Below are 260,183 nucleotides of genomic sequence, written 5' to 3'. Positions count from 1 at the left end.
TGATCTGAAAGATCATTGCGTTGTAGACAACCGAACCGGTTGAGAATTTGGTCGTACAAAGCTGGTTGTGTATGATCTTTGCCAGGTTTCAGCATCATTATGATAACGGATTTTTCCACTTTTTGGGAAGTAGACAAGTCCTATTTACCCGTTGGACAATTTACAGAAGGCTTCTGCTGCATAGTTTGGGAGTTCAAATAGCATTTTTGGAGTAATCAATTCAACGCTTTGAGACCATTTAGGTTTAAAATACTGAAAATAACGACAACAATTTAAGACGTCTTCATTTGCTGAGTTATAATTCCAAACCTATTTTATTTCATCAAGTCTTTAGCAAGTATCATTGGTGAGAGTTGTAATCTAGTCTTATCTATGGCCTACGCAGAGACCGCATCTGTTTGATCTATGCACAAGTTCTTTGTGCAGTGTGGGAAACAATTTAAGTGATAAAATTAAAAATTAAAGCCTCAAGTGTCATGCACTTATAGATTACAAGTGCTTTGAGGGCCAGATCGTAAATTTTGGCTCTAGATCGATTCAATGTTATAATTGGGATTATTATCTTATTTCTAATAACCCACCAAGGTGCTTGTTTATCCCTAACTTGGGAAAAAATTCTTAATTGCAACTTACCTGAAAACACTTATCCTCAAAATCATTCTGTGACAGCTCGCAAGAGATCATTTTGTATATGTTATGTTCATATGAATAATGTTATTTGACTCAAGTGGCTGTTATGCTTAGCTCATATACTTATAATTATACACGTATATAATTATACACGTACCACGCTTGAAGATTCTGCCAAGAGCCAGCAAGATAAGTGGTGTAGTTTTTAAAATTGACATACAAAATATAAAAGTTAATAATACACAAACATTTCGTTATTAAACAATTAAAATTTAATTACTTAAGCATTTTGTAAACGGTCTCGAAAAGTTTTGTCTTGCATTTGCCTGTTTATTGCCCTCATTTCACACAGTCCATCCGTTGGAAATGGTTGGAATTTTCAACAAATGTGAAACTCCGGTTTCCACAGAGCACATTCACCTTTAGCCACCTTCCGATTTCGTCAAAACGTAAACAAAGTCAACAGGTCAGCCATCTTTGTTTATGTTTTGATGAGCTGCAGCTGTTAAGATCAGCTGAAATCGGAAGCTGGAAGGTGTTAAGATGTGCTCTGTGGAAACCGGAGTATCACTTTTTTTAAAAATCCCAACGGTTTTTCCGGGATGGACTCCCTGGAAATAGGGCTGCACCGCAGAAACATCGGCTAAATATCGCATAAATTAGTCTGTCAAAGTCCGTCAAATTTTAACGGCGGACTAACTGGGAAGCTTTTAGAACGGCAAAACCTTATGGACCATCCCTTCAATGGATGGTGTGAGGTGGATGGATCTCTGTGGAAATACCCTATATGGTGCATATTTAATTAAAATTACAGCGATTAACATACAGACATGTATGCTTATTTGATCCGTTTGATTCGAAATGCGTTTCTTTTAAATGTGCTAATTCCTTTAAAGTCTATCAATTTCTGCACTATGGTTTATTGAGATGCTTTTAAATGGGCTCCAAATAATTTTTAACAAGAATGGAAGCAAACTTCGGCTAGCCGAAGTTCATATACCCTTGCAGTTATTGCAAAAATTAAATATTCTTGAAAACATTAAAATTATCATTTACGTGCTATAATGAAGCTATGATGATTTACAGTTCAATTATTCGATAGTTCCTATAGCAGCTTATCATATATTTTATTTATTTATCATTATATTTTCCGAAATGAATAAAATTAAAAGCGTAATTCTGTACTCTTAAATTATTAATAGGTTAAAAACAATTTAATTTAAAAAAAATTAAAAATTAAAAAAAAAATTTTTTTTAATATTTTTGTTGTTCTTATGGGAGTTGTATGTTATAGTCGTCCGATTTTATTACTTTATGTCGAAGAACTAAACAAAAAAAATATAATTTATAATTTTTTTTTATTTATTTTTCCGATTGTTCCTATGGGAGCTATACGGTATAGTCGGTCGATACGGATCGTTCCGACTTATATACTACTTGCAATAGAATGACCACTTTTGGGAAAGTTTTATGCAGATAGCTTTAAAACTGAGAGACTAGTTTGCGTAGAAACGGACGGACAGGCGGACGGACAGACGGACATACAGACGGACAGACAGACAGACAGGCAGACTGACAGACTGACAGACGGACAGGGCTAGATCAACTCTCCTATTTATGCTGATCAAGAATATATATACTTCACTGCGTTGCAAACTTCTGACTGAAATTATAATACAAATTTTGGTTTCCGATTGTTCCTATGGGAGCTATATGCTATAGTCGTCCAATCCGGCTCAATCCGACTTATATACTACCTGCAATAGAAAGACAACTTTTGGGAAAGTTTCACGCAGATAGCTTTAAAACTGAGAGATTTACGATTTAAATTTCATCAAAATCGGACGACTATAGCATATAGCTCCCATAGGAACAATCGGAAAAATAAATGAAAAAAAATTATAACTTTGCTGTTTTTTAATTTTTTGTTTAGTTCTTCGACATATAGCAATGTTTAATTTTTTCAGAAAAATGCTTTAAATTTTATCAAAATCGGACGACTATATCATATAGCTCCCATAGAAATAATAAAAATATATAAAATAACTATCAAATAATTGAGCTGCAAATCATCATAGCTTCAATGTTTTTAAACATATACGCAAGTAAATCATAATTTTAATGTTTTCAAAAACATTTAATTCTTGCAATAGCTGCAAGGGTATATAACCTTCGGCTTGCCGAAGTTTGCTTTCTTTCTTGTTTAACATGGGTTTTGTACAGGCAGATAGAGATGGAGACAAATTGCGTCAAAGTGCATCGGTCTACAAAATTTGGATTTTTACCGAAGTTAACTGGATTTTTAATAGACATTTACTCGATATTTGGCATATCGGTATACTAATGTGAGGAACCATCGACCGAAAAAAACACCAGCAACAGCTGTTAATCAAAGGCGGGATGATTTTCCCTGACAAATCAAAACAAAGAACAGGCGTTCAGATCAATGAAGCACGTCTGTCAAGTGTAACAGACTATACCGATAGCAGACGTGCGTGCGTGTAACTAGGCAATAAGTCTTCGCACATGATTGCCCTTGAGGCCTTTGAGGTCCTATCAGTGCACCTATTAGGATGGAAATATTCTACCTACTGCACTGTACGAGTGCCCTTTTTATTTATATATTTATTTATTTATAATCTGTTACAATATTATTATTATTACTAATTAAGAATTCATGTGGTAAAGTTTAGGTCTAGATGGTTATTGGTCAAGTGCGAAACTTGGTCAAGTCAGGTTATACACATATTTGACAATAGAATTTGGCGCTACCAAATCTCACAGGGACCAAAGAATGATTAGCATCCTAACATCTTTTGATGCAGAGAGCTGACGCAGCAAGCCATATGTACGTCCAGATGCTTTGGAAAAGTATTTACTCCAGTTCAAGGTATTGCTAAAAGTGATACCTAGATTTATTGAATCCTCCTCATATTTCATAGGAATGATATTAATTACCAGACTCTCTAAGCATCTAGTATCCAATGATTTCTTACCAATTACTAAGCCTTTGGTTTGGATGGATTTATTTTTAAGCCATATGAGGTTGATTCTGAAAATATTGGTTTTGTTAAGATTGTTGCGGTGGTTTTTGAGAAAGTTTTGAAGGAAGGCTTCTAAAAATATGAAACTTGAAGCAACTAAAAGGTGTGAATCTATTTTGATAATATTGAAACCGGAAATCTAAAATAATTAAATATTACTAAACTTCGAAGTACATTTAAATAAAATTATGTTGTAATTAACACTGTTAGATTAGTTTTTAGTTATTATTTCATAAGCTTTTACCGACATACGTAACACGCACGCAAAAGGAAAGAGAAAGATAGATCAACATGTGACCAGATTCTAGGTAAAAGCAAATACTTTATTCAGCGTTATGTTATGTTATTTTTGATAACAGAACAGGAATGTTCAATACGCCTCTCAAAAATAACATTTCATATCGGTTAATAAAATTTAAAGATCAATAGTTACTTAATTTCTTTTTATACACTCTGGGATGTACATTATGATCCAGCATTTGCTGCAGGGATCTGGGGAAAAGCCGGACTGACTTATGTTTAATTTTTTTCACAAATTTATTTTCTTATTCCAACAACGTATTTCGTTTAGATGTGTCACTCTAAACTTGTCCATTAAATACTTTTTAAAACTAATCATTCTCTACATTTCTCCTGTTGCTATTACCACGTCACCAACATATAACAAAACATATATGTTTTTCTTAATAACACCTTTGGTAAGGATATATACCATGGCTGTGAACTTACTTCAATTTGGCTTAGGCTCGGTTCGGGGTTCGAATCTAATCGATTGATAAAATTGTGGCACACGAACCTGTTTTTTGATCTGCTATAATCAGGTTCAGGTCCAAACCGGGGTTTAACAAAAAACATTTTTTTTAATTAAATAATAATGCTCATTTTATTTGAATTGTTTTTTGTAAATTTGTGTACCTTGGCATTAAGTCTATTAAGATAAGTTGATTCGTAAACTTTTTTTTACGTTACGTTCACATGAAAAATTAAACATTTAAAGAACATTACTGAAAATACCACAGTATAAGTATACTGAACACTCATAGAAATTTCTCCCAAAAATCCCTAAAAATCGACAAAGGCGAGTAATTCTGAGCTGTCAAACTTTTAAAAGTCAAAAAGAATTTTTAACAAAACTACAAAATATAAAAGTTACACCTAAAAAAAAAATTGATTATAAGTTAAGAGATAAGAGATATATTCTAAAGTCGTCTATCCGGCTCGTTCCGTCTTATGTACTACCTGAAATAGAAAGCCAACTTTTGGGAAAGTTTCATGCAGATAGCTTTAAAACTGAGAGACTAGTTTGCGTAGAAACGGACGGATAGACGGATGGACAGACGGTCATAGCTAGATCGACTCTCCTAGTGATGCTGATCAAGAACATATATACCTTATAGGGTCGTCTCCTTCACTGCGTTTCAACCTTCTGACTGAAATTATAATACCCTCTGCAACAGTATAATAATAAAGTCTTGGTACGGAATCCATATTCTTTTAGGGAAAGCTTTTGATTGCTTTTTTAATTGTTACGATCGGACCATCACAGCAGATTTTCATTTCTTAGGCTATATACAGAAGTCTCCTATGCACACGCTCTTAGTGCGTATCGTCACTACATATACTGCCGTCCAGAAAAAGTGTATTTACTTAGTCGCGTACTTATTCATTTATAGTCACAAAATTTAATATCAGATATTTTGTATGTTAAAGGTGCGATCGTCTCGACTTTTTTACCGCGTTGAGAGGAGTACTTCCAATCGAAAGACAACTCGTGCAGCTTGCTTTAAAATTGAGAGAATAGTTTCCGTAAAAACCAGGGTTCGTAAAGTAACACACAAAATGCAAAACATTAGTTTTATACTCAAAATTTTCGATTCACACAGAATAGTATTCAACTTGTGCTAATAAAACACACGTTAAGAACTTCGTGTTTTACACATTCAAAGTATAAAACAACGTGTACTTTATACGTTTGAAAAAAATGTGTACAAACACACAAACGCTCAAGTACTTTATTATATTCTATTTCGTGAACATTTTACAAAATTTCAGTAGAAACGGACGGACGGACAGACGGACATGGCTAGATCGACTCTCCTCCATTGCGTTGCAAGCTTCTGACTGAAATTATAATACCCTCTGCAAGAGTATAATAACTATGCGACATATTTATTATTACTATTTGCATGTGTGGTTCTGAAAAAAATAATTGATTCAAACATGAATAGTGACATTTACTATGATTTTTGTTTTCGAGAGTACCGGTAAACAGCGTATTCATGGTAAAGGCAGCTTTTTAAATTTTTTCAGTGTTATTTTTTTTTTTGATCTGAATGGTGATTTCGCCTTTATAAACTAATAAATGTTGTTTCTGCAAACGCCCGAATATACAATAGAAGTTAATAGAAGTCGAATCAAAGTCGAAATTTCTAAAATTTGTTTCATTTTTATGAATGAGGGTTCTTTTATTCCGGTGTCTTGGCATTCGAGTCATCGGAATCGTGCATAAGTGTTTTCATTTCGGCATTTTTTTATTTTGATTTCAGCTAGGTGTCTTCATATTTATTGCTTATTGTCCTACTGGCTGAGTTCGACATTTATAATAACCCAGAAAGGCTTTAGCGCCTTACCTCGCTTAAGCCCGCTCTTGTAGCACTATCCCGCGAAACATTTTTATATTTATCGATGTTTTTTAAGATACATATGCCGACGTCTAGTACCAATTTATTTTTTCAATTTAGTTGCGCTGCCATACTTTGACTCTTATTTATGTCAATAATAACACTATTTCTCCGATAAATAAAACAAAAGATAGGAAATAAAATACAATTTTCAAAATAATTAATATTTCTACCTAGCTTATAAAAATGTAAAGATAAATTTTATCAAAATAAATTTAAGTTTAAGAACACAGTCTAGCTTAATATCAATATAATAAATAAATAAACAATATTAACATTCTGCAAAGCGCCATCTCGTGGCGCTACTGTGTTGCTAACTCGTGGCCTATCGATGTTTTTAAGGTTACAGGCGATTCCGCCTGAGGTCTTCTCCTACCGCCATCTATTGCCAATTTATTTTTTAATTTATTTGCGCTGCCATTATTTGAATTTTAATACGAATCGAAATTTATTCATTGATAACAGTTGTTCCCCGAGAAATAAAACAAAAGACAAGAAATAAAATACAAGACTCAAAATAATCGATATATAAAAAAGTCAACGTTGTGCAAATCGCCATCTATTGCAAAATATATTGTCTGGCTAACTCGTCGCCAATCGATGTTTTTTAAGTTAAATGCGGTTCCGCTTGAGATCTTGACTCAAACTGTGGCGGCATCTAGAACCAATTAATTTTGTTGTAATCTTATGACTTTTGCCACAAACTGCGTCGATTTAGCTTAAAATCTTAATACTAAATAAAAGACTAAAGCACCAAATTGATTATTTTAGGTTCTTCTTCTTAATTTAAAATTTTAGTCGGGCTTGTTTTTAAGTAAAAAAGGAACCATGTGCCACTAACATAACATAACAATTATTTTAGGTAATAAGCGCCGTAGCCGTTAAAGCCCTTTATGTTTTTATCGCCGATAATTATATTTGACGGCTTAAAAGTAAAAAAGGAATGGAAGCAGAAGGTTGCAACGCAGTCAAGGAGACATTTCCGACCCTATAAGGTATATATATTCTTGATCATCATCATTAAGTGAGTTGATGAAGCCATGTCCGTCTATCCGTCCGATTCTACGCAAACTAGACTCTCAGTTTTAAAGCCATCTGCATAAAACTTTCCCAAAAGCTTTCTTTCTGTTAGAGGTAGTTCATAGCATATAGCAACCATAGAAACACGCGGAAGAATAAATGAAAAAAAATTATAACTTTGCTGTTTTCATACCCTTGCAGAGGGTATTATAATTTCAGTCAGAAGTTTGCAACGCAGTGAAGGAGACGTTTCCGACCCTATAAAGTATATATATTCTTGATCAGCATCACTAGTAGAGTCGATCTAGCCATGTCCGTCTGTCCGTCTGTCCGTCCGTCTGTCCGTCCGTTTATATGCAAACTAGTCTCTCAGTTTTAAAGCTATCTGCATGAAATTTTCCCAAAAGTCTTTCTATTGCAGGTAGTATATAAGTCGGAACGAGCCGGATCGGACGACTATAGCATATAGCTCCCATAGGAACAATCGGAAAAATAAATGAAAAAAATATTATAACTTTCCTGTTTTTTCATTTTTTGTTTAGTTCTTCGACATTTAGTAATGGTTAAATATTTCAGAATTATGGCTTAAATTTCATCAAAATCGGACGACTATAGCATATAGCTCCCATAGGAACAATCGGAAAAATATATGAAAAAAATTATAACTTTGCTGTTTTCTAATTTTTTGTTTAGTTCTTCGACATTTAGTAATGGTTAAATATTTCCGATTTACGGTTTAAATTTCATCAAAATCGGACGACTATAGCATATAGCTCCCATAGGAACAATCGGAAAAATAAATGAAAAACAAGAAAGAAAGCAAACTTCGGCAAGCCGAAGTTCATATACCCTTGCCGCTATCGCAAGAATTAAATATTTTTGAAAACATTAAAATTATGATTTACTTGCGTATATGTTTAAAAACATTGAAGCTATGACGATTTGCAGCTTAATTATTTGATTGTTCTTTTATATATTTTTATTATTTGTATGGGAGCTATATGATATAGTCGTCCGATTTTGATGAAATTTAAACTATAATTCTGAAATATTTAACCATTGCTATATGTCGAAGAACTAAAAAAAAAAATTAAAAAACAGCAAAGTTATAATTTTTTTTCAGTTATTTTTCCGATTGTTCCTATGGGAGCTATATGCTATAGTCGTCCGATTTTGATGAAATTTTAACCATAATTCTGAAATATTTAACCATTGCTATATGTCGAAGAACTAAACAAAAAATTAAAAAACAGCAAAGTTATAATTTTTTTTCAATTATTTTTCCGATTGTTCCTATGGGAGCTATATGCTATAGTCGTCCGATTTTGATGAAATTTTAAACCTAATTCTGAAATATTTAACCATTGCCTTATGTCGAAGAACAAAACAAAAAATTAAAAAACAGCAAAGTTATAATTTTTTTTCAATTATTTTTCCGATTGTTCCTATGGGAGCTATATGCTATAGTCGTCCGATTTTGATGAAATTTAAACCATAATTCTGAAATATTTAACCATTGCTACATGTCGAAGAACTAAACAAAAAATTAAAAAACAGCAAAGTTATAATTTTTTTTAATTATTTTTCTGATTGTTCCTATGGGAGCTATATGCTATAGTCGTCCGATCCGGCTCGTTCCGACTTATATACTACCTGCAATAGAAAGACAACTTTTGGGAAAGTTTCATGCAGATAGCTTTAAAACTGAGAGACTAGTTTGCATATAAACGGACGGACAGACGGACGGACAGACGGACGGACAGACGGACATGGCTAGATCGACTCTACTAGTGATGCTGATCAAGAATATATATACTTTATAGGGTCGGAAACGTCTCCTTCACTGCGTTGCAAACTTCTGACTGAAATTATAATACCCTCTGCAAGGGTACAAAAATTATATATATATTTTTTTAGTTTTCGACATATAGTAATGGTTAAATATTTCAAAATTACGGTTTAAATTTCATCAAAATCGGACGACTATAACATAAAGCTCCTATAGAAATAATAAAAATATTAAAAAAATTTTTAATTTGATTAAAATCGGAAAACGTTATTATATAGCTGCCTAGAAACTATTGAATAATTGAACTGCAAATCATCATGGCTTCATTGTTTTTAAACATACACGCAAGCTAATCATAACTTTAATGTTTTCAAGAATATTTAATTTATGCAATAGTTGCAAGGGTATATGCACTTCGGCTTGCCGATTTTAATAAACTTAAACGCGTAATTCTGAACTTTTAAATTATTAATTAGTCAAAAAAAATTCTAAAACAAATTACAAAATAAATAAGTTAAATTTTTTTAAGTTAAGTTAAATATTTTTATTGTACCCTTGGGAGCTTTATGATGTAGTCGTTCGATTTTGATGAAATTTCTACCATAATTCTGAAATATTTAACCATTACTATATGCCGAGTACCGGTAAACAGAGTATCCACGGTAAAGGCAGCTTTTAAATTTTTCGGTGTTATTTCTTTTTTTAGTCTGAATGGTGATTTCGCCTTTATAAACTAAAAAATGTTGTTTCTGCAAACGCCCGAAAGTACAATAGAAGTTAATAGAAGTCGAATCAAAGTCGAAATTTCTAAAATTTGTTTCATTTGTATGAATGAGGGTTCTTTTATACCGGTGTCTTGGCTTTCGAGTCATCGGAATCGTGCATAAGTGTTTTCATTTCGGCATTTTTATACCCTTGCAGAGGGTATTATAATTTCAGTCAGAAGTTTGCAACGCAGTGAAGGAGACATCTCCGACCCTATAAAGTATATATATTCTTGATCAGCATCACTAGGCGAGTCGATCTAGCCATGTCCGTCTGTCAGTCTGTCCGTCTGTCCGTCCGTCTGTCCGTCCGTTTCTACGCAAACTAGTCTCTCAGTTTCAAAGCTATCTGCATGAAACTTTCCCAAAAGTTGTCTTTCTATTGCAGGTAGTATATAAGTCGGAACGAGCCGGATCGGACGACTATGGCATATAGCTCCTGTAGGAACAATCGAAAAAATAAATTAAAAAAAATTATAACTTCGCTGTTTTTTAATTTTTCTTTTAGTTCTTCGACATATAGTAATGGTGAAATATTTCAGAATTACGGTTTAAATTTCATCAAAATCGGACGAGTATATCATATAGCTCCCATAGAAATAATAAAAATTAATAAAATAACCATATAATAGTTGAGCTGCAAATCATCATAGCTTCAATGTTTTTAGACATATACGCAAGTAAATCATAATTTTAATGTTTTAAAAAATATTTAATTTTTGCAATAGCTGCAAGGGTATATGAACTTCGGCTTGCCAAAGTTTGCTTCCTTTCTTGTTTTATTTTGATTTCAGCTAGGTGTCTTCATATTTATTGCTTATTGTCCTACTGGCTGAGTTCGACATTTATAATAACCCAGAAAGGCTTTAGCGCCTTACCTCGCTTAAGCCCACTCTTGTAGCACTATCCCGCGAAACATTTTTATATTTATCGATGTTTTTTTGGTCTAGTACCAATTTATTTTTTCAATTTAGTTGCGCTGCCATATTTTGACTCTTATTTATATCAATAACAACACTATTTCTCCGAAATATAAAACAAAAGATAGGAAATAAAATACAAGTTTCAAAATAATTGATATTTCTACCTAGCTTATAAAAATGTAAAGATAAATTTTATCAAAATAAATTTAAGTTTAAGAACACAGTCTAGCTTAATATCAATATAATAAATAAACAACATTAATATTCTGCAAAGCGCCATCTCGTGGCGCTACTGTGTTGCTAACTCGTGGCCTATCGATGTTTTTAAGGTTACAGGCGATTCCGCCTGAGGTCTTTTCCTACCGCCATCTATTGCCAATTTATTTTTTAATTTATTTGCGCTGTTATTATTTGAATTTTAATACGAATCGAAATTTATTCATTGATAACAGTTGTTCCCCGAGAAATAAAACAAAAGACAAGAAATAAAATACAAGACTCAAAATAATCGATATATAAAAAAGTCAACGTTGTGCAAATCGCCATCTATTGCAAAATATATTGTCTGGCTAACTCGTGCCAATCGATGTTTTTTAAGTTAAATGCGGTTCCGCTTGAGATCTTGACTCAAACTGTGGCGGCATCTAGAACCATTTAATTTTGTTGTAATCTTATGACTTTTGCCACAAACTGCTTAAAATTGTAATACTAAATAAAAGACTAAAGCACCAAATTGATTGTTTTAGGTTCTTCTTCTTAATTTGAAATTTTAGTCGGGCTTGTTTTTATGTAAAAAAGGAACCATGTGCCACTTACATAACATTACAATTATTTTAGGTAATAAGCGCCCTAGCCGTTAATTATATTTGACGGCTTAAAAGTAAAACAGGAATGGAAGCAGAAGGTTCCAACGCAGTCAAGGAGACATTTTCGACCCTATAAGGTATATATTCTTGATCAGCATCACTAAGTGAGTTGATGAAGCCATGTCCGTCTATCCGTCCGATTCTACGCAAACTAGACTCTCAGTTTTAAAGCCATCATAGCATTCAGCAACCATAGAAACACGCTGAAGAATAAATGAAAAAAAATTATAACTTTGCTGTTTTTATACCCTTGCAGAGGGTATTATAATTTCAGTCAGAAGTTTGCAACGCAGTCAAGGAGACATCTCCGACCCTATAAAGTATATATATTCTTGATCAGCATCAGTAGGCGAGTCGATCTAGCCATGTCCGTCTGTCCGTCCGTCTGTCCGTCCGTTTCTACGCAAACTAGTCTCTCAGTTTTAAAGCTATCTGCATGAAACTTTCCCAAAAGTTGTCTTTCTATTGCAGGTAGTATATAAGTCGGAACAAGCCTGATCGGACGACTATAGCATATAGCTCCCATAGGAACAATCGAAAAAATAAATAAAAAAAAATTATAACTTTGCTGTTTTTTAATTTTTTTTTTTGTTCTTCGACATATAGTAATGGTTGAATATTTCAGAATTTCGATTTAAATTTCATTGAAATCAAACGACTATATCATATAGCTCCCATAGGAACAATCGCAAAACAAATACAAAAAAAATTATAACTTTGCTGTTTTTAAATTATTCTCTTAGTTCTTCGACATATAGTAATGGTTAACTATTTCAGAATTACGGTTTAAATTTCATCAAAATCGGACAACTATATCATATAGCTCCCATAGGAACAATAAAAATATATAAAATAACTATCTAATAATTGAGCTGCAAATCATCATAGCTTCAAGTTTTTAAGCACATACGCAAGTAAATCATAATTTTAATGTTTTTAAAAATATTTAATTCTTGCAAAGCTGCAAGGGTATATGAACTTCGTTTTGCCGAAGTTTGGTTTCTTTCTTGTTTTTTTTTTTAATTTTCGACATATAGTAATGGTTAAATATTTCAAAATTACGGTTTAATTTTCATCAAAATCGGACGACTATAACATAAAGCTCCTATAGAAATAATAAAAATTTAAAAAATTTTTTTTTTTTTTTTAACTTTTTTATTTTGTAATTTTTGTTTTGTAATTAAAAAAAAATATTTTTTTTTACTGAATAATAAGTTTACAGTTTAGAATTACGGTTTTAATTTTATTAAAATCGGAAAACAATATCATATAGCTGCCTAGAAACTATCGAATAATTGAGCTGCAAATCATCATGGCTTCATTGTTTTTAAACATACACGCAAGTTAATCATAACTTTAATGTTTTCAAGAATATTTAATTTATGCAATAGTTGCAAGGGTATATGAACTTCGGCTTGCCGATTTTAATAAACTTAAACGCGTAATTCTGAACTTTTAAATTATTAATTAGTCAAAAAAAAAATTCTAAAACAAATTACAAAATAAATAAGTTAAATTTTTTTAAGTTAAGTTAAATATTTTTATTGTTCCCTTGGGAGCTTTATGATGTAGTCGTTCGATTTTGATGAAATTTCAACCATAATTCTGAAATATTTAACCATTACTATATGCCGAGTACCGGTAAACAGAGTATCCACGGTAAAGGCAGCTTTTAAATTTTTCAGTGTTATTTCTTTTTTTGATCTGAATGGTGATTTCGCCTTTATAAACTAATAAGTGTTGTTTCTGCAAACGCCCGAAAATACAATAGAAGTTAATAGAAGTCGAATCAAAGTCGAAATTTCTAAAATTTGTTTCATTTTTATGAATGAGGGTTCTTTTATACCGGTGTCTTGGCTTTCGAGTCATCGGAATCGTGCATAAGTGTTTTCATTTCGGCATTTTTTTATTTTGATTTCAGCTAGGTGTCTTCATATTTATTGCTTATTGTCCTACTGGCTTTGTTCGACATTTATAATAACCCAGAAAGGCTTTAGCGCCTTACCTCGCTTAAGCCCGCTCTTGTAGCACTATCCCGCGAAACATTTTTTTATTTATCGATGTTTTTTTGGTCTAGTACCAATTTATTTTTTCAATTTAGTTGCGCTGCCATATTTTGACTCTTATTTATGTCAATAATAACACTATATCTCCGAAAAATAAAACAAAAGATAGGAAATAAAATAGAAGTTTCAAAATAATTGATATTTCTACCTAGCTTATAAAAATGTAAAGATAATTTTTATCAAAATAAATTTGTCAGTAGTTTAAGAACACAGTCTAGCTTAATATCAATATAACAAATAAAAAACATTAACTATGGTAACACGGATTGGTGTTACTATTATTTTATTGATGTATGTTTGGGTTTACAATGAGGAGTTACAAAGCGTGCGTGCAGCTTAGCCGAGAGCCGGAAGGAGAGAGAGACAGAGATGTGTTTCTTAGAACATATCGATCAAAAAGATAACAATAAATATCGTAGCTATGTTCTTAGTTAACAGTTTTTCCGCTAGATGGTATTTTAACTTGGGCCGCCACAGTACTCCCTCTCCAGTGACGACGTCACGATACGTTAAATTGTACTCGCTTGTTCTGATAGGTTCGTGGCTGTACAGCGATCTCAGGTTGAGCATCCTGCTGTGTGTCGGTCTTAGCTATAAAGGCCGGTTTTATTCGATCCACGGAGACAGCTACTTCCTTGCCGTTGACATTTAATGTGAAAACTCGGTCGCTGTTGCGATAAACGACTTCAAAAGGTCCTGAATAAGGCGGTTCCAATGGTAGTTTGACGGCATCGGTCCGAATAAATACATGAGAGCATTTGTCTATTTATTTTAGGCGGAACATTTTTTGCTTGCTGTGGTGCGCAGAAGGAGTCGGACGAATCTTTCGCATCAGGTCACGAAAATCGCCAATGAAGGTTGCAGGATCCACGTTTACATCGAGATCTTCAAAAAATTCATTCGGTATGCGGATTGTTGTTCCATATAGCATCTCCGCAGCCGATGATTTAAGGTCCTCTTTTAAACAGGTACGAAGTCCTAACAGAACGATGGGTAGCAGTTCCGGCCAAGGGGTACTTGAATGGCACATCATCGCAGCCTTAAATGATCTGTGCCATCTTTCGACCATTCCGTTGGACTGGGGGTGATAAGCAGTCGTGTGGATGTGTTCGCTGCCCATGAGGTGGGCCAGCTCCTTGAACAGCGCTGATTCGAATTGAGTGCCTTGGTCAGTTGTTATTGTTTTAGGTGTTCCAAAACGAGCAACCCATTGTGCCCAAAAAGCTTTAGCCACCGTATCAGCCGATATGTTTGTAAGAGGGACAGCCTCCGGCCAGCGAGTAAATCTGTCTATCATGGTAAGGCAGTACCGAAAGTTTTGATGGAACGGCATGATGACGATGTCCAGATGAACATGGTTGAATCTGTCGCTGGGAACTGTGATCTTTTCTGGAGTCAGATGATTATGCCTGCTTATCTTGGCACGTTGACAAGAAAGACAAGTCCTGCACCACTCAATGACGTTTTTCCTCATTTCCGGCCATACAAATTTTTGCTTAATTTGTTGCAGAGTGGATCTGCCGCTCGGATGTGAGAGGCTGTGAAAGAAAGAGAATATTTTATTGCGAAGAGCAGTGGGTACATAAGGACGAACGTAATTTGTTGATATGTTGCAGTAAAGTGCGACATTGTCATCGTAGCGTATTTTTTGCAGCTGAAGCGAACTAGTTCCTTGCAGTATGTTTGGGAGCTCAGTATCGGTTGCCTGCGCTTCCTCGATTTGCTTTAGGCTGACAGAGACTGGCATGGTAATAGCACATAGTCTGGAAAATGCATCCGAAACTACGTTTTCAGATCCCTTGACATGTATGATCTCGGTCGTGAACTGCGAAATGTAGCCAAGATGACGAAGTTGCCTGGGTGACGCTTTTTCAGGCCGTTGCCTAAATGCATACACGAGAGGCTTGTGGTCTGTCTTAATGCAAAATATTCGACCTTCAAGGCAGTGCTTGAAATACTTGATGGCTTCATAAATGGAGAGCAACTCTCTATCGTATGTGCTGTAATTTTTCTCAGTGTCGGTTAATTTTTTTGAGAAAAAACCAAGAGGCTGCCAATGACCATTGACCAGCTGTTCTAGTGCAGCTCCGATTGCGACATCAGAAGCATCACATACGAGAGCCAGTTGTGCTTTTGGAAAGGGATGAGCCAGTAGTACCGCATCCATGACGCTTTGTTTACAAGAATCGTAAGCGGCAACTCGTTCTGGTGTCCATTCGATCGGGCGTTGGTCGTTTTTCTTGACGTTCCTAAGAAGTTCTGAAAGAGGAGCCTGGATGTGTGACGAACGAGGCAGGCATCTCCGATAATAATTTATTATGCCGAGGAATCTTCCTAGTTCGTTGATTGTAGAAGGCCTCGTATAGTTTTTTATTGCCTCTACCCGATTACTAGGAGGTTTGATTCCGTGCTCGTTAATGGTATAGCCTAGAAAATTCACCTCTATCTGGGCCAATTGACACTTGCTTATGTTTATGCGAAGTCCGTGGTTACGAAGGATCTCCATAACGGTACGCAGATGTTTTTCGTGTTCCTCAAGGGAACTGGACATTATCAGAATATCGTCAATGTAACAATAAACGAAATCGATGCCACGGAAAATGTTATCTATAAACCTTTGGAAAGTCTGTGTAGCGTTTTTAAGGCCGAACGGCATATAGAGGAATTCAATAAGGCCAAAAGGTGTACAAACAGCGGTTTTAGGGATGTCACACTCAGCCATTGGAATCTGATAATACGCTTTTACTAGGTCGAGAGTAGAAAAGATCTTTTTCCCGTGCAGTTGCTCCGAGAAATCGTGGATATGAGCAATTGGATAACGGTCAGGTACCGTTATCGCGTTGAGTTTGCGATAGTCCCCACAAGATCTTTTTTGCTCACCATATGCAGCGGGCTTGACCACTGGCTTTTAGAAGGACGACAAATGCCCTCTTTAAGCAAGAAGTTGATTTCTGACTTTGCGGTTAAAAGTTTCTCACCAGATAGACGGCGCGGACGATCGGAGACTGGGCTTCCTGTAGTCTCAATGTAGTGTTGTATATCCTGATGATTGCTTCCCTTCGGTGCTGTTACAGTAACGTCCACAAATTCCTGCAACATAGTTTGGAATCTGTGTGCACCTTGAATGGTAGACACAGAGTGATGTACAGCGTTGGAAAGACAAGCTGGTGTCGATAGATTGGTGTTCGCATCGATGAGTTTTTGGCCCTTTACGTCGACGAGGAGATGAAAGTGGGACAGAAAGTCTGCACCAATTATAGCTACTTCGGTGTCAGCAACGATAAAAGGCCAGATAAGGTTACGCCGTAGCCCAATGTTCAGGTCAACTGGCATGCTTCCGTAGGTGTGGATGACTGTTCCGTTTGCTGCATATAAGACAAGGTCGGTTTGTTTTGTGTGATGCCTTGCCCGTGGGCGGGGAACAACAGAAACCACGGAGCCCGAGTCGATAAGGAATCTTTGGTGGGAGTTGCGGTCGGTAATGTAAAGACGGACTTCAGATAAGATTGCTGACTGGACGAGCTTTTCGCTGGCGTTGGTTGTACTGCCACCCTCCAGCGATGAAGGTGACAGCGGCATTAGTTTAAAAGGTGCGCAAGAGAGCAAGGAGATTTGCACTTGCGAGCATCATTTCCAAAACGACGATGATAATAGCAAGGTTCAGCTTGTGGATCGCCAGGTTGTTGTAATGGACCATCAGAAACTGTTGCCGATTGAGAGCGTTGTTGTGAAGCGGATCGGTGAAATGATCCACGAGTTTGACTGGTGGAACGATTACTCGATTGAATTCGCTTAAGGTCAGCTTGCATCGTATCAACCTTTTTTGTCAGCGCACGCAGAGAGTCTGCGATGTCCTTGATAGATTCCGGACGAGCAACTGCATTCACCGAAGCGGTTCCGGCTACGTCATCTGCAGAGATGGCGAACGTGTTGGAAGATCCGATGCTTTCAAGCATTTTGTCTGCCACTTTGGCCAGTTTCTCAAGGTCGGTCTCTTCCCAGACGGTTAAAATCGGACGAATATTCTGAGGCATTTCAGAAAGAACCAATGTACGGATTATTGGTTCGCTGCTGGATTCCGGTGCCAGCCGACGCATGTGAGCTAGAATCTGGGAGGGCTTCAGGCCAGAAGTTCCTCCACCTTGCAGTAAACGCCGTAGATTTGATTCTGCTGACTCTGCAAATTTGTCGAGCAAGCGAGCTTTCAGCGTGTCAAACTTGTTTGCGACTGGAGGATGCGTGACTAAATCCTCGACGGCTAAAACGACGGTGATGTGATCAAATTTGTCGTCGTCATTGTTAACGCCGAGCAAACGAAATGAACGTTCCACCTGGGCGAACCATAGTTGAGGATTGCTGCTTGTAAACTTTGGCAAGTGGACTGTTGCCCGTGCCATTGGTCCAGTGTTCGCCGCTTGTCCTGCAGTAGAATTCATTTGTAAAGCCTCCACCTGAGCTTGAAGCTCTCGAATCCTGGTTTGCAGTTGTTGTTGCTCGTCGGGCATGTTCTCGTCGCTCTCGAAGATTAGCTTTCTGGGTACTAAGGATCGCAAGTTATATCGAGGTTCGCCGGGCATAAACTTTCGTTGTGTTGGTAGCGTCACTCTTTGTGACTATATGTATGTGTCTCCGTTGCAAAATGTTTGCATGTGTAAGTGCATAAAACTCAGTGTGCGCAAATTTTTAATTTTGCGACAGTTTGGCTCAATTAAAAAGATTTTTGCCATATACTTAGCTGAAATCTACTATCGGGGTCACCACTATGGTAACACGGATTGGTGTTACTATTATTTTATTGATGTATGTTTGGGTTTACAATGAGGAGTTACAAAGCGTGCGTGCAGCTTAGCCGAGAGCCGGAAGAAGAGAGAGACAGAGATGTGTTTCTTAGAACATATCGATCAAAAAGATAACAATAAATATCGTAGCTATGTTCTTAGTTAACAGTTTTTCCGCTAGATGGTATTTTAACTTGGGCCGCCACATAACATTCTGCAAAGCGCCATCTCGTGGCGCTACTGTGTTGCTAACTCGTGGCCTATCGATGTTTTTAAGGTTACATGCGATTCCTCCTGAGGTCTTCTCCTACCGCCATCTATTGCCAATTTATTTTGTAATTTAGTTGCGCTGCCATCATTTGAATTTTAATACGAATCGAAATTTATTAATTGATAACAGCTGTTCCCCGAGAAATAAAACAAAAGACAAGAAATAAAATACAAGACTCAAAATATTCGATATATTATATATAAAGAAGTCAACATTGTACAAATCGCCATCTATTGCAAAATATATTGTCTGGCTAACTCGTCGCCAATCGATGTTTTTTAAGTTAAATGCGGTTCCGCTTGATGTCTTGACTCAAACTGTGGCGGCATCTAGAACCAATTAATTTTGTTGTAATCTTATGACTTTTGTCACAAACTGCGTCGATTTAGCTTAAAATCTTAATACTAAATAAAAGACTAAAACACCAAATTGATTATTTTAGGTTCTTCTTCTTAATTTAAAATTTTAGTCGGGCTTGTTTTTAAGTAAAAAAGGAACCATGTGCCACTAACATAACATAATAATTATTTTAGGTAATAAGCGCCGTAGCCGTTAAAGCCCTTTATGTTTTTATCGCCGATAATTATATTTGACGGCTTAAAAGTAAAAAAGGAATGGAAGCAGAAGGTTGCAACGCAGTCAAGGAGACATTTTCGACCCTATAAGGTATATATATTCTTGATCAGCATCACTAAGTGAGTTGATGAAGCCATGTCCGTCTATCCGTCCGATTCTACGCAAACTAGTCTCTCAGTTTTAAAGTTATCTGCATGAAGCTTTCCCAAAAGCTGCCTTTCTGTTAGAGGTAGTTCATAGCATATAGCAACCATAGAAACAAACGGAAAAATAAATGAAAAAAATTATAACTTTGCTGTTTTTTTTTGTTTTAATTTTCGACATATAGTAATGGTTAAATATTTAGAATTTATTTCATCAAAATCGGATGACTACATAAAGCTCCTATGGAAATAATAAAAATATTAAAAAAAAATTTTTTTTAAATTAACTTTTTTATTTTGTAAATTTTGTTCTAAATAAAAACATTTTTTTTTTTTACTGATTAATAAGTTTACAGTTTAGAATTACGGTTTTAATTTTATTAAAATCGGAAAACGATATTATATAGCGGCCTAGAAACTATCGAATAATTGAGCTGCAAATCATCATGGCTTCATTGTTCTCAGAAATATACGCAAGTTCATCATAACTTTAATGTTTTCAAGAATATTTAATTTATGCAATAGTTGCAAGGGTATATGAACTTCGGCTTGCCGATTTTAATAAACTTAAAAGTGAAATTCTGAACTTTTAAAGTATTAATTAGTCAAAAAAATTCTAAAAACAAAATAAAAAAGTTAAATTTTAAAAATATTCTTGTTGTTCCCTTGGGAGCTTTATGATGTAGTCGTCCGATTTTGATGAAATTTTTACCATAATTCTGAAATTTTTAACCATTACTATACGTCGAAAGTTAAGAAAAAAATAAAAACGGAATGAAAGTACGGAGTTTTAAAATATTAAGCATCCTAGTGAATCTGACAATAATCCAGTTAAAACACTAGTTTACAGCCGAAATACCCCCTTATTCCTTTGAGCGCTAAGCCTACTAAGATTTTGTTAAAATTTTGTGGTTAAAGGCCGAAAAAACTTAGACGTCTAATATTAAAAATCCATAAGAAATCGAATTTCCAATGAATTTCTGGCATGATTAGATTGTCCGATTAAGTCGGATACCAACAATAAGTTAGAATTTATATGGTATTTTCAATGGATTTTTATCGAATTTTTAAGGCATCCGTTTTTCAGCTGTTTAACAGTACAAAATTTTCAAAAAGTTTTTGTCTTGCAGACAAATGACTTATCTAATCCAATTACTCAGTATGACAATGATCTATTGATTGATCTATTGGTAGTAAATATTGTAAAATGCACCAAGATCGGTTGGCCACTACTCGAGATATAAAATAAAACTTAATAAGACAGCTGACAAAAACTTTAATAAACCTTCAAAAAAAAACTGTCTTAAAGAAAAAAATTTTAGTGGCATAGACATATTCCAGAAATTTGTATTTTTGGCTTGGGGGTATTGTTTTTTCATTTTGTAAATTAGTGTAATTGGTGATATTGACAACATCAACAAGGATATCGAAGATATAAATAGAAGAAGTGAGAGATTAAAGAGCAAGCCAAAAGATAATCTACAGGAAAGATTATATAAATTTAAATACATCTATGCTGAATGCTCAAATGATGTCGCATGAAATACATTTTAGAAATGATAAATCGTTTTGGGAGGATGCTGTTAAAGCAGAGTTGGAGTCTCATAACACAATAAACACTTGGTCAATTGTTAAAAGTCATCAAAACAAGAATATTTTTGATAGTAAATTTCTCTAAAATTTAATGAAATAGGAATTGCAATAACATATAAATCAAGACCTGTTGCGCGAGGGTTTACCCAAAAGTTCTAAGTCGATTATGATGAAACATTTGCTTCAGTTGCAAGGATTCCAAGTTTTCGACTCATATTGTCATTATAAGTTCCATATAATTTAAAAATATATCAAATGGATGTATAACTGCATTTTTGAATGCCGCATTGAATGAGGAAAAATACATGCAACTTCATCAAGGCGTATCGAGCAGTAATACAAAAGTATGTTCATTAAATAAAGCCATGTATGTATTGCTATATGTTGATGACGTGGTAATAGCAACAGGAGAAATGGAAAGAATTTTTTTATACCCTTGCAGAGGGTATTATAATTTCAGTCAGAAGTTTGCAACGCAGTGAAGGAGACATCTCCGACCCTATAAAGTATATATATTCTTGATCAGCATCACTAGGAGAGTCGATCTAGCCATGTCCTTCTGTCCGTCCGTCTGTTCGTCTGTCCGTCCGTTTCTACGCAAACTAGTCTCTCAGTTTTAAAGCTATCTGCATGAAACTTTCCCAAAAGTTGTCTTTCCGAAAATTTGATCTCAAACGGAGATCAGTGGAGTGTCTTCCCCAGGAAATTGCATATCAAGGCACTAGGTAATGCTTTCAATAAAAAGTAAAAATTACCAGAAAGATTTAAAAATGGAAGCATTAGTACTTCCAAAGTTAATGGGGAACCTCCCAGTCAACACAGTTAATGTCGACAAATCAAAGTGGAAGAATTATAATTTAGCTGACCCCGACTTTAATAGACCGGGGAGTGGATATCTGATTATTACGACAGATTTATATGCTCACGTTCTGCAGATTGGAGTGGTTAAAATAGATGACCTCCTCGGTCAAAAAACCGATTTCGGAAAGATTATTTCGGGAGGTAAAAAATCGTAGCAATCAGTAGCAATTAGGAGCTAGAGGATTATTTCATTTAATTTTATTAAATATTTTAGCCCAGCGCTACAGGAATATGCTTAATGTTAAGGTGCTGATTATTATACTATTAAAAATCTTAAATATAAACATTATTAACTTAAGAGTAACACCTATAAACTATCGTATTTTAAAGAATTTTATAATATTTTAATGTATATGTTTATTTTCCTAATAATATTTATTATTTGTAAATTTGTTTTATTTTTTTCTAGAGTTGCGCTCCTAATTGTTTTAAGTTCGTGTGGTAGACTGTTCTATAATCGAATAGCATTGCCGTAGAACTGTCCCTCCGAGCAGATAGATCGACTGCGACGGCATATATATTTTTTTTAGTTCGTTGAGATATTGCAGTAATGAGCTTGCTGCTTAGATGCATTGGTTCGTGGCTGGCTTTTAATAAACTTAAAAGTGAAATTCTGAACTTTTAAAGTATTAATTAGTCAAAAAAAATTCTAAAAACAAAATAAAAAAGTTAAATTTTAAAAATATTCTTGTTGTTCCCTTGGGAGCTTTATGATGTAGTCGTCCGATTTTGATGAAATTTTTACCATAATTCTGAAATTTTTAACCATTACTATACGTCGAAAGTTAAGAAAAAAATAAAAACGGAATGAAAGTACGGAGTTTTAAAATATTAAGCATCCTAGTGAATCTGACAATAATCCAGTTAAAACACTAGTTTACAGCCGAAATACCCCCTTATTCCTTTGAGCGCTAAGCCTACTAAGATTTTGTTAAAATTTTGTGGTTAAAGGCCGAAAAAACTTAGACGTCTAATATTAAAAATCCATAAGAAATCGAATTTCCAATGAATTTCTGGCATGATTAGATTGTCCGATTAAGTCGGATACCAACAATAAGTTAGAATTTATATGGTATTTTCAATGGATTTTTATCGAATTTTTAAGGCATCCGTTTTTCAGCTGTTTAACAGTACAAAATTTTCAAAAAGTTTTTGTCTTGCAGACAAATGACTTATCTAATCCAATTACTCAGTATGACAATGATCTATTGATTGATCTATTGGTAGTAAATATTGTAAAATGCACCAAGATCGGTTGGCCACTACTCGAGATATAAAATAAAACTTAATAAGACAGCTGACAAAAACTTTAATAAACCTTCAAAAAAAAACTGTCTTAAAGAAAAAAATTTTAGTGGCATAGACATATTCCAGAAATTTGTATTTTTGGCTTGGGGGTATTGTTTTTTCATTTTGTAAATTAGTGTAATTGGTGATATTGACAACATCAACAAGGATATCGAAGATATAAATAGAAGAAGTGAGAGATTAAAGAGCAAGCCAAAAGATAATCTACAGGAAAGATTATATAAATTTAAATACATCTATGCTGAATGCTCAAATGATGTCGCATGAAATACATTTTAGAAATGATAAATCGTTTTGGGAGGATGCTGTTAAAGCAGAGTTGGAGTCTCATAACACAATAAACACTTGGTCAATTGTTAAAAGTCATCAAAACAAGAATATTTTTGATAGTAAATTTCTCTAAAATTTAATGAAATAGGAATTGCAATAACATATAAATCAAGACCTGTTGCGCGAGGGTTTACCCAAAAGTTCTAAGTCGATTATGATGAAACATTTGCTTCAGTTGCAAGGATTCCAAGTTTTCGACTCATATTGTCATTATAAGTTCCATATAATTTAAAAATATATCAAATGGATGTATAACTGCATTTTTGAATGCCGCATTGAATGAGGAAAAATACATGCAACTTCATCAAGGCGTATCGAGCAGTAATACAAAAGTATGTTCATTAAATAAAGCCATGTATGTATTGCTATATGTTGATGACGTGGTAATAGCAACAGGAGAAATGGAAAGAATTTTTTTATACCCTTGCAGAGGGTATTATAATTTCAGTCAGAAGTTTGCAACGCAGTGAAGGAGACATCTCCGACCCTATAAAGTATATATATTCTTGATCAGCATCACTAGGAGAGTCGATCTAGCCATGTCCTTCTGTCCGTCCGTCTGTTCGTCTGTCCGTCCGTTTCTACGCAAACTAGTCTCTCAGTTTTAAAGCTATCTGCATGAAACTTTCCCAAAAGTTGTCTTTCCGAAAATTTGATCTCAAACGGAGATCAGTGGAGTGTCTTCCCCAGGAAATTGCATATCAAGGCACTAGGTAATGCTTTCAATAAAAAGTAAAAATTACCAGAAAGATTTAAAAATGGAAGCATTAGTACTTCCAAAGTTAATGGGGAACCTCCCAGTCAACACAGTTAATGTCGACAAATCAAAGTGGAAGAATTATAATTTAGCTGACCCCGACTTTAATAGACCGGGGAGTGGATATCTGATTATTACGACAGATTTATATGCTCACGTTCTGCAGATTGGAGTGGTTAAAATAGATGACCTCCTCGGTCAAAAAACCGATTTCGGAAAGATTATTTCGGGAGGTAAAAAATCGTAGCAATCAGTAGCAATTAGGAGCTAGAGGATTATTTCATTTAATTTTATTAAATATTTTAGCCCAGCGCTACAGGAATATGCTTAATGTTAAGGTGCTGATTATTATACTATTAAAAATCTTAAATATAAACATTATTAACTTAAGAGTAACACCTATAAACTATCGTATTTTAAAGAATTTTATAATATTTTAATGTATATGTTTATTTTCCTAATAATATTTATTATTTGTAAATTTGTTTTATTTTTTTCTAGAGTTGCGCTCCTAATTGTTTTAAGTTCGTGTGGTAGACTGTTCTATAATCGAATAGCATTGCCGTAGAACTGTCCCTCCGAGCAGATAGATCGACTGCGACGGCATATATATTTTTTTTAGTTCGTTGAGATATTGCAGTAATGAGCTTGCTGCTTAGATGCATTGGTTCGTGGCTGGTCACAATTTTATAGAAGTAATTTATTGTTTTATATTTAATCCATGAGTTTAAATTAAGGTCAGGAATTTTTTTGTCAAGTGTGATATTTAAATTAATAGAATAAAATAGTGTAGAAAAGAGATGACTCTTTTGCCCATTTCTCTATCAAACAACGTATTTTATTTTTGTTTATTCCCCGGCAGGTCCTACATTCGTAGGTGTTTAAAGTAACATATAAAAATATGACTTTACACTTCAAGAATCGTATTTTGAAAACAAAAAATCCATTCAAATCTTTTAAGCAAACGATTGAATATTTCTAGATGGATGCAAAAACTTTCATTCCGGAGTTATAAGCTATAGGTTTTAATAGACATTAATCATGGTCAATTTAATACTAACATATTAAAAACTAGTCAGTTAAAAAGTAAAATTTTTAAATTAAAGACAGATTGTCTGAGAATTTAGTTCTGCCAGAAAAAAGAACAGGTACAGAATTTAAAAGATTTATACGTTACTAAAGGCTTTTTTGTAATAATAAATGCAAAAATACTTTTATAGAATTATCATAGTACCAGTTAAACTGAATGAAAGCATGATTAGCATTTAGTCTAAAAATTTGAAATAGATGCTTATTATCTAGTGGCGCAATCGACTCTTAATAAGTGTCAAAGGTGGCAATCAAACATAAGATGAGATGAAGGAAGTTGACCTTGGACGAGTGCCATCGATAACAGTTGTGAGCTTACACCTCTTACACCAAGTGGAACTTCAAACTATTGTTGAGAATTTGTCGTATTGGATTGAGTTAGGTAGAAAAAGTATCATAGTTGGCTGTTTAAGGTTCGGAAAAACACTAAGGCTCGAGTTCAATGCGGCGACTCCAATTCAAAACAATAGATTTGCCAGAACGGGGAATTTCGACCATTAGATCCGATTTCGTTGCTCGAACAGATAATGACATATTGGTTGGTCATCACAGTATTCAGAAAGAAGATCAGGGAGACTATCATTGTCATAAGGAGTGATAAAAGAAACACCTAAAGTGGTTTAAAACCCGTTAGGTACACCAATAATTAATCGTACAACCTATTAAACGAAATAAATGATTTAAAAACACATAAGTTAAAATTACAATAGTTGGATTTTCATCATCTCACTGGTCATACATCCTTAATGTTGGCAATTGTAATTATAATAATTTTAATTGTATATCTTATAAGAAAAATAAATGCACAAAGGAAATTACAAGCCATAGCCTTACCGAGTGGTACAATTTTAATAGAAGTAAGGTCATAGAACTTCGTCCGTTGCAAAGGTGTTAATTCAACAAGTTAACTGCAAAATAAAATATATAGAAAAATAAAGATACAGGCAACTATTTGACTTTGCAATTCTAAAAAAATAAATAGGTATTTCATTTGTGTATCTAATATTCCATACACCTTATCTTGTCGGCCCGTGCCAGACTGTTCAGAAGAACACAAATTAAAATAAAGTAAACGATTTTATGAGCTCTGGGCATGTCATGCTAATCGATCGATCTAGATCTGTTATGATCTGTTACTCAAACCAGACAAGGGTGCGGTTTTTATTCTGAGAAAACTTTTTCTTGATTTCGGTAATTTTTTTTGTCTGAGCGTTTTTGTATTGTAACTTTTATCAATAGACTGCCATCCAAAATTCCAGGTTTCGACAGCTCAATATCGACATGGATCGATAATTAAATCCTTGTTTGTTGCGTTTCCTTTTTAGGGTTTATTATTATAAATATTTTTAACATTTTATGTCCATATCTAGAAACTAATGTCTCGAAAATAATGAATCGCACCACCACTCAAACTTGTACGGCGCGTCGATCCATCAGGTGTTAAGAATATTGTCTATATGCTCGCTGCAATTGGCCAGGCACACCTGTTTGAAGCACTCGAACTGCTACATCGAGCAGCTCCGGAAGCCCGATGTTATCTATAGCGCTGAAGATGGAGTGCAGCCAATGAACAGCGGCCCATATTGGGTCCTCCGAGGTGTCCGTCAAGATTGAGAGCCTTGCGTAGCTGCGAATGCGCTGCTCCACACTGCGAAACTTGCTTTGCTGCTGCTTTAGGGCCTGCATCATTAGCGGCATAGAAATGACAGCTTCAATGGGAGCCGCCTTAGCGAAGTGGTCGTCTAGGGGAGCCGTCTCGTAATCCAAGGTAAAAATGACGGGCGAAAACGACAGCCTTCCGCTTCCGACTGATTCAAGTCGCTCTATTTGATGGCCTGGTTGACTTTGTTGATATTGTTGGGCCAAGAGAACTTGTTGCGCCCCTACAGCCCATTGCTAGCGCCAGTCTGAAGACCGACAATCATGCTGTAGCAGCTCTCGAGCGAATATTTCTGGATAGTGGGCCAGAACTCAGGCACGCTGCTAAATTTTAAGCGGCACTGCGAAGTTTCTTCGTTGAGGAATGTGAATACTCCTCTGATCAACTAGTAGTGGAAACAGCCCTACCATGCGACCACGCATAGAATGGTAGGCGCGGAGCCCTCTTCCCCTCGGGGCGTAAAAACGAGATCGCGAGAGGTGAAAGAAAAGATCAATTCAAAATATATACCAAACCGATCGAAACGACGGCGTACAGAGAGACAGACAAACAGACAGACCAACAGACAGACAAACAGATAGACAGACAAACAGACAGACGGGCAGACGGACATTGCTAGATCGACTGACCTAGTGATGCTGATCATTAAGATATATACGTTTTAGGGTCGGTAATGTCTCCTTCACTGCGTTGCAAACTTCTGACTGAAGCTAAATACCCTCTGCAAGAGGGCAAAATCTTGATACACGAGTTTAGTTATTTACCGGAAAGTATCTTTAAAAATTTTTTAGGGAAATCAAAAATGTGAACATTTTAAGACCGTTACTCGTAGAGTAGAAGGGTATATTGTAATCGTTGAACAGGTATCCCCAACTATTATATAACCGTCGTTAACTAACTAGCTAACAAATTTCAAACAAAATATTCCCCCACAAACCAGTCAAAGATTAGGTGGCGGCATCTGTGCAACTGCATAGCCAACACTAGAAGCTAAGAGCGTGCAGCACCTCCACCCTCCCGCTAACAGTTCTTACGTTCTGACACTCTACATCTGCAATCACAGGCGGAGGGTCGGCAGAGGTCTTAACAACTTATATCTGCTACATACTTTTCAACGATTACAAAATATTCTATGAGTAACACGGCTTTAAGAAAACTGTTTATTAAAAAAAATATATATTATTATATTTACATTTTTTATACCCTTGCAGAGGGTTTTATAATTTCAGTCAGAAGTTTGCAACGCAGTGAAGGAGACATCTCCGACCCTATAAAGTATGTATATTCTTGATCAGCATCAATAGGCGAGTCGATCTAAACATGTCCGTCTGTCCGTCCGTTTCTACGCAAACTAGTCTCTCAGTTTTAAAGCTATCTGCATGAAACTTTCCCAAAAGTTGTCTTTCTATTGCAGGTAGTATATAAGTCGGAACGAGCCGGATCGGACGACAATAGCATATAGCTCCCATAGGAACAATCGAAAAAATAAATAAAAAAAAATAATAACTTTGCTGTTTTTTAATTTTTTTTGTAGTTCTTCGACATATAATAATGGTTAAATATTTTTGAATTACGGTTTAAATTTCCTCAAAATCGGACGACTATATCACATAGCTCCCATAGGAAGAATCCCAAAAAAAATACAAACAAATTATAACTTTGCTGTTTTTAACTTTTTCTTTTAGTTCTTCGACATATAGTAATGGTTAAATATTTCAGAATTATGGTTTAAATTTCATAAAAATCGGATGACTATATCATATAGCTCCCATAGGAACAATCGGAAAAAAATACAAAAAAATTATAACTTTGATGTTTTTAAATTGTTCTATTAGTTCTTCGACATATAGTAATGGTTAAATATTTCAGAATTACGTTTTATCGGACGACTATATCATATAGCTCCCATTGAAATAATAAAAATATATAAAATAACTATATAATAATTGAACTGCAAATCATCATAGCTTCAATGTTTTTAGACATATACGCAAGTAAATCATAATTTTAATGTTTTAGAAAATATTTAATTTTTTGCAATAGCTGCAAGGGTATATGAACTTCGGCTTGCCGAAGTTTGCTTCCTTTCTTGTTTTAATTTGTTTTTCCGATTGGTCCAATGGTGGCTATATGATTGTTTTGACTTATATACTACCTTTAATATAAACAAGTCTTGTGGGAAAATGTCCTTAAGATAGCTTTACAACTATGAGACTAGCTACCGCAAAAGCGGATGGACGGACGGACACGCTGACGAGATCGACTGACCTTGTGATGCTGGTCAAAACTATATATATATATAAAAATAGACGATCGGCAATGTTCGGCTTCGGTTTTTTGCTTACATTGCCAGAACAATTATTATTATTAATATCGGGGTGTTCAGTGTACCGCGACCTGTAAGATCTATTGTACCCCCATTCAGAGCCTACAGTTCAGATATCAACCCACTTCCTCGAATAAAGTCGAGGAGTTTTAATGGGTTGATTCTTCCTAGGAGCTCAGGTGTAAGAGTTCTGGTTCCTAAGATTTTACATCTTATACTTGCTAACGCCGGACAGTCTGCAATGATGTGTCTAGAGGTTTCGTCCTCTATGTCGCAGAATCTGCAAGTTCTACTGCTGGTTATTCCCATCTTACCTAGGTGACTTTTCAGTCTACAGTGCCCGGTTAGTAATCCGGTAACGATCCTAAGTGAATTTTTCCCTAGTTGAATAAGTTCCTTGAACCTCTTCTTGTTATAATTATTTATTTGAGTTTTGGCTTGCCTTAGGCCTGGGGTGTTTCTCCAGTGTTCTTGTCTCATGGCGCCTTCCACTTTCCTAAGGTATTCTTTTATAGTGTGCCTCCCTATGCCACAGTAGGGGTCTGGTCCTATCAGGGCTGTTCGGCTCCTAGTTTTGCCATTTTATCGGCAAGTTCATTTCCGGATATATCCTTATGTCCCGGAATCCATCTGAGGGCCAGCCTGTTTCGGCTGCCTAGTATATTTAGCTTACTCTTCACCTCTAGGACTAGCTTCGAGGTGATTTTGTTACTATGTAAAGCAGTAATTGCTGCTCGGCTGTCCGAAAGGATCGATATGTCATTTTCCTTGTATCCACGCTGTATGTTGAGCTCTGCACAACGTCCAATGGCACATACCTCAGCCTGGAATATGCTGGTGTATTGGCCAAGGGATTCGTGGTATTTTATGCGAGGCCCTACCACTCCAAGGCCCGTGCCTTGTTGTGTCACGGATCCATCTGTGTACCATGCAATGGTGTGTTTAGCCATGGGGTGCACTTCAGACAATGTGGTCCAATCTTTCTTATTGCCTAGGTGTGCTGTGAAGTTCTGCTCGAAGATTAGTTCGGCTGTCATTTCGGCCCCACATTCAGTGGTTCTTTCTTGGTCTTTTTCAGACCGCTCACGGTGACGTGGCCAAACCGGAAGTTGAGCTTGTGGTCACGCTCCACTATCTCGTCCCTTCCGGTCTGGTCCATCCCTACGACCAGGAGTGCACCAGCTCCGTCGTTCTTCGTGGAGATGACCTTCCAGGCGTCCGTCTCGACCCGGTTTTGGAAACTAATGAAGGCCAATATCTCCTCATTGGTTCGGTCGGAGCTCCTCGGGCAGAACAACGTGGCGTTGTAAGCTGCCGGGATGTCTGCTCCCTTCCACGTCCGCAGCAGAGGTACTGCAATCTTGAGCCAATCAGCTGAGCTTTCATCTAGGCAGTCGATAATCAGGTAACCCACCCTGAAGTGGATTCCCCTGAACACGACGGGACCGCTCCACGCTGACGTGAGCATCTCGTCCATGACCGACTCCTGGAGCCCGGATAGTTCCTCTGAGGTCAGGCTGTCCGCCGGGAAACCCTCCGGGAGTATGGCCACCCTGATGAGCGTGGCTTTCTTGGCAGCCTCCGCGTAAGTCGGACGGGGTCCGATGACCGGTGGTACCGAGCTAGAGGGTCGTCCTCCAGCGGTTGTCGGCTTCTGGTTTCGGTGGGGCTGGGAAGGTATCTTCCTGGCCTGCACCTTTGCCTTTTCTGCCGCTGCTGCTGATGTGCTAGGCCCCTTTTGCTCAGGGACCCGTGAGGACGTCTCACTAGCCCCTGGACCGTGCCTAGACCTCTTGGGGGTGTCCGTTGGTGGTGTTTGGCTGGTGTTCAGCCGTTTGCCAGCCGGTGCTGTCCCCAATGTCGGCTGCTCCCTCGGCTCCTTTGCCTTCTTCAAGGCCTCCTCCGGTGTCATGCCCTGCATGAGATACCTCAGGTACCACTTTACCTTTGACCCCGGCAGGCCACGCCTGTTGGGGTCGTCCAGTCCTCCGGGCTGTCCCAGGGCTGGAAGAGCGTCCTGCTTCTTCAGCTGTCTGATAGAGGTTGGCCTATCAGACGCGAAAGGTGGGCGTGCTGGCAGGGTAGCTCCTGCTGGCACACCACGCTCCCTGGCTGGGAATGTCTGGGCTGCTGGTGTAGTCCTAGGCGGGAGCGCTGCCGCCTGGGGTCTGTCGCCTTCGAGAGATCTTTCCTCGAAGTGTCTTGCGACACCGGTTGCAGGGATATCCTGCGGGATTTTTATTGTCTTATTTGTCTTCATGGGGTCCCACGAGTTGCGGAGAAGTATATGGTCCGCCCGGGCAGAGATCCGCCGTACCCGGGTAAGGCGTAGTTAGGACAGACGGTCGCCACTTGCCTGAACCCTCCGTTTGCGACTGGGCTATTTGTTAACTCGGGCCCCCAGCCAGGCTGACTATCGGCACGGGTCGAATGACACCTTAGTTCGGCACCGAGGTGAGATGTGGGGGATAGGATGGAGGTAGGTAGTTGTGAGGGCGGGGATGTGTAATGCTACGGTGTTAAGACGGCCAAACAAGCGTCTTGTCGGTATACCTCCATCGGTATACCCGCTGTTTGTCCAGGGTTGCTTATTTGCTTGCGCTTATTCGCAACTAACCTTCCCAGAAGGTCGTTCGCTATCCGCAACCTGCGACCCGCCTGGTGGCCTCAGCTAAGCCTCCCTTCGAACCATCCCACTAGTTCTTGAGGACCAAGTTGCCAGAACAATACTTATACTTCTTTTGAATACAAAAACCAAATCTTCTTTATAGCTTTTTATATTTTTTTACTTGCAAAATAGGCTTAATGCTCTACGAGTTTTTTTTTGCTTGCAAAATAAGCATAATGTTTTTTTTTCAAGAAAAATAAAGTAAAAGTAAAAGGTATATTGTACTCGTTGAAAAGTTTGTAACAGGTAGAAGAAAGCGTATATATATCTGTCTGTCTATGAATATTATCAGGCTAATATTTATTATATTAATAAATATTATTATATATTACTATTATTATTATTCAAGTGTAAAAAAATTATTTTGTTTACATTTTCTGTACTATTGGCTATTTTATATCGTTTTTCTGTTTTTAAATTTCGGTCGTCAAAAATGACCGAATAGACAATGTATGTCAAAAACCAGTCGGATCATTTGGCTATTTTCGGCAATGCAAAACCTTACAATTTGTGCAAGGCGCTCTAATTAACCCAACTTGACATAACAGAATGACAATCACCTTATACCATTTCACTCGCACGAACTCAACCCGTTGTGTCCTTTCTACTTACTAAATTCTCTTTTATTCTATTCGCAATATGAATGGAGCCAAACAGACCTCTAGTATGTAATCACGCTTAGCATTAAAGAATGGTTGAGATGGAAATCCATTTTTTTAACATTAACAGCTTCGTACAAATGCCATATTAATGCCATTATTAATTCAGAGCATTAAGCTTTTAAAGAAGTTAAAATCTGAAAGGAAAATTGTTTATTGGAAATACTTCAAATTTGTTTATGGCGCGGTGAGGTGAAGTGAGGTAGTGAACTGTGTATGTCAAAGAGAAACTCAAGCGCAAATTATTTATATTAAAAATTTCACTTTTTCCGCACATAACTCATTATACACCAACCTTTAAGGGCGAGAAAGAGAGCGTCCAAACTGTCAAAATATATAATGCGAAATATGCAATTAAATTGATTATTTATTAACAAGCGTGATAAAACGAAAATTAATATCCCTATTCCATGCCACCCTGTTGCCAGGCCGAAGAGACTCGAAAAGAATGCCAGTCGTCAACCGTTCAATGTTACACCAAACATGCCCACAAGCCATTCCCCTTTTAAAGCTATATTGCATTGCAGCAAAAGATGAAGAAGTGGAGTCAACTTGGTGAAAACCATTTTTTATTGGGAATATCTATAATCTACCAAGAATGATTGGACACCAGAGCCAGGTACTCTCTATTCAAAGCAAAAAGCTTCCTCACTGAAACCATTATATGTGCATCACATATTTGCTAAACAAAAAAATTTAGATTTATCAAAATATTTCTTGGCATGCAGGTTTGTTATATTAGTAATGTAAGATATAAAAAACTAAAATTAATAAAATTCCATTTGTTTAAAGCTAAATAACAAAATTACAAATTATATGTGCATTTTTCAGTCTTCCCCTTTTAAATCAGATCTGTATTTACTTAACTTAATGGGTAAGCTAAATTCAATATTTATGTAGGGTATTACAAATTAGTTATTATATATTTATTCCGGGTAAAGTTTACAAGAGTTTATTTAATTAAAACTGAACAAATTAAGTTTCACGACTTTCGCACTCCATGGAGACCATGACCTTCCTTCGACAAATTTTCGCAACCGACTAACTTATTGCGGAATTTCTTGGTATGGGCCTTTAGGGAAGAAAGTGATGGCGATAGATCAACCTGATAAAAAGGGATGGAATGCGGCTTGCGAATCTGGCTGATGACATCAATTGCATTTATTGTGAAATTCAAAACAGTGTCCCCATACCAACTACGAATAGAGGGCAACTAAATCTACTTAATATCCCTATCCCACACTTATTAGTTTTTCCTTTATTATACCCTTGCAGAGGGTATTATAATTTCAGTCAGAAGTTTGCATCGCAGTGAAGGAGCCGTTTCCGACCCTATAAAGTATATATATTCTTGATCAGCATCACTAGGAGAGTCGATCTAGCCATGTCCATCTGACCGTCCGTTTAACGCAAACTAGTCTCTCAGTTTTAAAGCTATCTGCATGAAACTTTTCCAAAAGTTGTCTTTCTATTGCAGGTAGTATATAAGTCGGAACGAGACGGATCTGACGACTATAGCATATAGCTACCATAGGAACAATCGGAAAAATAAATAAAAAAATTATAACTTTGTTGTTTTTATACCCTTGCAGAGGGTATTATAATTTCAGTCAGAAGTTTGCAACGCAGTGAAGGAGACATCTCCGACCCTATAAAGTATATATATTCTTGATCAGCATCACTAGGGGAGTCGATCTAGCCATGTCCGTCTCTCCTTCTGTCCGTCCGTCTGTCCGTCCGTTTCTACGCAAACTAGTCTCTCAGTTTTAAAGCTATCTGCATGAAACTTTCCCAAAAGTTGTCTTTCTATTGCAGGTAGTATATAAGTCGGAACGAGCCGGATCGGACGACTATAGCATATAGCTCCCATAGGAACAATCGGAAAAATAAATTTAAAAAAATTATAACTTTGGTGTTTTTAATTTTTTTGTTAGTTCTTCGAGATATAGTAATGTTTAGATATTTCAGAATTACGGTTTAAATTTCATCAAAATCGGACGACTATAGCATATAGCTCCAATAGGAACAATCGTATAGCCGCCATAGGAACTATCGAATAATTAAGCTGCAAATCATTATAGCTTCAATGTTTTTAAACATACACGCAAGTAAATCATAATTTTAACGTTTTCAAGAGTATTTAGTTTTTGAAATAGCTGCAAGGGTATATGAACTTCGGCTTGCCGAAGTTTGCTTGCTTTCTTGTTTATTTTTTTTTTAGTTCTGTGATATATAGTAATGGTTAAATATTTCAGAATTACGGTTTAAATATCATCAAAATCGAACGACTATAACATAAAGCTCCCATGGGAACAATACAAATATTAAACAAAAAAATTGTTTAAATTTAACTTTGTTAATTTGTAATTTTTTCCAGAAATTCTTTTTGATTATTTAATTATTTGACAGTTCAGAATTATGCTTTTAATTTCATTAAAATAGGAAAACGATTCATATAGCTGCCATAGGAACTCAAATAATTGAGCTGCAAGTCATCATAGCTTTTAAACATACATGCAAGTAAATCATTAATAATATACAGTGTAGTTTTATTGGTAAAGTCTTTATAGTTAGATTCCCAATTTTGAACTGATTTTACAATTGCATTATTCTTATAACTATGGCTTTTATCGGTGAAATTTATTTGACGCTAGCAGCGAAAGTGGACTTCGATCAGAAGATTTCGGTTGGCTGAAATGGTGGCCTGATGAATGGGTTTTTAGGCTGCATCTTTTGTTTATTAAATTTGGATTGGTCAAAACTTTGATGCTGATGAATGGGTTCTCATGCTGGACCCTTTTTTTATGTCTGCTGTCGTCGGTAAAGGCGTGTGAAATGTTAATGTCTAATGGGAAATGTTTATGTCTGATTAAGTTAAGTAACTCCAGTAGGCTCTGAAATGTTATGCTTGACAAATAAAGTAATGGGTATCTCGGGATATACAGGCTGAGTGTTAGGCTTGAGTATTGAGTATCTAGAGTATTTGGTAGTATTTGGTAATAAAGGCTTGACGTAGCCTATGGCACTGGGATAAAACGAAAATAAATTAAATTAACTTCGAGCCTCGGGCAGAGGTGCGGGAAAACGAGATGCAAATTATTAATTTTATTGGCGGGGAAATTTAACTTCGCGTTCTCTTCCTCCTTTTTCATTTTTTTTTTTTTTCGCTTTTTGTGGGAACTGGCCTGTGCGAAAAAATGATAAAATCGTCATAGCTTTGTTGTTTTTAGAAATTTATGAATTTTATTTTAAATGACTTTTATATTTTTTAAGCTAAATGCTTAAAAATAACAAAAATTGTAGGGTATTTTAAATTAATATAAGTTTCAAACGCAGTGAACGAGACCATTCCGGAGAGTCTATCTAGCACCTTGCCCTTTCTACCCAAACTAGTATCTCAGTTTGAACTCTATCTGCAGAAAATGTTCACAAAAGTACACTTTCTATTGCAGGTAAAATATAAGTCGGAACTATGCTGTTTTGACGACTATATCATATAGCTCCCATTGGAACAGTCTTAAAAAAAGGAATGAAAATAATAGCTTTGCTGTATTTTAATTTTTTTGTCAGTTCTTTTTAAATTGGATGAAAATCGGACTAATATATACGTCCCACGGAAAAAATCGGGGTTATAAAAAAAAATTATCAAAAATTAATCTGAAAATCATTATTGCTTCAATGTTTTTAGACATATACGAATAAATATCGATTTGTTTTGGCAAAAGGTGCAAGGGTAGATAAAACTTGTAGAAGTTTGCTTCCTTTCTTATTTTTTAATTTGTACAGAACTAGAACCCATTTTTTATTTAAGTACGTCAGCACCATGACCAGGTGGTGTTCCCAAATGACTTGCATATTATAAAACCGGAGAACACACTTCTGTCCTCTGATCACAAAATAATTATGTCTATAATAACCTTGCTTATATTAATGATATTATGACATCTCTAATAATTCCAATAGGAATTTTTCATAGCCGAATTAACATTGCATAGATTTCTGCTCATTCAAATAAGCATAAACTGCTAATTAAAAAAATCTTAAATGGGTTGCATTTTAGAGAAAAATGTGTTATATATCAAAAGTTGCATAATCTGAAAAGCTATAAAGATTCGAAAATAAAAAGAAATAGTAGCCCCTAAAACTAAAATTTTAACGATTTATATCAAGTAACCGTAGCTTTAGTCGTTTGGAAGTTTTCCCGGTAAACTAACGGGTTTTTCAAAAAGTGGAAAAGTTTTTCAGCTCGAGCTGCTTATGGGGTAATGACACTACATTGTTGGCCTCATTCATTGCTCATTCTTTGTTTTAACTATAAGATTTTACGTAAGTGCGAGCAAGACAACCTATGACGATTACAATAAGCAATGAATGAACAAAATTGTCAGAACCGATACCCGATAGTAAAAAATATGTACCGGATTTTGGTATAAAATACGATTCGATGAAATACCACCGGGACGACAAAACGGAATGAAAAAGCGAGGCTTAAATGTATACGATATAATTTTAACCATTTAAAGGTAACAATTGAAACCCTTTAAACGTTAAAATTAGCGGGATAAACATTTCTTAATTTTTTGTTTAGTTCTTCGACATATAGTAATGGTTAAATATTTCCGATTTACGGTTTAAATTTCATCAAAATCGGACGACTATAGCATATAGCTCCCATAGGAACAATCGGAAAAATAAATGAAAAAAAATTATAACTTTGCTGTTTTTTAATTTTTTGTTTAGTTCTTCGAGATATAGTAATGGTTAAATATTTCAGAATTATGTTTTAAATTTCATCAAAATCGGACGACTATAGCATATAGCTCCCATACGAACAACCGGAAAAATAAATGAAAAAATATTATAACTTTTCTGTTTTTTAATTTTTTGTTTAGTTCTTCGACATATAGCAATGTTTAATTATTTCAGAATTATGGTTTAAATTTTATCAAAATCGGACGTCTATATCATATAGCTCCCATAGAAATAATAAAAATATGTAAAATAACTATCTAATAATTGAGCTGCAAATCATCATAGTTTCAATGTTTTTCAGCATATACTCAAGTAATCATAATTTAAATGTTTTCAAAAGTATTTAATTCATGCAATAGCTGCAAGGATATATGAACTTCGACTTGCCGAAGTTTGCTTTCTTTCTTGTTTTTTTATTTTTTCGATTGTTCCTATAGGAGCTATATGCTATATTCGTCCGATCCGGTTCGTTCCGACTTATATACTACCTGCAATAGAAAAACGACTTTTGGGAAAGTTTCAAGCAGATAGCTTTAAAACTGAGAGACTAGTTTGCATATAAACGGACGGACAGACGGACGGACAGACGGACGGACAGACGGACATGGCTAGATCGACTGACCTAGTGATGCTGATCAAGAATATATATACTTTATAGGGTCGGAGATGTCTCCTTCACTGCGTTGCAAACTTCTGACTGAAATTATAATACCCTCTGCAAGGGTATAAAAATATACAGACAGAATGCGAACAATAAACAATGTGTTAAAACTTGTGTAAATTTAATTTATTTTATAAAATGATATAGAATTTCTTCTGAAATGGTATACAAAATTAGAAAATGACACTTACAATTTTTATACGCAAACTGGTCTCTCAGTTTTAAACTGCATGAAACTTTCCCAAAAGTTGTATTTCTATTGCAGGTAGTACAAAAGTCGGAACGAGAAGGATCAGACGAACATGGCATATAGCTTCCATAGGAACAATCGGAAAAATAAATGAAACAAATTTGCTGTGTTTTAATTTTGTACTAGTTTTTCGGCATATAGTAACTGTTAAGTATTTTAGAATAACGGTTTAAATTCCCATGAAAACAACAAAAATATTAAAAAAAAATGTAACCTTTCTATTTAGTTATTTTTTTTTATTCCTTTTGACTTATTAATAATTTGACAGTTAAGAATTACCCTTTTCATTTTATTAAAATCGGAAAACGATGTCATATAGCTGCCATAGGAACTATCGAATAATTAAGCTGAAAATCTCATCATAGCTTTAATGTTTTTAAACATATATGCATCTATGACCTTTGGCTTGCCGAAGTTTGCTTCCTTTCTTGTTTATCTTCGACTTTCTTATACATGTTATATGGATGGGTTTTCTAATATACATATGTGGTTTCTAGAGCTTGACGAAATTAAAAAATATTCCAGTTTCGCCACCCAAAATTGCACTTTTGAAAAAATTCACGCTTAAAATCTGAAAATAATATTATAGCTTTATCTTGAAAATTGAACATTATTAAACTTAAAAATCCGCAGGTAAACCGATTTCTGCGGATCTATCTGTCTGGAAAACAGGGTGTTTTTGACTATTTGACTATTTGACGCCTGTAGTCTTTGTTAACATCTGCAAATGGCACTTAACATATGCCTTGCTGACGGAAACATCTTGAGATAAACACAAGAAAGAACGCTTTGGTCGAGCTCCCCGACTATTAAAAACTCGTTACTCAGCCAACCAACTTTAGCCTAAGTGTTTCCCCTACAACACAATCGGAGTTTATGTGACGCCATCTGTCGAACTGCATAGCCATCACTAAAAGTTAAGAGCGTGCAGCAAACGTTCACAGAACAACCTCAACCTTCAAACATGTCCCAGAGTCAGAGTGCAGGAACTACTAAAATCTGCATGCCAAGACCCAAATCTCTAGCTTTTATAGTTTCCGAAATCTCGACGTACATACTGACGGACAGACGGACGGACAGACAGATCGACTCGGCTTTTGATCCTGATCAAGAATATATATACTTTAAATGGTCGGAAACGCTTCCTTTTAGCTGTTACATACTTTTCAACGAATACAGGATACCTTTTTACTCTACGAGTAGCTGGTATAATAAAATAGTTTATTTTGGCAATCAAAATCCTTAACCAAGTGTAACTTATAAATTAATATTTCGATATGAAATATTTAATGAGCCGATAAGTATTGACCAAATAAAAAAACAACGCCCAATAAGTGGCATCTACCATGTCTTAGTGTACCATGACAGAATTTTGTAAGCGATTTGTAAGCGTTATATTGGCGTGGTCCCAATTTATCATCACTAGTACCGACATGTCCAATCTCAATTCTCTAAATCATATAGTTTGCGAGATATAAACGTTCATACGGACGGATAGAGGCACTAAATCGACTTGGTTAATGATAATGACTCGGTCAATTTTTTTTTTTTTTAATTTAATTTTTATTTACAATCTGTCTGATGACAATAAGTAAATTGTATGACTAATATTTACATAACAGGAATAGCAATTCCAGTGAAACCTGCTATTCATTTAATTTCTCGTTGACTTAAATTTACCTATCAGGGAGATTAAGAATGTGGAATCTTTTGAGTCTTCTGAATGTTAAGCTATTGTCTACTAGACCTAGGGCTAAATTATTTACATGATTGTGAAGTCTGTCTGTATATTTCTTACTATATTTGTTTATCTCTTTTACAGTTAGAATATTTAGATGTTTATGATTATCTGCATAATCATAATACATAATATGGAGCGTTAACAATTTGTCGCAAGATTTTTGATTGGTAGCGCTGAAGTATTTCAATATTTGAAACTCGGTCAATAAAACCCTTTCTTATACCTGTAAAATACTTTCAACTAATAAAATAAATCCTAACGGGTATAAAAATGATAGAATTAAGTTTTGAAAATCTATGCGGGATGTGTTCGACCCTTTAGTTTTGGTTAATAAAAACGTACTCGCATTAAGATGTGAGACAGAGCAAATCGTAAAAAAAACTCATACCTGGTCGGGGGCGAGATAAGAATTAAGGTTTTTCAATCTTAACAGAAATTTGTAAGCTTATGAAGTAAATGTAATAAATAGTGAAATGAAGATTTAATGATTTCAAAAAGCCTTACACGGTTATACATGACGCATCAAAGCTTTATCATTTCATCAGACCTCTGCCTGTCTTTCGATTTCCCACATTCGTCTAGTAATCAATCGATTACCTGCGAGCAGTCGTCAAACTCGTACTACCAAGAGCACGTGACCTGGACACCAAATCCCTTCCAGCCGGTGTAGTCCAAGATAGGGACCTCAGCCGGTTAAGTATTGCGGTGCTGATCAAAACTAACGAGCTTGTCGTTGGCTTACGACTCACACCATCCGCAATTTGATGCTTCGATTTCGTCACTCGGCTTCGCGCGTTTCGACAAGCACAAGCGATTAGACTTACATGAATGAATGAAAAACTGAGCTGATAAAACCATAGATGAGCGCAAAGGTGACAGTGGGAGGAATACGTTCAGACATGCATCTCGTTTACTCTTAGCATGTACGTAATCTAAGTCGGTTGAGCTCATTAAAAGTACCAGACAAGCTCACTACTGCAGTCTTCTGATAATATCTTTAGCTTCTCAGCGACTGTACAAAAAGTATGGACAAAAAAAGTTCCATTTTAAAAGTATTTTTTTTTCGATAAGCCGAAGCTTGCAATAATACTAAATGGTCAAACAAAAAAAAATTATTAAGAACGATCAATTTATATCTTTTTACAACCTTGACATACATTTGTTAGCTTATGAAATAATTTTAATAAAATAGTGAAATGAAGATTTGTTAATTTCAAAATGTCTAGCATGACGCATCGAAGCTTTATGATTTCATTAGACCGCTGCCTGTCTTCTAATTTTTCACATTCGTCTAGTAATCAATCGATTACCTGCGAGCAGTCGTCATACTCGTTCTACCAAGAGCGCGTGACAAGAGACACCAAATCCCTACTAAGCTGGTGTAGTCCAGGGGTTAAGAAACTGACCGCAGCCGGTTAAGTATTACGTTGCGAATCAAACTGGCGAGCTTGTCGTTGGCTTACGACTCATACCATGCGCAATTTGATGCTTCGATTTCGTCACTCGGCCTCGCGCGTTTCGCTGCCAAAGCTATTTATTTGAAAAAAAAAAAAAAAAAAAAAAAAACAAATTATAACGCACAAGCGATTAGACTTACATGAATGAATAAAAACCTGAGCTGATAAGCCCATAGATGAGCGCAAAGAAGACAGTGGGAGGAATACGTTCAGACACGCATCTAGTTTACTCTTATCATGTACATATGTATTCTAACTCGGCTGAACTCATTTAAAGTACCAGTACAAGCTCAGTACTGCAGTTTTCAGATAATCTTTTCAGCTTTTTGGCGACTGTAGAAACATTATGGACAGAAAATGTACAATTCGAAAGGTAATTTTTTTGGCAAGCCAAAGTTCATATACCTTGAAGCTATTGCAAAAAATAAAACGTTTAAAAGATCTTAATTTTGAATTATATAAGAATATGTTAGAAAACATTTTAGCTATTGTGATTTCCATTTCAACTATTCGATCTTTTCTATGCAGGCTATGTAATGTCGAATTCCGATTTTGATGAAATGAAAAGCATAATTCTGAATTATTAAATCCAAATTATTAAGTCCAAAAGAATAATGGAGAAGTGAAAATTTTGTTCATCTATTTTTTGTAATATTCCGCATCGCATGAAACCTTTATGATAAGTCGTCCGATTTCGATCAAATTTAAATCGTAAGTTTTTATTCCCGCGCAGCTATTGCCAAAATTAAATAATCCTTAAAGCATTTAATTTTCGAATTATATGACTGTTAGTTAAAAAATTAAAAGCGATATTCTTAAAACTATTAACTATTAAACGTTAAAGTATTTTTACTTTGTATACAAGAAATCCAAAAAAGAAAAGAAGCAAAATTCGGCAAGCCGAAGCTTATATATCCTTGCAACTATTGCAAAAACGAAATATTTGTTAAAACATCTAAATTTCGATGTATATGCGTAGATATTTTACAACATTGAAGCTATGATGATTTTCAGCTAAATTATTAGATCGTTCCTATGTCACCTATATGATATAGTTTTCCGATTTGAATCAAATTAAAAGCGTAATTCTGAACACTCAATTTATTAATAAGTCAAAAATAATTTTAAAAAAAACTACAAAATAGAAAAGTTACATATAAAAAAAATTTTTTTTTATATTTTTATTGCTCTCTTGTCGTCCGATTTTGATGAAATTTAAACCGAATTCTGAAATATTACCGATTACTATATGTCTAAGATTAAAAAAAACAAGAAAGGAAGCAAACTTCGGCAAGCCGAAGTTCATATACCCTTGCAGCTATTGCATGAATTAAATACTTTTGAAAACATTTAAATTATGATTTACTTGCGTATATGTCTAAAAACATTGAAGCTATGATGATTTGCAGCTCAACTATTATATAGCTATTTTATATATTTTTATTATTTCTATGGGAGCTATATGATATACTCGTCCGATTTTGATGAAATTTAAACCGTAATTCTGAAATATTTATCCATTACTATATGTCGAAGAACTAAAAGAAAAATTTAAAAACAGCAAAGTTATAATTTTTTATGTATTTGTTTTTCGATTGTTCCTATGGGAGCTATATGCCATAGTCGTCCGATCCGGCTCGTTCCGACTTATATACTACCTGCAATAGAAAGACAACTTTTGAAAACTGAGAGACTAGTTTGCGTAGAAACGGACGGACAGACGGACGGACAGACGGACGGACAGACGGACGGACAGACGGACAGACGGACAGACTGACAGACGGACAGACTTACATGGCTAGATCGACTCTGCTAGTGATGCTGTTCAAGAATATATATACTCTTATAGGGTCGGAGATGTCTCCTTCACTGCGTTGCAAACTTCTGACTGAAATTATAATACCCTCTGCAAGGGTATAATAAATATTTAAGAATTACGGTTTAAATTTCATCAAAATCGGACGACTTTAACATAAAGCTCCCATGGAAACAATAAAAACATTTAAAAACAATTTTTTTTTATAGGTAACTTTTCTAATTTTTAATTTTTTTTTTAAATTCTCTTTGACTTATCAATCATTTGACAGTTCAGAATTACGCTTTTAATTTTATTCAAATCGGAAAACGATATCTTATAGGTGCCATATGAACTATCGAATAATTGAGCTGCAAATCATAGCTTAATGATAAGTGATAATTTTAATGTTTTCAAGAATATTTAATTTTTGCAATATCTGCAAGGGTATTTGAACCTCGGCTTGCCGAAGTTTGCTTCCTTACTTGTTTTATTAATATAATCATTTTCAATACATCTGTTAGAGCAGTCAAAATCTATTTCTTGCTCCTCAGCCTTAAGAATATTTTTTTTACAAATCCAAAGCCAATTAATCACCTATGTCCAAAAGAATTTTTGGAAATATTCGACTCTCATAGTGATCAAGAATGTACATATATACTTTTTAAGGGCGGTACAAGGTACAACTTTGGAAACAATTAAAAAATTAAAAAAAAAATTATATATATTAAATTATTTTAGTTATGTTTCTAAATATTCTGGATATTAAAATTGTAATACCTTTTGAAAGACTAAAAAAAAAAAAAATAAAGAACTGCAAAGACAAAATGTTTTTCACTTATTTTTTTGGTTGTTCCTATGGGAGATAGATAATATAGTCGTCCGATCTGGCTCGTTTCGATTTATATACTACCTGCAACAGGAAGACGGACGGACATGGCTAGAGCTACTATCCTAGTAATGCTGATCAAGAATGTATATACCTTATAGGGTCGGAAATGTCTCCTTCACTGCGTTGCAAACTTCTCACTGAAATTATAATACCCTCTGCAAGGGTATAAAAACACAAACAAATTAATATTTTCTTTAATTGCTCAAAATTGAGTTAGAAAGGTGAACTTTAAAAGCAAGATGATAATCATCGTAAATCATTTTTATTTTGAATATCTTAAAAAAATATAATTTTTTCGCGACTTTTAATCTAGAGGCATGCGGCGTATGTGTAGTTTTCGCAATAACCTTTAACATTTAGGCTTGCAGTCTAAATAGGAATTAAAATCGAATTTTGTATTCGGTGCCGTCTTCTCTTTCTGGATGTGCGTCTGCTGCTGAGATTCTGAGAGGAAGGCAGAGTGTTAATTAGCAAATAGTTGAAAAGATGCTGGAAATACGTACCAAATGCAAGCAAAATGCACACACTTTTAAGCGAACGGTTGAATGACCTTTTGTTCTTTGCGTTTGCATCGAGGTTGTTTTCTTCAGAGCTCACGCATTTTAGTTTCAGTGTAGGACGGGAAAAAAGATTTAATGACGTCTGCAGATTTTCACATTTCCATACCATGCACGCTCCCTACCGATGTCGATTACGTTGTGCACGTAAACAAAAACTAAATCAGTTCACAAAATGCGCCAGGCAAATGCGAGCCGGATATGCAATCAGGAGAGCGGAGCTGCGGTAGGTTTTGCTAAACATAAAAATTTATTCACAATACTTGGGGTCAGTTTTAAAAGCTATACACCAACTTAGTCTAGGAATCTTTGGGATCCGCTACCAGAAGGGGCACTGGTCCGTAGACCTCATGCCGGTCCCATTTCGGCACTCAAAAATCTCAGCGAATTGTGGCACCTGGCTGAGGGAGTAGTTGAGACGCTGACTGCCTGAGTCGTGGTACTGGTCGCCCTTGTCGCCGCAGAAGAAATGTGCGAACTGCAGGAAGTAGAGCCGACCGTTGTCCAGGCGGGACAGCCATTCGCCTCCATACGTCTGCAAGGCCAGCCGGGAACCGCTGACGTCAGACGTGCGCTCGTTTAGCATCACGGCGCTGGTGTTCAGGCAGCCGACTGCACTGTTGTACAGCTCAACCTGGCCGAGCTGGTCGCTAAAATTTCTCAAGTTGCCCTGTGCATCGTAGTCCACCAGGTCCGTGTCGAAGGCGTGCATCATCTCGTGGCCCAGGGTATTGGCCAGATCGCCATAGAGCAGGGCCGGCCAGAAGCCGGCGTAGAAGAAGGGTCGCTTTACGTAGGAGTACGGCACAAAAATGATGTTGCCAAGGCAATAAAAGTACGGCGTAGCGTCGATGTTGTCGGGGAACTCGGGCGTATGCATGTTAAAGCTGTACCAGATTTTCCGCTCTTTTTGATTGGTGCTGCCCTCAAGATCCGAAACGAGGGTGTAGTAGTACAAAAGGCTATTCAGGTGGTTTTCGTAAAAGTCGCGGCCCACGTTCCACCGCTGGTCGCTGGCCCAATAGAACTGCTCAGAAACGTTGGGCGGCAGGTTGCCCACGTTTATGCGCATGTGGTGCACCTTTGCCTTCAGATTGTTTACCAACTCCTGGCTCAAGTTCAAGGCGTTACCTTGCACCCTTAGCTCAAGCTGCTCCTGCAACTGCTTAAACACACTGTGTATGACTAATTCGTCGGCGCTTCGACGGCGGGCATAAAAGCTCCTTTCGTAAACGTAGTTCATCGGAAGGTAGAGAGACCGACGCATATGCCGGATGCAGTCCATACCCCTTGACCTCCTACCGTTTACCCAGTTGGCCACTGGGTTGTGCGGCAGTTCCAGCAAATGGCTGAGAAACCTCGCCACGCTGTACCGGTTGAGCAACAGGGTATCCGTTTTGTTTAGGTAATCCACGAGCCCTTTAATGGCAGGCAAGTCGTCCACTTGGAATACGTGATCCGCTCCCATCGATCTGCCCAGCTGCTTTCTGAACACCTCGTCCCACTCCAGTTCAGTCACTTCATTCCGAATCTGGTCAAGGCTGTATTTACGGAAGGTATCGTCAGCTGAATGTGACTTTGCCAATCTGATCAAATTTTGCTCAAGATTTTCAAACTGATCTTTCAGCTGATCGAGAGGGGGCCAGGAAGGGCCAACCTGACTTATGGCATTGTAGATCTCCGAAGTTAGGCTTAGATTCACGTCACGATTGTGCGGCAACAGGAAGATCATGTGGTGACTTGCGTTGTGCCACCGCACTTCCATCTGCACATAGTGCCCGTGGTAGCCGTACCGCCCCAAAACAGCCAACACGTTCATCCAGTGCGTGGAGCCCAGGGAGGACAGCAGATCCTGGCCCAAAAGATCTATGTACCGCCTCAGATTGGGCCCTTCAAGGGCAGTGCAGTTCTGAAAGTGGGTCAGTACCTTGCTGTAAAAGGGATAACCATGCTCTGGGGCACTTAGATTCCCTAACAGGTAGCTAAAGAGGTCCTCATACTGGCGATTTATCTCTGTTTCGCTTAATGTCGTGGCCGTTGTGTGGGCCTCATGTTTTTCCCGCCATTTACCGCAGGCATAAGCATAGAAGTCATCGCATGGATTCTTTTCGCTGTCCACGTATTCCATTAGCGTGTCAATATGAAGCTCATTGATCGTAGAATTGCAACTGCCAAGGTACGGACAACTTTTGTCAAGAATATTTTTTTTTACCGGAAAATTCCAGCCAAAGGTGGCACTACTTAACAGCAAAATGGCAGTCCACAGACCTTGAACCATTTCAAACACTATTTAGTTAATTTTGTTGTGCCTTATTCCAGTTTTATTTGCGGCACTCTACAGGCGTTTTAAAGATTTGTTTTTTCTGTTGCTTAGATAAGAACATTTCAAAACTAAATTAGTTTGCTTTAATACGTTTGTAGCTCGTTTGTCGCTTGCTAAAATTCAACTAAATTCTCATTTCCCGCAGTTTCGATTTTATTTATATTTCGTGTGCACATGTTCACTCTCCCATCGTCGGAACAGGAAATATTACCCACACATATTTGTATTGAAGTGTTCTTTTGGCGACTCTCTTTGTACTTGTAATGTTCTTGGAGCTCGCCTTTTTTGCTTGGTAAGCTTATCAGCGTTTTAAATACGTCTTTCTTTTTGGTGTTTCTATGGACGGCTTATCAATAACAAACACGGCATTAAACATTACAAACCGAACTGAGGGAAGCAAAAAAACTTGTCCAAACTCAAAAAATTTAAAATTTTTGTTGTATTTAAACAAATTTTAAAACCTTCTCTCGGAAATTTAAGGAAGGAAACTTCGGCAAGCCGAAGTTTAAATACCCTTGCAGCAATTGCAAAAAAGAAATATTTTTTAAAACATCTTAATTTCGATTTATATGTGTATATGTTTAAAATAGCTTCAATGATTATTTTGACCTAAATTATTTGATCGTTTCTATGGCAGTCATATGATATAGTTTTCCGATTTCCATAAAATTAAAAGCGTAATTCTGTACTATTTAACCATTGCTATATCCAAAAGAAATTAAAAAGGCTAAATAGATTAGTCAAAACTTGTTTTAAATTTATTTTGTGTAGTATTCCGATTGGGAGCTATGTGATTTAGTCGTCCGACCCGGCTCGTTCCGACTAATGTTCGTACATTCAATATAGAAAGTCTCTAGTTTAAAATTTTGTGACGAAAAATGATTTGTCATTACTGAATTATTACAATTTTTGAAGTTATACATTTATTAATAAACTCATTTGTCTAATAGAAAAAAAATGTATTTTTGAAATGCCTGTCCTAAAGAAGTTATAAGTTCAAGCGCATGCTTCAAGGGAAAGAAAATTGAGTTGTCAAAATCTATAATCCTTTAACCAAAGTTGTGAGTTGATTCACAGCTTTTTAGCTTATAGTTTTTTTTGAACGAACCGGCAATTATTGCTTTCGGAAGGGACCAGCAGCAGAGGCGCGAAGGAAAATTATATTATTATATTATATTGTAATCGTTGAAAAGTATGAAACAGGTAGTAGGAAGTGTTTCCAGCCAAGTATTCTTGATCAGGATCAATAGCCGAGTCGATCTAGCCATATCCGCCTGATCGTCTGAAAGTCGTGATCTTAGAAACTTTAAGGGCTAAAGATTTGGGATTTTAAATGCAGATTCTCTTAATTCTAACGCATATCAAGATTATTTCAGAAATGGCTCTGCCCATTCTAACGATCGCATATTATGAGATTTTTGTTCTATAATTCAATATTTATGTCAACTCTCCTAATTTTTTAGTATTCTTATTTTTATTTTTAATTCTGCAGCTTCTTCAGACCCCATTCCTATCGAATCCAGAATATAACTTATAACACTGGCCTACAAATTTAAATCGTTAAAACCCCCCAGAGATAAAACCTTGATTTTCCGACTCTCCCTGATTCGGAAAATTATACTTAAAATTTATTGTATGGCACTATCTTTTTTTAAAGTGTAAATAACGCTTTTCACCTGTTTTCATGCCGATTTTACATTTATATCTCTAGTTTTGCCCAACCAATTTGGTCATCGATACCTTATTTTACAACAAATAGAAAAAACAAAAAAAATAAAATAGGGCAAGTTGATTATTACAAAAACAGTCTTTTGGCTATACCAAAAAAAAAAAAAAAAAATAACTGCACAAGAAAAATTAATTTTATATATTTCTTAAGGGGGCAGGATGGTTTCCGAGGCTGAAAAAAACTGATTTTTGCGATTCATTTCTCATTTCTGAGGGAATATAAATATTCCAGTTTTTAACACGGTAAACGTAGGCATTTAATATTTATTTGTACTCCGTGGCGGCGGTCGGACGGTGTCTCTTAAAAAAGTGGCGTCTTGCGGTGCGTAAAGCCTGGACTCACAGTGATATAAAAAAAAATAATTAAATTGATTTATTTAATATATTAACTTATTGTGCTGATGAGCGAAATTAAATTTTAAAATATGCGATATTTAATTTTTGCCTCGGCTTTAAAGTCGGAGGTACCATTTTTACATAAGAAATCGGCATATTATTGCCTGTTAAAATATTAAAAAAATATTTTTAAATAAAACTTTTATCCGCCAGTATATACCGTATAAAGGACGTGTTCAAAATTTAATTTAGATCAAAGTTTTTGGAAAACTTTTTTATATACCCTTTTAGTCAGAAGTTTGCAACGCAGTGAAGTAGACATCTTTGAATCTCTAAGTATATATGTATATTCTGGATCAGCTTCACTAGGAGAGTCGATCTAGTCCTGTCCGTGTGTCCGTCCGTTTCTACGCTCAGTTTTCAAGCTATTTTCGAAAACCTTCCAAAAAGTTTTCTTTCTATTGCTGGAAGTTCATAAGTCGGAACGAGCCGGATCGGACGACTATAGCATATAGCTGCCATAGGAACAATCGGAAAAAAATTATGACTTAGCTGTTTTAAAGAACTACGGTTTAAATTTGATTCAAGTCGGAAGACTATGTCATATAGCTCCTATGAAAAAAAAACTGGAATTTTAAATATATTAATTTTAACTCAACAAAAATCTGACATCTAGTTACCGTAGAAAGTTTGAAAGGTTGGAAAGCTTATTCGGTATCGACAGATGTTGAACGAATAAGCCAAGTTTAAAAACCGTATTATTTTTATTGTGAGTGAAAGCAAAATATCGTCATAAAAGATGGGAAGTGATTAAGTGATATATTCTACAATTGATTTGGTAAGTCTGTACCTCTGTTGACATAAAAAACACATTAAATAATTGTTATATCTGCAGGGGTATACAATTTTTACAATATACAAGTTTGATTTTTTCCTTGTTTGTTTTGTTTTGTTTACATCCTGATTTTTCTGTTTATAAAGGGTGGCGTACTATTTTTACGCTCCTTTTTTGCTGATCATGATGGAATTTTGGCAACATGATCAGTGATCTTTTGCGTTCAACAGAACTATCGTAAGAAATCCATCATTGATAAGTGATCATGTTGTTCTGCTGAATACGACCAAAGACATTATTTTATAAAACCATTTAAAAACATTTAAAAACTACTTCCAGTTATGTGTTTTAAAAATTTACGTTTACTTACCATTTATATTTATTAGCTTTCGGTCCAGTTTTTGACTTCGATTACAAGATATCGATAGGTCGAAACTTGTAAAATAAATGGCCTTTAAATACAACTTAATTAATAATACAATAAATATAGAGTAGTACGGCACTATAAATTATACTACTTTGAAATATTAAAACTTTATTAAACCTTTGTAATTAATTTTGTTTGTGTCCCGTGCAAGCAGCAAACCGATCATACGAAAAATAACACACACACAACCAAACAAATATTCCGTGAAGGAAAAAAAAGTTGCCTGAATCTTATTCCAGACCAGATTTGGGGATGCATCCCCGAATCTGATTGATTCCAGATAGATTTCTATATAGAGTGGCTCCCCACATGAAATCACGTTCGGCTGGGAAGCTGTTTAATTAGAGTTTTGATCTTTGAAGCAGTTTAATAATTTAGCAGTTCACATTTGACAATAGTTAGATATTTCTCATTTCTGAGATCGCAGCAATGCTTAAAAAGTCCTATTAACTCAACATAAATGTGATAGACTAATACAAATTGTATGATAAAGAAACAATATGTTTTTAAGACATACTTTTTTTTTAATTTTAGCTATAGGTATTAAATTTTAAAAATATTTTTCAAATTATTTTTTATATTTTGAATGTGATTATACTACTTTCAAAAATGTTCCTAAGTAAATTAACTTTATTTTTTAATTAATATATAGCTGTTGGTACGTTTCAAGGGTTTTTGTTTGTTCTTAGAATTTTAAAAAAACAATTTACCGTTTTTTATTGTTAAAAACTTTTTTAATTTTCTGCGATCGCAAAAATGCTTAAAAAGTCCTATTAACTCAAAATGAATATGATAGACTTATACAAATTGTATGGTAAGGAAACAATATCTTTTTAAGACATTAATTTGTTTTTAATTTTAGCTATAAGTATTAAATTTTAAAAATACTTTACATATAATTTTTTTTATTTTGAATGTGATTATACTCCTTTCAAAAATGTTCCTAAGTAAATGAACTTTTTCTTAAAATTAATATATAGCTTTCGGTACGTTGCAAGGGTTGTTGTTTATTCTTACCATTTAAAAAAAGCAGTTTACCGTTTTTTATTGTTAACAACTTTATTAATTTTATAAAAATATACAATTTATTTTTAAGACTTCCTCATATACTTCGACATAAAACGTTTTGATACCAATAAGCCGAGACTCAAACAAGAGAGAACGGTAGAGTCGAGTTTCCCGACTGTTAGCCACCTGTTAGCCAATAAACTTCAAACTAAGTGTTTCCCATACAAAACGAAGTTTAGGTGGCACCATCTGTCGCACTGCATAGCCAACACTAGAAGTTAAGTGCGTGCTTCTTTTTTCTGGTTCTCTACTGCAGCGACAGAGCGACGGCTCTGCGTAGAATTTGCATCCCAAATCTCTAGCTTTTATAGTCTCCGAGATCTACAGACGAACATACAGACGGACATGGCCAAATCGACTACGGGTAAAATTTAATTTTTAAATAAACCAAAAAAAGTATTTTGGAATGACTTTTGAACGGAGTATTGGATCCAGTTAAGCTTAGTGTCTTTCGATGCATTTGCAACAAAAAACGTACAAAAATATTAAAGCATTAATATTTGTCGAAGAATTAAAAAAAAACAAGAAAGAAAGCAAACTTCGGCAAACTTCGGCAAACTTCGAAGTCCATATACCCTTGCAGCTATTGCAAGAATGAAAACATTAAAATTAAGATATGTTTAAAAACATTGAAGCTATGATGATTTGCAACTCAATTATTAAATAGATATTTTATATATTTATATTATTTCTATGGGAGCTATATAATATAGTCGTCCGATTTTGATGAAATTTATAACGTAATTCTGAAATATTTAACCATTACTATATATCGAAGAACTAAAAAAAATTAAAAAACAGCAAAGTTCCGATTTCGATTGTTCCTATGGAAGCTATATGATTAATTAATAATTTGACCGTTTAGAATTACGCTTTTAATTTTATTAAAATCGGAAAACGATATCATATAGCTTCCATAGGAACTATCGAATAATTGAGCTGCAAGTCATCATAGCTTCAATGCTATTAAACATATACGCAAGTAAATCAAGATTTATATTTATACCCTTGCAGAGGGTATTATAATTTCAGTCAGAAGTTTGCAACGCAGTGAAGGAGACGTTTCCGACCCTATAAATTCTTGATCAGCATCACTAGTAGAGTCGATCTAGCCATGTCCGTCTGTCCGTCCGTCTGTCCGTCTGTCCGTCTGTCCGTCCGTCTGTCCGTCTGTCCGTCCGTTTATATGCAAACTAGTCTCTCAGTTTTAAAGCTATCTGCATGAAACTTTCCCTAAAGTTGTCTTTCTATTGCAGGTAGTATATAAGTCGGAACGAGCCGGATCGGACGACTATAGCATATAGCTCCCATAGGAACAATCGGAAAAATAAATGAAAAAAATTATAACTTTGCTGTTTTTTGTTTAGTTCTTCGACATATAGTAATGGTTAAATATTTCCGATTTACGGTTTAAATTTCATCAAAATCGGTCGACTATAGCTGTTTTTTAATTTTTTGTTTCGTTCTTCGAGATATAGTAATGGTTAAATATTTCAGAATTATGTTTTAAATTTCATCAAAATCGGACGACTATAGCATATAGCTCCCATAGGAAAAATCGGAAAAATAAATGAAAAAAAATTATAACTTTTTTGTTTTTTAATTTTTTGTTTACTTCTTCGACATATAGCAATGTTTAATTATTTCAGAATTATGTTTTAAATTTTATCAAAATCGGACGTCTATAGCATATAGCTCCCATAGAAATAATAAAAATATATAAAATAACTATCTAATAATTGAGCTGCAAATCATCATAGTTTCAATGTTTTTCAGCATATACTCAAGTAAATCATAATTTAAATGTTTTCAAAAGTATTTAATTCATGCAATAGCTGCAAGGGTATATGAACTTCGGCTTGCCGAAGTTTGCTTTCTTTCTTGTTTTTTTATTATTTTACTTGGAAAATAACATAAATCATAAATTCACAACATTAATTGCCTTAAAATACCTTTTTAGCACACACATCCGTGGCTTTAGTCTTTTAAAAGATGTGCGCGCGGGAAATCTAGCTTCTTTAGCTGTTTTCCCGCTAAGCTAGCGGGTTTTCCACAAAGTGGTAGTTAAAAAAACGATGCTTTGGCCATACCAACAAAAATTTCAAAGAATTATCTTATTAAGGGCAATCACAACAACAAGGAAGAACGCTATAGTCGATTTTCCCGCCTATTATATACCCGGACTTTGCTTTCTAGAGGAAATAATATCACAAGATACCCAAAGGCGGGCGAATTCATCTTACAGAATGGAAACTATCGTCACCAAAGGGGCCATTCAACGATATTGTGAGAGGTTTTTGGTAGATAATGGCCAAGGCAGGGAGGGCAAATGCAGTTTCTCTGAAATACCTGAAGAACACTGTGAATTTCGCGAGTGTTTGTGTAGATTTGGATGATTTTGCCTATCCTATATTATTTGTCGCTGCACGCAAAATTTGATAAAATTTTAGAATTCAACTAGCTCATGATGAAAGACAAGACCACCAGCCCAAATAGCCGACAAGCAGCAGCTGGATCTATGCGCGTGCGTCCTTATCATCATGTAGTAACACCCAAGCAACCTACTCGTTACAGTAATAAATATATTATTCTATTTATCTGGATATGATTCTTTTAGATGTGAAAAAAACGAAAAACAAAACTTTACTCTAAGAATCACTTTAACACAAAGAAAAAACACTTTACTTTTCATCCAATTGGTTATGCAGTATCACAGTATGCTGAATTATGTGTTCACGTTCTAGCCACGGTTGCTGTGGTGCTCTTGCCAAATATCTCACCTCTAGTCATACTTTAATTTCGATATCAGGCGAATACGATATAAGTTGAATATTTTTTAGGCAAGCGTTCAACTAGTCACGGCTGATGTTGAAAGTAAGAGTGGGGCAAATCTATTCTATTTACTTTGTTTTCGGGACCTAAAGAAAGGGTTATTGAGACGCTTGGACATGCAGTTGGTAAACTGCCCCTGACCACGGATAATTGGCCGGCGCTGAGGAACCATCTATCAAATTCCTTCGCGTATGTCAGGGGCATTGGATATACAGCCGAAGTCTTTAAAAAGAGGTCGACTGGCCACGGTGGACAGCGGAAAACGTAGGCAAGATTGCAAAACAAGAGTGCATCAACTCTCATATAGTTGTTGTTTTAGTGAATCTGAGCTTGGCAAGCCAAAGCTGGCTATTATTTTTAAAAATTGGCCCAGAATAGTCTAAGGGCTAGCCATGTAACATAGCTCTGCATAAGCAGCAATTATATTATTTTTCTGTCTCCTTTTACTCACGGATTCCGAGTCAAACTGCTGATAAGGGATTGTCAGGGGGAACACCTGTGTTAAAAGGCAAACTGTTCATATGTTTTTATCGTGTTTTAATTTTTCTTACAATTTTAAAGCTTACTGAATGCTTGAACTCTCTCGTTTATTTTTTCCGTTCTTCTCATGAGTGATTTTAGAATCTGAGTGTCTTTAGGAATTGAGCGTAGAAAAAAAACAAATCATCTGTTCCACTTGTTAAGGTCATTGACCGCAGGTGGAGAAATAAAAACAAGGAAGGAAAATAATAAGCGAGTTGATTTTAAATCGTTTGTTTTATAAATTAACACAAATTAATGAAAACAAAATAAATAAATAAATAAATAATTTAATAAATTCTTGCCTAATAAAATTGGTAACTTTAACTTACTCATTCATTTAGCTGTTAACTAAATACCAAAAATAATTTTAGGATTTTAAGTCACTAACTTTTCTCATTGATTTAAGCACAAAAAAAAGGACAAACAATGAGTGATGCCGATAAAGTATAGACTGCAACGAAGTCTAAAAGCAAATTGTGTGAAAAAGACTTGGCGATCTCCATAAATTACATGACAAAATGCGGCCATGACTTCCGTAAGTCTCGCATCAATAGTTATTCGAAGACTCATAGAGAGTGTCCGATCTGCGGGGTCGTTTGTTTTCAACTCCCACAGGGCGGTAAAACGATCGTAAATTCGCCAGCCCCCTCTGGGAAAACTGCCGAAAATCGCGTTGAGGTAGACATAGGGAGTTTAGTGACTCAAGCGGTACAAGGGATGAAAACCGATTTACTCACTCAACTTTCTCAGCACTGGTTCTCGGAAATCCCTTAGCAACCCAAAACCCAAACACAAACACCAATTGGCCGGATCAGAAAGGACAACCAGTCGAAAATTTTGATCAGTTCCGGAGTGAGTCCAGATTTACTCCTGTCAGCGTAGAATCCGATTCAATTTATAGACCAGATAGGGTGGGCCAAATAGTTGGAAACTTCGTTTCAATGGCAGTCTTGATGGTATAAGCGTGGACAATTTTGTATATCGGGTGGAGGCGTTAACAGAGCAAACATGAAATGCTAAGTTTGAGGTTTTAGCTACCAATGCTAGCCAATTATTTGATGGTAAAGCTCCCGATTTCTACTGTCGATATCATAAATCCTGCAAAGAAGAGGGGCTAGAGTGGAAAGCTCTTTGCTCTTCGAAAACAGCTTAGGGACACTCGCTCCGATGGAGAAATCCGTGAAACCATTCGGGATAGGAAACAAAAAGAAAAGGAAAACTTCGGTACCTTACCTTGTCTCTTTAACGGATGGTTTGGAAGTGCCGCTCTGGAAAAAATCCGTGGCAGAAATACTGGCTACGAATTTTCCGACATCGAAAGCGCAGTGGAAGTGGGGGCTTTGGCTTTGATTTGTTGGAAGGGCATCGGTACCAAGATTGCGAAGGGAAAAGTAGGATTTTCAGCTATGGCTGTGGCAAGCCGAACACTTACAAACCTTCTTGTAGTAAGTGTCAAAAAAACGCGAAGGGGAACACACAACCTCGTCAGCAGCCGTGTGTTCAACGCCACCGCCCGACGGTTTTCGATGCAGAACAATATTGTGATGGGGTTTGTAGGAACCGGCACCAAGGAGCTAGGCGAGCGATGACTGCTGCAGGAGAGCGAGGCTCTCTCTCTTCCTAGACCTTGGATCACTGTTCTCAAAATAATTTGTTTTGTTTGATTTTGGCACTCGCCGCGTAAGGAGAGTCAAAATAAAGAACATTTGTAGAAGACAATCTAACGTGATTTATTGAGTTGTTACATTGGCGACGAGGATGGGATCTATGGAAAGCGAAGCTAAAACCATTAACCATTAACACTAAGCAATGCAATTTTATCTCTCTTTCATTCATCTCGTTCATTGTTGTCATTCGTTCGAGTGCGAGTAAACGGTATGTGCAGGATATAAAAAAAAATACTAAGAGAGGAAACTTTAAGAGTAATTTCATTTGAAGGTATGAGAAGTTTTGATCAGATATAAGCAAAGAGCTTTTCAAAAAAAAAAAACAAAACAAACAAAAACAAGAAAGAAAGCAAACTTCGGCAAGCCGAAGTTCATATACCCTTGCAGCTATCGCAAGAATTAAATATTTTTGAAAACATTAAAATTATGATTTACTTGCGTATATGTTTAAAAACATTGAAGCTATGACGATTTGCAGCTTAATTATTTGATTGTTCTTTTATATATTTTATTATTTGTATGGGAGCTATATGATATAGTCGTCCGATTTTGATGAAATTTAAACCATAATTCTGAAATATTTAACCATTGCTATATGTCGAAGAACTAAAAAAAAAATTAAAAAACAGCAAAGTTACAAATTTTTTCAATTATTTTTCCGATTGTTCCTATGGGAGCTACATGCTATAGTCGTCCGATTTTGATGAAATTTTAACCATAATTCTGAAATATTTAACCATTGCTTTATGTCGAAGAACAAAACAAAAAATTAAAAAACAGCAAAGTTACAAATTTTTTCAATTATTTTTCCGATTGTTCCTATGGGAGCTACATGCTATAGTCGTCCGATTTTGATGAAATTTTAACCATAATTCTGAAATATTTAACCATTGCTTTATGTCGAAGAACAAAACAAAAAATTAAAAAACAGCAAAGTTATAATTTTTTTTCAATTATTTTTCCGATTGTTCCTATGGGAGCTATATGCTATAGTCGTCCGATCCGGCTCGTTCCGACTTATATACTACCTGCAATAGAAAGACAACTTTTGGGAAAGTTTCATGCAGATAGCTTTAAAACTGAGAGACTAGTTTGCATATAAACGGACGGACAGACGGACGGACAGACGGACATGGCTAGATCGACTCTACTAGTGAGGCTGATCAAGAATATATATACTTTATAGGGTCGGAAACGTCTCCTTCACTGCGTTGCAAACTTCTGACTGAAATTATAATACCCTCTGCAAGGGTATAAAAAAAGCTGAAGTAAACTTGACTTATAAAAAACAAGAAAGGAAGCAAACTTCGGCAAGCCGAAGTTCATATACCCTTGCAGATATTGCAAAAATTAAATATTTTTAAAACATTAAAATTATGATTTACTTGCGTATATGTCTAAAAACATTGAAGCTATGATGATTATCAATTATTATATAGTTATTTTATATATTTTTATCATTTCTATGGGAGCTATATGATATAGTCGTCCCATTTTGATGAAATATAAACCGTAACTCTGAAATATTTAACCAATACTATATGTCGAAGAAATAATAGAAAAATTGAAAAACATCAAAGTTATAATTTTTTTTGTATTTTTTTCCGGATGTTCCTATGGGAGCTATATGATATAGTCGTCCGATTTTGATGAAATTTAAACCGTAATTCTGAATTCCGATCCGGCTCGTTCCGACTTATATACTACCTGCAATAGAAAAACAACTTTTGGGAAAGTTTCATGCAGATAGCTTTAAAACTGAGAGACTAGTTTGCATATAAACGGACGGACAGACTGACAGACGGACAGACGGACGGACAGACGGACATGGCTAGATCGACTCTACTAGTGATGCTGATCAAGAATATATATACTTTATAGGGTCGGAAACGTCTCCTTCACTGCGTTGCAAACTTCTGACTGAAATTATAATATCCTCTGCAAGGGTATAAAAAAAAATATATATATATAGTGACATATCCATAATCCCACATAATTCTTATGCACATGTCCACACACTCACACACACATACACCCTTTGTACCCCAATCAGCCAATATCTAATTGCAAATATACCCAAGCCTTAGACTAAACATCCAGAACGAATCAGCCGATATCAAAGGGCAATTAGAAAACTCATTTAATTAAAGTCCACTCCACTCATAGAAAGCTCTAAAGCTCAAAACCGAGGTATGATCATTAAAAAAGTTTAAGTTAAAGAGCGAGTTCAATAAAACATTATTGTAACCAGTTTAAAATAAATTAAATAAATTTTTTTTTATGTTAATCTTATGGTTCGGAAATTTAATTGGCGCAGCCGGTAGGACCTTGAAGTCGTTTTTAAAAGTAGTCGGTACTGATCAACTAAAGGATATTACTATATGACTAGTATATTCCGATCAGCGAAAATTCCGTGATTATACAAAAAGAAAAATATCGAGATCCGCCAAAGAATCTATGTGTAATTTTCGCACGCAGAAATAAAATAAATCAAACCCAATTCGGTCAATACACGCTTAAAACAAAAAAAAAGTGTCATATTGAAAACAAAAACCAAAGAACATTAAACATGGCAAATCCAGCAGTGCTACCGCAGTTGTCTGAGATTCATCTGAATCAACTATTCGGACAAATAAAAGAGCTACCTTATTTCGACGGAAATCCATCGGAATTAAGTCACTACATTGCCAGAGTAGAGTATCTACTGCAACTTTACCCTACTCAGGATGTTCGGCAAATCCACATCATCTATGGAGCTATTGAAAGGACCATCATCGATTCCGCGCAAGCAGTCATCGAAGAGTAAAAATCCAAAACATGGGGAACAGCAAAAATGGCCTTCATCAAAGCTTTCAAGGATCACAGGCCATACGAGGACATCATACAGCACGTTCGGGACACCCCTTATCAAGGAAGAATCAGTAAGATCGTAAATGGACTAAAAACCAGATCATCAAATGTACATAATAGGTAAGAATTAGAATCAGATCCAACAGATAAGTTAATTTACACAAGTTCTTTAAAGAAAACAATTAGGGATTGTATTGAAAGAAAACTTCCCGATAGATTGTTTAAATCCTTATCCAAAAAAGATATAACAATACTTGCAAATTTAAAAGAAGCAGCAATGGTCTTATGCAGATCCGTTTGATAATTATAAACCCAGGCGCAATGATAGTAGAAGGAATTCGGGAAGTACACAGAAAAATTATTATTATCAGAGGAATAATTCCCATTCTTATAGCTATCCAAGAAACAACAATAATTATCCAAAAAATAGTTATAATTCAAATTCAACAAATCTTCAAAGTTCACCAAACAGAATTCAAATTCCCCCTCAAAAACAGGAAAATTATCCTGAGTATAGGAGGAACCTAGATCATGGTAGGGTCCAAAACCCCTTAAATATCCAGGCATCAACGTGCAATAATTCTCCAAATACACCTGGTAAGAGACAACGATAGAACAGTGCACAGAATAGAATGAACGTAAATTTTCATCAAATTGCCTCGGAAACAGAAAGTGTTACCCATATGTCAGAGTAATGATTCAAGGAAAACTTTTTAGAGCTATGATAGATACAGGGTCATCTATCAATTTAATGACGAAAAATTTTGGAAATAACGAAGAACAAGAAGAGAAATTAAAAGTATTCACAATAAATGGATCAATGGAATTAAATAAAAGTATAACATTGGACTCGTGCAAAATCTGCCCAGCTAAACAAAAATTCTGTTTACATACATTTTTTGAGAATTATGATATTTTAATAGGTAGAGATTATTTGAAAGAAAGTAAAGCGAAAATAAACTATGAAGAACGTTAGGAGACACATTACTTTACAAAAAATATGTTGAAAACAAGAAAGGAAGGACTTGCGTATATGTCTAAAAACATTGAAGCAATGATGATTTGCAGCTCAATTATTAGATAGTTATTTTATGTAATTTTACTATTTCTATGGGAGCTATATGATATAGTCCTCAGATTTTGATGAAATTTAAACTGTAATTCTGAAATATTTAACCATTACTATATGTCGAAGAACTACTAGAAAAATTTAAAAACACAAAAGTTATAATTTTTTTTATTTATTTTTATGATTGTTCCTATGGGAGCTATATACTTTAGTCGTCCGATTTTGATGAAATTTAAAACGTAATTCTGAAATATTTAACCATTACTATATCTCGAAGAACTAAAAAAAAATTAAAAAACACAAAAGTTATAATTTTTTTCATTTATTTCTCCGATTGTTCCTATGGGAGCTATATGCTATAGTCGTCCGATCCGGCTCGTTCCGACTTATATACTACCTGCAATGGAAAGACAACTTTTGGGAAATTTTCATGCAGATAGCTTTAAAACTGAGAGACTAGTTTGCGTAGAAACGGACGGACAGACGGACGGACAGACGGACGGACAGACGGACGGACAGACGGACGGACAGACGGACGGACAGACGGACGGACGGACAGACGGACGGACCGACGGACAGACGGACATGGCTAGATCGACTCGCCTAGTGATGCTGATCAAGAATATATATACTTTATTCGGAGATGTCTCCTTCACTGCGTTGCATACTTCTGACTGAAATTATAAAATCCCCTTTGCAAGGGTATAATTATATGGAAAAGGGCAAGACCGCAGTAAAATGCCTTAGTCCACCACCAGAAAATAAAGAATAGAAAATAGAATGCCTTAGTCCGCCATTATCAAATGATCAATCATTTAATTTTGCCATTAATAATGAACGAATGCAGATTAGAACATTTGATCGAGGAAGAAAGAGAAAGTTTGAAGAAAATTTTGTTTGAATATAATGACATACAGTACAAAGAAACTGAAAATTTGACTTTTACAAGTACCATTAAACATTCAATACAAACCAAACATGAAGATCCAGTATATAGGAAGCCATAAAAATATTCTCAAACCTTTGACGAAGAAGTTAATAAGTAAATAAATGAAATGATTGAACAGAGTATAATTCGTAAATCAAAATTTCCCTATTGCTCACCCATTTGGATAGTTCCAAAAAACAGCGATGCATCAGGCAAGATGAAGTATAGATTAGTAGTAGATTACAGAAATTGAAATGAGATCACTATCAATGACATATTTCCAATAACCAGAATGGATAAGATATTGGTAAAATTGGATATATGCCAATATTTCACTACCATCGATTTAACCAAAGGATTTCATCAAATCCAAATGGAACAAGAGTCAATAGCTAAAACAGCATTCTCAACAAAACATGGTCATTACGAATATACACGAATGTTCGCAAAAACGCCCCTGTCACCTTTCAAAGATGTATGAACAACTTATTAGAAGATTAAATCCATAAAGATTGTTTGGTATATCTAGATGATATAATAATATTCTCCACTTCATTGGAAGAATATATTTTATCATTGAAAAATATATTTCAAAAATTACGTGCTGCAAATTTAAAATTACAACTAGACAAATGTGAATTTATGAAAAAAGAAACAGAATTTTTAGGCCACGTAGTAACTACTACAGGTATTAAGCCGAACCCAAAAAAGATAAGTGCCATAATGAATTTGCCAATACCAAAAACACCAAAAGAAATTAAATCATTTCTAGGACTGAGTGGATTTTATCGAAAATTCATACCGGATCTTGCATATATCTTCAAACCAATAACAATGAAATTAAATAAAGGTGCCATAATTAACACTAAAGAAAAAACTTACATAGAAGCATTCGAAAATTGAAAAATTTTAATTGCTGACCCAATTTTAATTTATCCCGACTTTAATAAACCATTTTCTCTAACAACGGACGCAAGCAACATGGCTATAGGAGCAGTATTGTCACAAAATCATAAACCAATCTGTAATGCTAGCCGAACTTTTAACGAACATGAAATAAATTACGCGACTATTGAAAAATAACTATTAGCAATCGTATTGGCCACCAAATATTTTAGATCATATTTATTCGGTAGGTCTTTAGAAATTGTAAACGATCTACCAAACTCAGTTAACATAGAAGAAAATGTAATGTTATATCCAACCCTTTCCACCTGAGGACAGGCCAAATTCAAAGAGTGGGAGAGTGACATATCCATAATCCCACATAACTCTAATGCACATGTCCACACACTCACACACACATACACCCTTTGTACCCCAATCAGCCAATATCTAATTGCAAATATACCCAAGCCTTAGACTAAACATCCAGAACGAATCAGCCGATATCAAAGGGCAATTAGAAAACTCTTTTAATTAAAGTCCACTCCACTCATAGAAAGCTCTAAAGCTCAAAACCGAGGTATGATCGTCAAAGAAGTTTAAATTAAAGAGCGAGTTCAGTTTGAGACTTGTCTTAAGACAGTCAGTGTTCTTCCAAATAAAAAATTATTGTAACAAGTTTAAAATAAATTAAATAAAGTTTTTTTTTATGTTAAACTTATGGTTCGGAAATTTAATTATATATATAAAAATTTGTTTCAGGTGCTGCAATAATTCGTGATGGCTGAGAGCATCATAAAACTCTTTCTTTGCGAAAATCTGGAAAAGTCCGTGCTCCGAAGGGAGTGAGAGAACTGGCTTCGAGCTTTTAAAATATATTTGGAGGTTGAAGACGTTCAATCGGTTACCAAGAGGAGGACGAAGTTGCTACACTTGAGTGGCACGCAATTACTGGTTGCATATGCACTTCCGGGTGCTATAGTCGAGTTCAACGAGGAGGAGGAAAATGACGTATTTTCGATATTGGTCGAAAAACTAACAACATAATTCTCACCGAAACAAAATTCGACATTCGAGAGACACCTTTTCAGGAAAATATCTACTGAAGAGGGCGAAGCTTTTGGGAAATTCATTTTACGACTTTAGTTTTGGTTGTAAGAAAACTGAGATGGAAGAAATATGTTTGAAGGACAAAATTATTGATATGTGGGCTAGTCCGCAACTAAAAAGGAAACTTCTTGAGAAGGAACATACCTTTTTTCGAAATCATTGAAGCATGTCAGGTCGACGAAAAAATTAATAAGCATTCACAGTCAATGCTATTGAAGCCGTTTTCAGACACAACTAATAAAAATTCCAATTGGAAATCGCGGCCAACCAGTCAAAATGATTGTGGAAGATGTGGGTGGTCAGGTCATAAGGAGGATAGTCCTACATGCCCAGCGCGGCAGACTAAATGTAATCGATGTTCCCGACTCCGCCATTTTGCCCGGCGACCAAGAGGGAAAGGAAATTAATCGAGAAAACTGTTTTAAAAAAACAGTGACGAGGAATATGAAGAATAAATTAAATGTAGAATTGGTGGTGAAGATGTTGCCATGATAATCAACTCCGGATCCCGTTTAAATATTATTTCTCAGCACGATTGGTTAAATCTCCAGGCGAAAAAGGCGACAGTTTTCAATGTGCGTATAGATGCACACAACCAATTTAAAGGATACGCTTCGGACACAATTTAAAATGCCATTTGTGTTTTTAGCGGTCAAGTCAAGCTCGGAGTTGATTGTATCCTTTTTTGTAATTGAGAAAGGACGACAATCGCTACTTGGACGGGAAACAGCAACTAAATTGAATGTTCTGCGGATGGGCTTACCTGTAAATCACATTGAATTAGCAGCACCGTTCCCTAAGTGGAAATGTGTTAGCGTGAAACTGTCAATAGATCCTTATGTTGACCCAGTGAAGCACCCCATGAGACGTATTACTGTCGCGTTGGAAGGTAAGGTCAATGCTAAGTTGGAGGGAGCGCACAAGCTGGATATAATTGAACCAGTAAATGGTCCCAGTCCGTGGATCTCACCGATAGTTGTTGCTTTTAAAGAAAACGGGGACATTCGACTGTGTTTGGATATGAGGCAGGCCAACCGAGCGATTCTTAGAGAAAATTACCCTTTGCATACGTTTGAGTCTTTTATGACTAAATTGAGAAACGCAAAATTGTTTTCACGTTTGGAACTCAAGGACGCGTACCATAAAATGGAGCTAAAGGAATCAAGTCGACAGATCACAACTTTCATTACGCCCCAAGGGTTGTTCAGATATAAACGGCTGATGTTTGGCATAAATGCGGCTCCTGAAATATTTCAGCGACGACTTGAAGAACTCCTTGCATCGTGCAACAATGTGATGAATTATATCGACGGCATTATAATTTTTGGAAGTAACGAGAAAGAGCATGATGAAGCTGTTAAAAAGGTTTGTGATGTTTTCAAAGAAAATAATGTTTTCTTAAACAATGAAAAGAGCATTTGGAAGACGAACAGAATAACAGAAAGATAAAAGAATTGAAGTAGATCCAGAGAAAATAACAGCTATTAGTTCTTTCCGTGTTCCCAATACTAAGGAATAAACGCGTAGTTTCCTCGGATTGGTCACATACGTTGGAAAATTCATTCCAGACCTTGCTGAACCGTTACGTGAGTTGTTAAAGAAGGACCAGAAATTCAACTGGTAACAAATTGAAGAAAATGGATTCCAAAAGCTAAAGTCCGCATTATATAAGATCCCGAGCCTCTCATACTTTGACCCCAAAAAGGAGACATGATTGATAGCAGATGCTATCTCTGTAGCTTTGAGCGCAGTATTGTTGCAATTTAAAGATGATCTCGAACAAAATATTATCGCTTTTGCCAGTCGAAGCTTAACTGATGTGGAGAAACGTTACTTACAAACAGAAAAGGAAAGTTTGGCTTTAGTCTGGGCAGTAGAGAGATACTATTTTTATTTAATAGGACTCGAGCTTGAACTAGTGACTGATCATAAGCCACTAAAAGCGATTTTTAAGCCTACATCAAAACCTCCGGCGCGTATCGAGAGATGGATTCTTCGTCTTCAGGCGTACACGTTTAAAATCATCTATAAGTCCGGCAAGGAAAATAAAGCTGACAGTTTATCCCGGAATTTTTAGGCTTTTACAACTCATTGGGTAACTGTTTTATAGCTCCCGGTGACTATAGTGCGAAACACCACTAATGGGGCTCTCGTTTTATTAACCCCAAAGGACGCCAATTATACAACGCTATTATCAAACCCGGTAGTAAGCTAGATTTTGTTTCACCAGGTACTCCCACATACTGGCCAGCAGATCCAAACAAAAAACCAGACATAGAATTTTCTCTAACTAGGAGAGTGCCGTCCAGGCTGATACATGTTGAAACCCTAGCGGAACTGTCATCTGACCACTCGCCTGACTTACTCTGTACTTTGAACATCCACAGTTTGTAGAACGACCACAATTTCTGACATCCAATAAAACAAACTGATTAAAGTCTCCTGTGAAGCTGATATTCAAGACTCACTCACACTCTACACCCGAACTTTCAGCCACATCCTCCCCAAAAACTACACGTACAAATACACAGATCCAGTCGCTCCTTCAAGAATAGCGGTGACTTCGCCGAGACTGGCAGGCACACCGCTCCACAGCCACTAAACAAAGGTTTAAAGAAGCTTGGCGGAAGTTGTCTAAAGCTTTACTAACTGAAAAGAATCAGACTCAACGTGCCTATATAGCGCAACTTTCGCCCACCAGCAACAAATTTCCACTCTGGAGAGCGCACCCAAACATTCAACCACCAATAGAACCCGATTTTCCAATTCGATCACCAACAGATGGGTGGGCCCATAGTGACGAGGAAAAGGCCAACATATTCGCCTCTTACTTAAAAATGTCTTCCAACCTCATCCGCCGACAAACCAATTCACTTTACCAAACATCTCACCAGCGGAGCCTTCCTCCACAATAATTCAAGCACAATCATAAAAGCCATTGCAGAACAGATGAATCCAAAAAATGCCCCTGGCCATGATTTAATTTCGCCTAAAATGATAATTGAGTTGCCTCTATATGCAGTCAAAAGCATAACCACCATATTCAACTCAATTCTTAAATGGGGATATTTTCCCACACAATGGAAAAAGTCTGTTATTACAATGATACCAAAGTAAATCCCAACCTTCGTCCTGCAGGCCTCCTTCCGTGCCTATCAAAGCTATTTGAAAAACTGATTTTGTGCCACCTCAGAGCACACCTTCAAAACGACAGAGCGATCCTCCTGCATCAGTTCGGCTTCAGGGAAAAGCACGGAACTACCGCACAACGTTTGAATGCACGGAATAATGCAGTGCTTTATTCCTAGACGTATCTTAAGCCTTCGACCGCGTTTGGATTGACAAAAAACCCACAAATTACTTGAATCTTACCTTAAAGACAGAGTTTTTACTGTCAGATGCAAAAATTTCTTCTCCGCCAACCACAAAATCGAAGCTGGAGTACCCCAAGGAAGTGTGCTTGGACAGATCTTGTATGTCCTATCTTGTATGACCACAAGCAGTCAGACAACTCTATCCACCTTTTCTGATGACACAGCTATAACCAGTCGTTCAAAATGTCCAAAAACAGCAACAGCGTATTTAAAAAACCACCTGGGGGCCGCTGAAAAATGGTTAGCAGATTGGCGCATACAAGTCAATGAAAAAAAATGCAAACATATTACGTTTACACTCAATCGGGCAACCTGCCCACCACTGGCCCTAAACAACAAATAAATCCCCCAAGTCGAAGAAGTCGCATACCTGGGCATCCACTAAGACAGGCGGCTTACCTGGAGAAAGCACATTGAAGCGAAGAAGATTTCCCTAAAACTCAAGGCCAACAGTTTCCACTGGCTCATCAATTCCCGCTCACCCCTGCCACTGGAAGTCAAAGTACTTATTTACAACTCTTGTTTAAAGCCAACCTGGATGTACGGGTCTGAACTCTGAAGAAACGCAAGCAGTAGCAACATAGAAATCATCCAACGAATACAGTCGAAGATACTGCGAACAATAACTGGGGCCCCTGGTAACGCAAATATCCACAGGGACCTGGTTATAAAACCCGTTAAAGAAGAAATTGATAGCAAAGTCTCGAAGTACGAAGCTAGACTATCAATACATCCAAACCAATTAGCCAGGCAGCTCAGGCGGCTCAGTAACCACTCTCGGTTACCGCACAACGACCGCCCAAGATTAAAGATTTGAATACTTATTTTAAGTCTCTTCTAGAGAAGATTCAATAAACAAATAAAACGTAAAAAAAAAAGTTGTGTGAGATAACAAGGGCGAGCATACTGCGAATTATCGAGAATCGCCAAAAAAGGTTCTTAGGACGAGGAAATTGTCGACGCAATGATGTGCCTTCAACAGGGTTCTTGGAACTCCGCACTTTCAAATAAACTGTACACTTTCCGACATGAGTTGTCAACTATTGGTACAATTATGCTAAGAGCAGTTCGTATAGTCATTCCGTCAACCCTAAAACGGTCCGTGTTAATACTGGCACACGGAGGCCACCCTGGCGAATCGGCAATGAAGCGTCGACTGCGCTCTCAGGTATGGTGGCCTCAGATCGACAGGGAACCGAAAAATTTGTCATGGACTGTCGAGATTGTATTTTGGTATCCCAGGCGACACATCCACCTCCAATGAAGAGAACCGAGTTTCCAAACGGGCCGTGGCTTTCAGTTGCTACAGACCGACTAGGGCCACTCCCGAATAACGAATACATCCTAGTGTTAATAAATTATTACTCGAGGTAATATGAATCGTTAATTGAAGCGCGTAAGGTAATTTTTAGCAGGTTAGGATACTCAAGGCAGTTGCGGACTGATGATGGTCATCAGTATGTTAGTGTTGAGTTTCGAAACTTTTGCAAATCGTGCGGAACTGAGCAAATAATGACACCACCTTATTGGCCACAGGCCAATGGCGAGGGGGAAAATATGAATAGAGCTTTAGTAAAGCGTCTAAAGATAGCCCATCTACACAAGAAAAATCTTAAAGATGAAATCAAAACTTTTACACTCATGTATAATGTTACCCCTCATGGCACTACAGGCATGGCTCCAACAGAACTAATGTTCAATAGAGTTATTTAAAATAAGATTCCGGGAATACAAGATTTGGTGGGAGAGTTTACAGATTCAGTAGTAAAGGATATGATAAGCAAAAAGGAAATAAAATTGCTGACAAAAGAAGAGGAGCAAAGGAAGCTAAAATTAGCGTAGGAGATAAGGTTGTCCTTAAAAATGTAGTTTTTCCCCATAAACTTACACCGAACTTTGACACCACTGAATATGAAGTTGTAGAAAGGACAGGTGATATAGTTCAAGTAGTAGGGGGAGGCAGAATGCTTATGAGAAATATTAGTCAATTTAAAAAGATTCCCAAAGAGACGGAATCACCTGATGATACCAACATGGAGCCCCTTCATATCAATTTCAAGTTTCGGATTCAGTAACCCAATCCGAGCAGCAAGAACCTGACGAGAAGGACCAACATAACCAGGATGGATTGAAGCTGAAGCTGGTGGGGAAGGAAAAGATATGGGAACCGGCACCAAGGAGCTAGGCGAGCGATGACGGCTATAGGAGCGCGATGCTCTGTCTCTTCCTAGATCTTGGATCACTGTTCTCAAAATAATTAGTTTAGTTTGATTTTGGCACTCGCCGCGGAAGGAGTTGTAACAGGGTTGTTATATACGGGGGCAATTAATCGGTGGATATCACGCCAATGATATTAAACAGTAATGTAGCTGCCTCAAGCTCAGTTTTGGTCAGCCTTGTGAGTTTCACCCACAATCCTGATCTTTTGAGGGTAAAACTTGTAGCGCTTGTGGCAGATATGTCGCTGGGCAGGGCCATCTATGGGGCAAGATCTGAAAATGGCGGCATCTAGGGGTCAGTTGAGTGCTGCAATTGGGGTACGAATTTTCGGAGATAAAGAGGCAACAGAGGCGGCTGTCATTTTCCCGGAAAGCGGGAGTTATCCGATGGGGGCTTACTTAGCTTCCCGCCCAGAGCCACGAGCTGCAGGCTTTCTTTCCCTTTTCGGCAGTCATCGCGTGCAGTTCAAATTAATTGTAAGTGCAAATTTAGTTAGTTTGTGCGGATTAACCTAAAATCGCTATCACTGTAGTGGCATCGAGTTAAAGTGGCGGACAGTATTTCCGGATTAGCTATATATGGCACTAAATCCTGTTTATGGGTAAGGAAAAGAAACAATACTCAGGACATTGAATTTTTTTAGGTTTGGCGCTCAGTGTCAGATATTGAATCCGGCCTTTGCTTTGTAGAGGAAATAATATCACAAGATACCCAAAGGAGAGCGAATTTATCTTACGGTAGGGAAATTATCGTCACTAAAGGGTCCATTTAATGATATTGTGGGAGGTTTTTGGTAGAGAATGGCCAAGGCAGGGAGGGCACAATAGTTCCTCTGAAACACTTAGGAACACTGGGAATTCCTCAAGTGAAATAGCTATTCCTCTGTAGCCCTTATTGCAGCTGCAGATGGTCCAACGCCATCTAGATGCAACGTAAAAGTCAGTGGCGCTATCTAGATCTCGCTGTGGAGGATCATTAGCCGCCATTCCTAGTTTGGCATCCAAAGTGGTTAGTTGAGTCAAGAAGTGGTGTTTCAGATAAAGTCAGAAGTAAAAGTGCTCAATCAGCAGAGGCAACCACCAATAGCAGCAACAGGTATCACGGCAAAGGGCCCAAAAGGAAGATCCCAGTGGGATTCCGGCCAAGTCCAGGGGTAAGTGAGAGGCGAATGAGGTCTTTTAGATTTTCTAAGGGGGCTCATTTTATTGCATAGGTGTTGGCCAAAAGGTGCCACACCATTAATCGGCGAAGGCAAGCGAAACCCTTAAAATCGGCGAAGGCAGGCACCAGATTTTTTTTTGCAGTGCTATGAAGCCACCACAGCGCAAAAGCCACCAAAAATCGCCGCTCCAAAAGGAGAAGGAGAAGACCACGGATGGGCGGCCAGCAGAAGCGTAAAAGAAACCGGCGATCAAAGCAGTGTCCGGCGTGAGATCAAGCGTTTCGCCAAAGTCGACGGTGGCGTTGTAGGTTTCGTTGTGCCAAGGGAAGGGTCATAATATCTGCCCACAGTTTAATCTTCAGCCCCGACTAAAAAGCAAAAAGCTGCAGCAATGTAGAGAAATCAGCGAAATTAAATTAGTCTAAGGTTTTTTTTTATTCTATTAATTTCCGGTATGCAAATGAAGTGAGTGATTTAGTGAGTGAGTGAAAATAAGAAATGTGTGGAGATTTTGGAGTTTTTTTATTGGTAGCTTTAAAAAAATGAATTACGCTTATATTTATTATTATACCAAAAAAAAACAAGAAAGGAAGTAAACTTCGGCAAGCCGAAGTTCATATACCCTTGCAGCTATTGCAAGAATTAAATATTTTTGAAAACATTAAAATTAAGATTTACTTGCGTATATGTTTAAAAACATTAAAGCTATGATGATTTGCAGCTCAATTATTAGATAGTTATTTTATATACCTATATTATTTCTATGGGAGCTATATAATATAGTCGTCCGATTTTGATCAAATTTAAACCGTAATTCTGAAATATTTAACCATTACTATATTTCGAAGAAATAAAAATAAATTAAAAAACAACAAAGTTATAATTTTTTTATTTTTTTCGATATATAGTCGTCCGATCCGGCTCGTTCCGACTTATATACTACCTGCAATAGAAAGACAACTTTTGGGAAAGTTTCATGCAGATAGCTTTAAAACTGAGAGATTAGTTTGCATAGAAACGGACGGACAGACGGACATACGGACGGACAGACGGACATGGCTAGATCGACTCTGCTAGTGATCCTGATCAAGAATATAAATACTTTATAGGGTCTACTTTATAGATGTCTCCTTCACTGCGTTGCAAACTTCTGACTGAAATCATAATACCCTCTGCAAGGGTATAAAAAAAGACAAAGAAGAAAAAAAGTACGAGCGTTCCTTAAGCGGTATCGGTTAATGTTTAAATAAATAAAGTTTTAAGTTCCTCCCAAATAGCAGACTACCGTCGCCGAAAGCGCTTTCATCGATGGATGCTTAAAGGAAATTGATGAGTGATGAGCTCAAGAGAGTATTATTAACCCAATATAAATCCCAATATTACCGATTTCCTTCTCTGCGTATATATTTATTCATTCGAAACAAATCTCTTAGCAATTCTGTTACAAAAACAAAAAAAATAAATCATACGCTACCGTTCGCTAGGGCCCTATGTAAACGAAAGCAGAAGAAGCAAAAGAATTTTAATGCATTTATATGTTTGTGCGAACGCAACCCAATCGTCGTTTTAAAGTTTTCACGCACTACGTCCTTCAAATGCTCTGCCTTAAGCAACTAATTTGTCCAAGTTGAATTTTATTGTGTCATGATTTACTGTTAGTTTTATTAATCGCACTTTGATATCATTGATATATTTTTTCATTATTATTTATATTTACCGTTATATATGTTATGGCATGTCGATTCCAATATTTATTTATTTATTCACTCACGGTTTTGATGTATATTTTTAAGAATATTATTTCGTATTAGTTTTAATAAATATTTTTATAATGTTTTAAGCACCTATATTTTTGCCGCAGGTAGCATGAAGCCTCTGTAGGGTAGGGTATCTAGGCCTAATAAGGGGTCATCAACAATTAAGAAAATAAAAGGGTATGATGGACATAGGTAGGGCGGGCAGAAGACCTCCTCAGTCATCGGAGGTGAACTGAGACTTTATTTGGGCTAAAAGAAACCGATGTCCATCTCCCCTATTTTAGTATGAGCTCTTTACTTCCGGTTTTAGTATGCTTGTCTTTCACGCGAACATAAGTATTAGGATCATAAAAGGCATCTATGGAAACTGTAGCAAGACCACCACCCCCTCATTGACGACAAGCAGTAGCCGGACCAACGCTCGCGTCCGCTCAGTTCCATATATCACCATCTCGCATAAACTCTGAATTATTCGTGATTCGTTACACCTCTTCGTGTTTGTGTGGATTCGGATGATTTTGCCTATTCTATACCACCTGTCGCTGTACGCAAAATTTGATAAAATTTTAGAATTAAACTGGCTCATGGTGAAGGACAAGACCACCACCCCAAATAGCCGACAAGGAGCAGCTGTACCTGTGCGCGTGCGTCCTTATCATCATGTAGTAACACCCAAGCCAACCACCTACTCGTTACATACTCCGCCAACAATCTTCAAAATAAGTATACCTTCTACAAAACAATCGAAGTTTAGGTGGCGCCATCTGTCGAACTGCATAGACAACACTACAAGCTATGTGTGTGCAGCACCCCCACCACCGCTTACAGCGATTACCGGCAAGCAGCGGCCGAACACCATCCGAGCAGCAGAGCGACGGCAGAGGACTTGTATCTTTTGAAATAATAGTTTGATTTGAAAACTTTTGTGACAGACGTGTTTAGTGTTTTGAGATTTGTGGCTCCAATTGAAATAGCTTTGAGCTGCGTAGAAAAAATTAGAGTCTGCATGCCAAATCCCAAATCTTTATTTTCTTTTTTTTCCGAGATCTTGATGTTCATACAGACGGATAACACTCTAACGCCCACAAATGGCTATAGACTGTCACGTCAATCTGAGACATATCACTGAGGAGGTCGTCCACGTAGAGACGATGATGCGCAATTAGACTACGATATATATAGCCGCAATATTGAAAATCAGCAAATAATAATAATAATTGTTTCTAGTATTGGAGCTGCTGGGGCCAGTAAATAAGATTCCAACGAAACCTTAATCATCATAATTATCATAATATACAACTCACAAGATTAAGACTGCATTTTTGAAAAAAAATCTAAGCTCCACCTGTTTGTTTGTTGTTTGAATCAAATCGATTTTTTGGCTCCCGAAATCAATGTTACTGTAATAACCAGCTCGAGATGAAAAACTGCTAGCTACCACTTTGTGGAAAACCCGATAGCTTAGCGGAAAAACAGATAAAGAAGCTAGATTTCCCAAACGCACAACTTCTAAAAGACTAAAACTACGGATGTGTTCTGTATACAGTTAGAAAGGTATTTTTAAGGGTATTAATGTTGTTGATTTGTGATTATTTTTTCAAGTAAAATAATAAAGAGTCCTTAAAACCTTTGAGATTACGCTTACTTGTATAACACATTTTTCTCTTTAAATTTGCAATTGGGAGTTCAGTTTTTTATCTGAAATCGACACAAAGTAATGAAAGTTAATTTTTTTTGGTAAAATAACGTATAATCGTCACAAAAATGGTTTGTTTAGATCTTAGTCCAATAGCTGTGCGTCATATCTATCGGTTGACATAAAAATCGAGCTAATATTTTAGAAGTTATTAAGTCCTATGGTACCGCTCAGCCTCCACTCTGCCGCCGCTGCTCCGCTCTTTTAGTGTGAGAACATTAAGTTGGAAATTGCTAGCTGAAAAACGGGTATCTACTAGTAGGGAACTCGACTATTACGTTATTATGCCATATGTATTCCCCACAGATTTTGTAATATGATCATTCCAGGTAAGAGTTCTGTTGAATGTGAAACGTAATTTTACAGCTGTTTCAAGTGACGTGTTATATATACTCAGTTCTCTGTTACAAACATCTATACACTCATTAATTCTGTTTAAAAGACCACTCTCATACATTTGGATATCATCAGCATACAAGTGTACATTACATTCAGATAACGCATTGGGAAGGTCATTAACATATAAGGTAAACAATAAGGGAAAAAGCACAGACCCTTGGGGTACACCACGATTAACATTTTCATATGAAGACGAAACGCTAGACAGTGCGAAGACACAAGTTTGACAGAGGTTTTAGAAAACATAAACATATTACGTAGTTTTGCACAAAGGACATTATGGTTTACGGTATCGAAGGCCTTACTATAATCCAGTAAAACTAAGAGTGTAACATTGTTTTCGTCTATTTGCTCGTCTATTTGCTCGTCTGCAGTATTTAAAATAGCTGAGGTACAGGCTCTGTTTTTCCTAAAACCAGACTGATTATTGTTAAGTATTGCATTGTCGGACATAAATTTATTAATTCAGCCATGTGATTCTCAAATACCTTTGATAGGTATGGTAGAATGGAGATGGGTCTGTACTCATTATTTGGGTTGGGAATCGTCCGGATATGTAGATTTTGTCAGTGCAGTATTAAAGGTATACGTGATATACGGCAGCAGAATTTTTATTCTTATACTTATTCTTAGTATACTTTGAAGGACATCACGCTGGTTAGCACACATAAATCTAAATCTAATATCACAGACAGTTTCAGGTACAAATAGTGGGTTCAGATATATATTTTCAGTGATTTCAGGTACTGTGCAGTTTAAAAACTTTTTATTAAGTTAATTTACATGTTTTGCTCAAGTTTTGGTTTAACTTTGCGTATTCCCAGGTTTTTAATTATTTTCTATGTCTGAGCAGTGGAAGATGCGATGTTGAATTAATGGGAATATAAATTTGTCTTGGCGGTATCAGTAAGTTGGGTCACTTTTTTCTCAATGACTTAAACACCACGTAAGCTTGAGGTGTCCTGTACCTTCTTCACTTATTGTACGCCCCGTCACGCTGTAATATTGCGTCTTTGATGTTTCTTTGACACCATGGTTTTTCAGAGAAACGAATAACTTTGCTACGGACAGGCACGACACAGTTATATAAATATCAAATGTTGTGTTGTAAAAGGTTAACTTGTTCGTCTACTTCGGAAAGGGAATATATGTCATTCCAATTGCACAAATTAAAGGTGGAGTCCAAAAGGTCATAGTTGATATTTCTAAAGTCCCTAAAAACTATTGGATGGACAAGGTATTGTCGGTCAAGTGCGTAAGTGAAGAATATGAGGTCATGTTTTGAAAAGGATGTGACAATAAGTTGGTCATATGTAGCTACTGTGTCTGTATCAGACACACCAAATAAATCTAAAAGCGCGTTGCGGGTTTTGGTAAAATGCGTAGGGGAGACGAAGTAACCAACTTCATCCCCAGCGATTTTATGTCTTCTGCGAGGTGGGATTCCCTTAAAATATCGCTATTAAATTCGCCTGTTATATTGACGTCTGAATAATTTAATTACACGTCAGGAAGGATATTTAAAAATTGATCACTGTCAATACGGCAGTTAGGTCGGTATACACACCCAATTAGTAGCTTATCAGCATATCTTTGGCATCTAATTTCTATAAATAAGTATTCAATTGCACTACTGGTTGAGTGTTTACATATAAACGTGGAACATAACTTTTTACTAACATATATTGCAACCCCACCCCCATGACTATCACGATCAGAGCGATGCAAATTATAACCATCACATTCAACTAAAACATCACATAAATTAGGAACAAACCAAGTTTCAGAAACACATATAACATCTACACTCGAATTGATAAAGAGGTATCTAAATTCTTCAATTTTTCGTGTGAGGCTTTGAGCATTTATATGACACACATTAAGACCAGCTCTCTTCTCTCCGAGAACCCTTAACATCGCATGGCTATTTGATCGATTTGGATTTATGTTTATGTTATTGTTGTTGCTATCACCCATATCTTTGGGATCTAATTTCTATAAATACGTATTTTATTGCACTACTGGTTGAGTGTTTACATACAAACGTGGAACTCAACTTTTTACTCACATATATTGCAACCCCACCCCCATGAGTATCCGATGAGAGCGATGCAAATTATAACCATCACATTCAACTTAAACATCACATAAATTATTAACAAACCAAGTTTCAGAAACACATATAACATCGACGCTCGAATTGATAATGCGACTGATTCTAATCATAAATAAGTATAATGAAACTACTGATAATTTCTCAAAAATGGAATATAAATATAAAAGCATTTTAGGCTCGAAATGAATTATCATTTCAAGTCCCAAACTAGCAACTTCCAGAGCAGCTAATTCATCGGGGGTGCAAATCTCCATTTGAGCCAGTTCGCCCAGACTTTGCACGCAAATCGCCTCCTACTCCTGCACGTGTTCCATTTTAATAAATATAATTGGATCCATTACTGTAAAAGTCGATTTTCGCGGTCGCATTCGATAAATCGAACGTACTTTAGGCGGCGGGGTCAGTTTGAGAGAGAAGCACTTGTGGGACCCCATGCCAACGCAAGTCTCAGGCGACTTCAGACTCCTCCTGTGCGTAGCACATAAATATCTGGCTTTTAATGGTCCAAACATTATTTATGCACTGAAATAACTGAGGGGGTTATTATCTTTTATGGTGCATTAAAATCCTTATTTTATATGTGAGTTCTGTTACATTATCCGTCGCACTCCAATAAACCTCAATGGTTTAATAAGTAGTTATCTCGCCTAAAAAATTTTAAGTCCAGACTTTATAATAAATATAAAATATGTGGATCACAAGCTGCCTTTTCCAGATACATTAGTGCTTGGTCTAATTTAACCGAGCTTAAAACTCAGTGTTATAGGGCTTATATAACTCGTTGTAGGATCCAGTTTTCAATAGATACAAAACAGTTGTATAATTTTGTTAACACTAAGAGTAAATTCGTCTTTTACCCAGCATCGAAGCTATCGCAAACACTGATCAGGCGATTGCCAATGTTTTTGCGCAGTTTTTCCAAACAACATATTCAGCTACGTACTGTCCTAATCAGTCCTATTCAGAAAGAATGTCGAAGTCTAACTTAATCTTTTGTCCTAGTCTGAGTGAAAGCTCCCTTCTTCTAGATCTGTATCGGGAAAAGCCAGTCTATTCACCGGGTCCTAACGGTGTTCCGGCTGTGTGCTTAGATGCTACACTTCTCCAATTGATTACCCTATTCTAAGAAATTACTGACTTCACACCTATTTGGAAGGAATCACTTCTTATTCTCCTTCATAAAAAGGGAAAGAAATCTTAAACTTGCAATTATAGAGGTATCTCCACGTTGTCCGCTATACCCAAGCTTTTCGAAAACGTTAGTACCCCCCATTTGCAACATCTTTGTAGATCATTTATATATCCATGTCAGCATGGATTTATAACACGCAGGTCTACTACGACAAACCTTTTGGAGTTAATTAGAAAAAACCTTCAGACTAAGTTTACACGTATTTTGCAAGGCATTTGATTCCGTTAATCATTCGCTTCTTCGACGGAAATTAGTCAAATTAGGGTTTTCAAACGATCTTCTTACATGGATTTCGAGTTATCTGAGCGGAAGGACACAACGAGTTATTTTCAAAAGCTCTGTCTCTAAGCTGATCTAAGTTACTTCAGGCGTGCCACATTGGCCAACTTCTTTTTACATAACATATTAATATGATATCCCTTTAGTCTTGACAAAGTAGCGAGCCCTTATGTACGCAGAAAACGTTATGTTATGCCTGCAATATTGCGATATTTTCCGCAATTCAGACTTACAAACGGATCTTGATGCCTTTCTAACATGGTGTTGTGAAAAGCTATTCAACTTATACATTCTATCAGGACAATCCACAGAATGTCCAGTATGCTTTGGATGTGAGTTGACTAGAATTACACAAATTGATGACCTTATGAACCCAAAACTTAAATATTCTAAGCACATTTCATGGTGAACCAAGTCAGGGGAGTGCTTGGATTGATAAAAGTTTGTCAAAGGACTTCAATGATCCAGATATCACAAAGACCTTATTTGGCCCCCGTAGCAGAGGGGTGGGGTTCTGCTTTGCTTTTTGGGTTGTCAATTCAATATCCCGATTGATTTGTTTTTAAAATTGTTAGCTGGGTAACGGGTATATACAAGTCGAGGATCTCGACTTAAGCATTTCCCCTGGATTTACTATTCTGAATGTTCATATAGGAGCTATATGAAATGGACTCCGATTTAAGTCAAATTAAATTATGAAGTTCATTCTTAATAAAACTAAAAACGTTATTAAACAAGAAAGAAAGCCCTTGCAGCTATTGCAAGAATTAAACATTTTTGAAAACATTAAAATTATGATTAACTTGAGTATATGCTAAAAAACATTGAAGCTATGATGAATTGCAGCTTAATTATTTGATAGTTATTTTATATATTTTTATTATTTCTATGGGAGCTAAAAAAAATTAGAAAACAGCAAAGTTATACAATAAATTTTTTTGTATTTTTTTCCGATTGGTCCTATGGGATATAGTCGATTTTGATGAAATATAAAACGTAATTATAAAAAATTTAACCATTACTATATGTCGAAGAACTAAAAACAAATTAAAAAACAGCATGGTTATAATTTTTTTCATTTATTTTTTCGATTGTTCCTATGGGAGCTATATGATATAGTCGTCCGATTTTGATGAAATTTAAAATGTAATTCTAAAATATTTAACTATTACTATAGTGATGCTGATCAAGAATATATATACTTTATAGGGTCGGAGATGTCTCCTTCACTGCGTTGCAAACTTCTGACTGAAATTATAATACCCTCTGCAAGGGTATAAAAATGAATTACTTTGTCTGGGATTTGAACCCGGGATCTTAATAGCATACCCAATGTTTGATGCTCAAATACACTTACCCCCTAGGCCAATCATTTTAAGAACGAAATGTTCTTGCTTTAAATTAATAGTTTTTGTGTTTTTTGTTAAATTACAGGTTTTCATAGAGTTTACTGTTTTTAATACTTCTGGTATTATTTACAAACACTAAAAGCAGGGTTAAAAAGAAAAATATCGTTTTCTCTGTGTATTAAAAAATATTTTAAAATAGTATTATCAATTAGGACCCGTACTTATTCTGTACACGTTTGTCTTAAAATTTTAAGAATTAATCGGCCGATTTTAAGGAACGTCCGGCCTAAAATGATTCGTTCTGCTTTTTTCTGGGTGTATGCAGAATGCTTGCAAAATGCTTTAAATTGGGAATCAAATATCAAAAGTGACCTTAAACTTTACCAAATGGATTTTTTTATGGTGAATTTTGTAAAATTTAATTTTTTTGTTAAAGGCGTTTAAAAGTCAGGGCCGTAGCTCTTTATTTCAGTATATAAGCATATGAATGACTTTCAGCATATCAAATTTTGTACTCCCTTCAATTTGAACAATTCTAAGTTGAAGAGTCTGCAACTTGCTTGGGTCATGCTTATATTTTCACATTTCGTGAAAAATTTTGGCTTTCTATATGTTTGTTCTAGGAGTTGTCCTTTTTTACTTTATGAATAGCAATTCGAAATTCTGAACGCCAGCTGTCACGTGTTAAGGACATTCGCTGTCCTTTTTTGTGTGACTTTAAATTTTCCAAGTCCAAATGTACGTCCCCATCTGTTGCAAAGCCATAAATTTACCTACCTGTTTGCCATTTTTCCAGGTCATATCAAAAGGTTTTTAGGGGAAGGTTCGCGAAAACAATTAAATAACGATTAGTTGACAGCTGTTGAGCTTACCTGATTGTGATCGGTGGATTACGAAAAACCAGGGGTTACCGGTATACCAGCATATATTTTACCTGAGCCCGCTATAAGAGGACTTACAAGCGCACCAAAATCCACAGTTACAAACTGCAACGTCTAACGTCAACAACCTGATAAAGCACGAATCGAAAGATGTTCCTAAGCGGTTCTACACCAAACAACAAGCACAACGAGATGATAGTGAATACGGCAGCCATGAACAGTGATGATCTTAGTGAACTACTGCAGCTAAACGCTGAGATTGAGGAGCGCTGTCGGTCCAGCCGGCACGGAGACGACTCCACTGCCTGTGGCTTGCTCCGGGCTACTATGACGAGGGAGGAGCTCTTCGAAATCTCCTCCCTAAACGACGATCGCTTCCTGACAGCCCTGGAGCATCAAAACTCATACATGACACCGCGACGAGTTCAGGTTACCGACCTGGACTTGTCCAGCATCGAAAATCTGATGAAATACTTCGACGAAGAGGTACCCGTAACGCCCACCAAAGTACTTGGGGCCTCCAAGGCGTGTGCAAAAGGAAAAGTGGCCAGCGCCATTGCCAAGCTTCGGATACAGCCGGAGACAGTCACTTCGGCTAAGCCTGAGTTGGGTAGTGGCAACCTAAAGATAAGTGAGCTTAAACAGATGTACGAACAGCAGCCGGAGATAAAGACCCCACGTCCAGCAACTCGGATACCTAAAAAGTCGTCCGCTTCGCTTCCAATAAAAGTGAAGGAGATGGCTCAGCTGTTCAACTCAAAGATCAGCCAAGTGATACGCCGCGCAGAACAGCCACCCTACGTTCAGTTGCAAAACGAGCTCTCGCCAGAGTCTAAACCCCACTTTTATATGAAGTCGGAGCATGGACCCTGCTTGGTGGCCGAGGAAGTGTTCCGTGAACTGAGTGTCAAAGACAAGGCGCTTTTGTTTAACAAGTTCATTGGTGACATGGCAGCCAAACATCCCAAGTTCACCGCCCACGCTGCGGATCTTAAGGCGAAGGTGAATAAGCAGGTGGCCCGCGGCGAGGTAGTATCGGAAAAGCAGGTCAGCGTTAAGCATCTGGCTCAGGAATTGGAAGCGAAGTGTGTCTTGGACACAGGATCGCCACCTCGGCCAACTGGAGTTTCTTTTCCCAAGTCGACTGAAGGCAAGGGCGATACAAGCACATCTCAGCTACATGTGAGCACACTCACTGTGATCCTCAAGCCCAGCTTGGAGCGTAGGGCCCCACAGGCACTAACTCGTCGTTGCCTGGAATGTCAGGACGATAGCCACAACCCAGAGCGATCCCAAAAACGAAACCTCGCCGCGATACGAACCGTACTGCCGACGGAGGCCTATGCGCCGCCCAAGAAAATCCGACGCACTCGACAAGAGCGCAGCGGTAGTGATAACCATGTGTTCTTTCAGAACGAGCAGCTTGAGACTCTTTTTTACAGTTGGCTAAGCACAGAAAATGGTGTGCAGTTCGACATAACTAGTGCTTCCAACAGTCAGCAGACCATAGAGATTGCCGCCGAGGATGGTGCGTACCTAGATCAGCCAACCTCCAATACATTGGAAGAAGTGAGCCAAAAGTCCGCAGTCGAGCAACTCCTGGAGGAGGCCATAGCCAAACTAGAGCTGGAGAGCAAAGTAAAAGAGGAAAACCACAACGAGAAAAACAAGGAAGATATAACTCAGAGTCAGATCGTGCAAGTCACTCCTCGTCGTATTAAGCGCCAGGCCCCTCCAGTGCCTGCACCACGTCTTAATCTGACTCAAACCCATTCTAGTGCCTCCAGCTGCAAGCAATCCGAAGCTGAAGAGAGTGAATCCGGGTTGTCTACTCTACCCAAGGTAAGTTCCCATTCAAATAGGTCGACGACAGATCTCCATATAACCTCCCTTACCGCCCACAGATTACAAGTGACGAATCACAGCCCGAGATGCCAAAAGAAGACTTGCAGCGAAATGACTTTGACTTTGTTAAGCCCCAGCGGCCGCCGCGTAAGAAGAAGATGCGCCGAACTCTCACTTGGAAGAAGGAGAACTCTATTGTGGAGGCTACCGCGATCAACTCAACGGACTCAGATTCGGATTACAAGCCGTCCCTTTTAGCACAGGCCAAGAAAACAACGAGTGCGAACTGCAGCTTCCCACTGCCCGAACAAAGTTTTATTGAGTTGGACAAGTCACTGATGCGCCATGTAAACTCCCCCCGGAAGATCAAGTCAGCGTACACCTTAACAGTATTGTCGTCACCCTCGCCAAATGCAGACAGCGATCAATCACCGTCTCAAACACCAAGGCAGTCCCTCGGGCAAACTATTAGGGACAGTTTCGTGGATCATGGCTTCGAGACGTGCTCGAATGATCCTATGGACAACAGTCCGCTGCGCAGATCATCGGTAGGCGTCTCGGACTCGAAGCCCACGGGGTTTTCTACGCCCATTAAAGGACGTCATGCTAGCAGTCCGGCGCAACAACAACTGTTTAGCCCGATTCTCACCCAGGAAAGGCCTCGTCGCAGTTCTCTGGCCATGCAGGTGATTCGGGAGGATCACCCTCTAGATCTTGATGTCACCTCCAGCTCGCCCTCTTCCTGTAGTGAGCGTGAGTTCTTCGCCAACGCGCCAACAGTCGAAATGAACTCCCAGGATGAGATTCCAGCTAGCAAGTTACATTCGCTGTTTTGGATTACATCCGGGGACTTTACTGTCTCATTGGAAATCTTTCCAAATAGCCCTGAGCGCCTTCGTCTGCTTTACGAAATCTTTACGCAGAAGAGCTGGGAAACTCGTGATCTTGCCTTCGGAATCGACGGTCACAAGTTTACACGCAGTTGTGAAAACCTAGACACCGCCCGACAGTCGTTGCCCGAACGTCCTCCCAGCGTAAAGGGCTGTTCCCACTACTGGTTTGCCAGCGGAGACCTCGCTGTCCCGTTTAGCGGAAAACTGATATCCGGTGAGAAAATTGAGCGTTTATTCGCATTCCTCAACGAAGAACAGTCGCAACTGCGCTTTGGTGTAGACCACATTGAATTTAGCAGCGTGCCTGAGTTCTGGCCCACTACTCAGAAATATTCGATCGAGAGCTGCTACAGCATGCTTGTCGGCCTGCAGACTGGCGCCAGCAATGGACTGGAGGGGCGCAATAAGTTCTCCTGGCCCAACAATATCAACAACGTCAACCAGGCAGTCAAAACGAGCGACTTGGATCAGTCAGAGTTCGAGACCGATAGCTTCAGCAACAATAGCGGAAGGCTGTCGTTTTCGCCCGACATTTTCAGCTTGGACTACGAGTCGGTTCCCCTAGACGACCTCTTCGCTAAGGCTGCTCCTGTTGACGCTGCGCCAGTCATGTCTATGCCGCAAATGATGCAGGCCCTAACGCAGCAGCAAACCAAGCTTCGCAGTGTGGAGCAGCGCATCCGCAGCTACGCTAGGCCCTCTAATTTCACGGACACCTCGTTGGACAACTGTCGCAATACACCACAGTATATTCAAAGGCTACGCTCCATCATCCGAGCCATAGATAACATCGGACGCGACGATGGATTCCGGAGCTGCTCGATGGAGCAGCTCGAGAGCTTCATATATTTTCTCAGCGAATATGCGGATGTGTGCCTGGCCAATTGTAGCGAGCATATGGACAAGATTCTTGACACACTAATGGATCGACGCGCCATAGAAGTCTAAGTGGTGATCCGAAAGCAATATTTTTTAGACATTAGTTCCTAGACAATAACATAAAATGTTAAAAATATTTCTAATAATAAACTTCAAAGATAAAAGTAAAACCAAGGATTTATTCTAAAATATTTAACCATTACTATTTGTCGAAGAACTAAAAAAAAATTTATAAACAGCGAAGGTATAATTTTTTTGTATTTTTTCCGATTGTTCTTATGGGAGCTATATGCAATAGTCGTCCGTTCCGTCTCGTTCCGACTTATATACTACCTGCAATAAAAAGACAACTTTTCGGAAAGTTTCATGCAGATAGCTTTAAAACTGAGAGACTAGTTTGCGTAGAAACGGACGGACAGACGGACGGACAGACAGACGGACAGACGGACATGGCTAGATCGACTCTCCTAGTGAGGCTGATCAAGAATATATATACTTTAAAGGGTCGGAGATGTCTCCTTCACTGAGTTGCAATCTTCTGACTGAAATTATAATACCCTCTGCAAGGGTATAAATTACAAATTGTACTGTCATTTTAAGATTCACAAGGTTTAATTATTGCCAATAATTGTCTCTTAAATTCTAAAAAATTGTCATATTTTATATCATTGATTATTTGGGCTTTTTTTATTGCTTTAATTTTTAAAGTCATACAATTGTTTGTTATAATTAATCAAAAAGGAGGCTAATAAAGTAAATGAGGTCGTTGTCATTTTTGGCTAATTCATCTCGAGCAAGTTCCAATAATTCTTCTATAAGTAAATTAATGTATTGTGTTAGATTTGGCACATGTAATTGCGTATATTCTTTTATTAATTGAATTTTATACTATAACTATTTGATTTCTGATTTACGATTTTTTCCGAGCACTGAGTAACTTTCAGTACTTCATAAGTAGCAATAGTAAGTTGCTTCATTTTTTGATTAATTAATATGTTAATTACTACGTGTCTATTGTTTTTTTCTAAGTGCTCATTTATCGTACCTTCTAAAATCTAAAATCTGATAAATCAGTTTGGATCTGATAGATGAGATGAGGTTAGAGAATGAAATGATTCTTCGAACTTCGCCAGAGCTTCTTCATAGCTTTGTAGGTTGAAGATGTGTATGATTTTAAATGTTCCGTCTTGTTTAGCCGCTAATTCGGTTTCGACTGAGATGATTTGTGAATTGAAATAGTCGAGGACTGTAGTTATCTCCAAGCATGGTGGTAAATATACTCTGAAAAATTATGTTCTTATATTATTTTTATGTTTGCTTATTTCGGTTTGTGTTTTAATTGTGGTCGTTTTATTTTCCGCTTCGTTTGTATCTAGGTGTAAATTTAGATCCTAACCTTTTATCTATTTTTACGTGGACTGTTCCTGGCTTAAAAAGTTTTGGTAGTCTTTTTCCTTTATTGTGGTTGTTACAGAAGGCCATTAAAACGAAGCTTCTAACAGCATTTGAGTTGAAACGATGGTTTTTTAAATATTCAAAATATATTAAAAATTACATAGAGCTTTAAAAAATCTTCTTATCTTGTCGATGCTCGTGATTCAGTTGCTTATCGATAGTTCTCTCTTTCTGGATGCACATCGATTGATGTCAAAATTTATCGTTCATTCCATCGATAATTTTTTAGAAAAAATTAATAAATATTAAAATTATAATTAAATTTCAAATTTAAAGAAATGAATTTCGTGGCCGTATCTGCTACATTTAGCTTCGTTGGAACCCAATGCCATTGACTGGCATTCGAAGTTTCCATGACTTCTCCAACACGGTGCATTACAAAGGCGTAAAAATTTCGTGGATCCATTGTCAGCCCTGAAATAACAGTCCTTGAGTCCGTCCAATATTTATTTATTTATTTATTTATTTATTTATTTATTTATTTATTTATTTATTTATTTATTTATTTATTTATTTATTTATTTATTTATTTTTTTATTTATTTATTTATTTATTTATTTATTTATTTATTTATTCATTTATTCGCCAATGGATATATCCTTATCTGGCTTTCACCTAACTTAACTTAAAACTAAGTATTAATTAAAAAAAATATTCCCTAAGTAATTGCCTAAGCACATCCTTCTTGGATCCCCAAACCAATCGAATACTTAGTGGCAAAGAGTTAAAAAGTCTTAAAGTTCTTAAGATTGGCTCATTACGCGCATAGTTAGTTCTCGCAGCACTTTCAAAAAATGGGATGATGGTACGGAGACTCCTGGCAGGGATATTGAATTTAATTGAGCTTAATATTAATGGACTATCTATATTACCTTTTATATATCGAACGGCGATCTTCTAGACTGCAGGTATGCAGCAGGCAACATTAGCTAGAGTAAGCTGGCAAAGGTTCCGAAAATTTTAACGGCGGAAAAGCAAATTTTAGGTACTTTTTCTGCAGCCTCTCAATTCTATTGATATGAATAACACTTGACGGCTTCCAAATAAAGGAAGCATATTCCACTCTTGAACGCACAAAAGCTGAGAACACTGTCAGTCGTGAGTATGGGTCCTTAAATAGTATGTTTCTTTTGACAAATCCGAACATTGCATATGCCTTCGGCAGAACATGCTTCATATGGTTAATAAACAAAAATTTACTGTCGAAGAGGACCCCAAGATCCATAATCTCAGTAAGTACAGAGAGTGAATGGTTATTGATAACATATGTAGAAAGAATATTTAAGATACATTTACTATAGCGAACAAGATAACATTTATTTGGGTTGAGAGGTAAATAGTTCTGAATACACCATAAACTGATTTTGTTCAAGTCCGATTGTAGCAAATAACTGTCATTTAAGGAATTCACTGGCATGTATATTTTAAGGTCATCCGCATAAAGAATATACTTGGCAGATTGAATGCAGAAACAAATATCATTAATGAAAATAATGAAAAGCAAAGGACCAAGAGAACTGCCTTGAGGAAGACCAGAGGTTGCTTCAAAGAGGTTAGAAACAAACCCGCTGACTTTAACATGATAGGATCGGTTTGCAATATTGCTTATTTTAGCAATCGGCCTGTAATTAGAAACCTCAGACTTGCTTCCGCCTTTATGAGCCGGTAGAATTTTGGCAATTTTCCTTCTAGAAATAAATTTACCCTGAAGTAGCGAGGACGAGAAGATCATCTTAAGGGGTTGAAGAAGACTGCGATAAAATTTTTTAAGAAAAAATGAAGAAACTCCATCAATGTCAGGCTTAATGGAGTCGTCAAATTGTGAAATAGCTTTGCTGGTCATTCTAGTCACAAGCAGGCTCAAATTGGACGAAAAAAATGAAGCAAATAAGTTTGCAATATTTGTCCCAGAATTAGCGGTAGTATTGGTATATGACACAGTTGATGGTATGGAAGAGTAAGATTTCTTTGAATTAATAAAACGCCAGAACACATTTGGATTTGACTTTAAGCTATTTTCAATGTCGGAAATGTATTGATTATAAAGAAATTTATTAAGAAACTCAAATTCCCGCTTATGCTGTCTATATCTATCACGATCCAATTACCCCATCTAATAAACCGTTTGCAGAACTTATTTCTTAGATTTTTATATTTCTGGAGACCATTTGTATACCAAGGAAGCCTATAGGAACCCCGTACCTTGGTTGAACAAGTGCTGTCAGGAATATTTTTTAAAGCGACAAGAAAGTTATTGTAATTGGTCTCAATGCAAGCATTTGATAGCAAGGAAACCCAATCCATAGACGAGAGGCAATCTCTTACGGCAACCAAGCTGGCATGATCAAAATGATATATAGGAATAAAGTTAACAACTGGTAGGAAATTATAAAATTCAATATTAAAGCATAAGGGCTTATGATGAACATCACAACTAGAAATACTAAATTCAGCAAGGCTTACCGAGGAATGAACACTAGAATTGATGAATATTAAATCTAGTAGCCTATGCAAATCATTAAAGATATAATGTATCTGTGTGAGGCCCATACTATAACAATCATCGATAACAATAATTTCATGTGGCTGGTGTACATTGCCAGGCACCATAGCAAGGGATTGCGGATCACATGACCATACAACAGATCCCAAATTAAAATCTCCTGTCACAACAAGACCAACAGTGTCATCTATGCTAGCATGTAGGCTGGCAATGTTATTCATATGCGCCTGATAAAGCGTAAAGTCACTTCCAGGGGGAATATAAGAAGCAACTATTACAGTGTTCCCAGACAATCCAGATACCTCAACAGCCAACTGGTCCAGAAGAGAGTCCTCGTTTGAAAGTACAGCTGCGCAGCAGGAGAAGGTACGGCGGACAGCCACGATGACGCCTCCACCTCTCTCGCACTTCATTCTGCTGAAGTCTCTATCCTTGCGATAGACATGTAATAAATTAGTATCGAAGAACTCATTGGAGTTGAAGTTGGGGTTGAGCCAGGTTTCAACCAATATTATTATATCATAACCACTGTTGGAAGTGCTCATGAAGACGGACTGAGTTTTAGTTCTCATTCCAGATATGTTTTGAAAATAAATTTTAAGGCAATTAGTTCCAATTCTTTTGACTGACGAATTCTCAGAAACTGTTGCCATAGTTTCATAATGGAAGTCATGAAATGGTATCGTAAAATCCACATGCGGCCTTTTCTTTGCAAGTCCAAAAAAGCCATTCAGAGCCGTACGCAATATTCCAGTCCGGATACGTATTGGTAGTGGAAGATTATCATTACGAAGGTTATAGTTGCAATCCATTCGTCCAATCGTAGAAGACCAACTTGCAGATACTTCCAGTGTCAATGAGTGCCCTAGGGAGCGCAATGCAGAAAGCGCATCATCAAAGAGAGGCAACAGAAGAGAAACTTGTGGAGAGAGCAAGCGTCCGTTAAAACGTAGGATTTTAAAATCCCCCGTTGGCAACCATGAGGAAGTGAGCGGAACTCCAAAAACACCAGTAAACCATCCAAACGTCAGCCGAAGCGCCGATGCAGCGGGAGGTGAAGGGAGCGCTGCATAGCAGCGGACTACTTTCAAGTAAGGAGCTGCATAAAGAAAAGGGCAAAGTCATCCGATTTTGTGGTTGTTGCAAATATGGGTGCGAAGAGAGTGATAATTCAACGCAATCGCTCAGCCATCCACGAGTAAAGCGAAGCAGCCAGGCAGATGGAGATGGATAGAGCGCCAAAATGAGGAGCGCGCTACTATCATATGCATTGGGTACATCAGAAAAAACAGCCGTCAAGAGCGACTGAGCGTATGAAGCTGCATGATGTTGAGAGAGCGAAACTCCGAAGAGAGCGCCGTATTGTTGTTGATGCGAAAACAGCTGCGGCTGCGCGCCTTGATTCGAAACGATGTAGAGGGCGAGCGGCCTAAGCACCAGCTTAAGCATTTGTTGTTGGTGATGAGGTTGAGAACTGCAGTTATAAATGATGCACAAAAGTGAAGTGACGTCAGAGCCAGTGACGTCGACTACTGGGAGTTTTTGATGGAAGCTTGGCAGGGGTAGATGTACGCAATGGTTCATCACCCAATGTGTCCACCACGGTCAACTCCAAGTGCTCTCTCTCCCTGTGGATGAATCGGCTCACCTTAACTGATTGTGGCCAGAAATCACCGCTGAATACAGTCTGATAATACTGCTCCGGGACTCCAAGCTTAAAGTTAATGAACTTCAGTGTGCTAAGATCTACCTCTTTTTTTGTTAGTGAATAGCATGATATGGTGTCAGAATTTACTTTTAACTTGTCAGAAACAAACTTGCACAGCGCCTCTGGCTTTGTGTTTACAGCGAAGAGAGTGATAATTCAACGCAATCGCTCAGCCATCCACGAGTAAAGCGAAGCAGCCAGGCAGATGGAGATGGATAGAGCGCCAAAATGAGGAGCGCGCTACTATCATATGCATTGGGTACATCAGAAAAAACAGCCGTCAAGAGCGACTGAGCGTATGAAGCTGCATGATGTTGAGAGAGCGAAACTCCGAAGAGAGCGCCGTATTGTTGTTGATGCGAAAACAGCTGCGGCTGCGCGCCTTGATTCGAAACGATGTAGAGGGCGAGTGGCCTAAGCACCAGCTTAAGCATTTGTTGTTGGTGATGAGGTTGAGAACTGCAGTTATAAATGATGCACAAAAGTGAAGTGACGTCAGAGCCAGTGACGTCGACTACTGGGAGTTTTTGATGGAAGCTTGGCAGGGGTAGATGTACGCAATGGTTCATCACCCAATGTGTCCACCACGGTCAACTCCAAGTGCTCTCTCTCCCTGTGGATGAATCGGCTCACCTTAACTGATTGTGGCCAGAAATCACCGCTGGATACAGTCTGATAATACTGCTCCGGGACTCCAAGCTTAAAGTTAATGAACTTCAGTGTGCTAAGATCTACCTCTTTTTTTGTTAGTGAATAGCATGATATGGTGTCAGAATTTACTTTTAACTTGTCAGAAACAAACTTGCACAGCGCCTCTGGCTTTGTGTTTACAGCGAATTTGCCAATATGCAAAAATCTTTTGCTGGGCAATACTTCAAGTTGATCACAAGCGAGCGCCGAACCAATAATATGCTTCTTGTTGTTACGATTCTTTTTATTTTTCTTGGAGACAACCGTAAAGCCCTCATTGGGAGGGTTATGGTCTGACACAACGGGATTGGAATGATGAAGTAGATGAAGCCGGAGGTTTATTGGCAACTTTTTCCTTCTTCCGCTTGTTGGTGCTAACATTAGCCGGGGCATCCACAGATTCAGGAAAAGCATTTTGAAACTTTGTATTTAAGTGCAAGTATAGGCTTTTAAGTTCACGAAGTTCTTCAATGATTTCGTCTGTTTTTGAGTGCGAATCATTGCTCACTACACAGCTATTACATTGCCATAACAGATTTGGCATAATAGTTAGTAATTTTATTACCTCTTCAGGCAAATTAACACAAGAAGTGTGGAAAGTGCGATGACAAAGCGATGAACATCGAACGGCCTCAAAACCACGAAGTTGCGCATGCGTAACGGCAACATTGCACTCAGAGCACGTAAATGGGGTCATAACGAAATGAAAAACGCGTCTGCTCGAAACGAAAGCTGATCAGAGACTAATGTGTTCATTAGCCTTTATGTTACGTGTGTTACGGACTTTCTGAGATAAGCGCGCGCCAGTCAAAGCGGCGAGTAGTTCCATTCGGGGTATGGAATGCGGCTTAAGAGGTGCCACTTTCCTTTTTGCTGCGACCAATGATATAGTAATGTCATCTCCCTTTCCTATTCGAAAATAGCAGACGACTGCATCCACAAAGGTGTGTAGTTCGGTGAAGTCTGCGACATGGTGTAATGGAGAGTAATGTCGTGCGACCTGAACTGTTGCGGCTTGGGAAAGCAAGCCCTTGCATTTTTCCCAAAATAAAAACTGAGATACCGGTAAGACGTCGTCCCATCCTATTCCTGTGCGCCAAATTTCTTGTAGCAGAATTTTGAGGCCTATGGTGAAATAGGATTAAAATCCCAATGGGTCAAATATGGACATCAACACTTGTAGGGCCTCTTATTTGGTTGGCATCGCTTCTTCGGAAAGGATGTTTTTGGAGTTTTTGGTTCCCAAAACATACGAAGGACTTTATCTGCATCTCCGAGCTCCTTTGCCGGTTGTAGGGTAATCGAGTCATCCATCAAATGCTTCAGAACTTCGGGGGAGTTAGATGCCCAACTCCTTATATTGAAGCCTCCTGTGGCGTGTATGTCCCGAACCTCTACAGAAACCTTGATTGCTTCTGTTTCGTCGGCCAGACTGTCTATGTAGTCGTCGACATAGTGTGCTTCAGTAATAGCTTCAAAGTCTCGGGGACTCTTCAGCTTATACTCCTCCGCGTTCTTATCTCGCACGTAATGAGCAATGCATGGAGCGCAGGATATGCCAAAAGTCTTTGCTTTCATTACAAATATCCTTGGAGCTCTGGTTTTTTTGTTAAGCCCCGCTGAGCGTGCGAATCTGCTTCCTGGATACGAATTTGGTGAAACATTTCCGCAATGTCACCGCAAACGGCTATTTTTCCAACTCAGACCGCCATTAAAACTTCAGTAAGGGGATGCAAAAGGTCGGAACCCGTGTTGCATCCCATACAAGCCTAACCTTTTCTGGTTTATTTGGGTTGTGAGTGATAAATATCGGAAGATACCAAACGCGCTCATACTGTATACACATCTAGGCGCTAGACATCTCGACTGCGTAACCCTTCTCGAGTAAATTGTTGATCTGTAGCTCAATCTTATCATACAAGTCAGGTTCAGGGGATATTTTTGATTTCAGACAGTCCAATCCAGTATTTGGCGGTTAACTCACTTATGTTGACAGTTTGTCTTGGTAGGCCCAAATTTTTGACGGTGTGAACGTTATTTAGCCAGTATGATTTTTGGTCGTCTGCTCCTGAGATTCGAATATTAAAGCGCACAGAGTTCCTTTCTATTCTGGTGGTTTGATTAGTCCACTGCATACATATTGGGTCAAGAATGCCGCGTAAGTTAAAGCGCTTCAAGAATGCTTCGTCTATGAGTGTCACCGAAGATCCCTCGTCTAAGAACGCGAAAGAGTCATTGATTACATTGCTGCAATGAACTTTTATGGGCACAATTCGAAAACATTGCTCTCCGTCAGGGGACTTGGCTTGGTGAGATGCAACGACATTGTTACTCTGGCTACCTTTATGGAGCAGAAGATTATGTCTAGACTCACATCCTCTGATCCCAAACGGCCTAGTTGAGAAGCATCTTCTTCCGTGGTCTTTAAGGCACTTAAAGCACAGTCGATTGTCATGAACAATTAGCTGCTTTTCCTTACAGGGGAGATTACAAAACCCTTCACACTGTGCGACTTGATGTTGTGCTCTGCCGATTAGGCGATCCAAAATTTGATCAGGGCGGCCGAAAAACGACTTCAATGTGCTTATGACCTCGGGACCATTGTTGGCAACAAAAGCTTGTCTCTCACTAGGTCGTACGCCTTTCCTTTAAGACATCTTTGGAGGCGTCTGATGTTCTCCACATTCGAGAAGTCAGCCACATAGGTGCTGTTCTCAAAAACGCTTATAAAGGTTGGCCACTGGTCTGGATTTCCGTTAAAATCTGCTGGAAGTATTTGGCGTGCTGATATCTGGGCGCTGGTTGAACCCATATTGGTATGTGGCGACGTCATGTTCGCGCCACACTGCTGTGCAAGTATTTCATACTTTTGCTGGATATATTTTTGATCAGCTTCCCGCTTTTCCTCTAACATCTGTAACTTAAGAACATTAGTGGATGTGTCGATGATTGGGGCCTTTGAATAATTAAAACTCGTTTTGTCGATCTCAACTTCAGCTACGTTGATTTGCTGCAAGTTATTTTCCACGATCTGCGTCGGATCCGTATAGCCCTTTAATTGTTTTTAGGAGCTACTGAGCTAACTTCTAGACCCTGTGCGGATGCAGTTTGTGGTACCTTATTGGTGGTGTCTACATCTTTATTGGCGTTGTTGGATATAATTTGCTCGCAAGTAGGGCAGGTCCAGCCTTTAAGGTTATCGTCACTTTCCTCGCGTACGCCAGCAAAATGGCAAGTTTCACATTGCACCCAAATAATGTCGTTACCGGGTCGATCTTTTTTGCAAACGCCAAATATGGCGATTGAACATTTTCGTATTCTTGTAATTGATTTCAAAATTGATCTTTTCTTTGACCTGTTGGGCGAAATGTTTTCACTTTCGCAAGCTATTCTTCTACTCACAGCTTTAGTGGTCAGTTTGTTTCAGTTAGTTTTATCACGAAAACGATACACATTTAGACGGCGTCATGTGTTCAAAAATTCATTTCTGCGGAACTGTCTTGCTCCTATCTACGCAGTTAAATTTCGCATACACATACAAGGCTTGTATCGATCAGTATGTGGGAATTTTGTATGTATACGAGTACAACTGCGCTGTGTCTTTTCCCTTTGCTAGTGCGGAACTGTACCTTTGCTATATATGTATGTATGTATATATATATATATATAAAATCATTAACTTGCTACTGATATAGTGACTCCTATATTTATATATAAATAATAATATATATATTAATGATTTTATTTGTATGCCATTTGATAGGCAATTTAATGACCAATTCAGCATTGTATGTGAGAGAGTAAATGGTTCATCATTTGACTATTACTTCTCAGCATTTTGATAGAAAAACTGATTTTTTATGTGTTTTTATTTTAGGTTTTTGGAGACTTGTCAATAAATAAAATTCGAAAGAGTCCTTTCGTTGTAAGCCATAAGAGTGTCTGTGTTGTATAGTTGGCGACCTATACCACCCATCCACAATCGGATTAGAAAAATGAATTTTTTTTTGGTGCAATAACAGCGTTTTGACAGAAAAACTGATTTTTAGGTGTTTTTTTTTAAGGTTTCTATAGACTTGTCAAAAAACAATATCCGAAAGATTCCTTTTGTTGTAACTTAGACAAAATTAGACGTATATCCATAATAGTGACTGTTTTGTATATTTGGCGACCTATACTACTGTAGGAATCAGAAACAAACCAGAAGAGCAAGAAGAGAGAAACAAACGTAATGGACGTCTGTTCTGACAACACAGTCAGAGTTTGCTAATGTATGCGTGCGGGTAACTGATCAGGAAAGAAAAACTGTAATAAAATCACTCGATGCCGAAATCTCACGCTAAGCAGTCCACAGAGACACACTCCATTTTGTAAACTCATTAATGTTTAATACACCACACAACACTCTTTTTGTTAATTAAGTCAATTGTATAATAATAAATAAAGCATCAAAATAATAAAACTGCATCGTCCTGGAAGTAATTCGCACTAACGGAACTCCAGGGACCACAACTTTGGGAGCTCAACCGGGATATTCGGAACTATTACAAACCTATGTCACTAAACTTAGTTGAGTGTTAAAAAACTTAAGTCACTACTCAGTCGTGTGTTAAAAAAAGTGGAAAAAACTCTGTGAATTGTCGTTGCAGACAGTTATGAACTAAAACAAGTGTGCTGCGCAAAAAATAAAGACAACAATTTTGCAAAGCAGGGCAGCGTGAGTGGAAACGAGACAGTAAGTTTTTGCAACATTCGAGCAGTTGTGAAATTCGTTTTTGGCGCAACAAAGGAAGGAGGCAAGAAACCGACATAGAAGGCGATTGAACAGCGAGTACCATTCTGGAGGCAGCGTAAAGACTTTGTGGTGAGCGTCAACAAGAAAGAGGCAGGATCATTGGCGGTGGTCATCTGGACAAAGTGGAAGGCGTGGAGCAGATACGATAGCAAGCGGATCGCAGAAGTGTTTGGAAGACCATTCTGGAGCAGTATTGGTGACGCCGAGAATATTTTTGAAGCTGTATTAGTGATCCCGCCAATATTCTGAATCAGCATTAGTGATGCAGCCAATATTCTGGAGCAGTATTGGTAACGACGAGAACATTTGGATCAGTATTGGTGACACGGCGAAAAGAGATTTCCGGTGAGGCAGCGAGACGAATCAAAAGCTGTATTGGTGACACGGCGAGAAGACATTTCCGGTGGGGCAGCGGTACAAATTCAAAATTGTGTTGCTGGGCTGACGAAAGAAAACGGTTAAAGAAATATTGGTGAGTGACAGGGAAAACATCGAGAGGCAAGACAAGTTTTTTTGCAACTTGGCTGGCAGAAGGCGCTGTGTCAGAAAAGAGAACTGGAGAGCAGCACTCACCAATTTCGTTTTGGAGACCTCTTGTTGGCCTTATTGGAATGTAGGAAATAATTTGAAATTCTACAGATTGCGTGCCTTCAGTCGGACTGTTGTGGCAACAGCTTAAGAACATAGTGTTAAGGTTTGACATTCATTTCACATTAACGTAGAGTAAAGTAAAGTAAAGTTCACAGTTTGAAAGTCCAGTATATAAAAAAAACACATAATTTTGCCATGTAGGCGGATTTGATAAACATTTTTGTATTGTATAAGCACTATATTTTATATTTTATATCTTAGTACAATCGGAAGAAAATGCGAGTTGCAAAACAAACTACTTGTTCACTATGGTTTGCAATCTGATATAAACGAAGAAGATGCGATTGAAGTGGATGATGATGAGGGATCCATCCTCATCATCATTTGCATCATCATCATCATTCAGACAATTACCAGGCAGGTGCAGTTGCAGGAAATAGTGCGCCAATTGTAAGCGAACAGAACAGTCAAATTATAAATGTAAATACAGATAGAACATGGCTTACATTAAAGGATGTAGAGGGGAGTGTGTCACAGTTTTCGGGAACTGGTTCACCTGTTATTAATCAGTGGATCGAGGAACTTGAAGAGTGTGCACTTACGGTTGAATGAAGTCAGTTGCAGGTGTTTATATATGCAAAACAATTGCTCAGCGGAGCGGCTAAGCTTTATGTTCGTAGTCAGCGTGATATTGGCGATTGGAAGCTGCATTGCTAGAAGAATTTGGGGTTAAAGTTTCATCGGCAGAGGTTCATCGTAGACTTGGCAAGCGACAACAAAAGAAAACCGAAACCTGCTGAAAGCTTGATCGAATACTTTGTCGACGGTATTCCAGACTCGAAGGGAAACAAGGCTTTACTTTATCAAGCTATGAAGCTAAAGGAGATGAAAGTTCAAACCGAAGCATACCATAAAATGCGAGGATCGGTGAAGCACATTAAGTATGACTCTGACTTTAAAAAGGTGAAAAGGAGACAGTGAAAGCAGTTGAGAAAGTTAGGAAATGTTTTAACTGTGGTGATGAGTTTCACATCAAGAAGGATTGTCCAAAAAGAGATCACAAGTGCTTTAGGTGCAACCAGCCAGGACATAGAGCAGCCCAGTGCAATGTCGAGCTAGTAGCTAAACAGGAAAAGGCAACTAATCTAGTGCAGGTGGAAGGCAGGGTGAAGCCAACAAGCACGTTTACGTCATCAGGATTGGAGTTATAGCATGTACCGTTTGGGAAATAACCTTCAAAGGATTGTTAGATACGGGAGCAGACTTGTGTTTATTGCGACGTAACGTTTTTATAAGGCTCGGATTAGAAAACCTAACAGGAGGTAAAAAATGTTTGACAGGAATTGGGGAAAGCCAAATTGTGACTTTTGGAAGCCTGACAATACCAGTGCAGTTTGATGGCAACAATCTCAACGTAGAATTCCACATTATATCGGACGAAGACATGGCATTTGATGCAATTTTAGGTAGATCTCTTCTAGATAGTATCGATATGAAAGTGACAAAGGACGGAACCGAGTTGGTTTGAAGACCAGACAGTCATGTCGGTAAAGGACAAAAGTTTGAAGCTCATGGGAAAGAGAAAAACGGAAGTTCATGCTCAGAGCTTCTGAATGAATTCCAGAGTTTGTGTATGATGACCATGGAGTAGGCAGGAAGCAAGCTAGACGTACACGTTTCACATTGCCACATTCGCAGAGAAGTGTTGTGAAACGTATGATAGAAAAATACAAGCCATTTAGGAATGTTCACTGTCCGGTCGAGATGAAGATTTTGTTAAGCGATGATTTACTAGTTTTTCAGCATCCTCGACGTATCGCTTTTAGTGAACAAAAGGTAATTGACGAGCAGGTTCAGGAGTGGCTTGAACAAGGATTGTCAAGCCCAGTACTTTAGAGTACGCTTCTCCGATCGTACTCGTGGCAAAAAAGAATGCCCAGAAGCGATTGTGTTGCGACTATCGCAAATTGAATGAGAAAATAGTGAGGGACAATTTGCCTATAATAGAGATGGACAACGTGATTGAGAAGTTACAGGGAGCGACAATTTTTACGACACTGGATTTGACCAACGGTTATTTTCATATTCCGGTAGAAGTAGACTACCAAAAGTATGCCTCATTTGTTTCACAGAACGCACAGTACGAATTGTATATGCCGTTTGGTATTTCGAACTCGCCGGAACGCGAGGCAGTGGTTTACATAGATGATATTATCATCCCAAGCAGTGATGTCATAAAGGGCATACAAAAGCTGCAAAAAGCCCTTGAGGTCGCAGAACAGAATGGGTTGAAAATCAATTGGACCAAGTGACAAATTTTGTAGAGCAGAGTAGATTTTCTAGAATATATTCGACCACACCCAGCGATGAGAAAACAGAGGCCGTGGCAAACTTTCCAGAGCCGTTTAATCAAAAAGCCGTACAGTTTGGTTTGACATCATATTTTAGGAAGTTTGTGGATGGATACGCAGTAATAGCTAAGCCATTGTCAGGTTTGCTGAGAAAGGATGTAAAGTTTGAGTTCAAGGAGTTACAGCAGGTAGCATTTGAGCAATTAAAGGCAGTGTTGACTAGCAAACCAGTTTTGAAACTGTACAATCCTGGAATTGGCTACGGAAATACACAAGGATGCGTCGAAGTTTGGTTTTGGGGCAGTTCTTCTACAAAAGGATCCAGAGGATGGACAGTTACACACTGTCAAGCCTTGTGAAAAATAATATCACTCATACGAGTTGGAGGTCCTAGCAGTCATAGGCGTTAACAAAATGACGAATTTACGTTTTGGGAACGCAGTTCAAAATCATCACGGATTGTAACGCGTTCGCCATGACGATGAAAAAGAAAGAAGTTTCGTTGCGAGTGGCTACGATTACGAGATAGATAGGTACAAAGGTGAGGCATGTAGGCGCTCTGAGTCGAGTATCTTGTAATGTACAACTTGAAGGAAGCTCAGGTTGCAGACGAGTGGACAAATGTAATTAGGAATCTAGTTAAAACAAAGGGGCAAATATTGTTTAAAAACCCAGACAGAGTTGATTGTAGTTCTATCTTAAAGCTAGCTAAAGTTGTAGGCAGCTGTGTGGAGTGCATTTTGGTTAACGCAAAATCCGGAAAACAGGAAGGATATCTAAATCCTATCGATAAAGGGGACAAACCTTTAGTCACTTATCACATAGATCACGTAGGGCCGATGGAGATCACAAGGAAAAGATATAATCATATCTTAGTAGTTGTCGATGCAACCTAATACGTTTGGTTGAATCCGACGCGTAGCACTGGAGTCGAGGAGGTGCTAAGCTATTTAGACGGGCAGGTCATAATATTTGGAAATCCCTTCAGGATCCGTTCAGATCGGGGTGCAGCTTTCACATCGCAATTACTCAAGGAATACTGCGACAAAGAGAAGATCCAGCATTTATCGATCGCTTCAGGCGTACCTCGAGGTAGAAGAGTTGGACGATGAGCGTGAATAGATACGCAAACAAGCCAGGGACAACATTCAGTTTTACAGGAGGAGAACAGAAATGCTTTCGATTCAAAAAGGAAAGAGGAAAAGCAATACAAAGTCAATGACTTAGTTGCGATAAAGCGTACTTAGTATGGGGTGGGTTTAGAATTGAAAGGAAAGTATCCCTTTAAGGTCGTCAAAGTTCCAAAGCATGGCAGGTATGATGTGGAGAAAGTGAGAGATAGCGAAGGATCTTTGAAAACATCCTCAGATACTGTCTGAGTTTATGAAGGAGTTCGGGACGAACACCAAGTCAGGAGGGCCGAATGTAGGAATCAGAAACAAGCCAGAAGAGCAAGACAACACAGACAGAGATCGCTAATGTATGCGTGAGCGCATTAGATCAGGAGAGAAAAACTCTAATAAAGTCAATCGATGCCGAAATCTCACGCTAAGCAGTCCACAGAGACTCACTCCATTTTGTAAACTCATTAAAAGTTTAAAACACCACACAACACTCAGTTTGTTAATTTAAGTCAAATATATAATAGTAAATAAAACATCAAAATAATAAAACTATGTCGTTCTGGAAGTAATTCGCACTAACGGAACTCCCAGGGCCACATATATTTTATATACCTACCCAGTTTAAAAATTTCCTGTTACTAATTTATAAAACAGTTTTGCAATAAAATGTCCCTTAATAAGCATTTCCCATTACGTATTTATTTGATTTATTCGCAGTGCCTGTTTGTTTCACTCTGGGAGCGTATCATTAATATACATTATCACTCTTATCGTTAAGAAGCACAAACTAATGCTTACGATATATATATCTAAATATATTTCTGTAAGTGTGGCTTAGATCGTTATTAATTGGTTTTTGGCTCTATGACAGATGGATATATAGGGGCTAACAAGCTCTAACTAAATTATGTATTAACAGATGTTTTTTATTCGTGAATATTTTTAATTTATATTTATATTTTTATTTTTACCGGATTTTGATTATGTTATTTTACGTGCATCCTGTCCGTGATTACTCAAGCCCAAACTTTTGTTTTAAGTATTCAATTTTTAAATTGTTAGCTATGTACTCCTGACAAATGATGAGAATTTCTAATGGCTATAAAAAGTACATAATTTACAATTGCATTTTGTTTTTGCATGGATTTACGTGTTTATTTACATTTTGCTTCTAAGAGCAACTGTGCTTTCCATATATAAAAGTACATATTTATTATTTGCTTCTCTATTTAAATAAATTGACTTTATAACAAACTAACCTTAATGAATTTTTTTTTTCGCGTGTTTACTAAATAAATCCGTAACTAATTTGACAGCATTCTTCGCAATCTCTTATAAATCTATATCAACTAGCTGTTTTTTGTATAAGCTATTAAATAACATAGCCGAGTTGTAAATGAACTTGCTCTGTTGGCTTATTCGCTGCCTTTGTTTGATTAAAAACTTAAAATGCGTTCAAAAATAAACAAGTTACGCCGTAAGAAACGAAGTTGATAAGATGAAATTTTTTTGATTTTGTAATACCAACAAGAGGCAAACGAAATAGAAATGTTGTTTTATAAAATATTTGGGGAATGAGGTAGTCTCATTTTTTTTTCTAAAATTTCCGCGAAAAAATGTCAACATGATTTGTAACTATATATTCAAAAGCCAATAATTGCTCATGGCCATCTTGTTATCTAAATTAGTAAATGTGAAGTCGTTATTGATGTTCAAAAATTATAAGAATCGTAATTCATTTAACTTTAAGGTCCATTTTCTTAAAATCCTGCCTAACACAATATTTTTTTGGCCAGAATAATTTAACACTCAAAAATCGAGTTTATAAGAACATTTTATTTTTTGATGTACATTTCTGGTGTAGCCCAGTGTTATAGTTGTTATTGTTATCATTCTTGTGTGTGTATTTCAACGTTTGGCTCCGTACACTTTTAACTTCGAATGTTTTAATGGCACTTTATTAATAAGATTTATACTCGACTTTCTAGGCGCACGAGCGTGTTGCCAGCAACGAAAGAAGCGCGAAGAGCCAGCCGGTGATCAGCGAACGGAGGGCGGAGATAGAGCCATGGCCCCCGCTGTTCTTGCCTTTGGACCAATCATTTTCCTTGGGGCCCGTCAGCTTCTGCTTCGTTTTGTCAATCTCGTTCAGATTCGTTTGATATTTACTGACCGCTGTAACAGATAACCAAAAAGTGTAAGAACTGTGAAAGAGTGTTTGTTCAGAAGCTTGACTGCGGCAATACTCACGTTTCCCAGACGAATTTGTTGGTCCGTCACCCGCAATGTCACTAGGTGGGGTGTGGGGGTATGCGTTAAGCGCGTTTGCAACCATTGTCGTTGTGCGTCGCAGCGTCGAGGTAATGGGCGGTGGTTGAGTGGTTGGTGGATTTGACACTGCACAGAAAGAGGTTTAAAATGTAATGATTAAAAATGGTATATTAGTTTACGCGTTTCATCCGTAAGTTTAACCAGTAAGTTAAGGGGCTTCACGTCTACCGCGATTAAAATGTATTTTTTGCTAAGTTTAATCCTTATAAAAAGCGTTCAATATATATGTAGTTCTTGAGATATGCAGTGGCTCACAGCCTATAAAAACTGAAAAGGACATCAAATTAATTTAAACGCAGGATTAAGAAAAATTAAGAATTTTCAAGAATTAAACAAGAAAGGAAGCAAACTTCGGCAAGCTGAAATTCATATACCCTTGCAGCTATTGCAAAAATTAAATATTCTTGAAGACATTAAAATTATGATTTACTTGCGCATATGTTTAAAGGCATTGAAATTAATAACGTAATCCTGAACTGTCAAATTATAAAATAGTCAAAAAGAATATCTAAAAAAAATTACAAAATAAAAAGTTAAACTTTTTTTAAATATTTTTATTCTTCCCATGGGAGCTTTATGTTATAGTCGTCCAATTTTGATGAAATTTAAACCGTAATTCTGAAATATTTAACCATTACTATATGTCGGAGAACTAAAATAAAAAACTTCTGACTGAAATTATAATACCTTCTGCAAGGGTATAAAAATGTATTACTCGTAGAGTAAAAGGGTTCATTGTAATCTTTGAGAAGTATGAACCAGATAGAAGGAATCGTTTCCTACCCTGTAACATGTATATATTCTTGATTAGGACCAATAGCCGAGCTAATCTAGCCATGTCCGTCTGTCTGTTGAACGTCGAAATTTCAGAAAAGCGAAAGATTTTGGATTTGACATACAGATCCTATGCTCATTTGATTGGGCCGTCGTGATCGGTGATGTAGAGATACAGAGCTAAATAATTGTTAGCGAGAGGTGGGAGTGCTGCAGCCTTGGTTAATTTAGAGCCGTCCTCATTTGGTGATTTCATCAGAACAGTTCCCATACATAACCGTGTCTAACATTTGAATTTTTAAATAAGAAGTCGTGTCCCATATACTCAGAAACATAATAAAATTGGTATTATCAATTCAAAAAGTAATCAAAATTGTTGTTAAACAGATGAGTTGTAATACGTACTCATTGTTTTAGTGCCCATAAACTTTTTGTATGAGTTGAAAGTCTTACTTAGTTATGAAATCAGTTCAGTTCAGTATTTATAGGCTGTTAAGGTTTTGTAAGGTTGTGCATTCCCTAATGGATCTAGGGTGAAACCAAAAACGCGTGCGCTACAGGTGATGGTCTGATTTCAAGTCGTCTTTATTGATCGTGTAAAGTTCAGTTGAGCCGATGAACAATGCCTTCGTGCCCTCCACACAGTGTACTATACATGTTGCTGGAAGTAATGTTTACAAGAATGTTGACAATATAAATGGTTTCAGATAAGTTCAATCATAGTAAATTAATTCATCCATAAGAGTTTAATATAATAATAATCAAGAGCTGAACATTCTCCGCCCGTTGAAATGATGTAAGTCTTGCAAGACCCATATTGAATAGGAAGAGGTGCTACTTTGCAGATTGGTCGTCGGATAACTCCATTGGCCGTTTGAGTTGACGATGCGTCCAGTTGGCAAATGATGTAAATGTGAAGGGCTATTGCTTCGTGTATGAGAACAATACGACCAGGTTCGATGTTTGCCATTGGAGAGGTCCATTTTGACCTTAGCTGAAGCGTGGGTAGATAGTCGCTCCGCCACAAGTCCCATAGGTTCTTCTTTGTACATGTGATGACTCCAGTGTCATTGCTGAATGTTTCAAGATCCTGTTCATTTTGCTGGCTGAAGAGTTCTTGCTTGAAATAGTAAAATTGAACGCTGGCTCCAGTGAAGTTTGTCGCATTATCACAATATATGCGACTTGGGTTGCCTCTGCGAGAAACAAATCGCTTTAATGAAAAAATAAATAAATAAAAATTGTTGATAGGTCAGAGAGAAGCCCTATGTGTACTGCCTTCAATGAGAAGCAGACATAGATGGCCAAATACGTTTTATATGGCACCTTGCTGCGTATTCGATATGAAGTTAACGTAACGTAACGGTCCACACAGGTCTACTCCCGTTACTGTGAGTGGCCTGACAGTTTGCAAGCGATCGGAAGGAACTATGCCCATTACTTGGTTCGCAAGTCTATGTTTGCAATGGTAGCAGTGAATGCGTAGTCGAAGGACGGCAAGCATTTTGGTCCGAAGAAGGTAGTTATCCAATTTCCAAGTGAAGTCGTGATTCTTCGGAATAAGTAAAGGGTATCTATGGCCTTATGGCCAAGTATATTGCGCATGCCATTCCGTACGTTACCGTATTGAGCTGATAAGTTTCCAATGGGTACTGAGGTGAAGGCCTACAAAATATCAGCTGAAATTTGCGATCGTTGGGGATACATTTTCGAAATGTCCGCAGTAAAATCATATCTGTGAAGGCGAAACGAAAGAATTGTGAGTATAAGTGTCTGTTGAATGGTTGGGCCAACCATAACAATATCATTGAGCGATTAGTCATTACATGTGGTATTTGACGCGTCGAAAAATACGCGCAGCTTTGAGGTTGCGTTGTCTGAATGCTAGACGCTTCTCCAATTGTAAGAAGCAAGATTTGGCTAACCAAGCGTTTCTGGGGAGTGCTTGAAAGGTAAGCACACCTCAAAGCGCTCCGAATCAAGAACTGCAACATGAGATTCATCATGCTCTTTACAGGCTTTTTCTTTTTCTGTAAGATATAGCTGATCTGTACCGAGTTCCTCGACTTCCCAAAAAACGCTGCAAGCCGAAGTTGAGATCGCGAATTCTCTCTCCTTTGCATATAAATGCGTGAGCACTTACACTGTTGGGCTTGTCGATTCTGCCGCCAATTAACCATCTAAGTGAGGAATTTTGCAAATATGGTAAATTTGAGCCGAGGGAGATTTTTACCTCTCTCAAAAGTTCGAATAATTCCTAAGTACTGATTAAAAGGTCCATTTTGTTTGGTTGTAAAAGAATGGATCCGCCAGTTCGATTCCGATCGGCAGCTTCCATTTGTAGTTATCGAAAATGCTCTCTTGTTTGCTTCTTGTTTTAATTGTTGTGGTAACCGCGAACATCATTTTGGCACGCACATCTGCAATGGCACAAATTTCATAATGTTGAACATAATTGAGTTGTAGCCGCTTTGCCAGTTTCTCGGTGATGAATTTGATCTCGGACCCCGAGTCTGGAAGAGCTCGTGCTTGTTGATAAGTGCCACATCTGAATCTTGAGCTGCCTTTGCCCATCAAATGTCCTTTGCAAAGACAATTTATACAGAACGATAATTGTTTTGCAATGTTGAAACGCTCATTTACAATCCGTTGATTTCCACTTAAGATAATTTTTTTGGGCAGTGACAAATGCCTTCCGTACGTTGAAATGCCGCCTTTCATTTGACTTTGAAATAGGTCTTTGAGGTGGACTGGCGCGCTGCAGTCCGGAAACTCGCTGTATCGGCTTAGCGTCTTGAATTAATTGTCCCACGGTGGCAAGTTGTCGTAGTCTTGAAATCAATTGTAAGCTTGTCGAGCATCTGGGTAAACCTTTAAGAGAACATTATGAATTAGAAGCGTTAGCGTTAATTATGTCTGTTTCTGTGCCGAGTGATAGTAGTGACCCGCGCAATGCAGAAACAGTGTCCAGAATGCTGCGGAGGTCATTAGCGTCTGCAGGTTCCTTGTCGTATCGTTCCTTGAGGCGACTCAAGACCTTGGGTTAATTTTCTGTTGAAACTTGGAACGATCTCACGACGCTCAAGGCAGTGTCGGACAAACAGCTAAGGAGATAGTTGAACTGGTCGACTGGGTTGATGGTGACGTCATCATCCACCAGGTGCGTGAATACGCTTGTAAACGAGTGTAATGCGGCTAGGCAGTTTTAGAGCTGAGAAAACACACGTCCTCAAATTTCTCCCTTTTCAATTTAGCAGAGCGACTTAGAATGGTTCCTTTCTCCGTGTTTTCTGGATCCAATCGCTTGATGTTGGATTGGATTTGGGAGGCCTGCTTGAAGTAGGTGTCTACAGCCTGAGCTCGGCAGTCTAACCCTGCTGCTGGCATCCCCTGATCATCTTCAATGTTTTTCTGTAGATTTTTCATGGCCAGAATAACGCCATTCTTTTCTTATAAACGCGCACTTTAACGTTCTTCGATTTTACTTACAACTGTGCGGTTTTATCACTTTCCAAAAGTAGCAATGTGGAAAGCCTTTGCCGATTGTGACCGTTCGTGCAAATATTGATATGTATAAGCGATATCTGCAATTCTACGATCCAGTGGAATGTGTTGCCAACAGGAGAATAAGGGAATGAAGAGGAAAGTTAGGTTCCAGATTTGTAGTGGTGCGAATAGGCAAAGACGAAACTGGAAGTACGATGAACAAAGTAAGTAGGACAATTTCGGCTATGAGGAAGTTGTCTCAGAGAGAGAGAAGTGTCACGAATATTAGTCCAGGAACTTAGATGTGGGAATTTTGTCTCGCCACTAGCGTTGTGTGCTGACCCCAGTTGTTCAGTTGACCCGAACAATAATGCCTTCGTGCTATCCACAGTGTAATACATGTTGATAGAAGTAATGTTTACAAGAATGTTGATTAGTGTACGTGGTTTCAAAAAGGTTCAACCATAGTGAAATAATATATACATAAAAGTTTAATACAGTAGTAATCAAAAGCTGTGAGCCACCGTAGATGGAAGTGAGAACCATTCTCTACATTTGCATAACGTTTTGAAATTCTCCGTACACTCCACAACTGCAAGAAATGGTCCGATTGTACTGGTTTACTTATTTTAAGCGACAAGTTAAACTCCCTTACACTCAACATTTATTGTATGTCACCATTTTTGTTTAAAGTGTAACTAACGTTTTCGCTTTTTTGCATGCCTATTGTATGTGCTTAACCGATGTGGGTCATCGATAGCTTATATTAATGCAAGGTAGGGCTGTGAACTACTCCGGAGTTGGATTACTCTAAGCCTTAGTGGCTTAGATTTTTTGTAAGACGAACCGAACCATAACCGGAATACACCAATTTTTTTCGTAAATAAACCGTAACTGATCCGGAATATATATATCGGGTTCGGTTCAAGATAAAAATATAACCATTTTGAAATTTTTTATAACCGGTTGTCAAACATTCTATATTCTGTTTAAGATTTTCTTTATCGGCAATGAAAAGTGCCTGTGTAGACAAAAAGCTTACATTCTCTGTTAAAGCGGAACGAAAAGGAAAATTTTAAAAGTGTATTTATTAGATCGAATTCGTGTATTGTTTTGTTATAATATAGTCCACTTCTACTAAAATAAATAAGTATACAATAGAATTTACAAAATACAATGCAATATAGTAAACGACATTACTTTGGCCAACTTCAATCAAATCTTTTCATAATTTTTTTTCACTTGTCTAATACAGTATTTTGCAAGCGGAATGTTAAAGAAAACATATTTTTTACAATTTTTAAAGGTCCATGTGAATGTAATGTAAAACAAGAAAGAAAGCAAACTTCGGCAAGCCGAAGTTCATATACCCTTGCAGCTATTGCAAGAATTAAACATTTTTGAAAACATTAAAATTATAATTTACTTGCGTACATGTTTAAAAACATTGAAGCTATGATGATTTGCAGCTCAATTATTTGATAGTTATTTTATATATTTTTATTGTTCCTATGGGAGCTATATGCTATAGTCGTCCGACTTTGATGAAACTTAAACCGTAAATTGGAAATATTTAACCATTACTAAATGTCGAAGAACTAAACAAAAAATTAAAAAACAGAAAAATTATAATTTTTTTCATTTATTTCTCCGATTGTTCCTATTGAAGCTATATGATATAGTCGTCCGACTTTGATGAAATTTAAACCGTTAATCGAAAATATTTAACTATTACTAAATGTCGAAGAACTAAACAAAAAACTAAAAAACAGAAAAGTTATAATTTTTTTTCATTTATTTTTCCGATTGTTCCTATGGGAGCTATATGCTATAGTCGTCCGATTTTGATAAAATTTAAACCGTAAATCGGAAATATTTAACCATTACTAAATTTCGAAGAACTAAACAAAAAATTAAAAAACAGCAAAGTTATAATTTATTTTCATTTATTTTTCCGATTGTTCCTATGGGAGCTATATGCTATAGTCGTCCGATTTTGATTATATTTAAACCATAATTCTGAATTACTTAACCATTGCTATATGTCGAAGAACTAATCAAAAAATTAAAAAACAGCAAAGTAATAATTTTTTTTCATTTATTTTTCCGATTGTTCCTATGGGAGCTATATGCTATAGTCGTCCGATCCGACTCGTTCCGACTTATATACTACCTGCAATAGAAAGACAACTTTTGGGAAAGTTTCATGCAGATAGCTTTAAAACTGAGAGACTAGTTTGCATAAAAACGGACGGACAGACGGACGGACAGACGGACGGACAGACGGACAGACGGACGGACAGACGGACGGACAGACGGACGGACAGACGGACATGGCTAGATCGACTCTACTAGTGATGGTGATCAAGAATATATATACTTTATAGGGTCGGAGATGTCTCCTTCACTGCGTTGCAAACTTCTGACTGAAATTATAATACCCTCTGCAAGGGTATAAAAAAGAGTTGTAAAACGACTTATCTTTTCCTTACAGATACAAGAGCTTGACAAAGTTTTTATACCCTTGCAGAGGGTATTATAATTTCAGTCAGAAGTTTGCAACGCAGTGAAGGATTCGTTTCCGACCCTATAAAGTATATATATTCTTGATCAGCATCACTAGTAGAGTCGATCTAGCCATGTCCGTCTGTCCGTCCGTCTGTCCGTCCGTTTATATGCAAACTAGTCTCATAGTTTTAAAGCTATCTGCATGAAACTTTCCCAAAAGTTGTCTTTCTATTGCAGGTAGTATATAAGTCGGAACGAGCCGGATCGGACGACTATAGCATATAGCTCCCATAGGAACAATCGGAAAAATAAATGAAAAAAATTATAACTTTGCTGTTTTTTAATTTTTTGTTTAGTTCTTCGGCATTTAGTAATGGTTAAATATTTCCGATTTACGGTTTAAATTTCATAAAAATCGGACGACTATAGCATATAGCTCCCATAGGAACAATCGGAAAAATAAATGAAAAAAAATTATAACTTTGCTGTTTTTTAATTTTTTGATTAGTTCTTCGACATTTAGTAATGGTTAAATATTTTCGATTTACGGTTTAAATTTCATCAAAATTGGACGACTATTGCATATAGCTCCCTTAGGAACAATCGGAAAAATAAATGAAAAAAAATTATAACTTTTCTGTTTTTTAATTTTTTGTTTAGTTCTTCGACATATGGAAATGGTTAAATATTTCAGAATAATGGTTTAAATTTTATCAAAATCGGACGTCTATATCATATAGCTCCCATAGAAATAATAAAAATATATAAAATAACTATCAAATAATTGAGCTGCAAATCATCATAGCTTCAATGTTTTTAGGCATATACGCAAGTAAATCATAATTTTAATGTTGTCAAAAATGTTTATTTCTTGCAATAGCTGCAAGGGTATATGAACTTCGGCTTGCCGAAGTTTGCTTTCTTTCTTGTTAAAAGTAGTTTAGACTGCAGTCCTTACAAAAAATAAATCCTAAAAAACACACGCCTTAAAGCCGAAAATAATATTAACGATTAATCTTGAAGGTGGAATATTTACGTAGCCAACAACCTATTAATCCTAACAAGCCCCCGGTAAATCGATTTTATACGGATATATCTGTATTCGAAAAAATGGTATTTAACAACTGAAAATGACACTTAACGTGTACTTTACAGCCGCTAACAACCAAACATTCAATATTGTTTTAAAAGGTTATTCACCCTATTAAAAAGATGGAGCATTCAAAAAATTGTTTGGGTAACTATACCGGAAAATCAAGGTTTTATCTTTGGAGCATTTTCGATCTAAGTGTCTTTTTAAACGAGTTTTTTTAGACGAGTTGACCCATGTCTTTCTGACGTCTTTGTCCAATAGCTACCATTAGTCGATGTAGTGACGATAAGCACTGAAAAGCGTGCGAAAGGAGTAGTCTCCTTAGTCTTTAAGTACAGTAATTAAAGAATTATAGCCAAAATAAGGTTTTTGAGTACACATTTTAGCGATTTTTTTACAAACGCTAGAATAGATTTCTTTTTATTTTCGAGTTCTTATAGCTTTTGAGATTACGCAACTTTTATTTCAGCGTTTAATAATTCAACCCATTTCAAATCTAATTAATTTTATATTTATTTAAATGAGCAGAAATCTATGCTAAGCCAATTTGATGAAAAAAAATTCTTATTATGTAGATATTTTAAAGTAAAATGGAAGCATAAGAAAGGGTATTATGGACAAAAAAAATGTTTTATGATCAGGGGTCAAAACTGTGTTTTTCGGTTTATTAATTTACACGAAACATGAGGACGCCTCCTGGGCATGGTATGTACTGTACTTCAATAAAAAATTGATTTTAGGTCTCCTGTACAAAATAATAACAACATCTAACAAACAAATTTAAAATAAATTAAAGTTTTTTTTTGTTCTAATATATAAAGTAAAAAAAACCGGCACATTAATTTTATTAAAAGGTACAAACAACTTACATTCCTTCAAACCTACCGACAGCGATATATTATTTAATCCATAGTTAATTATATAAGAAAATTATTCAAAAAATCAATGAATTCAAAATTCAAAATTTAATGTTTTATATCATCGGGGAGCGTTCCTCATGCCAACCATACTCGCAGACGTAATCGACGCCTGGGGAAAACCCACTACCAATTCTTTGGCATCTGAATCATTTCTTCAGCGGATAGGTGTGCGTCCAACGCACGCACGGATTTCAATTCTTGGCCTTGCAGCCAACAACGCGGGTCTTACTCGCGGACGCTCACTTTTTAAACTGTGCTCTCGACATTCGGATCAGATCATAGCCTCTTTCATATTGACATCATTGACGTCATCGCTTGCAGCGCAAGCAATTGACACCACATCTCTAGTGTGAAAACAAATCTCGGCACTCCCGCTAGCAGATCTTACCTTCTGGACCCCAGGAGCCATAGATGTCATCGTTGGATCAGATCAACTTTGGTCTCTATATACCGGAAAAAGAAAACAATTTGGTAAGGGCTACCCTATTGCAATCAATCATGCATAGCAATCATGCATCTTACAATGCATCGAACGACCATGAGATTCCGGCTGTGACAAGTCACGCGGATCTTGACATGATGGTTCGATCTTTTGTGGAGATGGACAGTCTTCAACCCAGCCACCCACTCTTATACTAAAGTGACCCCACCGAAAGTCATTTTGAGAAAGCCCACACACGCTTTGCCGACGGAGCGTATTTTATCAAGTATCCTTTCATGGATGGAGCACCACCTATCGAGTCAGCTCTACCACAGGCCACAAATTGTCGGTTTTTTTGATTGGAGAGAAAATTCTGCCACAATCCGGAACTCAAACAGCAATACGTGGAGTTTTTTATGACTACTTGCAAGGTGGTCACATGGCACAGCTGCGTTTACCTACCGCATCACGACGTCATCACGATGGCCTGACCACCAAGTGTCGGGTAGTTTTTGAAGGATCCAGAAAAGATAGTTGGACCACCGATTCAGCGTGACCTGTTCGGAGTTGGTTTACGTTTCCGGCAGCACCGATATGTTTTATATGTGTATATCGAAAAGATATAGGCCTTGCGGCGCCTACTACAGTAATATTCAATCTCATCTTTCAAGAAAGTTGGACGGTGGTTACGCACTGGGACGACCCGATTCCGGAAGACATAAACTGACGTTGGAGAACATTAGTTGAGGATTTAACATCACTTACGCACTGTCAAGAAGCTCTATACATTGCTGATCAATTCAGCAAATACAATTGCACGTATGCGACGACGCGTCCATGCACGCGTATGGGGCGGTCGCTTACAGCCGTGTTGCAATTGCGGACAGGTTTCATATAACCCTCATTGCCGCTAAAAAAAAAGAGTGTCACCCATAAAAGCAGTATCGATTCCACGCCTTGAATTAAACACTGCCTTTCATTTTTACGAGATTGCTTATGTGGCTATGACACTACATTGTTGGACTTATTCTTTGCTCATTTTTTGACGATTCCAATGAGCAATGAATGAAGAAAATTGTCAGAACCGATACCCGATAGTAAAAACCATGAACCGTATTTTGGTATAAAAGTACCTTTCGATGAAATACCTCTGGAGCCCATACATCAATAAGCAAAATTGTTTTTAAAAAGTTCAATTTTGCTCATTTATTGGAGTTGACGATAAAACGGAATAAAAAAACGAGGCATTAAAGGTAACAACTAAAAACCTTTAAACGTTAATATAAGCGGGATAAACTTAATATAATAAGCAAAACAAGTTAAAATTTAATTTTTTTAATTTAATCTCAAGCAGTATCCATATAGTTGTCTCTGACTCTGAGCTTCAAAGAATCCGTCAATGAATGAGGCGAATGTAGTGTCATACCCTCATTACTATTATCAAGACTTCATAAACAATTTCTATTTACAGCACCAGCTGCTGAACGGATTCAAAGATAGTGCTCCACTGGCTGTCTGCTCCACCACGGCACTGGAACACATACGTATGCAACAGAACGACTGAGATCCTGAACGAGTACCCACGTAACTGCTGGAGCCATGACCGTTCCAAGGACAGTCCTGCCTTACCCATCCAAGCTTCTCCAGCATGAACTTTGGTGGAAGGGACAATCTTGGCTGGACAAACCACAATACGAATGGCCGCCGTCGACTAGCAAGTTCCGAGTTTCGACACATCCGCAATACGAACGGCCGCCGTCGACTTGCAAGTTCCGAGTTTCGACACATCCGGTCATCAACACCGGGGAACGTGCAGTAGAACCTACCACTATACATAGCTTTCCTGTTGAAAGTATCGACGGATAATTCATCAACAAGATTTCATCACGGACCCGTCTTTTAGGAGTAACTAGTTATAATTATCGCTTAATTTTCCCCTATGTCTACATCCAGTGCAAACGCTGTTTCCTTCAACGAAAAGACACCAGTAATCAGATTATGGGAGATCTATGATACCTCTACCTCGAGTTTAACCAATCCGCTGCTTTAAACATACCAGTTGTCCAACCCGTGAAACCAAGCCGCTTATGGCTATTATAAGCAATATTTTCAAACTCTGCATTTGCCTTTGTCTTCGCTTTTGGCTTTGAGGTCCGATCTTGGTTCCCCAGCTAAGTTAAACAAATCAATTTTGAAGTAAACATCAGCTTCCGTTCGAAGCCCAATCAATTGCGCCTTTTGCGCATCAATCTCGCCATCAATCTTCTTCAAAGGACAAATAGAAAGGTTTCATTCAACCCTACCCGAAATCATGAGGTCTCTCAAAAAGATAACGGGAGCATGATATTTGAGGACTTAAACTCTAAAGCAGTTCAGGAATATAATAAATCGATCCATTCTGTGACAAAAGGAAGCCTTTCAGACATATTTGTCACAAGCACAATCTCCAGTTCAGCAGAAGCCATAGAAAACAAGAAAGGAAGCAAACTTCGGCAAGCCGAAGTTCATATACCCTTGCAGCTATTGCAAGAATTACATTTTTTTGAAAGCATTAAAATTATGATTTACTTGCGTATATGTTTAAAAACATTGAAGCTATGATGATTTGCAGCACAATTATTAGATAGTTATTATATATATTTTTATTATTTCTATGGGAGCTGCATGATATAGTCGTCCGATTTTGATGAAACTTAAAACGTAATTCTGAAATATTTAACCATTACTATATGTCGAAGAACTAACAAAAAAATTAAATAACAGCAAAGTTGTAATTTTTTTTTATTTTTTTTTTTCGATTGTTCCTATGAGAGCTATATGCTATAGTCGTCCGATCCGGCTCGTTCCGACTTATATACTACCTGCAATAGAAAGACAACTTTTGGGAAAGTTGCATGCAGATAGCTTTAAAACTGAGAGACTAGTTTGCGTAGAAACGGACGGACAGACGGACGGACAGACAGACGGACAGACGGACATGGCTAGATCGACTCTCCTAGTGAGGCTGATCAAGAATATATATACTTTATAGGGTCGGAGATGTGTCGTTCACTGCGTTGCAAACTTCTGACTGAAATTATAATACCCTCTGCAAGGGTATAAAAACGAGAAGAAATAAATAAGGAAAAAAAAAATACAAACAATCAAGAAAAATACTACCATGAAGACTTTGAATGCCAGTCTATGGCATTGGGTTCCAACAAAGCTAAATGTAGCAGATACGGCCACGAAATTCATTTCTTTGAATTTGAAATTTAATTATAATTTTAATACTTATTAATTTTTTCTAAAAAATTATCGATTGAATGAACGATAAATTTTGACATCAATCGATGTGCATCCAGGAAGAGAGAACTATCGACAAGCAATTGAATCACGAGCCTCGAGAAGAGAAGAAGATTTTTTAAAGCTCTATGTAATTTTGAATATATTTTGAATATTTTATAAACCATCTTTTCAACTCAAATGCTGTTAGAAGGTTTGTTTTAATGGCCTTCTGTAATAACCACAATAAGGGAAAAAGACTACCAAAATTTTTTAAAACAGGCGAAACAGTCCACGTAAAAATAGATAAAAGGTTAGGATCTAAACTTACACCTAGATACAAAGGAAGCGGAAAATAAAACGACCACCATTAAAACACAAGCCGGAAAAAGCATACATAATGTAAGAAACTAATTTTTCAGATTTTATTTACCAACATGCTTGGAGATAACTACAGTCCTCGACTAATCTGTTTCACAAATCATCTCACTCGAAACCGAATTGCCGTCTTAACAAGCCGGAACATTTAAAATCATGCACATCTTCAACCTACAAAGCTCTGAAGAAACTCTGGCGAAGTTCGAAGGATCATTTTATTCACTCACCTCATCTCATCCATCTTTCCTATGAACTAAAACAGACCCAAACTGATTTACACATACTCCAAACTCAAAAAAGACAAAAAGGGAAATAGAAGCAAAAAGTACTGCATGGAAATGGATGGCGGGATCACCAGATTACCACGACTATCAGATTTTAGAAGATAAGATAAATGAGCAGTTAGAAGACAACAATAGACCAGTAGTACTTAACAGATTAATTAATCAAAAAATTAACCAACTTACTAATGCTACTAATGCAATACTGAAAGTTACCCAGAGCTCGGAAGAAATCGTAAATCAGAAAGCAAATATTTAAAAGTATAAAATTCAATTAATACAAAAAGAAACAAACAACATAAAATACGCAATTTTATGGGCCAAATCTTACACAATAAATTCAATTGTATTGACGAACACAAAAACCAAAATAGTGGAGGAAATTTTTAAAAAAGGAAATAACTTATATTTTACATAGAAGAATTATTGGAATATGCTCGAGTTAAATTTGCCACAAATGGCAACGACCTTATTTACATTATTAGCCTCCCAACCATTAAAACAGACAATTGTAGAGCTTTAAAAATTAAAGCAATAAAAAAATCTCAAATAATCAGTGAAATAAAATATGAAAATTGTGAGATAATTATTTGCAATAATTAAACCTTATGAATCCTAAAATAACAGTACAATTTGTAATTCAGAAAATTTGTTAGATTTAAGCAATGATACTTGCGTAAACGGTCTCTTTAGCCTTCGAGAACCAGAATGTAAGATGATCAACAATTAACACATAACGGATTTCGAAGAAATGCTGTCAGGCACCTTTTTAACGACTTCAATGGACCTGTCTCGCTAAATGAAAAAATTTTTCCTCAACTGTAAGGCTCTTTCATAATACAATACCGTTATTCAACGGTAACTATTGGCGAAACTACCTTCAAGTCAAAGGAAATCAACGTGGTCGAATCTGAATCTCCGTTATTCCAACTATTGGGAGAAAAAACGAAGTTAAAGGAAGTTTTCTCACTACAAATGGTCATGGAACGCAATACTAACAACACAAAAGCTCTGGAAAATTGAAGAAGCAATGCAACTATAGAATCTTCCGTTATCTACGGATACTCCATCATCGTACTACTACTTATAATAGGATCGATCACGGAACACCCACGACGACGTAGGTCAACGGACAATGCATAAGCTTCCGGGCCAGAAACGCAAGAAAAGCCCTCCCATTCAGGACCTGTACTCTACTACTTTGCGACCGAGGACAGTCGCGTTTAAGAAGGGAAGAGTTAACACAACAAACAGCAATTCAATTTACACCAACTTAGCCACGTGCGCTGAGCTTTCACCTTTTGGTCAGCGATCGTGGGAATGCAGAACAGTTGATCAAGCTGAGTGCCAATAAAAATAATAATTAAATTGCACTGGCCAATTACAATTAAGTTTGGCCAACGACCAAAGAGCAGCAACCTATGTCAGCAGAAACAGCAACAGCGGCAGAGACGGTGGCAGCGATGGAGCGACGCGTAGCTATAATTTATAATTTAATTGTTTAACTTAAGTAAATTAAGAAGTTTGATTTATTTTTTTTATAACAAAATCCTAATCAATCTTTGAACTTATACAATGTAAAACGACAAAATGTTGAAATACAAATTCATCTTGAATAAACATTTTTAATTTGTATAAATTTTTCTAATTTTTAGAAAAGTTTTCCTTGCTTCGAGGGCTTTTTCGCCTAGATTTTAGAAAGAAACGCCAGTAATTTTATAAAAATTAACCGTGGAATTTGAGGTGCGGTGCATTGAATTGAGGCACTGCCTATTTTTAAGCTAGGAACCCTAAAAATGTTCCTAAATGCCAAAAAAACTTTTACCTTAAAGTGAGTAACTTTTGGTATGCCTGTTATACCGTTGCAGAGGGTATTATAATTTCAGTCAGAAGTTTGCAACGCAGTGAAAGAGACATTTCCGACTCTATAAAGTATATATATTCTTGATCAGCATCACTAAGAGAGTCGATCTAGCCATCTCCGTCTGTTCGTCCTAACTAGTCTCTCAATTTTATAGTTAGCTGCATGAAACTTTCCCAAAAGTTTTTACGATCCCATAGAAAAAATCGGAAAAACAAATGAAAAAATTATAGCTTTGCTTTTTAAAATTTTTTTTTTAGTTTTTCGAGATGGTTAATTATTACAGAATTACGCTTTCAGAATTACACATTTCAGACTGACACAGGAACGATGGAATAATCGATCTGAAAATCATCAATGTTTTTAAACATATAAATTAATGTGTTTTTAAGAATATTTAATTTTTGCAATATCATAGCTGCAAGGTTATATATTCTTCGGCTTGCCGAAGTTTGCCTCTATTCTTGTTTAGGGTTAATTTAAATTTTAGTCTAAAACTGAAGGCAAATCGGTACTGGCTCCTTTTTTATGGCGATTTTTTAACACACAGGCAAAAATTTGATTTTTAGCGCGATTTTGGGTTTAAATTTATATGAGTGTATGCTAAATTGTTCGGGCAGTACGCATTCTTTTGAAGGAGCTATTTGCATATTATGGGCAAGACATATTCGAGTATTAATCCCTCCCAATAGGCGAATAATCGCAAGAAGCGCAAGAGGCCAAAAACAAGGAATACAAGAGATAAATACCTGCAAGTTTTCTCGAAAGGAACAAAACGAAAATTGGCTTGGCATTCTTCTAGCTTCCTCGGACTCAAAAGTTTCAGCACTAAGACTTGTAAGATCAATTCCGGATTTATAATTCCACTTGAGAAACGAGAGCGTTTAGCTTGAATAAGTTGTCAAAGTTGTTTACAAAATTGTTAAAAAGTGAAACAAAAAAAACACATCAGCTATCAAACAGGTGAGTGCTATTTTCATATCTTATAATTTGTGAAATATTTCCAATTCAAAAAGACATAGGACTGGAGCACATCGACACCTGCATTCTCCTAATTGAGAGTAATAATAATGTAAGTTTTTTATATAATTTTAAAATTATTTATACAGCTAATAAATATATTAATTTTTTTTAGAACAATACAATGGATAGCCCTTCAATAAATAAAATATTAGGAGAGGGTTTTTTTTTATTCACAATATGGATGGCGAACAAAAAAGCTCTCAGATCGTATTCACACTTTTTCTGCGCTTTAATGAGTAAATGTTTGTACCTTGTTGCTTGCATTTCATCAATATTTCATTCATTTAGATGCCAGCAGCTAGGGAAAGCGCTAGGCCATGCGAGGTGTGAAAAATGTACATGACTCGAAGAACAAAACAGCAAAGCCAAACGGACCCCTAGCATCCCCAACACTCCCAGAAGATTTTGATTATATCAATTGGCATTTATATTTCAATTTTAAAGTTATAAGTATGAAAAAGTAGGTTTTTTAATTTTTAACATTTGTTTCGAATAGCTCCTAATCATCTCTACCAATGATAAAAATCTTAACGTAAAATATACAGTAACTTCTTGGAGTTAAAAAAAATACTTGTATTTCTGACGCGACAAAAATGGAACTGCTATTTACAAAATAAGATAAAAACACAAAAGTCTACGAGCCTGGAAAGAGTTTTTGCACATCCTTTTTTTCAGTATTACCTAGAGTGTGCTATCATGGATATAACCAAATTTTATTGAAAACTTTTCGGAAGTAAATTTTATTTTAAATGGTTATAGATATCAGACGCGACAATTTAAGACGCGACAAATCGAACAATTTTTTGTTCCCGAAATGATCCAGAAATATATTTTGTTTAATTAAAATTCATCGTGCTAAGTTTTGCGAAAGTATTATATAAGTAGTATATCAGATAATATCTGACTTTTTGACGGCAGACATAAGAGTTAGTGATAAGAATTTAGTAAACGTCGTTCAGTTAATGCATAGTTCTTTAATAAATAAGTCAGTATTTGTACTACATATATTGCTCATTACAAAAATCTTATTACATTATTTGTATACCCTTTCAGTCAAAATTTTGCAACGCAGTGAAGGAGACGTTTCCGACCCTATAAAGTATATATATTCTTGATCAGCATCACTAGGAAAGTCTAGCTATGACCGTCTGTCCGTCCGTTTCTACGCCAACTAGTCTCTCAGTTTTAAAGCAATCTGCATGAAAGTTGTCTTTCTGTTGCAGGTAGTATATAATAGGAACAATCGGAAAAATAAATTAAAAAATTATAACATTGCTGTTTTCTAATTTTTTTTTAGTTTTTTGACAAATAGTAATAGTTTAATATTTCAGAGTTACGGTTTAGAATTCATCAAAATCGGACGACTATTGCATATAGCTCCCATATGAACAATCGGAAAAATAAAGAATATATAATAGCTGCAAGGGTATATGAACTTCGGCTTGCCGAAGATTGCTTCCTTTCTTGTTTATTTTTTTTTAGTCCTTCGACATATAGTAGTGGTTAAATATTTCAGAATTACGGTATAAATTTCATCAAAATCGGACAACTATAGCATATAGTTCCCATAGGCACAATCGAAAAATAAATGATAAACAATTATAACTTTGCTGTTTTAAATTTTTTTTTTAGTTCTTCTACATATAGTAATGGTTAAATATTTCCGAATTACGTTTTAAATTTCATCAAAATCAGCTTGCCGAAGTTGGCTTCCTTTCTTGTTAATTGTTGCAATAGCTGCAAGGGTATATGGACTTCGGCTTGCCGAGGTATATTTCTTTTCTCGTTTTTATTTTTAGTGCTGTTAGGCCTACATAAATTTCAAATTTGCTTTACGAGATGTGTAGTGTATTTTTCGTGTTCCTGAAACTTGGGCAACATTTTTCCATTTCTCCTGCAATAGTATTGATGTTTCGATTTCATTGGCACCAAAGTATATAAGTTGAATTCCGTTAATGTTGCCTTTTTTGCGCATTTTTTTTAAAGTCCAGCGGACTTGTCACTATAACTATAGCTCCAACGCTATCGAGCGCTCCTTTTCCATGAGAAGTAGCTAAATAGTTCTACTCAATATTTTGCAGCCAAAATAGTACAAACAATCTATTAAGCTACGGACGATAAATTTATTTTTAAATTGCGAACTGCTGCCATCAGGAAATATAAGGATATTTTTAAAAGTTCCACTCTGCTCCTTAAGTTTTCTTATAATTTTGGTTAAAAAACAGAAAACGTAAAACTTAATATGACTTATATTTTCGCTTTTTATACCAAATTAAGAAGTTTTATGGTTTTTTCTAATAAACTCAATATTATAGATTTCGGACGCGACAGACTTTAAAAATAAAAAATAAAAACCATTTATACATTTTTTTTATGAAAAAATGTTTAATAACCTTTAACTAAGGACCTCCTTTAAGAATAATAGCACAGATGTGTTTGGCCATTGTTGTTGTGTTGTTGTGATAGTAAAACGAAAAAAAATTTTTTTCGATTTCAAACGCGTCGTTCAAAATTTACAAAAATAAAGCTGAAATGGACATTAAAAACATTATTATTTAAGTTATAAACATTTTCATCTGCAAACTGTTGGCTTATTCTTAGATTCGTCATATTTTGTTTGATCCTAAAGCATCCACGGAAGCCATAACAATTAAACGAAAAATTTAACAAAATGTTGCTGAGACAAAATAGTTAGTGTTTCTGCTGTTTCAAAGTAAATTTTAAGTTGAGATGTTTGTTAATGGTTTACTAAATGGAGTTCAAAGTAAGCAATAGAGAACGCTTTTATCGAGTTCCCCGACTATTAGATACCCATTACTTAGCTTACAAATTTCAAATCAAATAGTTCCTCAGAAAAGAGATTATAGCTGGCGCATCTGCCAAATTGAATTGACAACACTGCAATCAAAGAGCGAGTAGCAACACACCCCCCGCTGCAGCAACACTATCTTATTCAGTGCAGCGATAGGGCACTTCCACTTTCCGCTGCTCTTTATGCTTGTACTCCGTTTGGAAGGGACCCCATAGCAAAAACATAAATTGCCAATATGATCGGAACACCAAGCCCAATAACAACGGTCTAACGTGTCTACATACATACTTTAAGGATTTGTGGGCGTTGGAGTGGGCCCGGCTCCGTTTTGAAATAAACTTGCGCGGCGTAGGAATTACAAGAATCTGCATGCCAATCCCACACGCAGAAAAATGGTTAGAAAGAGCATCCAATTTTTATTGGGTGAGAAAAAATTGGATGTTGTATCTATTTAAAATGAAAGATCAAATAACGGTGATGGTTATTTTAGCAATTTAAAAATGATACCTCCGATTGGTTTTTATATGCTTTGAATTGGATAAGACTGCCAACTTTGTTGGAAATGATGACTTCTACTGGAATTCGAATTTCGATTAATGAGTCGACTTTTTTGAAAGGCAGAAAAGAACTCGATTAATCTTAGTTGAAAATCGTATTCGACTGACTTTATTCAATCCTCGAAAATTCTGTTGAATTTATAGGTTAAGAGTTACATTTTTTATGAAAATAAATTTTTTCAATTCGAGAAAATTCATCATCAATACTTAAATATACCAAAATAATATCACAAAAGTACATACAAACGATTATTTAACACGTATACGTGAAAATAAAAACAAACGGCAATTAATCATTCAAATAAAGTGTTTAATTCTTGTCAATTTTTAAGCCTACAAAAATCGATAACATCGATTATTTTACAATAATCGACAATCAACTCTCGACTATCATTGGCTTTGCATTTTTCATCCCTACTCTTTTCTGTACTTTTCGGCTGATCGCCACGCTCGTTCCGGTATTGCGCGTTTTTTTGTGTTTAGTTCCTAGAAAATTCTACAAGAAGAGATGGATGAAAAAAGTTTGGAGTTTTTGGAAAATGTGGATCCCGAGAACGCGGAATTTTTGATTGTTCTTTTTAAAGGTAAGTTCTCTCATGCTCATTAATTGATGCCTGAATTTATAAAACAACAATTTTCTAATAACTATTTTGTTTTCTAGGCAACGTACTACGTAGCAAGGCAGCCGAAAACTAATTTGGAAGGCGCGAAGCAGCCAGGGGTAAATTAAATCGAAAGAGTCCGAACAGGTATGTCATGAGAAATGTCCCTTTCCATTTCTATAAAGTTTCTTTTTTAACTTTGTTCTCTTAACAGACAACAACTGTTCATGACGATGGAGTAAAGAGAGATGAACAGGGTGAAGTGAAGGAAGACCTGGAGTGGTTAAGACGATGGCTCGAACCCGAGGTTGCGGCTACTGAGCGGTGGAGTAGGACTTCCGATTATCGCCTCCATTCCTTAAGAATTACTCCTACTAGAAAAAATGCGATTCGTCGTCAAATTAATTCAATTACAATTGATTTGAAAATAAAAAACTTATTGAAAATTTTTTTAAGCAATTAAAATAGATATAATATCACTGGGTAGATGGTTTTATGAACCAACTAAATAGCAACCATATACAAAAAAGTTGGATCAAGCAAACAAGCGCTTGTTTTGTCGAACTCTCTCAGTTGGTGAATATATCCAATTCCTGTGGATCCAAGAAAACTAGATAAACCAACCAACAAATTGGATCGCTCCCCAGCACCTATTTAAAATAGTTGTATTATCCAATTCAGAGGTGTATATTTCCAACTATTTTTCTGCGTGCAAATCTCTAGTTTAGTATTTTCCGAGATCTCGACGTTCATACAGACGGACATGGCTAGATCGACTATTGCTCCTGATCAAGAAAATATATATACTTTATAGGATCGGAAGCGCTTCCTACTAAGCCTACGAGTAACGGGTATAAAAAGTAATTAAGACAAATCCACAGTTAGGCAGTATGGGTCAGTATGAAAATTGATCAACAAAGCAATATGCGTAAAATTATAGCAATGGTTTTTTTTTTGTTTGCTTGTTGAATATCTTCACTAATTTTAAGTATAGTCCATTGCTTGTCGAAAATTTGAACTTTTTTTTATTTGGAAAACTAGTCACTGTACGTCGTTTTTATATTTTTACATTTTTTATATGTGTAGGCTATAAATAACTAGGCTATATAATATAAATGGCGAGACACTTACTGTAAAGCTTTATGTTGCCATCCATGTCGCCACGAGGATTTTTGGCGACGCATTTGTAGTTGCCGTAATCGGTGCTCTGAACATTGGTAATCGTCAATCGCATGGTCGCCTTGTACGATGGATGGCCCGGGTTCGTTTCGGTTCTGAAAGTAGAGGTTACGGGGCAAGTTCAATGACAGCTATTGTGCCCATTGTGGGTCAGCCGCAACGAACGGCAATCGAAAAGCAAGGCCAAGGTGAGACTGATAAGCGGCCACTTTTGCCTAATCAAAATGCGACCTAGCCAGCAACGCACAGTGGCTGGAGGTACTGTTAATCCAATTTTCAGTCAAGTTTTTTAGTTTAAAGCAATTAATTGTGTGATATTGCTGGCAAATAGTTAACAGTCTATTAACTTAGTAACACGGTTTCATTATTATACTCGCTGTTCTTCTAACCAGGGAAATATGTTGGTTGCCTTTAACGCCGTTGCAAGATACGTGTACCATATCTCAGCATTCTCACACGCTTTTTTGTATCCAAGTCTTACAAATCTTATTAAATATTGCTCATTAATTATTTATATAGGTTATAGTCACTAAATAAATTATATTTATATTCAGACTGTTTAAATTTTCTGCATCCAACAAAACAAACAACTTGAACTGTCCTAGATTTATGTTCTCCAGCTCCGAATAAGAAATCATAATACCTGCTAATCGACAATGGAATGAGCTACTGCATGATTTAAAAGCTATAAATTACCTTAACAGAATTAAATGGCTGTCATAATGGCTAAAATAATTGAACATTAGTATTAAGTTTTCTAATGCACAATTCTTCACTTTATAATTAATTGTGTCTACTGCATCAGTTTATAAGTGAAAATACTCTAAAAATAGCACAACTAACTGGTGCTATTAATTTTTATAAACAAAAACAAAACTATATTAAATTAAATTTATAGAAATATTTTTTTAATTGTAACTCGTATGTTTGTATGGCTTCACTCCACTGCTCATTTACACGATGAAGACTGACAGGCGACGGCCAGCTCTGGTCCGCAGTCTCCGCGGACCGGGCGAGTTGTTCTCTGGCCAGTTACAATTTATCACAGTCGAAACTATCATGCTGAAGCTTAGCTTGGTGGCCTGGCTCAGTTTTTCTCTGGCGTGGCGCACCACGCCTACCGCCTGTCGCCAGACCAACACTCCCCAGAGCATCCAGCAGATGCTGGCCGCCCAACTGCAGAGCTACATGGACCCGAAAGCGCGTCCCTGCGAGAACTTCTACCAGTACGCCTGTGGCAACTGGCAGTTGCAGCAGCAGGAGCACCAGGAGCATTACTCTCCGCTCAATACGAAGTGGACCATGGATCGGGATCGTTACCATGGGCAGCTGCTGCCGAAAGATACCTTGGATTTGATAGAGCACTCCGTGAACCGGAAACTGGAACTCCTGCTGAGGCGCAGAAATGAGAGCTTCACCGAGCTGAGTTCTACAGTTTTAGAGCAGATGCGTCAATACTACCGTTCATGCAAACGCCTTAAGCCCTTTAACCTAAAGAAATATTTGCAGCTACTGACACCCAGCAACCACACGCAGTGGCCGTCTGTGACTCGAGGCTGGCGTCGGGAACAGTTCGATTGGATAGCGACCTTGGGACGACTGCGACTGCACGGACTGAACGGGGTGCTGTTCAGGGAAGATGTTTTGCCGCGATGGGACGACGCGCGCACCTACAGTATCTATGTGAACAAGCCGAGCCACCAGGAGACGCTGCCAATGGGCGAGGGCGCTATAATCGAACTACTCCTGGACATCGGACAGACCAAGCGCACGGCCAACGCCTTGGCTCGCCAGGTGGACGTCTTTGAACGAAAATTACATCGCCTGCAGCAGCTGGATGACGAAGAAGGGCCTCGGGAAATGCAACTCGGGTACCTGGCCACTTACCTGCCCCAGCTCCGATGGGCGACTTTTTTAAGCCAAGTGCTTACCGAGAACGAGCTCGATCTGCGTTCCACACTGATCATCGAGAACATACCCTACCTAGTGGCCCTCAGCGATCTGGTAGAAGCCGAAAGTCCGGACATCGTCTGCAGCTACATCATGCTCAAGTGGTTGACCTTCCTTAAGCAACAGGGTCCCGCGGAGATCTCGCGTAGTGAGTGTGTGTCCAGTCTTAGAAGGGCCATGCCCTTGGCAAGTAGCTGGTTAGTTGGTCAGCAGTTTTCCGACCCTGACTCTGAGACCAACGTCCGCGCTCTCTTTCAGCGCCTCAAGTTGCGCTTTGCATTGACCCTGGCTGAAAATCGACTTCGACTATCGCAGCCTCTTGTGAACATCCTTCAGCAGAAGCTAAGCGCAATGCACCTTCAGATGGGCATTGTTCAGCCAGAAGATGTGGAAAATGTTGAGCAGTACCACACGCGCCTCGACCTAAGTGACCATTCCTTTTATGGAAACCAGCTAGCCTTGCTTCGTCAACGTGTGGAGGCGAACCACAATCTGCTCTCCATTAGCTTAATGAGCTCTACGAGTTCCACGAGAAGCAACGTCAGCTACCTCGCCGAAAGTTGGGAAGCCAGTAATTCATCACCCTTGTATGTCAGACCCCGTAACTTGGTCATAGTGCCTCATGGTCTGCTCCAGTTGCCCGTGTGGCACCGCAACATCAGCGCTCTGCAACAACACGCCGTGATGGGATTCGCCTTGGCCCATGAACTGGCTCATGGCTTCGACATGATGGGAATGAACTATGACGCCCTAGGGAACATCATGGGGCCTGTAGAAGAGATCAGGGCTAGTAGTCAATTCCGACAGGGACTCCACTGCCTGCAACAGCAGATGGCTACCGGCTCAAAGTGGCTCGACGAAAAACTGGCCGACTTAGTGGCACTTCGGCTTACGTATGAGACTTTCTTTGGGGTGCGTGCTGATAAAAAGGAACCACGGGATCCGTTAAATCCACAGTTTAGCCAGCGGCAGTTGTTCTTTATCAGCTTTGCCCAGTTTTTCTGCGGCAGCACACCCGTCCCAAGCCTTGGGATACATTCGCGTACACATTTGGAGCACGCCGTTGACGAATTGCGTGTGACACAGACGCTGGCCAACTTTGAGGAGTTCTCGAGGGAGTTTGGCTGCGAAAAAAAGGCCAAGATGCAGGTCAGCGAGCGGTGCCGGCTCTGGTAAAGGTTCCTCCTATTAGGACATGACGAAATCCAGCAATAAATAATTCAAGCCAGGAAATAAAAATTGTCGTTTCTTGACATATATTTTTAAAGGACTAGTGGTGTTTGTATTCATTAAATTAAAAAAATTATTTTTTAAGATCAACCAACTTGGAAATAAATTAAGGCTTTTTTAACACTTTTTCGAAAATCAGCCAATATGGAAATAAAATCGTATAAAAATCCCAGCTATGGGTTGTGTATATCCCTTTTAAAGATTATTTATGAGAGCAAGAAAAATAAACCTCGGTAAGCTGAAGTTTTTATAAAAAATATTAATGTTCAATAAAATTACAATAAACTAATGATCTCAATATGTTAACAATACAGTCTTTATTTTTTTTGTTTAAATTTCGAGTTATATGCGTATATCTTGAAAATCAACTCAGTTATTCGGACTTACGTATTTATAGGACAGCTATTAGGTGTATTCGACAGATTTCAATAAAATTAAATCCAATATAATAAAAATGTACAAAAATTATAAATATCTAAAATTATTAAATCCCTCACGAGATATTTGTTTTGGTGCTAGAAGGTGCTAACTTTATTCAAATAAAAATGGGGGAACATTAAAAAAAAAATTCAATAATTAAACGAAAAAAAATTATATCGGATTGATAAAGATTTAATTTTTCAATGTTTTTTTAATAGTGAGGGCTTACTTTTATTTATTGCATTGATAATTAAAGCCGGATTCCAATGGCGCAATAAAACGCATTAAGCCTAATGCGCATTAATTTACACAGGGAATCCCATAGTGCTAAATCACGCATTTAAACTAAATGCGATAAATAAATGAGATTTAAAATCATTCGCCCCGAATATTTTTGGTAAAAATACCGAAAAATACTGATTTCTAACGATATTTTGTTCGTGCCAATTTTATAACAGCTGTTTCTTATATGCAAGGATGGCTCAATTTTGATTTCTTTTGAATATAGAATCTATTTTAAAAATGACTGAAAACAAGAGCACACGCGCCTAATTCTGGTCGCAGTACCACATTGCATTACTGCTGGATCTCTGGCAGAAAAATATTCCCACTTATACGGGGATCCTTGCCCTTTTCAGAAACTGTGGTGGTCTCCATTGCAAACCCGTCAAACAACACCATCAGCTCCCCTTCCTTGTCATCCAAGTGTCCAAATGCATCAGTCGCATTATGGATGTCCTGTTGGGCATTAAAGATATCCGTAAACTCGCTCATATTCATGATTTGCGAAAATTCAAAATTAAACAAAGCCATATCAGCTGTTCGTGCCACTCACATGTCAGAGTAACATTAGCTAAATGCTAATGCGCCAATGGAATCAGGCGCATTTAAAAAGTGTACTAATACGGCAATGGAATCAGGCAATTAAGTTATCTGAGTGATAGGACTCGAACTTCTTTTCTTATCCGTGCTACCTCCGGCGCAATAAAGCGACGGGTATGCTTCGTTTTATTAAAAGATGGTCAATTAAGTTTGTAAGTTTTCCCTACAAGCAAAAGCTGAGATATAACTATGGAGGGTAGTACATGTAGTGACGATGTGCACCAAGAGCGTGTCCATAGGGGACTACTTTAAAAAGCCACGGAATCGAAAATCTGATGTGATGGTCCGATCGTAACGAGTAATACGCCAATAGAGAGGTATCGGTAGATGAATAGGGATCGAATACTAAGAATTTAGAAAAATTAATTGTTTCAGGAGAAAGGGAGAAAGGAGAAAGATCCGATGCACCGTTTCAAAGTTATTCAAAAAAAACTTTTTTTTGGTATATCTGTTAAAAATGAAACTTTTCTCAGTTTAGAGCAGTTGACGCTGCACTGGCATGAATGTTTTCCTTAAAGTATGCACCATCAATTTGGTGTAAAAATGTAAGCAAACTAATTATAAATCAGATACTTTGCAAAAAATGAGCAAGATGTAAGCAAATATTTTAAAAACAACAAAGCTATAAAAATTTGAAAGTTATATTGGGATCCAAATAACTTTCTCGTTAATTTTTATATCCTTACAAATGGTATTTAAATTTCAGTCTCGTTTCTACACAAAGTAGCCTATCAGTTTAAAAGCTAATAGTAGAATTTGAAACGAGCCGGATCGGACGACTGTATCAAACAGTTCTCATGGAAATCGCCACTATCATCACGTTTCCGAAGAATGGGGGAAATGTGAGTCTTAAAACTCCCCACAAATCCCGATGCCGGAGAGCTGCATAGCAACAGCGAAGGAGACGAGAATGCCGGAGGAGTCAAGGGCAATAGGGTCAAACAGTGAACAGCGGACCTTGGACCGTGAACTAACGGTACCTAGCTGGACATTGGACACGGCAAGGGCACAAGGTCGAACGGTGAATTGGCGGACTTCGGACCTGCACAAAGAGGACGCACCGTGAACTAACGGTGCGGCAGTAGACCTTGACCCGATAACGCGAGCTGAAGGAGAGGAATAAGGGGACCATCACAGGCTATAAAAAAGCGTAGTTCGCCCCGAATCAAAGCTAGTGCGTGTAACCGAGACCAGTAGCAAGTTAATCAAGTGCCAAGTGCCAGGATCAAGATCGCAAAGTCGGGATGCCGAACGACTGCAAGTCTACAAGGCTAAGTCTATAAATTCTTTTTGACTTGTCTATAACTTGACATTTCAGAATTGCGCTTTTAATTTAATTAAAATTGGAAAACGATATTATATAGCTGTCATAGGAACTATCGAATAATAGAGCTGCAAAACATCATAGCTTCAATGTTTTTAAACATATACGCTAGTAAATCATAATTTTAATGTTTTTAAGAATATACACATACTTTACATTTATTGCTTTTGCATCTTACATGCATCTTAGATGCTTTAAAGAATATTTAATTCTTGCAATAGCTGCAAGTCGAAGTTTGCGTCCTTTCATGTTATTCCCTTGCAGAGGGTATTATAATTTCAAACAGTATATATATATAAGGTCAAGTAAAAGGTAATCCATTATTTGTAAATTAAATTTAAATCTTTTTCATGGTTAGAATTAACCGATTTATTTCAAATAAGCTCCATTTTTTTTACAATCGATTGCCATTTTGATGTTTATTTTATGATCTCCCTCTCATAAAATCCTTCGTCCGTATTTGCAAAAAACTGAGCCAGTCGGTTCGCAGCTTGAAATTCGGTCCAAAAGGTTTTATTTTGATAGCTCATGTTGCACCCATACATCGAGCTTTTTTGGGTATCCAGCCTTTGTTAAATGGTTCCAAACTATTTTTTGAGCGATGTTTAGCTTCTGGGCAATTGATTTAATGCGTTAATGACGGTCAGACTCAACGGTTTCCATTATTTTGTTGGCATTTTTGACGATTGGCCTTCCGCAGCGTGCTCATCCTTAAGAGCAAAATTCCCAGAACGAAAGTATTACGGCCATATAATCCATTTACATTTTCAGCTGCCTGGCTTGCGTTTTCGCCTTTGTCAAAGAAAAATTGTAAAGTTATCGAATTTTTTCTTTGCGGGTCTTTACGTATATGTAAAACGTAAAACAATTGGCGCCAAAACTTTACGTATGTATATGTACATTAATACATTACAGCATACACATAGGGATGCAAATGTACCATGTATAAGAATAAGTTTTTTTAAATATATCTCAAATATAACAATGTTTGAAAATAGTTGCTAAATCGTTTTATAATAAGAACAATTTAAATTAAATAAACAGCTTTGTATTACCCCAGCTTGTGGCTTTTAAATAAATAAACATGGCGTTTTTTTGTTTTGTCTGACAACCCACGAGGGTAAGAGACAATAATATAAGTTATGATTTTGGACATTAGAAACATTTCGGATGCAGGGTTTTTTATTATCAGCACCTCCAAGCGAATCATATGTTCGAGTGCTTATCAGTTTTTTTACATCAGCTATCAGTTTTTTACAATTATTACTTGGAATAGATTCTTTGTATAGCTTTATTTATTATTTCGACTTAAAAAAAATATTTTTTTTTTTAACATATATATGAAATGTTTATAATCCGAGTTCCCTTTATATTTTTAGTTGTTCATCTTGTGTCCCTGATGCAGGAATTAAAATATCGCCTGAATTTCCGGAGTCCTAAAATATTTTAGAAGCTCCCAACTATTCTACGGCAGATTATCTATCGATACAAAAACTGTCAAATAAAAACATTGTTTTTTTTTTTAGCCAATGTGAGACACACAACAGAATATCATTGTTTACATCTAAATTTAAAGATGATTCTTTTTAGAAGAAGGTAAAACATTAAAGTTCTTATAATTCCATTGAATTTATCATTTGAGTTTTAAAAATACTAATTCGTGCTATCGTGAATGAAAAAATTAAAATTTTTAAACTTTAAATTTCATTTTATTTTTTATTTTAATTCCAGATACTAAAAACTCTACTTCTGGTGGAGGACCTTTTAATAAGGTGTAAACGCAGCAGACACATAAAGGGGAACAGTTTTACAGCTAAATTTGCCCAAAATACTACGATATAGTTATCTCTGGTATACGTTTTGTTGCCGAATTTGACCGAATGTGTTATGTGAAATCCACAGCTGCAAAAACTTTCAAATGCCACATAGAGAAATGCGCTAAGCTATAGTCTGGGCAGAGTATAAAAATTGGGGACGAACATTCGAAAAAACTGGCAAACGATTTTTATGCAGCAAGGGTCTGCAAGCCGTACTTAAGGGAAAATATTCTGACGAAACGACTGGAGAGATAACAATGGCGCTACAAGAGAAGGAATTATCGCTAAGACAGTCTTCAATATCCTTAACAGGGATAGAAAGCCGCAGCCACTTTTTAAGGTAGAGCTCAAATCACAAAATAAGCCCCTAAAGAAATACGAAGTGCACCCTACATACAATCTTCAGTTCCTGCTGCACCGCAGACTTGCAGTTGAGGAACCGCACAAACGCAGTGATCCGGTACAATGTGCGAACTGCCAAGAATATGGCGGTGTGTGAAGTTTGTAGAGAGCTTCATGACTCCGCACACTGCCCAGTGCGGCAACTGCGGTGGCAATCACACTGCTAGCTACAGAGGTTGCCCAGTTTATAAGGAGCTGAAAAGTGGCATCCATCAGAGAGGAACTACTGCCCGCACCCAAAATTAACAGTTGACAGCTTCCACAACAAACCCTAAACCTTTCCGACTGCAGCCAGATCCTCACTAAGACCCATAAACTCTGACAAAAATGGGACATTCGCAAGCGCTTTAAAATCAGGACTGGCTACCTCTGTCTCAAAAAGTTAATTTCTGCAATCAGCATATCAACAACCGAACACGGCTCCGGAGCGTCAATCGCAGGAGCAGCCTAAATGCAATTTTGAAGCTATGATATGCAGCCTACAACAAAGCTTTACGGAGTTTAAGTCGTTTATGCGCAGAACTATGCAAGATTTAATGCGCAACCAAAATCTATTGATTCAAATGGTTTCACAAGAATCCAAATAATGACTTCCCTACGGATATCGTTTCATAGCATAAGCTTGAGTTAGCTCAATTCCTAATCGAAAATCATATCGACGTAACACCAACTCACAAACAAATAAATTTTTCGGCTACGAGGCTATTCATTCTACGGAACAAATCATCCAGATGGCAAATCAAATGGTGGAATATAATTTTATTCAGAAGCCGTAAAAAGCACCACTATCATTACAAATTTGCTAAAAGCTACCAACAGGCCACATCTATAAATATACAACTAAATACTACTACTAACTAACTTACCCTAGCCGTTGTATACTGCCCTCTAGCTTCATTTTAGCTGAAGAAGAGTTTATGAAGTTTTTCAACTCACTAGGAAATTACTTCATAGCTGCAGGAGACTACAATGCCAAGCACACACACTGGGAATCTTGTCTAGTACTCCAAAAGAAAAACAGCTCTACAATGCAATTATAAAAGCCAGGAAGAATCTCGACTATGTCTCTTCTGGTAGACCAACATACTGGCCGACAGACCCAAAGAAACTGCCCGAAATAATAGAACTTGCGATTACCAAAAATATTCCTCAAAATTTGATAAGCGCCGAATGCCTTTCAGATTTTTCATTTGGTCACTCGCCTGTCCTGTTTACTTTACTCCGACATCCAGGAAATTTGGAACAATGGCTTAAATTGACTTCACAGAAAACCAATAGAACTTGCAATTACCAAAAATATTCCTCAAAATTTGATAAGCGCCGAATGCCTTTCAGATTTTTCATTTGGTCACTCGCCTGTCCTGTTTACTTTACTCCGACATCCAGGAAATTTGGAACAATGGCTTAAATTGACTTCACAGAAAACCAATTGTAGGATTTGAACGGACGCAACGGATAACATGTCTTTAATAGAAGTTTCGGTTGGCTCCTCCATCTCCACATCTTCCAGGTCTGCATGATCTAATATGCTAGGGTTAGCAATATTGACTTTAGCAAGGGCAACGGCTAGAATTAAAATTTGCAGCTCCATTGCAATCATCCTATTCCGAGTTAATAACATCTCGTATAGGTCTGCTGTATCAACTTGGAATTTTTTAGCTGACCTCAAAATTTGATTCACAGTAGTAGAACTTTTGTTAATTTAGTCTTGTATTTTGTTATTGAAGTCTATTTGTCTATTGGTTGCATTTATTAATTGAACGTCAGCAAATTTAATTTTAAATTTGATATATTGTAATGTTTGTTCATAATGAGGTAGTCCACCACCAAGGATATTAACTGAGTTTAAAAATGAAGTAAAACTTACTGACCAAGCAATTGATAAAAGCTTATGCCAAGTGGCTAGAAAGAAAATAATAAAAATTACCAAGCGAACAACAACATGGTTCTGTTTGGACTACTTAAGTTTGTCCTTGTGAACCACCCTCCCATTAATGAGGACTGTGGTCCCCATGTCCGCTTTCACGGTTTTTTCCTCACACAAGAGTGTGAGTTTGTTGCCCAGTCGCCTGTTGGACTTTATCACCAACTTCAAACGTCTTGTTCTGCCGGGAAGTATTTTCTCTGGGTCTGAGCATATTTTGGGCGTCCCTTATCTTATCCTGTACCTCCTGGTGTGGGTCATTTGATTGTCTTTGAATCACGTCGGCTGGTCTTTTGTCGATGATCGAGTGGATAGATTTGTTGTATCTGGCAGTGGCCAGCGAAATTAACTCTACCGTGTCAGTTATGCCTTTGTCGAGTTTCAGGCACCTGGCCAACTCTATCAGAGTGCTTTGGAAAACTTCCACTTGTCCGTTCGAGACACTGTGGAGGGCGGTGCATTTGAGATGCTTACGCCGAAATGGTTTTCCAGCATGGTCGAAATAATGTGTGAGTTTAATAATTGTTCATTCATCATAGATAGCCTTGATCTTAGGGAAAACATATATAGGTTGTAGCAGGGACGGTTTTAGATCTAGAATGGTTTTAGAAGAAATTGGCTGAACAGCGACAAATTTGGAAAATTTGTCGATGAACGTATGGAATTATTTTTCGTTGGTGGAGAAAATATCTATATGTTGCAATTGCCCTACATTTTCTGCCTCTCAGATTTTTCTGACTTTTGGATTTTACAAATCCAAAATTTAGTAGCTAGAAATTGCTGAACCAATTCGTAATGTACCTTTGCCAGCATATGCTACTCGCAATGGATGGCATTTACGCATTTAGGAACGATACTGTCTGCGAGCTCATCAAGTAATGACTATTTGCAGGCGAAGTCTATCGTATGCCGTCTCTTTTTACAAAGTGGGCGAAGCTGCGTTTTAACGGAAAGCGTTCCTCCTCCTGAGTTATCTGGTTCTAAAAGCAATTTAAAGGCTTATCTGTAGTTCGATTGTGTGAGTAAGCGATAGCTTACTGTGAATTGTGGCCGCGCATAACTGTGATTCTTCTTCCCTGACAATGTTAAGTTGTTGCCTTAAGAGGGTATTGGCAACGAGGTGGTCTTTGCCGGGCTTGTAAAAGATTCGTGCGCCGGACTCGTCAATGCTGCGCATTCGGATTGGACTCCTACACTGCGAAGGTCGATGGTTAGTGATCGATGAAGATATTTATATCTAATGACGCAATTTGGCCTGAGCCCAAACTATGGCTAACAACTCTCTTTCATTGGTAGCGTAGTTAAACTGACTGTCGTCACTGTTGGGACAGCATTGCGCCAATGCCATACGCCGAGACATCTGTCGTTAGATCAAATGCCTTTTTGTAGTTCGGGTACCTGAGGATGACATCCTCGGATGCCAGGATGCTACGAAGTTTTTAAAAATCTCGCTGCTACGGCTGGGTGAATTCATCTGAATATTCTTGGTCCTATGTCTACAGACACTTCCGCGTTCCCCTTTCAAAATGTCTGAAATGGGTCTTGTTATCGATGCAAATTTATTAATAAAGCATCTAATAATGCTGGCCCAGGTTTGACCTGACCTCGTACACATGCAGAACTTGCCGATCTGCTGGCGCAGTATATCGCCAATTGTTCTTTGGAAAATGCTGCCCAAATGGCAGCATACGAAATTCGTTCCCTCATTTTGCGGAACAGAAAGTTTTTTCGCGGTCGCGTTCCGCAAGGATGATCTGATGATAGACGGACTTCAAGTCCAGCGTTGTGACATATTTGGCCGTGCTTAAGAGTCTCAATATCATCGAGATATTTGGCAGTGGGTATTTGTCAAGTATCGTTCTCTCGTTTAATTTGCAAAAGGGTAACTCCAAACGCATTCACAACAACAACTGATTCACAACAACAATATGATTTACAGTTATACAATTGCAGTTAATATAACCATACAACACGTAGCAATCCTGCCACAATCCGTCCTGACATTTTAAGATCCCCTGAACTTATGATTTTTTGTCTTTTAATTCATTATTTTCAATAGTTTTGTTTACCTATCCAATGTTTAATATTCTGACTATTAAAAACATCTTGATATGGAATACGTGACAATTGAAACTCTTTAAAATCGTTTATCAGTATTTATCATTTCTTAAAACCTTATCTATTACAAATGGACCCTTATGTTTAGGTATTAGCTCCCTTGCAACTCCAACTTAGCAATCGAAATTTTTATCGTAATGTAATAAGATTCTAACCCCTTTTTGTCTAAATCTGTAAAACTATCGGTACTATCTAATCGGTACTTTCTAATTTTCTTACTTTTGTCTTAAATCATCTGTAATCTTCCCTTTGTTTGCGATTCCAAATCAATTTTTTGCTTTGCATTTGCACCATATTTCCCTGTTTTGTATTATTCAACAATAGTTCCGCATCTTCAATAACTGTATCTCAATGATGTAATTTTTCTGCATCTGCTAATTTAGCTATTATTGGTCTCACTATTCGATTAATTTCACCTTCCCATATTATATTTCAAAATTACTAAAAAATTTTAGATGTAAAAGTCGGTATGTATCTGTATGATCTAAAATAATCGGTCGATGCTATAATAACTTCCTTTGTGTTTGTTGTTTTGGGGTTGGCGGGGTTCTATCGCCACTGCTCTGGCTAATCAACATGAACAATATATTGAGGGAACTCAATTGCGGAAGAGTAAAAGTCGTAGCCTACGCAGATGACGTAGTACTGCTAGTATTAGGTTCATGGAAACAGAACATCACAGAACGAGTTAAAAAAGCAAGCATAGCATTCTACTCGTGTAGGAATATGTTTGGAAAAAACTGGGGTATACACCCAAGGATAATACTATGGCCCTACACAGCAGTTGTAAGACCAATTCTGTCATAGGGAACATTAGTATGGTGGTCAGCTCTGACTAGAGCTTACAACGTTAAAAAACTGACAGGAATACAAAGATCACCCTGCGCAGGAGCTACAGGGGCGTAAAGACCATGCCTAGCGACCGCGCTGAACACAATACTGGACAACGAAGTTAAGATCTGGAAACGAGTTCCCAACGACATTCTCAACAAGAGAAGATTGGAAGAGAGAAAGGGTGACCGGACGAGATGAGGTGTCACTACACAAACGGTTCCCCCTACACTGGACTGCAGGGTAGGGGCTGGAATTTTCGCTGAAAGATGGGGGAAAGAATCGAAATTCCACCTCCCGGAATAAGCTACAGTTTTTCAGGCTGATAAACTCGCTATATTGGAAGCAGCTAAGCTTTTAATAAAGCAAAGCCTTAGGAATATCAAAGTAAGGATATACTAGGATAGCCAGGCGGCTATTAAATCTCTCGCAGCAGGAAGGACTAACACGGTGCTAGTAACCGGCCCTTAATACACTTGCAACAAGCAACCAAGTGCAAATAACATAGGTGCCAGGACATAACAACGAGAAAGCAGACAAACTGGCCAGAATGGGGCTGATAACAAAGAATACTACAGTAATGCCAGTATCCTTGAAAACAGTCCAGTCAAGGATTCATGATCATTTTTAAATACATGCTAGCAAGAGATTTATTGTTCTTTTTTTTATTTATTGTTGAAAGTACGCACTACAAAAAGTAAAAACAATTCGCCCAACGACACCAATAACGAGCTTGTTACGCGCGGGCCCTATTAGCATAGTGGGCCGTTATCGAGCTTGCGAGGAAAACACAAATATCATAATATAGAGACATTTATAAAAACCTAAAACAAAGTAAGGTTTATAAAGCAGGGGTAGAGGGTAACATGCTAATGTGATTATAAAGATTACTAAAATTATTTCAAAGAACACGAAAGGGATCATGCTGACCAAAATTTAAGGTACATCTTGGTAAGTTAAGAGGATGGTAGTTGCGGGTTGGTCTAACAGTCACATTTAAAGTTAAGCGGCTTACTTATTCTATGGAGTCGAGATCAATAATAATTTAGTTGTATAAGGTTCGTCGAATTCTTTCGACTATCGCTTAATAAACCCAAGAATACTCATAGCCTTGTTTAGATTAGACTTTTTGTGACATTCGAATCTCCATCTTGGGTCAAGAAGAACTCCAATTCAGATTTAAAAGGTTAGATTGACACCATCTCTGAAAACAATCAATATCAGACTGTAAACCGAAACCCGAATTCGCCCCCGTTTCTCGTAGCATAAGTTAGGTTCTAAAAAAAAATTATTGAAATATTAAAGTTAGTGATCAATCGAACATCATCGCACCCACTCCTTTTCGTCGTCGTGCGTTCGCAATAGTTCCTTCACAAGTTTCGCAAAATAAATCTTCTCGAACTACTGAAGTCACAAGTTTCGAGTTATTAATTCAAAACAGTATTAAATTTTCAGTCCTTCTTTTCAAATAACTTGAATTCCAATTTAATAGATTATTCGAAAACCGAGACTAATCTTATTTAAATAAAAGCATAAAATGATTTACATCAGCCTGCATTTAATAATTAAATCTCTTAACAACAATAGATGTAATTTCAAGTAGGTTCGTGTTAGTAGACCGTCGCTTAACAAAAGCATGTTGATAAGGTGATATAAATGAGGAACACAAATTTTGCAGATGAGAAGTAATAATTCGCTTAAATTATTTTGGTATTGCAGACAATTTGGAAATACCTTTATAATTTTGAATATCTGACATTCCTCGCTTTTCTTGGAGTGGAATAGTAAAAGAATCTTTCCAGATAGTTGAAAAAACTGATGTTGAGGTAGACAATTAAAACAGTTTAAGAATCGGTTAACAAATAGTTGGGTCACAAAACTTAAGCATGCACACAGGAATCCCGCCCGGCCCTGGAGAGTATGTTGGTGTTGTGGTCTCTAAATCCCTTAGTATAAAACTTTCTGTTATTACCGGGTGAAAAAAATTTAACCTGTTAAATTGTAAGGGTAAACTGAAGTTGTTTTTAGGTTTTTAAGACTTTGAAGCTCTTGTGGAAACCACGGAGTTCTACTATGTCTTGGAGGAAGACTGTCAGGAACGCATTCATTAAAAAACGTATTGAAAAAGCTATAGAATAATTCAGTGGCACTTTCCATATCCATGCAATAGTATAAGTTTGTCCAGTTATATTCGGAAATCAAGTAGTTTAGCTTATTAAAGTCGCATTTTCGAAAGCACTTCGTTTTAGTTTCACAAACTAAATTGTCGATTCCATTGTGGGATGGTATCTGGAACAAATACCAGATCTAATTGCCTATTTAAAGAGTTACGGATAAAGCAAATTTAATGTAATGATAGGTCTAAAAATCCATCAACAAAGTTATGATCCGACAAAGGCGTCTAAACAATTGAGTCAGTAGGAGATGACCAAGATATATCATCCCTGTCAGAAAGTAGAGATAGAACAGAATTAATAGCAGACGAATGATGTTTATAAATTAAAATGTCAGGGATATAGGTAGAGGTTACAAAAATAGATAAGGCATGTAAGAAAACTTTTACCCAAACAAATTCTATTTCTTTGGGGTAATCAGTCTGAATTATCGCCGATGTAAGACTGGAATTAACAGCAATAAGCACCCCACCTCCCTTACGGGAAACGCAATCAGTTCTCTGAGTGTTAAATTTTTTTTTTTTTAATTGCTTTGCTATTTATTTATTGAATCTTTTCCCTTCGAATACTAACAATAAGTGTATCAAATGAGTTATGGGGCCCTGGGAATTATTGCTGGGTCGTTGCGTTGTAGGCGGGTTCTGCTGGAAACCCGAGTCAAGCCTCTTGCGAGATGATTTGGGTGCACAGAGAGTTTTTATTTGTAGGTCGCTTATTGTTTGTCTATTTCATCTTTTATTGCAAGAATGTCGAGGTTCCTGTGGATGTTTTGGTTGAGAATATACCATGGGGCCCCAGTGATAGTTCTCAGGATTTTTGATTGTGCGCGCTGTATGATGTCTATATTGCTGCTGCTCGCGTTCCCCCATTGCTGGGAGCCATATGTCCAGATGGGTTTGAGAGGGGAATTGTACAGCAGGACCTTGTACTCCATACCACTAACCATACAACATATAGACTGGTCATTTCATACAACGAATTTTGACACAAACAGATTTAAAGCGGGAGGCCCTCCGTACTCACAGCAGCAGGCCCCTGCACTTCGTGTGCGTTCGGGTTTTTTGCTCTCTCATACTCATTCTCATTTTTATGCTCGCGCACTCAATGCAGAGTTCAGTCGTTTAGTCGCAGAGAGGTGCTTTTTGAAGAAGGCTATCCTGCACTTGAATTCGTCTTTGTATGTATACGTGATCATGCATTCTCATACACGGGAGCATGTGTGCGTTTATTTCATTTCGGCGCATCAAGAATATTTTGTCTTTTGCCACTTTTCAAACTTGGTACCCTAAGAATATGGGCGTATTTACTATTGGGTTATGATATAAATATTAATATTATATGTTATAATATATTTTTTTAATATTTCAGCATATATTTTATTTTTGTTTGCAAATTCAAATCAGTGGTAGCAGTAAAATGTTTTACATATATGTATGTATTCGAATTTATAGAAATCAGTCCACTGAGATGGGAACAGGGCATATGGCAGTCGTGTCGCTGTTTTGCGAGCGGTTGGTGCCTGCATACCCTACCGACGATTGCTTCTAAGGGGAGCGGGCTTTTAGGACACTTGTTTAGTGATCTTTGGTTGATTTATTTCTTAATGACTCGCAATCTAATTTTAATTGTCTTTAAACAATCCGTTATAATCCAAGATATTGGTACAACTTAAATCTAAAATTGTTATCATTAAAATAAATTATTATCATTAAAAAAAATGCGGATTTTTATATTTGTTCCATTTACCTTTACAATAATATAATAAGTATTTTATTATTTATTACTTGTTTAAAGACAATTAAAATTCCTTAAGACGTTGTTTTGAGGATGGCGATCTGTTGGTTTGCCAAGCCTCCCATCGCCTCTTTTCCAGTACAAGCTAGATTAGATTTGTAGTAGTAGATTTGTTTTGAAATGGTTGGCTTGCACGTCCTTCTTTTGGTGTTGAAATAGTGGCTGATGCCAGGAGTATATCTTCAAGAGCATCGGTAGAACAGTCGATGTCCGCTTCGATGTTGAGCTGCGGGGTTAGTTCAATGTGAGAACTTATATATTTTTTATATTTTAGCCAGTTGGTTCTGGCCGATGTCAGCCTGTGGGGGTGGTCTGTGGTTTATGGACTTTGAAGAAGAGTTATAAGCACTGGCGAATAGGCAGATAAAAGGTTCGAAAGCGCTTTGGCGCTTTTTATATTACTTGGAATGTTTTTTGTCACCGCAAAATCAGGGACTTTTCTGGGTTCTGCTGGCCAGTATGTGGGGCTATTCAGTTTGATGATTGCATTATACAAATGCCTTCTTTTGACAGTCACGAGTCGTGATCCCCAGTGCGTATGTTTAGCATTATAGTCTCCTGCAGCTATGAAGCGATCTCCAAGTAAGTTGTAAAAATCCATGAATTGTCATTCAGAGATCGTAAAGCAAGGCGGGCAGTACAAGGCGGCTATAGAAAGGTTTCCGTTAACTGACTGAATTATGATAGACGTGGCCTACAAGTAGTTTGTTGCACACCTTTTGGTGAAAATGGTGCTTGATTCGTTTCCTAATTAGGATGCCGGTTCAGCCGTGGGTTTTACCATCTGGATGATCTGTGTGGAGAAGGTGTAGCCTCTTATTTGGAAGTCGTATTTGCTTGTGAGGTGCGTCTTTACCAGTAGCATAATGTCGGTATGATTTACATTCAGGAGCTGTGTTTTTTTTAAGTTTGTGCCGGGAAACGCCATTGGCGTTCCACATGGTTATTCGTAGGTTTGCCATCAATTATTTGGACTGCTTAGCTGCAAGCAACTGTAACACCATGTTCTGAATTTGAACCAGTATTTGCATGGTCGATTTCATGAAGGACATAAATTCCATCATACTTTGTTGCATGGTAACCATCCTGTTCCTTTTATGTGGCTCTTCCACTATAATTCTTCGGTGCAATAGGTTGGTAGACTATATCCATTTCCCGCTAAATAAGACAGTTTTTCAATAAATTGTAGAGCAAACTTTTTTTTTGTAACGACCTGCGTAACTCATAAAAAATTATTTCAGAATTCTAAAACAAGTCCTTACAATTTTTTTAAACTGACAAACAGACACCGAAGCATTTTAATCTTAAGATATACTAAAAAAAATTATGTTTTGAACAACTTTTGAACAGAGCATCAAATCCAAGCAAATTTTGTGTCAATCGACGAGTATTTTCAATAAATTTAAGCTTTGCTAAAAAGTTGAATATTTTGCCAACCCGGGCTCAATAACTCCAATTGAAACAAGAAAGAACTCTATAGTCGATATCCCCAACTGTTAGATTCCCGATACTCAGCTAACAACTTTCAAACTAAATATTTCCCCACAAAACAATCGAAGTCTAGCTTAGAGCGTGCTGCACCCCCATCCACCGCTAGCAGTTCTGTCGTTCTCACTTTTTCTCTCTCTCTATCTGTCTGTGGCTGAGCTGTGGCAGAGGGGCGGCAGAGGGGCGGCAGAGGAGCGGTCTAATAACTTTTAAAATAAATAACAACAAAAAATAGCAAAATTTCAGTTCTCAATTAATTCTTTGCATAATGCAAACATTGGTTAAATTCGTAACGAAAACTTAAAAATGTTACAATGTATGTTCTAATATTTCGTGTGGTGTCCTTTGGCATCTAAACTGCATTTTGGCGACGAGACATGGACTGTATAATTACATTTAGGTCATAGTACTCAGGTATTTTTTTCCATTCTTCTTGTATTAAAGCTTTTTTATTGGTTGGTTCCCGTTTAGCCACCTTCTTCTTTAACAAGGCCCACAAATTTTCGATTTTATACAGCAGCCAGGATTTGCAAAGGAACGATTTATGTTTGGGGTCGTTGTCCTGATACAGTCTGTGTTGAAGTTTATTTCGGTTTTGAGGGTTCATGAACCCAAACGCCTTCACGCTGTTTGTTAGTTCATTATTTAAAATGTCCAAAAAAACTCTTTATGCCATAAAAAATTCCAAGCGATCCAACACCTTTGGATCAAATACATCCCCAAACCATTACAGATAGTTTGCCAAACTTCACTGTTGGTATTATATTCTTTTCTTTAAAGGCTGTTTTCGGCATTCTCCAAACTTTGCTGGGCCCATCATGATAATATAACATTATCTCTGTTTCATCGCAAATGACAACATCGTTCTAGTACTCCGCCGGCTGGTTAGCATTGGCAATAGAAAAGTTGAGCCGCACTTGTGAGTATTGAGTACTTTTCTTACACTCTCGTGGCTCACTGTTACATTGCAATCATTTTTGAACTCCAATGCCAACTGCCTGAGTGTAGTTTGCGGATTTTCGCCAATCTTTTTCAAAATATTTGATTGATCACGCCTGGTGAGCTTTTTTGGTCTGCCTCCAGAATTGTTCAGATGAAGCCGATTTTCCTTTTCTGCCCGATAAATAATGTTGTATATTGTCCTTAATTTAATATTAAACATTTTTGCTAACTCCTTTGCCGGTTTATTCTTATAATAATTAAAGTAAACTAGTTGAATTAAACTTCAACACGTTTGCAGGCATTGTTAATAATGCAAATTGCAGTAAATTATACACTTGCCCAAACCAAAATCGTAATGAAAATAAGAGATAAGAACTCATCCAAGGCGAACGAATTTATTTCACTCGAATTTGATTTACCGTTATTTGGTTTTGTGCCTCTCTTTAGCTTGTGTTTGCAAAGAATTAGTTAACAGGTGAAAATTTGCTATTTTTTTGTTTTTGATATTTTTTCTGAGTTTTATGTTGAAATTTATATTTTTTTAAATCCATAATTGTACCTAAGATTCACCCTTACAATAATATTGTAAAAAAAGAAAAAATTAAACAAATCAAATTTTTGTTAATTAATATTAAACATCAACATTAATTTTATTGACATTTTCTATTTTGCAAAGAATTATACAACCTGCAGTAGGAACACAACTTTTGGGAAAGCTTATCGCAGATAGCTTAAAACTGAGAGATTAACGTCCAGACGGACTGACGCACGGACAAACGAAAAAACGGTCGGACGGACGGATCAAGAATATATATACAAGGGTTTGGTGCAACGTACGGAGCCGGGAGCCGGAATGGCCAATGCAGTCGGAGCAATGTTGGATTCAGAGACTGGCTACAATGCTAAAATACCTGTAGACGAAGGAATTAGATTCGTCGGAGAGAGACACGTGTTTTCAATTCCTGGGATATTCTTGTCATAATTGAATGACAGGGCATGATTAAGGTTTCAGGCAGGTTCAAGTCACCATGGTTTGTGCGGGGTACCTGGGTGATTCATGCGTATTTTATCTCCTCCTGTTCCATTTTCATTGCCTTTTGTTTTTCAGTAAGAAATGTATTCATTTCATATATATATAGAATATTTTATTATGAATAATTTAATTTTTTTTGTTTGGTCTCACATTTTTATACCCTTGCAGAGGGTATTATAATTTCAGTCAGAAGTTTGCAACGCAGTGAAGGAGACGTTTCCGACCCTATAAAGTATATATATTCTTGATCAGCATCACTAGTAGAGTCGATCTAGCCATGTCCGTCTGTCCGTCCGTCTGTCCGTCCGTCTGTCCGTCCGTCTGTCCGTCCGTTTATATGCAAACTAGTCTCTCAGTTTTAAAGCTATCTGCATGAAACTTTCCCAAAAGTTGTCTTTCTATTGCAGGTAGTATATAAGTCGGAACGAGCCGGATCGGACGACTATAGCATATAGCTCCCATAGGAACAATCGGAAAAATAATTGAAAAAAAATTATAACTTTGCTGTTTTTTAATTTTTTGTTTAGTTCTTCGACATATAGCAATGGTTAAATATTTCAGAATTATGGTTTAAATTTCATCAAAATCGGACGACTATAGCATATAGCTCCCATAGGAACAATCGGAAAAATAAATGAAAATAAATTATAACTTTGCAGTTTTTTAATTTTTATACCCTTGCAGAGGGTATTATAATTTCAGTCAGAAGTTTGCAACGCAGTGAAGGAGACATCTCCGACCCTATAAAGTATATATATTCTTGATCAGCATCACTAGGCGAGTCGATCTAGCCATGTCCGTCTGTCCGTCTGTCCGTCCGTCTGTCCGTCTGTCCGTCCGTTTATATGCAAACTAGTCTCTCAGTTTTAAAGCTATCTGCATGAAACTTTCCCAAAAGTTGTCTTTCTATTGCAGGTAGTATATAAGTCGGAACGAGCCGGATCGGACGACTATAGCATATAGCTCCCATAGGAACAATCGGAAAAATAAATGAAAAAAAATTATAACTTTGCTGTTTTTTAATTTTTTGTTTAGTTCTTCGACATTTAGTAATGGTTAAATATTTCCGATTTACGGTTTAAATTTCATCAAAATCGGACGACTATAGCATATAGCTCCCATTGGAACAATCGGAAAAATAAATGAAAAAAAATTATTACTTTTCTGTTTTTTAATTTTTTGTTTAGTTCTTCGACATTTAGTAATGGTTAAATATTTCCGATTTACGGTTTAAATTTCATCAAAATCGGACGACTATAGCATATAGCTCCCATAGGAACAATCGGAAAAATAAATGAAAAAAAATTATAACTTTTCTGTTTTTTAGTTTTTTGTTTAGTTCTTCGACATTTAGTAATAGTTAAATATTTTCGATTAACGGTTTAAATTTCATCAAAGTCGGACGACTATATCATATAGCTTCAATAGGAACAATCGGAGAAATAAATGAAAAAAAAATTATAATTTTTCTGTTTTTTAATTTTTTGTTTAGTTCTTCGACATTTAGTAATGGTTAAATATTTCCAATTTACGGTTTAAGTTTCATCAAAGTCGGACGACTATATCATATAGCTCACATAGGAACAATAAAAATATATAAAAGACCTATCAAATAATTGAGCTGCAAATCATCATAGCTTCAATGTTTTTAAACATATACGCAAGTAAATTATAGTTTTAATGTTTTCAAAAATGTTTAATTCTTGCAATAGCTGCAAGGGTATATGAACTTCGGCTTGCCGAAGTTTGCTTCTCGTCTAGAGGATTTGGAGACCACAATACTAACATACTCTCCAGGGCGTGCTTCTTGGGTGCGTGCTTAAGTTTAACTATTTGTAAACCAATTCTTAAACTGTTTCAATTGTCTACCTCAACATCAGTTTTTCCAACTATCTGGAAAGATTTATTTTTGAACCCCATAAACAGGGAGGGAAGTCGGATGTTTAAAAGTTTAGATGTTTTTCTAAATTATTTGCAATATCTAAAGCATTTGTGCGCAATATTACTTCTCACCACTCATATCACCTTATCAATATGGTTTTGTTAAGCAGAGGTCTACTACTTGAACTGACATCTATTATAGTTAAAGGGTTCAATAATAAAATGCAGACTGGTGTTATATATACAGATTTTAGTATGGCTTTTGATTCTGTAAACCATTCTCTTCTTTTATTTAAATTAGATCGGCTCGGGTTTTCGAATAATCCTTTAACTTGGATTTCAAATTATTTGAATGGGAGAACGCAGTTTTCAATATGATTATCGAAACATCTGGAGTGCCTCAGGGTAGTCATCAATGATCTTCCTTCTGTCATAACACATTCTGAGTATAAATATATGCTGATGATGTTAAGCTTTGTTTGTTATCTGGTTTCGACTTACCGTCTGATATTGATTGTATTTAAAGATGGTATCAATCAAACCTCTTAAATCTGAATTACCTAAATGTAACGAAATGACCAAAAGTCTACTGTTAACAAGGCTACGAGTGCTCTTGGGCTTATTAAGCGATGGTCGAAAGAATTTAAAAATTCTTATACAACTTCTTTATCATTTACTTCCCTTGTCCGTCCTAATTTCGAATATTGCGCGCCCCTTTGGAGTCCATAATATCATGTACACATAGATCATATTGAGTCGGGGAAAACATATTTCTTTTTTTCGCCCTTCGTTGTTTGATCTGGGATCAAAACGTAAGGTTGCCTTCTTACTCTAGTAGATTACTATTGCTTAATTTAGCGAATAATGCTTGAAACTATTTTTTTGCACAATCGTGTCAAAGGTGATATTGACTCCATAGAATTGATAAGCCTTTTAACTTTTAATGAGCGTTTTGGGCCAACCCGCCACTACCTCTATCTTGCCAAGATGTACTTCAATTTTTGGCCTGCATGAACCCTTTTCCAGTTTTCACTTCCGAAAGGTTCACACGGATCAGATCCGCAAGAACAGAAATTAATTCTTTTTAAATTTTTTGCTATTACTTATTGTGCAAATGAAATTTTTGATGTTTTAAGAACATTGTTGCATAACAGATTTGGTAGTAGTAACATATTTCACTTTTTAAAAATTATTTTGTGATGGCACCTCAGAATCATTTCGATTCTAATTTACTGGAGATTTGCAAATCCGCTGCCCCTGCTCGAGATTCCGAACGAATTTAATAGAAACAAAGCAAGAGTTGCCATGGTACGAAAAAATATTTATTTTCTTGGGACTTATTTTTAGCAAGCGCACTTCGGTTTGTTTTTATATGGTAGGGTGTAACTTATCTAAGTTTAGTTTAAAGGTGTTTTTCTGCTTATTACCCCTTAAATTAACGTACTTATTGTGCAACGCGTGTTGTGTTGGAACCTTTTGCATCGTCTTTGGCAACTTTGGTCCTGAACACTATTTGTAACAAGTTTGCAACACTAGTGCCAAGCAGCAGATTCACTCAAGTTGGTCAAAACTTTTGTGGGTCAGTTTCAATCACTGCCTTTAAAATAAGTAGAATTTGTTATTTTTGGCTACCAATGATTTTTTGACTGATTTTAGACATTAACTGTGTGCACCAATAAAGCACAAAGATTAGGAACAGCAGCGGGCCAAATGTTGATCAGAGATTTGCCTGGGAAACTTGTGCAAATCATCTTAACAAAAGTTAAGAGCAGTAGCGGCAGTTAGCTGTTTTATTTCCCCCCAAATAGTAATTTCCTTATAAAATTTGTTAGCAAGAAAGAGAACTTTGGATATGTTAAAGGAAAATCCGCTAATGCTAACGAATTCACTTTCGAGTGAAAACTGAAACAGGCCTGATAATTCAAATTTCCATAGCAATGGCGTGGCAAACAAAAATTAAAATGAATTTCAATATCAACGCGATATACAACCAACAGCTTATGTTCCTCGACGACTTCTTTGCCCCTTCTTGCTCCCTCCGTTCTCAACTCTTGCAAACTGGTTCGCTGATTGTTCTTTCGCAATATCTCGTCGTGAAAAGGTTGGGAACACACTTCCCAAACATACACCTCAACCTTACATACATACATGTATTCATTTATCTCTTAATAGTCATATTTATTTCAAAGCTTTTAAAGGAGAAATTCAAATTTTTTCTAATGACGGCAAACATTTTTCAAAAAATGTATATTACAATTTCATGTTTGCATAATTGCACAATGATTTAAAAACAAATAATGAATGAAACTTGGTCTTTTGGACTCGGTAAATGAAATGGGAAGGAATCTTTGGCTCAGTTCTGGTTCACACCGATTAGGTATTAAATACTAGTATATTTGATGTTTGGTATTTATATTTTAAGAAAAGTACTTCTTCATGGATGCATAATGATAAAGCTTGAACTGAATTGAATTATTAAACGCCATTTGGCTTGAATGGAAAATAAAAAATATCAAATCGCGGCAACCGTGCTTTTATCGCTTTTGTGCAATGCTTACCACAACTGGCACTTATCGTGGTAAGAACTACTTTTTAGACATCCATAAGATTTGTGGAAAGGGGCGAACCCTTGTAGCATTTGCTGCAGACGCATCTCGTCGTCGTCGTGATCAACGAAATTAGTTGTGTCGCCATCTCCGCAAAAAAACTGAGCCAGATTGAGAAAAAAAATCTGTTCCAGGGAAATTTTTGTGAAGTCTGAAGTCCTGTTCCTGGCGTTCCGGAGGTATGTGGAGTAGGCTAGATCAAGACCGGAAATATCCGCAATTCGCTCGTCGAGATACTGCGTCTTGATGCGGTTCATGCACACCAAGCCCGCCTTAAAGCGCGGTGAGCTTATTATTTCAGTGCCGGTTTCGTGAGCGTTCCCGCGACTGTCGAATAAAAGACCTGTGGTATCGACGGAGTGCATCAACTCATGGGCGAGCACAAATCCCAATAGACTATACTTGAACACGTCGTGGCTGTCTGATACGAAGAACGGCTCTTGAAGAAGGCCATATGGCACGATTATGACGTTCTGACGCATCAGATAGTATGGGCTGGAGCTCATGGCTGTGTTCGGATCTGGCATGAAGAAAAACTCTTCGGCACTCAGAACCGTCTGGTGAAGTTGAGCCATTTTCTTTCGGGTGCGAAACTCCAGCAGCTTAAGGTGTTCCCGACCGTAGTCCAGGTCTGCGGACGGAAACACCAGGCCGTCATAGTACTGGCTGACGAAGCTCCGATGGTCACGGCTCCTAGGCATGTTGCCGATATTGAGGACGACATCTTGCGCCTTCCTGGCGACCATGCGCTTCTGCTTGTTGGTCAACCCAAGGCTATTTTGATCAATTTGTAGCAGGAACTGTCGGCGCAATTGCTCAAAGAGTTCTTTAACATCTTCGGTGTACTGGTGCAGGGTGGCAGGTGATAGGAATCGCTCCTCGTAGATCAGGTTCGAGGCTAGATTCAAGCCTCGGCGCATGTCCTTTATGCACTCGACGGGATCTCTGTCATCCATGGAGTCCTCTAGGATGTAAATCACGAATCGAGTCATGATATAGCTAGCTACCACCTGGGCATCTGAGGAGTCCATCAGCTGCTTAAGTGCAGTGAAATAGTGCAAGTTTTGAACTTGCAACCGAAAGTAGGGTGATATGCGGTAACCAACTATTAACTCAAAAAACATCTGCCAATCGTGGCCGGTTGCGCTCTCCAACTGATGTACACTAATAAGTTGGCTCTCATCGTCGTCGTCGTCTTCGACTAAGATCCGAATGGCGGACTCCAACCTTCTTATCTTTCGCGCCAGAGGTAGTACACTTTTTGACGGGACTTTCGTAACGTGAAGAGTTGCGATTGTTTCCATGAAACTATTTAGGTGCTGCGACTCTCCCTCGAAACTGGGCTTACTGAGGTCCAATAAAAATTGGCTGCTGTTCTGAAAATTCGGTGTTATTATCACGTTTATTAAAACATTGGAGAGACCGTAGCGATGCAGATATCCCAGGGTCTTGATCCACTTAAACTGATGCTTGGGCCAGGCGGTCGCACGGGGAGTTAGCTGGGGCCATGTAAGATCCTCGTCTGGAGGAGCCAGTCTTAGATAGTGTTCTGCACTGCGCGTGTTTAGCGAAGCGTTGCGACAAGTGACGTAAAATCGCAAGGCTTTGGCTTCCACACTCGACTTGATTAACCCTTGCAACTGATATCGCTGGTACAGCTCCTCCATCAATTGGACAAGGTTCTTATTCACCTTATGGTCTAACATCTGGGTGATCTCGGAAAAGGGATCGTTGATATGTCGCTCAGCATACTTGCCGCACGCATACTCGAAGTAATTACCGCAGGCATTGGCATCCTCGACTACATAGCTGAGAAGGTTGTTCAGAAGCCGAATGTTGGAATTGGCCTCAGACTTTTGAGCTGTAGAAGCAGCACAAATGAGAACAAACAATAGACAGCCAATCCACATCATCGCGGCGAGCAAACTGAACGAAAATCAACGATTACAGATTTGTTTGTGTACCACCTTTATCAGTTAATCAATGTGAGCAACAACTGATATTTATGAAGAGATAACCTAATGCGTCCTCAACTGGGATTTCCAAAAATTAATAGCGCATTGAATTTGCATTCAGCAATGCACTTTCTTGTACTTGCTTTTCACTTACGTGTACTTTGGTGACTCAATAATCATTTGATCGTTTTCGCGAGTCCAATAGTTTAGCGAGGTCGGGTTCGCCTCGATGAAGCACTCAAGGGTGATGTTGAATCCCATTGGTGTGCCCACCAGCTGATGCGGTATCCAAACCATTGGCGAGACTAGAAGAATAGATCCGACCATTTTATTGAACTATAAGTTTATTCAAGAAGCTTATTTATCAACCTACAGTCAACGCTGACTTTGATTCGTTTTGATACGCTAGGCGGGACTCCGTTTGAGGCAATGCATAAGTATGCGCCCATATGCAGGCGCGAAATTTTCTCCAGTTCGAGGGAGTCGGTCTCCAGTTCAGGCACTGTACATTATTTGGAGAAATTTAGTAGAAGCCTAAAAACTAAAATAGAAAGTAACTCACCTTCGAGCGACTTGTTAATCACTAATTTGTTGCCATCATCTCGTTTCCACTTGATGGTAGGTTCGGGGCTGCCTTTCGCCTTGCAGCGTAGCGTTACGTTATCGCCCTCGCGCACGATAATGTCGCTGGAGGTCAGGGCATCGTCAATATTGGGCGGCACTGAGAAGGGCAAGGAGTGATTATTGAGGAAGAATTGTTTGTGTACCAAAAATATAGAATCAAACAAAGCTGTAAGTAAATGCAAGGGGGACAATATAATATTGCCAAGAATGCGGCAAACGGATAGAAAATATTCTTGTCAACACTCTATTAAGGGGCTATACCAGTGTAACCCTCACAAAAATAGGCAATTTTTGGATTTTTTTATAAGGTAAATTTTCAGCTTTAATTTAACGATGGGCTGACTGCTGAGGCTCAAAAAAAAGAGTACTCAAACTGCTGTCATGATACCGGTCGAATCGTTGCTAAGATCAAAAAAAATTCCAAAAGATTATGAAAGATAATAGATTTCCCCAATGACCTACAATCTTTAAAAAGTTATAAATATTAAGAAAATACCATCGGTTTGAAAAAAGGCATTTTTTGGGGTGAAAAAATGATTTTTGATACCCTTGGAGAGGGTATTATAATTTCAGTCAGAAGTTTGCAACGCAGTGAAGGATATATTTCCGAACCTATAAAGTATATATTCTTATGAATTTTTCCCAAAAGTTGTCTTTCTATTGCAGGTAGAACATATGTCGGAACGACCATAGGAACAATCGGAAAAATAAAAGAAAAAAAATTATAACTTTTCTGTTTTTTAATTTTTTTTATTTATTTGACATTTATTAATGGTTAAGTATTTCAGAATTACGGTTTAAATTTCATCAAAATCGGACGACTATGACATAAAGCTTCCATAGGAACAATAAAGTTATTGAAAAAAAAAATATTTTTACAAAATGTAACTTTTCTATTATGTAATTTTTTTTTTTTAAATTATTTTTGACTTTTTAATAAGTTCAGAATTACGCTATCAATTTTATTAAAATCGGACAACGATATCGTATTCCTTCCATAAGAACTTTCAAATAATTGAGCTGCAATTAATCGATTCGGCTTAGGTAGGTTCAGGGTTCGAACCTAAAATATTGATAGGGCTTACGAACCGGTTTGTCGATATGGTGAAAAAGGGTTCAAAAGGGTAATTTAAATAATAATGCCCATTTTATTTTCATTGTTTTTCGTAATAATGTGTACCTTTGCATTAAGTCTTATAAATTAATCGATTTTTAAACTCGTTTTTTTACGTTACGTTTACTTGGACACTTAAAGATTTTAAAAAATATGTAATTGTACCATGTATGTAAAATCTATATGGCATTCCTATAAATACTCCAATGTAGGTATACTTTCTTAGACAACTGTATACGAGTTATAGAGTTACTTAATTGAAATTGGCAAATTGAATTGTGTTTGGTGCATTGTACTGTGTTACCCACATTATTTGTTTTAGTAGAAGTAATTTATATTTTAACATAACGAAAACACCTCTCAAAGAATTAAAGCTTTTTGTCTATAAGGTAAGAGCAATCTTAAAATGTACATTATAACTAATAGTTATAAAAAGGTATCTGCATTTAACTTTCGCAAAAGTTGTCTATTTATTGCAGGTAGTACATAAGTCGGAACGAGCCGGATCGCATAGCATATAGCTCCCATAGGAACAATCGGAAAAATAAATGACAAGAAAATTATAACTTTACAGTTTTTATTATTTTTTAGTTCTTCGACATATAGTAATGGTTAAATATTTCAGAATTACGGTTTAAGTTTCATCAAAATCGGACAACTATAAACTAAAGCACCCATGGGAACAATAAAAATATAAAAAAATAATTTTTATTAAAAAAAAAAAACTTTTTTATTTTGTAATTTTTTTTTTAAATTATATTTGATGTATAAATAATTTGACAGATCAGAATTACGCTTTTAATTTTATTAAAATCGGAAAACGATATCATGCAGCTGCCATAGGAACTATCAATTATTGAGCTGCAAATCGTCATAGCTTCAATGTTTTTAAACATATACGCAAGTAAATCATAATTTTAATGTTTTATGAATATTTAATTTTTGCAATAGCTGCAAGGGTATATGAACTTCGGCTTGTCGACGTTTGCTTCCTTTCTTGTTTTATTGTATTTTATTATTTTATAATACAGAGTCTATTGTAATTTTTCAGCTTTTAACTTTATTTTTTTATTTATTAATATTTTTTTTTAATTAATATTTTTGACTTTTAGTAATATGTCAATTTTAAATAATGTGTACTAAATCACAAAGGGAAAAATGATAATTGTGATATAAAATAGTAAGAAATTTATACTACGTAGTTTAATATGTAAGCTACATAGCGTTTACATGGTATGTCAATAACACTAAAGATTACGAAAAGTAAACTAGGAGTCTCGGTATAAATACACCGAGTAAGTTTAAGTTTTATAGTCGTGAGTACAGAATTGATAACTGCGAGAGTTTTATATTAATACCTTCGAACTCATATTATAAAGAAATCGTTGATACCCAATAGTTTGAAATTCATGTAACAATAGTTTAGTATCTATGGCAATTTTTTTTCTCTAAAGGCCGAAAATAATCGGGAGCCCCCACAGGTTGATGTCGCACAGAACCAACTGGCTTAAATATAAAATATGTAAATTCTCATATTAAACTAGCCCCGCAGCTCCACATCAAGGAGGACATCGATTGGAGTGCCGACGCACTTGAATAAGTACTCATCGCAGCAGCCAACATCTCCACAGCACTTGAGAACAATGTGCAGAGCAACCGATACAAAACTAATTTTTTTATTAAATAGCTTGTTTCGAAAAAAACGCGTTTGGCAAGCCAGCAGATCACCAACCTCCAAGCCATCTCTTCAGGAGGTTATTCGTAGACTTACCAGGGCTCTTAAGCATGAAGAAGAAGATACACAACGCGGGTTCATTGAAAAACTGTCCCCAACCAGTACAAAGCATCCCTTGTGGAAAGCTCACCCAAACCTAAGCGGCCCGGTCGATACAGTGACTCCTATAAGAAACTCTGCAGACAGCAAAGAACAAACACTACCGTCGCTTTCAATTCGTACTGAAACATAAACGGAGCCAATATAGTTCCGGCCAAAGTTTCTTAAGTCATCAAAGACCAATTGAAACCTAAAAAGTCTCCAGGCGGTGACTTAATTAATTTTGCAGTAAATGCCTATTGTTACTGCTCCAGTAGAGCAGTTTGGAAATTCATTATAATTTTGATACTTATTAATTTTTCTAAGAAGCTGTTATCGGCGTGAGCGATGACATTTGAGTTCAATCGATGTGCATCCACCAAGAGAGAACTATCGATAAGCAGTTTCAGCACGAGCATTGTTAGGAGAGGAATATTTTTTAAAGATATCGTAATTTGAATTTATTTTGAATATTAAATAAGCCATCTTATCGCCACAAGTGCTGTTAGAAAATTCAGGTTGATGGCAGGCTCCAACATTCTTAAAAAAATCGTACTATTCGTGTATTGAACGTCTAAGTTCCGTGCAAGGGAAAATATAATGAAAAGAAAAAATAACTGCTTCATATGTCTCAAGAAATTAAGTTCCGGTTATGCAAAGAAAATCATGAACTTGCTGCTGGTATAGTGATTCCTAGTTGGTTTCGTATATATAACAACGGTAAAGTTCCGCAGTAGCAAAGGGAAAAGGCACAATGCAAAATTCACATATACTTATCGAAACAACCGTTGGTTTCTAAACCTTGTACGTGTATGCGTAAATGTCAAATTTATTTGCGTAGATAAGAGCAATACAGTTCCGCAGAAAAGAATTTCACACAACCTTGAACACCTGATACCGTTTGGATATACATCGCTTTCGTTATAAAACTAACAATAAACTGACAACTAAGGCTGTGAGTAGGGACATAGCTTGCGAAAGCAAATACATTCCCCCAAAAGGTCAAAGAAAAGATCAAATGCGAAATCAATTACAAGAATCCGAAAATGTTTAATCGCGGTTGTAAAACAGATCGACACGGAAACGATATTAATTGGTTGCAATGTGCATCTTGCAAGACTTGGTATCATTATGCTTGTGTGAGCGAAGACAGTGATGATAACCTTTTAGGCTGGGCCTGCCCTACTTGCGCGCAAATTCCTTCCAACGACGCTATTAAAGATGTAGACACCACCAGTAGGGTACCGCAAGGATCAGCCGCACAGGGCCTACAAGTTAGGCCACCAGCTCCTGAAAAACAATTAAAAGGCTATCCGGACCCGATGCAGATCCTCGAAAAGAACTTGCAGCAAATCAACGTAGCTGAGGGCGAGATTGACAAAACAAGTTTGAATTATTCAAAGGCTCCAATAATCTTCAACACATCCCCTAAGGTTCTTATGTTACAGTTGTAAGTGGAAAAACGAGAAGCTGATCAAATATATATACAGAAAAATTATAAAATACTTTCACTGCCACCTACCAATATGGGTCCAACTAGCGCTCAGCTATCAGCACGCCAAATACTTCGGCAGACTTACCATACTATTGGACGTACAAGTAGAAAACCGCCATTTTCCACTGGGTGGCGCCACCTTTGAAAATCGGTGAGGGAATTCCGATCAGAAGCATCACATGGCAAGCTTAGGTATCGGTCAACAACTCTACATCATCTAGCTCGTCTATTCTCATTGGTGCGCGAAGATGTCGAAATTGGAACCGAATAAGCGTCATTTGCGGGAGATTTTGCTTTTCGTGTTTCATTCGAAAAAATCTGCTGCTGAAGCGTGTCGAATGATTGTAGCAACATCTAGTGAGTCGTGTATCAGTGAAAGAACGTGTCGAGAATGGTTCGTGAAATTCAAAAATGGTGATTATGACGTGGAAGACAAGGATCGGCCGGGTCCCGTGAAAAAGTTTGAAGATGCAGCTTTGGAGACTCTGTTGGACGAAGATTCTTGTCAGACACAACAAGAATCCATCACAGGAGCTCTCTATTTTGAATAATCAGTATGTAGCTATTTTTACGTAATAATGCCTCAAAATATAAAAAAAACGGCGGTTTTTTACTTGTACACATAATACATAATACTTGTAGCGCTGGCTCTAAAAAAAAGGAAGGGAAAGATACGTTTATGGATCCATCTAGGAGTGGAATTTTAGGTACTACTAGCGCCATCTAGCGCTCGGCCGTAGAAGGTTGTGGAAGGGGTGAAAAGTCGAACGGAGAGCAACAGTGGCATGTGTCAACTTTCCCTATAAATCACCATAGATCGCTCTACAGGTTACCGCCAACTTTCCGGCGTGGGGATCGGTCTTTTCCCATTTTGGCAGCAGAAGTACAAAGTATTAAAAGGTGCAACTCGGTTGAAGTAAAGTAATCGCGAGTGTAGTAATTCCAACGCAAAGGAAAAACTTAGGATTCCCGGACGTTTGTGCAGTGGTCTGGGGCGATCGAATGGGCGAGAATCCCAAGGCCCAAGAAGCGAAGGCAAGGCTAAGAAAACCGACAGTCGGCGCAGGCGTAACCAGTACATCGAGCGCACATAAAACCGAAGCGCAACCGTCGAACCCAGCGCAACCGTCGAGCCCAGCGCAACCGATTTAAAATTGGCAATTATTAGCGTTTAGCTGTGTAAAAGTTGTGTTTAGCGGGGAAATGGCCCTAACCTTATCTCTTGCGAGTGAGCTGAGGGCCGCTCGTATGTAAGCCCAATCGCACACCCACACCGAAATGCACAAAGCAAATTAAGTTAAAACTACCAATGATTTAAGTTCGACACTAAGGGGAGATGTTCGATCGAGCGCAGCTTCAGTTTCGTTTCCCCTCTAATTCGCGTATGACGTCGGCGCGCTCTGCTCTGAGCAGAGGCAGTTAAACCCGGAATTGGCAGCAAGTTTGGGCCAAATAAGGCTGTAACAATACCCAGGAAAATTGGCCGCGAAAACGTTCCAAGAGGGAAGAGTGATGACCTAACCAGGAGAAGTTAAATCGAGAAAATAAGTGATGATTTTTTTTTTTAGGTTAATTTATTAGTTAATTAAGTTTTTTGTTAATCGTTTAATATGGCAGTGGCGGGCAAAATAGTTCTTGAAAAACCCCAAATTGATTTTTTTTTTGTTCTTTTTGTTTTGTAATAAAATTCTTAACCCCTCTAGTTCATGGCATCCCGAGGAAAGCGCTTTCTTCGATGGATTGTATTAAATATCGGTGAGTAAGAAAACCCAATCTGAATTCCATATCATACAGAAATATATATAATCGGGTTCGAGAAGAAAAATAAAAATGCAAATTATAATATTTTTTAACCTCAAACGTCGATAGAGAATGACCAAAGAAAAAAAATGAGTGAAATCCATTGAACTCTAATGTAGAAAGAAAAAAACTCAATTTTGGTTCCGACTCAATCGCACGGGATAATTGTTCTGCAGTCGTAATTTTTATTCGTTTTTAAATTAATTCTTTTTATGCGGATTAAATTCCCCTTCCCATTGGCCTAAACCTTGATTTTATTAAGAAAAGGAAAGAAAGATTACGAGTTAATTTACGCATTTCCCACATTTAATATTTATAAATATATTACTTAGTTATATGTCGTATTTATATATGTCTATATGTAAATCTATTCTTATGTCTAGGTTAAGAATGTTCTTTTATAATGTTTTAAGAAGATATGAGATTGGCCGCAACTAGCGATATGCAGATGTAGAGTAGCGCTAAAGAAAAGGGGTCGCTCAGGCTATTGAGCAGGTGGATGGACCGACCAAAGGAAGTGCGGGCTCGACTGGACCTTCACAACATCTAAGGAGGCGAAAAGGGGAATTCAGCAGCATTTGGATAATTTTCTTTATTGAGCAGCAATAGTTATATGTGTGTCTCTATCTTTTCCGGTTCATTGTCGTTGCACGCGATTATTAGAGTAGCAGTGTTGATAGGCAAACGTGTACACAAGCAAGACCACCACAGCCTTAGCCGACGAGCCGCCAGCCGGACAACTATTCCGCGTGTGCTTGTGTTTCACTTTCAACATCTCGCCTGGAATGATTTGCAGTGTAGCTACCCGTTACAGACTTAGCATATTTGTGGCTGGCTTTTCGAATGTGGAGAACATGTCACGACTCCATAGATGACTCAAAGGAAAAGCGTACGACCTAGAAAGAGCCAAGCTTTTGTTGCCAACAATGGTCATAAGCACATTTTGGATCGCATGATCGACATAGCAATGAGAAAGCTCGACGCTCTCATCAACAATCCTATGCTTGCAAGGGGAAAAAAAACAATATAAATTGAATTTGCCAATGCACCCAAAAGACGGGTCCGTTGCAAACGTAAAAACTTTCAGTGATTAATTATACAAGATCGCCTAAGCAGCCAACACCGTGGTTTCAACATCGTACTCAAAACCAAATAACGTACACACTCACACCAGCTACAACATTGAACGGCTACAACACACCGAATCGAAAGAACCTCAACACGCTAACAGTTCTAAGAACACGACTTGCTTCATATGCCTAAGTACACAGCATCAAATCGCACAGTGTGAAGGCTTTCGTGATCTCCCCAATGAGTAAATGCAGCTAATTGTTCGTGACAATCGACTGTGCTTTAAGTGGATTTTAATCCATGGAAGAAGATGCTTCTCTAGTAGATCGTGTAAGATCGGAGGATGTGAATCAATGGAGCAGACTCCATAAAGATAGCACCAAGCGAAATTCCCTGAGAGCAATATTGTCGAATTGTGCCCATAAGAGTACATTGCAGCAATGTTTTTTAATGACGCTTTCGCTTTATTGGACTAGGGATATTCATGGAAGAACCATTCTTCAATCGCTTACTTACGCGCACTCTTGACCCAATATGTATGCAGTGGACCAATGAAACCACCAGAATGGCAAGGAACTCTGTGCGCTTTAATATTCGAATCTCAGGAGCAGACTTCCAAAAATCATACTGGCTAAATAACGTTCACACCTTCAAAAATTTGGGCCTGCCGAGTCAAACTGTCAACGTAAGTGAGTTAACCGCCAAATACCCGCACCTAAATGGAATACCCTTAAAGTCATATTCATATGCTGAACCAAAGCTTTTGATTGGCAAAAATAATTGGAAGCTTTCTGTTCCTCGAAAATTACGAGAAGAGAAGTGGAACGATCCCATTGCGTCGAAGTGTATACTCGTTTGGGGACTACTAGGCTCCGGCAACGCCAAGACCGTATAAATCCGTGAATGAGAGCTTTAATGTTGACTCTGCTACTCCAAGGACTCTTCGTTCCATCGAAGACGAAAAGGCCCTACAAATATTGGATAGTACTTGCACAAAAGTTGATGGCCACTATCAAGCTGGTCTCCTATGGCGTCACACCAACCCCATTTTACCAGGAAGCTATAAAAGCGCGATGAAAAGATTGGACTGTCAGAAATCAAAAATATTCCCTAAACCTGACTTGTATGATAAGATTGAGCTACAGATCAACAATTGTACGCAGTCGGGTTACGCAGTCGAGATGTCTAGCGCCGAAATGATTGTACAGCATGAGCGCGTTTGGTACCTTCCGATATTTATCACTCACAACCCAAATAAACCAGAAAAGGTTAGGCTTGTATGGGATGCAGCAGCTAAGTCTCACGGAAAGTCACTGAACGATTTTATGATCACGGGTCCTGACCTTTTGCATCCCCTCACTGAAGTTTTAATGGCGTTCGGGTTGGAAAAATAGCAGTTTGCGGTGACATTGCGGAAATGTTCCACCAAATTCGTATCCAGGAAGCAGATTCGCACGCTCTGCGATTTATATGGTTTAACAAAGAAACCAGAGCTCCAAGGATATTTGTAATGAAAGCAATGACTTTTGGCATATCCTGTGCTCCATGCATTGCTCACTACGTGCGTGATAAGAACGCGAAGAAGTATAAACTGAAGAGTCCCCGAGCATTTAAAGCTATTACTGAAGCACACTATGTCGACGACTACCTAGACAGTCTGGCCGACGAAACAGAAGCAATCAAGGTTTCTTTAAAGGTTCGGGACTTACACGCCGCAGGAGGCTTCAATATAAGGAATTGGACATCTATCTCCCCTGAAGTTCTGAAGCATTTGCTGGATGACTCGATTACTACAACCGGCGAAGGAGCTCGGAGATGCAGATAAAGTCCTTGGTATGTTTTGGGAACCAAAAACTGACATGTTTAAATATTTTTTCAAATTTACACGAATGAAAAGAAACATCCTTTCCAAAGAAGCGATGCCAACCAAACGAGAGGTCCTACAAGTGTTGATGTCCATATTTGACCCATTGGGATTCTTATCCTGCTTCACCCTAGGCCTCAAAATTAAGCTACAAAAAATTTGGAGCACAGGAATAGGATGGGACGACGTCTTATCGGTACCGCAGCTTTTATTTTGGGAAAAATAGAAGGGCTTGCTTTCCCAAGCCGCAACAGTTCAGGTCCCACGACATTACTCGCCATTACTCCATATCGCAGACTTCACCGAACTACACACCTTTGTGGATGCCAGCAGCCGTCTGCTATTTTCGAATAGGAAAGGGAGATGACGTCACTTTATCATTGGTCGCAGCAAAAAGCAAAGTGGCACCTCTTAAGCCGCATTCCATACCCCGAATGGAACTACTCGCCGCTTTGACTGGCGCGCGCTTATCTCAGAAAGTCCGTAACACACGTAACATAAAGGCCGATGAACACATCTATTGGACGGACTCAAGGACTGTTTTTTCAGGGCTGACAATGGATCCGTGAAATTTTTACGCCTTTGTCATGCAACGTGTTGGAGAAATCATGGAGACTACGAATGCCAGTCAATGGCATTGGGCTCCAACGAAGCTAAATGTAGCAGATATGGCCACGAAATTAATTTCCAAGCCCAACCCTAAAGAATGGGTAAATGAGCCACACTTTCTCCGACAGTCAAGGGCCCATTGCCCAAACAACCCGATGTATGCACCTTTCAAAATGTTAAATGTGACGAGATCCGAAGAACCGTATTGGTAATGAGAAGGACCAGCGTAAAAGCGATACCGTTAAGCGTTGAGTGTTTTTCGGATTGGAAGCGCTTGTACAGGGCAATCGCGCTTTTTCTTTTTATACGTAGGAATTATTCAAGCTAGATGCAAAGCTGAAAAAATAGCAAGACACCTTTCGATTGAGCAACTAACGTCGGCAAAAAACATTCTTTTTAGGAAAGCCCAGCAGGATGGCTTCAAAACAGAACTTGACACCCTTCAATCAAGCCAAAACATAACAAAACCAAGCGCATTAACGTATACATTGATGATGCGGGCATAATGCGTACTCAAGGGCGGGCGGATTCTATAAATCAAAACAGGGACCAGATCGTACTGCCAAATCATAATCACATCACACATCTTGTAGTAAAGGACTTTCACGAGAAAAACCACCATATGCTTCACGAGGGTACCATTAATCTGATACGAAGTATGTACTTTATGTACTCAGTTGCGAATCGTATACAAATCGGTTCGAAAATCATGTCAAATATGCAAGAATAATTCTGCAATCCCGGAACCACCACAGATGGCGTCACTCCCTCCTGCCAGAATCGCTAGTTTCGAAAGGTCATTTACATACACTGGAGTGGATTTTTTTGGGCCTATACTGTAACTGTAGGCCGACATAAGGAGAAGCGCTGGAGCGTTATTTTTACATGCCTCACTCTACGTGCCGTCCATATAGAAATAGCCTATAGCCTTGACACTAGCTCATGCGTAATGTGCCTAACTAACTTTATGTCCCGACGCGGGACACCAAAGGAAATATTTTCAGACAATGGCACAAATTTTAGAGCAACAGAGAAGATCGTCAAGGAGGAGCTAAAGAACATTGACTTCGGGAAACTTGTCATAAAATACGACCAGATCAGATGGCGCTTCAATCCACCAGCCGCTCCGCACATGGGCGGAGCCTGGGAGCGCCTAATTCGTTTCATTAAACTGGTTATAAAGTCAATTTCTCCGAACTCCAACTACAACTACGAAAGCCAAAGGAATGTTTTATTAAGTGCAGAATACGTAATTAACTTCCGCCCACTGACATTTGTATCATTAATGGCGGTATTGTTACCGCCCCAGTACAGTAATTTGAAATTTAATTATAATTTTAATACTTTTTTATTTTTATTTTATTTTTTCCACAAAACTATCGATGGAATAAACGATATGTTTGACATCAATCGTTGTGCATCCAGGAAGAGAGGCAACTATCGACAAGCAGTTGCAGCACGAGCCTCGAGAAGAGAAGAAGATTTTTTAAAGCTCTTTGTATCTTGAATATATTTTAAATATTTAATAAACCATCGTTTCAACTCAAATGCTGCTAGAAGCTTTGTGTTAATGGCCGGCTGAAAAACCCGTGTATCAGGGTTTAAAAAAAAAATACATTTTTTGTTAGTTATGATGTTACAAAATTTTGAAAATTACCACACATGCCATAAAATACCCCTGGAAGAAATTTTATATCATCGGCTGTAGCGGTCCTATCGACTTCATTTCTTTTGCATTTATTTCTGTATTTCTTATTCCACCACCACAAATTCAAGGGCGAAATTTTTTTTAAAAATTAATAAAGGCGTCTTGAAAATAAACTGAAGGTAGTATTACAAAATATTTATAAACTAAATTCTAAATAATATAAAGCCTATACTATGTAATTTCATTTCAATACCGAAGAGTCAAAACTTTCAGTTTAGAATTTATACTTATAAAATATTCAAAAATTTAATACAACTGTATGCTAAATAGTATAAAACGTAAGCCCAGTAGTATTAATTCAATACTTAATATTCTAAGGCCAATACTCTGTAGCTTCAGCCTAGTACTCAGATCGAAGAAAACCGTTTGTCGCCTATGAGAGAGAGCGTGAGGCAAATAACCGGCGGACACTTTTCGGCAGTGCCTTTTTGCACTCAGATAGACGAAAAAAATACTAGAAATGTGCAGAGCTTCGCCAGACGTCTGGGATTAATAGCCTGATTCCATTGCCGCATTAGTGGACTTTTTAAATGTGCCTGATTCCATTGGCGCATTAGCATTTAGTTAATGCTACTCCGACATGTGAGTGGCACGAACAGCTGATCTGGGCTTGTTTACTTTTGAATTTTAGCAAATCCAAAAGAAATTAATTAAAATTAATGAACATGAGTGAGTTTACTAAACTCTGTAATGCTCAGCAGGACATCCATATTGCGACCGAGACATTTGCCAACTTGAACGACAAAGAAGAGAAGCTGATTGCGTTGTTATGACGGGTTTGCAATGAAGGCCACCACAGTTTCTAAAAAAGGCAAGGATCCCCGTATATGCGGGAGTAATTTTATGCCAGAGATCCAGCAGTAAAGCATTGTGGTACTGCGAGCAGAATTTGCAGCGTGCGCTCTAGGTTTCAGTAATTTTTATACAAAATAGATTTTATATTCAAAAGACATCAAAAATTGCGCCAACCTTGCTTATAGAAAACAGCTGTTGTAGTGGTGGCACGAAGAAAATATCGTTAAACATCGGTATTTTCCAGTATTTTTTCTAAAAACTTTCGGGGCGAATGGTTTTTAATCGCATTTAAAAATCGCATTTATTTTAAATGCGGCATTTAGCCTTATGGAATTCCCTGTGTAAATAAATGCGCATTTGGCTAAATGCGTTTTAATGCGGCAATGGAATCAGGCTATAACTCTCAATGAATGTTTGTCAGGCCCTGGCGAAAAGTATAAAAAATTCATCTTTGGTGTTGTTGGATTTCAACTTGCAAGCGAAATGGAGGGAAAAACGACAAAAATACGAAAAAGCCGCGTATCTGGCACCATTTCAATACCAAATTAACTCTGCATTGTTTATATTCAACATCTTCTGTTTTGCTTTCTCAAATTAAAAGCCCATCTGATTGACAGTATGACCGAAGCACACGAACTCGGGTGAATGTGAAAACTTCGATCTCACTAGAAAGAATAAAGTTTTTTCGCTGCCGAAACTGTTCGTCGATCTGAGTATTAAGCTTTATGATCTAAACTAAACCAAATTTAGTTGGTGAAACCAGGATATTTCAACGTGTTTTGTGCTTTATTTCGATATCGTGTTCGCAGGCACACTGCATTTAAGCAGGCAAACTCCGTCAAGCCGAAGTTCATATACCCTTGCAGCTTATTCGAAAATTAAATATTCTTGAAAACATTAAAATTTTGATTTACTTGCCTATATGTTTAAAAGCATTGAAGCTATGATGATAGTTCGATAGTTCTGATAACAGCTATACGATATCGTTTTTCGATTTTAGTAGAACTAAAAGCGTAATTCTGAACTGTGTAATTATAAATAAATCAACAATAATTTAAAAAAATTACAAAATAGAAAAGTTACATTTAAAAAAAATTTTTTTTAATATTTTTATTGTTTCTATGGGAACTATATGATAAAATATAGTCCGATTTTGATGAAATTTAAATCGTAGTTCTAAATATTTAATTATTTCAATATGTCGAAGAACTAAAAAAAATACTAAAAACAATAAAGCTATAATATTTTTTATTTATTTTTCCGATTGTTTCTATGGGAACTATATGCTATAGTGGTCCGATCCGGCTTGTTCCGACTTATGTACTACCTTCAATTGAAAGACAACTTTTGGGAAAGTTTCCTGCAGAAAGCTTTAAAGCTGAGAGACTAGATTGCGTAGAAACGGACGCACAGACTGACAGACGGACAGAAGAACGGACGGACAGACGGACATGGCTGGATCGACTCTCCCAGTGATGCTGATCAAGAACATATATACTTTATAGGGTCGATATAAAAAGGCAATACGATTTCGTCCTTAAGGGCAATTTTGTGTAGTGAATAATATATTAGTAAGTTTTCTCGCGAAGCATATTGTGCATACAGAAACGTGTGTATTATTGTAAAGTTATTTAGGCACGCGCAGATGGAAATATGTATGCAACTATCGCGGAGCACGTAAAAACATACAGATATATGTATGTATGTATCTACAAAAGCACAAAAGACTTGTTGGTTTATTTATGTAGGTTCCCAGAAAAAAAGTTACTAATATATACATTGCAAAAATGTATATACAACAAAAGGTAAGTGCAATGTTAAAATGTAAATTTTAACTAACAAAATATATTTTTTTAAGATATTAAGGTTTTTATTTATTTTTTGTTTCAGCTTTTATAATTTTTATTAAATAAGTTAATTTTTTAATTTAATTTTATTATTTTACCCTTATAATATTAATTATTATATTTCAGACTTTAACTTTAATTTATTGCTTTCTCTTTTATAATTTTAGGCTTTTAGTAATATAAGTTTACTATTTTTTATTTTCAATTAAAAAAGTATAATAACACTAAATAAAAAGTAAACCAAATACATTTATAGTGCATTTAACTGGTAGAAATTTGTATACCACAAAACAAAATTATATAATATGATTTATTAGTATAAAAAGTAAACTAGGAGTCCCGGTATAAATACACCGATTGAGTTTAAATTGTATGCTCGTGAGTTTAGAATTGATATCCTCGAAAGTTTTATTTTAGTACTTTCGAAATTATTAAATTAATATTAATTTTTCCCAGTAATTTAAAATTCATGTAACAATAGCTTCGTTTCTATGACAATTTTTTTAGGGTGTATATGTATGTACATATGTATCTACAAATGCACAATGCCTTTTTTTTAACTTTTTTCTTTAACTTAAGTGAAGTATGCATGCGCACACATTATCGGAATAATAAAAAACACTAAAATGTGGCCACGCGTTTTGAGATCGAGCTATCCTGGATTCACAGCAGGGACAAAAACCAATACCTCATTTGGTATAGTTTAGAATCTAAACTAATACGGGTATGACATTACATTGTTCGCCTCATTCATTGACGGGTTCATTGAAGCTCAGAGACAGAGACAACTGTAGTATCAGCAGTATTCAGCTTGAGATTTTTTGGGAATAAGTTCACGGTCACTCTACCTTTTTAATGTTAATTCAAACTTTGTTGTTTTGCTTTTTATATTATATATACATTAACGTTAAACGGTTTTTAGTTGTTAACTTTAAACAGTAAAAAAATGTTTGTATACATTTAAGCCTCGTTTTTTTCCATCCGTTTTGTCGTCAACTCCAATGAATAAGCAAATAAATACAATTTTAACCATTGATGTTCCGGCCCTGGTAGTATTTTATCGAATGTTATTTTTTTTACCCAATTCTGTCTCGTATTTTTACTATCGTGTATCGTGTTCTGTCAATTTTATTCATTCATTTTGTTGTTTAATATCTCTCTCGCTACCCAAACGTGCCGTTAGCTCAGAGATTTTGTGGCATCGTTCCACCAAATTTATAATGGGTTATTATAAGAATAAGATAGATATAGCGTCGCTCCCTAAGATCGGTCTGGATTGTGTCGATAATGTGTATCGCCTTGTTCAAACATGAACACGCAGATATACAAATGTATATTTAGGTAGCGGAATTGTAGCCGCACCAAAGGTATCACATGTGTGCATACCTAAAACAACTAGATAAAAAGGTTGTAAAATAATCTCCTGCGAGTGGTCACCACATGTTCAGTGACAAGTGCGATCGGAGTAATTGCTATCTCCTCTATCGCCCTTAGCATGTCTCCCGGAATCGGGGATATACCGATTCTTATGTCTAAAGATAGTTGTAAGTCTCATGTTAGCTATTTAAGTCGAAGATATTCTAAAATAAAAACAGTTTGAAATATCAACTCAACAAAGGAAGACGTGTTTTATTGGACGCTCTTTCACGCCTAGTAGGTAGACCTAGGTTCTGCCTCTTCGCCCAGTTACCTTTATCGCAGACTCCACGCAAGGACTCCCTGAGCTCGATTTTACCACGACCTAGCACCCGTTGGATCTCAGCGTTTTAATCTCAGCCTTGTAGACTTGCAGTCGTTTGGCGTCTCGACTTTGCGATATTGATCCTGGCACTCGGCACTTGATTAACTTGCTCCTGGTCTCGCGTACACGCACTCGCTTTGTTTCTGGCACAAGTACTTCGGGGTGAGCTGCGCTCATTCCTCTTCTCCAGCTCGCGTGATCGATTCCAAGGTCTACTGCCGCACCGATTGTTCACGGTGCGTCCTTTTTGTGCAGGTCCGAAGTCCGCCAATTCACCGTTCGTCCTTGTTACCCTTGCCGTGTGAGGGCCCAATGTCCGTTAGTTCACGGTGTATCTGCTTTGCCCGGATCCAAGGCATTCTTGTCTCCTTCGCTGTTGATATGCAGCTCTCCTGCATCGGGATTTGTGGGGAGTTCTAAGACTCCTCACACGGTATAGAAATGAAATTACAAAGTATAGGCCTTATAGAGCTGCCCAAGCCCATTGCAATTTTCCTCTTTAGTTGTTGGAATGATCATTGATTATGTATGTAGGAGATAGATGGTCAGCGAGTCGCAAAGATATTGCCACCATGTTCGTCTGATCACTATGAAGTGCTTCTGCTAACTGCCTTCCTCTCCTTCGCTCGATATTCTCTTCCCATCATTGCGCCACGCTTAGCAGGGAACTCGCCCTTCTTCTCTACCACGCTCTTATTCAAAAGCTTCTTTCTCTTCGTAATTTCCTGTAATAATTCAATTTTATATTTTAAATTAATCTCCGACATATACATGTGCAACAATTGCACAGGACTCCCAGTTCGCCGCGCTAACCCGAAGGCATTCCGTTCTTGGACATTTAATATATGTACATACATTTAATTTGGAAAGGCATTTAATTAAATACTTAATTTTTTCCCCCCATTGAAAATGTATGTATTTCCTTAAGGAGACGGTCACACTAGACCGTCCTTCTTCCGGTTCCTGGGTCCTGAGACTAACGACACATTAAAAGTCACACACACACAATTATTTATAATCTGCCTAACCAGGCTTATTACAAGGTGTCAGAAGTGAAAATATCAATCGCAGATTAACAAGAAACAAAATGGAGCGAGTATTCCAGAAATGACTGCTCAATGCTGGCATATGAGTGGCCAATGTAAAAGAGGTCGTTCATTATGTACTTGATGGCGTCAGGCAAAGACTCAGGACCAGAGGCCAAGAAGATTACCACATTCCTATGGTTGGCTGGATCAAAAGTCACTGAAATATATTGTTTGCACATTGTTTCCCACCGATGTAACCCCACGTGGCATGGTGGGCACCATGAAAAAACCTTCCGACCCAGGAGGACGTACTACAGGCATTTTATGACTATAGAATCCTGTTTCAAAACAACACAATGGAATCCTACAAGTTCAACAACATCGTTCAAACTGAGGGACAGCCTTTCATAGAGTTTTAGACGCAACTTCTTAAGCAGGTACAGTTATGTGACTAGAAATGTGACTGTGGCCAAACATACGAAGAGCGTATGCTGTTAGATCGCTTCATAATTGGCATACACGACAAAAGGCCGCAGCTTAAACTCCTTGAATCAAAAAACAAGAAACTCGAGGAGATCATCACTGAGTGCAAAGCCTTTGAAGCAGCCGTCAAAAACAATGAATTTCTATGAAATCCTCAACATGAAAAATCCGTTGAGGCAGTTGTCCGTTTCTGCTATAATTGCGGAGCAATTTTCAACCCGAACCATTTGTCCGAGTGCCGTGCGAAGGGTATGGCATGCTACTATTGCGAAAAAATTGGACATTTTTTCAAGTACTGCAAGCAGCAGAAGAGACGAATGGATAACAACAACTACAACATCAGCAATGGACGGGTGGATAACAACAACAGCTCAGCAACAAACGAATGGATAGCAACAACTACAAAAACATGCAGATTGATGTGGACCGCAGGAAAACAATCGAAACATTTGTTAATTCGACAGAATCTGGTAAAAGCAGGGAAAAGCAATTTAAATCAGATGTTTACATTAATGAAATTAATCTTAGAATATCAGTTGTTTACATTAATGAAATTAATCATAGAAAAAGCGAGTGCGGGCGAAACAGAGTAAGATGGACGAAAACATTCAATATAAATGAAGAATATAACGTTTAAAGTGGACACCGGCGCTGATGCTAACTGCATCCCAATTCATTTAGTTGAAGAATTAAAACTTGAAGTTTATGTTAAGGGTAACAATTTTGGAAAACTTTAAGAAAACGGTTGTGATCTGAATTCAGAAACAGTAAAATGTATGGAATTCTTAGTTGTTAATGCGAAATGTGAACCACTATTAGGTCTTAAGACCTCTGTACAATTAAGTCTCATTAAAATTTTAAATATTAATTCAATATGTAGAATACCACAAACCAGGGAGGAATTTGTGGAAAAATGTAATAAGTTATTTTAGGGACTTGGCAAGCTGCCAAAGAAACAGTTTATAATTGGATCTGTCCCATGGATTCTGACAAATGGAACTGGATGAAGCTAGTTCAGATCGAACAACTTTCATGACTCCATTTGGGAGATTCAAATTTAATCGGGTTCAACGGAATATGGTTAAAATTTTTGGAGACATACTAAATGTAATAGTTTACTTTGATGACATAGGAATATTGGGAAAAAATTTTGAAAAGCATGTTGAAACGTTATTAAAAGTACTTCGCCGGGCTCAATAAAACGGAATACGTTTTAACCCGGACAGAGTTCAATATAGGAAAAAACAAGTTGAATTTATGGGTCCATACTACGCACTCTTGGATTTTTTAAGTATTTAGCTAAATTTATCCAACACTTATCTGATAGAACTGCAAATCTGAGAAATCTGACTAGTAATGATACTTCGTTTGATTGGACTGCACAACATCAGAACGAACTCAATGACTTGCTTAAAACAATAACAAGTGGTCCAATTTTAGCCGTTTATGACAGCGCTAAGCCTGTTGTTATTCAAACCTATGCCTCAAAAAAGGTCTCGGCTGTGTTATTCTACAAAACGGACATCCAATCAGTTTTGCGTCACGTACGTAAGAGTGAACAAAAATAGGCTCAAATTGAAAAAGAGCTTCTAGAAATCGTTGTTGCGTGTAAAAGGTTTACTATTATGTATATGGTAGAGAATTTTTAGTAGAAAGTTATTACAAGCCTCTGGAAGTCTTATTAGGCCGTGACATTGACTCAGTAACAATGCGTTTATAGCATTTGCTGTTATATCTTTTAAAATACCCAAAAATGTCCGTAAAATATAAACCTGGAAGAGACATGTTAGTAGCAGACTGTTTATTCCGAGCTCAACTACCGGATGAATCAGACATCCCAGAACTGGCCAATGTTATTTATTAATTCATTGTTAAGCCATGCAGCCTGTTTCTCGGAAGAAAATATGAATGCCATCTTGGGGTTTTGAAGAACGATGAAAACTATTGGAAAACAGCTGAATTTGAAATGGGTGGCCATCATTCCATAAATTAAACCAATTTTGTCAAAATTTCTATAAATTCAAATCAAAATTACACTTCGCAAACGGTCTTCTATTCGCGTTGGTAGGCTCGTAGTCCCGTCCAGGTTACAGAAATCAATATCTAACCAAGTTTTTGAGTCCCATTTAGGTGTTGAGAAAAAATTAGCTCGAGCACGAAAACTTTACTACTGAGCGTACAAATTAAGGAATTGTTCCACTTTTGCCAAGAATGTGAAAAGTTCAGAAGAAACAATCAAAAAGAAATGAAGATGAAGATGAAATATAATGAAAATGCTAGTGAATGGGAATAAGGAATCATAAATCAAATGAAACTGTTAATTTAACAGAAAAAGAAACGGAAGAAACTGAAAAAAGCAACGAATAGACTATAGATATAAGCGAGGAACCAGTAGTCGAAAAAACTGAAAATTTTGATATAAACCAACTGACAAAGCATGTACAGAAGAAAACATGGATCCTTTGAGTGATAGCTATTTTGTAAATTTAAGTAATGGACTGTGAAACCCCTGGAAGTTTCAGTTCAGAAGAAGAGTATCACGAAGTATCACGATCAGGGAGAACTATTAGACCCACCAAAAGATATGGTTGAAATCAAAGTCGATTAACTTGATTAATTTACTTACAATAAAGAAAGCGTTTCATAATTGTGAGAATATAGTATTCTCCTAATTAGTTATTAAGTGTCAATACTGATACTATTGAATGCATGTATTTTCTTAAGGAGACTGTCACACTAGACCGCCCTCCGTCCGGTTCCTGGGTCCTGAGAATAAAGACACATTAAAAGGCACTTCGTGCACAATCATTTATAATCTGCCAAGCCAGGCTTATTACAAATGTTACAATAATTTTTTTCAGTGAAATTAAAATTATATCGACGAAAAGCATTTTGACGAGAAAACTACACAGTGGCGCAATTCGGCTTCGTCCGATTTTGGTAACTGATACAAGATGCATCGATGAAGTTACATTCGTAATCGATTGTTTCTCCAGCTTTTAGAACATAGGATTGTAGTAAAGCATAGTTTTCGTTTCTCACTCTCCCTTTCCATCAATTCCTCGGGAATTGTTCGTGTCTTGTAATTTCTCCCAGTTGCACATTTTCTATGATTCGTTACCCAAATACCAGGTTTTAAAGAATTTCCATTACTACCCTTGTAAGCCTTGCACATTGAGAAAGTGGGGAGACTAAAGATTTCACACAGGAAAAATGAAAAAAGGAATAATATGAGTAGTTGTACTCGAAATCTGAGATTTAAATCAAAAGCAAAGGTAGTTAATTTAACTGTGAGTGCGTTTGAATGAGTTCATATGAGAGATTATGTAAATATAGTTTATTACACTTCTACCATAAAGGAAACTAAATAAATGATACAAACACTAGGAGAGGGCTGCCCGGTTCTTACGACAATTTTGGCAAATGAATTTAAGTATGCAAGGGACGTGCCAGGACTATAGTTTAGCTTTTCAATGTCAATTGAAGACTTACCAACAACTTTAACAAATCCATATTGGGTCTTGGCTGTAACCGTATTGATCTGGCACATGTAGCGACCCCTATCCTCCTCCTGAACATTGTTTATATGCAGAAACCACGTGCGGTGCTTGTCGTGCTTGTCATGGGTTACACTTATTCTCGGATTACGTGTTATTACATGGTTGTGTACGGTGAGAATCGCCGACTGCTCAAAGTGCATCCACGCGACCTGGAAAATAAAAAATTTTAATATTTCACGCTTTTTAGATAATCAAGGTCTTGATAGATGCTAGCCAACAGCCGATCGTTGCATCTTCACAGGGCACACACAAGCTATTACCGTTCAGAATGTTTTTGTAAAGATAATCGCGAAACTCGTGCTAAACGTTTCCCTTTCCAGCTTATGCATCACGAGAAGTTATATTCTTTAGGTGCACAAATAATGATGGAAAACAACAAATCTTAGCACCCAACGCTTTGGCTAAGACATGCCAGGGCCGGGCAACAAAATTGAGAATATATTGTGTCGATATCATTTCCATGATTAATCCTTGAGGAGTGTCAGGGTATCTATAGGTAATGGCGCGCAGTGCTCACTCGTGAGCTCCAAGAGGGGGACCCATTCGGAGCTAAAATAATACTAATAGTTCCACTATCCACAACCCCGAAAGGTCGCCTCGGCAGCCAAGAAGGATTGTATGGATTCAACGTTTGAAAAGAAAACGTGCATCCGGATAGAGGTGAGTCGGTAACAAAGCTTTTAACATTGTTGTGGACTTGGGCATATTAGAAGTCACGCTTCAAAATGCTAGTTTAAGGAGGGAGAAAAGAAACGAAGAACTTATGATGTCTAGTGTATCAGGCAACCGCTAAGATAGACGCTTTGAAAATCAATAAAAATGTAAGAGAAGTCACAACCGAAAACTTCTTTTACTTACTCTTTTAGTTTTTATCAACAGAAATCCGAAGGACGTACTCTTTTTATACCCTTGCGTTTTACAGTTTTCACTCTGAAGTAGATTCGTTGGTGGATTTTCCTTTAAGATAATCAAAGTTCCCTTGCTTGATAGAAAATATCACAAGAAAATTACTATTTAGGGGGAAATAAAACATTTGACTACCGCTACTGCTTCTTACAAAAGCCTATGATTTGCCTAAGTTTTCCAACATTTGAACCGCTGCTGTTCCTAATCCTTGTGCATTATTGGTGCACACATTTAAAGACTAAAATCAGTAAGCAACTAACAAATTCTAATAATTTTAGAGGCAGTAATGGAAACTGACCAAGAAAAGTCTAAAATCAGTAAAAAAAATTAACAAATTCTAATAATTTTAGAGGCAGAGATGGAAACTGACCAAGAAAAGTGTTGAACAAATCGTGTGGAAATCAGCTGTGTTGTCCGAAATAATTCAAAGATTGTTGATTTGATTTTAACAATGTTTTTGCCAAAAGTTGCAAATAACGAGTAGAAATTTGAATGGTTATATTTTTCAGTTGCCAGATCTGTCACATTCCACAAACCCCCGGGCAATGTCCACGTTCTCCTCCATAAAATTCATAAGTATGACGTCTTGTTTGTTGTACTTATGTTTCCTCCTTATAAAATTAATTTTAAATAGGGAAAATATTCGTTTTTCTTACTTACATTTTGTATTTTAAATTTTGTGCGTGAATCAGTTGCTTGGCACCAGTGTTGCAAACTTTTCGGAAGTAGTGTTCGGGACCAAAGTTGCCAAAGACGATGAAAAAGGTCCCAACACAAAACGCTTTGCACAATACGTATATTAAATTAAGGGGTAATAACAACGAAAACACTTTTAAACTAAACTTAATTTACACTTCTAACCATATAAAAACAAACCGAAATGCGCTGCTAAAATTAAGTCCCAAGAAAATAATTATTTTTTTTCGTACAATGACAACCCTTTCTTTGTTTTAAACAAATTCGTTCGGAAACTAGAACATGGGCGGCTGATTTGCAAAACTCCAGTAGGAAAGCACTGAAGCTATTCTGAGGTGCCACCACAAAACCATTTTTAAAAAGTCAATTATATTACTATTTTCCGAATCTGTTATGCAACAATGTTCTTTAAACATCAAGGAATAGGTTAACATTTCATTTGCACTTTAATTTATCGCAAAGTATTTTAAAAGAATAAATTCCTGTTCTTGCAGAGGAAACTTAGATTCCGTGCAAATCTTTCGGAAGTGAAAATTGGAACAGGTCTGGGAAATTCGAATCCGTGTGAATCTTTCAGAAGTAAAAACTGGAACATGGCTGATAGTTTCAGCCAGAAGTTCGTAACGCAGTGTTCCTTACAATCCCGACCCTGGCACATAAGTCGGACCGAGCCAACGGACGACTATAGCATAAAGCTCCCATACGAACAAACAGAAAAAAATGAAAAAATTAAAAATTTTGCTGTTTTTCAATTTTTTTTTTAGTTCTTCGAGATAAAGTCATGAATTATTATTTCAGAACTACGGTTTAAGTTTGGCTTTAGTCGGACGACTTATATAATATAGCTCTCAAGGGAACAATCGGAATATTACAAAAAATAAATTTTAATAATATGCTGACTTTTTTATTTTTGACTTTTTTTTTGTATTTCTTTTGCATATAGTAACGGCTTAACAGTTCAGAATTACAAAAGCAAACTTCAACAAGCCGAAGTTAATACACCCTTGCAGCTATTGCAAAAATTAAATATTCTTTAAAACAATTATATTTATATAGTATGATTATATTTTTAAAAACAGTAAAGCTCCGATGATTTTCCGGTGAGTTTTTCGATCGTTTCTATGGCAGATATTGAAATCGTTGTCCGATTTTACTAATAATTAAAAATCGTAATTATGAATGAATAAATCATATCTATATGCCGAAGTATATAAAAAAAAACATTGTTTCTATGGGAGCTACATGGTGGTCCACAAAAAAGGTACGTTTTGAAATGGATATGGCTTATTTGTAAGATATTTGAACGGTCCGCGCAAAAGTTGGTTGTGTGGCACGTAGCGCCGTCCTGGAACCATTTGTTGTCAATGTCTTAGGCTTCCATTTAGGAGGCATTTCCAACATGACACAATTGTAAATACCGTTGACGGTTCGGCGATTTCAAATTCTTCCATTTTCGAGGAAAAACGTGTCAATAATACCGTTTGACCACGGTTGTTGACGCATTGGCCTTTCCAAAACGAAGGCTGGTTTTTGGAGCCCCAATTGTGGAATTTTTGGATAAATATATTCATCTGACACCCAACACTCTTCGGCTCATTGCGCGAACTGAAAATGCATGAAATCGTCTTCCACAAATAAAACGAAATGTTGGGGCTATTCAATAAAAACGAGAGAGCACGCTATAGACTATAAGATACCCGTTACTCAGCCAACAAACTTAAAACTAAGTATTCCCTCTACGAAACAATTGTGGCGGGCCAAGTTAAAATACCATCAAGAGGAAAAGCTGAAAACTTAGAACTTAGCTACGATATTTATTTTATCTCTGATCAATAGTACCAAGAAATCTTCGAGAGCGACGAGAACATGCCCGACGAGCAACAACAACTGCAAGCCAGGATTCGAGAGCTCCACGCTCAGGTGGAGGCTTTGCAAGGCTTTCTACTGCAGGACAAGCGGCGAACACTGGACCAATGGCACGGGCAACAGTTCGCCTACAATAACGACGAAAAATTTGATCATATCACCGTTAACTTGTATCCGGAGGTCGTTTTAGGCGTTGTGGATTTAGTCACGCGTTTCCAGTCGCAAAGAAGTTTGCAGAGTCAAAAAAACAAAAACTACGCCGTTTACTACAAAGCTTGAAGCCCTTACAAATTCTAGCTCACTTTCGTCGGCTGGTTCCGGAATTCAGCAGCGAACCAATAATCCTAATCCGATTCAAGCCAACTGGGAGGTGAACGACCTTGAAAAACTGGCCAAAAGGGCGGACAAAATGCTTGAAACCTTCCGATCTTCCAACACGTTCGCCATCTCTGCAGATGACATTGTCGGAAACGCTTCGGTGAATGCAGTTGGTCGTCCGGAACCGAAAATACAAAAGTGTAACAATTATTCTAATGAAAGCTTGGAAATATTGCTGTCAATAGTTTATACACTGCGCAAAATATCCTGAAAAACATCAAATTTAGACCGTTTTCAACCTATTATTCCTATGAGAGCTATAGGATATAGACGTCCGATCGAGGCCTTTTTCAAACTTGATCGGCGTACACATGTTTTAGAACGACTGTGAAAGTTTCAGAACGCTAGCTTTTAAGCTGAGCTCCCAAACGGTATTGAGACAGACAGACGGGCATGGCTATATCGACTCTTTTATTGATCCTAATCAAGAATATATATACTTTATGGGGTCGGAAATGTCTCATTCTCTGCGTTACAAACTTCTGACCAAAATTATAATACCCTCTGCAGGGTAATAACAATGGTTGTATAGTTCCCAATAGTCAACACGAGAAAAAGTTGTATCGGATTAATAAAGATTTAAGTTTTCAAAGTTCTGTAATTAATAGTGCGTGCTTACTCCTTTTTTATTGTATTGGTAATTAAGTTGTATTTTAAAAATAGTTATTTGAGACAATTAATTTTTAAAAATTTCGATCTATGGATAACTCGTTATCGATGTCAATAAATGGATATAAATCTGTCAAATATAAATGGTAAGAGCGCTAAATAAACGTAAAAGTTTAAGGCACATAACTGGAGTTGGTTTAAAATGCTTTTTTTAATGACTTATGTAAATTAAATTTAGAGTACAATACGGCTGCAACACTGTCTATCGCCTGCACTTCTTTTGGGTTTCCACTCCTGCCACGTGTTACGTACCGCGTATTTGCAAGTGAAAAGTGACATGTTTGTATATTAAGTATGTGTTGAACTAGTTTTATTCATTTGAATTTTAGACGTATCGTGTCTTGTAGCTAAACTAACATTTACTTAACATATCAATAGTTTTAAAGGTAATTAATGTTGCATTGAACCGATTTTTAAAAAAACCTGCAAAATATTATTGATAATATACTAATACGCCGAACTTTTATTCATGTTGTCTTGTTGTTAATGCTAACATAGAGAGTTATAGTTTATCTTTTAATGGGCTTATGACACTACATTCCTGACCTGATTCATTCCTCATTTATTTTTTATACCCTTGCAGAGGGTATTATAATTTCAGTCAGAAGTTTGCAACGCAGTGAAGGAGACATCTCCGACCCTAAAAAGTATATATATTCTTGATCAGCATCACTAGACGAGTCGATCTAGCCATGTCCGTCTGTCCGTCTGTCCGTCTGTCCGTCCGTTTCTACGCAAACTAGTCTCTCAGTTTTAAAGCTATCTACATGAAAAAAAAGTTGTCTTTCTATTGCAGGTAGTATATAAGTCGGATCGAGCCGGATCGGACGACTATAGCATATAGCTCCCATAGGAACAATCGGATAAATTAATAAAAACAAGAAAGAAAGCAAACTTCGGCAAGCCGAAGTTCATATACCCTTGCAGCTATTGCAAGAATTAAACATTTTTGAAAACATTAAAATTATAATTTACTTGCGTATAAGTTTAAAAACATTGAAGCTATGATGATTTGCAGCTCAATTATTTGATAGTTATTTTATATATTTGTTCCTATATTGTTCCTATGGGAGCTATATGATATAGTCGTCCGACTTTGATGAAACTTAAACCGTAAATTGGAAATATTTAACCATTACTAAATGTCGAAGAACTAAACAAAAAATTAAAAAACAGAAAAGTTATAATTTTTTTCATTTATTTTTCCGATTGTTCCTATGGGAGCTATATGCTATAGTCGTCCGATTTTGATGAAATTTTTACCATAATTCTGAAATATTTAACCATTGCTTTATGTCGAAGAACAAAACAAAAAATTAAAAAACAGCAAAGTTATAATTTTTTTTCAATTATTTTTCCGATTGTTCCTATGGGAGCTATATGCTATAGTCGTCCGATTTTGATGAAATTTAAACCATAATTCTGAAATATTTAACCATTGCTATATGTCGAAGAACTAAACAAAAAATTAAAAAACAGCAAAGTTATAATTTTTTTGCATTTATTTTTCTGATTGTTCCTATGGGAGCTATATGCTATAGTCGTCCGATCCGGCTCGTTCCGACTTATATACTACCTGCAATAGAAAGACAACTTTTGGGAAAGTTTCATGCAGATAGCTTTAAAACTGAGAGACTAGTTTGCATATAAACGGACGGACAGACGGACAGACGGACGGACAGACGGACAGACGGACATGGCTAGATCGACTCGCCTAGTGATGCTGATCAAGAATATATATACTTTATAGGGTCGGAGATGTCTCCTTCACTGCGTTGCAAACTTCTGACTGAAATTATAATACCCTCTGCAAGGGTATACAAATTATAACTTTGGTGTTTTTTAATTTCCCATAGGAACAATCATAAAAATAAATAAAAAAAATTATAACTATGGAGTTTTTTAATTTTTTTTTAGTTCTTCGAGATATAGTAATGGTTAAATATTTCAGAATTACGGTTTAAATTTCATCAAAATCGGACGACTATAGCATATAGCTCCCAAAGGAACAATCGTATAGCTGCCATAGGAACTATCGAATAATTAAGCTGCAAATCATCATAGCTTCAATGTTTTTAAACATACGCAAGTAAATCATAATTTTAATGTTTTCAAGAAGATTTAGTTTTTGCAATAGCTGCAAGGGTATATGAACTTCGGTTTGCCGAAGTTTGCTTCCTTTCTTGTTTAAGTATACGATATTACGTTAGTGCGAGCAAGACGTATGACGATTCCAATGAGAAATGAATTTAGAAAATTGATAGAACCCGATACCCTATAGTAATATACCCACCGGGGCCGATACAGTAATGAGCAAAATTGCATTTTAAAAGTATTTAAAAAGTAAAATTTTGCGCATTCATTGGAGTTGACGACAAAACAGAATAAAAAAGAGAGGCCTAAAGGTATACGAAATATTTCTTACCATTTAAAGCAAACAACTGAAAACTTTACAACGTTAAAATTTGTAAAAAGGCAGTGTGACCGTGAACTTATTACCAAAAAAAATCTTGGGCAGTATCCATATAGTTGTCTCTGTCTTTGAGCTCCAGTGAATCCGTCAATGGATGAGGTGAACAATGTAATGTCATACCCGTATAATAGCCTGATTCCATTGCCGCATTAGTGAACTTTTTGAATGTTTGCAATGGAGACCACCACAGTTTCTAAAAAAAGCAAGGATCCTCGTATATGTGGTAGTTGTTCAATGGCAGAGATCCAGCAGTTATACATTGTGGTACTGCGAGCAGAAATTGCAGCGTGCGCTCTAGTTCTCAGTCATTTTTATACAAAATATAATTTATTTTCAAAAGCCATCAAAAATTGCGCCAACCTTACATATAGAAAACAGCTATTGTAGTGGTGGCACAAACAAATTATCGTTAGACATCGGTATTTTACAATATTTTTTCTAAAAAGGTTCGGGGCGAATGGTTTTTAATTGCATTAAATTATCGCATATTTTTTAAATGCGGCATTTAGCCTTATGGGATTCCCTGTGAAAATAAATGCGCATTATGCTAAATGCGTTTTAGTGCGCCAATGGAATCAGGATATAGGCCTTCTAATGCTGCACATTATGTTCATGATAGGTCGAAGATTCTGGGGGATAGACTGTATAACAATTTACAAAATACTTAAACATATCATCTGATGTATTTAAATACAATGCAGTCTTTTTCTAACATAAGCATAAGAAAAAGTATAAAATGCCTGTAACAGGGTTCTGAAACAAAATTCTTAAGAATGACCATGCCTGTATAAACAGCAATCTGCCGAGTTTCTGTTATCTTCCATCTTGGAAATTCATCAAGAGATCTTTGCTTTCGGCAAAACACAATTGGCAGAAATGTTTTTAAAACTAAAAGTTTTTCCGAAATTGCAGGCAACTGATATGTTTGTATAATTAGTAAGTATTGAACTAGTTTTATTCATTTAAATTTTGGCCGTTTCGAGTCTTGTAGCTAAACTGACATTTACTTGACATAACAATAGTTTTAAAGGTAACTAATATTGTATTTAACCGATTTTTAAGAAAAGTCTGCCAAATTAAGGAGTGAAAAGGAGGAACTAGGACTATTTCATTTTCATTAAGTAGCAGTTTTAAATACTTAAATGAAATGTCTGTAATTTAATGTGATTGAACTGCTCCGTCAATAGTGGAACTCTCCAACATTATTCCTATTGCCGTACTCGCATAAAAAGCTGAAGAAATCTCCAAATTTCCAAACCAAACTCGTTTTTTTATCCTTTAATCCTACCTTCGATTGGCAATTTTAACATCTTTTTGCAAACTCCTAATTCCAACAGGTGCATGGGGTCAAGAAGCAATCCAGCGACCATATCAATATCTAACTCTTCTATATTTACAGGGGTTTCTTTAAAGAAAGGCAAGTGGTTAAGAAAAACCCGGTTCCTGAAATCGCGGTTAATACGTAATGTAGCTTCCGAAAATTTTTTAACGGACCTTAACGCTTTACAAACATGGTGTTCTGTAAATCTATTGAATGACATTTTATTGGGTCAACCCACAAAATGCCACGTATACGTTAAATAGAGTTAAACATATTTCTGACCATTTTACTTCCATGGTAAATAAGGCCAGGGGAGTTTTTGATTGATTGATGATCCCTGTCACAAAGACTTTGTTCATTTCATTAGTTGGTTCGATCCTGGAGTGTACATATAGACCGGATAGAGTCTGTGCAAAAGAACTTTTTACTATTCGCTTAACGAGGCCTTCATTGGGATGCAAGACTGATCTTACCACCTTACCCTAGTCGACATCTTTTAATTAATTTACCAACTTTAGCTAATAGTAGAACGATGCTTGGTATTACTTTTATTCGTTAACTTATTCACGGAAATGTAAAGACTTCCGAGTGACTGGGTCGCCTACATTTCTCTGTGCCTAATAGAATTACCAGGAACTATACTCCTCTTATTTTAAACCACTGTCGATCAAACTTTGATATGCATGAACCTTTTGGAGTACTATGTACCGACTCCTTACCGATTTTGAAAGCATTAATTTTAACTTACTTAGCACGAGATTAATACGTAGTATTTTGAAATAGTTCGTCCGTTCCTTTATTGTCTCTTTTCTTTCACCTATAGCGATCTTGTTTTGAACGCCCCCGCGAGTAACAAGCATTGCTTGGTGTCCTACTGACCATAGTTTATATTGACCATAGTGCATCAACGTCCCAAGAAAGAGAATTCATCTTCGTCCATTTCTTCATCCTGACACTGCTTTCTGGGATTATTTAGTTCTGGATCTGGAAGCTCAAGAAGATCAATAACTTCTTTCGGAAGGGTTTTTTCGAAAGTATTTTTCCCTTTCTTTCAAGCAAATCGTTGGACGAAATGGATCGGAAGAATCCAGTGCCTGAAGAAATTTATTTTGCATATAATGATTTGAATTTTCCGCAGTCAATAAGAAGAAATTGCGATTAAAATTATATACAAATTGTAGATGAGTTCATAGTCCAAATTCAAAATAGCCGAAAATATTTTACTATTTGGGAATACTCGTCGAGCGGTATTTCCGTCATTGGTATTGTCGCTTCCATTTGTTTTGGAGTATCTACATTAAGACCTAGCACAGCCCAGAACTTCTCTTGAATACTTTTTTTACGCAAAGATACCTTAAGCTTTTCAGATCTATTTACGTGTAATTTCATTACCTCAACTCTATAAGAAATTCTAAGCCGACAGATTCGTCCGATTGAAAACGTTGCTTAAAAATGCTGTGCCCAGTAGGCCCATCGAATCCATAGCTGGAAATCATATTGAATTTTGTTACGTCTGACCAAATATCTAAAACTTCCTCTTGCATTGCAAGTATGCGTCGAATTGTATGATTCAGAAAATCTTGTAATGAGTCTTTTGCTTTCGTTTCACTTATTTAAAAATCAATGCCAATTTTAATTTAAGGCGAGGTCCTGCATCCTCACAGTTGGACTTCTTATTTCCAGTTTTCGATATGACTGGTTGTCTGCCAATAGAAACAACCATATTAGAGGCAAGCCACCGTGAGTGAACTTTTTTAAACCACTCCAGCATGCGATTGCACATCGGGAAGTATCTGTTAACATAGTTAGTTAGTTATTTAGACTATTTTACCTTAATAAGCCATCTTTTTATACCCTTGCAGAGGGTATTATAATTTCAGTCAGAAGTTTGCAATGCAATAAAGGAGACATCTCCGACCCTACAAAGTCAATATATTCTTGATCAGCATCACTAGGCGAGTCGATCTAGCCATCTCCGTCTGTCCGTCCGTCTGTCCGTCCGTTTCTACGCAAACTAGTCTCTCAGTTTTAAAGCTATTTGCATGAAACTTTCCCAAAAGTTGTCTTTCCATTGCAGGTAGTATATAAGTCGGAACGAGCCGGATCGGACGACTATAAAATATAGCTCCCATAGGAACAATCGAAAAAATAAATACAAAAAAATTATAACTTTAGTGATTTTTAATTTTTTTTTTATTTCTTGGACATATAGTAATGGTTAAATATTTAGAATTACGGTTTAAATTTCATCAAAATCGGACGACTATATCTTATATCTCCCATAGAAATAATATAAATATATAAAATAACTATCTAATAATTGAGCTGCAAATCATCATAGCTTCAATGTTTTTCAAGATATACGCAATTAAATCATAATTTTAATGTTTTCAAAAGTATTTAATTCTTGCAATAGCTGCAAGGGTATATGAACTTCGGCTTGCCGAAGTTTGCTTCCTTTCTTGTTTCTATGTTTTTTATTATAAAGCTCTTTACGGCGTCTTCATTGCCTGTGTTCTCCTTCCAAACGTCTAGAACCGCTGCATGAGCAAACTCATAAACAACTGAAACAAGTAATTTTTTTTCGAAAATGGGCAAAAACGGGCAAAACTATTAATATAATTTGATTTTTTAGTAATTTGTTAAACACATTTAATTTATACCTTGAAGGCGTTTGGAGGCTTTTAAATGTAAAATTTAACCGAACACGAGTACTTTTGTTAGAATAACCTAGAATTACACACACTCATTGGACATTACAACACAAACACATATAAACATAGAAAAACGTTTAGGAACTATTAACTTCACCACACTTTTTATTTTAATATTTTTTTCATTTTATATTGAGTCCGCCAGTTGAACAAATTTTCACGCAATTTTTGGCTAAATCAAAATAACACTCTAACAGCGGACTTAAAAAGCGAACAAAAAATTAAGGGTATTCGGAAAACTAGTTAAAACATTTTTTTTAAACAATCTAATTATTATAACCATCTAATTACTAATCAATAAAAGAACCTCTGTAAATTATTTAACAAAAAGAAATCATTTATGACAAAAATTTTGAATTTAGACCAAAGTGCGTTGGTTTACATCTGGAAGTTCGATATATTTCAAAGTAAGCCACGGTTTTCCCAGTCTTTCGAGTCCCCGGCATTGATGGCAACCTGCGCTATTTTGCGGACCTATAGTGGTTCCTGCGGACACTATTGATAACATAGTTGAATCCAAGTGCAACTCAGAAAACTTCCGAAGTATCTCCTCAACTCGCAATGCTTCCCATCTTGTCTATCTTCTTTTTACAACGTTAATATAAAGATTAAGTTTAATACAATATTTTCATAAATCTAAATTAGCAAATCAAAATGTAAATACCACCCTTGCTTGCTTGCTGGCAAAAACTTGTTGGTAAAACTCCACCAAATGTTCCGCCTCTCCTTCATAGATGTCGTTTCTGTTCGTCGTCTTTTCGCTTTCGGGTGCAGCGCATTTGCAACGCGCTACACATACAATAAATTTGTCCAAACTTAATTTGAAACTTCTGGATGCCTTCGCCTCTTAGCAATAACCTTGCAAAAGGTCTCAGCTTACAAGATTCTGCACACTCGCACGATAACACAACCAGATCCAATGTTTTGTCTGCCACTTATATAACTGCTTTCAGATCTGATCCGCTTCTTCTGCAAGATCACCAGCCCCTTTCGACTATCAGCTCCTTCTCAGCCCGAGTCCACGTTCCGCTGCTTCTTAAACTTCTACCAGCCCGATCCGATCTTTCCCAGCTCTAGAGCCGCTGTTTTCAGCTCTTGTACAGCTGCTCTTTCAAGTTTACCAGCCCAAACCGCTGCTTCCTAATCTTTTCCAGCTCTACAAGCCACCAAATTTCTCAGATTGTATTTTTTTTAACAGTCGATTTATTGGTAGAATGGGAAAGAGGTATTTATAGTGTTTAGAGAAGAGGTAGTAGGAATAGAATATGAGGATGTATTTGTTCTTGAGAACCCGGAGGGACTACTGCGTGACTATGATTCACAGGGTAGCGTAGCTAATCTCGAATTCCCCCGTCGCAATAAATCACGCTGCCTCTTTATGTCCGTAAAGTTTTCATAACCACTGCTGCAAGGTTGCTCATCTGGCCCAGAACACTTTGTCCGAAATCATGCGATTTCAGCTTGTACGAGTGTGACTCGTCGTTTTTCTATGCAATTGCGCATCGCTCTGATAATATTTTGTTCCGCCTTGTTGACCACTCCTGCCTTCTTAGTCACTTGCCAGCCAATTGTTTCTGCGATTTACAGATCTCCTCCATCTCAATCTGCGAAATTCTATCAGCTCCATGATTTTACCGCACTCCACGTAGTTTTGCTAGTTGTTCCTTAAGGCACTGTAGGATGGTAGGCAAATTTCGTATGAGCAACCAAATATTCCAGGGTACTCTTTTGTATTGAAGGTGGTGACCATCACCGAGGAGGGAAATATAAGCACATGAAAATGATGTAATTAGCTTTAGAGTTTATTTGCGACTGACTCTCATCTGAAGCTTTGTTCCTGTTACAATAGGAGTCTTATTGTAGAGTTACGGGCATACATTGCTTCGGATGACTAACATTTTCAATACTCCTCCTCAATGCAAGCACGTTATAATACTGCTAGTACAAATATAACAATTTTACAAATTCATGGTGTTTTTTCTTTGCCAAATTGTTAGTCAATACATCTGCAATCATTGCCTCAGTGCAAGAATATTTAATAAAAATCTCACCTTCATTAATATCTGACGTACAAAGTGGTATCTTATATCTACATGCTTCGTCCTTGCATGACGTACCGGATTCTAGCTGCTGAGCACTTAAGTTGTCTCCATACACGACCATTGGAATATTGGGGTCGCCACAATCAAGTTCGACAATAAGCCGTTTCATAGCAACTGCCTCTTTACACGCCGTCGACAAAGCCATATACTCAGCTTCAGTGCTGTTGAACGCCACGCTGTGCTGCTTCTCCGGTTTCCATTAGATCGGACCGCCGGCTAGGAAGAAAACGTATCCTGTGAAGGATTTGATCAATACTGTTACCGTCCAAATAGGCGTCGGCATAGACAAGGAACGCTTGTCCTGTCTTTTTATAGTGCAACTTTTAGTTCATCGTGTGCTAGTTTTGCAACGGAATACAAAATATCGGGTCTTGCCGTAAGTGCCAACCACATCAGCTCACCAACTGCTGATTGATATTCCGTTACGTCTACTTTAGCACACTTTTCATCACACGCAACCTGGTATTCTGCGTACAAAGGAGTTGATGCAGGTCTGCAGCACCGTAGTTCATGGCGACGCAAAAAAATCCTGAATGAATTGCGTCTGCACAAGAGTGAGTCCTCCCAGTTCATCCTCGCGTTCCACCTTCATGCCGAGAAACAGTCGTACTGCGCCTTTTTCAACACATTCGAAAACCGTCGAAATCGATGTCTTGATATCAACCTAGTCTGATTTGCTTTTGAAAGCTATAATGAGATCACCAACGTAAACCAGGATAGACGCAATATAAAATTCGCCAACTCGCTTATACATACGCTTATTTTCTGAAAAGAGTTGGTTTCCTCCCATTGGAAAATGAGCCGTGATTGTATAAAGGAGTTGGCGAAGGTTATATTGCGTTTATCCTGGTTTACGTTTGATGTTCCATTGCCTTCCAGCCTGCTTTAAGCCGTATAAAGCCTTTTTCAACAAGAGCACCTTTCCCGTCTTGCTGCCGTTTTCATAACCTTCGGATTGATGGATGTAAACTGTAGCATCCAGGTCGCTGCTTATGTACGCCGTGCATACATCCATTTGGTGTACGTAGAGTTTCATTTCAGCTGCCAAGGCCAAAATCAACCGCATGCTTTTCAATCTGCAAGCTGGCGAAAATGTTTCGCTAAAGTTTACGCCAAAACGCTGATAACATCCTTTGACCACTGGACGGGCCTTGAACCTTTCGACATTACCAGTAGAGTCTCGCTTTACACAGTACACCCACTTACAAGCAATGGGCTTCTGGTTCCCAAGTTGATCGGCTATTTTCCATGTCTGATTCGTAATCAAAACATCATATTTAGATCGCATCGCTTCAAGCCACGGGGTCGCAAGTGCTCCGCTAACCGCTTCCTTGTACGTTAATGGTGTTTGTATATCACTTGCATCCAGATTTCCAAGTACATTATACTGTTTATTTAATCGAACGGGTCTGCCCGTACGTAAAATTTTAGGCCTGCCACGTCCGACGCATTCCATTTCCAAGCCGCCGTCGTCCTCAGTACCTGCGCAGTCCCCAGTGCTTGGTTTTTCCGCGCTCCGCTGCCAATCAAACGAAATCGTCTCATCTCAAGTCTGTTGCGCTCCACTGTTATATTCATCAAAAAGAACGTCTCTCTTCTTGACTACTTGCCGCTCTTTAGGGTCATAGAGCCTGTACGCCTTGACTGTCCTCGAATATCCGACCATGCGGTACTCAGTGCCCTAAGGTTGGAACTTCCTTTTCTGCACACCTTTGTCTAATGCCACTACAATGGAGCCAAAACACTTTGAGATGACTGACAGATGGTTTTTTATCAGTCCACGCTTCCACACTCAGAAATCTAGATTCCTTGAATTAAGAAAAAAAAATAGCGTAATTTTGGGAATAATTGCTATAAATTTGTGCCTTTAATACAAAATTCAGGAAAAAGTGGCCTAAAACGTGACCCAAGGCCATAATGGCCTTAGACTTAGTTTTAATTTCCCAAGGCCATTATGGCCATGTTTTCGTTAATTAATGAAATCTAGTTTTTTGAGTGCATTGGCGTCATGTTGTTAAGTATGTAAGTATGTTGCTGTGTAAGTTAACAACCAACTCCCAGCTTAGGCTGAGCAGGCCAGTTCTTATTCCTCTATTAATATTAATCATTTATCATGTTGATCATTCTCTAGTATTAATCACCTTTTATTATTATTATTATTACACTTCTCCCTCATGCATGTCCACCCTAAATTGGGTCCACTTTATTGACCTTAGAGCTGAGCCAGCACATTGTGCCACTCCTAGCCGTGGCTCCCTTTCAGTGGATGACAGCGATCGTATGACTTCTGCAAAATGTGCAAGGTCAGCGGTCTGCCACCGGCATCCGGCTATGCATGAGCTTTTGTTCAATCTTAAGTTTTAGTTTTAATTTGGATTTGAAATAAAGAGCACTAGCTCTGTCATAAAACTCCGGCCATAGCCGTTAAATTGATTCTGATTATTGAATTTGGTTATCGTGCCTTAAGGGCCGTGACAACGGAGATAAGTATCTCCCACCATAACTTCGGAAGAAGGAAGGAGTCGAAGCGACCACCCGACTCCCCAGTGGCTGCCAAACCAGGTGGTCACCAATACCTCAACCAGCGGCGGTATCCTACTGCCAGTTCCCCACGGTTATAACACCTACCGGCTCTACCCCTGCCACAGAGGAGACGCCAGCCGGCCCGGACATTTAAATAACTTGTATACTGCCTCTGCCCAAAGTGCCTCGCATAGTCCAGACTGCAGTAATACGCATCGGGACATATTCACCAAAGTCCGGCCTAAGAGCACGGCAACTCCGTTTTGTTGTGGAGAGTAGGGGACTGTAAGCTAATCAAAAGCCCGATTCACGTACTCGCGGCCGTTTTCGCTCCGGATGCACATTAGTTTCTTTCCTGTTTGTCGCTCGGCTATATTTTTGAACTCCACGAATTTGTTAAATACTTCGTCTTTGCGCTTCAAGAAATTTATGAACACATACACGACTTGTCGTTAACGAATGTAAAGAAATATCTCGACCCACCAAGCGAACTTGTTCCAAAAAGCCCGCACACGTCAGAGTGAACTAGCTGCAACTCTGATTTGTTTCCCCTTTGGGATGGAAAAAATGTAATTCTTACATGGCGGTCTGCGCGAAAAAACCGCATTCTCCAACTTTGTTTTCATTTCCATAAGGCTTGAGTAATTTAAGTGTCCGAACCTTTTGTGCCAAAAAAATCCGTCAGGTACATGTGCAGTATAACATTTATTTAGCGATTTGGAAAATATGTACAAGCTGCCGACTTTGTTGACATTTATATGAGAGTAACTGTTTTCCTGCACAACTTTGGAACCGCTTTTACCGAAAGTATCTACTCACGGACATAAAAATACTTTTTAATCTTGGCACATACAGAACATTTCTCAACCTTAGTTTACACTCTCCAATTTGCAAGTTCACTTCGCCCTTTCCTTCCGTATTTAACAGGACATCATCAGCGAGTCCAATAATTTCGGAGTAATCTTCAAACTTCGTAAAAAGGTTTCTCTTACAGCACATGTGGCTGGTAGCGCCACTGTCGAGACACCAAGTCTTTTGATCAAGAGAACCGCTGTTCAGTGCTTTCACTTTCGAATGCAAACGTATAGAAGAACATATCAAAAGGATACGTAAAAAGTTAAACAAAAAGCGGTTTTAACAATTTTTAATAATTTACGAAAAAGCCATTTTCCCCGACTATAAGATACCCGTTACGCAGCTTACAAATTTCAAACTAAATATTTCCCCACAAAACAATCGGAGTCTAGATGGTGTGTCGAACTGCAAAGCCAACACTAAAAGCTTAAAGCGTGTAGCTGTGGGAATTAGAGCGGGCGTTGCTCCGTTTTGAAATAAACTTGCGCTGCTTAGCGCTTAGAAACTGCATGGAAAATCCCAAATCTCTAGCTTTTATAGTTTCCGAGTTCCTGACGTTCATACATACGAACAGACAGACGGCTAGATCAACTCGTCTACTGAGCCTGATCTAGAATATAAACAAAGTTTACACATTTTTTAGCGATTGCCTGCTAAGTAAGCTAGTTTTTTAAAAAGTAGTAGAACAAACTTTTTGTGTAACAAGTCTTTAATATTTTTTGCACTTGACAAACAGTTACCAAAAAATGTTTATTTCGAGATATAAAAAAAAATACATTTTTTTAATAACAACGGAGCATCGGATCCAAGCAAGTTGGGTGTCATTTTACAAAATAACTGTGCTTTGTGCCACAAACCAGCAAAAAAAGTTATATGATAAAGTTTCCGGTGATTTAAAACTGTAGTTCTGAATCATTTAACCATAGCTATATCCTAAAGAATATACAAAAAAAATGTAAACAGCAAAGTTACAATTTTTCTTCATTATTTTTCCGATTGTTCATCTGGGAGCTATATGAACGATAGTCCGACGTATATACTACGTGCAATAGAAATGCAACTTTTTAAAGTTTTTGCAGATAAATAGATGATAGACTGACTCCGCTTGTGGAACGGAAATGAAAGAAGAAGTGGACGCAAGCAATATCTTCAACAGTTGTTGTTACATAGTTGAATGCGATTAAACATGAATTGGCAAAATACAGAGCTTCGAGACCGAACGCTTTAATTGTCTTTGTTTGGTCTTAGGTGCTACTACACGGACTAAGTCATCCGCCCAGTAGCTCAATGTCACGCCCGATTAGCTTTTATGACGGCGGAAAACGATCGTGCTTGATAAATGCGAGAACGTTAGGCTTGCCTTTTGGGACCACTTTGGTCTTTGCTGTAGATGAGCCAGCCAATCGGGACTCCAAGCTTCCCAAAAGTGACTGCTAAGTTAGAAACCGTCCTCTAAACGATGAAGATTGGGGATGATATTCCGGTGGCGCCAACAATCGGTGACTCCACCGAACAAAAAGTGTGCCGGGTTAAGCACTTCCAGAAGCCAATTTGCGCGCTATCAACTTCTCGTAGTCGTCTTTCGGCTGAGCGTACATCGCCTTCATCAGATTGTCCTCACCGATAATATTTGGTGCCATTGTTGGTGCCGAACTGCTTTTATTGCCCAGACAGACGCCTTTGCAACTGCATGAATTAATTCAGTCCCATTTGGGAGATTTTTCCAGAACCATGGTTGGAACAATATATTATTTAAATGGCAGTCGGCCATCCGGTCGTTGCAGATGAGTTTTCTGAAAAATTGATTCGCACCAGAGATCCTATTCCTTAAGCAGCGAATCGGTATCCAAAGATACGCGATGACAGTGCAATTCGGCTGGGCAATTCCAGATAAGATCCATCCCAAACAAGTGCTTTGAACTATGGCCTCATGAAGCAACCCATCTCTTATATCCGGCAACATGATTTGTGATAGCAGGTCTGAGATCGATTCGTTTCGAGCGGTAGTAGCTTGGGTAGCAAAGGTCAGCCCTTCGATGTGTGACCAGCGCTGCAAAACAAAGCTAGAGCTCGGCAGCTGCTGCTGCTGGTGCAGCGAGAAAGACTGTGCGACTATCTTTTTCTTGTATCAGTTCAACGCCGAAAAGCTAGGCAACAACGCAATGCGTAATCGCCGCCGTAGTGGTGACATGAGCTGTTTAAACACCCTGTTTGCTCTTGTGTATAATGCACTCGAACGCGTCTGGTATAGTCTGTTGAACTTGGGTATATAATGCTGTTGTAAGAGGAGCTTCGGTTCTCGATCGCAATCCTCATCCAAGGCATAAACGCCGGGGAAAGCAGCCAGGCAAACATTGACCGAGTTTAACATCGAACGTATGGATTCAGTAGTATCCTTTTGTAGCCTGTGTTCAAATGGTGTGAGAAAACTAGTCAATGGTTGTTGTATCCTCTAATCATTAATCCACAAGCAACTGCATAATATATGTACATATGTAAGCTTGCTTACATATCTCAGCTTGTTGGCAGCGATTCCTTAAGAGATTTAATTTTTGGATTTTGCTCAGGTAAGTGTTGTCGGCTCCCAGGTGCCGCTGATTGTTGAGCTGGAACATTTGATCCGATCTTCTGATAGTCTTTGACAAGAGCACATTAAGCGTTCATTGGAACTTCAAATCCATCTAAATTGACAAACACCGCATGCGTGCCTCGAAAAGCAATTCTTAGTTCCTCAACTTGTTCAAGTTTTTTTTCTCGCTCGCGAATCTTTCCAAAAGTTTCTCAACACGGGCTTAAGAGCTTGGTAGTGATCTGTTTGCAAACTCACTAGTTTATCTAGAGATTGAAACTTGGAATCGGAAGCCTTGTTAACTAGTGGAAAGCCAGACTTCGCAATGCATCTCAAACTGTGCTTGTCTCGCACACAACTCGCACACTCACCCAGAAATAAACGAAGAAAAAGTCGTAGTTTCAGCGCTTAGGTATCATTTTTACTGCAGAAATCAATATGTCATTTTTGTAGGTTCCCAATGTACAGTTGTGTTCTCCGATATTGGGTTTAACAAGAGGTTATTGTAAGAACAGTTCCTGGGCAATTACAAATACAGATAATTTCTTGATTCTAACTTCAGGTTGTGCAAAATCAATACAAGAGCAAAATCGTTAGACCGGCAGCGTGCGTTCACTGCCGTTCGCGATGGCAGACTGCTCCTCCTCGTTCCGCCACTCTCTCTGCAGCTTTGGAATGGGTGAATGATCTGCTGTCGGGCAATGTTCAGTAGACTGAACATACTTGTTTTTTTTTGTGACATGCCAACCTTTGCAACAAACAAATTAAAAGTATTTTAGAACAATAAATATCTGTGATTGCGGATCTAAATTCGTCAGCCAAATACTTGACAAAAAGTTTCCGTGAGGTTTTTTCAGAGTGAATATATATATCCGTGTAAATCTTTCAAAACTGAAAACTGGAAAATGTCTGGGAAATTCGAATCCGAATAAAATCAGGGAAAAAAGCAACAGGGGCGAAAACATATGGGAAACATCACCTACATAGCGATGAAAACTTCAGGAAATTAATATACCCTCTGCAAGGGAATAGGAAGGAAAACTATTTTTCGTTCCATAAATGAAAAACTGTTTTTCAAAGAGGAATCGTTAACATTTATTCTAACTTACCTTATAAGAGCCGAGGTTTTTCACCGAACAAGCCAATTTTACGTTGCGCCCCGCGGGCACGGTTATATTTTCGATGACATCTGTAAATTCGGGATCTTCGCTTATGACTGAAATAAATTAAATGGAGTAAATTGTTAACAAAACTATTTCTTTTTATATTTCTGCTTACGCCATTTCTAAGTCTAAGAATTTTTCTTAAATACCGATACAAACAGTGACAGTACCCCAGCTGCAGAGTCACTTAATTAAACTGGCATATATAAGTTAACACGGTTTCACAGCAACACGGACGTTCCCAAGCTGATCATGCATAACCGAATAAAATATTGCAAGGCCAGCGACACCTACGGACGTTGCACAACGACGTTGCCAAAATCCCAAGCTTCGGTCAGCGCAATCAGCGGGCAATGCACTCTGATGCAACGTCGGCTACCCTTGCATGGGCAGCAGGGTCAGCACTTCTAGGGCATAGGGCTAGCTTCGGTAATAAGAATTAATGTACAGTTAGTTGAATTTTGGAAATAAACCGTGACGGTCAAATCTCGCAATTACAAAGTCTTCTCATTCGTGCAGTACAGTGCGTCTTAGAATAAAACTTTAAACAGGACATATATTTAATTTATACATATACTTATGCATATGTGTATAATTAATTTTCCAAACCCAGAATACCACAGTGAGAGCTCACGTCGGTGGAAATAAAAAGGGGTAGGTGCGTTGCGTTTGACTTACTGTCAAGCGCCCTTTACCTAGTCTATGTGCAATTTAAACATTTATATACATTAAATTTTAGGTCATATAGTATTCATATTATTATTTTTATAAATTAACTACAAATATTATTCTTGAATTTGTGTTCATTCTTAACAGTTTTATTATACTTGAATTTATTAATACAAACATTATATACACAGCATGGAATATTTCTCAGTTTATTTAATTTGGCACATAGTTTACACTTTTATTTGTCAATTAAATGTGCACCTCTTTAAATGAAAAATCTTTTCAATAAATATAAATTTATAATGTCTTGGTAAACGTCTATATAAAGGGGGAGCTGGCGCAAATGGAAAAACTCGGGTCAATAACAATTAAGTAACTTTCGACTGACGACATTGACAAAAGGGTATCGCATTGCAGTGTCCGGCAGCGATCCATCGACATACGGATTGTATGAAGGGGCAGTCACACGCTGCCGATCGAAATTCGGTCAAGCGCTCTAGCTAGCTACTTGAGAAGCTTGTGGACAGCGACGACAAATGTCAAAACAAACAGAACGAGTTCTATCTTTTTCCTAAGGCACGATAAATTAATTATCGTTATGTAGTGGAGGAAGTGGTCTACAAAGAACCCAACCCGTCCGGCGACCTGACCTAAGTACACCAAAAAAAAATATATCGAAAGAAGGTATATGTGCTCCTTTGATAGACTATTCCTTTGTGAATAGAAACAAAAAAAATGTTGATGAGTTCCTTTGAGAGATCGTTCCTTTAAGGACAAAAAACAACTTTACTAAGAAAATATTAACGGGACATGTCATAAAAAAAAACAATTAACAAAATAACACAGAGCTCCTTGAGAGACTATCAAGTGACTCTCTATAAACAAATTTTCTTAATAAAAAACAAGAAATAAAGCAAACTTCGGCAAGCCGAAGTTCATATACCCTTGCAGCTATTGCAAGAATTAAACATTTTTGAAAACATTAAAATTTTGATTTACTTTCGTATATCTTTAAAAACATTGAAGTTATGATGATTTGCAGCTCAATTATTTGATAGTTATTTTATATATTTTTATTATTTCTATGGGAGCTATATGATATAGACGTCCGATTTTAATAAAATTTAAACCATAATTCTGAAATACTTAACCATTGCTATATGTCGAAGAACTAAACAAAAAATTAAAAAAACAGAAAAGTTATAATTTTTTTTCATTTATTTTTCCGATTGTTCCTATGGGAGCTTTATGATATAGTCGTCCGACTTTGATGAAATTTAAACCGTAAATCGAAAATATTTAACCATTACTAAATGTCGAAGAACTAAACAAAAAATTAAAAAACAGAAAAGTAATAATTTTTTTTCATTTATTTTTCCGATTGTTCCTATGGGAGCTATATGCTATAGTCGTCCGATTTTGATGAAATTTAAAACGTAAATCGGAAATATTTAACCATTACTAAATGTCGAAGAACTAAACAAAAAATTAAAAAACAGCAAAGTTATAATTTTTTTTCATTTATTTTTCCGATTGTTCCAATGGAAGCTATATGCTATAGTCGTCCGATTTTGATGAAATTTAAAACGTAAATCGGAAATATTTAACCATTACTAAATGTCGAAGAACTAATCAAAAAATTAAAAAACAGCAAAGTTAAAATATTTTTTCATTTATTTTTCCGATTGTTCCTATGGGAGCTATATGCTATAGTCGTCCGATCCGGCTCGTTCCGATTTATATACTACCTGCAATAGAAAGACAGCTTTTGGGAAAGTTTCATGCAGATAGCTTTAAAACTGAGAGACTAGTTTGCATATAAACGGACGGACAGACGGACAGACGGACGGACAGACGGACGGACAGACGGACATGGCTAGATCGACTCGCCTAGTGATGCTGATCAAGAATATATATAATTTATAGGGTCGGAGATGTCTCCTTCACTGCGTTGCAAACTTCTGACTGAAATTATAATACCCTCTGCAAGGGTATAATGAAACCATCAAAACATGACCCCAAACAAGAAGTAAAATTAATAAGAAAAGCAAAACATAACAAAATAACACAGAGCTCCTTGAGAGAATATCAAGTGACTCTCCATAACAAAACTTAAAAAACAACTTATGCAAAATATTTTGCTTCTTGTTTTATATAGGTATCAGCACGGCACTTGAACTTAAACGATAACCTAAGGCGAAAAATAAGGCGAAAGGAGGATTTTTAATGGACACAAAATAATATTAAAGATGATCAAACAATTAAGGCAATAGCAAATGATTCCGATACATAACAAACTATCGATATAATTAAACTCAAAAATCAGTAATTAAAAAAGAAAATTAGTAACCTTATACCTAACATCCGTAAAAAACGCGGATTAATTAACGGATTAGGTATAGCAATCAAGTTAATTTCTGGCAATATGGATGCAAGATGCTGTAGAAATTGAAAATAGGATTAAAGGAAATTCTAAAAACACCCAAATCGAATTATCTCGCCAAAACCAATTGAGCACCTTTATTGGAGAAAAATTAAAAAACATTACTGATCATATAAATGAAGAACAAGAGATAATATCGAATTATTTTAACAACGGAATCTATGGTAACATAATTATAAAAGCCGAAAACAACTTAATCAAAATTCAATATCTTAATAGACTTGGTTATAATATCGATGTACTTTTCCAACACGTTAATGACATCCTTCTGGCTAGAAATAACATAATTTCCAAATTTATTTTATCAAAAGAGGAACATGAATTAATTAGCCTACAAGCGTACTACAAGCACGATGAAATTGTATTAATTATTAAAGTTCCAATTGTTTCTAAAACTAGTTATGATTTTGTCCATTTCCTACCATTACCGATCAGTGGAACTAAATACATAAACACACTAGAGTATGTTGCTTACGACAGGAAAATAATGCATTTTTACAAGCTAAAATATAAATATATAATAAGAGGAGATGACACCTTTATCAAAGATACCAAGAACTCTCATCTCTTCTGATTGAAGAAAACCTTTCTACTTAGAAAACACAGCTATCCTTCACGCAGCCAACTGCAAATGACATCGTCTACAAAAGCAAACCTCAGCTGGTGACAGAGAAATTTACCATCGACCTGCCTGTCCACCCACACGTTTTACCCAACTTTGGAGAGGCTTGACGAAGATCTGTGCATCTCCAATGCGTCAACAACTCATTTCGAGGAGTTAACCACTTTTCACCAAACACTTTGCCGCCCTTGGAATAATTATACTTATTCTATCCGCAGTTTCCTTCCGACGAAATCAAAGTACCACATATGTTACCACGATTCAATCGCAGCTAGCCGCTCCGATTACCGTCCCGACTCCCGCTCCGGCCTACACGCCGTTGGAATCGCTCTGGCCGCCGCTTTATTCCAAGGGGGAGGAGTTATGACCACCCCTGGCCGGACCCGTGGTCATGGAGCGTTGACAAGCAGCGTCAACACCAACTACTAGTTGAAACCGCTACACATGCATCGGACGGATGCTCGTGGCGGATGCAAGCCAGCCGTCAAGAATGGCAACTGGCCAATTGATTTGGCAACTTGTAAATTTCCAAATAATTTTAGTTGCTCTGCTGCGACAGAGCTTAGGTTTCCTTTAAGACAATTTAAAAACATAAAATCAGTCTGAAATCGCAACTGCAAAGAATACGTGTTTTATTTACATCGAACCTTAATTGGCGCACTTAGCTTCTAGTGTTGGCTATGCTGTTCGACAGATGTCGCCACCTAAACTTCTATTGTTTTGAAAGGGAAATAGTTAGTTTGAAATTTGTTGGCTGAGTAACGGGTTTCTAATAGTCGGAAAACTCGACTATAGCGTTCTCTCTTGTTTTATAATATAATATAAACACACTACTTAGTTACATCAAAGATATAAGGAAAATTAAGTGTGGAAAAACTTTTAGCAGTTTGATATTTATAATAGATTGGGGCGGTAAGGCTTAAAAATAACTCAGTTCTTATGGCTCCGGTGATGAAATTTGAATATTTATCCATTTTCTGTACATTTTTGTACATATTTAAAATAAATAAGTATAATATCTTAGTCATTTGCGGCATTCTATTTCTAAAAAAAAAAAAATAAAACCTACTATTTTGTGCTAGTGGGAGACAATTTGGAAATAAATAATGTACTGTGTTTCATTGTTACCTTCCACAATCTCACGGAAACTTTTCGCCCAGTATTTGGCTGACGGATTCAGATCCGCAAGAACAGAAATTAATTGTTTTAAAATACTTTGCGATAACTTAAAGTGCAAATGAAATTTTATCTTATTCTTTGATGTTTTAAGAACATTGTTGCACAACAGATTTGGTTAATAGTAACATATTTGACTTTTTGATAATTATTTTGCGATGGCACATCAGATTCGCTTCGATTCTAACCTACTTAAGTTTTGCTAATCCGCCGCCCATGTTCTAGTTTCCGAACGAATTTGATAGAAACAAAGCCAGGGGAGGTATGGTACGAAAAAAAAAAATATATTATCTTGGTACTTATTTTTAGCAAGTGCTTTTCGTTTTAAAACTTAGAAGTGTAAATTGTCTAAGTTTAGTTTAAAAGGGTTTTTGGTTCTTATAACCCCTTAATTTAATGTACGTATTGTGCAAAGCGTGTTGTGTTGGGACCTTTTTCATCGTCTTTGGCAACTTTGGTCCCGAACACTACTTGTGAAAGGTTTGCAGTACAGATGCCAAGCAGCTGATTCACGCACAAAATTTAAAATACAAAATGTAAGAAAGAAAAACGAATTTTTTCTCTATTTGAAACATAGGAACAATAAACAAGAAGTCATATTTGCGAAGTTTATGGAGGAGTACGTGGAGATTTCCCGGGGTTTTGTGAAAGTTGACAGAGTGGCGTGGATGCCAAATGGAGCATTGCATCTTAAATTACGGTTATTGCGTTTAATGTTCAACAGTTGTTGTCTTCTCAACTCGCTATTTGTTAAAAGTTGCAAAATATTTGTTAAAGTCAAATTAACCATCTTTGAATTATTTCGGGCAACACAGCTGATTTCCACACGAGCTGTTCAATACTTTTGTTGATCAGTTTCCATCACTGCCTTTAAAATAAGTATTATTTTTTATTTTGGGCTAGCAATGATTTTTTTTTACTGATTTTAGACATTAATTGTGTTCACCAATATTGCAGAAAGATTAGGAACTGCCTCGGGCCAAATGTTGATCAGTGATTTGCCTGGCAAATTTAGGCAAATCATAGGCTTTTGTTAAGAGCAGTAGCGGCAGTCAGATGTTTTTTTTTTCCCAAATTGTAATTTCCCTAGGAAATTTCATAGCAAGCAAGGGAACTTTGATTTTGTTGAAGGGAAATCCGCCAATGTTAACGAATTTACTTCCGAGTGAAAACTGAAACAGGCCTGAATGTCTTCAAATTGAACCATTTTTTAATGAGACAGTTTTAAAAAATCTTGTTTTGAGATGAACGTGCTTAAAGGCGATATCGTCCCACAACGAAAAACTTTTTTTTGAGCCCGTATCGAAAGACCCGTTCAAAACAATGTCAAACAAAAACACGACGACAGCACCTTCAACATATAAAATGTCTGATACCAAATTTTGTGACGAAAAATGAAGAAGAATTCGACTAAATAAATACACTTTTTAAATGTTTCCATTTGAACCACTTCATTCAGGTATTTTGCCTACACAGGCATTTTTTATTTTTAAGTGACGAATTTTTTACCTTGTTTTTGTTTGATATCAGAAGTTTTTGTTTAAAATATAGTCAAAGTACCCCAATATTGTGACCATGGTTTTTAAAAAAAAACTTTTACCTATACTTCAGTACTAATTTTGTTTTAGCAAACTATGTTTGACAAGACTTTACAGCTTAAATAACAAGAAAAGTAGCAAGCATCGGCAAGTTCAAGCTTATATACTTGCAACTATTCCAAAAATTAAAATTTTTTTAAAAACAACAATATTTTGGTTTTTATCTTTTTTTTTTGTATATCGTGGTCTGATTTTAATAAAATTAGATCCGTAATTCTGAAACAATAAACAATTACTTTGTATCGAAATATATTCAAATCAATTAAAAACAAGAAAGGAAGCAACCTTCGGCAAGCCGAAGTGCTTATACCCTTCCAGATATTGCAAAAATTGAATATTCTTGAAAACATTAAAATTATGATTTACCTGCGTATATGTTTAAAAACATTAAAGCTATGTTGATTTGCATCTCAAATATTTGATAGTTTTTATGTTAGCTATATGATATCATTTTCAGATTTTAAGAAAACTAAAACTGTTATTCTAAACTGTCAGATTATTAATAAGTCAAAAAGAATTTTAAAAAAATTACAAAATAGAAAAGTTACATTTAATTTAAATTTGTTGTTTAATATGTTTATTCCTACCGTGGGAGCTTTATGTTATAGTCGTATGATTTTGATAATATTTATACCGTAATTCTAAAATATTCAACCAATACTATATGTCGAAGAACTAAAAAAAAATTAATAGCAACAAACTTATAACTTTTTTTTCATTTATTTTTCCGGTTGTTCCATTATAGGGTCGGAAATGTCTTCTTCACTGCGTTGTAAACTTCTGACTGAAATTATAATACCTTCTTCTAAAACAGCGATATAATAGTTTTGTTATATGTTTTTTCCGATTGTTCCCATGAGTGCTGTAGAATAGAGTTGTCCAATCCGGATCGTTTCAATTTCTACTAATAGTTTAAAAACTGAAGGGCTAGTTTGCGTAGAAACGAGTGGACAAACAATAGGACATGGCTAGATCGACTTTCCTAATGATGCTGTTAGGGTCGAGATGGCTCCTTCTGAATGAAATTAAAATACCATTTGAAAGGATATACAAATTAACGAGAATGTTATTAAAATTATATTAAAATTTGAATAATTTCGTTGCTTTTAATGTTACTTAAATCTAACATTGCTAATTTTTTTTTGCCAAGTATCTGATATCAAACCTGTTTGCTTAAATTATGATTAGTTTTAAATTTTAATTTAAAACAATAAATAATATTTTGCAGTTATTTAATGAAAATGTTTCTTCCTTTCCCCTGAAACCATTTTCCTCACCAAATTGGAGGTGGATACTATCAGGAAGAAGTTCTTGCCTCTAAGCAGCGTTAACTTCTCCAAAATGAGAATAAAATTCTTAAATTATTTTATTTAGACCAATAATATTAAGGTTTTGTTATCGGCATTTCGACGTTCTCGACGTTTAAACCGACAGATGGACAGACAGTAATATATATAATCTTGTTTAGCATCAAAGCCGAGTCGATCTCAGCTCTTAGTGCTGATCAAGATTATATATACTATATAGGGTCGGAAAGGCTGCTTTCTATTTGTTACATGCTCTTCAACGAACACAATATACATTTTTACCCTACGAGTAACGAATATAAAAATAAACCCCTTTCTACTTTATGCATATTCGTTGACTTAAAAAACGTTGTAGGAAAGTGAAGTTAGCCAATGGGCTCACCGAGCGTTCGTTGTTTAACTTTTTATATGTACAACTCTCTGTCCGTACGTGCGGACCAACATTTACAACTACATTTACGAATTGACAGTAGTGTGCCACTAGATGAGGATGAGTGAACATTGCCACATTTCTCCAAGTATGGTAGCTGGCATATATACTTCGGCATATATACTTAGTGCGACTTCAAGGCTTTCGACTATGCAACTTCTAATGTCTAATTGGCGTTAGAGGTAAAAATTTATATATTCTGACACATGGCCAGCTTACTGGGGCCACTTCAAGCTACAAATTTTGTTTGGCTCTCGCATCTGCAGCGGGCGGGCTTTTATCCATTGTGCTCAGTGAAACTGGGAACGTCGTCCAAGGGATGGATGATGGACCGCAACAGTTCGCGGCATGCAAAGCGCTATAATTGAACCGCAAGCGAGCGAGGGAGATCTCTCTTTCAGGTTTTGTTCCTATGTATGTATGTTAGCCATGCAACAACTTTCGCTTTGATAAAGGACCTTGGCGTCGAGTCAAGTCGAGTCCTTAAACCGGCAGCCAGGCGTGCTCTCAGTTACATGGCATTCAAACCAACAGAAAAAAATGCAGAGTGTGCGCTATGGTGCATTCGCATGTCGCATGCCAAGCCTATTTAGTTAGATTCAGTCGCACTTTCATAACTCGAGCCACCAAAAAACAAGTTCGAAATATGAACAGTTCGGTAGCCTTGAAAGTCAACCAAAGTACTAGAGCAGAGTTGCCCAAGCCCATTGCTTTTGTTTCTCCTTTGATATAATAGCAAAAAAACGCTAATATGAAGGCATTTTGTTGTTGGATTGCCGAAAATTTGCACTGCCAGAAATCACTTCTTGTCTTTATTGCTGGCAGAATGGTCGATCTCGCAGCAATGAATTTCTTCTTCGCAGAATTATCTATTGATTTATAAATATTTTTTTTTAATTTTTTCCCCATTAAAAGTGTTACTATAATTTTATTTATTTTTTTTTTTTAATATTGTGAAAGTTTAGACTTTCGAATGATCCTAAATGTATTTTTCGAATCTCGAATTATTTTTGGAGACACAGCCAATTATGTCCGGGCCATTAGAATCGTTTCCTAAAACTACTTTTTTTGTGGTGGTTAACATAATATTTCAAGTTCTACCGATTTCTTTGAAATTTGGTACGTGTCTTGTTTATACTACTCTCTAATTAATTATTAACTTTTTTTGTTGAAGGTGGTCAACCCGATAACGGCATCTTTACTAATGACCCGCCCTGTATTTTAGTTTTTTTTTAATTTTTTTTGTTTTCTCAAAATGTAAATAAAAAACATATACAAAATTGTATATAAAATGTTATTTATTGATTTTTTATCTTAGTTTAAAAAAAATGCGTTAAATTCAGGCTTCTAGACCAGAATACCCCCTTACAGTTAGAAGGCCGAGAAAACTATTAAATTTAATTATCTGATATTTTGTACACATAATGTGTTATATTTTGAACTGTGTACATAGTACATAGTACAATACATAGTCTTAGTATTGGAAAATTTATTAGGAAAGGAGCTACATCCAATCTCCGGGAGCTTCTTTTAAAAAGGCGTTTTTCGGTGACCACAATATCTTTGCAATATATCCTCCTAAGTTAAAAAATCAAAGAGATGTCTAATCTAGTAATTAATCGAAGGAACAGGCAAAATAAAGTTTTTTGACAAAATGACAATGTTCAGAAGAACAAAAATAATCATGAAGTATAAGATTTTATGAGCTCTTGGTAAGACACGTTAATCGATCTAGAGTCACAATTTATGATCTGTTACTCAAAACAAGACATGGCCATGCATGGGTTCAGTTCGTAGCACTTGTAGTCTGTAAGTGCAGGTCACTTGAGATGCCCAATATTATCGCTGAAGATGTGTCTCACACCATCAAACTTCTGTCTTCCCTACCAGTGGTAAGAGACTCAGAGCTAAGGTTATCACCTTAAGTATTGAAAATTAAAAACGCTTGCTAAAGGTTGCTAAAAATAATTGCCCCTTGTTTCCCCCCTCCCCCCCCAGTGATAAGAAACAAAGTATATTTCAAAAAAAGAAAAAAATAAAATATAATATTTTCTGTTTTTTAAAACTCAAAAATAACACAAAATATTTTTTAAAACGGTGGTCGAGAAATCGAAAAGTTTTAAATAAAAATAAATTTTGCCGTTGTGCAATTATATTTTTTGTGTCGTTTTCGGGGCCAGAAATGTTGAAAAAGTACCTTCAAAAATTAGCTTATTTTAGTGGTCGATTATGACTACTTCAGGAAATCACATTACGAGCAGATGATGTTGTGCTTCCCAAGCATCAAGAAGAGAATAAATAGAATTTTGAGCAAAGCTGTCGAAGTTGACTTAGGGGAACCGAGTTGTATCAAACTACAATAGTTCCAAAAGTACTCTGCAAACTAGATAGTGCAATCGATCAGTTAAGCAAATATTTAAAAGAGACTTTTGAAGATATTGGGTAATATTTCTACGTTTGAAATTAGGATTGAGAAAATAGAATTTTTTTGGGAAAAAGTAGTTCGGCTTAAAAAAGTCGACCAGACTGATACCGTTAGGTACTCCAATAGTAATTCATAAAACAGAGATTAAAAACTTATTAAATGAACTAAAACTAATCAAAAAACCCTTGCAGATATTATAAAAATTAAATATTCTTTACAACACCTAAATATTGATTTATAAGCGTATATGTTTAAAATTATTATTATTACGATGATTTTCAGCTCAATTATTCGATCGTTTCTAATTAATATTGTTTTCTAATGTTAATAAAATTAAAAGCGTAATTTTAAATTACGCAAAAATTAAAATAAAAAATGTTAAATAGAAAAGTTACATTTTCTGCCATATATATATTTTTTTTCATAAAATAATCACTAGCCATCGATCTAGCCATGTCCGTCTCTTTTTAAATATTTTTTTTTATGCAATGGAATGACTTAAAAATTCAGAATTACGCTTTTAATTTTATTTAAATCGGCAATGGAATAATTAAAGTGAAAATCATTATAGCTTTCATTCAATGGCTTTTATTTAATTCGAAATTTAGATGTTTAATTTTTGCAATAGCTGCAAGGGTATACAAAATTCGGCTTGCCTAAATTGTCTGTAATGTTTCGCTTCGCATCTAAGTAGGATCTATAAAAGCTTAACCTACTTTGTAAAATGTTTGAATTATTTTAAGTGGCTTGGTATATATATCCATTTCCTTTAGCATTATCATAAAAAATAGTACCCTGGAAATGAATATGCACAAAATCATAGTATTAATAAAAATTGATTAAAATTCTTCCTAACCAAAAAAAAAAATATAATATTATTTAATTTTCAAAGGGCACAAAGGGTAAAAGGGCACTATAATTTTAATAGATTGCTTCATTCTTTATACCCTTGCAGAGAGTATTATTATTTCAGTCAAAAGTTTGTAATGCAGTGAACGAGACATTTCCGACTCTATAAAATATATATATTCTTGATCAGCATCACAAGGAGAGTCGATCTAGCCATGTCCGTCCGTCCGTCTGTCCGTCTGTCCGTCCGTCTGTCCGTTTGTCCGTCCGTCTGTCCGTCTGTCCGTCCGTCTGTCCGTCAGTCTGTCCGTCCGTCTGTACGTCCGTTTCCAAGCAAACAGTCTCGGAAGTTTAAAGCTATCTGCATGAAACTTGCTTGTTGTCTTTCTATTGCAGGAAGTACATAAGTCGGAACGAGCCGGATTGGACGACTAAAGCATATAGCTCCCATAGGAACAATCGGACAAATAAATGACAAACAAGAATGAAAGTAAACTTCGGCAAGCCGAAGTTCATATACCCTTGCAGCTATTGCAAGAATTAAACATATTTGAAAACATTAAAATTTTGATTTACTTGCGTATATGTTTAAAAACATTGAAGCTATGATGATTAGCGGCTCAATTATTTGAGTTATTTTATATATTTTTATTATTTCTATGGGAGCTATATGATATAGACGTCCGATTTTGATAAAATCTAAACCATAATTCTGAAATATTTAACCATTGCTATATGTCGAAGAACTGAACAAAAAATTAAAAAACAGAAAAGTTAGATTTTTTTTCATTTATTTTTCCGATTGTTCCTATGGGAGCTATATGCTATAGTCGTCCGATTTTGATGAAATTTAAACCGTAAATCGGAAATATTTAACCATTTCTAAACGTCGAAGAACTAACAAAAAAATTAAAAAACAGCAAAGCTATAATTTTTTTTCATTAATTTTTCCGATTTTTCCTATGGGAGCTATATGCTATATTCGTCCGGCTCGTTCCGACTTATATACTACCTGCAATAGAAAGACAACTTTTGGGAAAGTTTCATGCAGATAGCTTTAAAACTGAGAGACTAGTTTGCATATAAACGGACGGACAGACGGACAGACGGACGGACTTCTGACTGAAATTATAATACCCACTGCAAGGGTATAAAAATGATAAGTTTGCTGATTTTAAATTTTTTTTTCCGTTCTTTGACATATAGTACGGGTTAAATATTTCAGATTTAAGGTTTAAATTTCATAAAAATTATACGACTATAACATAAAACTGCCATAGAAACAATACAAATATTTAAAAAAAACATTTGTTTTATGTTACTTTTCAACTTTGTAATATTTTTAAAAATTCTTTTTGACTTATTAATAGTTTGGCAGTTCAGAATTATTCTTTTAATTTTTTTTATACGAAAACGATAATTGAGCTGCAAATCATCATAGCTTCAATGTTTTAAAACATAAACACAAGTAAATAATTTTAATGTTTTCTAGAATAGTTTAGTTTTGCAATAGCTGGAAGGATATATGAGCTTCGGCTTGCCGAAGTTTGCTTCCTTTCTTGTTGATTTTAAATTCTTAAAGTTCACACATAATACTTCTAAAAACTTAAGTAATAACGCTTTAAAAGCTTCACTGAAGCTTGTTTTGAGCTTTCAACAGAACGCAATCGAGCAGCTGCTTAGGATAAAGAAATTAGCTCCAAATTATTTTATTTACGTATGTGCGTGAATATAAAAATTATCTGTCGGAACAAATTCAAGTTAATAATGGAAATTGAAGATCAAGAGGTGGAGTATTCACTGTAAATTGTCCTTTATAAATGAAAAACTTCCAAAATTTAATTATATGGCCGAACGTTTTAAGTCAATGCTAAATGGATGTCGTTAAAAATATCAATTTCATTCAAAGCAAACTTTAAGATACCACAGCAACCTGGACGCCCAACGTCGTCGTATGCTCTTGGTTCCACTAGGATGCTCAAGCGAAAATGCTAAAATGCTAAATTCTACAAAAAAGGTAGACTCTCACACGCATGGAAAAATATTCGAATCAATACTATGACTGACGTTTTACACAGGGCGATAGATTCCTCGGATCCTTTACTGTCTAGTGTTTGTTTAAAGAAGAGAGAAAGTAAAAACATAAAAAAAACCTCTTTCCAAAGACGCTTTAAGTCTTCTGGAGTTGTCGTCTGCCGAAAACAAAAACCCAAATGAAAAAGAATTGAACGTGAAATTTGATTCTGATGAGGACCTAAACGTAGAATGCTCAATATAACCAAAAAAAGAAGACGTTGTTTAAAGCAAAAACAATTTTATTAATTAAATATATAACTTATAGAGTATAAGTAACTTGACTGAATTCGGAGTCCAACTTAATTCTTAAGAATAATACTAGGAATTACTTAGTATGGGAGGCAGAAGAAGCCGTGGTCGCACAGACTTAAAAAAAAAAGATAGTGTGCAAAGTTTGAGGGCTGTAAGTCAAATTTTAAAGTTTATGCCAAAAAAAATCGACTTTTGGACCATAGTGTAGCTGTTGTACATTCCAGTTGCTTTTAAATTAAACATGGCAATGTTCTTACAAACTCCTACTCAACTTGGATGTACAGTTTCAAAAACTCAAGTTCATTATTTTACAGCATTGTAAATGTTTCTCCTTGGATAAAACTTTAGCAAATACTTTTGCCGCGTTACCCGTTGTTGGAACATAGTCTATCTTTTAATCTCCATTTTCTGTACTTACTCTCGGAGGTAGTGAAATCGAATGTCCATGTGTTTACTTCGCTTTTGCACCATTGGATTACTGGCACTGGCTATAGCAGCTTGGTTGTCCGATCTGGTCGCTTCGTTGACTAGATCCAGAAAACCCATTGCCATAAGAATTTCTCTGGAAGGCAAGCTCTTTTGTCCCCTGGCACATGGCTTTTGCGGATGGTTGTTGAACTGTGACAATCTGAATACCGTGTGAGTAATATCTGGCCTTGATACCATTGACAAATAGTTAAGACCTCCGATTAACGACTTATATTTGGTAATGTCTTCTTGCTGTCTACAATTTTCGCAATTTTCTGGTCCATATCCCATTCTGCTAACAAATTTTGGGTACACCGTTCCTGATGAATAGATATATCCCCTTGTAGTCCAACTCGTTTACTTCTAGTCCCAAGTAATAATTTAAAGGTCCTCGGTCAACTTCAAAATCATCGTCATTTTCCTGTAGTTCGAACATGCCAAAAGCACACACAAAACAATAATCGTTAAGTTCAATTTGATCGACTGTTCAATTTCATATTTACAAGAGATTTTTATTTTAACCATTGAAAGATGTTAATTTGATGTTGGAAAATGGTATTTTTTCAATTTCTCTCTCTTTGAAAGTCGAAAAGAGAGAATCCTGCAAGATGGCGACAAAAATCAAATAACTTAGAGGGAGAAGGACAGTTACGAAATTCGACCTCCCGAACTCTATACGTGTTGTCCCGCTTACTTGGCCTTCGCATTGCTTTCGGTGATTTGACTTTTAAGTGAGAAGAAATCGGAAGTGCGTTTTACAAGTGGAGCGCAAGAAAGGGGGAGTAGGGATTTTTAATCTTTATTAATAAGTGATAAGTCGATGATAAGTTATGATTGTAACTAACTAGTTAAACAGGTTATTATTTTAACATATAAAATTTCATAATTCTTTTGTGTTGTGTGTGTGTGTCTATCCCAGCCACAGAAGTTTTTTAAATATAAGGTCACTTATAAGGTCACTTATGCATTATTTTTTCCGGCCGGCATATACACTCACACACTATAAATGTTTAAGGTTTCAAGTTTAAAATCGACTTTTAGTTAATCATCAAGACGAAATAACAGGACTAAATTCCATTTTACTTTATATTTTCTTTGCAGAAGTTAAGTTAAGTAAGTATAAGTAAGTTAAGTAAGTTAAGTTAAGTTAGTTAAGTATAATATATATATATTTTTAATAAAATATTAAATACACAAGAATATCAAATTGTTTTTTTTTTAATATCATATATACAATAATAAAGTTTTGATATTAAAATATGAAATTTACAGCATGGTCGAATCAACATTTTAATATCAAAAATATGTTAAATATTTTGATACTGTTTTTGTGTAAAATTCATATTGTCGAAATGAATTTTTATACATTTCGATGATATCAAACTGATACGTTATGTATCATGCATAAAATAATACGAAATTTTATCAGAATGAGTATCATATCAATTATATTGATTTTGATATCTGTCGAGCACTGCTAAAATCCAATATCGGCTAAAATCTCTGATATTTGTATGTTCCACTAGTGTCATTCCTGTCCATAGATCGATTTCTTCAGCTTACATATAGCATTCGGTCTTTCCTCATCGACAAACATCTCCGGCTTTCGCATGTTTAGATCTTCTTGAAGACGTTATCAATATGATTGACGTATAGATTGAACTTCGCTGCGATCACAAGTATTAATAGTATAGTCGGGTGTCTGACAACTGGCGCGTTAGTATTTCTGTAATCAATATTTATCCGTTGCTATCCAGGGCCTTCTCTGCGGTGGCTGAAACAGCAAATACTTTCCGTGGCCTTCGTCGTCCTCGTTTCCTCGTTCTTGGTAGTATGACTTCCTCGTCGCTCTCCTCCTGTAAATTCGGGCTTGCACCTTTCTGTGGATTCCCATCCTTCTGCGGATTTCTGTCTTCCTGCGGATTGTCCTCTTCCTGCGGACTGCCATCTCCCTGCGGTTTTCTATCTTCCTGCGGACTTCGATCTTCCTGCGGATTCCCATCTTCCTGCGGATTTTTGAAGGAAGTAAGGACTTTATAAACGGGTACCTCGTCTACTCTCGTCATCCACCCGTCCAATGGAAAATGATTTTTCAGAAATACAACATCTCTTGATACGACGATACGCCTTTTTAGATTGCTCTGAGTGTCCTACAAAAATAATTTTCAGATCTTTCGCTTCAAACTTTCCTTTACCTAGCTGCGTGGTAGGGCTGATACTGTCACACATGGCTTCCATCATCCAGCTTCTTGGTTATGGTTCAATTACGTACATAGTTTGATGTGTTAATGGTCCAGCGCACAGGTATTGTGGTAGAGTCGCCGCTAACAGCATACACCTAGCCATCTCGAGTAACAAGTCGCAATGAGATAAACAACAACTGAAAGCCCACGCTTTCAATAAGCTTATTATGAAAGACGATGCATTCTTAACAGGCCCAGAGCGGCAGAAGTCAAAGTTTCAAGAGAAATATCTCCAATGCGGAAAAGGAACAGAACGCAAAAGGAAACCATCAGAACGGGATCAGTCCGGAGCTGAATGTTATTTGGTCAAGAAAAGTGTTGCAGAAAAATGTAAAGGAAAGCGGCTTATCAAAATTGTAAAACGATTGGCATATGTACACAGAGAAAATTAATCAAGTATATTGCACTCCATCTGAGAATATTCGTACTCAAAAAGAATCCAAGAACAATAATTCTCACTTTAAGACCATTTTACTCAGTTTAAGTACAAATTTTCAAGGATGAAAAAACTCAAGATGAGAATCTACCAAAATAAATCAGCCAAAAATGTATCTAACATTTTCTTTCAACTTCATTGTTGGTTTTAAATTATGTTGTAATATTAATTTACCTGTTAAATGAAATAATTTTTTTACGAAATATTTTTTTATGAAAAGCACATGCCTCGACTGAGAATTGAACCCGGGACCTTTCGCACTCTAGATGTAAGCCTTAACTACTCGTCCACGCACGATCTAACTTCTCAGTAAGCTAAGGCCGCACAACTATTTTATTTCAAAAGGCGAATTCGTATTTTAAGCAAAATATTTGCGGTATTTTTTAAAAATGATAAAGAGTTACATTAAATAAGCATTATTAAAATAAAAACAATGAAAAACAAAAAAAAAGAATCACACAACTCGAAGTGAACTCGGAACCTCAAAACCTTGGGTGTTGGCTTCCTGGTCCGGACATCTCAGACCGCTAGACCACGGATTTTGATTACATTTTGTCTCATTATAAGCTCATTTTTCAAATTCAAATTTCTCAAATTCAGAATATATCCTCAATTTAAGTATCTTTTCTTAAAATGAGTACAAATATTCTTAATGTGAGTTTTTGGGCAAAATCAGTACTCAAAATGAATATATCCTCAAGTTGAGAATTCAAATTCTCAATTTCTGAACGTCAGAATTTTCTCTGTGTAAGGACTCCATCTCTAGAACATTGCAACTTTTTCTATAATAACCCTGCAGTTCCTTAAAAAATATTTCCACACGTGAATCGTGAGGTGAGTCACCCGTGAAAGAGTGTAAGTCACCAGCGATGCACCCGTGAATTTTCATATTTACTTCTTATATAGGATGTCCTCTTTTTTCAATCGTGTCACTTCATATGAAAAATGTACTAAATTCATCCATGATTAACCCCGTGTCTTATACTTATCACTCGTGTATGAAATCACCCGTGACACTTCATACATGAAATCATCCATGATACTTAAAAATATTTCATAAATGATTTTACCCATGACTTTTAATAAAATTTCATATATGAAATTTTTATTACTTCATATATGAAACCACCTAAGAAAATGGAGGAAATATCATATATTAAATCAGCCATGAAATTTTAAAACATTTCATATATGAAATCGTCCATTAAATTTCAAAATATTTCATACATGAAACAACCCATGATATTTCTGTGAAATTCATGCACAATTTTATATCGAAAAAAATATATATTAGAAGGTTTTTATATATTTTTTTTATTATTTTTCACTTATGGTTTTTTGTTAATTATGTATACCCTTGCAGAGGGTATTATAATTGAAGTCAGAAGTTTGCAACACAACGAAGGAGACATTTCCGACCCTATAAAGTATATATATTCTTGATCAGCATTACTAGGAGAGTCGATCAAGCCATGTCCGTCTCTCTGTCTGACCGTCTGTCCGTCCGTCTGTCCGTTCGTTTCTACGCAGACTAGTCTTGATCTAGTCGATATATCCATGTCCGTCTGTCCGTCTGTTTCTACGCAAACTAGTCTCTCAGTTTTAAAGCTATCTGCATGAAACTTTTCCAAAAGTTGACTTTCTATTGAAGGTAGTATATATGTACGTCGGAAAAAGACGGATCGGACGTAGAAACAATCGGAAAAATAAATGAAAAAAATTATGAGTCTGCAGTTTTTTAATTTGATCTTCTAGTACTTCGACATATAATAATAGTTAAATATTTTAGAATTACGGTTCAATTTTCAACAAATTCGGACAACTATAACATTGAGCTCCCATGGAAACAATAACAATATAAAAAAAATTGTTTTTTTTAATGTAACTTTTTTTTTGTGTAATTTTGTATTTTAGTTTTGACCTATTAATAAATTGACAGTTCAGAATTACGCTTTTAATTTAATTAAAATCGGAAAACGATATCATATAGCTGCCATATGAACTATCGGATATTTGAGCTGCAAAACATCATAGCCTCAATGTTTTTAGAAATATACGAAAGTAAATCATCCTATACCAGTATCGTCTTAAACGTTTTTGGAAACGACTCCGTTCCCAAAGTAGTTTGGAATTTATAAATAGAAAGAAGCATATGGAAATGTCTGAAATAGCAAGAACGCAAAAAAAAAAAATATTAAAAACAGCAAAGTTTTATTTTTTTTCGGATTGTTCATATGTTTTCAGTGATTTTTAAAAACGAGCTAATACTAGAAGTTATACGGTAATTAATTCCGGCCGCCGCTCTGCCGCGCCTCTGCCGGTGTTCTGCAGAAGGCAGAGAGGTGGGGGGTGCTGCACGCTTTTAGCTTCTAGTGTTGGCTATGCAGTTTGACAGATGGCGCCACCTCAACTTCGAATGTTTTGCAGGTAGAATACGTAGTTTGAAGATTTTACATATTTTTATGAAAAAAAAAACAATGTAATAAAACGGGTATGTCAATTTGATTGTTTAGCAAACAAGAAAGGAAGCTTGCAGCTATTCACAAAAACAAATTTTGGCTTAAAATATATAAATCTTAAAAACAAAAGAAATTATATAAAAACTATCAAAAAGTTAGTGAACAAGAAAGTAAGCAAACTTCAGCAAGCCGAAGTTCATATACCCTTGCAGCTATTGCAAGAACTAAATATTCTTGAAAACATTAAAATTATGATTTACTTGCGTATACGTTTAAAATAAAAACATTGAAGCTATGATGATTTGCAGCTCTATTATTAGATAGTTATTTTATATATTTATATTATTTCTATGGGAGCTATATGATAAAGCCGTCCGATTTTGATGAAATTTAAACCGTAATTCTGAAAAACTTAACCATTACTATATGTCCAAAAACTAATAGAAAAATTAAAAAACGACATAGTTATAATTTTTTTTTTCTTCCGATTGTTCCTATGGGAGCTATATGATATATTCGTCCGATTTTCATGAAATTTAAACCGTAATTCGAAAATATTTAACCATTACTATATGTCGAAGAAATAAAAAAAAAAATTTAAAACGGCAAAGTTATAATTTTTTTTTATTTTTTTTTCGATTGTTCCTATGGGAGCTATATGCTATAGTCGTCCGATCCGGCTCGTTCCGACTTATATACTACCTGTAATAGAAAGACAACTTTTGGGAAAGTTTCATGCAGATAGCTTTAAAACTGAGAGACTAGTTTGCGTAGAAACGGACGGACAGACGGACGGACAGACGGACATGGCTAGATCGACTCGTCTAGTGATGCTGATCAAGAATATATATACTTTATAGGGTCGGAGATGTCTCCTTCACTGCGTTGCAAACTTCTGACTGAAATTATAATACCCTCTGCAAGGGTATAAAAACAAGAAAGAAAACAAACTTCGTTAAGCCGAAGTTCATATACCCTTGCAGCTATTGCAAAAATTAAATATTCTTGAAAACATTAAAATTATGGTTTACTTGCTTATATGTTTAAAAACATTGAAGCTGTGATGATTTGCAGCTCAATTATTTGATAGATCCTGTGGCACCTATAAGATATCGCTTTCCGATTTTAAAAGAATTAAAGGTGTAAACTGTCAAATTATTAATAAGTCAAAAAGATTTTAAAAAAAATTACAAATCAGAAAATTTCATTTAATTTGAATTGATTTCGTAGCCTCTCCGCAAGCAGCTTGGCTTTGGAACTTTGACAAGCCACGTCGTGAAAAAGTTGCACCTGAAATATTAATGGAAATGTTTTTGACACGTTTTTAATAAGGTTTGTTTTCCCTAACTTCACCTTTCGTTGCTTGTTGCTGCGTTGACTGACTGCGCTGGCTGCGTTTGACAATTCGTGTTGTTAATTTAATTAAAGTCGACGGTTGTGGTCGAGGACGTTTTCGACTAAACCGTCAATGCGTATAGTAGGCAATTTAAAACTTAAAAAAAATAGATTTCTAGAAAAAATTTCATCGCCTTATGCTGCTTAAGAAAGGTCGGCGACGGTAGAAATAACAGAAAGACCATGACCCTTTTGATCTTGGTTAACTATAAAAACTTATAAAGTTAAACAAAGGCTAATTTTAATAAGCATCGAATTTTAAAACTAATTGGCTCAGAACGGTTTCTCATCTATCCGAAAAAGTGTAACGAACATTGATATTTTTTTTTTTTTTGCGGCCTGATATTGGGCTTGACCACTAAGCGCACGCCATGTTTACCTCGGCTCTGGCTCGTCAGTAATGGGGGGTGTTGTTCTTGCTAAGAAAATCAAGGCGGCCTAACTAATTATTAGCAAATTCAATTTGCGTGCTGCGACAAGCAAAAAAAAAATCTACATTGAACACTCTCCTACACTTTAAGCTATTGCAGTTGGCCAAGAGAGGCCAGGCACTTCACTTCATCTGCTACCGCATCTCCACCTCTGCTGTTATTGAGACTAGCTTTGCCCACCCTTCCATCGACCGTTCCCCCTTCCCTTTACTCCCGGAACAGCCCCTTTGCGGCATTGGTTAATTAAGGCATTGTCCGCCCAGGACAAACATTAAAATATAAAACATTATAAAAATTTATTTACCAACTAAGAAAGACAATATTCTAAAGTTTGGAAGCACTCCATAATTCGTTAACATATATATTGTAAAAATGTAAAAATATAGGTCAAATGGCAAAATTATAAAATATAAAATAATGTATAATAAACAATATAAATTATAAATTGGGTGCAGTTCTTTGTAATAATGTGGTATTTCCAATCTAATTTTTGCTTGTGATTACATTTAACCAAATAAAAAAAACAATTTGACCTGCACCACGTAATCATCTTGCTTTTCATTTTCTTCTTTAAACAATTAAATAAAAACTTTTAAATTTTCGCTCACCATGACTGTCTGGGCGGATCCAACGAAGAAAGCGCTTTCTCGAGGGTCGCTGAAATGCTGTAAAAGAATTCACTTTTCACGGGTAAAAAATCATGGGGCAGGCAAGTCTGGGGATTAATTTTTCAACTTTCAAAAGGCAGTTCGAATGCGAATTTACATTTTTTTCTTTGGCATACAACCACAAACGAACTCAAATCACTCTCACATAGAAAAAAAAGAAATATTAAAACTGATTCTTAATAACTAAATTTTATAACTATTATTAAAAGATGTTTTTTTTTTTCTTTTCCTTTTCTTTTTTATTTTGCTCCTTTCTTTTAAACTTAAATTTTCTTGGTTTTAGGGTTTATTTCTGCCCTCGTTTTTTTTTGCTTTTTTTTTACACCGCCAAATTTCTACTTTTTCCCACTTCCGAGATCTCTTTTTTTCTCTTCTACAACGGGCCACATTTACTTTTCGGGTCGGGACAGGGACAATTATATCAGTCCATATTTTTTCTTTAGCACTCTTCGTCGCTAAACTCATCCGCTCGCTTTGCGAGGCGGTCGCGTTGCCACTGTCGCCCCTCCCGCGAAGCACTCCAGGCGTAGGCGGATTTCGGTGATCGGCTTGAGTGTTCCCACTAGACTTCGCTTCGTTCGGGCGTTGTAAAAAAAATACAGAAATGCTGCAGGCCTAATGCGTACAAATAACTTTTTTATTCTTTTGCCAACACATTTTTTTCCTTTTTATTTTTCCCCTCCATGCCAGCGTCTAAAAAAAATCTTTTTATCTGCCCTTTATCCCAATAACTCACCAAATTTCGTTGGCTCTATTACCACTTTGAATCGTTGGCTGGGTATAGCGTCTCTCTCCCTTCCGAGTGAAAACTTCTGGCACCATAAAGGCTCAATGGGAAAAGAACGCTGGTGCCGCCCAATTATGGCGGCAAGCCCCTTAACAGCGAAAGAATAGAAATGCTCTCTCCAGTTCAGTGCTTGACACTTAGCCCTGTTGACCCGCCACATTTGCCACGAACTGTTTCCGCCACCTGCTCGCAGATGGCGCCAGAAACTGGGTTCAGTTTATGCTACCAGCGCTGCAAAAGCCCCCCCTTAAGATCTGGACTGGGGTCCGACAACCCCAAACCAGATCCAACCAAAGCTGGTAGCACCGCCTCGTTACTGTTTTAGATTTTTGGCATGGAAACGCCCTACTGATCGACCTCGCAAATCCTCTAATTCATAGCAGGCATTTCCAAGTTTTTCCGGACTCTGACCTTAAGATAAGCGGGCCCTAACTTAGAACTGTATCCTCCCCCGAAACTGCTCTGTTTAAAATTCTTTCTAAATACTTCCTGACCTTCATGGTAAGACACCTCACGAGACCTTAAGTTATACTGCCGCTTGTTTTTCTCATTCTGTTTCTGCATCACCTCCCGATCTTTCTGACGCACCAATTCCAAGGAGTCCTCTTGCGTAAATCTCGCGGCTTTTTCCTCCAACATCCCCAGCGATCTCAATAATTTATATGTTGAACATGATGAAATAAAATGATGCCAAAACGCCATATAATACGGCGTAGTCCCTATCCCAGAATGCACTGCTGAACGCAACGCACAGCAAATACTACTCAAATGCTCATCCCAATCTTTCTGGTCGTCCCGAATATAAGACCTTATGGCCGCCAGGCCTGAACGATTGACTCGCTCAGACGCATTAGCTTGTGGCGCATAGACTGCTGTCAAACTATGGGTAACTCTATATTGCCTCAACAATTTTTGAAACGGTTCTGATTTGAATTGAGAACCATTATCTGACACAATTGTTTCGGGAATTCCAGAAGTATGAACAAATCTTGTTGCAGATACTTTATTACGACGTCGGACGTCATTTTCTTCACTGCCTTCAGGAAAACAAACTGCTAGCACTATAAATATGGCCACATTACCAGATCGAGACCTAGGGTATGGCCCGAGGAAATCAATATAAAGTCGCTGGAAAAATCTCTGCGTCTTGGGAGCGGTACCCATCGGCGGTCGCTGTACTCTATTTGGTGCTTTTGTACTCTTACAGACATCGCAATTACCAATGTATTCTTTGACATCTGCCACTAGTCCCGGGCAAAAGTAGTACCTACGAATTCGCTCTAAAGTGTTTTGTACGATGCAAGTGGGTCGTCGAGGGAAAACCTCTGGAATCAAATCCCTTGGAATCCAAAGCTTCCACGCGCGCATCAGCTCTCCTGTCTCATGCTTAGTCCTGCGGTACTACAAACCATCCACAACCTTTAGATCTGGAAATTTATCGCTGTTGGCACTGACTTTTGCCTGCATTTCCAAGTAATCACTTCTTTTAAACGTCGGAGATTGCATCTAAAACCGCCACTTCCTGCTCGTTCACTCTGGACAACGCATCGGGAACAACAAATTAAAGCTTTGAAGCTTTAATGCCCACCGAGCCAGACGACTATTCAGATCCGTCTGAGACATAAGCCACTTAAGGGATGCGTAATCAGTGATCACCGTTAATTCATGTCCTTCTATATACGCGCGGAATCTTTTGATGCAGATAATTGAGGCCAAGCATTCCTGTTCAGAAATCGAGTACGCCCTCTGACATCTATTTAATTTTTTTGACACAAAGGCAATGTGATATTCGTCCCCTTCATCCGTTTTCTGAACCAGGACTCCACCCACACCGGACTTGCTGGCATCACACTGCACAAAAAACGGTTTTGTAAAGTCTGGGCAGACGAAGCAAACCACCCCACCATGCCGAGAAAACTCCTGAGCGCTTTTATTTGATTTGGGCAATGGGAAATCCTTCATGGCTGACACCTTTTCACGCCTTCTCCCACTATATGCCCCAAATGCTTGACCAATCGCATATAAAATTTGCCTTTCTCAACATTTAGAGTCAATCCAGCGGAACGCACGTTCAGCAACTGTACTTAAGACCCTCATGTGAGCTTCAAATGTATCTGACACGACCAGCAGATCATCCAGATACACAAAGACTTCATTTCTCAGCGATGGAGGAATTACCTTATCCATGAGCCGGGTCATTGTTTGTGGTGCGTTTGTCAAACCAAATGGCATGACCTTATACCGATACAGCGGCTTTCCGGGAATGGTAAAAGCTGTCTTCTCTCTGGAACTGGGCTCTAGCGGTATTTGCCAATAAGCATCCTTTAAGTCCAAGCTGGAAATGTATACTGCCTTGGGCGGTCTGATAATATACCATCGATTTGTGGAAGAGGATACGCGTCCTTTTTCGTCACAGCATTGACTTTCCTACTGTCGAGAGACATAGTCTGACCTTACCACGCTTCTGAACAAGGACAACACGAGAAGACTAAGGACTTTTCGATTCCTCAATAACTCCAAGCTTAATCATTCGGTCTACTTCGGCGTAAAATAACTTTTCGATTGCTGGAGATACCGGGAATTGGCGTTGTTTAACTGGTTTTGCATCGCCTATATCTATAGAATGCGAAATAAGTGCGGTCTTTCCAAGCTTTGCCACAGCAAATGAGGGAAACTCAGCGACTACCTTTTCCAAACGAGCCTTCTGCTCCGCAGATAACTCATGTGAATCGGACGAAATTTCATTTATTTGCATATCCGGAGGAAGGAGATTAAAATTTTCCTAAAAATCGATTTCTAAATATAAATCTTGGCTTAAAGGTGTTATTTTTATACCCTTGCAGAGGGTATTATAATTTCAGTCAGAAGTTTGCAGCGCAGTGAAGGAGACATCTCAGACCCTATAAAGTATATATATTCTTGATCAGCATAACTAGGCGAGTCGATCTAGCCATGTCCGTCTGTCCGTCTGTCCGTCCGTCTGTCCGTCCGTCTGTCCGTCCGTTTCTACGCAAACTAGTCTCTCAGTTTTAAAGCTATCTGCATGAAACTTTTCCAAAAGTTGTATTTCTATTGCAGGGAGTATATAAGTCGGAACGAGCCGGATCGGACGACTATAGCATATAGCTCCTATAGGAACAATCGAAAAAATAAATTAAAATAAATTATAACTTTGCTGTTTTTTAATTTTTTTTGATAGTTTTTCGACATATAGTAATGGTTAAATATTTAAGAATTACGGTTTAAATTTCATCCAAATCGGACGACTATATCATATAGCTCCCATAGGAACATTCGCAAAACAAATACAAAAAAATTATAACTTTACTGTTTTTAAATTTTTCTTTTAGTTCTTCGACATATAGTAATGGTTAAATATTTCAGAATTACTGTTTAAATTTCATCAAAACCGGACGACTATATCATATAGCCCCCATAGGAACAATCGGAAAAAAAATACAAAAAAATTATAACTTTGCTGTTTTTAAATTTTTCTATTAGTTCTTCGACATATAGTAATGGCTGCTCCTGTATCCAACAGCCCTGTGACTATGCTGTCCAACAACCGAACCTCAGCTTAAGGCCGTTTATCATTCCCTTTGAACCGAATTGTACTTATAGTTTTTACGGATCGCCAATATGATCGCATGCGTTTTGTATGCCTATCTACGGGTTTGACTGGAGCTGCAACATTATTATCAATAACCAGTGCTTCGATTAGTTAAGGCCAAACCAATTGCTGAGTTTCCGCCCCGCTCGAATCCTTCGGAAAAATGTTTGTGCTACATGACGGTTTTATTGGCTCAGCTCTGTATTCGTGCTTTTGTTTTTCGGAGCACTTAGTTGCTGGCGGTATTGCGTGCCCTTTTTCACGTTTTTTTGGCAATGAACACAGGAAGGCTTAAAAATATTTTTCGCCCCACAGCCATAGCAAAAAATCCTTCTCTTATCCTCGCAGTCTTGGTATCGATGACCCTCTTTATGGCAATTCCAACATATTAACGCTAGAGCGCCGATTTCTGCTTTATCGTCGACATCTGAAAATTCTACCGGCTCATTCAACTGCATTTCCTCGACTAGCTCCGCCACTTGCTTGCGAAAAGGAACTGTCTTCTGATAGCCCTGATTTTTCCTGACATCATCGAGAAAGCTTTCACGACGGCCACAAATTTCCCTTAACCGAGCTACAGAATGAATGGACAAATTCAAAATCTCGTGCCTTGTTTCGGGTCTCAAATTCCTCTTGAGAATCTCAACCACAGTATACTCGTCCATAGGCACCTCTAAGCCATCCATCATCTGCATCTCCTATTGCTTTCGATCGCGAATTGCCTCCCGAATGTCAACGTCGCTTCGAGTATCCCTTAACTGCTTCCTCAAAGCTTGGCAAAGAAAATCCCAACCCCATGGCATTGGAGCCGCCATGTGGAACCGCCAATAAAAGTCTCGGGCTTTACCCTCGAACAGAATGCTTGCATTACCACAAAGTGTGTTAAAATCCGATGCCAGGGTCTGTCGTGAAAGAGCTTCGACTCTATAGATAAAATTATCAATATTAAGTCCGTCTTCGTTTCCACTAAAACGAATTTTCCACCCATTCATAACATGAGCAACATTATCAGGCCTCTGCGATAGCTCGGAAACTCCGCATCCAAATCTATATTTCCTAGACCAAGAGGAGACGCATTACCAGCACCTACAAGCCCCCCTCTTTAAGACAGGTTTTCATTAGGCGGCCGCAAATGCTCAGAAATATTTGTTAGAATTAATTGAGCTATTTGCGCCGACAGTTGAGCTAATAAATCATTCTGCATTGATCGAACTGCTCGAGATACGGCATTCGCTACTACTTCCGACAGCACGGCGTTACTCTCTTGTATCTGACCAGACGCAGATGGAGCTGTTGAGCCCTCTTGGTTTGATCGAGTTTGCCCCCTTGTATTTGGAGGCGGAGGTTTTTCAAAACAAATAACATTACAAGATGGGCATGTGGTTTTTTTTAGAATGCGCTAAAATACAGGCTTTATGGAATTCGTGCATGCATTTGGTTCTGAAAGTGGTGGTTACGGTTAAAGATTTTCCGCACAGCGCGCAAATCGCTACTGGGGTTTCGGGAACATCTTCCTCATCGCCTATTTTCATTAAAAATTTAAATATAGTTTTAAAGATAATGAATTATTAACTATATATAATTATACCCAAAATTCTTTTAATAACTGACCTAACTAACAGTATCTGCCAATTGCTTTTAATTCTCTCCCTTCGTTTTTTCTACTTAAAGTTCAATGCCCTCAGTGGTCGAACAGCTGATCGAACGCTTTTCGCTTTGCTCTCAAATTCTCTGCGTAAAGTTTAATTAGTATGTATGCAGACTCCGCGGCGAGAACATTGAATATAAGTGAAAAGCAAGTGAGCATTAAAAGAATTTTGATCAAAAAAAAAAAAACCGGAACAAAAAGTAACCAATATAAACAAATTCGGAAACAAAATATTAATTTGCCTCTAGCGTGACTAATCCCTCAAAAAAACCAAATTGAAATATAAACCAAGTCAAGTGCATAAAGAATACAAAAAAAGAGGAAAAAAACAAGAAAGAAAGCAAACTTCGACAAGCCGAAGTTCATATACCCTTGCAGATATTGCATGAATTAAATACTTTTGAAAACATTTAAATTATGATTTACTTGAGTATATGCTGAAAAACATTGAAACTATGATGATTTGCAGCTCAATTATTAGATAGCTATTTTATATATTTTTATTATTTCTATGGGAGCTAAATGATATAGACGTCCGATTTTAATAAAATTTAAAACATAATTCTGAAATAATTAAACATTGCTATATGTCGAAGAACTAAACAAAAAATTAAAAAACAGAAAAGTTATAATTTTTTTTCATTTATTTTTCCGATTATTCCTATGGGAGCTATATGCTATAGTCGTCCGATCCGGCTCATTCCGACTTATATACTACCTGCAATAGAAAGACAACTATTAGGAAAGTTTCATGCAGATAGCTTTAAAACTGAGAGACTAGTTTGCATATAAACGGACGGACAGACGGACGGACAGACGGACGGACAGATGGACATGGCTAGATCGACTCTACTAGTGATGCTGATCAAGAATATATATACTTTATAGGGTCGGAAACGTCTCCTTCACTGCGTTGCAAACTTCTGACATGGCTAGATCGACTCTACTAGTGATGCTGATCAAGAATATATATACTTTATAGGGTCGGAGATGTCTCCTTCACTGCGTTGCATACTTCTGACTGAAATTATAATACCCTCTGCAAGGCTATAAAAAGTGACCAAACTTACTGACACCGCCAAGACAAATTTATATTCCCATAAATTCAACAACGCATCTTCCACTGCTTCCACTAAACCAAGACTTGATTTTGATCAAAAAAAAAAAACCGGAACAAAAAGTAACCAATATAAACAAATTCGGAAATAAAATATTAATTTGCCTCTAGCGTGACTAATCCCTCAAAAAAACCAAATTGAAATATAAACCAAGTCAAGTGCATAAAGAATACAAAAAAAGAGAAAAAAAACAAGAAAGAAAGCAAACTTCGACAAGCCGAAGTTCATATACCCTTGCAGATATTGCATGAATTAAATACTTTTGAAAACATTTAAATTATGATTTACTTGAGTATATGCTGAAAAACATTGAAACTATGATGATTTGCAGCTCAATTATTAGATAGCTATTTTATATATTTTTATTATTTCTATGGGAGCTAAATGATATAGACGTCCGATTTTAATAAAATTTAAAACATAATTCTGAAATAATTAAACATTGCTATATGTCGAAGAACTAAACAAAAAATTAAAAAACAGAAAAGTTATAATTTTTTTTCATTTATTTTTCCGATTATTCCTATGGGAGCTATATGCTATAGTCGTCCGATCCGGCTCATTCCGACTTATATACTACCTGCAATAGAAAGACAACTATTGGGAAAGTTTCATGCAGATAGCTTTAAAACTGAGAGACTAGTTTGCATATAAACGGACGGACAGACGGACGGACAGACGGACGGACAGATGGACATGGCTAGATCGACTCTACTAGTGATGCTGATCAAGAATATATATACCCTATAGGGTCGGAAACGTCTCCTTCACTGCGTTGCAAACTTCTGACATGGCTAGATCGACTCTACTAGTGATGCTGATCAAGAATATATATACTTTATAGGGTCGGAGATGTCTTCTTCACTGCGTTGCATACTTCTGACTGAAATTATAATACCCTCTGCAAGGCTATAAAAAGTGACCAAACTTACTGACACCGCCAAGACAAATTTATATTCCCATAAATTCAACAACGCATCTTCCACTGCTCAGACATGGAAAATAATTAAAAACCTGGCAATATGCAAAGTTAAACCAAGACTTGAACAAGACATGAATGTAAATGAACTTAATAAAAAGTTCTTAAGCTGCACAGTACCTGAAATCACTGAAAATAAATATCTGAACCCACGATTTGTACCTGAAACTGTCTGTGATATTAGATTTAGGTTTTTGTGTGTTAATCAGTGTGATGTCCTTCAAAGTATACTAAGAATTAAGAGTGACGCCACTGGGTCTGACAACATAAACCCTAAATTCATAAAAATTCTGCTGCCAAAAATCCTGCCATACATAACCTATACCTTTAATACTGTACTGACAAAATCTACTTATCCGGACTGTTAGAAAGCGGCAAAAATAATTCCGATTCCTAAATCAAATATGAGCACAGACCCATCTACCATACCTATCAAAGGTATTTGAGAATCTCATGGCTGATCAAATTAATAAATTTATGACCGACAATGCAATGCTTACTAATAATCAGTCTGGTTTTAGGAAAAACAGAAGCTGTACCTCATCTATTTTAAAAATTGCAGACGACATAAGGGAACAAATAGATGAAAACAATGTTACACTCTTCGTTTTACTGGACTATAGTAAGGCCTTCGATACAGTAAACCATAAAATAAAATGTAAACCATAATGTCCTTTGTGCAAAACTACGTAATATGTTTATGTTTTCTAAAACTTCTGTCAAACTTGTGTCTTCGTACCTACAAAATCGTCGTCAATCTGTTGTACTGTCTAGCGTTTCGCCTTTATATGAAAATGTTAATCGTGGTGTACCCCAAGGGTCTGTGCTTGGTTCCTTATTGTTTACCTTATATGTTAATGACCTTCCCAATGCGTTATCTGAATGTAATGTACACTTGTATGCTGATGATATCCAAATGTATGTGAGTCGTCCTTTAAACAGAATAAATGAATGTATAGATGTTTGTAATAGAGAACTTGAACGTGTAAATGAGTGGGCCGGCAACAATGGACTAGGGATCAACCCATCAAAATCAAAATGTCATGTCATAAGTAAAAGAAAGATAATTTTTAACAATTTGCAGCCACTGAGTATGAATAGCACGCCACTTGAGTACGTTGATACAGCTGTAAACTTAGGTTTTACATTCAACAGAACTCTTACCTGGAATGATCATATTACAAAGTCTGTAGGGAAAACTATGGCATAATAAGGACATTATCCGTAACTAAAAATTGCCTGCCCATCCATATACGTTTACTATAGCTAAAACCTGCATTGTTCCAGCGCTATTTTATGGAGAAGAAGTTTTTTCAAACTGTGACACTACCAGTAAGAACAAAATTAAAGTTCTATTTAATTGCATAGCCAGGTATATATTCAACCAACCACATACAGATCACGTATCCGAATTTTCGCTGGAAATATTCGATATCTCGCTAAATGATAAAGATGCGAAACTTAATTTTTCTGCAAAAAATTATTTTCCAAAAAGAACCTTCGTATCTTTTCGAAAAACTTCAATTTACATCCTCTAGAAGAGCAAACAATCTTACTTGCATAAGACCTAGATCATTGACATCCGAAAGACAATTTTTAATTAATGCTATTCGATCAAGGAATCAGCTCCCAAGCCATCTTAAAAATATTAGCAGTGCCACGCAATTCAAGATAAAATTATTCACATACATAATTATTCATATACACTATTCACAAACACTATTAAAGTAAAAATAGAAGGCCACTTAGGTTAGTTTTTATGAAAATTAGTTTTTATGAAAATTAGTTTTAAGTATAATGTAACAATTAAATATTTGCAAACTCTTAGTGAATAGCGGATTAACTTATAAGTTCCAAACTTGTAGCGTTAGGATGAAATTTTATAAAAAATACAAATACAAATACTGATTCCAGCTGAAACACCACTGCGAGACGACGAATGCTTTTGGGCTTACAGCGATGCAGAAAAAGCGAACTTTTTCGCCTAACACCTCTTCAACGTTTTTCAGCAGAGTGGAGCTGCTGGCACGTTCACAATACGTGCACTAAGTCAAGGCGACCGGTGTGGTGTACTGATGTATAATTCTAGAATATTGAGATCTCCAAGGCCAACAAGGAGCATCTAATTGTAGTGTATTGTAGCTAGACACTCAGGAGGTATCTGGCGGAAGTATCTGGCGGCAGGCTTAAAACGCAAAGGGGTTGGTTCCCCCCAAAAAAAACAGTCAGCCCAAGCCACGGTGAGAAGCGTGACTGCTACCACCGGCGGGCACGGGGAGAAGCAATCCTTTCTGCGAGTCGCCAGCGGTCACCCCTCTTAAATGAGGCCATAGACTTGGACCTGGAGAGCGTGCTAAGCCTAAGCAAACAAGAAGAAGAGAACCTTCTCCGCACGCCCGAACCAGCTCCCTGCGCAGAGACGGGTCGAAGCGACCCAGCGACGGGAAGAAAGCCAAAGCTCAATATAAAGGACAAGGCAGACCTCTCCCAGGAGGATAAGTCGAAGCTGGCCTGGGCCGAGCAGAAGGTCGGGGAAGGCAAGCTATGTACCTCTCTTATGGCATTATCGTAAACTTCTGGTTTTTTAGCTTTGATAATGAATGTTGAATGCATTGTCTATTTGAAAGAGATCTGCTTTCCGAAAAGCCTACGCAATTTATATCCATTCGCAACATGCGACATATGTTTGGGCGAGTAATTCCCTTTTTAATATTGGGTTGGTGAATTGACAATTTATTTTGAATACGTAAATCGAAGTGAAAATGTCGAGGTCATAATTGGCTATAACACAACTTTTTTTTTTATAAATTTCATCACACTAGCACTTATCCCAGGATGAGAAGTCGAAGCTGGCCTAGGTTGAGTAGAAGGCAGGCTACACTACGCCAAACTGACTCAAATGGAATTGACGAGCGGATTCGCTTATAAGGCGGAGGATATGCTGCCCAACAAAAGGCAACGCTCAGTCGAGAGCAAGGATGCACCGGTGAGTAAGCGGCATCGCGGGCTGGCCTCCCTCGAAAACTATCGAAGAAGCTAACGCGGACGGCGAAGGTTAGTGAGGTGTCTAATCGACATTTGATCGTGGCCCTCATTGGAAGACGGTGCATGGCGGCTGGTCGAATCCCTCTTTGCGCGGATGGAGGAAGATCCCACCGCTCCCATGTCCACATTCGATGGTGCAGGGTGGCTCAACGGGGTAAAAATTGTCACGTGCAACAACGATCCGGCCTTGAAGTGACGCAAACGGTCTGCAGGGTGGAAGCTTTGTGGGAGGGGGCCAAGCTGGAGGTGGTCGTCCAAACCAAAGACAAAAGTGCTCTTCCCCATCGTGATCCAAGGAAACTTCAAAGGTAGAGCCCGGAAATTCGAACGGCAGATTGGAAAATACTGCACAACGCGAGCCCACGACCCAACGAGGATGGCCAGAGTGTAGTTCTCCAAATAAAAATGAGACAGAGGACCTTCCTTACCCCAGGTAAGAGAAGATGGCGTAAGGCATTGTTAGCGTCTCAAAAAGCGCCAACCCGGGGCCCAGGACCTTAAGCTGGTAGACTCGGATGAGTCAGTGATAGTCAACCAGTCGTGTGGAGGTGAGCCAGTTAACCATGACGCTGAGGGTACTGCAGCTCAACATACATAAAAATAAAATCGCGTCGTCGGAGCTCCTCATTACCCCGGAGCAGGAATCCGTCGACAAATCGCCTCAGGCAATTTCGTGGTCGGAATAAAGTCCTCAAATTACAACCCACTGTACACACCACCGGTAAGCAGAAACAGGATCGCCATCCTAGTGCGAAAGGGTACCCACGCTCATCTCATGTCTCGTTACAGCTCTGATGACCTTACTGTCGGAATGCTAAAGAGCGAGGAGAAGCGCCTTCTGGTAGCTTCCTGCTATGAAGCGCACGATAGACCAGCACCACCTGAGGAACTTAGAGGCCAGCCCAAAAGCGCAGCTTCTCATGGGTACAGATGCCAACGAACACCATAACGTGTGGGGGAGTCCTGACATCACCTTAAGAGGTGAGACACTCTTAGAATTTATACTTTTAACAAACCTAGAGATAGAAAACTTGGGAAGGTGCACACCTATGTGGGCCCAACCTCGTCAAACGTAATAGACCTAACTCTCGTAGCGGAACAAAATAGTCTGGTATCTGGATGGAGAGTCTTCGAGAGACCATCCTTCTCAGACCATACAGTCAGAAAAAAACGCCGCTCTAAAATTAAGTACGATAGTACTTGATGTTTGATATTCTTGTTTTGGGTATTTTTTTTCCTATTCTGAAAAAATAATTCTTAAACTACAATTAATCCTTAATAATACTTGATTCAAGTATAAAATTCTTAAAACAAGTTATTTTAAGTATGATTTCGATTTATATTAAGGAGAACAAATTCCAAGAGAATATTCCTCATAATAAGTAGAAAATTTTCTTATATTAATCTATCGCAGTTCATGCTTTCAGAAAATCAAGTATAGGAAATTCTTAAATTAAGGAAGGCATGTACTCAAATGTAGTGAACACATTTAAGAAAAAACATTTCTTTAATCAAGCTAAAATCTCTCTAAGATCGGTCATTCTTTTCTCTCATTATTTTTAACAGGATAGAGCAAAATTAAAACAAATTTATAGCGTCATTCGTATTTGTTTTTACTTACAAGTTTGTGCGTACTATATAGGATATGCATTTTTTACGACATAAGGGATTCTTGAAAGCAACGCTTTCCTGGAATAAGCCCAAATAACTGTTGTCAAACAATACATACATAAATGTATGTGTGCTTTTTGTAAAGCGTGTGTGATGAGTAGATATGGAAAAACATAGATAGTCGGTATTTAATTTTTGTTTTATTTTGTTTGTAGCCCCAACATAAACAAAAACTAAAAGTTGTTGCTTAAATAATAATCTTGTTGGAAAACTACTCCTGGGAGGATATATACATAGATTAGAATTATAACATGAGCAAATCTGGCCATACCAACTGCTGAAAAATGCGTCTATCGACAATCGATATTATTCTGAGTGCTTAGGCCAGCTTTAGGAAGAAGCTCCTCGTTTTTAAGTTGAAGTGTGAAAATGAGTGCAGAAGACGAAAAGCCGGAGGAATTTTTGAAGGAATACGAATATGAAGACATTCGTGAATACCTTAAAGGAAATTAATATAAGCCAAGCGTAATAAAAAGTTTATTCAATAAAAGTGCGCGTCGGAGTTTTGTATTATGTACTATTTATTTATATACTTAAAATAATGTGTGTGCGCGACCGGCTTAAAAAACTTAACCTAATGAACCTGCAATCCTAAAAAAATAAATAATGCGTTGAAATCGGTTGCTTATAAAAAAACGCTTAGAAAATAGCAAGAAAACCAACTTAAAAAGTGAGCATATATACAAAACGTAAAAAAAAGAGCGGTACGAAGCTTGTATAGAAAAGTTTCAACCTATTTTTTTTCCTGGAACAAGCTACGTACCGCTCTTTTTTTAACGTTTTATGTGTAAGATCACTTTTATGTTGGTTTTCTTACTATTTTAACATTCATTCCTATGTGTTCTGTATGTGTTTTTTAAAAGACCTGCAAATTATTCTTGGTTACTCGTGCACGTGCGCTAATTATGTGCACACATAGTATTTTACACATACATATACATGTATACGTATATACACTGATAAAAAAAATGAAATACTGTATTTTAATATGTTACTCAGATATTGACATCTTTAATATTAAATCATAATATTAAATACAATACATATTAAATAGCATGACTTATTATATTCATATTTAAACTAATGTGGTTTTAGTTATTTTAAATATGAAAATATTGATTTCAATAGGTGAAAATTTTATTTTAATATAAGCCATATTACACTTAAATATCAACCCCTTTAAATCTACAATTTTTCATACTAACTTAATTATAAACATGTTAAGTCATGCAATTTAATATTCTTTGTATTTTATATTATGATTTAATATTTAATTTAAATATAATTATATTAAATGTGTCAAATTAATATTCACATATTTAGATTTAATATTTCGTTTTTTACCATTTTAATTTTAAATTTTAAGATGCTCAAATAGGACATAGTGATTTAAAATATATCATAACGGAAGAAAATTTAAGGAAAGCTGTGCCACCGTTGGGACCCCGCCTGAGGTTTCGGGAGAAGCTGTTATAATGGAGGAAGGCAGAGGTAAGTTATTTCTTCAGCTAAAACTTTAATAAAAATAGTTTAAAATGCAGTTTGGATCAAAAGACGAATCAATGTTATTGCCTACCAATATCTTCGATCTGCCAAAACCCCCACTCGATCGCTATTGCAAAGCAAAACAAGTTCTTCAAAAGAGCTTGGGGGCTTTGTTGGCAAGTCAAAAACTGGCAAAGCGATTTTGGAACACGGGAAAAAACACATGTCTTTGAGTCAGGCAACAAAGGGCGACCTCATTAAAATTATACTTGAGGAGAATTTCCTTGAAACCTAGAGAATATCTATTGCTGATTTTAGTCTCTTGATTGATGAAATTTGTATTTATTTTCCTGACGAAAAAATGTTCAAGGTAAATACGAATTAAAAACCAACTGTTTTGTTTCTAACTGTTTTTTTTATCTTTTTATTGATTAGGACTATTATTTTATTCCCCGAAACGGAAAACAAAATCCATCTGAAAAGCTTGACTCAAAATATACAAGCCGCCAAACCAAAAGGTTAAGGCTAACCCGTGAAGGACAAAATTCTTTACACGATATGGAAGAAATTTTGCCGGAGAAAACTTGTGACGGTGAAGAATCCGATTTTGATGCTTTGTCCAACAAGCTTTCTCTAAATAGGGATGGTGACAATTGGGACATGGATTGCGAAAAATGGAAGAAGACATTCTACTTGCGTCAAAAGGACGTTAAAACACTGGAAAGTCTAGAGTTTTTTAAAAACTGGTCGAAATTTTCTCATGCCAGGGCAGGAGACTTGGTAAGATTTTGCTAAAACATATACTTCCCGTCAACTCATAAGAAACAGACTTAAATGGCCTTATCTTTTCAAACCATCCGGTTTTTGATAAACTGGCTTTTCGATTATAAAGTAGTTTATTGAAATCTTATTATTATTATTATTATTATTATTTAAGTAAAACTGTCCAGTGGGTTTAAAAGAAGCTACTAACCTTATTCAGTTGCGAAAGAGTGGGAAAAGGTTTTATTACTTACAATTTTAAACTACTTTTACTTATAGATTGACATCGATTTTGATATAATTTATCCGGGAAAAAGCGTTCTTCTATTTTCAAAATGGGAAGTCTTCAAAGGCCAAATTTTTAAGTTCTACGACCTCAACATCGCAAACGAGGCCTGTAAAAACCTTCTCAAACTGGCAAAATCATGCCAAAGCATAGGTACATTTTAAAATTTGTTTAAAAATAATAGTTAATATAGAATTTAGTGATTTTCGTATGTTTTTATTTTACAGATTCCCAGGATTACTTGATCATCATTCTTTTAAACGGGGTGCTTAGACCGACCACGCGCTTCAAAAACGAGAATGGAAAAATAACCAAAAGAGCCACCATTCTGGACTCCCAAGAGAGCCTTGTGTTACGGCTGACCACAATCAACGACTATGTGGTTTAAGTCGAGCGTCTTATCGCTAAGTATTATCACTAACCATACAACATATAGACTGGTCATTTCATACGACGCATTTGGACACAAAAAAAGCGGACCGCGGAAGGTCCACCGTGCTCACAGCAGCAGGTCCATGCACTTCGTGTGCGTTCGGGTTTTTTGCTCTCTCATTCTTATTCTCATTTTTATGCTCGCGCACTCATTGCACGAGTTCAGTCGTTCAGTCGCAGAGAGGCGCTTTTTGAAGAAGGCTGCCCTGCGCTTGAATTCGTCTTTGTATGTATGCGTGATCATGCATTATCATACACGGGAGCATGTGTGCCTTTATTTCATTTCGGCGCATCAAGAATATTTTGTCTTTTGCCACTTTTCAAACTTGGTACCCTAAGAATATGGGCGTATTTACTATTGGGTTATGATATAAATATTAATATTATATGTTATAATATATTTTTTAATATTTCAGCATATATTTTATTTTTGTTTGCAAATTCAAATCAGTGGTAGCAGTAAAATGTTTTACTTATATGTATGTATTCGAATTTATAGAAATCAGTCCACTGAGATGGGAACAGGGCATATCGCAGTCGTGTCACTTGAAACACCGACTGCTCTTTAGTGGTTGAGAAAACTTCAAACTAAATCAGCTCTTGTCGATGTTTTGCGAGCGGTTGGTGCCTGCATACCCTACCGACGATTGCGTTTAAGGGGATCGGACTTTTAGGACACTTGATTTAAATGTTATGTTTAGTGATCTTTCGTTGATTTATTTTTAATGATTCGCAGTGTTATTTTAATTGTCTTATCCTAATACTTCTACAAAATAGAAACTTAATTCGATACAAAATCATCAAGTGTTACAGCTTTAATTGAATATTTAAGTAAATTAGTTCTCCTAAGTTTAAAACGCGAGAAAAATTCAAAATGGTGTATAAATGTTTTCAATGTAACAAGCCCTTTGCGGATGAGAATATTCTAGTAACTCATTTTAAAATCGATCATTTTATGAAATCAAAGAATCTCAAAATTCAATGTGTTCAAAACAATTGCAATGCGAACTTTTCTTGCTTTCGATTTTTCAAAAGACATTTACAAAGGTCTCATTAAACCATTGTCGACGCAGATTTTTTAAAACCAAACAATGTAGAAGAGACTCGTAAAAATATTTTTTCAATTTTGCCCTTTAATGAAGACATTTTGGTTAAACCTGCTGTCGTTGAGTACAAACCCGGATTTGAATAATCTTAAGAAACAATTTATTAACTTTTCATTGAGTTTTGATGATCAAAACTGTTTGCCTAGGAAGCAAGTAATTTAGTTTCAAAATGCTACTTCATTAATTTTGTTTTCCATAGCTTCAGCAATTGAAAGTTAACTTCCCAAAAACGCGGTTACAGAAGAACTTAGCACAATTTTAAACTTTTGCAAAAACCCATTTGAGGAAATAAAAACTGAGTATCGATTTATTAAATTATTAATGAAAAAAAATTTATACAGAGATCCGTATAAAATCTGTATTGATCAAAAAATTCAAAAAAAAGTTTCTCGTGGATATCCCACACTAGATTTAAAGTCACATACTCTTTATATAATGACACTTACATGTATGTTTCAAGAAATTTGTAAAATTCCTAAATTGTTAGACTTAGCAATAAGCAAAGCTAAAATTTGTTCCATGAAGAACTCGTTTTCTAATTTTTCAAGTGGTGAAATATACAAACAACAAATTAGTTATTTTAAAAATCAGATATAATAATTCCCTACTTGTTGTATTTTGATGACTTTGAGATCGACAACCCTCTAGGAAGACACAAAATTTCGATCTGTGGAGCCTTTATAAGCTTTCCAACAATGCCTCGTTATTTACTTTCAAAATTAGAATACATATTTCCAGCAGCTTTTATTTTAACAAATGACTTAAAATCTCTTGGAATAGAAAAGTGTATTTTTCCATTAGTAAGAAAACTTAAAGAATTAGAACAAGGAATTGTTATTGATACAGGTCTCAAAACACTTAAAGTTTATTTTAGTTTAGGTGCCGTTATAGGAGATAATCTAGCAGTAAACACAGTTAATGGATTTGTTACTTCATTTAACTCGACCCGATTTTGCCGAGTTTGTAAGAGATCAAAAGAAGAAACTCAATTTGATGTAGCAGAACAAAAGGATTTTTTAAGAAATAAAGCTAATTATGCGCAAGATTTAGTTGAAAATGATGTTAAGGCAACAGGGGTCAATTTTGATTGTATTTTTCATACACTTTCAAATTATCATATTACTGAAAGATACAGCTTTGACATTATGCACGACATATTTGAAGGAGTTGCGAAATATGATGTGTGCAAAGTCATTATGGGATTGATACAAAAAAAGTTCTTACTTTAAACATGATAAACAACAGAAAACATTTATTTAGGTACGGAGAGATAGAAATTGGAAATCAATCTAGTTACATAAATTTAACTCGCTTAAAAAATTGTAATCTGAGCATGACTGCAAGTGAAATGAAAAGCTTTGTTCATTTTCTTCCATTAATGATAGCGGACCTTGTTCCTATTGCTAATCCGGGTTGGCAATTATTTATTATTTTGTTAGAAATTATTGATATACTCTTAAAGCCTGAATGCGTTTCCACAGATTTGTTAAAGCTAGAAAAGTGTGTGGAATCACACCATGCTCTTTATACCAAACTGTATGGAGCATTGAAGCCAAAACATCATCTCATGGTCCATTATGCCTCGGCAATTAAGAAGTGCGGTCCACTCAAGTATTTATGAAGTATGCGTTTTGAGTCAAAATTGTATACCCATAATATACAATCCAGGATCAATCCGTCATGCTCCATAGCCAAAAAAGCTGCATTAAAATTTGCTAAATTTTTAATTTCTCATGAGAGTTCGATTAAACCGACATTCACTCTTTCTTTAAGTCTAAACATACTTCTTAGGGATGTTCACTATTTCGATAAAATTGTAAGCAGTGAAAGAAGTAATATTAACTTTAACAAAAATAATCTGTATAAGAAAGTTATATATAAAGGAACAAAGTACAAAACTTCTTATTTCCTTGTGACGAAAGAAGTTCACTTGAAATTATTTAAAATTTTAAGTTTTATGAATGTTCATGAAAATTTGTTTGTTATATGTGAAGAAATAAACTTACTAAGTTATGACAACCACTTTTGTGCCTACGAAGTTGGAAATAATACTGAAAAAATTTATATTAAAAATATTCGTATGTTTATTACCTTTCCAATACATGTATATACTGCAAACAATTCAAAGTCGTATATAAGGCTAAAATATGTTTAAGATCCAAAACATATCAATAATAAAATACAAATTGTAATCCAGTTAGTTGTAAGAAAACCATAATAAATAAATTTAAGCAAACAATTAAAATTTAAAATAAATACAAAAATTTAAAATGTCAAAAAACCAAGGTTTTTGCGAGTATAATTTAATAAATAACTCACCTTATATTTCCTTCATTCAAGAACTATCAGTGCTTTTTTATAACTTTTTAGGTTTGGAAATGGATTTATATGCTCTTAAATAAAGCAACATTTTTTCTTATTATAAGAACCAATAGTGCTCATGCTAAGAGTTTTATTTAATTAAATTGGGATAATATCTTTCTTGAATTGAGATTAAAATATTCTTTTTTAAAGAGTTCGCAATGTTTAAAATATGAATTTATTGTTCTTTATTTAAGCCGCATGCATTCTTCACCTAAATAATGATCTTTCTTGATTAAAGAATTTTTAATATTTGATTCGAGTATAATTCGTACTTCAATTAAGTGCACGTTATACTTGATTTAAAAAAAATTAAAACTTAATTTAAGCAGAATTCAAAATTAATTTAAGTACTATTTACAATTAATTATCGACCAAACGTTTCTTAAATAAAGAATTATGGTTTAAGAATGAAACGTTCTTAAAAACAGAATTTATGACAAAAATAAGAATTTTCCTAACTAGACTCACTTTCATGAGCGTTTATACTTAAAACAAGAACAAAACTCTTGGATTTTTTTCTGAGTGTACTAGTGGGAATTCTCACGGGTCGCTGTCTAACCGCGACGCACGCACTCAAACTAGGCATCACCAACAATGGCAGTTGCAGGAAATGCGAAGACATTGGGCTCTCTCAAGGGCAAGGAGAAGAAACTGGAAGAAGCCTTCAGGAGGACACCGGGAGAATTACTTGCCTTCACCAGAAGCACCTCCATTCTCAACGACTTCGATACACCACGTAACATTCGCTAGGCTCATATTCAATAATCCGGCTAAGCTAAGGGCCATATTGGCCTATGCGAAATGTCCTAAAACATTAAGGAATGTTAATTTTTGCAATAGCTGCAGGGGTATATAAACTTCTGCAAGCCGAAGTTTGCTTTTATCATTAAGGAGACACTAGAAGTACCTGATGTAATAGCATTTCTATACCCGTTACTCGTAGAGTAAAATGGTATATTATATTCTTTGAAAAGTGTGTTTTAAGGAATGTTTAATTTTGCAATAGCTGCAAGGGCAATAAACATCGTCTTGCCGAAGTTTGCTTCATTTCTTGTTTAGGAATATTTCGCCTTAGATTTTTTAAATCGTTATTAAGAATTGATGTTGAATGCTAGTTTGGACAGATATGAATTAAATGTTTGGTAAAGTTAACTATGGCAGAACCAGCATACACAAAAAATAAATTCGCTATTTTTGTCTGTAAGGAGACCATTGCTGTACCTGACGTATAAGCATTTTTAAAGTCGTAGAGTAAAATGGTATATTGCAGGTATAAGGAAGCGTTTCCGACTCTAGAAAGTATAAATATTCATAATCAGGACAAATATCCGATTTATCCGATATCCTATTAATGTTGTACAGATAGGTTTCTTTATATAGATGCTAGAGCATCGGTGGACATTCGTCGTCGACCCAATTAGTGCAAACTTAATTCCCCCGTTTTCCTCGTAATCACCACCACTTTGGGGTATTGGTATTTGGCAAAGTACTGCCGTAGGGCTTATATAAAATATATAAAAACACTATAGGATATTTTTGTCCTTTTCTCAGCACTTAGCTCCCCTCCACTGCGTGTGTTCGGCATATTACTCGTAAGATTTTTTTTTATTACACACAAACGAGATGTGTTCATGAAAAGTATAAATCGAACATATCGCTTACGACTTACGTTTGAGCTATAGTTTCGTTTAGAAATCCTAGATACCCTATTTGAAAATGCTTGACTTATTCAAAATCAAATATCACTATGGACGACAGTAGTGATGAGGAGACTACTTTTATATAGCCGCAGAATTAAAAATCTGCTGTGATAGTCCGATCGTGACGAGTAAAACACCAATCGAAAGGTATCACTTAATAAATAAGAATTGCATACCAAGACCTTAGGAAAATTAATTGGTTTGGGCGAAAGGGCGGTGAAAGTGACATACTACAAATTTTTTAAAGTGGAGTTCCTGAGCTTGGGTTGGTGAAATATTAAACTTTTTTAACACAGTTTAAATTTTATCCTAAATACTCGTCGAATGAAACCAAATTTGCTTGGATCAGATGCTCCGTTTAAAAGTTATTAGTTGAAAATACTTTTTATTGGTATATTTAAAAAATACAAACGTTTTTTTACGTCGTTTCTCAATTTCAACAAATTTTAAGGACTTGTTTTAGAATTCTGGAATAATTTTTTTTGTGTTGGGCAGGTCGATACAAAGAAAGTTTGTTCTATAAATTTTTGAAAAGCTAGGTAATTTAGAGCGGCATCGCTAAAAATGGATGAACGGCTTCAACTTCTAAATTAGTATTTAATATAATAATATAATAAAATTGTTTAAAAATTATTTTTTTTTATTTTTGTTGTTTTTTTTTTTTTTGCAAATTTTTAAAAATGGTTATAGTCGATTTTTGTTTATTTTTTTACGTTTATAGCCCTTGAGATTTCTCAACTTTTGCTGTATAACTAATTTTTCTGCATGAATGTTTTCGAAAGCTATTAAGCAACGAAACCCGTTACTTATCACAGTTTGGAGCAGTTAAAGCTGCTTGGGCAAGAATTTCCTGCTAAAAGTATCCAACTCCAATTTGGTGATGAAAATGCAATAAAATGGTTTTAGGAAGAAATAATTTCATTTAATAATTGTTAAATATTAATTATTGTTTTAAATTAAAAACAAATCTTAATTTAAAAAAACTTTTTTGAAATCAGATACTTGGCAAAAAAATGAGCAAGATCTAAGCAATTATCTTAAAAGCAACGAAGTTACTCAAATTTTAATGTCCTATAGGGCCACACAACTTTTTCGTTAATTTTTATATAATTGCAAATGGTATTTTAATTTCAATCAGAAGGACAAATTCCCAACCCTAACAGCATCGTAAAGAGACTCGATCTAGCCATGTCCGATTGTTTGTCAACTCGTTTCTACGCAAACTGCCCCACCAGTTTTAAAACTATTAGTAGAAGTTGAAACGAGCCGGATTGGACGACTATATCCTACAGCACTCATGGAAACAATCGGAAAAAACAAATAACAAAATTAGAGGGTATTATAATTTCAGTCAGAAGTTTACAACGCAGTGAAGAAGACATTTCCGACCCTATAATGTATATATATTCTTGATCAGCATCACTAGGAGAGTCGATCTAGCCATGTCCGCATAGTACATAAGTCGGAACGAGCCGGATCGGACGACCAAAGCATTTAGCTCCCATAGGAACAACCGGAAAAAAATGAAAAAAAATATTAGTTTGTTATTTTTAATTTTTTTTAGTTCTTCGACATATAGTAATGGTTTAATAGTTTAGAATTACGGTTTAAATTTTATCAAAATCATACGACTATAACATAAAGCTTCCATGGTAGGAATAAATATATTAAACAACAAATTTAAATTAAATGTAACTTTTCTATATTGTAATTTTTTATACCCTTGCAGAGGATATTATAATTTCAGTCAGAAGTTTGCAACGCAGTGAAGGAGACATCTCCGACCCTATAAAGTATATATATTCTTGATCAGCATCACTAGGCGAGTCGATCTAGCCATGTCCGTCTGTCCGTCTGTCCGTCCGTTTCTACGCAAACTAGTCTCTTAGTTTTAAAGCTATCTCCATGAAACTTTCCCAAAAGTTGTCTTTCAGGTTCAGAAATAAACTTTGTGAGCGATGAGTCCGCGCAGAGACTCAAAATTACAAGAGGGGACGTGTGCGGGTGCTGCACGCTCTTAGCTTCTTGTGTTGGCTATGCATTTCGACATTATTTTTCGATTATTTTGTGGTGGAAAGTTTTTTTTGAAATTTGTTTGCTAAGTAGTCGGGGAGTTCGACGATAGTATTTTTCTTCTTTAATATAGTTTAACTGTGCAGAAGCGTTAGTGAAAGCATGATCTACATAAAAACGACGGCAACGCATGCAGACAAAATATTTGACGCAAATTATCTTAATGTATTGTGAATAAATTAAAATAAATAATAAAAATAATAACAAAAAACTCATAACAATCTTAATTTCTGAAATTTTTACTTCGATTGTTAAAACTCAAACTCGGATTTGATTGTCATCGATGGGGGAATTATAAATACAAGTTTCTTAGAATAAACTTGTGTGGATTAAAATATTCATATTTATAAATAGTTCTTCCGCTTAAGCTAAATGCAAAAATCGTCGCGTTTCTTAACTTAAGGAATGGTATATATATGGTGAATTTCGAAAAAATGTCATATAAGGGTGTCACGGGAGAAAAAATATGTCATCCCATACAAAATTTCCATAAGAAAAAAAATTGGTTACTACCCATGACGTAAACCCTGCCATAGGTATTTTATTAATTACACAGGCCAACAGAAGATTTGGTAGAACAAGCGCATATAATTATGATATATTAGACTTTTCTAAGCATAGTTTCCCAGTACAGCTATAGTCCTTCAGGTCTGGTATTTGCGCTATTTTTTCTTTAGTTTAGTAATATCTTTAAAAATGGTCAACCGATTTTAGTACACTTTTTCCGAATTAAAAGCCGTATGGCTCTTCTATATGGTCTTTTTTGATTTGCTTCCCTATTTTAAGCAGAAGCGAATATGTATGCATTTTAATTTTAAAAATCTAAATCTAAATTTATGTAAAATATTTCCATAAGGTAGTATATTTTTTTTTTAACACATGTACGTAGTCTTTTGAGACATTAAGAGGGTTTAAACCCTTGTAATAATCGTTAATAATAATTATACATTTAAAATGTTATTTTTAATCTATGTTTAAATATTTTATAGTGGTTTTAAAACCCCTCCACAGACTTATAATTTACGCCCATGTTTACTTAAGTAAAAAGAAAAACCAACTTATGTTAAAAAAATTGTTGTATAATACTTAAAGCAGTGACAGGTTTGCGCACAGTTTGTCATTTGTGATTGGGTTTGAAAAAAAATATTTAAAAATCTGAAAAAGCTCAGAGAAACATGACCAATGTCTCAAATGATAGAAACACATTGTAATTCTATGTAAAAAAAAATGATGGCAAGAAAGTGTATTAAAATTGGTTGACAATTTTTAAAGATTTTTATCAATCTAAAGAAAAGAAAGAAGAAAAGATTTTCTTAAATTATAAATTGCGCTAATAGCAGAGCTGATGAACCCTATCTGGAGTGGGAAACTATGCTTATAAAAGGCTAATTTACCATAGTCAAGTGCCATTAAGCTGCATATAAAAAAGAACAATTTTGTCGGGCTGTGTTATCTATTGGTGATCAATTTTGTTTTTAAACTGTAAGCCAATTTATTACGGCCATAAAATTGTTTGAATTTATGGACTTGAGCACCTTTAAAGTTTTTGGTCGGCTGTGCTAGTTCATTCAACATCCTACGCATTATCCTTCTTATTTTTAGAAATAGGGTAAGATTCTCCCGTCTTGAATTAATTAATTATTTATTCAGCAATACTTACCGTCATTAAGGGTTTTACCTCCAGCGTTAACAGCGTTCCCATCACTTTTTGTGTCGGTGCTTAATGCCACAGTTGTGGCGAATAGTCCTCCAAGACATACATACAGAACAGTAGAAATTGCTTCGAAACGGCTTAGCATTTTGATGGAAGATGGATGTCACTTCGCTTAACAGTTAAACCTTTTCTTTCAGCAAGAAAATGATGTAAATGAAAAATCCATCAAAAATATTTTTAATCATTCCTGAATCCATTTCATTTTGGTTTTTTGTTATGAAAACTGTTTTACTATTTTGTGTTTACAATTTTTGTTTATTGTGGTTGGTTTTTATTCTGAAATAAAGGAAAAGTGTGTATGTGATACCATTATTAATAAAAAACATTAAATTAAAGACATCGAAATTGAATGTAGCTTTCTTAAAGGGAGCACCCTTTTTATAACTTTTTCGAAAAATCGTTTTAAAATCTTTTAAGCGAAAATCATTCTGACAATGGTTTCAGAGTTATCCGTCAAGGAACTTGCTTGCGCCGGGCCGCGCCACGTGGTAATGCCGTACCTCTCGTGCGGTTTCTCCAAACCATTTTTTTAAGTCAGTAATCACGATTGCGACCGCGAGCCTACATTAATTTTGTTTAATTATGTTGTCTCTTGTGCTTTAAATTCTAAACTAAAACAATTTCTAAGTCTCTTATAATAACAAACAAGTGTATGTACCCTTGGAAGCATTTTTTTTTAAATTTTCCGTCGTCCGGTGCTGATCAAATTTAAACCAAAAACAAGAAAGGAAGCAAACTTCGGTAAGCCGCAGTTCATATACCCTTGCACCTATTGCAATAATTAAATATTCTTGAAAACATTAAAATTATGATTTACTTGCTTGTTTAAAATCTTTGAAGGTACAATGATGATTTGTAGCTCAATTATTTGATAGTTCCTATGGCGACTAACTGAACTTAAAAAAATATACAAAATAAAAAAGCAAAATTTTTTTTTATTATTTTTTTTTAAATATTTTTATAGTTCCTATGGTAGCTTTACGTTGGAGCTATGTGCTATAGTCGTCCGATCCGGTTCGTTCCGACTTATGTACTACCTGCAATAGAAAGACAACTTTTGGGAAAGTTTAATCCAGATAGATGTAAAACTGAAAGACTAGTTTGCGTAGAAACGGACGGACAGACGGACATGGCTAGACGGACGCACCTAGTGGTGCTATAGAATATATAGACTTTATAGGGTCGGAAATGTCTTCTTCGCTGCGTTGCAAACTTCTGACTGAAAAACAAAATATTAATGATTCCGAAGAAACGGACGGACGGACGCACAGACGGCTAGACGGACATGAATTTCGACTCATCTAGTGATGCTGATAAGGAACACATAAACTTTGCAGTGTCGGAAATGTCTCCTTCAATGCGTTGCAATCCTCTGAATGAAATTATAATACCCTCTGCAAGGGTATAAAAAGGGTGAGAAACCGACTTTTTCTACCCGTTACTCAGAGAGTAAAAAGGTATTTTGTACTCGTTGAAAAGTAGGTAAGCAGGTAGAAGGAAGTTTCGACCCGATAAGGTATATAGTTAACACGATTGCCCAGCAACCGGAATGCTGTTAGGCTGAGGAAACAAGCTGGCTCTGTACTTCTGCTAAGTGTGCGTGGGCACCAAGAACCGCAGTAGATACAGCCAAGACTGTCGCGCCACGTGCCGGGCAAAGTACCTTCACTTATGCGGAGAAGCGAACTTCCGCGCGGACTTCCACAGCCATAACCGAATCCCTTGCTTACCTAGGTGTTCAGACCCCAATTGTGGAACTAATTCTTAAATTGCTGATAAGCAAAATTTAAGAGGTTACCAACTCACACATCTCAACTCAAACCTGGTTCGTAAATAGGGGTACCCCTCAGTGAGGGGAACTGTCACCCCTACTGTGGAACATCGCAGTAGGGCGGATACAGGTTGTGGCATATGCAGTTGATGTAGCCATCATCTTCACAGGCTTATACCCACAAACGCAATGCGATATGAAGACCAGCAAGCTAAAAATACTCTCTGACTGGACTGCAGAGAAAGGACTGGGAGTAAATCCCTCAAAAACTGAACTAGTGGTATTTACTAATAAATATAAGGTTCTACAATTAAACAACCCAATACTCTCCTTCAGAAACAACGCTTAATACCTTGGGTTAGTACTAGACAAGCGTTTGAAATGGAGACTGAACAACCAAGAGAAAAAGCCATGGGGACGAAATCGGACATGACCCTAAAAATCGTCAACGACATATATGCCGTTACTCAACGGAGTATTTATCTGGTGGTCTTCGCTAAATACGCAGAAAACCACAGCAAACCCAAAGAAGGTTCAACGGATGGCATCCCAATGCATATGTGGTACCCCAAACGACGCGCTGAACGCTATGTTGAGCGTTCCTAGTCTGGACTTAGCCGGCATGGAACGGGCTAAAATATCGGCGGTTCGGTTGAGAGACACTGAATAATGGAAACCCCAAACATATGGTCATGCCTGAATTCTCGAGTAAGACAAATCAATCTCAAACAAAACGGATCTATGTAAACCAATACAATTTGAAAACATCTACAGCGATTGCCAAGCGGCTATTGGGTATATGCGACCAACACAAACTCTCAAACCATATTCAACTGTCGCAGATCTCTGCACGAGATTACTCCACAGTATAACATCAACCCGATATGGGTTCCCGGACACAGGAACATTGCAGGCAATTGTATAGCTTGGCAAGACACCGCACTACGATACATCTCCTTCCGGATAAGGAGAACATTGATATGCCGATGGCTACCTGTAAGCTAAACATAAGAAACCAAAACAAAAGACTAGCGAATTTAGCATGGCAGAATGTAAGACACTGCCGCAGCGGGGCGCTGAGGTCAACCCCCACAAAAGCGCTCAAAACTATACTCGGAATCAACCACCTAGACATCCAGGCTAAACTGATAGCAGGCAAGGCAGTTCAACGCCTTATTGCATTAGACAACATAACGCTGCAAACATGATCTGCTCCAAAAATGTACTGGCGAGCAGGGAAGCGCTAGATATCCTAGAACAGTCAACAGGGCGTCAATAGAACCGCGCACGTACTAGCAAGGAAAGGCGTCAGACTGGGGAATGACGGAACAGAGGACGTCTCAATCTCCCTATGAACGCACCAAAGTGATTTAGACAAACGGGCGCTAACCAAAAGCAAGTGGAGGAACAGCGCAGAGAGAAACTCAGCCACTAGGTACTGCAAGTATCACGGAATGTGATGATGCTGCGACAAACGAAGAACAGGAACATCTTACTTGTAACAGCCCGACCTTCACAAGGACCATCGCCAGAAGATGCTTCCAGAAGGACGCCGGGAGAGCTGGACGCACACAGAAATAACCGCTAGGTACATACACAATAATCCGGGGAGCTAGGGGCTATATTGACCTTAACGAGGTCCCCTCTTGATGATAACATAACCTATCAACAGAAACTCACAAACGTACTCGTAAAACCCTCGATGGGTATAACCAGAAACTCACCGACGTACTACTAAACCCTCGATACGTAATTATAATATTATATAATATTATAATTTAAGACAAGAACATGGAAGTGCAATATTCATTGATAAATATTTCCCAACTTTTTCTTTGCAGCCAATTAAAAAAAAACCTTAAAAACTTTATGAAAAGTGATTTCAGAATATATCTATAAAGTTTTTTTAATAGAAAAATCAAGCAAAAATATTGAAATTTTGATAGCCACAGAAGCTCTCAAGAACTAAATAGTTATAAAATATTATTTCTGAAAATGCACCATTTCGTGTAACGTCAATCAATGATCTCTATACAGAAAGTGCATGATGCACCTTATCGTATTCTCTCCGTTCAAGCTTCTAAAAGCTAAATCGCAATCCTTACCTACAACAGATTATGGGTCGAGGCTCGTATTTAAAGGAAAGGCGTACCGTTTTATTTTTTAATAGAAAGAGAAACTAAAAACTTTTTAGTGAGGTTAGTTTATACGTGACAGCAAAACTTGATGGCGAGAATTACGCGGTATGGTCTGTGCAAATAAAGAGCATCTTGGTGCACAATGAAAATCGGCCTGTCGTGTGCGAAAAGTAATAAACCAGAAGAAGAGAACCGGGTATGATGTTTGAGACACTGGACGAAAAAGCACTGGCTTGCATCTTGCTCGGTGTGAAGGCGTCGAAGATCAACATAATAAAAAACTGCAGCTTAGCAAAAGACGCTTGGGAAAAGTTTGCAGCGATTTACCAACCCCGCGGACCTGCAAGAAAAGTCCAACTACTAAAAAATTTGCTCAAATTGAATCTTAATGAAGCTACTACATAGTTTGCATAATTACAATTACATAAGTGAGTTCTCAGACATAACTGACATGGTAAAAGAAACGGGAAGGATGTATGTGAAGACATTTTGATAATTTTCCTACTATCCGGACTCAGCAAATCGTTTGAACAGTTATTTCCTTTTGCAATTGAAAGATGAAGATCATGGATGAGGGAGAAAGGCAAAAAAATGTGCGACGACGACTCGGAGAAATGTTACGGATGCGGATCCGAGGGCCACTTGTAAAAAGAACATAGATCTCGAAGACGAGGTTTGTTTAACGTGCGTTTTGTTGAAATCTGCGAAAAGTCGTTTTCAGCCTCAGGAAGTCGGGCACGCGAAAACTTAGAGTTGGTACATACGGATATATGTGGGCCAATGAATATAGCCTCTGGCGGTGGGGTGCGTTATTTTGCTACCCATATTGACGACTGCTCGCGCTTTGTTTTTGTAAACGTTGTATAATCACAAAATCAATTACTCAGAAAGTTTAATCACTTTGTGTCCTTGGCAGAGAGAAAACGGGTGCGACTATAGCGGCAAAGACCTCGAAAATTTTCTGGTGGAAACGGTATTAAACGGGTATCAACCGTTCCGTACACACCATAACAAAACGGAGTGGCATAGCGTGCAAATCGCACTCTCGTTCAGATGGTTCAGGTCAGAGACAAGGACGTTGGACAACAAAACGCCCATGGAGGTGTGAACAGGCAACAAACAGTCTAAGGATCTTTGGCTCGAAGGCAATCGGATTGGACAAAACCAAGAAGAACAAACTCTGTGCGAAAGGAGAAGAGTGTAACATGGTAGGCTACCCACTAATGGAAAGCAGAGACGTCGTTTTCTTTGACGAAATTTCTGAGGTTCTGAAGTTATCGTTCGATCATAGTTTATCGCTGATTCCTTAGGTAACTGTGGGCCCTTACGAAGGAGATGGCTGCGAAGAGGATGTTCCAAACGACGTTGAGGGGAAGACCGGTTATTTGGAGGTCACTGAAGAATACCAATCCGCTAGTGGTGGCGACACAGAGAGAGACAATGCCGTGGAGAGGAGAGGTTCAGCACGTCCGAAGAAGATTAGAACCGGAGATCCAGGCCAGCCACGTAAACAGTATAATGTGAATATGCTTAGGTCAGAGGAAGTGCCAATACCTACGACAATCAAGGAAGCGTCAAATTCTTCGAAGAGTTCAAAGTGGACAGCGGGGATTCAGAAGGAGCTAGGTGCACTGTAATCAACTCTACGTGTGGGCTTACAGTTTTGCCTGGACAAGGACGGCTATTTGGAGCGATCAAGACCAGACTAGTTGCGAAAGGATGCGCGCAACAATTTGGAATCGATTACTTTGAACCGTTTGAACCGACAACGGCGATTGGTTTAATTCGTGATACCATTTGGTTCGTCTAGTCAAGGTCGGCAGATATTCTTTATTCCATCGACTCCAAAAGTGATCCTTGTTGCGCAATTCGGTATTGCTTTCGATGACAGAAGCTGTTAACATCTCCTGGAGTTTGAGTTGAATTGATTGTCCCGAGCAAAAAATGGATGGGCGTTAAAGACTCCGGATCATCTATGTTAATGGGTAGATGACTCAAGGGACGGATATTTATTATATTTTCAGCCTAATAAGCTAACTCCTAACGGTTTCGACGTGAGGCGCATTCTCCTTGAGCCATACGCTCAAAACTCGTTTAGTAGACCTTATCAAGCGTTCCCATCATCCTCCTGAACTGCGATTGGAAGGGCAATTGAAGTGCCAATCGATTGCTTTATTTGACATTTCCGATTTAATGTAATCTTAGTCAAAGAATTCCTTAATCTTCTTAAGCTCATTATCTGCTCCAACGAAATTAGTTCTCATGTTCGATCGTATAGTTATAGGAACACCTCTTCTGTTAACGAAATTCCGTACGCAAAAACTGCAAGCGTCGGTTGATAAATCGGCAGCCAGTTCCAAATGCATGGCTCTGATTGTCAGACACGTAAAGAGTGAAACCCATCTTTTTTCTTTCCGTTTTCCGATGGTAACCATAACCGGACCAAAGTAGTCTAGTCCTACAAAGAGAATGGCCGTTGAAACGGTGTCACTCTCTCCTTGGGCAATTGACCCATCAAAGGAGTGATTGGCTTGGCATTACGATTCTTACAATATTGATAATTGGACTTTGCTCGAACGACCTTTTTTCGTTGGTTTGTGATCCAGAACTTGCGTCTTATTTCGCTTACAATGGTCTCATCATTTTGATGATGATAAGTCTCATGGTACCATTTCACAATTAGTTCGGTGAAGCTATGTCGAGAAGGCAATATAATTGGCTGTCGTTGAGTAAATGGAAAACATTCCAGTCCAATCTCTTCGCAACTACTAAAACGCAATAAGCATTCAGCCTTGGGGAGAGGGTGTAAATGGAACTACCCTTAGCCACAGATTCAGAATTTTGTAACTCTGGAACCTCTTCTGCAAATACTTGATTTTGCACAACTTTGCACAACTTAACTTCAGCAAGGAATAACTCATCTGCGTATAATTCTCCTTTTTCTTTGCCTTGAGTCTGATTCTGATAATTTTTTACGAATCGCAAAGACCATCCCATCATGCGCTATCGAAGATAGTTTGAGAATCGGCTGATATCCAAAAACTGTGTGGTATGAACGATCATGGTAGTTTTGCGCCTTTCAATGCTGTCATCTGATGAAAAAGTGAAGTCTATTATTGGCCAAGAATCTTCTTCAGCAAGCAAAAACTCTGGACCGCCTATCCATTCGCTATCAACAACGTATTTTGGGCATTTTATGGACTTTGTTGCCTTGTCTGCTGTGTTTAAATGCGTTGGAACCCAGCGCCAGTCACTGTCTGATGTCGTTTCCAAAATCTCGCTTACCCAATCGACAACGAAAGGCTTAAACTGTCGATGATCATGACATCATAACAAAATAGTTTTCATTAGACGCGTACCTAACACCGCTCCTTGCAGCTCAAGTCTGGGAATAGATAACAATTTTAACGGAGCGCATCTGGTCTTTCCGGCTATAAAGGCTAGTTTAACACCTTCACCACAAAATACGCGCCAATATGCTAAAGCTGCAAAGGCCTGTTCGCTCGCATTCACGAAAATGTGTAATTCGGTATTATCTTTGACAAAAATTCTGGCAGATAGCATCTATTTGGTTGAAATTGTTTTGCTTGCTCTAACTGAAATACCCAAAGCTTAAATTTGCAAAATAGATTTTCCGGTAACATGTCACTCCAGTGTATCCCAGATCTCCAAACATCTTGGATCAAGATTTTGCCGTGCATCATTAGGTCTGATAACATTCCAAAGGGATCATAAACGGACATAACTAGACTTAGCAGTTGGCGTTTAGTAGGGCACTTCATTCCACTCACGATTTCCTTGTCGACACGGTTAAGCTTGAGATCGATGTATTGAGCACAACAGGGCGAGCATGCTGCTCAAAATATAAGGACAGTCTCCTTGTATGTGTCATGAGCATTTCGATTACCATGTCTCCAAAGAAACCTCAACGAATCTTGATCTTCTCTACAAACTTGCAAGAACATTTTCTTGATGTCAGCACATACTGCGACTTGGCCTTGCCTAAATTTAAAAATAATCGTCGTCAATGGTGGGTTTTCATCAGGTCACTTTAAAAGCATGGTATTTAGAGAAATACCGTTGATCGTAGCTGCCGCGTCAAATACTTATCTCATCTTTTTGGGCTTGTTTATGTTTACGACACCGAAGTGAGGTAAGTACCAACAAGAGCAGCTTCACGATCAGACATATTTACCGCGTATCCTTTATGTATGAAATCCATAATAGCTTTAGCATATTCCTCCATTTTCCCGAGTCCGTGCATATTGTTTTCTACGCCCTGTAGCCTCTGAAAAGCCATTTTGTAGCTGTCCGGGAATTTAATCACATCTTCTTTCCAAAGAAGACCAGTTTCACAGCATCCATTTAGTCTTTTAGATGTGTTATTTAATATATCTCTGGCTCTAGATATACTTGCAGATTCTAAAGGCTTAATTGGAATCTTTACACCACAATTTTCTGTAGTGAAGTAATCTGATATCATGTCGTACATTTCCTGTTCAGGGTTTTCTTCTTTGGAACAGGCGTGTAGGACAACAGATAATCGCGATGATCCATAAATAAGCCAGCCTAACGGTATTTTAGCTGCAACTAGATTTGTATCTTTTAATGTTTGCTATTAAGTGACAGTTATTAATTCCAACTAAAATCAAAGGATCTGCATCTGTATATCCGTTTATTGAGAGATTCCTTAGCAGAGCATACTTTTTCGTGAGCTTCTCGACATCTACCGACTGCAAAGGTAGATCCAAAGTGGAAACTGTGTTTACATATATATACGCAGCCATTTCTTATTAGCTCCAGGTGATTTTATGCGAAGATTGCAATCCGTATACAATAGCTTGGTATACCTTTAGCATGGTTTTCTATCCAGTTCAAAGTCAATTTTCTCTTTGGTTCAAGTACACCCAGACGTTCTGCTAGTTTCTCGTTTATTAATGAAGCAGACGAACTTTCGTCTAAGAACGCATAAGTCTGTATGTTCTTATTGCTTGACCCCATAATCTCAACTGTCAATACCTTAAATAATAATTGTAGAGAAGCTGGCTTAATCGTGTTAATCGTAGCTTCTTTTGGTTAAATTTTATCTTCCTTTTGAGAATCGTCTGAATGTAAAGAAGTATGGTGGCTTTTCTTGCATCCATTTTTCTTACACTCTCGTTTGTACTTACAAGCTTGCAGAGTGTGTCCGCGTCGAAGACAACCAAAACAGAGGCGAAGAGTTTTTAGGCTAGAGTTTTCGGCTATATCAGCCGTTGAATATTTATCACTGTTATACATATAATGTTCGCCCTGACATTGATAACATTCCTTCTTGTTCCCTTTAGGTGCATTATTCGAAGAATGTAAAACAGATTTCTGTAAGCCTTTGTCATTCTTCGTCCGTTTAATATCAACTGGGGCTGCAGTGGTTGCCCTTGCAATGCTTCTTGCCATAGTGCTCAGCCAATTGCTGAAGTGGTCTAATTTAGGATATGGCTGAGTTGGCGATGAATATTCAATCCATTGAACTCGCTTACTGAGCGGCATCTTACCTACTAAGCTCTCTATCAGAGAAGGATTCTCTAAAAGTTGAGTTGCATTTGCTGATTTCAAAAATATAACCAAGTTGAGTACCTCAAAAGCGAATACGACCAACTTTTCTAAATTATTTTCTGTAACCGGGGTTATTTGGTTAACTATGTTCATTTGACTATTTATTAATATATCTGGCCTTCCATAAGTAAACTGAAGTCTTTCCATAATGTATACATCATTAGCCGGATTAATTAATAGACCCTTAACAACTTCTCTAGCCACTCCTATTAAACTCTTTTGCAACCTCAAAAGGTCCAAGTTGGTATATCCATGCGCTCGATGATTCCCAAAACATGGTTTAAAATACAGGCCACGATTCTGGACTGTCATTGAATTCTGATAAATCTACAAGTTCTCTTGGATGTATACTTCGGGAGTGCTGATATTGAACTACATTGCTATTATTGTTACCTAAACCACATCCATGAACACCACCAACATTATCAAGCCCGTACATACCGACATTTCTATTTTGACGTTGAAAGGTTTCTCGAGCAACGTTGAAGCCATGACATCCTCCAGTAGGTCCGCGACTGAATGCTTCTCAAGAACCGATTAGCTGCGCCTCCAAGCGAGCCAGGATTGCCTGCGACTCCATGAGAGCCAAGAACATATGCGCCGCCATGTGAGCCAGGATTGCCTGCGACTCCATGAGCGCCAAGATCAGCTGCGCCTCCAATAGCGCCAAGAACGTGTACGCCTCCAGTAGCGCCAAGATTAGCTGCGCCTCAATGCGAGCCAGGAAGGTATGCGCCTCCAGTAGCGTCAAGATTTGATGCGCCTCCATGCGAGCCAGGATTACCTGCGACTCCAGGAGCACCAAGATCAGCTGCGCCTGCAATAGCGCCAAGATTGTTACGGGAGCGGGGTAAGAAATAAAACCAGAAAGAAATAGATACCGTAACCAGAGACAGAAGACACTGTGAACTGCAGGTGGCGAAACACCGAAGTTGGTCAATACAGTAACCAGCAACGAATTGGTCAGAGTAAGCAATTCATACGAACATACAACCGACAATAGGTGTATGCAGCAATTAATATGAAACCTAGCAGAACCCAGAAGTGGGACAGTAAGCCCGAAAAAGTGGAAATTCTGTACCTAAGTGGGAACACTTAGATGACCCGGAAGCAAAACCACCGGTATAAAAGAGCCCCACCTCAGGTTCAAAAGAGAGAGTAAAAAAGATCATTGCGAATCGAGCAGTCGGAGTCCAAGATAAGTGCGAATCAGACAAGAAACGACCGCGGAACCGCGTTAGGTCCACTACTGGCAAAAACAGTAATCGCGGAGGACCTATCCGAGTGATCGAATTTAGAACCCGATAGAAATATAACTTATATATCATGGGATCTACAACCTCGAAAGCATCCGACAACACGGCAAACGTGGTGAACAACGTTGAAATTGTAGACCACAAGGAGGACATAACCAAAGTCTACAATGTTTTGTGCCTCATTACTGGACTCTTGATCTTTATGTTGATTCTGAGCTTCCTCCGGATATACAAGCGATTTGTACAGAGACGTCGGGACCACGGACACGAGCTGGAGAAAATCATGGCTGTCGCCGCCAATTGGCCAGAAAGGAGCCAGCACTAATATAACAGCCCGTGCAAAGATAAAAAAACCACATCATTATTATTATTATTTCAATATTCGACAAAAACAATAAACAATACCCATTCATAATGAGCCAGCAATTAAATACAAGCAAAAGACCAAAGTTTTGATTTGTAATTGGAACCACCAGAGAAGACCTCAGCTAGAAGTGCTACCGTCAACCGTCGCGAGTGCCGTTTTCACTCTTCTCTTACTCGCAATTCGTAGCGCCGTAAAGCGAATAACTTTTTTTCTCTGTTTGTGAAATGAGACCAACATCGCGCAATTGCCCAAGAAATGACAATTAACATAATTTTTTTTATATAAATTAATCCAACACCTTATTAATAATGCTAAGAGAATTGCACTAATATAAATATATTTATGCATAATTAATTTTCCAAACCCAGAATACCACAATGAGAGCTCTCGTCGATGGAAATAAAACGGGGTAAGTGAGTTGTGTTCGACTTACTGTCAAGCAAACTTTTCATATATATATATATTTACACATATGCGTATATACCTAGATCTTTGTGCAATTTAAACATTTAGATATATATATACATATATATATATATAGTCTTCATACATTAGATTTAACGTCCTGTAAGATTCATATTATTATTTTTATAAATTAGCCCAAAATATTATTCTTAAATATATATATTCATTCTTGATGTTTCTTTTTTTTATACGTTAATACAAATATTACATACACTATATACAGAATATTTCTCAATTTAATTAATTTGGCACCCCAATTTACTCTTATATTTGTCAATTAAATGTGCACCTTTTTAAATAAAAATCTTTTTAATAAATTGTAATATGAAGCAGAACTCAATAATGTCTTGGTAAACGTTTAAAAGGGGGGAGCTGGCGCAAATGGAAAAACTCGGGTTAAGAACAATGACATAACTTTCGACTGACAACATTGACACTAGGGGATCGCATTGCAGTGGCCGGCGGCGATCCATCGGCATACGGGACGTATGAAGGGGCAGGGTAAAACAGCCACACGCTGCCGATCGAAATTCGGTCAAGCGCTCGAACTAGCTACTTGAGAAGCTTGTGGGCAGCGACGACAAATGACAAAACGAACTGAACGATCTCTATATTTTTCCTAAGGCACGATAAATTTATTCTCGTTATGTAGGGGAGGGAGTGGTTTCCAAAGAACCCACCCCATCTGGCGAGCTTAGCCGGCAACCAGCGTGCCTACTCAGGACGCAACTCCCTCGGCCCAAGTCCTGTGGACTGGGCACTAATACACCGACGTAACAAGATTGCCTGCGACTCCATGAGCGCCAAGATCAACTGCGCCTCCAATAGCGCCAAGAACGTGTGCGCCTCCATGCGAGCCAGGTTTACCTGCGACTCCATGAGCGCCAATATTAGCTGCGCCTCCAATAGCGCCAAGAACGTGTGCGCCTCCAGTAGCGCCAAGATTACCTGCGACTCCATGAGCGCCATGAACGTATGCGCCTCCATGCGAACCAGGATGTGGGAGTGCCAATGTACTCTTTGTAGTTTCTTCGAACATTTCTACAGCAGATCTGATTTCACTTTTACACATGTTCACCAAACGGGATTCAATAAGTATGATTTGGTTTACCTGACCATCACTCAGGCTATTAACTCGTGCAGTTAATTCTTTTTTTTTTTTTTTTTTTTTTTTTATTGAATCTTCTCTGAATTGAGACTAACAATAAGTATATAAAATCTTAAATTAAAAAGCTATATCTGACAGTCAAGTTGACTGACGCGGAATGTAAGGGCTCTAATAACTATTGCTGAGCTGGAAGGTCATTTCGTTGCAATCGGGTCCGGTTGGAAACCCTGGCTAGGCCCCTGGCGAGCTGGTTTGGATGAGAAGTTAGCTTGGTGTGGTAGGACGCCTTTTGTTTTGAAATTTCATCTTTTACGGGTAGAATGCCCAGATCTCTGTGGATGTTGTCGTTCCGAACATACAAAGGTGCCCCAGTGATAGTTCTCAGGATTTTTGATTGTGCTCGCTGGATAATGTCGATGTTACTGCTGCTCGCGTTTCCCCACAATTGGGAGCCGTAAGTCCAGACTGGCTTAAGCGTTGAATTGTAGAGCAGAACCTTGAAGTCCATGCAGAGGGGGGAGCGAGCGTTTATGAGCCAATGGAGGTTATTGGATTTTAGTTTTAGATGAATTTTCTTAGCTTCGATATGTCTCCGCCATTCAAGTCTTCTGTCAAGGTGGACGCCAAGGTACGTTACATCGTCAGCTTGTGGAAGTGGCGTGTTATTCAGAGTTAGCGGGGGACACGTTTGTCTGTTAAGAGTAAACGTTATGTGTTTACACTTTTGCGCATTTATTTTTATACGCCAGTCTGATAACCACCTCTCCACTACAACGAGATGATCAGCTAGTTGTGCTGTTGCCTGAATTGGGCATTTGGACCGACTTAAGATCGCGGTATCGTCTGCGAATGTAGAAGTAGTTAGCCGCTCGTTCGTGGGAATATCTGCGGTGTAAAGGAGAAATAGAGTTGGACCAAGGGCGCTACCTTGAGGAACTCCAGCCTCTATCGTGTAATCGTCGGATATTGTAGTGTTGCATCTCACGGCGAAGGCTCTGTTGTAAAGGTACGATTCAAGTATCCTGTGAGTGTTTTCCGGTAGTAACGTTCTGATTTTATGCATAAGGCCATCGAGCCAGACTCGGTCGAAAGCCTGCGCAACGTCAAGGAATACCGCACTGCAGTATTCCCGAGACTCGAATGCTGTTCGTATTTCTGTTGTTAATCTGTTAACTTGCTCTATTGTTCCATGGCTTTCTCGAAAGCCAAATTGATGCGCCGGAATAATGTTGTGCTCTTCCAGATATGGGATTATGCGTGTCAAAAGGCATTTTTCGAACAGTTTTGACAGACACGAGAGTAAACTTATAGGTTTATATGAGGCAGGTATTGTGTGATCTTTTCCTGGCTTTGGGATAATTATGATTACCGACTTTTTCCATTTTTTTGGGAAGTAGCCAAGTCGTGTAATCCCGTTTAATAGTTTACAAATTACCTCAACTGCACAGTTTGGGAGTTCAATTAGCATCTTAGGAGTTATTAGATCACCACCTGGGGCCTTTTTTGTTTTTAATCGCTCGCTGATGACTTTTGCAACTTCGTTTGTTTGGAACAGAATAGGCGCCGTCTCAGTTCCACCTCGAATTGGCGGCGACGGTAGTGTGAATGAATTATTTGCAGGGTTTGGCTGAGAAACATTTCGAAGGTGTAAAGCAAATGTACAGGCTCTGTCTTTGTCGCTTCTGGCCCAGCTGCCTGAAGAGTCTCTTACGGGAATTACTGTTTGGTGAAAGTTTCTCAATGTACTGGCGTTGTGCTTTTTCTTCTTCGTGCCTTAGAGCCCTGGTAAGTCTGCGACCAGCTTCCTTAAGACTATGCTTTGAGGATGGCGATCTGCTGGTTTGCCAAGCACGCCTCAAACGTCTTTTCTCCAAAACAAGCTGTTCGATTTCAAGGTTAGTTTTGTATTGGTGTGTGTGCCCATCCCTCCCTTGTGGTGTAGAGACTTTGGCTGCTGCGACGAGTACAGACTCCAGTGCATTGGCATAGCAGTCGATGTCCTCCTTGGAGTTGAGCTGTGGAGTTAGTTCGATGTGGGAACTTACGTACTTTTTGAACTTCAGCCAGTTGGTTCGATGCGACGTCAGCCTGCTCGATTAATTCCGGGCTTTGAAGAGTTAATTCTGATTGAGCATCTTTTATGCTTTTCATCATGTTCATCATGTCATATTCCGAAAGATATCATTTTCGGGGACCTTCTCTTTTAAATCCATGATTGTATTATCCTTGTCGGAATCCATTTCTGCTTCTGATTCTGGTTGACTCTTTGGCGTCGGCGTAGATGTTCCAGCCATTTCGCTCAATTCGAATCCCAACTTTTCTTACTGCGCAGATTCATGTGTATACAATTATGAATTTCACAACTGTGCAAAATATTTCTCCAGAATTTTCTGCGCACTTTGACGACCAGCTATTACAAATTTAATAAAGATGTTTCCACACCATGTGGCAAATAGACAACAACAACACTAAATAAAATTTCCACTTCTTTGCTTTCCAGATAAAGTTTTATTTGGCGAAGGACACTAAGCAATTTTCATATAGAATACAAAATTTAAAAGAAATAAAAATTTTATTAAATTGTGTTGTGCCGCCAGTCTCACATATACTGCTTTACTGTGATAAAAAAAGAAATATTTGTTGAGGTGTATTTAAAATATATTATAAGTTTGGCACTTCTATTACTAGGGATGTATCTCTGATTGCTCTCTATTTTCTTTTTCCCACTTCGGCTCTACCTCTTAAACCATACGGTCGCATACGCATTATAAAGACATTGCCATTAAAGCTTGACCGAACTTGCCTTATTCTTGGTTGTAGATGAAAAAGGGACTGACTGAACAACAAAGAAAAACGTTTAGCAATAGACTTAAAAAAACTAAATTTAAAAACATATTACATTAAATATTTTATCACTTGCATTGACAAATTCTTAAGATTTTCGGCTGTCCAACCAATTGGTTCAGAACAGAATCTAACAGCTTTAACAAACCTTTCCTACAAAAAATCTTAAAACTAGCTACATTTTTGAAGTCATCAAATTTTTAAAATGTTCAAAAGTGAACATTACAAAGGCCAAGAATATAGAAGTACCCCAGGAAATTAAAAAAACTTTTAAATTAATATTAGAAAACCGAACGCTTGTTTTTGCAAAACCTAACGATGTCTCCTTTTATTTAAATTTGTACCCATACCCGATTGTTCAAATTTAGAAACTCAAGACATTTTAATTGACGGTATAATACTTCAACCTCGATTAACCTAGTTTGGTTGTAGATGAAAAAGGGACTGACGACCAAAAAAAAACGAAGAAAAACGTTTAGCAACAGACTTAAAAAAACTAATTTTAAAAACATATTACATTAAATATTTTCTCTTTTGCATGGACAAATTCCAAGATTTTCGGTTGTCCAACGAATTGGTTCCAGTACAGAAACATATGTGAAAACCGCAATCAAACAGCTTATGACTTCCTATCGGCGAACAAAAACTATGTATTGGAATAACACGACACATATTACTTCCGAGACAATCAAATCACAATTAATAAGCCAACTTGTTAACGCACCACTTCCTCATAGTATTTTAAATGAGCATGGGAGGGTGGTCCATAAATACAATTTTTTTTCTTTTTTAGCTCTCTTACTATAAACAAATATCTGACTGCCTAAATCTAACTACATACCAATTATGAAACTAGATGTGACTACTTGGAAAAACTTTAAATACTTAAAAAACTTAACTAACCTAGCCATGTAATTTGCTTCAATATTGGATGACGATGGAATTATTTCTGCCGATATTTCGCTGGCTGTACCAACTAATGCCCGATGAAGGCTTTGGTTGCTCTCCCTCGTGTCCACCTGTCGGTCCATCTCCTGCACCAGTCACACTTGCAGCATTGACTCCTAAATAGTCTATTTTTGTGTCGAGATTATTGATGTGAGTCAACATATTGTCACAAGACTCTCCCTACCTGACCTTAAAGTTTTCGACATCACCAAATTTAACTTTAAAACAAAGTGGCGGCAGAGGAGTTCATTAGGTCTTCATATAGGGTCGGAAGCTCTTCATTCGACCTGTTTCATACTTTTCAACGAATACAATAAAATCTTTTACTCTACGAGTAACGGGTATAATAACATTCCTTCAAACGTTCCGACAGCTATATCACTATGGACGACAGTATATGTGCATAGGGGACTATTATTATATAACCGCAGAATTAAAAATCTTCTGTGATGGTCCGATTGTGACGAGATATACACCAATCAAGAAGCATCGCTAAATTAGTAAGAATTTCATACCAAGGCTTTGGGAAAATTGATTGGTTGAGGAGAAAGGGCGGTGAAAGTGAAATACCAAAATTTTTTTTCTCATTCGTCACGCTGAAATAATACCCGAATGAAGCGGTCCGAATGGATATATTTAAAAAGTGTATTTATTTAGTCGAACGCTTATTCAATTTTTGTCACAAAATTTGATATCATTGATATTTTATATGTTGAAGGTGCGATCGTCACGACTTTTTTAATAGTTAAGAGGTGTTTTTGTTTAATATTAATTAAAATAGAGTTAATTAACGTCGGTTAATAACATAGTTAACAAATTCAAAATTAAACAAATTACATAAGAAACGATATGTAACATTATGAACTAAAATTTTAATAAATGAATAAAGAGAAACATATTTTGATAAACCATACGATTTTTATTAATTTATCACATTTAGTTTGAGCTATTATGATATTTATTCCTCGTACTCAGAAATAAAAAAAAAAATTTATTTTTTTTTTTTTTTTTTTTTTTTTTTTTTAATTTTTTTTTTTTTATTTTTTTTTTATTTTTTTTTTTTTTTTTTTTTTTTTTTTTTTTTTTTTTTTTTTATTTTTTTTTTTTTTTTTTTTTTTTTTTTTTTTTTTTTTTTATTTTTAAAAAAAATAAAAATAATTTTTTTTTTTTATATATTAATAATAGGGGGTTGTTTTTAAAAATTTATTTAAAAAAAATAAAATTTTTTTTTTTGTAAAAAAAAATATTTTTCAAAAAATTTTTTTTAAAAGTTTTTGGAGTTAACCGTGCGATAGTCACGTTAATTTTATCTCTTCAAGAAGTGTTTTTGTCTGTACGATTCAACCACAAAATTTTGAAAAATCATTTTCATAAAAAAATATATTTTATTTACATATTAATATATATATATATAAATTAGATTTTTCACTTTGCGATATATTAAAAAAAAAGCGATTTTTATTTTAATATACAGTGGAGTTTTATTGGTAATGTCTTAATAGTTAGATTCCCAAAATTGAACTGTCTTTACAATTGCATTATTCTTATAACTATGGCTTTTATCGGTGACAGCGACGCTAGCAGCGAAAGTGGACTTCGATCAGAAGATTTGGATTGGTCGAATTAGTGGCCTGATGGGTGGGTTGTCAGGCTGCATCTTTTGTTTATTAAATTTGGATTGGTCAAAGCTTTTATGCTGATGAATGGGTTCTCATGCTGGACCCTTTGTTTAAAAGTTTACCTCTTGTTTATGTCTGCTGTCGTCGGTAAAGGCGTGTGAAATGTTTATAATAAGGGGACTGTTGATAACAGGCGTGGGAAATGTTTATGTCTAACGGGAAATGTTTATGTCTGATTAATTTGAATAACTCCTATAGTAGGCTCTGAAATGTTATGTTTGACAAATGAATTAATGGGTATCTCGGGATATACAGGCTGGGTGTTATGTTTGACAAATGAAGTAATGGGTATCTCGGGATATACAGGTTGGGTGTTAGGCTTGATGTCTGGAGTATTTGGTAATACGTCACTCGCCCCTCCTTTAGAACATTCAACATCCTTGTTGAATCTAACAAAAATTTCTTTTTTGTTGGCTAGGCGCCTGTAGGTAAATATGATGTAAGTAGTGATAGTTAAAACTATAATTATTAAAATTGTGAATACAATACACTTGTAAACTGTTTCTTGCTTTTCTTGATAGCTAATTGATTTCTTAATTTTTAACAATGGAATTGGTTCATATAATGTTACATTGGTGCTAGATAATATAATTTTATATTCGTTTATAATCTTTGAAGTAGTAAATTTTATGTTTCTTATTTCTAAAGTGCATTGACTTAATTGTATTATGTTGTTTCCCTGTATCGTTTTGTTGAATATTTCACAATCTTGTTTAATTTGTGTTTTGCTTAAATTATAAGTTATAATGATGTTCGGTTCAATATATTTTATAGATTCATTTTCTGATACAAACGTGTGTTGACAATTCGCTAGTTGATTAGTAAGAATTTGAGAGATACATTGATCAGTGATTATAAATTTTTGGTCTAAACTTGGTGTGTTTTCTAAATAAAAAACAATGTTTTTATCAGTTACAAAATATTCAAAATTATCATTTATGTCAATTTGTCGGCCTATATTATCTGGGTATTTTATAATTCTATATTTTTGGGTTTCCTTAAATGAAGTTGGTATATGAACTAAAATAAAAGTGTCTTTAGTCTGGCTACTTATCCAAGCTGAAGTTTTGATTGCTAAAAGTTTTTCTTCGTCTATATCATCCAACTCTTCATGTTTCAATATTTTAGGATTGAATATTCCTATTCTTGTTAATTGTAATCCCATTTGTAAATCTTCAATATACTCAAGGAAAATGTTTAATGAATATCTAAAAATGTGTAATGCATCCATTTCTTCTTCATCTTTCACAAGTCTTTTTATGTCTTCGGATTGTTTATTTATTACTGTAACTATTTCATTAAAATCTTTATTTTCAATTACTTGATCTTGTAAATTTTCTAATTTATCTTCTAGCTCTTTTTTATCGTCTTCTGTTAATGTTCCAAATAAGTATTTATAAGCAGTTCCTACAATATTAAATAATCCTCGTTTTTGTCTTTGTGTAGAAATAATTCCCTTGATTTCATGTTTTAGTTGTTTTAGTGCTAAGGCAATATCTGGTACGTAATTAAACTTGTTTTCGTATTTCATAAAGTCCTGGTATGTTTCTAATATTTTTGTTTGATTAATCTGTATCATATGATGTTCGTAACTTAAAGGTATTTTTACAATCCCTGTGTTCAGAAGTAAATAACCGTTGTTTGAAGTGATAGGTGTAATACTAATTTGTTGAGCTGTTGTCAATGTTACATTCGTCCACGTCATTATCAAGATCATTTTCAAGATCAGAGTCAGTACTGTCAGATTCCCTGGAATGATTAGAGAGATTTTGCGCTTTAGCTTTTTTAAATTTACTTATGTGCTTTATTACTTTATGACCCCTATTAGTTTCTTGCCAATGCTTTTCGTCTTTCTGTTCTAATGCTCCTGTCTTTTTGAATGGGTTTACTAATTTCGCTTTACGTTTCATATCTTTTTCAACTTTAGTATATCTAAGATCTACTTCATGTTCCTCACGATTTTTATTAATTTTATCTATTTTATGTTCTTTTTGTTTTTGCATATTTTTACTCGGTTCCATACCATAAAGAAAGATTTGAGCAGGGGTTTTACCAGTGGCATCATGGGTTATTTCGTGATTATAGACATAAGTTGCTTTTTCTATATTCATTAATTTGTCTTCAGCATCTGAGAGTGTATTTATGATTCTAAGTTTTTCGTTAATTGTTTTATGAACCCTTTCTATGTCAGCTATACCGTTTTTACTACTAGTGATTTCAATATTGATATTTTCTTTCTGTAGCCAGTTTTGTAAAGATTTGGATACTAGACCGGGATCTTGATCCATTTTAATAGTTTTCGGTTTACCTATCATATTAAAAATTTTGAGTAATGCTTTTTTACTTTCAATCCAGTCTGTGGTTTTTGTTTCTATGATAGAAATGAATTTTGAATGAATGTCAATACATGTCAAAAATTTACGTTGGTCAATAAAATAATAGTCAATAACATATTTGTCACGAATATTTTGAGTTTCAGGAGTCTTTTCAAAAGGGAGTGCAACTTTTCTGTGCTCTGCTTTGCATAAATTACAGGCCTCGCATTTATTTATTATGTTTTGAATAAGTTTTTGTGCGTCTGGGAAATAGTATTTAGTTTTAAAATCGTCATACGTCTTTTTAATGCCTTGGTGTATCGTCTTTTCGTGTATTTCTAATATTTTTTCGTGGAAGTCTGCATATGTGGACAAGTTGGGAAGTATTACTGAAGTTTTCATTAATTTTGTACCAGTGTTTGGTTTAATTAAATCCATATAGGCTCGTTGAAAGATAGCAAAGTCTTCGTCATTATTAATGAACATAACAAAATTGTGTCCACATATGAATTTTATAATTATATCTTTTGCTAAACGGTCAGTCATGTCACTGTAAATTATTTTATTAATAGTTTTGTTAAAGTAGTGAGTAAGTTCGTTAGTGTCTTTATTTCCTTTTTCAAATATTAGTTGGTGATTAAAAACGTTAATAGGTCGTTCAGTGATCTGTATGCAATTGCCATTATCTTCTTGTGCACTATGCACTGTTGCTGCAGTAGTTTCTAATTCATCATCATTTTGAAAAACTTCTTCAAATTTTTTATCTTTAGTTTCCTTTTTTGTAATTCTTGATAAAGCATCTGCTACGTGATTCTCTTTTCCTTTAATGTATTTTATTTCATAATCAAACTCTCTAAGTTTAATTTTCCAACGTTGTAACTTCATATTAGGTTCTTTTATATTATGTAACCAAACAAGCGGTTTATGGTCTGAGCATATTTTAAAACTTCTTCCAAAAAGATAAGGGCGGAAATATTTGGTTGCCCATACTATAGCTAGTAATTCTTTTTCAATAGCTGCGTAATTTAACTCATGTTCATTTAAAGTTCTACTGGCGAAACAAATAGGCTTACCTTCTTGTGATAAAACAGCACCTAATGCATAATTGCTTGCATCTGTAGTTAAATCAAACTTTTTTTCGAAATCTGGATATGTGAGAATTGGGTCGTTACTTATTAGAGTTTTTAATTTTTCAAATGCTTCGTTATAAGTTGGATCTTTAACATTTATTTTGGCTCCTTTCTTTAAACAAAGAGTCATTGGTTTTGCGATTTTTGCGAAATCTTTTATGAATTTGCGATAAAATCCGCAAAGGCCTAAAAATGATTTTATTTGTTTCGGAGAGTTTGGAATTTTAAAATCTTGAATAGCTTGAATCTTATTTGGATTTGCTTTGATTCCTTCAGTTGTAATTATATGTCCTAAAAATTCAGTTTCTCGTTTCATAAACTCACATTTATCTAATTGCAGTTTAAGATTTGATCTGCGAAGACGTTCGAATACTTTTTTAAGAGATTGGATATGCTCTTGCAATGAGGTTGAAAATATGACAATATCGTCCAAATACACAAGACAATGGGTACCTATTATGTCGTATAAAATATTATTCATGCAACGCTGAAATGTCGCTGGGGCATTTTTTAGACCAAATGGCATCCTAGTATACTCATAGTGACCTTTCTTGGTGGAAAATGCAGTTTTTTGTATAGATCCTGGGTCCATTTCAATTTGATGGAATCCTTTAGCTAGGTCTAATGTTGTAAAGTATTGACATTTACCTAATTTATCTAAAATTTCATCCATGTTTGGAATAGGAAATTTGTCATTTATGGTTATTTCATTGAGTCCTCTGTAATCAATGGCCATACGAAATTTGGGAATGCCCGATGCATCCTTTTTCTTTGGTACCATTACAATAGGACTACAATAAGGAGATTTTGATTTTCTGATAATACCTTGATTTATCATTTCCTCAATTTGTTTTTCTACTTCTGTGTCATAAATGTACGGATAACTATATGGTTTCCTATAAATCGGTTCTTCATGTTTTGTTTTTATTATGTGTTTGATTTCGTTCGTGAAAGTCAAATTGTCACCTTCGCGATACTGAATATCAAAATACTTGGACATTAAATAATGAAGTTCAGTTTTTTCTTCATTATTTAAGTGATCGTCT

General features: G+C 36.9%; 4 protein-coding genes and 2 long non-coding RNA genes across 7 annotated transcripts; 4 read left to right on the top strand and 2 right to left on the bottom strand.

The window, feature by feature from the left end:
• Positions 1-45,134: 45,134 nt before the first annotated feature.
• LOC108150080 (neprilysin-3) lies at positions 45,135-47,362 on the bottom strand. Its single transcript, XM_017278045.2, has one exon. The coding sequence runs from the start codon at positions 47,183-47,185 to the stop codon at positions 45,227-45,229; it is 1,959 nt and encodes a 652-aa protein (XP_017133534.1). The 5' UTR covers positions 47,186-47,362; the 3' UTR covers positions 45,135-45,226.
• A 32,685-nt stretch (positions 47,363-80,047) lies between these two features.
• On the top strand, positions 80,048-83,598 carry LOC108134802. Its single transcript, XM_017255254.1, has 2 exons — positions 80,048-81,754; positions 81,817-83,598. Exons 1-2 carry the CDS (start codon positions 80,063-80,065, stop codon positions 83,596-83,598), a joined length of 3,474 nt encoding a protein of 1,157 aa, XP_017110743.1. The 5' UTR covers positions 80,048-80,062.
• Positions 83,599-100,562: 16,964 nt separating this feature from the next.
• On the bottom strand, positions 100,563-237,733 carry LOC108150075 (neurotrimin). Of its 2 annotated transcripts, XM_041708755.1 has the most exons (9): positions 237,468-237,733; positions 190,741-190,847; positions 170,492-170,708; positions 149,570-149,728; positions 149,381-149,509; positions 149,162-149,312; positions 122,189-122,331; positions 100,997-101,143; positions 100,563-100,921 (listed from the first exon to the last, which is right to left on the bottom strand). In XM_041708755.1, exons 1-9 carry the CDS (start codon positions 237,604-237,606, stop codon positions 100,731-100,733), a joined length of 1,383 nt encoding a protein of 460 aa, XP_041564689.1. In that variant the 5' UTR covers positions 237,607-237,733; the 3' UTR covers positions 100,563-100,730. The 2 variants fall into 2 exon arrangements, with proteins under 2 accessions (XP_041564689.1, XP_041564688.1); XM_041708754.1 differs by lacking the exons at positions 100,563-100,921; positions 100,997-101,143; positions 149,162-149,312; ... (3 more) ...; positions 190,741-190,847; positions 237,468-237,733 and adding an exon at positions 147,005-148,995 and having other exon boundaries at positions 122,255-122,331.
• Positions 116,952-117,618, top strand: LOC108134977. Its single transcript, XR_001773868.2, has 4 exons — positions 116,952-117,026; positions 117,080-117,135; positions 117,199-117,322; positions 117,375-117,618. It is a non-coding gene; the product is annotated as an uncharacterized LOC108134977 (long non-coding RNA).
• Positions 120,774-121,392, top strand: LOC121467364. The gene is made up of 3 exons (XR_005977480.1): positions 120,774-121,039; positions 121,117-121,204; positions 121,272-121,392. It is a non-coding gene; the product is annotated as an uncharacterized LOC121467364 (long non-coding RNA).
• LOC108150077 (membrane metallo-endopeptidase-like 1) lies at positions 123,165-125,454 on the top strand. The gene has a single exon (XM_017278039.2). It carries the CDS (start codon positions 123,197-123,199, stop codon positions 125,360-125,362), a length of 2,166 nt encoding a protein of 721 aa, XP_017133528.2. The 5' UTR covers positions 123,165-123,196; the 3' UTR covers positions 125,363-125,454.
• Positions 237,734-260,183: the final 22,450 nt, after the last annotated feature.

Source organism: Drosophila elegans, unplaced genomic scaffold (genome assembly GCF_018152505.1).
Source record: "Drosophila elegans isolate 14027-0461.03 unplaced genomic scaffold, ASM1815250v1 contig_397, whole genome shotgun sequence".
Classification (NCBI taxonomy): domain Eukaryota; kingdom Metazoa; phylum Arthropoda; class Insecta; order Diptera; family Drosophilidae; genus Drosophila; species Drosophila elegans.
Note: the sequence above shows the minus strand (reverse complement) of the source record. Positions and strands in the feature narration are given on the sequence as shown.

Bases quoted from the DNA above. Each gene is read 5' to 3' on its own strand.
- LOC108134802 (XM_017255254.1), top strand. From the start codon at position 80,063: ATGTTCCTAAGCGGTTCTACACCAAACAACAAGCACAACGAGATGATA. The intron at 81,755-81,816 runs GTAAGTTCCCAT...TACCGCCCACAG, and splicing joins GGTTGTCTACTCTACCCAAG to ATTACAAGTGACGAATCACA.
- LOC108150077 (XM_017278039.2), top strand. From the start codon at position 123,197: ATGAAGACTGACAGGCGACGGCCAGCTCTGGTCCGCAGTCTCCGCGGA.
- LOC108150075 (XM_041708754.1), bottom strand. From the start codon at position 148,965: ATGATGTGGATTGGCTGTCTATTGTTTGTTCTCATTTGTGCTGCTTCT.
- LOC108150080 (XM_017278045.2), bottom strand. From the start codon at position 47,185: ATGGTTCAAGGTCTGTGGACTGCCATTTTGCTGTTAAGTAGTGCCACC.